Source organism: Hyaloscypha bicolor, assembly GCF_002865645.1.
Source record: "Hyaloscypha bicolor E unplaced genomic scaffold K444scaffold_58, whole genome shotgun sequence".
NCBI lineage: Eukaryota > Fungi > Ascomycota > Leotiomycetes > Helotiales > Hyaloscyphaceae > Hyaloscypha > Hyaloscypha bicolor.
Window position 1 is genome coordinate 117,214 of NW_020194560.1, and position 231,893 is coordinate 349,106.

General features: G+C 37.1%; 60 protein-coding genes across 60 annotated transcripts; 32 read left to right on the forward strand and 28 right to left on the reverse strand.

The window, feature by feature from the left end:
* Window positions 1-715: 715 nt before the first annotated feature.
* K444DRAFT_560592 (uncharacterized protein) lies at window positions 716-1,923 on the forward strand. The gene has a single exon (XM_024876905.1). The coding sequence runs from the start codon at window positions 893-895 to the stop codon at window positions 1,874-1,876; it is 984 nt and encodes a 327-aa protein (XP_024737507.1). The 5' UTR covers window positions 716-892; the 3' UTR covers window positions 1,877-1,923.
* Window positions 1,924-2,704: 781 nt separating this feature from the next.
* K444DRAFT_720894 (uncharacterized protein) lies at window positions 2,705-4,002 on the reverse strand (the record flags this gene model as incomplete). The annotated part of the gene is made up of 5 exons (XM_024888497.1): window positions 2,705-3,097; window positions 3,166-3,522; window positions 3,573-3,645; window positions 3,683-3,906; window positions 3,960-4,002. 5 exons carry the CDS (start codon window positions 4,000-4,002, stop codon window positions 2,769-2,771), a joined length of 1,026 nt encoding a protein of 341 aa, XP_024737508.1. The 3' UTR covers window positions 2,705-2,768.
* Window positions 4,003-45,839: 41,837 nt separating this feature from the next.
* K444DRAFT_663015 (uncharacterized protein) lies at window positions 45,840-46,904 on the forward strand (the record flags this gene model as incomplete). Its single annotated transcript, XM_024886770.1, has 1 exon — window positions 45,840-46,904. The coding sequence occupies one exon, from the start codon at window positions 45,840-45,842 to the stop codon at window positions 46,902-46,904; it is 1,065 nt and encodes a 354-aa protein (XP_024737509.1).
* A 2,333-nt stretch (window positions 46,905-49,237) lies between these two features.
* Window positions 49,238-50,370, reverse strand: K444DRAFT_588627 (Clavaminate synthase-like protein; the record flags this gene model as incomplete). Its single annotated transcript, XM_024878066.1, has 3 exons — window positions 49,238-49,925; window positions 49,991-50,057; window positions 50,117-50,370. 3 exons carry the CDS (start codon window positions 50,368-50,370, stop codon window positions 49,239-49,241), a joined length of 1,008 nt encoding a protein of 335 aa, XP_024737510.1.
* Window positions 50,371-53,671: 3,301 nt separating this feature from the next.
* On the forward strand, window positions 53,672-54,884 carry K444DRAFT_629108 (argininosuccinate synthetase; the record flags this gene model as incomplete). Its single annotated transcript, XM_024883006.1, has 2 exons — window positions 53,672-53,674; window positions 53,721-54,884. The coding sequence occupies 2 exons, from the start codon at window positions 53,672-53,674 to the stop codon at window positions 54,882-54,884; spliced, it is 1,167 nt and encodes a 388-aa protein (XP_024737511.1).
* Window positions 54,885-55,308: 424 nt separating this feature from the next.
* K444DRAFT_612355 (S-adenosyl-L-methionine-dependent methyltransferase) lies at window positions 55,309-57,093 on the reverse strand. Its single transcript, XM_024880115.1, has 10 exons — window positions 56,898-57,093; window positions 56,793-56,830; window positions 56,659-56,741; window positions 56,591-56,613; window positions 56,510-56,528; window positions 56,371-56,463; window positions 56,290-56,316; window positions 56,179-56,239; window positions 55,573-56,124; window positions 55,309-55,520 (listed from the first exon to the last, which is right to left on the reverse strand). The coding sequence occupies exons 1-10, from the start codon at window positions 57,030-57,032 to the stop codon at window positions 55,481-55,483; spliced, it is 1,071 nt and encodes a 356-aa protein (XP_024737512.1). The 5' UTR covers window positions 57,033-57,093; the 3' UTR covers window positions 55,309-55,480.
* A 2,157-nt stretch (window positions 57,094-59,250) lies between these two features.
* On the forward strand, window positions 59,251-60,605 carry K444DRAFT_629110 (uncharacterized protein; the record flags this gene model as incomplete). The annotated part of the gene is made up of 4 exons (XM_024883007.1): window positions 59,251-59,387; window positions 59,441-60,174; window positions 60,243-60,466; window positions 60,522-60,605. The coding sequence occupies 4 exons, from the start codon at window positions 59,251-59,253 to the stop codon at window positions 60,603-60,605; spliced, it is 1,179 nt and encodes a 392-aa protein (XP_024737513.1).
* Window positions 60,606-63,651: 3,046 nt separating this feature from the next.
* K444DRAFT_386668 (uncharacterized protein) lies at window positions 63,652-64,906 on the forward strand. The gene is made up of 2 exons (XM_024872396.1): window positions 63,652-64,030; window positions 64,081-64,906. Exons 1-2 carry the CDS (start codon window positions 63,940-63,942, stop codon window positions 64,695-64,697), a joined length of 708 nt encoding a protein of 235 aa, XP_024737514.1. The 5' UTR covers window positions 63,652-63,939; the 3' UTR covers window positions 64,698-64,906.
* A 744-nt stretch (window positions 64,907-65,650) lies between these two features.
* Window positions 65,651-66,376, forward strand: K444DRAFT_612359 (uncharacterized protein). Its single transcript, XM_024880116.1, has 2 exons — window positions 65,651-65,944; window positions 65,997-66,376. Exons 1-2 carry the CDS (start codon window positions 65,821-65,823, stop codon window positions 66,332-66,334), a joined length of 462 nt encoding a protein of 153 aa, XP_024737515.1. The 5' UTR covers window positions 65,651-65,820; the 3' UTR covers window positions 66,335-66,376.
* Window positions 66,377-66,875: 499 nt separating this feature from the next.
* Window positions 66,876-67,313, forward strand: K444DRAFT_629112 (uncharacterized protein; the record flags this gene model as incomplete). The annotated part of the gene is made up of 1 exon (XM_024883008.1): window positions 66,876-67,313. One exon carries the CDS (start codon window positions 66,876-66,878, stop codon window positions 67,311-67,313), a length of 438 nt encoding a protein of 145 aa, XP_024737516.1.
* A 1,770-nt stretch (window positions 67,314-69,083) lies between these two features.
* Window positions 69,084-69,468, forward strand: K444DRAFT_629113 (uncharacterized protein; the record flags this gene model as incomplete). The annotated part of the gene is made up of 2 exons (XM_024883009.1): window positions 69,084-69,090; window positions 69,152-69,468. 2 exons carry the CDS (start codon window positions 69,084-69,086, stop codon window positions 69,466-69,468), a joined length of 324 nt encoding a protein of 107 aa, XP_024737517.1.
* Window positions 69,469-72,484: 3,016 nt separating this feature from the next.
* On the forward strand, window positions 72,485-73,340 carry K444DRAFT_629114 (uncharacterized protein; the record flags this gene model as incomplete). Its single annotated transcript, XM_024883010.1, has 2 exons — window positions 72,485-72,752; window positions 72,814-73,340. 2 exons carry the CDS (start codon window positions 72,485-72,487, stop codon window positions 73,338-73,340), a joined length of 795 nt encoding a protein of 264 aa, XP_024737518.1.
* Window positions 73,341-76,570: 3,230 nt separating this feature from the next.
* K444DRAFT_629115 (uncharacterized protein) lies at window positions 76,571-77,247 on the forward strand (the record flags this gene model as incomplete). Its single annotated transcript, XM_024883011.1, has 2 exons — window positions 76,571-76,583; window positions 76,637-77,247. The coding sequence occupies 2 exons, from the start codon at window positions 76,571-76,573 to the stop codon at window positions 77,245-77,247; spliced, it is 624 nt and encodes a 207-aa protein (XP_024737519.1).
* Window positions 77,248-78,127: 880 nt separating this feature from the next.
* Window positions 78,128-79,147, forward strand: K444DRAFT_629116 (uncharacterized protein; the record flags this gene model as incomplete). The annotated part of the gene is made up of 1 exon (XM_024883012.1): window positions 78,128-79,147. One exon carries the CDS (start codon window positions 78,128-78,130, stop codon window positions 79,145-79,147), a length of 1,020 nt encoding a protein of 339 aa, XP_024737520.1.
* A 1,421-nt stretch (window positions 79,148-80,568) lies between these two features.
* K444DRAFT_720913 (uncharacterized protein) lies at window positions 80,569-81,539 on the forward strand. Its single transcript, XM_024888498.1, has 4 exons — window positions 80,569-80,629; window positions 80,711-80,945; window positions 80,967-81,182; window positions 81,336-81,539. The coding sequence occupies exon 3, from the start codon at window positions 80,979-80,981 to the stop codon at window positions 81,126-81,128; it is 150 nt and encodes a 49-aa protein (XP_024737521.1). The 5' UTR covers window positions 80,569-80,629; window positions 80,711-80,945; window positions 80,967-80,978; the 3' UTR covers window positions 81,129-81,182; window positions 81,336-81,539.
* A 4,653-nt stretch (window positions 81,540-86,192) lies between these two features.
* On the forward strand, window positions 86,193-86,862 carry K444DRAFT_612360 (uncharacterized protein). Its single transcript, XM_024880117.1, has 2 exons — window positions 86,193-86,599; window positions 86,672-86,862. The coding sequence occupies exons 1-2, from the start codon at window positions 86,561-86,563 to the stop codon at window positions 86,819-86,821; spliced, it is 189 nt and encodes a 62-aa protein (XP_024737522.1). The 5' UTR covers window positions 86,193-86,560; the 3' UTR covers window positions 86,822-86,862.
* A 2,740-nt stretch (window positions 86,863-89,602) lies between these two features.
* K444DRAFT_386726 (uncharacterized protein) lies at window positions 89,603-90,560 on the forward strand. Its single transcript, XM_024872397.1, has 3 exons — window positions 89,603-89,719; window positions 89,768-90,058; window positions 90,128-90,560. Exons 2-3 carry the CDS (start codon window positions 89,827-89,829, stop codon window positions 90,439-90,441), a joined length of 546 nt encoding a protein of 181 aa, XP_024737523.1. The 5' UTR covers window positions 89,603-89,719; window positions 89,768-89,826; the 3' UTR covers window positions 90,442-90,560.
* Window positions 90,561-92,868: 2,308 nt separating this feature from the next.
* On the forward strand, window positions 92,869-93,698 carry K444DRAFT_629118 (uncharacterized protein; the record flags this gene model as incomplete). Its single annotated transcript, XM_024883013.1, has 3 exons — window positions 92,869-92,996; window positions 93,213-93,273; window positions 93,333-93,698. The coding sequence occupies 3 exons, from the start codon at window positions 92,869-92,871 to the stop codon at window positions 93,696-93,698; spliced, it is 555 nt and encodes a 184-aa protein (XP_024737524.1).
* Window positions 93,699-95,492: 1,794 nt separating this feature from the next.
* On the forward strand, window positions 95,493-96,733 carry K444DRAFT_720917 (uncharacterized protein; the record flags this gene model as incomplete). The annotated part of the gene is made up of 2 exons (XM_024888499.1): window positions 95,493-95,553; window positions 96,311-96,733. 2 exons carry the CDS (start codon window positions 95,493-95,495, stop codon window positions 96,703-96,705), a joined length of 456 nt encoding a protein of 151 aa, XP_024737525.1. The 3' UTR covers window positions 96,706-96,733.
* A 367-nt stretch (window positions 96,734-97,100) lies between these two features.
* K444DRAFT_386749 (uncharacterized protein) lies at window positions 97,101-97,940 on the forward strand. The gene is made up of 2 exons (XM_024872398.1): window positions 97,101-97,282; window positions 97,355-97,940. Exons 1-2 carry the CDS (start codon window positions 97,171-97,173, stop codon window positions 97,729-97,731), a joined length of 489 nt encoding a protein of 162 aa, XP_024737526.1. The 5' UTR covers window positions 97,101-97,170; the 3' UTR covers window positions 97,732-97,940.
* A 215-nt stretch (window positions 97,941-98,155) lies between these two features.
* Window positions 98,156-99,408, reverse strand: K444DRAFT_482309 (uncharacterized protein; the record flags this gene model as incomplete). Its single annotated transcript, XM_024873020.1, has 2 exons — window positions 98,156-98,621; window positions 98,678-99,408. Coding segments are annotated over 2 exons (1,197 nt in total), but the record flags the coding sequence as incomplete, so codon positions are not given.
* A 1,446-nt stretch (window positions 99,409-100,854) lies between these two features.
* K444DRAFT_720919 (uncharacterized protein) lies at window positions 100,855-101,280 on the forward strand (the record flags this gene model as incomplete). The annotated part of the gene is made up of 1 exon (XM_024888500.1): window positions 100,855-101,280. One exon carries the CDS (start codon window positions 100,855-100,857, stop codon window positions 101,278-101,280), a length of 426 nt encoding a protein of 141 aa, XP_024737528.1.
* An 878-nt stretch (window positions 101,281-102,158) lies between these two features.
* Window positions 102,159-103,895, forward strand: K444DRAFT_663022 (uncharacterized protein). Its single transcript, XM_024886771.1, has 4 exons — window positions 102,159-102,429; window positions 102,489-102,794; window positions 102,832-103,413; window positions 103,463-103,895. Exons 1-4 carry the CDS (start codon window positions 102,262-102,264, stop codon window positions 103,604-103,606), a joined length of 1,200 nt encoding a protein of 399 aa, XP_024737529.1. The 5' UTR covers window positions 102,159-102,261; the 3' UTR covers window positions 103,607-103,895.
* Window positions 103,896-105,974: 2,079 nt separating this feature from the next.
* K444DRAFT_612363 (HET-domain-containing protein) lies at window positions 105,975-108,441 on the forward strand. The gene is made up of 2 exons (XM_024880118.1): window positions 105,975-106,965; window positions 107,073-108,441. Exons 1-2 carry the CDS (start codon window positions 106,050-106,052, stop codon window positions 108,275-108,277), a joined length of 2,121 nt encoding a protein of 706 aa, XP_024737530.1. The 5' UTR covers window positions 105,975-106,049; the 3' UTR covers window positions 108,278-108,441.
* A 2,910-nt stretch (window positions 108,442-111,351) lies between these two features.
* K444DRAFT_386813 (uncharacterized protein) lies at window positions 111,352-112,016 on the forward strand. The gene has a single exon (XM_024872400.1). It carries the CDS (start codon window positions 111,524-111,526, stop codon window positions 111,884-111,886), a length of 363 nt encoding a protein of 120 aa, XP_024737531.1. The 5' UTR covers window positions 111,352-111,523; the 3' UTR covers window positions 111,887-112,016.
* Window positions 111,985-113,097, forward strand: K444DRAFT_527914 (RTA1-domain-containing protein; the record flags this gene model as incomplete). The annotated part of the gene is made up of 1 exon (XM_024874666.1): window positions 111,985-113,097. One exon carries the CDS (start codon window positions 111,985-111,987, stop codon window positions 113,095-113,097), a length of 1,113 nt encoding a protein of 370 aa, XP_024737532.1.
* Window positions 113,085-113,815, reverse strand: K444DRAFT_386823 (uncharacterized protein). The gene has a single exon (XM_024872401.1). The coding sequence runs from the start codon at window positions 113,697-113,699 to the stop codon at window positions 113,331-113,333; it is 369 nt and encodes a 122-aa protein (XP_024737533.1). The 5' UTR covers window positions 113,700-113,815; the 3' UTR covers window positions 113,085-113,330.
* K444DRAFT_386810 (COG4-domain-containing protein) lies at window positions 113,816-116,428 on the reverse strand. Its single transcript, XM_024872399.1, has 2 exons — window positions 115,186-116,428; window positions 113,816-115,134 (listed from the first exon to the last, which is right to left on the reverse strand). The coding sequence occupies exons 1-2, from the start codon at window positions 116,392-116,394 to the stop codon at window positions 113,932-113,934; spliced, it is 2,412 nt and encodes an 803-aa protein (XP_024737534.1). The 5' UTR covers window positions 116,395-116,428; the 3' UTR covers window positions 113,816-113,931.
* Window positions 116,429-116,796: 368 nt separating this feature from the next.
* K444DRAFT_612368 (uncharacterized protein) lies at window positions 116,797-119,461 on the reverse strand. Its single transcript, XM_024880119.1, has 2 exons — window positions 118,799-119,461; window positions 116,797-118,749 (listed from the first exon to the last, which is right to left on the reverse strand). The coding sequence occupies exons 1-2, from the start codon at window positions 119,060-119,062 to the stop codon at window positions 117,115-117,117; spliced, it is 1,899 nt and encodes a 632-aa protein (XP_024737535.1). The 5' UTR covers window positions 119,063-119,461; the 3' UTR covers window positions 116,797-117,114.
* A 40-nt stretch (window positions 119,462-119,501) lies between these two features.
* On the forward strand, window positions 119,502-123,522 carry K444DRAFT_588652 (calcium-transporting ATPase type 2C member 1). Its single transcript, XM_024878067.1, has 4 exons — window positions 119,502-120,133; window positions 120,181-121,384; window positions 121,431-122,768; window positions 122,820-123,522. Exons 1-4 carry the CDS (start codon window positions 119,954-119,956, stop codon window positions 123,359-123,361), a joined length of 3,264 nt encoding a protein of 1,087 aa, XP_024737536.1. The 5' UTR covers window positions 119,502-119,953; the 3' UTR covers window positions 123,362-123,522.
* Window positions 123,523-123,591: 69 nt separating this feature from the next.
* K444DRAFT_588656 (sterol desaturase) lies at window positions 123,592-124,643 on the reverse strand (the record flags this gene model as incomplete). Its single annotated transcript, XM_024878068.1, has 1 exon — window positions 123,592-124,643. The coding sequence occupies one exon, from the start codon at window positions 124,641-124,643 to the stop codon at window positions 123,888-123,890; it is 756 nt and encodes a 251-aa protein (XP_024737537.1). The 3' UTR covers window positions 123,592-123,887.
* A 417-nt stretch (window positions 124,644-125,060) lies between these two features.
* On the reverse strand, window positions 125,061-125,771 carry K444DRAFT_528083 (uncharacterized protein; the record flags this gene model as incomplete). Its single annotated transcript, XM_024874685.1, has 1 exon — window positions 125,061-125,771. A coding segment is annotated over one exon (711 nt), but the record flags the coding sequence as incomplete, so codon positions are not given.
* Window positions 125,772-127,473: 1,702 nt separating this feature from the next.
* Window positions 127,474-130,881, reverse strand: K444DRAFT_560628 (MCM-domain-containing protein). Its single transcript, XM_024876906.1, has 4 exons — window positions 130,480-130,881; window positions 129,550-130,431; window positions 128,236-129,503; window positions 127,474-128,188 (listed from the first exon to the last, which is right to left on the reverse strand). Exons 1-4 carry the CDS (start codon window positions 130,808-130,810, stop codon window positions 127,604-127,606), a joined length of 3,066 nt encoding a protein of 1,021 aa, XP_024737539.1. The 5' UTR covers window positions 130,811-130,881; the 3' UTR covers window positions 127,474-127,603.
* A 444-nt stretch (window positions 130,882-131,325) lies between these two features.
* On the reverse strand, window positions 131,326-132,885 carry K444DRAFT_612371 (uncharacterized protein). Its single transcript, XM_024880120.1, has one exon. The coding sequence runs from the start codon at window positions 132,708-132,710 to the stop codon at window positions 131,388-131,390; it is 1,323 nt and encodes a 440-aa protein (XP_024737540.1). The 5' UTR covers window positions 132,711-132,885; the 3' UTR covers window positions 131,326-131,387.
* Window positions 132,886-133,226: 341 nt separating this feature from the next.
* Window positions 133,227-134,389, reverse strand: K444DRAFT_663031 (uncharacterized protein). The gene has a single exon (XM_024886772.1). The coding sequence runs from the start codon at window positions 134,105-134,107 to the stop codon at window positions 133,364-133,366; it is 744 nt and encodes a 247-aa protein (XP_024737541.1). The 5' UTR covers window positions 134,108-134,389; the 3' UTR covers window positions 133,227-133,363.
* A 1,478-nt stretch (window positions 134,390-135,867) lies between these two features.
* Window positions 135,868-138,059, reverse strand: K444DRAFT_528036 (uncharacterized protein; the record flags this gene model as incomplete). Its single annotated transcript, XM_024874680.1, has 7 exons — window positions 135,868-136,167; window positions 136,224-136,298; window positions 136,371-136,724; window positions 136,776-137,279; window positions 137,346-137,478; window positions 137,532-137,575; window positions 137,640-138,059. 7 exons carry the CDS (start codon window positions 138,057-138,059, stop codon window positions 135,868-135,870), a joined length of 1,830 nt encoding a protein of 609 aa, XP_024737542.1.
* Window positions 138,060-138,285: 226 nt separating this feature from the next.
* On the reverse strand, window positions 138,286-139,225 carry K444DRAFT_386944 (uncharacterized protein). Its single transcript, XM_024872402.1, has 3 exons — window positions 138,904-139,225; window positions 138,800-138,841; window positions 138,286-138,721 (listed from the first exon to the last, which is right to left on the reverse strand). The coding sequence occupies exons 1-3, from the start codon at window positions 139,080-139,082 to the stop codon at window positions 138,460-138,462; spliced, it is 483 nt and encodes a 160-aa protein (XP_024737543.1). The 5' UTR covers window positions 139,083-139,225; the 3' UTR covers window positions 138,286-138,459.
* Window positions 139,226-145,445: 6,220 nt separating this feature from the next.
* K444DRAFT_720954 (Di-copper centre-containing protein) lies at window positions 145,446-146,692 on the reverse strand. Its single transcript, XM_024888501.1, has 4 exons — window positions 146,528-146,692; window positions 146,360-146,484; window positions 145,929-146,311; window positions 145,446-145,859 (listed from the first exon to the last, which is right to left on the reverse strand). The coding sequence occupies exons 1-4, from the start codon at window positions 146,684-146,686 to the stop codon at window positions 145,738-145,740; spliced, it is 789 nt and encodes a 262-aa protein (XP_024737544.1). The 5' UTR covers window positions 146,687-146,692; the 3' UTR covers window positions 145,446-145,737.
* Window positions 146,693-149,156: 2,464 nt separating this feature from the next.
* Window positions 149,157-150,445, forward strand: K444DRAFT_387024 (uncharacterized protein). Its single transcript, XM_024872403.1, has one exon. The coding sequence runs from the start codon at window positions 149,597-149,599 to the stop codon at window positions 150,353-150,355; it is 759 nt and encodes a 252-aa protein (XP_024737545.1). The 5' UTR covers window positions 149,157-149,596; the 3' UTR covers window positions 150,356-150,445.
* A 587-nt stretch (window positions 150,446-151,032) lies between these two features.
* On the forward strand, window positions 151,033-152,991 carry K444DRAFT_612375 (uncharacterized protein). Its single transcript, XM_024880121.1, has 4 exons — window positions 151,033-151,577; window positions 151,646-151,975; window positions 152,028-152,126; window positions 152,177-152,991. Exons 1-4 carry the CDS (start codon window positions 151,269-151,271, stop codon window positions 152,825-152,827), a joined length of 1,389 nt encoding a protein of 462 aa, XP_024737546.1. The 5' UTR covers window positions 151,033-151,268; the 3' UTR covers window positions 152,828-152,991.
* Window positions 152,992-153,120: 129 nt separating this feature from the next.
* Window positions 153,121-153,878, forward strand: K444DRAFT_642898 (coatomer subunit zeta; the record flags this gene model as incomplete). The annotated part of the gene is made up of 3 exons (XM_024884789.1): window positions 153,121-153,241; window positions 153,323-153,560; window positions 153,635-153,878. The coding sequence occupies 3 exons, from the start codon at window positions 153,121-153,123 to the stop codon at window positions 153,876-153,878; spliced, it is 603 nt and encodes a 200-aa protein (XP_024737547.1).
* A 248-nt stretch (window positions 153,879-154,126) lies between these two features.
* K444DRAFT_642899 (translation factor) lies at window positions 154,127-155,647 on the reverse strand (the record flags this gene model as incomplete). The annotated part of the gene is made up of 2 exons (XM_024884790.1): window positions 154,127-154,328; window positions 154,503-155,647. The coding sequence occupies 2 exons, from the start codon at window positions 155,645-155,647 to the stop codon at window positions 154,127-154,129; spliced, it is 1,347 nt and encodes a 448-aa protein (XP_024737548.1).
* Window positions 155,648-157,235: 1,588 nt separating this feature from the next.
* On the reverse strand, window positions 157,236-157,898 carry K444DRAFT_514084 (ankyrin repeat protein; the record flags this gene model as incomplete). The annotated part of the gene is made up of 2 exons (XM_024873532.1): window positions 157,236-157,342; window positions 157,676-157,898. Coding segments are annotated over 2 exons (330 nt in total), but the record flags the coding sequence as incomplete, so codon positions are not given.
* An 885-nt stretch (window positions 157,899-158,783) lies between these two features.
* K444DRAFT_528111 (uncharacterized protein) lies at window positions 158,784-159,830 on the reverse strand (the record flags this gene model as incomplete). The annotated part of the gene is made up of 1 exon (XM_024874690.1): window positions 158,784-159,830. A coding segment is annotated over one exon (1,047 nt), but the record flags the coding sequence as incomplete, so codon positions are not given.
* Window positions 159,831-159,999: 169 nt separating this feature from the next.
* Window positions 160,000-161,109, reverse strand: K444DRAFT_642900 (FabD/lysophospholipase-like protein; the record flags this gene model as incomplete). Its single annotated transcript, XM_024884791.1, has 2 exons — window positions 160,000-160,606; window positions 160,676-161,109. The coding sequence occupies 2 exons, from the start codon at window positions 161,107-161,109 to the stop codon at window positions 160,000-160,002; spliced, it is 1,041 nt and encodes a 346-aa protein (XP_024737551.1).
* Window positions 161,110-163,068: 1,959 nt separating this feature from the next.
* K444DRAFT_642901 (glycoside hydrolase family 27 protein) lies at window positions 163,069-164,478 on the reverse strand (the record flags this gene model as incomplete). Its single annotated transcript, XM_024884792.1, has 4 exons — window positions 163,069-163,591; window positions 163,643-164,183; window positions 164,229-164,361; window positions 164,407-164,478. 4 exons carry the CDS (start codon window positions 164,476-164,478, stop codon window positions 163,069-163,071), a joined length of 1,269 nt encoding a protein of 422 aa, XP_024737552.1.
* A 971-nt stretch (window positions 164,479-165,449) lies between these two features.
* On the reverse strand, window positions 165,450-166,097 carry K444DRAFT_663038 (uncharacterized protein; the record flags this gene model as incomplete). The annotated part of the gene is made up of 1 exon (XM_024886773.1): window positions 165,450-166,097. One exon carries the CDS (start codon window positions 166,095-166,097, stop codon window positions 165,450-165,452), a length of 648 nt encoding a protein of 215 aa, XP_024737553.1.
* A 952-nt stretch (window positions 166,098-167,049) lies between these two features.
* On the reverse strand, window positions 167,050-168,205 carry K444DRAFT_652539 (zinc-binding oxidoreductase CipB; the record flags this gene model as incomplete). Its single annotated transcript, XM_024885803.1, has 3 exons — window positions 167,050-167,415; window positions 167,475-167,959; window positions 168,130-168,205. The coding sequence occupies 3 exons, from the start codon at window positions 168,203-168,205 to the stop codon at window positions 167,050-167,052; spliced, it is 927 nt and encodes a 308-aa protein (XP_024737554.1).
* Window positions 168,206-168,698: 493 nt separating this feature from the next.
* K444DRAFT_527844 (uncharacterized protein) lies at window positions 168,699-170,921 on the reverse strand (the record flags this gene model as incomplete). The annotated part of the gene is made up of 5 exons (XM_024874663.1): window positions 168,699-169,238; window positions 169,293-169,547; window positions 169,611-169,677; window positions 169,728-170,753; window positions 170,812-170,921. The coding sequence occupies 5 exons, from the start codon at window positions 170,919-170,921 to the stop codon at window positions 168,699-168,701; spliced, it is 1,998 nt and encodes a 665-aa protein (XP_024737555.1).
* A 664-nt stretch (window positions 170,922-171,585) lies between these two features.
* On the reverse strand, window positions 171,586-173,190 carry K444DRAFT_642903 (MFS general substrate transporter; the record flags this gene model as incomplete). Its single annotated transcript, XM_024884793.1, has 5 exons — window positions 171,586-172,523; window positions 172,573-172,737; window positions 172,790-172,838; window positions 172,889-173,031; window positions 173,079-173,190. 5 exons carry the CDS (start codon window positions 173,188-173,190, stop codon window positions 171,586-171,588), a joined length of 1,407 nt encoding a protein of 468 aa, XP_024737556.1.
* Window positions 173,191-173,980: 790 nt separating this feature from the next.
* Window positions 173,981-176,252, forward strand: K444DRAFT_588683 (uncharacterized protein; the record flags this gene model as incomplete). Its single annotated transcript, XM_024878069.1, has 3 exons — window positions 173,981-174,124; window positions 174,300-174,984; window positions 175,103-176,252. 3 exons carry the CDS (start codon window positions 173,981-173,983, stop codon window positions 176,146-176,148), a joined length of 1,875 nt encoding a protein of 624 aa, XP_024737557.1. The 3' UTR covers window positions 176,149-176,252.
* Window positions 176,253-176,431: 179 nt separating this feature from the next.
* Window positions 176,432-178,558, reverse strand: K444DRAFT_612382 (uncharacterized protein). Its single transcript, XM_024880122.1, has 7 exons — window positions 177,937-178,558; window positions 177,843-177,879; window positions 177,704-177,771; window positions 177,560-177,650; window positions 177,359-177,450; window positions 177,041-177,312; window positions 176,432-176,970 (listed from the first exon to the last, which is right to left on the reverse strand). Exons 1-7 carry the CDS (start codon window positions 178,126-178,128, stop codon window positions 176,562-176,564), a joined length of 1,161 nt encoding a protein of 386 aa, XP_024737558.1. The 5' UTR covers window positions 178,129-178,558; the 3' UTR covers window positions 176,432-176,561.
* A 624-nt stretch (window positions 178,559-179,182) lies between these two features.
* On the forward strand, window positions 179,183-180,954 carry K444DRAFT_588687 (Di-copper centre-containing protein). Its single transcript, XM_024878070.1, has 7 exons — window positions 179,183-179,583; window positions 179,639-179,798; window positions 179,847-179,932; window positions 179,987-179,994; window positions 180,048-180,122; window positions 180,174-180,251; window positions 180,297-180,954. The coding sequence occupies exons 1-7, from the start codon at window positions 179,483-179,485 to the stop codon at window positions 180,845-180,847; spliced, it is 1,059 nt and encodes a 352-aa protein (XP_024737559.1). The 5' UTR covers window positions 179,183-179,482; the 3' UTR covers window positions 180,848-180,954.
* A 54-nt stretch (window positions 180,955-181,008) lies between these two features.
* On the reverse strand, window positions 181,009-182,686 carry K444DRAFT_663045 (uncharacterized protein; the record flags this gene model as incomplete). Its single annotated transcript, XM_024886774.1, has 1 exon — window positions 181,009-182,686. One exon carries the CDS (start codon window positions 182,684-182,686, stop codon window positions 181,247-181,249), a length of 1,440 nt encoding a protein of 479 aa, XP_024737560.1. The 3' UTR covers window positions 181,009-181,246.
* Window positions 182,687-183,965: 1,279 nt separating this feature from the next.
* On the reverse strand, window positions 183,966-186,294 carry K444DRAFT_720996 (uncharacterized protein; the record flags this gene model as incomplete). The annotated part of the gene is made up of 3 exons (XM_024888502.1): window positions 185,253-186,294; window positions 184,966-185,205; window positions 183,966-184,916 (listed from the first exon to the last, which is right to left on the reverse strand). Exons 1-3 carry the CDS (start codon window positions 185,931-185,933, stop codon window positions 183,966-183,968), a joined length of 1,872 nt encoding a protein of 623 aa, XP_024737561.1. The 5' UTR covers window positions 185,934-186,294.
* A 103-nt stretch (window positions 186,295-186,397) lies between these two features.
* On the forward strand, window positions 186,398-187,771 carry K444DRAFT_629150 (glycoprotease family protein-like protein; the record flags this gene model as incomplete). Its single annotated transcript, XM_024883014.1, has 1 exon — window positions 186,398-187,771. The coding sequence occupies one exon, from the start codon at window positions 186,398-186,400 to the stop codon at window positions 187,769-187,771; it is 1,374 nt and encodes a 457-aa protein (XP_024737562.1).
* A 245-nt stretch (window positions 187,772-188,016) lies between these two features.
* On the forward strand, window positions 188,017-189,153 carry K444DRAFT_387227 (uncharacterized protein). The gene is made up of 2 exons (XM_024872404.1): window positions 188,017-188,464; window positions 188,522-189,153. The coding sequence occupies exons 1-2, from the start codon at window positions 188,262-188,264 to the stop codon at window positions 189,066-189,068; spliced, it is 750 nt and encodes a 249-aa protein (XP_024737563.1). The 5' UTR covers window positions 188,017-188,261; the 3' UTR covers window positions 189,069-189,153.
* An 842-nt stretch (window positions 189,154-189,995) lies between these two features.
* K444DRAFT_612387 (uncharacterized protein) lies at window positions 189,996-190,422 on the forward strand. Its single transcript, XM_024880123.1, has 2 exons — window positions 189,996-190,268; window positions 190,320-190,422. Exons 1-2 carry the CDS (start codon window positions 190,127-190,129, stop codon window positions 190,412-190,414), a joined length of 237 nt encoding a protein of 78 aa, XP_024737564.1. The 5' UTR covers window positions 189,996-190,126; the 3' UTR covers window positions 190,415-190,422.
* A 164-nt stretch (window positions 190,423-190,586) lies between these two features.
* Window positions 190,587-191,855, forward strand: K444DRAFT_721002 (uncharacterized protein). Its single transcript, XM_024888503.1, is given in 2 exon segments — window positions 190,587-190,829; window positions 190,848-191,855. The coding sequence occupies 1 exon segment, from the start codon at window positions 190,999-191,001 to the stop codon at window positions 191,710-191,712; it is 714 nt and encodes a 237-aa protein (XP_024737565.1). The 5' UTR covers window positions 190,587-190,829; window positions 190,848-190,998; the 3' UTR covers window positions 191,713-191,855.
* Window positions 191,856-204,651: 12,796 nt separating this feature from the next.
* On the reverse strand, window positions 204,652-204,828 carry K444DRAFT_493810 (uncharacterized protein; the record flags this gene model as incomplete). Its single annotated transcript, XM_024873251.1, has 1 exon — window positions 204,652-204,828. A coding segment is annotated over one exon (177 nt), but the record flags the coding sequence as incomplete, so codon positions are not given.
* Window positions 204,829-231,893: the final 27,065 nt, after the last annotated feature.

Below are 231,893 nucleotides of genomic sequence, written 5' to 3' on the forward strand. Positions count from 1 at the left end.
CGTTTTACTTTTTCCCAAAAAATTTGACAATATGATTTGCTGATCAAGTTCGCTTAAAAGCACACGGTCCAACGCGGGCGAGCGCTCAGGTTACACAGGCCACACACTCTCCCCCCCGTAAATTAAATGTAACAGTGGGCCCAGATTGGATACTGTGGCTGCCGTTCAGCAAACAGTGCTAGTTACTTCCAAGCCTTTGCCATGGGATCAACAAGCCTTAGCAAGGTAAATAAAGCCACCGTCTTCTCGAAGGACCTCGCGATCGACAGTGCTAGGCGGCTGATCAGGGTTTCAACCGTTCAGAGCACTGATATCAGGGATTGGCCCTACTGTTACATTTATTTAGGGGGGGAAAGAGTACCCGCAGCCAACCTGACGTCAAAAAGGGTGCAGTTCAGACAGCCTTCGAACTTGAAAATAAATATTTGCAAACTTGTACTACCGCGTAGTCTTTGCTACACCACCGCCACCCGTTTGACACCAGTTGTTGACACTTATTCAGACGGGTCCTCGCCGTTTTCGTCTTTCATTCATTATGGCGATGATCTGCCTTCATAAAGTGCGCCCTAGCGTGTACATCAAATTCGCATGCATCCCCCTCCTTCTGTTGCTCTGGATAGCGCGCGTCCAGTGGGGCAACCCGTCCAACCCTCTAGCTATCCACCTTCACAGCCCTCCGACCGAGGTCTCCGGCAATAATAACAATCCGCCGGCTGACGTCTTCGACAATCCCCCCCTTGACTCCGAAGCTGTCAGGTCTTTGTGTACAAAGACAGAATGGAATCCACATCTTGTCTTCACCTGCGCCAATAACGGCGGTGGCATAGGCAACGTGCGGAACTCGATTTTAATATGTGTCAGACATAGCATTGCAGCGGGTGCCGGTCTCGTGATGCCTCAGCTTCTCCTCCGCAAACCCGATGATATAACGGACATTTGGACCAAAGACCGAATTCCCTTTTCCTATATGTTTGACGAGCAACATTTTGTGGATTCTTTGAGGATCTCGTGTCCAGGATTGATATTATATCGTTCTGAAGACGAGATAGGAAAGTTAGCAAACGCGACTAGGCATAACCTGCATGTCGAAGACATCGCATCGAAACCGTTTTTCTTCGCAAGAGCCATGTTGGTTGACAGGCCCGAACTATGGCCGCAAGACTTCTCCAACTGGCTTCAAAAAGAGAAACTCACCTCCACCGCCGAGAAACCGCTCATTGTCGATCTCGTCCGCTCTTATCTCAGCTACCCCGCCTATTCTGACGGCAAAGAGTTTGCGGAGTCCTTCGGGGGCATCCTCAAATTTCGTTCCGACGTCCGCATTCTAGCCACGAAAGTGCTCGTCTCACTCTTGAAAACCTCTGGCACCCCACTGAATATCTCGGCCCGTTTCCAAGAGAATGCTTTCCTCGGTGCCCATCTCCGAACGGAAGCCGATGCCAAGAAATCTTGGGGAAACAGTTACGGCACACAGTTAGATTCTTATGTCAAACAAGCCCTTTCAACCGGCCTTTCACTTATTTACCTCACTTCTGGGGACGTATCCGAAGCCACGAAATTTACCAATGATGTGCAGCCCCACAATCTTAAAGTTGTGACCAAACACGACTTCTTAAGCGGGGGGGATAGAGAGGAATTGCTGGCTTTAACCTGGGATCAGCAGGCATTGGTGGATTACCTCGTGTTGTTGCAATCGTCGAGCTTTGCTGGCTCAGGCACTTCGAGTTTTAGTTGGAACATTGGCCTGTGGAGACATATCTTTGCACGGCAGAGGGAACATTTGAACGGGCCACAGCCATTGAGTGATGAATTGAGTCAAGTTTATGGACTGTATCCAAGACAGTATCCCCAATATGATACTGGTATATGGCCTTAAAGGTTGTTAACAATGGATCGCGGGCTCAATGCTTTGAACGTAGCCGGGTAGTTTTTATTTGTCTCTGTTAGAATGTCAATTTGAGGGTCGGGCAACAAGGCATATAATTGATGCAATTGATGATTATTTTACAAGAGCTCAAAAATCAGAGTTTTGTCTCTAGCGCCGTCCGTCTGCAACCAGCCATTTCCACAGTCTCTATTATGAGTGTGTCAGCCGGACAATAAGAGCATCACAACGTTAGTAAAGAGGACTTCTTTTACGAGAGGGCCTGGAGGCTGGAGGGTCACCCCGGGGCAGCTCTGGTCTTGCTTGGCGTCAACGGTCTCGCAACTAGCCGTTTCTTAGCCCTCCCCAGGCTAATTAGAATTTTGATAGATTCTTGTTGAGGTAAAGTATAGTCTTCCGGTAAGCCGTCGTTTGATTGCCCCGACACTCAAAGTTAGAACTGAAGCCGGGTTGTAAAATCAGATGGGAACCAACTTGCCTCGGGTAAGGCCCGGTCTTAGGCCTTTCCTCAAAATTACTAACAATCCCTACCACGAGTTTGATATATGGGCAATAAATAAGATTCTGATCATCCTGGCATGCGCTTAACGTTTAGTAAGAAGGTCTTGGGCCATGGGTGGGGGCTATAGTCACGTGAGTAAATCAGGGGGAGGAAACTTGGAGTTTGTGATTCATAGTCAGCATGGCGAGATAGAAAGAATTCGGTTAAAGGTACGTTTGAAGTTGCACAACAGCATTGCATATACTATTTGCTCTCGCTTACTCCTTTCTGGGAAGATTTTCTGATCCCTTGTATTTTGCAATTAACTCCATCTCTTCTACTTCGTTTCCGGGCTATCATGAACTCCTAATTCCAAGTAATTTTAACATACTGGAAGAGATGTCAGCAGCCAGTAGAAATCCTTAAGGATGAATTCATACTCTTCAGTCCCAAGTCATCTCCAAAGAAATTCTTCATCACTTCAGCCCCGGATTGTGTCCCTTCGCTCGGACTATAAAGAATAGCCTTCTTCCCAACCACCAACGAAATCATAGGTGGAACCTCAGGAAACTCCATAAACCCCGGCGTGTGGCCAAACTGCGATTCGAGCATCTGTTGGTGGATGTTGAAGGCGGCGTTGTGACCCATTGCCATTGCCGCACCACAGCGCTTAATCCCTGACCAGGCCACGATATCCCCAGCGGCGAAATGGTGCTTGGGATTAGCGACGTCTCCAATAAAATTAAGTCCATGGAGTGTTAGAGAATGTTTCAAGCAGGGGAAGGTGGATTTGGCTTACCTCGAATCAATCTTGGAAGTCCTTCATTATTGAGCGCGGCGACTCGCAGGTAATCTGCCCTTGGAATGCTCTTTGAAATGGCCCATATTACATGGCTAGCCATCGACTGAATACCATCTGACAAGGTAACCTTGTATACAGAGCTGCCTTCAGCGTATTTAACGGCAGTTACGTCCGTGACTCGATTGTTGCGTGTGACTTCCACGCCGGCTTCTTCCAACAGCGAAAGCGTCTGGTCCTTGAAGTCATCTGGCAGTGGCTCAGATGAGAGGAGTTTATCTCTTGACTGAATGAGTTTTAATGTTTTGGTTGGGTGGATCCCTTTCAATTCAGATGCCATTTCGATACCAACAGTACCTAGGTAGAAAATGTTAGCAACTGGAACCACTTGCAGAAACCGTACATACCACCTCCGATCACAACAATAGCTTCAGTTGATCTTCGAATTGATTCGATCTGTTCTCCTGCCTCCGAAAGATACTTTTGCTCCGTAAGAGACGCAGAATAACAGGGAAACACGTCTCAATCCTGAGCTTACTATTAGGTAGTCATAACTCCCTTCAATGTCGCCGCTGACGCTTCTAATCGTAGCCACTTTGCTATAGCAGTCTACATTCGAGACCGTTCCCTGAACGTATTTCTGATTCGGGAACTGCAGTGCTGGGATGCAGTCGAATTTCATCCAAGCCTTCTTGGAATATGGTTCCGACGCAAGTGCGAGTGGTGATCCGATCAAGTGGTCTGGGGAATGCTGAAGTCAGTTGAGTACCTCAGATGGATATGGGTTGGCTCACAGAATCCATCCCTCTTGTCAAAAAGCTTGATCTCAACAGACATCCTCGACTTTATTTACGCCTGCCTCGGGAACAGATCATGTGGATGTATTACCAAGACAAAGATCAAGGGGAGTCACCGCAGCTCCAAGACCAGCATAGGACCCACCAATCACAAGTACCTTCGTGGGACGCGAGCCCCCCCATTCACCACCGTCATCTTGAAAAGAAAATCGGATGCGTTGGAGAAATATCTACGAGAATTGAAACGAACAGAAGATCCCAACAGCTTGTGAGAGTGTGCGGAAAGCTTCCGACGGGGAAAGGAAAGTTCAACATTGCTTGCTAAGCTGGGGCTCAAGGGAGTTTTATTTTCCTCCTCAGGAACAGGCATCGAGAACTCTCGGCTTCACTTGTTTCCGGGGTTCAAAGATGGCACGACTGCGGATTCAATCTAGGGATGGTCATTATGCCGACTTCACAGGACCTTTCCAGGCTGCATCCCAACGAAAACCTTGCCAAGTACAATAGCTTCTTCATAACTAGCCATCGCGCTAATTCTGGGAGTTCTAAGCCTTATTTAGGGCAAGTATACTTTTCCTCTTTTTATATTAAAGCTATATTTATATACATTGCCTTAATATATATTACTTGCTATTTATATTATATTTATATAAATTACTTATATAAGTATTACTATTATATATATTATTTATAAAGGCACGGAATTTATAAAAGACACTATATTTATATATATTAGTTATAAAAATATTATATTTCTAAAAGGTATTATATTTATTATAAATATTAAGTTTAAAACTTAAAAATATAGTTAAATTATTTTTATTTTAAATATTTAATATTAAAAAATAAAAGAGAATTTTAAAGAAATATCGGAATTAAATAATTACAAAATATATATAAGCTTATATATTACTTAAATAAAGTTATAATATATAATTTTAACTTTTTTTTTTTTTTCAATTTTAGCTTTATATATTTTAGCTTAATTTAATTTAATATTAGTAATATTAATATTTAAATAATTCTCGAATCTTAAATACTTTTTATTATTAATAAAACTAATTTAAAAGCTTATATATTAAAAGGAAAAGTTTATTACATTTATAATAAAAGTATTCTTTATAATCTAGACTTTTTTAAATCTTATTATTAGAACTTTTATTTAAAAAAAATATTTTTAGTATTTTTAAATTTATTAAAATTTAAATAAAAGTAATATCTTTTAAATATAAGGCCTAAATATAAAAAAAAAAATTATTATATTAATAATTAATTAATTAATTAATTTTGAAATTTTAAAGTATATGATTCTTTATTTATAATAAATTAATAATAGAGTTTTTTATAAAATAAAAGTTTATTAATTTTATAAAAGATTAATTATTTAAAATTTAAGAAAGTATTAATATTATTATTAAGCTTATTTTAACTTTTATTAATATTATAATACAATTTTTAAAAGTTTATTTATTTATTTTATATAATTTCGGAAAAGTATTATTTTTATATATATAATAAATTAAAACTTAATTTATATATTTAATTAAAAACCTTTATTATATAATATATTTCTTATAATTAATAAAGCAATTATATATTATTTAAAATACTCGAATATATTAAAAAATATTATATTATCTTTCTTTTTCTTCTTTTTTATATAAAGGCTTAGCTTATAATATTAGAATTTTCTTTTTCTTACTTTTATTAATTAAATATTATATATTTATAAAAATAAAAATAAAAAATACTTGAATTTATATATAAAAAATAAAGTAAAAAAAAAGTAAATCTTATTCGAATTTATTTATATAGCTAATATTTTAATAAAAATTTAAAATATATAAGAACTAATAATAATAAGTACTTAAAATTATATATAAAAGCTAAAGTATTAATATAACTAGTATAATTAATTAATATTAGAAATTATTTAAGGTTTTTTAAGCTTAATTTAAATAAAAAACTTAAAAATAAAAAACTTAAAAATAAAAATAACTTAGTTTTATATTTCTGTAATAGGTATATATAATAATATATAGATAAGTATTAGATATTATAGATCTAGTTTCGTATTTTAGATAAAGCTTATAATCGGAATTATATGAATTATATAGAATTATATTTCCTAATTAAGTAAAGGGCTTTATATACTTGGCTAAATACTAGGGAATATATAGAGAGACGCTTCTAGCTTTAAAAAGGGGCATTAATTAGTTATACTTATAAGTATTACTCTATAGCTTACTTATCTTAACTACTTATATATTATCCTGCTATTATATATCTTATATTCTAATTAAATCCAATCTTCGAGAAGCAGTTTATTATAAAGTAATTAAGCTATTTAATAGACAAAATTATTAATAGCTAAAGTATTAACTAGAAGAAGCGCCTCTACTATTACTAGAGTAATCTAGCCGGATATTTAGGGAAGTACCTAATTAGGTACTCTTTATATTACCTAATTAGGAAAAGGAAATAGAACTCAGACGCCCCTAGAACTAGCTAGTAAAATAATAATAATAGAGAAATTAGTAATGGCTTGCTATTATATTATTAAATTAGAAATAGAAATATAATAAAGAGAGGATTTAAAGAAGCTAAAAGCTCAGATCTATTATCTTAAAAATATTCGAATACCCGATATAGAGCCCGTTATACTTCTAGCAGTATCCTTAGTTTAGAGAGCTCTAAAAACCCGAGAACTACTAATTTATAAAAAGAAAAGTATTAAAGAAACCCAGGACTTTTTTTATTAAGTAAAGCTAAAGTAATATAAAAACGGCAGAATTACCTAGGCTATAAATATAATAAAGGTTATATATTATACTTTCTATTTTAAGAATATAGCTAGAAATATCTGAGAATATAGGAAGTAATTAGTAATTATTAATATTATGAATTAGGAGATCTTTATTAAATTTATAAAAAATTCTATTTTGGATTTAGAGAATTATAATAATAATATCTTTACTAAGTTTAAGAATACTAAATAGTAGCTAGACTAGAATATTTAAAGCTTTATATCTTACTTAAATAGCTTATTAGATAACTTAGGATATACGGGTTTATTATAAGAGCAGAATAACTTATTTAGTAGCTTAAGACAGGAGATTCGGGATAAGATTAATTATTAAGGAAATACTTTATAAGAAAAAAAAAAGCTTATTTTTATAGCTATAAGAATTAAGAATTATTTGAACTTATTTACTTAATAGAAATATAATAATAAGCTAACGGGATAATAAAAGAAAGGAAATAGAAGAAAAGTAAAAGAAAATAATAAAAAGAAACGAAAAAAAAAATTTCTATTATAAAATTTATAAAATCAGAATAATAAAGATATAGTAATAGAATCTAATATAGTACTTATATTAGAATCTATAAAACCGAATATAATTTGCTTTATTTATTAAAAGAAAAATTATTATATTATTACCTGTCTAAATTAGAGAAAATTAATTTATTATAATTATAATAAATCTGGTTATAAAATATATAAGTATCTAGAACTAAAGAAACCGGGAAATAGATATATTCTATAATAGTTATATTTATTTATACTATAAAAAATAAAGTTCCTAAAATGAGAATAATAATTAAAGTTATTATTAAAATAAGAAAAAGTAAATATAGGATTAGAATATTAGTTAATTCGAATATAGAAGCTAATTATATAAAGAGGAAGCTAGCTTTAGATATAAATATTCTATTAATATTAAGAGTAATTTCTTTAACTTTACCAGAAAAAAAAAGAATCTATTTATATAAAAATTATATTCTTGGAATTATTATTAAAAATATATTAGAGAACTAAAAAAAAGCTAATATATATTTTATATTATATAATTTTAATCTGAATTATATTAATATAATATTTGGATTTCTATAGCTTTATTAAATTAATTTTCTAATTTCTTTTTAGGAAAGTAATATAGAAATACTAGATTTAATTATAGAAAATTAAAGTTCTAAATATTAGAAAGTTTACTAAAATAATAAAATATAAGGCATATATTTTCTATTAATTACTTATTCTATAATAAATAGCTAAAAAATTATTATTATTATTATAAATAAAATAGCTATATTTTTTTAAGAAATATTGGAATCTTTTTCAAGTATTTTCTATAGAAGCTATAGATATATTACCTAATTATTATATAATAAAGTATTATATAGATCTGAAACCAGGATTCTAACTATTATATAGTTCTATATATACTTTATTAGAAAAAGAGCTTAAAGTTTTTTTAGAAATATTTTAATACTAGCTTAAAAAAGAAATAGATTTATTATTTTACTATAGCAGAACCTCGCTATAGTAATCCTCGCTATAGTAATATCCTTAGTAATACGATACGGCCGTAGGGTCCTGCACTTTTTTAGCCTTAGGCTTATAATATCCTTGGTATTACGATTATCATAAGGTTTTTCGGTCCCAATCCTTAATTTTTGGTAGTATATCGTTCTACTTTAGCCTGAAAATGGATTAATTTATTGATACTCCAGGGCCCTCCGGTATCTCTCAGGCTCGATCTTACCGAATTACAGTCCCTTAATCTTACCTCTGGTTCTCTAGCCCCTAAACAGCCCAAAAAAAGACAAAGAGGCATAACAGAAGCTAATCGCCGAGTGCTATAGAGGCACAAGCAATCCCATCCTAAAACTATATATACTGATCTTATTAAGTGGTTCCAGGACAAGTTCTACTATAAAATCAACCAATCCACTATTTCCTTTAGCCTCAGTACTCAATTCGATTACCTTAATACCAATATACGAAAAGATATAAGCCTTACGGGTCGACGTTCGAGCCAATCTGATTGGCCTGATCTTGAATTAATATTTTTTTAAATAGCAGCAGAAGATATAGTAGTAAAAAGCAATAATTACAGGCAATATTCTCAAGCAAAAGGCATACAAAATCTGGTACCTTCTTCCCTAATACTGCAAGTAACCAGAGCCTAAATAGTCTAATAGATAGTTAACTAACTTCAAGAATTACTTTCATATCAAGGAATATATTTACTATAGTAAAGGCAGTACGGCAGATATCGAAAGCCCTGAAAATATTAAGCAAATACAGGAAAATCGAGACTGGCAGCCATATACTTTCCTGAGAACCTCTTAAATATAGATAAGACTAGTTTATACTGGAAAATGTTACCAAATTATACACTGGCAACTGAGGCTAGTAATAGGGGCAAAAGGAGTAAAGAGCGAATTACTCTTACTCTTACGGTTAATACTACAGGTACTAATAAGTAGGAGCCTTGGTTAATTAGAAAGAGTAAGAACCCTCAATATTTTAAGCATATTAATTATCGACTTTTGGATATATAATACCGGTATAATAATTCCAAGTAGATAACTAGTATTATCTATATAGAATACCTCTATTAGCTTAATTGCAAGTATTCTACTCAAGGCCGGTATATCCTTCTCTTTATAAATAACTTCTCAGGATATAAATATAGCATTAATCTTATTAGTAGAAAACGAGCTCTCTCTTATATACGAGTAGAATGGCTACCTCCCAATATAATATCGCATTAGTAACCGGCAGATCAGGGCATTATTAATACCTTTAAGCTTTATTATTGCAAGTAATAGATTAGCTATATAATCAAGCAATTTAAGGCAAATAAGGACCCTAATAAAACAGTTACTCTGCTCTATACAATTAACTAGATAGTATATACTTGGAATAACCACGTCAAAGCTTCTATAATTACTAATTACTAGTACAAATCAAGTCTTATTACAAAACCTCTTCTTGGTAGAGATCTCAATACCTATAGTAAACTAGACAAGGAATAGGCTGCTTAATAAGCAAAAGACAAGGAAACTATTAAAGCCCTTTAATTAGCCATTCAGAGTACTACCCAATTTAATAATCCTCTTCCCATTAGCTAATTTATTATACTAATTAACGAGGCAATCATAGAAGAAGAAAATATAATACTAGAGGTAATTATAAATCGCTATACTCGGAGAGGTTCAGGGAATACTTAGTCTGATATAGAGGAGGAGGAGCAAAAGGAAGAGATTAGGAAAGTGAAGCTAGCTAAAGTAATAGCTATACTTGATTTAGTAAATCTTTATAAGAAGTAATAGGAGGATAGACAAAGTAAGGTTATATATAAGCTTAATGCTTTAAAAGCTACGTTTATCTAAAGAAATATAGGAAAAGCAAAGCAGGCTTATTTAGAGCTTTCAGGAGGTACTTTACAAGTAGTAAGGTATTAGGATTGAGAGGTTCTTTATATATCTTTAGTTCTTCCTTATTTTTTATATATATACGTAATCCTTAATTTAATAATACCTCGGTATATCGTTAGAAAAAGGCACTAAAATTAATATTATTATATCGAGGTTCTGCTATAGCCTATCTAGTATTTTAATTATATTTATTCTAAAAAAAGAAGGCGGCCTATATTTATATATTAATTACTAGAGTCTAAATAAAATTATTATTAAGAACCAAATATTATTACTACTTATTAATAAGATAATAAATAGGCTTTATAAAGCCAAGATATATATAAAACTAGATTTAAAGAATATTTATTATTAGTTATAAATCCGGGAAAGTAATAAATAAAAAATAACATTTCAAATATATTATATTTTTTAGACTCTCTAATATTCCGGTAATATTTCAGGTATATATTAATTATATACTAGTAAGCCTTATAAATATTATTTATATAGTCTATTTAGATAATATTTTAATTTATTTCGAGAATCCAGAATAGTATATAATAATAGTTTAATATATATTCAAATAGTTATAATAATACTAGTTCTTTATAAACTTAGTAAAATACGAGTTTAATATAGAAAGAATAAAGTTCCTAGGATTTATAATTAGCCTAGATAATATAGAAATAGAAGCTAGCCGGGTTATAGCTATTAGGAAATAGCTAATTCCGAAAAATAATATTCGAGAAGTTTAAGTATTCCTGAATTTTACTAACTTTTACTAGAGATTTATTTATAAATACTTTAGAATAATAAAAGAATTAACTAATTTATTAAAAACTAATAGAAAACTACTATACTAGTTTAGCTAAATAGATAAAATAAATAAGGCTTTTAGGAAACTATAAATTATATTTATAATAATACTAATTCTTTATTATTTTAATCTAGCCTTAAAGATTTATATAGAAATAAATATTTTAGAATTCGTAATTATAAATATAATTTCCTAGCTCTTTAATAAAAGGGCAGAAGCTAGGTAATACCCTATTACTTTTTATTTAAAGAAAATAACTATAATTAAAAGCAGATATAAAATATATAATTCTAAACTTTTAGCTATTATTCTAATATTCCGTATTTAATAATATTATCTAGTATATATTCGGTATATTATTATTATTAAAACAGATTATAATAACTTGAAATACTTTATAATTAAAAGAAAACTAAATAGTTAATAAATAAAATAGGCAGAAAAGCTAGCTGCTTTTAACTTTATTTTAAAATACTAGTTAGAATATAATAATTTTATTAATAAACTATTAAAGAAACCAGACTTTATAATAAATATAAATAAAAACGCTTTATTATCTATATTTTATAATAAGCTATAGAATATAAAATAGAGAGTTCTATAAGTAATAATAATAGAATACTATACTATTTCTATAATACTATAATATAAGGCCCAAGAAAAAAAAAATCTTTAAATAATAAGATATTAAGGAATTCCAAAAAAGAAATCTATTTTAGTAATAAAATAATACTAGAAATATTATTACTTGAGCCTATTATTAGTATAGCTAGTTATAAATAGTATATATTATAAATTCTAGTTATATAAGTAGCTAGATCTAAAATAATATATAAGAAAAACAAAGAAATATTACTTAAACTATTATTATAATACTAAAGGCTTAATCTATTAATATAATATTAGTAATATAAATAGTTCTTAAAAGAAATCTTTATTAAAGCTTTTAAAATTTAGGAACTTAATATATCTGAATTATTAAAATATTAGAGTACTATTTATATATTAAATAAGCTAGTTCTTAAAGAAGAATTATTATAAACTAATTATAATAATTCTATAAATAGATATTTTAGTACTAGTAAAATACTAGAGATTTTCTAGAGAAAGTACTTCTAATAAAATATAAAAAAAGATATAAAAAACTATATTAGAACTTATTTTATATATTAATAAACTAAAATAAAGAAATATTATTATATAATATACTTAGTTTATTTCCTATTTTTTTAAGCTATAATAAGAAATTATTATAAACTTTATTATAAGATTACCTTCTTTTAGATTTTATAATAAAATATATGAAAATAATATAATATATTTTAATTATTAAGGAAATCTCGGCTCTTGAACTAGTAAAGCTATTTATATACTATATTATTAAAAACTTTAATATATTTATAAATATAACCTTTAATAAAGAATTTGTTTTCATAAATAAGTTCTAGTTAAGTCTATACTTTTATTTAAAGATTTAATAATAGTTAAGTATAATATTTTATTTATAAACTAATAAATAAATAAAGAATCTAAACTAAACTCTAGAATAATACTTGAAGTATTATACTAGCTATTAATAGAATAACTAGATAATAAAGCTTACTTTTATAGAATTCATATATAATAACTTTATATATTTAATAATAGAAATATTTCTATTTTATATATTATATGAATTCTATTCTAATATTAAATTATATATTAAAAATAATATTTCAGAAAAAGAAATACTAGTAATATAAAAAAGAGTATAAAGAATTCAAATAAAACAGGAAGTACTAAAGAAATAATAATAAGAAGTAGTAAATATATAGAAAAAGTACTATAATAAAAAATATATTAATACAAAGTTTAAAATATATAATAAAGTTATATTTTATATAAAGAATATTTAATAGCTATAACCTAGTATAAAGCTAATAAACAGATATTTCAGTTTCTTTAAAGTTCTAGAAATTATAAAAATATATAAATAAATATACTATTTAAAATTATTATTATTATATTAGATTTATAATATTTTCTATATTTTTCTTTTAGAACTATAATACCCGCAAGCTAGTACTATAATAGAACTAGAACCGGTCGAAATTAAGAATAAAAAGAAATTCGAGATAAAATCTATTATAGTCTAAAAGAAAGGCAAGAAAAAAAGAAAGTATCTCATTTATTAAAAGAGCTATTTACTAGTAAATAATATATAAGAACTATTAAATAATCTAGAAAATATAGTTCAAGAATTATAAGAATACTTAAAAAAGAGCTATATTATAATATTATTAGCTAAATAAAGATATAAAAAATTAATACTTTTATTAGAAAACTATTAAAAAATAATATAAAAATTATTAAAAACTTTAAAAACTCTAATTTCTATATTCTATAAATACCCTATTCTTATAACTATTCTCTATTATTCTTATTCTTATTAGAATTCTCTCGAGAAATAAATAGTAAATTAGCCTAGAAAGCTATTAGCTATTAGTAAGAAATAAGAAGAAAATAAGCTTATTTAATATTAAAAGATATTAATTATACTTTTAAAAATACTTTATACTTATACTAAGCTAGTAAGAATTATTTAATCTATTTTTTAGATTATTAGAAAAATTTATTAGCTTTAAATAATAGCTTTAATATAAGAAATATATAAACTTTAGTATAAAAAAAAAGTAATAATAGCCTTTTTCTTTTTAGATAAAGATTAGATAAAACGCTTATATATATCTATAGCTTAGAGAAGGCAATTTAATTATACTATATATATTTAAGAAATCTTAAATAGTATTAAAATAGGAAAAAAAAATTATAATTTATAGAATTATATTTCTTATTCTTAAAGTAATAGTAATTATATATCGAGTAATTATTACTTTTAATATAAGTAAAATTAAGAAACTTAGTAATATTCTTAGAATATTAAAAATAGTAAAGGCAAATTAAAGCTATAAAAGTATTAGCTAAATAATTAGTAATAGGCTAATAAGTACTAAAAGAAAAGTTTATTTTAATAAATAAAGAAATAAAAAAGAAAATTAGAAAAAAGCTTAAAGAAAGCTTAAAAAAGTTTAAAAAAGGCTTAAAGAAGGCTTAGAAAAGAAAGGCAAAAGATAAGAAAAAGCTAGATATAGTATTATAATTAAAGAGAAAGAAAATTAGTTAGTAGAAAAAGAAAGGCCTTTTTATATTACTTTTTTTTCTAAATAATAATTACAAATTCAGAACTGATTCTATATTAGAAATATCTAGAAATTTCTAAAAAAGAAATTTATAAATAAACTAGAAGATTAGATTAACTTTTTTAAGCTTTTAAGCTTATAAAGTAATAATTTATTTATAGATAGAGACTAAATTAGGATTTATAAACTAATTAGAAAATCTAATAAGCTTTATATCTAATAATATATATTATATTTATATTATATTTATAAGAGAAAATTACTAGAAGTAATTTATAAATTAACTAGATAAAATTAGTAAACTATATTCTTAATTCTATTATCTAATATAATAATAGAATAATTATAAGAAGTCTTTAGGGAAAGCTAGTAGCCAGAAAGGTTTTAGGGAAATATTTATAAAGCTATTTATAGTTTTCTCAGGCTTTTTAGAAATAAGAATCTAGAAAAGAAATTAATATAATAAGTATTATAATATAGCAGGCTATATTCTTTAAAAATTATATTATTTTAGTAATTTTAAGGTTTTAGTTATATAATAAAGGCCGTAGTTTTTTATATATAATTTATAGAAATTATATAAAAAGGCTAGTTTTTTTATAGTTCTAGAGAATAATTCCTTTTTAATATTTAATTAATTAAGCTTTTATATATTATATACTATTTATATTTTATTATTTATAGTTTTAATTTTATTATTTTATTATTAAGTTATGTTTTATATTCTAGTATATTTTATATAAGTTTTTATCTTATTATAGTTTTTCTTTTATATATTTTAGTAAGTAATATAAGGAAAATTAAAACTTTATAATTAAGATAATACTCTTGTAAAGTTCTAAGGAATTTTTATAAAACAGATTATTAGCTTAGTAAATTTAAGGAAAAAAGGGCTATTATAATATCTTAAGCCTAAGGCTAAAATATTAAAAATATATAAGTATTAATTTTAATATCTTAAATTAATTTCTAATATATCTAGTAATTTGAATATAAGTTAGCTATAAGATATAATTACTAGTATAATATATAAAAGTAATAGAAATAGAAACTAATTATAAAAAAATAAAAAATAGAGGAAATAGAATAAGAAATATTATACTAAAATAATATAAGTTAGATTTTAGTTAGAAATAAACTTTAGTATTTAGAAATAAAGTTATATTATTAATTTATATATTATTTTTAATTATAATAAAAAAGCTTACTTTTAAGTTCGAGAAAAATACCCAAAAAGAAAATACTTTTAATTTTAAGTAAATTAGTAAATAGGAACCGGAAATAAAAATTAAAAAGAAATTAGAAATAAGAAATTATATAGATAATTTAGAAAAGCTTCTAGAAAAGCTTCTAGAAAAATAAAAAGATATTAAATAAAAATAAAAAAGAGAATTCAGAAAAATTAGAGAAATTAGTAAAATTATATTTATTATTTTTATTATTACTTTTAATAATATTATTAGATATATCTAATTTAGTAAAAATAAGAATAAATATTATAAATATTAAGCTAATAAAATAGAAAAGAAAATATAAGTAATAGAAATAAAACTAGAAAAGCTATTATTTTATTATTATTAATATTAAAATTCGAATCTAAATTATATTTATTATTATTAACTAGTTTCTTCTAAATTCCGATTCTTAAACTAAAAGATATATTTAAATAAGAAGTTAGTTCTTTAGAAACCTTATTAATAAAAGTCTCAAATATAAAAACTTTATAATTAATTATAAAAGAAATTATTAAGATTAATATAGCTAAAAATAAATATATACTAATACCGGATTTAAATTTATTACTTATAAGAATTCCTAAAATATTATAATTTTAGAGAAATAATATTTCTATATTCTCGAAATAATATATAAATATATATAAGAACTATTATATTCCTAATAATACTAAAAGAAAGAGAATTATTTATTATATTTCTCTTATTTATAAGAATTAAATTAAGATTATACCGGAATATTATATTAATAACTCAGGAAATTATTAGAAAACTAAGATTTTTAAGGCTTTATTAAAAGAATTCCGAAAATATAACTAAGAAATACTTAAAATTAGTTATAACTTTTTTAATTAAATTATTATATAAGCCTAAAATAGAAGAATTTCTTCTAAGTCTTATATTAATATATTTAATAAAGTATTAAAGAAATTATTAAAAAGAAAAGAAATAAATGAAATTACTTAGTACTAAGAATTTATAAGAGAATTATTTATTCTAATAAAAGATTATATTCTTAAGAATACAAATTTCGAGCTTATAGATATTTCTATTTATAAATATAGTAAAATATATAATAAAAAAAATTCTATTAATATAAAAAAAAGAAATACTATTTTAATATTATTAATAATTCAGATATATTTAGACTTAGATAAGAATACTTAGATATAGTAGTTTATAATATAATTCCTAAACAGAAAATAATTACTTTTTATTAGTCTTTTCTATTATATTTCCTAAAGCTATTATAAGTATAAATAAAAAAAGAAGCTAATCTATAACTAATTATACGAAATCTATTAAAAGTAGTAAATTTAAGAGAAATAATATTGTCGGTTTACTAGTAACGCATGGCACCGTCACGTATTCGTGGAATGCTATTTGCGTACGGTTAGTGAAGTTGTTATTTAGAAGTAGGGATCGCAGTATCGTGGTGTTAATATGCGATCCCTAAATCTGCTAAGCCTAAAGGGGTCTAGTCTACTGGTCGAGTCACTAATGGAACGCGAGGTCACATGACTATGTCCCGTATCCCATGTCCCGTGACTACGCACGTGACTCCCAAAGGAACAGCTGTACCAACAAATATTGATTAGCTAATAAAAAGTTTAGAAAAACTATTTATTACTATTATAATTTAAAAGAACTTATAAAAATAACTTAATATAGCTACTATTATAATTTAGGAAAATATTCGTGGCCTATTTATATAATTTAGTTAATTATAATAAAGATAATAGTATTAATAGCCTAGTAAATATAATTTGGGTTTTTGGGGAAAATATATAGAAAGTTATAGTAAAAGTTATAGAAAATACTATAATAGCTATAATAATTAAATAGAAATAAATAAAGAATCTAGATAACTATATTTTAGAAAAAGCTAGTCTGAAATATAATTAGAGAATATTATTTAAATTAATATAGCTTATAATATAAATCCAGAACCGAGTAAATAAATTTACTATAAATACTATAATAAGAATAAGAATAATAATATTAATTTAAAATATATTTATATTTTTTAGTTCTATTACTTATTAATAAAAAAGCTTATAAATTATAAATATATTTACTAATTTAATAAAAGATAATATAAAGAATTATTTAAGCCTAGATAAGAAAGTATTTACTTTTTCCTTATTAATAAATACTAGTAATTTAACTAAGTTATTTCCTAAGTTTAAAAAAGAAAATTTAATTATAATTTAAAAGTATAACTTAAGAATATTTAGAAAATAATAAGAAATATCTAGTTTACTAGATAAGAAAGAAATAAAGGAACTAGCTAACTGGAATTTATATATAAAAGTAAATAAATTATATCTAGAGAATTTAAATAGCTATTTCATTTTAGAGGAAATTATATTAGAATTACTAATATTTCAGGTTCTGGAATTAATAAATAGTATTTCTATTAATATTATAACGGGTTTCTTATTAAAAAGATAAAAAAAAAAGATAAAAATAGCTAAAAAGGTTTTCCGAAAACAAGCTAGAATAAAAAAAAAGCTATTTTATATAAGAGGCTAGAAGAATACTATTCTAAGAAATAATAAATAAGAAAATAGCCTAGCTAAAAATATAAATATTAATACTTCCGGAAATAAATAAAACAAATTAGAAATCTAATATACTTTTAATTATAATAAATATAGAGTTCCTAAAGTTAATACTATTCTAATAAGACTAGTAAAAAAAAGTAATTATTTTATTTCTAAAAACTTAGAAAGAAATAAGAATATTTATTAATATTTTAAAAATATTAGATTTAATTATTATATTTTAGAACTAATAAATTAAGAATAATACTTCTTATTTTATTATTTTATAAATAGGAAATACTATTATATTAAGTATAATTAGATATATTAGAAGATTTATAAAACTAGTAGCTATAGCTTATATAATAAATAAAATATTTAAGAAATTAGAAATATTAGCTTAGATATCTAATACTAATAGAATTATTTAATTTAAAAATAATAATATTAATATTTAGATATTATTAGCTTATAAATATATTATATAATCTTTATATTTCTAATTTATATTTTAAGAATTTTAAGGAAATATTAAATATAAAGAAATAATTAATACTAGAACTAAAATTAATATTTTCTCTAAAAAGATCTTTAGAAATATTAATAAAATAATATATAATGTTATAGGTTATTAAATATTTATTATTACTAGAGCTAAATTTGAATTTATAGAAATAATAAAACTTAAAGCTAAGGTTATAAATAGAATAAAATATAAAGATATATTTTTCCTAATTAAAAAAGCTTTAAAAATCCTATTTAATTAATTATTCTTAGTAAAAATAAAAATAAAAATTATATATAGAAATAATAGTTTATAAAATAAAAGATTTACTAACTTTAAAAATAACTAAAATATCTATATTATTATAATTATTTTATTTTTAAAAAATATTAGAAAATAAAAAAAAGTAATAATTTAAAAATATTAAGCTTTTAAAGTTAAGAAATTAAATAATATGAAATAGGAAACTAAAAAGAAAAAAGAAAAATAGAGTCTAGTATTATAATTAGTAATAATATTAGAAGAAATAGAAAAATATCGGGATTTCTTATTAATTCTTTTATTTTAAATTTAGAAATTTAGGAAATTAATAATATTTTTAGGGAAACTAAAATAGAAAAGGCTCTAATTAAAATATTATTAAAAGTAGTTCCGGATTTAATAGAAAAGAAAATAAAAAAAATATTAAATAAAGATATTTCTAAAGCTATAAAATCTGGAACCTAAAACTAGAAAGAATTCTGAAATATATAAGAGTTTATAAAAAGTATTTTAGAATACTAGATAAAAAGACACTTTTTATATTTAAATAAGAAAAAGCTAAATAAGAAAGTTATAAATTTCGGAAATTAGATAAAAATAATACTAGAGAAAATAGTTATAGCTTTTAAAGAAAAAGATAATAACTATAGCCTATTTCTAGTTATAGAAATATATAAAATAAAGAATAAAAAGATTTAATTAGTAAATACTAATAATAGAACTAGAGAAAGTTCTAGTAAATATCTAAACTAGTTTAAGAGATCTAAAACTAGGAAATACTTATAAAAATATATTAGGAAATATAAAAATTACCTTTTATTAAAAATATTAGCTATTTTAAAAGATTTATAACTTATTTTGGAATATTTTAAATAATTAGATATTAGAAACTAACTTCAAAAAAAGAAACTAGTTATATTTCGAAAATTAATAATTAATTAAAAAGATATAATTATATTTAATTAGAAAGAAATAAGAAAAGTTTATAAGAATATTAATTTATTTATTCTAATTAAGATTATTAAATATAAAGCCTAATAAAAGAAGAATTTCTTATATTTTAAAGCTCTAATACTAATAATAATAAAAATACTATTAAAATACTTAGATTATAAAGTTCTTAAGAAATATAATAGATTTTACCGGAATTTATAATTCTTGGTTATAAAAAAGATTATTAGAATTTATAAATTAATTAATACTATTATAAAAATAAATTTAGTAATTCTATAAGATATTAATTTATTTCTATTTATTAATGAGATTTTAAAGAAGTTTATTAGTTATATTTATATCTTTCAAATTAATTTCTTTTCCGAATATAATTAACTTATACTAAATACTTATAATAGAGATTTAACTATATTTATAATACCTCTAGAACTACTATAAATAACTATATTATTTTAGGAAGCTACTAATTCTATTATATAGTTTATATGAATTATTATAACTATTTTAGAGAATTTATTTCCTAAAATTACTATATTATTTATTAATAATATTAAAATAAAGAAACCTTATATAAACTATAAAGAATAATTTATTTTATCTAGTATTTAGTATTTTATATTCGAATTTCTTTAAAACCTAAATATAACCTTAAATAGAATTAAATAAGTTAGAGCTAGTATTAGAGAAAAATTATAGTTCTATTATAATAATACAATTATTATTAGCTTTATTTATAAAATACTTGGAAAAAGCCTTTTAAACTCAGGAATTATTAAGATCTTAAAATAGAAATATTATAATAGTATAACTAAAGACAAGGCATTTATTAGAATTATTATTTATTATTATATTTAATTAAAGGCTTTATAATTATTACTAAATCTATTTATTATTTAATAAGGAAAAATATAAGCTATATAAATTCTTTAAGAAAAGTTTACTATTATTCTAATACTCTATAAGTTATATTATAATTTATTAAAAAGTTAGAGAATAATTATATTAGTAATAAATACTAGCCTAAATAAATAAAACGGAACTTTTAGTTAATATAATAATAAAGGAAAAAAGAGAGTTATATAATATAAGTCTAGAATCTGAAATAATACTAAATAAAAATATAATATTATTAAAAGAAAATATTAAGGGCTAATAAAGTATTTATAAAAAATATAATTCTAGCTATATAAAGTTTATTTTATTCTTAAACTAGATATTAATATACTTTTTATATAGCTAAATAAAGCAGCTATAGATTTTCTTAAAACTCTAGTTATTTACTAGCTAGTATAAATTTAACTATTTAACTTTAAAATTAAGTATATTAAAGAAATCAAGTATATTACTATTAATAGATTATTAAAACACTTATAATAAAAGGTAATACTAAAAATAATAGAGATATTAATAAATAATTAGTAATAGAGCTTAATACTATTAGAATAATACTTATTAAATAGAAAGTTTAATTAAAGGAAATAGTTCCGATTTAGTTATATAATATTATTTTAAGGAATTAAACTCTCAAGACTTTTATTAAATAATTAGATAATAGTATTTAGTTACTAGAGATTAATAATTAAAGCCTTATTATATCTAGAAGTAAATTAATAATATTAAAAAATAATAAACTATAATACTAGCTCTTATACTTTATTTAATAATCTAATTATTTTATTAGACTTCTTAGATAATAGCTATTTTAAATAATACTAGAATATTATATAATATTTTATAATACTTTTTAGACTAAAAGAAATATCTAGAATCAAGTTTTAAAAGTTAAATAAAGAAGCTTTAAATTATAATATAAGAAATTAATTATTATAAAGAATTATATTTAAAATATATTTATCTTGGCTTATTATTAATAATTAAGAATAAAAGGAAATTATTATTAAAAAGCTATATAATAAAATTAGATATATTAGGAAAAAAAATACTTTTTATCTAATAACTAGTTATTATTATTAGAAAGATTACTATAATTATATATAAAAGTATATTAGTATTTATAAAGTTTATTAATATAAAAATAAAAGAAAATAAGAAAAGGCTTTATATCTAATAAAAGCTATATGTCTTTTCTATTATATTAGAATTAATATAATTAAATTACTAGATTATAAGAGATATAATTTATTAGTTACTACTAGAAATAATTTCTTAGAATAAATTAAAGCTGGATCTTTAAAGAACCTAATTAGTAAAAAAATCGCTAAGTTTATTTAGAAAGAAATTATTTATAGATATGGTTTATTTAGATAGCTTAAGGTAAATAGCAGATCGGAATTTAAAGAAATAGTAATTTAGGAACTTAATAAGCTAGGAATTAATAGAATTATTATTTTAGTCTATAATTTCAAGAAAAATAGTATAATTAAAAAAGAATATTAACTAATTATTTAAGTATTTATTATATTTATAATAAGTAAAAAGAAGCTCTAAATAGATTTACTATTATATATTTTATTTACTAACTAAATTACTATATATAAACTAACTAGATTTATTTTCTTTTATATAATTTATAATAGAAAAGCTATATTATTTAGAAAAATATACTTTCTAATCTAGAGAATATTTAAATAAAATAAAGTTTATAATAGAGAAATACTTCTAAAAATATATATAAAATAAATATATATAAAATAAATATATATAAAATAAATATATATAAAATAAATATAAATAAGAAATAAAAATATTAAAGAAGCTAGAATAAAGAAAAATAGAAAATACTAAAAAAAAAGAAGTAATTTAATATTATTTACTAGATTTATTTAAAGTCTATTTTCGAAAAAAAATCTAGTTCTTATATATAATATTAAATTAATAAATTAAAATAAGTCGAGAAATATAAAGCTATTATATTACTAGTTTAGCCTATATAAAATAAGATATATAAATTAACTAAAAAAAATACTATATATTAGAAAAGCTTAATAATATTATATTCTAAAAAATATATATTAGAAATTAATTTAAATAGTTTATTAAAAGAAATAGATTCTAGTATTTCCCTAAAAATAAAATTAATAATAAATATATATTTATAAATAAATATTTTAAAATAAATATAAAGTTAGAAAAAGAAATAGTAATAAAGTACTATAAGTAAAATAGTATTTAGGAAATCGAGAAAGTTACTAGTATTATTATATATATTCTAAAATTATTAGAATTAGAAAAAGTAAAATATATTTCCTTTACAAAGAACTAGAAAAAAGTATCTAATAATAGAAGCTTTTTTTAATCTAGAATAAAGCTTATTACCTTTAATTATTTATATCCTTTTTATCTTTTTTATCTAATTATTATTTATAGCCTTTAGAAAATATTATTATTAGATTATTATTCTAGAAATTAGATAAGCTTTATTATTACTTATTTCTTACTATTATCTAATTATTATTATTATTATATATTTTACTAGATAGTATTCTTAATATAAAATTCTATTATTAGATTTTAGGAATTAAATATAAAGTATTTTTTTTTAATATAAAAATAAATAAAAAATTAAAAGATTATTTTATAAACTCTTAATTCCGAATTATAGTATTTTCTAGAAAGTTTTTATAGTATAAATCATTATTATATATAGAAAAGAAAGAAAAAAATACCAAATTAGAAGCCTTTTAAAAGCTTTATTTGCCTTTTTAACTAGCTATTCTCGCGGCTTATATTAGTCTAAAGCTTAACTATAATACTTTTAAATCTTAACTTTAACTTAAATTACTATTATAAGTTTATTTATAATATTTAAATAAACTTTCTAATAAAAAGTTATATATAAATAAAATAGCCGAACTAGAAGCCTTATAAAAGAAAAGAGGAACCTTATTAAATCTAATAATTATTTCTAAAAGTATTTAATAATATATAATTCTAGGAATTTCTTAGATATTAAATAAACTAGATCTATTTATTTAAAGCCTATCTTATATTAGGAAACCTATTTCCTTTTTTATATAATTATAACTATATTTAAAACTAATATTAAGGCTTAGTTAATATATTATATATTTCTATTTCTAAATAAAGGAAACTTCTCTTATATAAAAACTATTTCCTAATTACGAAATTATTTCTTTATTAGAAACTAATTATTTCTTTAAAAAGCTAGTATAATTCCTTAATTCTTATTATTAATCTATTTTTTGCTATTAAATATTATCTAAATAATTAAGAAAATGTCTTTAATTTATATTTTTAATACTAATTTAGAATACTTAAATTTTCTATATTCTATATTAACTTTAATATTAATTATTTCAAACTTAATAATAGTATTATGAATCTTATTTATACTATTTTATAGTTCTTTTTTCTATAATCTCCGAATTCTTTAATATTACTTTAAAGTTTTAATTAATTAAATATCTTTTATTATTTAAAATTAACTTTAATAAATATTAAATAATTATAATTAGCTTTTAAAAGAAATATAAATTAGTTTTAGAAAAAGTAATATCTTATTTTAAATTATTTCTTAATTCTATTATTTTAATTTCTTTTCTATTAATACTTATTTTATATTTTTCTAATATCTTTAATATATTTATATATTTTATCTTTTATATATTTCCTATATTATTTCTTTTCTTTTATATTATTCTTTAAATTAATAAGAAATTAAGATATATTTATATTATAAAAAAAAATTTCTTTCTATATTCTAATACTTTAAATACTATTATTATATTTATATTTCTATTATATTATTTTCTTATTTCTCTATTATTACTATTTAGTTTAACTTATTTTAATTATTTCTCAGATTATATTTTTATAATAAAAGCTTAATTTTATATTTTATTTTCTATAATTATTCTTAATTTATAACTATATTACCTTAAATATATTTAATTATTATATTTATATTTCCTATTATATATACTATTATTTTAGCTTTATTTTTTTAATAAAAAAAAGAAAACTCGAATATATATAATACTTTTATAATATTTAAGTTTATTCTAATTTACTTTTTATTTTAGAAAGTATTTAAAAAAAAATCTTATAATCTCGAGAACTTTTAATACTATAACTTATAACTATTATACTAATAATATTTATATAATTTTTTTAAGAATAATAAAATAGCTAAAAAAATAGATTTCTTAAGCTAGTAAAATATAATAGCTAGTTTTTATAAGCTATAGTATTATTAAAAGCTTATAAATTAATAGTATTGAGATTTAGAATATTAAGGGAACTTAAATAATTATAAAAGACTTATTAATACTAGAAAAGATAGCTATAATTACCGAATTTAATATAAATATTCTAGGTAAACTAAATAATATATATAATAAGTTCTTAAAATAGAAAACTTTTATTAGAAATAGAATTAGACTAGAATTAATTAAGAAGAAGCTAAAGAACTACTAAGCTAATAATAGAGAATTCGAGAATATTATTAAAAGTATTATTAAAGGCAAATAAGAGAAGCTTAATAAGATTAAGACTATAGTAAATAGTCTAGAAACTAAGAATTAGAATAGAATTATATTATATAGTAAAGCCTTTAGCTAATATATTAATAATATTTATAAGAAGTTATATTTTCTTTTTAAGATAAAAGCTTTAGTATATAAAGCTATTTAGTTAATTAATAAAGCTATTTTAAAATATATTAAAAATAAGAAATATTAAAATATTAGTATATTTATTGAATTAGATATTACTAAGGTACTTAAATATACTAAAGCTATTTTAGAACCTAGAGAATTAGTTTTTAGGCTATTATTAACTAATAATCTCAAAGCTAAATAATATATTTTTAAAGCTTCCGGAATTCTAATTAAGGGAATTTATAGTAATAAGCCTTTTCCTGCTTTCTGAAATAAGTCTAAAAAATAAGCTTCTATTATAATTTTGGCTTTAATTTAATTAGATCTAACTAATAAGAATAGAGCTAATTTAATATAGCCTAGTAATAATTCTACTAGTAAAACTAGTAGAACTAGTATAACTAGCTAAAAAAAATCTAGTAAAAAAAAAAAGTAAGCTAAGCCTAAAACTTCTAATAAATAGTAAAAATCCGAGTACTAGTCTAAATATAAGACTAATAAAATAAAGGAAAATAAAGAAAAAGCAAGTAAAAAGAAATTTCCTATTCTAAAAAGAAAGATATTATTTAGAAAAACTCCTATAATTATATCTAGAACTAAAAAATAAAAAACTAAAAATATTAAATCCAGAGAAATTAAAAAAAAAAATATACTTATAAGATACTAGCTAAATAGAAGTTAATATTTATTTAGTAAAATAAGTATATTTTTTTAAAAAAAATATATAATAGTATTTTGAAATCTATTTATAAATAAAAATATTATAGAATTATTAATAGATTTCTTAAAGCTTTCTATAAAATATATATTTAGTAGCTTACTAATATTCTTTCTATTAATATAAAAGATATTTATATTTCCGAGAATACTCTAAAGCTAATTACTAAGATTTATAAAGTTACTAAAAGCAAGAAATATATTTCTATTATTTAAGTAAATAAGGAAATATAGGATTTCTTTTTAGAAAACTAGGAAATTAAGAAATATAAATACAAGTATTATATTTCTAATTAATTTTACCTAAATCTATAGCTTTAATTTAATATTATAGTTTTTATTCCTGAATCTAGTATTACTAATCTAGATATAAATAATTATATTTATAAAAAAGATTACTTAAAATAAATAAAGAAACTTAATATTTAAAAGCTCTTAATATAGGAAATAGAAATACTATAATTTTACTTTCGAAAAAATAATATAATAAAGTATAAAAATCTAAATAATAGCTATTTTATTTTAGCCTCTTAATTTGTAATAATAGATTTATTAATATAGCTCGGATTTCACGAGATATTAAATAAGTATTTTATTTATCTAATTATTTATTCTTAGCTAGCCAAATATTAATTATAATTAGTATAAAAGTAATACTAAAAATCTAGCTATTACTAAAGCTTTAAGTAATAAATTCTATTTTAGTAAAAAGTATTAAAATATTAGTTATATTTTTCTTATAAACTATAAAAAGACTATTACTTTTAGTAAGAAGTTCTTTAAGAATATTAATTATTTCTTTATTTTTAATAATTTTAAGCCGGAAATAATAAAGAAAATTAGCAAGTATTTACTAAAAGTAATAGAAGAAGAAACTTCGAATATAGTCTATTTAACTAGATAAATAAATGCTTTTAGTTAAGTAATTTATAAGTCTAAAATTATAAATAAGTAATAATTCTCGAATAATATAAAAACTAAAAAATAGCTTAATAATAATTTATTATTTAATAGGCCTTTTACTATAATTCTAATAAGTCTAATTACTATTAAGAATAAAATATACGAAAATAAAGTCTTTTATAAAATTATTAAAGCCTTTTATCTAGAGCTTTTTCCTTTTATTAAAAATTAATTTAAGAATACTATAAATAATACGAAATTTAAAAAATCTATCTATTTAGAATATACTAGTACGATTTATAATATAATTCACTATAATAAGCCTTTTTAATATCTAGTAATAAAGACAGAAATTAAGTAATAATTAAAAGTAAATACTAATTAATATAGAAAGCTATATTAGATTTAATATAAGAATATAGTTAAGCGGGTTTGAATTACTTTTAAATAAGTTCGGGAATATAAAATAAGACTATTTAAAAGTAATAGATCTTATTTTAAATATATTAAAAAGAAATTAGATTAGCTAATAAAAAAGAATTCTAATTATTTTATTATTTTGAATTCTAAATAGGATTTTTTTATTAGTTTTAGTAGTTAAAGAATAAATATAAATAAATAGGGAATTAGATATAATATAGCGGGCTATATTCTCTAAAAATTATATTATTTTAGTAGTTTTAAGATTTTAATTATATAATAAAAGCTATAGCTTTTTATATATAACTTATAGGAATTATATAAAAAAGCTAGTTTTTCTATAATTCTAGAAAATAATCTCTTTTTAATATTTAATTAATTAAGCTTTTATATATTATATACTATTTATATTTTATTATTTTACTATTAAATTACGTTTTATATTCTAGTATACTTTATATAAGTTTTTGTCTTATTATAGTTTCTCTCTTATAATATTCAGATATCTAGATATCTAGAGATATTAAAAGTACTAAAAAAGATATTAAGGATATTAAAATAAATATTTTATTCTTAAATATTTCATTTATAACAAGAAATTTAAAAAGTGAAATATTATAATTCCGGGAGAATCTAAAGCTTAAAAAACTTAATTTAATAATAAAATCGAAGTAGTAATTAAAGAACTTTAAGGGTATATATAAGGTATATATTTCGGGAAAAGGGTTCTATAAATACAAGTATTATATAAATAGAAAAGATAGTTTCTAAGAAAGTAATCTTAGGACTAAAAGAAGTTAGTTTTAAAAAATAATAAAAGTTTAAATAGATAAATAAATAGTTAAATAGCTAACTATTTATTAATTAGTAAAAGCTAGTATTTTTTCCTTAGGCTACTAAATACTTTTCCGGAATTAATAGTAGTTCTTTTCTTTAACTAGAAATAAATTACTTGTTTTAGACTACTAAATACTTTTCTAACTAGCTAAATCTTTCTCTAATCTATAAGTACTAACTAATTAGTATTAGTTTACTAGTAATATATAATACTATTATATAGATATAAAATACTAGTTATATTAAATTAGTAAAATTATTATTATTTAGAAATAAGAAATATAATATTATAATATTAATATATAATCTCTAAATCTACTAAATCTAATAAGATCTAATCTACTTATTAAATTACTTATATAACGCGAGGTTATATAACTATTACTTATATCTCATTTCCTTTAGTTATTTCTAGATTATATAACTATATTATATAACTATTAATAACTATAGCTATACTAATAATTTTATATTTTATTTATATTTAATTTATTTCTTTATATCTAATTATATTATATTTGTATTAATTAGATATTTTAAAGTATTTAATAGCTTTAATTTTATTATAAAATTAATAGAATTCGATTTTCTTTTAATTTATTTAATTTCTATAATCTTTTATTATTTATATATTATATTAATTATTAGATATTTCTCTTAAATAGGTTTTAATTTAATAAGGTATTTATATAATAATTTCAAATCCGTATAAATAATTAGTAATAGTTCTATTTCTATTATTTTATTAATTATAGATTTAATTAAAGCACTTATATTAAAGCTATAATCTATAATATAAAATTTCGAAACTAGAATACTTCTAATAATTCTTTTATATTTAGTAAAAAAACTAGTAAATAATATTAGTATATCTAGTTCTATTTACTAGAACTAAAATATATCTAATTTAGGAAAAAAGATTTCTATTATTTATAAATAAAACATTTATAAAAATAATTAAATATAAGAATTCCTTTATTAGCTTTATAAATCTCAGTTCTCTAGTAATATTTTTAATTTACTAATAAATATATTTATTAAATATCTTTATATTAGTTTCTAATAATTTAATAATTTAAATAGTAATTAATAGGTTATATATAAAGCTTCTAGTTAATAGACTAATATAATATATATTTCTTTAGTATATTAGATAATATATTAATTTTTAATAAAAAGATTTTAATAAATAATATTTCTATTACTTATAATAATAATTTTTTTATAGAAATAATTTAAAGGTTTTTATACTAGTATTTCTATATAAGAATAATTTTAGTAATATTTATATAAATAATACTTTTATTAAACTTGAGATTATAATTAAAAGTAAGGCATTTGTATTTTTTAGCTAAAAATTCAATTTTTTAAAGCTTTAATTACTTTATTTTTATAAAATTATTAGTTTTAATAAATAAAGTATTATTAATTTAAAAACTAATAATTTCAAAGAATTATTTATTATAGAAAAGGCAAGAATTATAAGTTTATTAATATAATAAGAATAATAAGTTTTAAACTAGTAATTTATAGTTTCTAATATATTATATAATAGTTTTATAACTTTTAAAATAGAATTATTTTTTAAATTTAATTCTTTAATAAGTTTATAAAATAAATTAATATTAAAATTATAATTAAATAAAATTATTAATTAGATATAAGCTTACGAGATATTATATAAATATAATTCTATAATATTTATTATTATAATAATAATACTAAAAATAATTCTTTAGCTAATATATTAAATAATAAATAATTATATTAATACTATATATTTCTTACTATTAGTATAGCTATTCCTTTGGGAGTCACGTGTATAGTCACGGGACACGAGATACGGGATATAGGTAATAGGATATAGGATATGGGATATAGTTATATAACCTTGTATCCTATTAGTAACTCGACTAGTAGACTAGACCCCTTTAGGCTTAGCAGATTTAGGGATCGTATATTAATACCATAATACTATAATCCTTACTTCTAAATAATAATAACTTTACTAACCATATACAAATAGCATTCTATGACTTATATAACGGTATTATATATTACTAGTAAACCAATACTAATTAGTTTATATATACAGATCAGAGAAGATTTTAGATTAGTCCTGAAAGTATTTAGTAGCTTAAGATAAATCTAGTCTATTCTATATTAAAGGAGGGAACTACTTATTAACTTTATAAAAGTATTCGGTAGCCTATAGAGAAGATATCTAGCTCTTACTAATTAATAAGTAGTCAGCCATTTAACTATCCATCTATTTAACTTCTACTATCTTTTAAAACCAACTTCTTTTAGCCCCAAGACTACCTTCTTGGAAACCATCTTTTCTACTTATATAATACCTGTATCTATAGGACCCTTTCTCCGGAATATATGCCCTATATATGCCCTTAAAGCTATTTAACTACTACTTCGATTTTACTATTAAATTAAGTCCTTTAAGCTTTAGACCCTTCCGGAATTATAATATTTCACTTTCTAAATTTCTTATTATAGACAAAATATTTAAGGGCAAAATATTTACTTTAATACCTATAATATTCCTAGATATCTGGGATATCTGGTATCTAAACCAGGTATCTGGATATCTTTATTACCGAACTCTTTCTATAAACCTATTACAAACTACCTTACCTTTAAACCCCTCCTACTACGAACTATATATATATACTAGAGAGAACCTAAACTCGGTTTAGTATAGATACTAATAAGGAAAAGGAACTAATTAAGAAATAGAAGAATAGTATTAATCCGGTAACTATAATAAAGGCTGAACTTCAGGAATATATAACTACTAAAATATATTAGTATACCTTATATAGGAAAAGTAATAATAACCTATAGGATCTATTCTAGGATAACTTTAAAAACTTTAATACTATAGTATATAGTCTAATTAACCGTATACTTATATAAAATCTTTAAGCCTAACTTTGGTATAATAGTATCTATATTAAATAGAACTACAGAAACCTTACTATTATATAATCCTTTATTAACCTTACCTAAAAAGAGATAAAAAATATATAAAACAAAGCTAATATTATTAATAATAATCTAATTAGAACAGATCTTCTTCAGGAATCTATTATATCGGTTTATCTTACTCTAGATAGAACTAGATATAAGGAAATCAGATAATCTCAATCGAGAAATCAAGCTATCTATTTATCTCCTCTAAATCAAGGCTATCTACTACTTCTATCTTTACTACTATTAGTATTACTACCGAACCCGAACTACTATTAATTAATATCTACTATTTCTACTGGGAAGCTTATTAGGGAAATAGTAAAAATATATTCTAAAATATAGAAGTATAACGGAACTAATAGTAGTTTCAATTATAAACTTACTATCTTCCTTAATATCTACTAATATATAGAGCTCCCAGAAAAGGTACTAGTAAGAGCTTTTCCTACTATATTAAAGGGACTTATATAAGACTACTTCTATAATAACTAGCTCTCGAGCCATATATATAAAGAGGCCTATACGAATATCCATAGCTTTTTTAAAAGCCCCGGTTTCTATTATCGAAATTTAGATAAATAGAATACTATTACCTTGGTAACTATAATAGTAAAGGACCCTAAAAAGATAACATTTGAACTTATCTAAATACTAATTAATAATCTATATAAATTATAGTATGGCCTTACTCCTGCCTTATAAAGTACCGAATTCCTATATAATAAGATTATTATCTTCTATTAAGGCTTACCGGTATATTAATATATAGTCTCGGACTCTTCTAATAATCTTGGCTAGCTTATTAATAAGCTCCAATTATCCATTACTACCTATAAGAAGAAGTAATAAATTACTACTAAAACCTATTTTACTAATTAATAATACTATTCTCAAAACCCTCCAAACTACTATCTATCCGGAAATTATTAATATGGACCTAGCTGTAATTTCGGAACCTATAATAACTACTCCAAGCCCTGTAATTATAATAAGTATACTCTAAAGTTGTATTTTATATATAAGAGACCCGAATACCGCTTATAGAAGTATATATTAGAGGAATAAGAGGCCGAGAAAGCTTAATTCAAAAATAGAAATGTTTACTAATTTAGATCCCGAAATACCTATAACTTTAATAAATGCTTTAGTAGTACTTATATATAATATATTACCGAATTCGAAAGAAAAAAGGATAACAAAAGTAGTAAGGACGAACTAATAGGTAATACTTTTAAAGCCTTACTAGCAGAAACGGATAAAGGAAAGAAATATTACTCTAATTCCTATTTCACTTCTATTAAGAGCTTCCTAGCCGCTCCTATAGCCCCCGCTCCTGCTATTCCTATAACTAATACCCTTATAGATAACCTTACTTCCCTTTCTCTTATATACTAGATAATAGGCAAAAACCATATCTTAAAGCCTATTAAATAGATAAAAGATATCCAGATATTTACGGTTAATAGTATATTAAGATATAATACTTACTGCTTTTATAAAGTTATAATTAATACCGGAGCCTTTAGATTCTCAACTACTAGTTCTAACTAATTCCAAGCTTTATAGCAGACTAATAATAGTATTAAACTTAACGAAACTACCAAAGGTTAAGTTAATATCTAGTTTAATATTAGATCTATATCTTTTATTAGATCTATAATAGTAAGAATACTAATTAGGCAAGTATAATTCCATATTATACCTATAAAAACTCTATTTCTACTTAGCTTGGCTAATATAAATAAGCTAGGAGTTTATTTTAATAATCTTACTAATTATCTCATTACTTCTAATAAATGCTTCGTATCTATAGTATAATGTTTTAGATACTCTTTCCTGCTTTAAAATACTATTCTATAAAGCTTTATTTCCGAATTCTTTACTTATAATCCCTGCTTTCTTATAGAGGTCAAATTATAATATCTATACCGCCGTTTTAGTTATCTATCTATTAGTAAGCTTTGAAATATACTAGAACAAGCAGGCTATAATATTAATATAAAAGCCCTTGAATATCTTATAAAATACTATAAATAATACTAGAAATTCGGATAATTACCGGAATGATTTAAGTTTAATCTGAGAGATAATATTAGCTTTAACTACTCTATTATTATTAATATTTTCTATATTTCCGGTAAGCCTATACTCTATATTATTAATAAAGATACTAGATATTAAGCTGGCTAATAGCTTCAAAATATTAGTATATTATATACTTGGAATACCCTAAAGTAGTATTAGATTAATATCTATTTAGGCCCTCCCGATTAGATTATAGTAGATACCAGAAAGTAGTTTACTAGTAAGAAGTTTACTCAGCTTATAAATACTATAGGAACCAAGATTAAAATTGTCTCTATAAAAGCTTATAATTCCGTCGGAATTATAGAATACTACTATGGCCCGATTTAATATACTTACCTTATTATTACGGCCGAAATTAATAGAATTAATAAAGATACCGTACTCCAAATAGCTTTTAAGGCTATTAATAATTCCACTGGACCTAATAGTATTATCCCAACCCTTTTAGTTTATAGTACTTTACCCCGAATAACTAAATATAATACCCTATTACTAACTATATTATAGTAATTAGTAGTATTTAAAAAGGCAATAATAGAAATTCAGAAGCTTTGAGCTAAATACCAGATTACAAATACCCTAAATACCCGAAATAGTCCCAGTACTACTAATATCTATAAACTTCCCTTGAATTCGGATATTCTTATATAATATAAAGGGAATACTAGTTAACCTAGTAATTAGGATAGGCTATATAAGCTAGTAGCCATTAACGGGAAGAACTATATACTAGCTCTACTATATAGTAATACTACCTTTTACTCAACCTCTATAAAGCCCTTTTATATAGGAAATATTAAGGTTATTACTAATGGCCCCAAACCTGAACCTGTTCCCGAACTCTATAGTAAGGCCAAAGGTAATATAGGTATAATTTCTCTTACTATTCCTGCTATTCTACTAAAGTATAGTAGAGGATACCCTTATAAGAACCCGGATATTACAGTATTCCTATAAGACAATAACCTATATAAGGACTCCCGTTATATTAAAGTTACTAGCCTTCTAGAAAAAAGTATATTTGAGGTTATTCCCAGATCTCAGGTACTAAAGGAAATATATATCTTTAACTTCCGGTTTATTAATAAGATCAAGAATAAGGGTATAGAGAGAGAGTTTAAGAAGTCGAGACTAGTTATCCAGGCTTATAATAATAGTAAAAAATATATAATATTAATATAATTACCTACTATTTAATATATTAGCCAGAGAATTATCCTTAGTATTACTACTATAATAACAGATACTATAGAGCTATATTTACGTAATATCTCGCAAGCTTATATCCAATTAATAACCTTACTTAACTGTAATTTTTATATTAACTTACCTTATAAGCTTACTAGAGAGCTAAATCTAAATAATAATTCGGTTCTAAAAATTATAAAACCACTATATAGTATACCAGAAGCTGGGAACTACTAGTTTAAGACTTACTATTCCTACTATATTAATAAGCTTTCTATAGAATAGTTAACTTATAACTCTTGCCTCCTCTATAATAAGTAACCCTTCGGAATTATTAGCCTTTAAACTAATAATACCCTATTTATTAGAAATAACGATTTTGTAAAGATAGAGTAACTAAAGCTTTAAGAAGCTAAGTTCTTAGCCAAGGAGCATAAATGCCTTACTATTAACTACAATTTCAAGTTTAATAGAGGTATTATCTATATAGATATTACTAGAATTACCCTTATATAGGAATACTAGTATAAAAACCTCCGAACCATTTCTACGAAAAACATTACTACTATAAGTAGTAGGAGTACTATTCGTTAAGATCTCTCTAATAAGGACTAATATATTACCTAATATACTAGAGGAGTATATATTATATTAGTCTATTAACCAGAAGCTTCATATAACCTATTAATTGCCGCTTAAGCTATTAAACTCTCGGAAACTAATATAAAGGCACTTAATAAGCATATTTAATAGCAAATTGAGAATACCGCTAGAGGACTAAGATTTATAAAGCTAGTAAAGGAGTCCTTATATTTAATTATTTTTACAGATACTTTATTTATAAATAATAGAGATCTCTTTTCCTAAATCGGATATATTATAGTTCTAGTAGACGGAACTAGATATACTAATATTATTTACTGGTTTTCTATTAAATACAAGAGAGTTACTAGAAGTATTCTAGCTTCGGAACTCTATAGTATGGCTTATGGCTTTAATATAAATACTTTAGTCAAATCTATAATTAATAGAATACTAGAAATAGAACTACTACTAGTAGTCTATACGGATTCGAAGTCGTTATATAAATGCCTTATTAAATTGGAAACCACTCGAGAAAAGCGTCTAATAATTAATATAATATACCTCTACTAGGTATATAAATAACAAGAAATTACAGAAGTCAAATAGATTAAGGGAAAATCGAATCCTGCCAATTCCATAATGAAATCGAAGCTAACGAATGCCCTCAAGTATCTAATTAATACGAATATCATATAATTAGATATAGAGAAATGGATTAAATATAAATAGGACGGGAAATAGATATATGGAATAGAAGAATATTATAGGAGGGGAAGTTATATATAAAAGGCTATGGCCTTTGGTATATAACCAAAACCTCGAAAGCAATATAGATATATAAAATATTTGGGAAATCTGGCACTAGGCCGGATTAGGGAATTTATATATAATCGGAGAGAGATACTATTTTTTGCGTTTTTAGAGAGTTTCTAGTATTAGTATAGCTATTCCTTTGGGAGTTATGTATATAGTTATAGGATACGGGATACGGGATATAGGCAATGAAATATGGGATACGGGATATAGTTATATAACCTTATATCCCATTAGTAACTCGACTAGTAAACTAGACCCCTTTAGGCTTAGCAGATTTAGGGATCATATATTAATACTACGATACTATAATCCTTACTTCTAAATAATAATAACTTTACTAACTATATATAAATAGCATTCCACGACTTATATAATAGTACTATATATTACTAGTAAACCGATACTTACTATTATTATAAGCTTAAATAACTAGTTTCGACTTTTTAAGCTTTCTCTTTATATTCTTATTTTTAATCTTATTAATAAACCGGAAATTAATTTTTTTTTTAATATTTAAGATCTAAAAATATTCTTAAATATTCTTTTCTTTAAAAGACTAATAACTTTAATATAATAGAAATTCTTATATAAATTATTATTTTATAGAAATACTATAATATTCGGGTTTTTATAAGAATATCCTCTATTATACTATAGTAAAATAGCAGAAATAATAAGAGAAATTATATTTATATTACTTTTAGTATTATTATAAAATTTGGAATTATATTTAAATTTAAATATACTAATCTTAATATTTCTTATAAAAAAGAGTTTTATAGAAATTAAATAAAAGATAATATTACTATATAATAAAGCTAATATATAGTTCTTTTTATTAATAATTACTAGCTTATATAATTTATTTTAATTATTAAATTAACTAGTATTTCCTTTATATTATATAAAAATATTCGAATTTAGAAAAATTTTATAAATATTAATAATACTAGAATTATTTCAAGTATTTAAAGTATTTATTATTTAATATTTAGTTTAAAGCTTTTAAATTTCTACTATTACCTTTTTAAATATAGCTAATTACTATAATATAATTAATAATAAAATATTATATTTAATTATTTAAAATAAAGTATTATAAATTAAAAGAATTAAAATAATATTATTAAATTCTATAAAGTTATTAATAGCCTTAAAAGCTATTTAAAATATAATATTCTTATTAATTCTATTAATTTCGGCTATAATAATAAAATAAATATATTAAATCAGGTTATAATAATATTTTATAATTCTAATAAAATTATAAGCTTCTATTAAAATAATTTTAATTTTAGTTCCTATAATATTTATAAACTAAGTAAACTTTTTACTAATAAATTATTTTCTAGTATTTATTATAATTTAATTAAAAGAGCCTAAATAAGTATTAATCTAATATTATTTTAGAGTATTTCAAATATATAATATATTAATATTTTAAAGCTATTAGCCGGCTTAATATTAAATACCTTTATTAATAATATAAAATATAAGCTTATTAGAAATATAGAAAATATTAATAATAATAAAGTAATTAAAGCTAATATTATTTCTTAAATTAAATTTGAATTATTTTAATAATTATTCGAATTTCTAGTATTATTTATAATATTTTATAAAGTATTTAAAGGCTTTTATATTAATATTATAGCCTGTTTATTCTAGTATATTTCGGAGTTTACTAATAGATAAATAATTAAAATAGTAATATAAATATTATAATTCGATTTTTATAAAAAAGTAAAAATTATAAATAAAGAATTCGAAAATAAAGCTTTATAATATAATATTTCAAAATAAGAAAAAATATCTAAAATATTATATTATAAATATATAATATCTAATAAAAATAATAAAATAATTAGTAAAATTATTAAAATAGACCTCTAGTTTATTTATATTAACTAAGCTAAATAAAAATAAAGTTTTTATAAATATAATATAGAATTATATTTATTTAATTAATATTTTTATTATTATAAATTTAATAAAAACTATAAATTTAATAAAAACTATAAATTTAATAAAAACTATAAATTTAATAAAAACTATAAATTTAATAAAAACTATAAATTTAATAAAAACTATATATTTAATATTAAACTAGATATTAATTTAATTTTTAGTAGTTTTATTAAGTTTAATATTATTATTAATTATAATTTTATAAAAGTAATAAGTATTATATTTTAATATATTATTAATTATAAATATCTAAATATTTTCTATTTATTTAATAGATTTTAAAATATAATTTTTATTTATTATCTAATATATAAGAAAAAAAGAAATAAGATTATTTATAAGAATATTAGTTATAAAAATAATAAAAGTAAAAGTAATAAAAGTAGCTAAAAAGCTTTTAACTAAAATAAAATAGAAATTTAAATAATATTTCTTTTCTTTATTTATTTTTACTAGTAAAGCTTTAAAAGTATTATTTTCTAGTTTATTTTTATTATTTTTATTATTTTTATTATTTTTATTATTTTTATTATTTTTATTATTTTTATTATTTTTATTATTTTTATTATTTTTATTATTTTTATTATTTTTATTATTTTTATTATTTTTATTATTTTCTTCTTTTTAATTTTAGTAATATACTATATATAAATATTATTAAAGCATTTATTAAAGTTATAGAAGTTTCGGAATCTAAATTAGTAAATATTTCTATTTTTGAATTAAGCTTTTTTAATCTTTTATTTCCTTAATATATACTTTTAAAAGCAGTATTTGAGTTTTTTATATATAAAATATAATTTCGAAATATAATTATTATAGGTTCCGAAATTATAATTAAATTCGTATTAATAATTTGAATAATAGTTTAAAGAATTTTAAGAATAATATTATTAATTTATTATTTCTTTTTATAAATAGTAATAAATAATTAGAGCTTATTAATAAATTAGCCGAGTTTATTAAAAGAATCTAAAACTATATATTAATATATTAATAAGCTTTAATAAATAATAATTATTTTATTTTATAAAATAAGAATAAAGCTATATTATAATTAATATAAGTTATTAATTAGTATTTAAATAAGCTTAAATATTGTTTTTTTTAGGGTATTTAACTATTATAATTACTAAGATAATAGTATTTTATTTATTTAAATTTCGATATTAGAAACCGGGGCCTTTAAAAAAGCTATAAATATTTATATAAGCATTTTTATATATATATTAAAAGAGCTAGTTATTATAAAAATAGTCTTAAGCTAGTTTCTTTAGTATAATAAGAAAAGCTTATATTAGTAAATATTAAGGAAAATAATAAGTTTATAATTAAAATTACTATTAGATCTATTATAGTTTTATTTTTTAATATAGATCTTAGTAATTTCTCTAATAAGTCTTATAATTAAAAGTAATTAGAAAGTATTCGAATATAGTTATAATAATAGTAGTAAGGCTAGTAGAAGTATACTATTTATTTCTAGAGCTTTTATACTAATATATAAATCTAATAAAGATATAGGATATAGTAATAGAGAAAGTAATAGAGAAAGTAATAATAATATAAAAATATTAAAAATAATAGGTTCTAGGCATTTATTCTTTATAAGAATAATAAAGCCTAATAGAATTAGTTTCTTTATAAGATTTAGTCTAGCCTCTAATATATTCTTATTTAATTATATATATTATATATCTTCCTTAATAATAATAAGTAAAGTATTTATAATAGTATTAATATTACTATTTTATTATATAAATATATTACTATACTAAAAAATCTTATATAGATATTATATCTTTAGAAGTTTAAGCTTATTAAAGTTCTTTTAATAAATAAAGTTCTTAAAATTATATCTAAATAGTTTCTAGAGATTATTATTAATTATCTTATAAAAAATATATTAAAATAGTTTAATATCTAAAAACTCAGTTATCTCATTTATTCTAGTAATATTTAGATTAATTTCATATCTTTATTTTTTTACTAATTTCTTAAAATTATTATTATTTATAAAATAACCGGATTAAATAGATTTAATAAAAGAATTCGAAATAACTTAATAATTCTAAAGCTTAAAAGCCTCAAAAATTTAAAAGAAAATAGTTTTTAAAAAGGTTTTATAGAAGTTAAATAGAAATAAAATAGGATAATTAAATAGCTAACCGTTTTAGTATTTAGTAAAATTAAGTACTTTTTCTAGAAATATATCTAAATTATAAATAATAGAACTAATAAATATTCTCTTTTTTAATATAGTATAATTAGACTTTAGTAAAATCAAATATTTTTCTTGCCTATATAACCAAATTATAAATAATAGGATTAATAATTATTTCCTCTTTAATTTAAATAATAGCTTTACTTCTAAATAATTAAATTTTAGGTAAGCTTAGCTTAATTCTTCCTAATTTATAAATACTAACTAATTAGTATTAGTTTATTAGAAATATATAATTTAGTAAAGTTATTATTATTTAGAAATAAGAATTATAGTATTATAGTATTAATATATAATCTCTAAATCTATTAAGCCTAATAGGAACTAGCTACTAGTCGAGTTATTTATATAATATAAGATTATATAATTATTACTTATTATTTATATCTTATTATATCTAGTTATCTTTATATTATATAACCATATTATATAACTATTAATAATTATAGCTATACTAATAATAGAATTATACTTATCTAATTAATATATTTATTATTATAAATTTAATAAAAAATATAAATCTAATACTAAACTAGATATTAACTTAATTTTTAGTAATTTTATTAAGTTTAATACTATTATTAGTCTATTATAAAGCTTGAAATTAGTTAGAATTAGTAATTAAATATCTAAAGACTCTAATATTAATTATAATTTTATAAAAATAATAAATATTATATTTTAATATATTATTAATTATAAAAGCCTATACATTTTCTATTAAAGATTTAATAGGCTTTAAAATATAGTTTTTGCCTATTATTTAATATATAAGGAAAAAGAAAATAAGGTTATTTATAAGAATATTAGCTATAATTATTAATAAAATAAAAATAATAAAAATAGTAAAAATAAATAAAAAGCTCTTAATTAAAATAAAATAGAAATCTAAATAATATTTTTCTTCTTTATTTATTTCTATTAATAAAGCCTTAAAAATATTATTTACTAATTTATTTTTATTATTTTTATTATTCTTTTTACTTTTAGCTTTAGTAATATATTATATACAAGTATTATTAAAGTATTTATTAAAATTATAAGTATTTCGGAATCTGAATTAATAAATATTTCTATTTTTAAATTAAACCTTTTTAGTTTTTTATTTCTTTAATATATATTTCTATAAATAATATTTAGGTTTCTTATATATAAAATACGATTTTAAAATATAATTATTATAATTATAAGACTTGAAATAGTTATTATAGATTCCGAAATTATAACTGGATTTATATTAATAATTTCTAGAAAAATAATAGCTTAAAGAGTTTTAAGAATAATATTATTAATTAGTAAAGAAAATTTCGGAATTAATTTATTATTTGCTTTTATATATAGTAATAAATAACTAGAGCTTATTAATAAGCTAGCTAAGATTTATAAAAGAGTCTGAAATTATATATTTATATATTTAAAAACCTTAATAAAAAATAATAATCTTATTATAAAAAAATTAGATATTTTATAAATTAGATATAAGACTATATTATAATTAATATAGTTTATTAATTAATAATTAAATTATTTGAATATTATCTTTTCCGGGAATTTAGCTATTATAAAAGCTAATATAATAATATTATATTTATTTAAATTTCGATATTTAAATCTAGGGCTTTTAAAAAAGCTATAAATATTAATATAAGTTTCTTTATATATATATTAAAAGAACTAGTTATTATAAAAATAGTTTTAAGCTAATTTCTTTAATATAATAAAAAAAGCTTATATTAGTATCTTTTATAAAAACTTTATATATTAGTTAATATTAAGAAAAATAATAAATTTATAATTAAAATTATTATTAAAATTATTATACTTTTATTCTTTAATATAAATCTTAATAATTTCTTTAATAAGTCTTATAATTAAAATTAAAAAAAATAATTAAAGGCATTTAGATATAGTTATAATAGTAATAATAGGGCTAATAAAAGTATATTATTTATTTCTAAAACTTCTATACTAGTATATAAATCTAATAGAAATACAAAATATAATAGTAAAAAAAAAAATAGAAATAGTAATAGTAATATAAAAATATTAAAAATAAAAGGTTCTAGATACTTGTTTTTTATAAGAATAATAAAGTCTAATAAATTTAGTTTCTTTTAAAAATCTGATTTATCTAGATATATTATATATTTTTCTTAATAATAGAAAATAAAATAGTTATAATAATAAAAATATTAGTATTCAATTATATATATATATTACTATATTAAAGAATCTTATATAAATATAATATTTCCGGAAATTCAAGCTTATTAATATTTCTTTAATAAATAAAATCCTTAAAATTATATCTAAATAGTTTCTAAAGATTATTATTAACTATTTTATAAAAAATATATTAAAATAGCTTAATATTTAAGAATTCAGAAATTTTTTATATTTTAGTAATATCTAGATTAATTTCATATTTCTATTTTATTATTATTTCCTTAAAATTATTATTTCTTATAAATATAAAATAATTGAATTAAATAAATCTAATAAAAGAATTATTTATTATAGTATATTCCGCTATTATATATTTTATAGGCTTATATATAGTTCGAGATATAGTAATTTATAAAAAGAATAGATTTATAAAAAGAAGAATAGTTTATAAATATTATATCTGAAATAAAAAAAAAATTTATAATAAGAAATTTAGAAAATGAAATATAAGAAATAAAATATTGAGATTTCGGGAGAACTTAATAGTTCTAAAGCTTAAGAGCTTCAGATATTTAGGTAGTTATAAAAAGAGTAATTTTTCGTAAAAAAAATAATTTTATAGGATAGTTAAATAATTAAATAACTAATTATTTAATAGTTAGTAAAAAACAATATCTTTTTTTTCTTATAAAATCAAATTATAAATAAAGGTAACTATTATTACTTTTCTTTAATATAGCTTAATTAGGCCTTAATAAAATTAAATATCTTTTCTTTTTTATAGAACCGAATTATAAGTAAAAGTAATTAATAGTTATTTCCTTTTTAATATAAAATAATAGCTTTGCTTTTAAAAAACCGAATCTTAAGTAAGTATAATTTAATTCTTTTTACTATCTAATTTATATATATAAACTAATTAGTATTAATTTATTAGAAATATATAGTACTATTATATAATTATAAAATACTATTTATATAAGTTAGTAAAGTAATTAATATTTAGAAATAAGAATTATAGATTATAATATTAATATATAATTTCTAAATCTACTAACCCTAATAGAAACTAGCTACTAGTCGAATTATTTATAAAATATAAGGTTATATAACTATATTCTATATCTTATATTTTATTACTTATATTCCGTTTCCCGAGTCTTATAACTATATATATAACTTCCGAAAAAATAGCTATACTAATATTTTCCTTTAAAAACTAATAATTAAATTATTATTAATTACTTTTTTTAATATATTAAAGAAAATAATATAAAAAATCCTATACTTTATTTCAAATTTAATAATTATATCTTTTAAAATTCTTTATTATATTTAATAATTAAACTTAATATTATAATAAAGAAGTTTTTTATTTTAATTAAAAAAAAGCAAATTAATTTATATTAAATTAAAATTTTAATAACTTGAAATCTTAATTTTTTTAAATAATTAAAAATAATGTAATTAAAAATATAAGTTCTATAAATTAAATATAATTCTTTAAATCTTGAAAAAAGATATAAATAAAGAGTTATTAAAGTTTTAATATTAAAATATAAGAATTATTTATTATAATTCTTTTATAAATATTATATTTATAAATTTTTATTCTTTTATAATAAGTAATTATAAGATAGCGAATAAATGAATGAATTAAATACTAGTTTATAATATTATTTTTTAGAGAGCAAAAAACGCCTTCACGGGCCATCTCGCCTTCTCCGAGTAAAGGAGCCCTTCCCTTGAGTCGCGACGTCAAGTCCGACTATTACTCGGGCGCGAAATTTGTCAGCAGCTCCACACATCATCAAAACATTCCTATGGATTGGCTAGACGGGACAAAACAGAATTAGTGCATACTCTCCTCCCTCACTTTGACCCACTGTTACATTTAATTAGGGGGGGGGTTCTACCAGTAGTACTAATGAATTATGCACTAACCTCAAAACTTACTAGCTCAAATTGTGAAATAAACAACTTCCGGGCCAAAATATTAATTAACGAAGTTGGACGCCTTACTGATTAGCCTAAAGATCAGATAAGAGGCTATGCAACGAGTCCTGGGTCTATTGTAAAGTTACTCTCATACCGGTACATCTTCTGGTATTGGGCAGCAATTGCCATATAGTCGGTCCGATCTAAAAGTAACAAAATGGTCGCTCTCTTATGCCTATAATAACTTTTTAACTATAACCCTAATTCTTATTACTAAGTTATATAATTATAGAAACGAACCAGGCGAATAATACTTATTAATTAGATTTTTAATAGAATTCGCGTATAATTAGTAATTGAGTTATAAAGTATATAAATATTTTTTATTTTTATTTTTATTTTTATTTTTAATTATATAAAACGCGAAGATATTTTATAAAAATCACGTATATTTAAGTAAATAATAATTAAACTTAGACTTATAATCTTTTATAAGCTTAATATATATAATAAGAGCTTAAATCTTAAGAATTATTACTAAAAAATATAAAAAGCTTATTATTTTATATAAGATATAAAATATAATTTTTTACTTATATAAAACGCAATTTCTTTTATATAAGCTTATATAAAAATTATTACGTGCTTTATAACTCTTATAATATTAAATATATTAAAAATATATAATTTAAAGAATTAATTATTATAAAATATATAATAATTCTAATTAAGAAAATTTAATTTAATTAATATTTTAGTAAATTAATATTTTATTTTATAACTTTTAAGCTTTCAATATATAAAAGATTATATATAATTAAATTAATAACCTTTATATATTATTATTATATTATAAGCTTTATATTATAAGCTTTATATTTATAATTTTCTAGTATTCTATATATTATTAAAGCTTTTATTTAAAAAAAGCTCTTTAAATCTTATAAAAGAAATAAAAATTAGTTTTATATTAAATTTAATATTATAACTTTATATTTTATTTATTTAATTTATTACTTTATTATTTATTTAATTTATTACTTTATTATTTATTTATTTAATTTATTACTTTATTATTTATTAATAAATATATTATAATATTAAACTAGTATATTTAAAGAATTATTATAGTAATTAATTATTTTTTATTATTATATAAAAGTTATATAAATAAATAAAAATTTCTTTTTTTTTCTAAATAATATATAAAGAAAATAAAGGCTAATTAATATTTTAAAAAGAAAAATTAAAAGTAAAATAATATATTATATAATTATATTATATAATTAAAATAGCTAAAACTCTTATTATAATAAGCTAAAATATACTTTAATTTTGCTTTATAATACTTGTGCCATCTTTATAGTCACGTGAAACACCACGTGACCCATTAATTAATTATATTTAATTAAATCAAGTAAATAAATAATTATAATCTAATTAATAGGGTTTTGGCTTAATTTATTTTGATTACTGGCTGATAATTATAACTAATTAAATTATTTGACATACTGGATCGGACCGACTATAGCTTCCGCTACTTTAAGGGCCTTCGTCGCCTGTACATATCCCATGCCTGATGCACCAGAAATATCCAACTCGAGAGAGGCTTTTCTGGACCTTGAATCCCTCACTTCAACCCATAACTACTTAAATTCGCAGTATCATTTGAACAAAGTTTCCATCGTCTCTCATTCACCCACGACCTAGCCTCCTACTCGTCTTATCCCTCTCGCCATAAATATTGCTCATTATGTCAATCTGGTTTCAAAACAAGCGTACCTCGATACTATTCCTCACACCTGATGTTGATCCAACGGTGGCACAAGAGTGCTCTTTTTCGGCCCAGGCTACGACGTTACCCTTCCCTCCCCTTCAAAACAAGATCATCGCAGAGTACTTGCACCAACAGGGCGCAGATGTCCAGTTTCTCCCGTGGAAGTGTTTCAAAGCAAATGTACCCACAAAAATCCTGTGTTCATTTGACTACATTCTATTCCTCTGCTGCGACAAATACGAGGTTCATGTCGACGATTTCTACGCTTTTCTACGCGATGTTCTCGTTCCACTTCACCGAAACAGTGGAGACATCCATATTATAAATAATCCTGAGGTTGTACTCTGGAATATGGACAAGCGGTATCTGAAAGATCTGGAGAATGCCGGTTTTCCAGTACTTCGGACTACCTTCCTTGCACATAGCTCTATCACAGTTCCGCTACTATCAGCAGCTATTCGCTCATTCGCTGGTGCGAAAAATTTGCCGGTTATTCTCAAGCCTTCGATTTCTGCTTCTGGTACCAATGTCTACCTCGTCAAAGATCCAGGGCAGGTGACAACAGAAGACATTTCGTATATGGAATCTATCGGCTCTCGTCTATCCAACAGGTGTTCACTCATGATTCAAGACTTCGAACCCAGTATCTGTACGACAGGAGAATACAGTCTCGTGTTCATTGGTGGAATTTTTTCCCATGCAACCTTGAAAACTCCAGTCGCGAATGGAAGGGAGTACCGCGTTAATGTCATGTATCATGGTCGACTCGAGGATGTGAGCGGCAGCCAAGTGCCAGATCTCGCAGTCAGTTTAGGCTATGAGATATGGGCTTGGCTGTGTGAAAAATTTGGGAGTAGGGCGATCAGATATATGCGATTGGACGGGATGGTGCAAAAAACGGGCAAATTCATCATTGGAGAAATAGAACTCATCGAGCCGGACATTTGGCTTCATAGGCAGGTTGGGGGAACGGTTTTAGAAGAAAGTGTCCAACGCCTGTTTCAGCGAGACAGCAAGAACGGCGCCAAGCTCTTCGAATGAGTACGTTAAGATTTGCCTCGGTCTCGGAGACGAGGCCGACTAAAAATATCAAAAGCCATAGTCCCAGCGCAGCCAGTTCAAACGGCGTTGTTTATGTCTACGTCGCATAGGCCCTAAATAATCTGTATTTTATATCTGTTCACATGGCTTGGAACCTTCTAGCTATTCAACTTCGTTGTTTTGACAATTGCGTGCGCACTACCGTCGAATACTGCATCTCTGGTTGCATTCTGATTCCTACCTCTTAGCTAAGGGCCCGTTTCGTAAACTTCAAACACCAGCGTTTGTCAGTAATCAAACACTAGCTTTTGGTTATTACAAAAATAAGTATTTCGCATTTTTTTGTATGCTAGCAACCAAATACTAGCATTTGATTACAAATCGCAGTTTTTTCAGAATTACTTATAGTAGGTGGTTCTGAAAATGCTAGCTTTTAAATACTAGCCTTTTACCCTTTCTAATTACCTTTATAGCACTTCTTAAGATATAATATTTTAATTATTATATAAATATTGCGCTTCTCGTATAATTTCGATTATAAATTTTTTCTTAATAAGAAAGCTATAATAAGGTTCGTATGAAACGGGCCCTTATATGAGCATGCTCTTTAACGAGCCTGGGGACATGAATTTGTAAATTACAGGGCACTTTTCAGGCATTGCGAATTAAAAGGCGATTAATTAAATTCAAATTTATTAAAAAACCACAAAATATAATAATATAAAAGGTAAGCAGAACGATAATTAAGAAGCTATAGTTTATTCTCTTAATATAATTAGAAGAGTACTAGCATTTTTTAAAAAGCTGAAGTTTTCCTTTAGTGAAAGTTAGTCGCTAAAATGCCCTATAATTTACAGACTCATATTTATAGGTTCGTAATTAAGAGTACAGAAACGCAGCCGAGGGATTGGCCTATGTTTTCTGGGCTAGCGTGCCTTCAAGTAAAAGTATTAAGTAAAAGTAAAGCCTATATAATATATTATGTATTACTTTTATTTTCTTTATATAATATTACATATAATAAAAGATCCTTTATTAATAATAAAAACACTTCTTAATAATACTAGAATAAGCTTTAATATATTTAATAAGTTTAATTTTTTAATAAGAAATATAAGCCTAGTATACTATATCTCTAGTAATATAAAACTTATATTATTAAAAGTATAATATACTAGTATTATAGCTATTATTAAAGAACTAGCTTTATTTTTATTAATAAAATTATTAATAATTATTAGTAATAAATAATTAGAGTTTATATTAAATAATATTAAATTTTTGATACTATAATAGGGATATAAAATAAGTAGTAATATATAGAGAAGAATGGGTTTTTATAGCATGGAATTATAGTATATAGGAACTGGAATTAGAGAGTAAAGATTAGTTGATTTCTAAAACAGAGAAGGAAAAAGGAGTAATATATATATAAAACCAAATATATAAATATCCGGAGGTTATATAACCGTATCTAGTAATTAATAGAAATAAAATTCCTACTATAATACTTATTAATATATAGCTCTTTTTAGTTTTATATTAATAAAAGCCTAGTTTAAAAAATTATAAATAAGTTATATTATAAGTAATTTGCCTTTTTATTATTATTATTATTATTATTATTATTAATAATCTTTAAATTATATTAGCTTTATATTTATTAGCTAGTAAATAAATTAAATAAAGTTAAAACTCTAGTAATTAAATTAAAATTAATTAGGTAAAATAATATTATATATAATTATAATAATAATATAAGTATTATAATAATAATATAAGTATTATAATAATAATATAAAGTTTATTCTAGCCTTATTATAATAACTTTAATAACTAATATTTTGCCTTTATTTATTTTTATAAATAAGTATTATAATAAGGGTTTTAGTTACTTTAGTTATATAATATAATTATATATTATTTAAAGCAAATAATTCGTATATATATTACCTTATTTTTCTTTTCTCTTTTTAAAATATTAATTAATCTTTACTTTTTTTATATTTTATATATATTATTTAAAGAAAAAAAAGAAAACTTATTATTTATATTACTTTTATATTACTTTTATTTAATAAAGAGAAATAATTAAAATGTAATTAAATATTTTATTTATTTAAATTAGCTACGAATTATATAGGATTTATTTATATTAATAAAAGACTATAAACTAATATTATTAGTAATACTCTTACTCTTACCCAAATTACTAATTATAAAAGAGAATATAAAGTGAGTAAAGGTTTATTTTCTAACTACGAGAAGTGAGGGCTCAAATAGTGTAGTACGGCCTGAATAACTAGGCATTCATTCGTAACGTCCCTTATTAACTTATCCGGAAGCTATTCCTTCCCTCACCACCATCCTATCATTCTTCTCCATCATGGCTGTCAAAATCTGCCCCTTCGCATCCAAGGTAGTCGGACTCTTGAATACATCATACTTAAAATCATGCCACTCCTTGGCCGTCCACGTCTTGCCCGTCGAGTCATTGAAGCTCACATCATCATTCGTGCGGATTAAATACACAATACTATAACGATCCTCGTCTTGCCTCTCCTTGAGCGGAATGACGCGATGCACAATGCTCGCCAGCTCTCCCCCAGACTTGAAGCGTAAAAAGTCGCCGACGTTGACGATGGCGTGGCCGGGCCGAGGTTCGAGGAACTCCCAGCGGTTGGTATCCGGAGAGAGGAATTGGAGACCCCATTGTTCGGCGAGCACCAAGGTGAGGGTACTGATATCGGTGTGTTTGAGGTGGCCTACGTTGGTGGGCGCGGTGGAATCATTGTGCTTTGGGTAGTGTAGGAGGACGAGCGTCGAGAGAGAGGGCCCCGGGTCCGCATGGTCGGCCTCGAAGCGCGAGGAGCCGGTGAGGCCTAACTGCGTTGAGAGGCGCTCGAGGATCATGATGGTGATTGCGTGGGCGTGCTTGATGTAGGAGAAGAAGTAGTCTGCTTCAGAGCAGACCGCGGTGGTGAGGTCAGCTGAGCCCTTTAGAAATTCTCGGCGAGAAAACTAAGAGGGGGGGATTAGTTGGTTTCGAGAATAGGCTGAAGAGATTGTAGAAGAGTATACCATACCTTGAGAGTTTCGTAGCCGTCTTTTGTTTCTGGCTTGGGGCCGGGTTCGGTGCCCACGGGTATGTAGCTGGAAAGGTCAGTAACTGATAACAAAGACCTAGCTGTGATTTGTGAAAAGGAACTCACCCATAATTGTGACTCCCCCGAGCGTCCTGCATCTTAACTTCAAGCGGCTGTTCGAAGTAATCCTTCATCCTCGCTAGCATGCCTTCCCACAATTTGCATAGCTCTGGATCGCTAGTCAAATCGAGATAGAAGAACCCCTGGGTTCGACAAGCGCTGAGTAATTTCTTGCTCTCCGTGTCATTTTCAGCTCGAAGGAGGTCGAGGTGAATTGTCGGCAAAGATGTTGAAACGATATTAGGCTCACTAATAACCATTGGTAGAGATCTGGGGTTGTAATAATGCTTGGTGGGAGTGTGTATGTGGTTATAGAGATTTGGTTTGAAATGTCACTTCGAAGCCAAAAAAAAGTTGCAACTTTAGAGCATCTTATATATCTGGAGAGTTGTCACTTTCGTAACAAGTAAAGTCGGTCCGATCCAAAAGCGATAAAATGAAAAACGGTCTACCAAAATACTAAATGATATAAATCGTATTAATCGGAAATATCGTATATCGTCTAGCAATTAATTCCGTGTTCTCCCGATTTCAATACCTTTAGTATTGCGGGAGTTACAAAGCACGTGATCGCGCTTATATGCGCTCGCATAGAAAATCTCGCGTTTTTATACGTAAAAAACCAGGAGCCGCATTAGCAGGTGCACTCGCAAGTATTACGTGTATAAGGCCGGAAGTTAAAGTATACCAGGGGGCGCATTAGCAAGTGCAAATGCAAATAGTAAAAGCCAGATTTTCTCTCTTTAAGAGAGTATATTGCAATCTTGGGGGGGTCCCGCCCCCCCCCCCCCCTCCCGGATATAAAAGCGCGCAAGAGAGCACCTTTTTTTAATACTCTTAGAGGGAAGATAATAGCCTTTAATCTTAGGGGGAAATCCCTAACCCCCACCGCCCCACCCCTTCACCCCCCTCTCCTAAGATGAGAAGAGAGTATAATAAGATAGGGAAGCCATTTAATCTTGGGGAGAGATTGGCCAACCCCCCCCCCCCCTTAAGCCTCCGGCAAGCAGTCAAATATTTCTCCGGGTCATATAATAGTAACATTTATTGTCACGTGAATATTTTTCCATACCAGCCCACTGCACATAACTTTAACAAGTCAAAATCTTACTTTTAATAAAAAGAAAATCTTTTATAAGAGCTTTCCCTTAAATAAAGCATTTTTATATAGTTATATAACTTATTTTATAAGTGCTATATAACTAAAACATATAAATTTCTTAAAACTTCTCTAGCTTTTTAAGCGTTTTTTATATTTTATAAATTATATAATAAGCGAATTACTTATTATATATAATTAAAACCCAGTTTTTTAAAAGTTTAAATCGGGCTTTAAATTATGCCTTATATAATATATAAAGTTATATATAATTAAAATTATAAACCTTTTATATTTTATACTTTCTTTAATAATAAGTCTTAAAATATAAGTTCTTATTATATATATTAAGTTTATAAAAGATTAAAAGGCCTTATAAAGCTTTATAAAACTAAGTTTAATAAATTATTTACTAAATATATATAACTTTCTTGAAATATTCTTGCTTTTTATATAATTCAAATTTAAAAAAGCAAAAAACATTTATATAATTTTAAACTTAAGTACTAATTAATTCCAAGCTATATTATAAATTTAATTAATAAGTTCTATTTACTTAATTCTTTTATATAATTGCATTATTTAATATTAATAAATTATTATTATTATTATTAAAAAGTTATTATAAGTATAAAAGAATAATTATTTTATTATATTTGAATCGAATTAATTATAGTAGCAAGTATTAGTACAGGTATTACTACTTATAAATATTATAAGTACTAATTAAACTTATATTACTTATATATATTTGAATTATTATTAAAGTTTACTTCTTATTATATTCTCTGAATTTATTATGCAATTGCCTCACACTAGCAAGGGGTCCCTTATATACACAATTATTAGTTTCTTCTTATTTGTTCCTAAACAAGTTTCTCTTATTATATAAGCTCTTTATGCCTCGTGCTTACTAAAAGTACAAAAGGGGGTTATAAGAAATCACTGCCACCCCCCTTATTAGGCGGTGAACTTTTTGGCCAATCAGGCATTGAACTTTTACAGGTTTGCCTCATAAATTCCCTTGTCTAGCAATGGCAGAACCAAGGGGGTGGCGGTGATTTATTACAACCCCCTTCCGTACATGTAATAGTAAAAAGCTCGGTTGCAAGGAGCTCGGTTGCAAGAAGCTCGGTTGCAAGAAGCTCGGTTGCAAGAAGCTCGGTTGCAAGAAGCTCGGTTGTAAGAAGCTCGTATTATAAGAAGCTTAGTTGTAATTAAGCTTCTTGCAATTGAGCTTCTTATAGCTATTACAATATGGTTTTTCTAAAAGATAAGAGAATAAGTATTTAATTCTAATTTATAATATATTTATATTATTAAGAAAAATAATTTATAAAGAAATTATATAAAATTAAAATATAATAAAGTTTTAAAGAAAAGAAATTAAAATTAAGTAAAATAATGAAATAAAAGCTATATTTTTTATAATCTTTTAAAGTTACTAGAAATATATTATTTATTATAGCTTAAGCAAGATATAGCTTACTAAATTATAATATATAAGTGCTTTAAATATTTTATAACTTACTGCTATTATTATTATAAGCTATATATTTAAATAATATTACTTAATTTTTAAAGGCTCTTTTCTTAATATATAATAATTCGATTAAATTAAATATAATTTTTTTAATTAAATATAATTAATTTAATTAAATATAATTAATTTAAATTTAGTATAATTAGAGTAAATTAATTATAATTAAATTAGATTAAAGATAATTAATTTAAATTAAGAATAATTAAAGTAAATTAAATTAAAGATAATTAATTTAAATATAATTAAATTAAGAGTAATTAACTTAAGAATAATTAAATTAAGATTACTTTAGTATAAATCTAAGCTTTAATTAGGTATATAAATTATGCAATTCATAATAAAGAAGTTAATAGCTAATAATTATATAAAAGCTTATAGTGCCCTATTATATTCTTCTTGCTCTCTCGCTCGGCTCATAAATAGCAGAATAGTGGCATAGCAAAACAGTTAAATAGCGGAATAGTGAAATAGCGAGACATAAGGTAAAGAGAGTCTTTTATAGGAGCGCTTTGATAGTCGGACTTCACGTCGAAAGTAAGGGGCCTTTCCCTTGAGTCGGGAAAGTGAGTTCCGCAACTTTATATAAGATTTCACACTAATTTCTTTTCGCAAGGAATACCAAAACTTGCTTTTCCCGGATCGCCTCGCTTTCCCAAACTAAAGGGAAAGGCGCCTTTAGTTTCGACATGAAGTCCGACTATTAGAGCGTTCCCCACCTTTTAGAAAGTAGTACTGCCAGATCATGAGGAGCTGAGTCATATAGTTGGTATATAAAATGCTTCACACAAGACTGTGACACCTTCCTCCAAATGATTAGCCATCGTGATAGTGATTACTGCTTGGAAAACTCAATTTCAATCGCAACCCGTTCAAGAAAGTTTTACTTTTCACGGCCTGTTTCTTAAAACAACATAACACGATGGTACGTACACTATTCCACCTTCAAGTCATTATGTTAATCAGCGTAGCGTGTTGAAAGCTTTGAGCATATTGCCAAGCTCGGCAAGAGAGCCGTTGTCACCATGTTTAGCGGCGGCCTGGACAGCACGTATTTGCTCTTCAGACTTCAGCGGCTCGGCTTTACAAACATCAACGCTGTCGCGGTGGATCTTGGGGCGCCCGTAGACGTGGAGGCGCTTACAAAACAAGCCGCCCATTTCGGTGCCAGCTTCAAATGTCTCGACGGTCGCGAGCTGTTTGCCAAAGAAGGTGTCATGCCAGCCATTCGCGCTCACGCAAAGTATATGGGGGTGTACCCAATCAGCAGTTCACTCACCCGGCCAGTTATCGCTCGCCTGACCACGGACTACGCCAAGGACCTGAACGCGGGTTTGCTGCTCCATACCGCAAACCTGTCGCAGAACAGCCTGCCCCGGCTCAACAATAGCATTGGGCGCTGCGGCTTCCGCGGAGAATTCGGGAGCCCATATGTCCATTCAGTCGTCTCGCGAGAGAAGAAAGCTGAAGAACTGGCGGCAGTCGGACTGACCAACATGTCGGACCGCGAGCTGAGCGGCGATGAAAACCTGTGGTGCCGGGAGTTCGAGGGCGGTCCATTGAATGATCCGGAAGCTTTCACCATCCCGGAAGATGCCTATGAATGGACGCGACGGTGCGATAATGAGGCAACCAAGAAGCTCACACTCGGCTTTGAGAATGGCAGCCTCGTCTCTGTCGACGGGAACAAACTCCCCCTCATCGAAGCCATCGCGCTGCTGAACACTGAGGTGGGAAAATTTGGCCACGGCCGATTTGTGGGGCTCGAGCCTCTTACCACCGATCACAAGGTTTTAGAGGTCCGCGAAGCTCCGGCCGCTGCCATCATCATGGATGCGCTTCGCCATCTCGAAATAGCTACGCTGGATACCAACACGCTAGAATTGAAGCAGCAACTGGAACAGAAATGGGCCCGGGAAGCGATATCCGGCCACTGGGGAAGCATATGCCATACCGTGTGTGACGCTGCTATCGCTTCCGCCTCGAATGGCGTGGGTGGAAGCGTAACCTATGATATCGATCACAGGCGTTACCTGCCCTGCTCTATTGTGGCACACAATCCTCGCTATGTTAGGAATCGAGACGATTGGGAACGAGAACAGTCACAGCTACTCTTCGGCAGGCGCTGCCTCTAGCTTTACACTTCACTTGACCAGAGAACTGTTATTCCGGAGGGACACCAAAACTCCGGTTCTTTGTTTACATGCAAATAAACCATTTAGAACTCTATTAAATCGTTAATTACATTATAATCGCAATGCCAAACGATATTGTATTTGATTCCACTAATAAAGGAACCCTTTAGCCTAATAAGAATTTATTAAATAAGTAAAGAAATACCTTTAAGCCTATATAATTGCCCGAAATTAGCTAAGAAATTATAGTACTATGAAATATTTCTTCCGACAATCTAATCTCTTTATTTATTATATATTATATGCCCGAAATTATTAATTTAATAATTAAGAAAACAAATGCATATAAGAATTAATAACCTTTATACAATAAAGCCAAATAAGAAGTTAATTATAATTAATTAATAAAAGAGAGAAGGAACGCGACTAAGTATTATGAGTAAATAGCGTTTTAGCAGAGTAGTAATAGTAACTAAGTGTATTAGAAAGAAGGGAGGTAAAGGTTCGGCTGAGATTACCGAGAGAACCGGATACTACTCTGTACTTAAAGGATAGCACTTCCGCAAGGTAGCCCAATAAAATATAAATTCGAAGCTTCATGCTTGACCAACGGGCTTCCTTCCGTAGACCACTAGCCTGCGTGCGGCTGGTTAAACTCAATTGCATCCTGTAAGGCGGAATCACTTACACAGGAGCATAACAATGCGTCTTCGTATTCTTCACATCATCTCTCACAGCCGGCAAGTAAGCCTTCACCTGCTCAGGAGTCCAGCCCATGGCACCCAGAACCTTGAGGCTCAAGCCCTCAAGCCCATTCAAAAGGTCCGTCTGCGCATACACACTCATTTCCTTATAAAATTTCCCTTTTGCCCACGCATTTAACGGGAAGTAATACTTCTTCTCCACAACGTCTTGGAATCCAAGCTCCTCAAACCATCTTTTGTAATGAGGCACGTTGTTCCATGGCCTCCCTAATTGTATTGCCCCTTCGTTGATGGTTTGCATCCATTTATATAATGCGGATTCTGTGGGCGGGTCACCCATGTATTGGAACGGCCACACCATGTCTTGCATCTCAAAGTAGCCTCCTGGAGTCAACGAGTTGTAAGCTTTTTGAAATACCGATTTGGGATCTTTGAAACAGGATAGAAGAGCCCGGCCGTGGATATAGTCAAACTGCTCGTTAAAGATCCAGTCATCTTCTGCGTCGTCGATCTCGAACCGACAGTTGGGAGGAACGCTTTAAGATGGTCAGAAGCTAAATTTGGGTAGTCTCAAGGCCAAAATGGCTTACTGGAGTGGTTGGATGGCACTGAGATCGGTGCCTAGAACTTGAGCTGATGGATATTGCTCCGCTAGGTTCAGGTGTCAGAGACTTATTCCTGGACGAAATTCCATTCCTTACCGAAATCAATTGCCCAGTTTCCTGTACCTGAATTCGAGGTCAGATTAGATACGTGAAATATAGGTGCTGCTGTTTCCAAACCTGTTGCGATATCAAGTACGTTCTGTGGTTTTGGTCCGATGGGTGATAGATGGAGCCTCCCGAGAGCAAAATTGAACAAGGCATGTTGTATGTCTGTTATGCGTTAAAATAAGCACTTAATTGGAAGAGCGAATCTCACCAAGCCTTTCTTGTTCTTGCTATAATTGATGAAAGATGTTAGACGGCCACTGAGGATATCGCACGGGACAGGGTGACACACCTCGTCATTCGGCAATACGTACTCTGAGAAATCAGCAGGAAGTCATGAAGTCGATTAAGAGAACTCACTACCCTGTCGAAACCGGTGGTAGGTTCTCCCATTCTCTTCAACGTGCTCGTAAATGCTTGATCGCAGTGAGGTTGTCGATGTTCTGTTGAAGTCTTAGTCATGATATGTCGTGCGACGTTACAGTGGCACAGACACGGTACTCATTCCATCAATAGCAGAACCCGTGTCGCTCTATATAACACTCATAAGTAAATAAAACACCCAAAGCTTGTTGATAGTTCCTTGCAGTAGTGCATACATGATTATCTTGGTCATCCACCGTAGGAATTGATGGAGCGGTACCGCTTTCCCACCGGGAGAGGGGTAGCCCAGGCTGCCCCTTTGCCTCAGGGGCAGAATTAGCAGGTGTCTGGTAGCTATTAGATTCCGCCATTTCAGCAGTATCCAGGTTATTCATGAAACTATCGAGATTGAGGCAGGGAGGGTGAAAGCGCAAATGGGAAAGGGTTTTGAGAGTGACTGGGAAAACTTAGTCTGGAAGAGCGGTCGGCCCCGCGCTGGCGCCCTTGGCGGGAAAGCTGGGCCGTGTCCCCTAATGCAGTTGCAACCACTTTCGGCTGCACTCCGCGTAAAACCCAACCCCAAATCAAGAGGATACTGAGGACTAGGAATAGTCTGTGCAGCTTCTGAGAAGGCCTGCTAACCGATCAAATGGCATGCCACGTGATTGATTTGAGAAACGTGGAGTATATCTCTTCACTGGACGTGTACGGAGGTTCCAGTATAAAGTAAAGAGAATAGGGCACAGAGCCTGTAGCTATCCTATAAGACCCTGTCGCTCTACATTCAGTCAACGAGCCCTAGCCCGTCCGGCTCTCTTTCGCCACGTCGCTTATCGGAACTGCAACGCTTTAAAAAGTCCAAACAAGAAATTTAGCTGATTTGGGTATGAATCAGATAAACAGAACTAGAAGGAATTAAATACGTATATTTACTAGTATTAGGGTGTAGCTTATAATAGTCGGACTTCACGTCACGCTAAAGGGGCCCTTCCCTTTAGTCGGGGAAAGCGAGTTGGCCCGCGAAAGCGAGATGGCCTGTTTCGGCCTTTTTTGCCTTCTAAAAAACAATATTAGAAACTAGCTATAGAAAATCTAATTAATACATTTTATTTGCGATCTCATAGTTACCTATCGCATACTTAAGGGCTAAAGTTTTAAGTAAAAGAATAAAAATTTATAATTAAGCAAAAGTTATAGATCTGATACTCGCGAAACGGTCGCAAATAAATAATTCTTACGATTTTTGTATTTCTCGTAGTTTTATTATTAAAACCTTAATAACTATCTACCCATATATTTTTTTAAGATTTAGAGAATCGTATCTAGTTTATAAGGCTTATATTTTAAATTCTACTACTTAGAATTATTTAAAAAGGTCAATATTTCAAGTTATTAAGGATTTTATTTGGCGCGGGCCATCTCGCTTTCGCGGGCCAACTCGCTTTCCCCGACTAAAGGGAAGGGCCCCTTTAGCGTGACGTGAAGTCCGACTATTAATGGAAAGGTCAAAGTTTTGAAGTTTTGTGGCTGCGATAAGCGACGTGGGGGTGAGAGCTAGATGGGATAACGAGCCCTGCGGAAATCCCGGCTATATTCGGGCGCTGTAGTTGCCCTGCTAGGTAGGTGGCTTACGCCTAAAGTGAAGCGGTCCCAGTAATTGTTCTTTTACAGGCCTCTATAGGCTTGAAAGCCTATATTATTCGTACTTTATGCCGGAATCTCCGTACTCATTAAGCAAATTGTAAAGGAGTAAAATCATGGTACACGTAGCTCGACCTCCGATGCAGTTTCTATGTTTTGATTAAAAATCGTGTTTTGAAGGTGTTTCGTCTACAGTTGTGCTCACGCCAGGAAAAGAGGGCCGGCCGCTACTCATATCCGCATGTCAGAATAGAACCAGCGAAACAACAAGCCGAATATGATTGTAAATCTTACTAGGAGTTTTTATTCACGGTGCTAGTTAAAGCATACCACCAACGTCCAACTCCCTGCTCCCTCAAACGAGACTCCCAATACACCTTGGGATACCAACATAGTATCTAGACCCCACATCCCCACTACGGGCCATGGAAACACAATGCTCTATAACCCTACGACTTTTTCAGATAACGAAGGCTTCAAATATTTCCCCCCCAAAGACGGAGATGGATTTCAGTAACGTCAAGGTAAGGCCATCACATGATAATCATGTGATTGGATACCAGTTGACTTTAAAGTAGGTAAAAGAACCCTTCCTTTCTAAAAGACTTAGTTAAATGTGTGTCAGCCTAGGCTTCTCATTACTGGCTTCACTAAATATACCAAGCATCTCCAGGTCCAAGATCTTGCACTTATCTACCCTAATTCGGTAGTTCGTCTTGCTCGCTAAGAATCAAGATCCTGGTGAGATTAATAAGCAGCGAGCAGCATCCGATCACTATACATTCATGTCCTCCTTCTTTCTATGAAAAATTTCCTCGGGTTCTCCAACCTGGATCTCAAATTCGAGATATTGTAAAGTCAAATTTAGTAACTCGGGGTCGGCATTTCTGAGCCAGCAGCCAGACGTTCTCCAGAAGCTGTCACCTCCAAATGCTCCTAGCTGGAACAATGGAATCAACTTACAACCCTCCCCTCTCTTTAACAATCATAGGTACAATTTTCATCGGTCTTGCGACTCTTGTGGCGGCATGGATTACGTTCGATATCATTGTTCGGCGGGGTTGGGAGACGATGATGGCTATCATGTGAGCTTCCCACTCCCATTCTCTCGTCACTCTGCTAATACATCTTTATGAAGGATTCCGGTGTATATCTTGAATGCACTGTATCTGGCTCCTATTACTCTTTGGACGTACTTGAAATACGGACGACCCGAGAAGATGGGTGGGAAAATGAAAGGGATGGATGTGGGGAGTGAGAAAAAGACTGAAGCTTCTGAAGCCCCGCCTGATAATCATGATATGAAGGGGCATAAGCATATGCAGATGATGAAAACGGAAGAACCAAGCCACGGTATGAGCGGCCATGACCATATGGGGATGAAACTTGATGGCGAACACCACGATATGAGCAGTGAGGCCGATATGTCTGACCGGGGCCATCATCACGGAATGATGGACAATCACGAAACGAATCAAGAAGGCGGATTCCAAGTGGATCACTCGCAGCATATAGGTCACAACATGGCTGGAATGCGCCACATGAATCTTGCTATGGAGGGATACGACATGTCAGCAGGAACCCCAGCAAACACACGTATTGAACAGCCTCCAAACACGCCAGCAAAGCAGCACGACATGTCCCACATGGGCCACATGGACCATGAAGCAATGGATCACAGCGGCATGCACCACGGAGCAATGCACAACATGCACATGCCTTCCCCGGACCAGCCCATGTTCCCTACAGTAACCATAGCAGTCTGCCACTGCGGCGCGGGCTGCCTCCTAGGAGACATCGTTGGAGAATGGCTTGTTTTCGGGACGAACGCTACACTTGGTGGGAAATCCATTGGGCCTGAGTTTCTCATCGGTATAATCTCTCTTCTCCTCTCATCAAAACTTCATCTATCCTCCAAAACGCTAATACTACATGAATAGACTACGCATTCGCCCTCCTCTTCGGCATCGTCTTCCAATACTTCTCCATCGCGCCCATGTCCGGCGGCTACGGGCCCAAAACGCTCTGGCGCGCCGCGAAAGCGGATTTCCTGTCACTCACCTTCTTTGAAATTGGGCTGTTTGGGTGGATGGCTATTTTTCAGTTTGGGATTTTTGGGCAGAGGCTGGGGATGGATAATGTGGTTTATTGGTGGATGATGCAGGTGAGTTTGTGTTATATGAGAGGACAGAGGGACGTGGCTAATAGGGTGCGGACAGGTGGGCATGTTCTTTGGGCATTGGACGGCTTTTCCGATCAATTGGTGGTTGATTACGAGTAATGTTAAGGAGAGGGTGGTTTGATGGTGAGATAATAGGGGTGAGCATTGTGGAGATGTAACGTTGTGCATGGAAATCGAGATTATCACAGAGGTACGAAGTCTCACGCAGCTAAGGGATCACATTCGGGATACACGAATGTTGAATTCTCAATCCGATCCCTAATCCATAACGACTGGTAATCTATAGCGACAGGGCATGCGCTGGCAAACCGCTCAAGGCCCAGCCGTAGCACTTCAGCTCAGCCAACAAAATTAACTGCCTCTCCTGGGTATCCTCAACAAGCTTGTCCTCATACGTCCTTCTCTTTATGTCCAAATCCGAACTCCAGATACCATTCCTTTGCCAGAGATCTTCGCCTAAGCAGCTACTACTTGGTACGATTGCGAGCCTGTCACAATATGGCAGCCGCCGAGAGGGGGAGATTGAGCAATTTGAATAGCGGAACCGGTGCAGCCGGCCGCCGAATATACAATAGCTGAATTGAGAATTGAAGGGTCAGCAGTGCATCAATGAAGATAATTTCAAAATGAGGGGTCATTACCGGTAAAGCCAGGGGCAAGGAACGCTTGGTTGACGCCATTGAATGCGAAGGTGTAGCAGGTGGAATCTGTTGGTTGCAGGACTTGAGAGTTGGTAGCGCAGTCGCTGAAGAATATGTCGACTGCTTCAGGGGTACCAACAACTTGGGGAGAGGGGGCAGCGGCGACTTGGCTGGTGGCAAGAGTTAGGACGGCAGAAACGAGAAGGGCGATAGAGATCATTTTGGTGATTGGCAGAAAGTGAGCCTTTTGGAGATTGGACTTTTGTGGGGTGACTTGCTTTTGTCTTGGTTGAAGGGTGTACTTAAGGATTCCGAGAGGACCTTTATATATGAGTTCAAGAACCATGGTGGGGAGTCGAAACCATTTTCCATGGATTTCAGCTCGTTTATCCAACACAAGAAATTGAAACAAAAGCCAACGATTCTTTGATCCCCGTAACTACCACAACAATGATAAGTGTTAACGAACTCTGGTATCTGCTCTTTGGTCGACAAATGATATACAGAGGCACGGAACTAGGATAGATGGGGCACTGCCCCGCCTTGGCTTTCTGGATGCCAACTACTTCCCCCATTGGGGAAGAGTTTGTACATCCTGGCACTTGACACTATATCATTCTGGGCTATGCCAGTACATTTACAGTGAGCGAAACATGGAAACTGGCATGTAGCGACTAACATAAGTTGTTTATCTCGTTCATCGCAAGATCCGAATGGAGAACCAACGAAATGAGTCAACCGAGAAAAGTTTCCATAATTGGATGACAGCAAGTTTGAGAAATGGCCAAATGGCCAAATTCCCGTGGAACCTTTCAAATCGAATGGAGACAGCGAAAATTTGTAATGTTGCGGACAAGTACATTTGGGGGCAGGGGTGACAATAGAGCGCATTTCCATGTCCCCAAACCACTATTAATGTGCTCGTGTGTCTAGATTTCTCCAAAACATTCATACCAAATAAATTCAAACTTCTCCTTTGTATGAATTAGCCCGATGTTACAGTCCAAAGTGCCCGAGTCTCATTCGTCGATTGAAGAACCAAACGAAGTCCGGCGAAGTTCTTCTAAACCTCAAAAAGGGGGAGGAGGAAAACGTAGCAACATGAAAAAAACGGATGACGCTAAGGCTAGACGGATCCCGCATTCTCCCACCCACAACGTTGCCCATGGGGAAGCTAACTTTGCCTCTTAGTGATGAAAATTCGAACGGTGTGGGTAAGTCTTTTGCATTCGACAAACCACCCGTTGCCAGGTACTAGCTTTTAGGGTAGCCCCAGAGAAAACAAAACCTCCGACTGGGCCAAAATACGTACGCGGAACCTACGGAAGTGACTCGCATACTCTCCGCAGGGCCGATGACATGGCTTACACGAGATGCAGAAGGCGTGGAGCCTCTAGAAGCCTTCCAACACCCGTATGTTTCGGATAAATAAGGTCGATGAGAATACCAGGCGTGACAGTGTTCCTATTTGTCAACTATGACGGAAAATTCCTGCAACATTGAAAATCGGACCGAGCCAGTCGAAAAAATTACAGAGGGTTTCCGTGGTCGGATTTCCTCCCTTCAAACGGCGAGGCAATTAGTATGCTGGACTTGGCCCGGTCTGTCCTCTTATTCATCTAATGGCGAGAGATGAGCGGCACAATTCTGACAAAGATCCGTCCGCCGAGGACGCCGTGCGACGGGAGGAAGCACTGGAGCACTTCCGCAGTGACCCGCAGCCCGTGCCGGCATACTCCGATCGAAATTGAATAGACGGGGTATTTTGGCAGTCGTAAACCATATTTTGATGAAAGAGAAGGTTGATAGTTTGCAGCCTTACCTGTCGGCAATCCCTCGCTTTGCTGGGGCCGACTTGCACTAGCGAGTCGGACCTAGCAACTCTGACATACCAGCAAATCAGACATTATTGTATCAAAAACCACTAAAAGAGCTATTATAATAAAATTAAATCGTAATTATAGCTCTTAATTAAGCCATGAGAATACATTAATCCATTTTATTATATTATGCGTAGTTTTATAATAGAAAAAAGGTAAGCAAAAGTCGCAATATTAGGCATGCAAAGAGCAATTTTAGTTTAAAATTACTCGCCATTATAGCGAACTTATACAAAATCAATATACAACATAATACGACGCTTCCAAATTAAAAAATAATAACGCATACTTTGATAATAGAGTTAGGTCTTTTAATATATTGAACTAAATGCTTGATTATATTGTTTTTCGGAAAGCTCAAGCTCCCTTAAAACTCTGGAAATTACGTCTCCACTTAAAAGTGGGGGGTACAGCCCCTAATTTTCGACATAATACATAAATTTTCTATAAAAAGTCGGAGATGCGGTTGTGTATTTCATTAATAAAACAGGCTTAAAGACCTGTGTCGGAGGTGGTGGCACCAGTGCACTGCGTTCGATGTCCCGAACCTGCAGAAATGCCAGCAAGCAAGGCTCTCGCCTAAACATGCGCTAAAATGTGCGAATGACTCAGCCACGTGATAGGCATCAGTCATTGGACTTGTCTCTATCTCCATCTTCGACTTCACAATCTAGATAACGCCGAACACTTACCACCACCCCCCAATGACCTCTCGTGAAGAAAAACTTGGCTCTGATATCTTGCGAGTTCCTTCATTGAGGGTAACAATAGTGTGTTGGCTCAAAACGCTCCCTTCGGTTTCTCCCGGACTAGGCGGGCCGACCTTCTGAATCAGGTTGCCTGTGCCACCCCAACCCCCTTCTCCTTGGAAGGTCAGATCGCAAACCAATCTCCCAACCCCAGCAAGTCGGCGAAAAGGCATGGGTTGTTGGCTATGGCATCTAGCCCATGGGTCAGAATCAGAGACGCTGGCCGCGACGAGCTGGATACAATGCAAACATTCCTCGACAATATCAGCCTCAATTGTGAGTCTTCGTCCATGAATACTCAGACTATGCTGACCTATCGAATACAGGCGATGATGTGCAGCGTCAGGATCATGGGACATCTGATCCTCTGATCCTCCCTCCAACCCCCGTAACCTCGTACACCCACCCGTACACTAATGTGATCGTCAACCAATTTGTGGTCGAACCCCAACAAGAGCTGTCTTTTACGTCATCTAAAGCGGTGGTCTGGGTTACTCCCGACCCCGAGGAACCTGTTTCTGGTGGAACACAGCTCCTGGATCTTCCCATCGATATTCTTGAACTGCTTTGCCGACGCTATCTAGACATCTGCTCGAACACTTGTCTAGGCTTGACTTGCAAAGCCTTCTTCAACATTACCGAACATTTGTACCCCTTTCAAGTCAGTTTGTACACCAGAACCTTACCAACTCGGAGATGTCTTGGGCATCTGTTGACGCAATGGATGGCACCGAAGTATAGTTTTGACCATTCTTGGGGGAGATTCAAGTTGAAGCGGCACTACATCAAAGATGAGGCTGAAATTGAGAGGAGGTGGAAGGAGAAAGAATCTTGGCCTAGGATCCGTCTGACGATGGATGGTATGGGAGCCGTTGTTGCATACAGGGCGAAGCGCAAAGGATTTGAAGAAATGGAACACCGGCTGCCTTATGCCAACAGGTGATACCAAATGGCAGCCCAAAAGGCCTTGGCGTCACCTCTTGCTTCAAGTTTGTACTAATATGTCTGACGCACGCTTTCTTGGGATGTAATGCTCTGTCTACTCCCAAATTCTTGTCCAAGTGAATGAGTAATTTCTCGGCATCTTGTGGTTAGGTTGGTTATATGAACGTCTCTCCAGTTCAACTCGCCATCTCAGCTCCTTAACATTAACATGCCTGGGTCTTACCTGTCGTCACTTCTCCCGTCGGCATCGAGCCGACTACCCTCACCCGACCCCCCTCCAATATTTCGAGGAGAAGGATTTCGAACTGGAACATGAGAGGCAGCTGTTTCAGCCATTGGCGAAGTGGATGCCCCCCCAGATATGATGAGATGCATTTCATCAGGAGGAAGGAAATAGATGGAAGATACCGGAAAGCATGTGTCTCCTTGACGAAGGCGTGGGAGGAGAACAAGGAGGCGAGAAAGAAGAGATCAAAGTTGGGCTTCTGGTATTAATGCTAATTGTACTCTACTTGCATTTCTGGGCATGGAATGGTTGGGGGACTAGAATGAGGGCCTTGGATCTCGGGTACGCCATCGAGTTTCCTGCCTTTTTGGGAATATTTTTGGGAGTTGACAGGGGATTTGGATGGGAAGTTGCCTCATTGAGCTTTAGTTGAGCATTCTCTACCGCACGAATCAAATCCTACTGCTTCTCGACTTCGCCCTTTGCATTTATCTCCAGTTTCTTCAAAGTATGGGCTGCAATGTGCAGAAAGGGTTAGTACTTTTCACAGATGGAGGCTGTCAATGTTCAAAACAGTTTTTTGGAACAATCAAAAACTTCAGGGCAGCAGAATTCTAGCTGACCTGCCACAGATCGTACAACAAGAAGTAGGAATATTTTTGGGTTTTGAGAACATGGTCTTTGACTTTGAAGTTCCAGGCCACCTTTGGACAGTCATGCAATCAGTCAACTTGGATGTCCACAGCCTGTTGGAACATTCCCAAAAGCGTATAACTCAATGTCGAGCCGGCAGCGTCAACACCCTGCACATCAAGTGAATTCGAAGCCATGACTTACCATATAATTAGTTCAAGCAAGACAAGTTTCACAATCAAGCACAACCCCAGCTCTCGAAATGGATAGTAACAACTGCACCAGTCAACCCAATGTCCCAGAGAAGTCCGGAAGATCACAAATCCCGAAAGGACAATGCCCTACAGCAAGAACAAAGAACCCAGCAACTCAGTCAGACAACAAAAGTTCGTTTTTCCTGTCACTTTTAAAACGTTCCCTACTAACACTCTCCTCCAGCGCCTCCAACCCTCGAAACCCTCCCCTACGACCTTCACCACACTCTCCTCCTCTACCTCGACCCCGCCAGCTCCGCCTCTCTCGCAGTCGCCTGCCCTGTCATCTATCCGCTGCATTGGAAGCGTCACGGGAGTGTACCGCTTAGGATGTTAGCTGATAGTAATCGAGTTGGTGCATTGAAAGGAGCCAAACCGTTTTTGCATGAGATGTTGAGAAGTTGGATGGGGAAGGACGGGGTGGGGTTGAGGTACAGTGGGTATAATGAGTTGTTTGTTACAATGGAGCGGTGGTTGGAGTTGGAGGAGGCGAGGTGGAGTGATGGGTGGGAGAGCTCTTGACTGGGTTTATACGGAGGGGGATGGGAGAATGGAAGAAGGGGGTGGGGATTGCTCTGAGAGGGCTGGGATAATTAGACTAGGAATGCTCTTTGAATGGGAAACTGTTGTTCAGCAAGGTTCTGAACATTGACTTTTTGCTTGCTAGTGTTCTAATTCCTGATTGTTCTTATCGGATGTGGAACAATTATGTCCCGGCCCTGTTGATTTCGTCAAGTTGAGGAGGTATCGACACCCTTTTCTCTTTCACACAAACAAGCATTACCTCACACCATGGCTGAACAAGCAGAGAGCGTTGTACCCAATGCAGAAAGTATATTTGACGATACGAGATATCTTATTTCATTCCTCCGAGGCACTTTGTACTAATGACTTCCATTTCAGAACAGATGTCCACATCACCGCTCACCTTCACTACTCTCCCACCGGAGCTACACCTCGAACTTTTTAAGCGCCTCGACGTCTGCACCTCCACCTGTCTGGTCTCACATGCAGGGGGCTATGGGCAATTCTCTGCCAGAAAGGAATAGTGAAATTATATACAATGATAGAGGACCCATACTTTCCTACTGCTCGATGGCGCTGGCACATTCCAAAGGCCTACATGGTTAAAGATCTCAATGGGAAGGAACATAAAGTAGGAGAGCTTCTTAAGCAATGGACGGGCCCGGACTACTGGCTGCCGCTCCTCGGATACAAATCCATGCCTACTTGGCAATACCTTCGTCAACTTCAGAGTCAAAGGGATAGAGCGGCCAATGAGCAGCGGAAGAATGAGAATAGGGTGAGGATTCAGGAAGAGGTGAGGCAGAGGAAGGCAAAGAAGGCAACGGAGTGGAGACAGCGCGGACTTCTTATGCAGCAGGGAAGAAGTAAGGGGGCTGCACGGGTTGAGGTTCACCGCCCTTTCTTCTCTGCACGAGGGAGCAATGCTGTAGATCGAGGAGCAGAAACCGAGATATCGTTCCGTGGAATTGAATGACAACGATAGAGAGAAATCCCACATGCATGAATTGGAAGTGAAAGCACCGGGTTATTTGAAATATGCTCTCAAGTCCAATACTTAGCACCTGTCATCAAAACCACAATTGACTGCTTGCCACAATCACTTCACCATAACACTACAAACGAATCCTTCTCAAGATGACTGGAAGGTATGAAACAGCAGTGGTTGAAGCAGACAATCGTATCTCCGCTGGTAAGAGACCCGCCTGTCGCTCATTATAAGCCTCGAGTTGCCTTATCACACTGTGCAAGAGCAAGCAACCCCGTTCATAACCATCTCTCCCGAGCTCCACCTTCAACTCTTCAAGCAATTGGATCTTTGCACCCCCGTTTGCCTCGGAACCACCTGCAAGAAGACGTATGAGATCCACTATGAGATGCACGGCAAAGTCAAAGCTCTACAGCCTTCTGGTTGGCAGATATCCCTTCTACCACACTGTTGATGGGAATAGCAAGAAGCACGAGCTATGGACGTTAATTAAGGATTAGATTGGTTGGGGAGGGTGGTTTTCCTGGACCAGAGGAAAGTATCTGCCGAGCAGATTCAAGTGGAGTTCTTGAATCCATGTGCGAAGAAGGCGGCACGAAAACGCAAGCTGGGGAATGGAGTGGTTCTGGGGTAGAAACTTCGAAGCCGAAGCCGCGCAGAATCCTACATGTACAGAAATGATGGGTGAAATCAGCTTTCGGGGTGTTTGGTTAGGGAGAAGACCTCCTGGTGAGGTTGAATTCATAGACTTGGCCCTGGTGTGGCTTTTGTTTCTGTATAACGAGCGAACCATGCCCTAAATTTTCCTAGCAATGGCTTTCGAGATCAAATCAACTGCTCGGCTTTTACTATGGAAACTCCTTGCTTTTGCGAGCTTTACACAAGTCCCGCTTCTCCTTTCCCACACCAAATATTCCAGTACACTCTGATCACCACCGTAACAACACGGGTGTCGCAAGATAACTTCCACCCGGAGAGCAGTCAATCCTCGGAGAACTTGAAAGGTGAGCTTCCTCGATCAACCTCAGAAGTTTTAAAGCTCCCCTACTAATTGAAATTGCGTATAGATAATTCTGCTCCCGCAAAGCCAAGGTTGCAAACCATCCCCACCGAACTTGCCTACAAAGTCTTCTCTGGCCTGGATTGCTGTACTTTAGCCTCGCTCGGTGTTCCCTGTAAGCGCTTTTATGCTATTCATAAAGAGCTACACCGCAAAGTGTGGCTAGGTTCGGAGCGGTAGGGGAAGATGGCAAGGGATATTGGTTGGTTGAAATGCTGAGGAAAGAATGGCACCGGTCCACGTCTGGGATTATGTCACTTGTGGGTATCGGAGAAGAGAGACTCTGGGGAGATTTCGAGGCAAACCTGGATTGGGAAGGAAGAGATAGAAGTAGTGTTGAGGTTGGAATCTGGCAACTTGATGGATTGGAGCTCTTGAGATTCATAGCTTCGGTTCAAGGGAGCTAGCTGGCCTGTCACGCTGCAGATAGCTTCGTAAGCAGCAGTTGGGTGCTTCTTTTATGAAATACAAGATGAACCAACAATCTTCTTGTGAGACAATGAACTGAACCTCTCGTGAATTGACGTGAAGATTTCTGCGAGCCGAAGCCGGAGTGACCCTCTGAGGTCGGATCTCTCGCTGCTTTTCCAGTACGCTAAGCTTTCCAAAGAAAAACCATCACATAAAACAACTTGACTGCAAGCTGCCTGCCTCCTTCCATAACCAGTCTCTTGCAACTGCAGGGAGAGCTCTTAACCATGTCAGGTAAAGCTCCTCATTTCTCATAATTGACACCTCGTTATCCCAAGGCTGACGAGACGTCCAGACTCCAACCCAAAACCAGCACTGGCAAGCATCCCACCCGAGCTCCAAAACAAGATCTTCTCCTACCTGGACCCGGTCACCTCAACTTGCCTCGGCCTCACATCCAAGAAGTTTTATGCAATTCACAAATCGCTCCATGGTGTCAACGCTACTTTGTTGTTCACCCCAACCGACTTCTTTGGCGTTGGAACTCGGGTGAAGCGGTTCAGCTTGATTGAACTTCTGAAGGACTGGATCAAGGACAAGATTACCCCGAGAAACTCGGTCGCAGCATCAAGGCTGCAAAGCATTGGGAGATGGTGGACCAAAAGGAGTTGAAGCTCTGGGCAAAGAATTTCAAGGACTATACTAGGCAAGCTTTGTGCAACCGTTTCTTTCCAGAAACTGGAGATGAAATTCTCGAAGAAGCGAAGAGGATGGTCTTGGAGTGCTCTGTGGAGGAACTGGACACTTTCATTAAGTAGGAGCGAGCATGGTGCATGGTGCATAGCGTGAAAGATAGAAGCAGCAGCCATGAGAGAACTCGAGAAGATTGTCACTGTGACAGAGTCTCATGCAATAACACAACTTCAGACACTCTCGTCTAAAAATCCAAAGCTCCTTATTCGTACTACCTACAAAGAGGAGAGTACTGTATCTTTTCTCTCATTTACCGCTTTCCTAAATGTGCAGCCGTATTAGTCTACCCAGGTAAATTTCTCAACATCAGAGCCAATCAAGAAACCCTTCCTTGCAGCACATTGTCAAATTTTTAACTCGACGAGGCTAACCACCCTCCCACCACCCCCTCCCCCCCGACGTTAGCTCCCGTTCAATCTCGAGTAGCCCTAGTGGTGAAGCAGCAGCCGGAGTTGTTTCTTCGAGTAAGTTCCATGCTCCCACGCCACGCACCCATGAAGCTAACAATCTCGCAGTTCATCAGTCTTCACCATCCGCTAAGCCAACACCGGATACCATCCCTCCCAAACTCCATTTTAAGCTTTTCTCAACTTTCGAGGAACGTACTTCCAGTTTGCGTGGGCCTCACAGCAAAAAGTCGTACACCTCATAAATTCAAACACCGAAAACCCATTCTGCTCGAGTCGACACGACTTACGAGTCACGGAGGACTGGTCAGCTGTGAGAAAGAAGTCTGCCTATTTCGATTACAGGAAGGGTGGCTGGGAGAGAAGCTGATTTCGGGGAAGCTGCGATGCTACGGACGGGTGTTGTTGGAACAATAGATACGTTCCTGACGGTTTGGACAAGGAAGGGGAACGGTGGCGGATATTTGCGAAATGGGGATTTTGATATAGGTGTGGAATTGGGGAGCGGTTTGATGGTATGCTTGGGAATTGGTACCTGGAGGCTGGGTGATGTTGGTTCCTGGGCGGGAAACTTGGGGGAAAACCCAAGAGCGGCTGCAGTAAATACGGGCCATTGTTGGGGTTATAACTGCCAAGGAGATGGTTGTAGCCTGTGTCAATTGCACCGGGTAAGCAAATAATTTTAAGCAAAGATATCTCACTGACATAAATGGCACTCTTTCTATGATAAAGAGCAGCACTGAACTTTCAATTAATAATGTCAGGCTGGATCATTTATAATACTTTCCTTGCGAGTGTTCCCATGAGTTATGGCACTTCAAAGTATCCCTTCTCTTCCCTAGATTCTGAAACGTGCAGTACCTCCTTTCAAACCTAATAAATGTTCCATTTTAACCCGGGGCATTAAGGATTCAATACCAGCTTCTCGCCCCTTATAAAAGGCTGGACAAGGTCGCTAAATTTAGAGGGGCGCTAGTCAAAAATCAACAACAGATCGGACTCCTCTTCCAAGACTCCAGTTCTTTGTCATACTCTAGCCACCAATAAATGGTAAGCTCTAAGCACATTCAGTACTTTTGAAGACTGACGAGAGACTGCACAGGGCTCCCTAGTTCAAGAATTACGGACATCTATCAAAGCAGTGGACCAGCGAGATCAACACGGCCAAGATGGCAGCAAGTGAGATTCTTGAAACATCCTCCTTCAATCAAGATTAGGTCTCTAACTTTATTCTAGAAGCAACTACCCAACGTCGTACCAAGCCAACACTTCAGTCCCTTCCAGCAGAACTGCAGCTGAAGATTTTCTCCAACCTCGACCAGTGCTCCTCAGCAGGTCTCGGCCTGACCTGCAAGAAATTCTGGTCTATCCATTGCCACACACACCCAATTACCTCTCTCATCTGCTACACCACCGTGCCAGATAGGAGAAAGCTTGGAGGAAAGAAGGCCATCTGTTTGGTACATTTATTGGAGGAATGGTTCAGATTCAGGGGGCTGTTGGGGCCGTGGCTTTGGGAGATACACTTTACAGCGCTTCGGATCGAGAGTGCCTTGGAGGAAGTGACTGCTCGTGGACAACCTCAAGTCTAGTAAGCTCAATAGCCAATGCTCCTCTTGTGTCTGAACAATGAAAACCCCACAAAAGCATTGATTTACAAGATCTGATATGATGAAGTTCTGGAGTGACCCAATGTCCAATATATAACGTGAATAATGAATGGAATCCAATGGCAATTGTTCCGTACTAATTTTTGTTATTCTAAGTTTCACTGGAGCATACTGCAAAGAGTTTTAATACAATGAGATCCAAAGATAATCTGATATCCTTTACAGGGAACAAATAATAGTGGAGAACTAATTACCATTGCCCCAGCAAGACTTAAACAATTGAGACTCTGTAATAGGGGGCTGCTTTAGCTATGTAGGTCTTATTCTGTTTCTATCTTACATGTATGCCTCTTGCAGCCACTTCCAGCCCCACGTCAGCCTTGACATAAAAAAGAGTACTCTTTTTAACGTCTCAAGTGAACTCAGCCTCTTCAAATTTTCCTCGACATATTGCCTCAATTAATAATACATTCAAAGTCATTTCCTTTTTACGGTTTCAACATTCCAGTATATTTAAATCCTTTCCTGGGATAAAATGTCTATCTAGGCTTGGGACATTGAAAATAAATGGGATTTTTCTCTTCCATACCCTATTCTGCATCAAACAGTAGCAATTCTTATCGCTTTTCCTTGTACCCTCTTGTGTATTGCTAAATAAGGAATTACCTCTCCTCTGCCCCCTACCATTCTCTCGCTAGAAGCACCAAAATTGCAGTTATGCAAAAGCTTTGTCTTCTCACAATAATGGTGAAGTGAACGAACATTGCCCTCCTAGATTCACTTGTGCGATGCCGCTAGCAAGTTCGAAAGTCACAGCCCTCCTTTGCCGACTTCGACATCTCCTGGTGCCGATCTCCCTCAACCTCGACACCCCGCGACCGTGATCAAGAGTACGTTACAACAACGCACTCAATCACAATGTCAGACGCTGGAGCGACTGAGCTCTATCGCCAAGCCCATGCAGAACTCGGCAGAGAACTTGCTGTGCTCTCAGCCATCTTTGCCGACGATGAGGAAGGAGCCTATACGGGAGAACGCCAGCCGTCTACAAGTACCCGCAAGTTTCCATCTTCCTTCACCACCCCAAGTGTTTCGCACCAAACTGGCTCCCGCATAGCTGGTATTGAGAACCACGAAGAGCAAGCCGAGTTGAATAATGAGGAGGATGTTGCTGCAGGCTCGTTGTGTAAGCTTCCATCTTCCTAAACCCTTGAAAGTGAGCCATAGCAAGCTAATCCTCACATTAGCCATCTTCCGACCAAAAAGTTGGCTAAAGCGGTTGCTACGCGCCAGTGGTAGGAAATCGCTGCAAGAGGTTGCAACTCAGACAATTATTACACCGCCTCGCATCAGTGCTCTCCAGGCATTGCCGGCTGAATTGCACCTGAAAATATTCAGCAGACTTGATGAGTGCGCATCCGCATGTCTCGGACTCACTTGTCACCGATTCTATCGGATTCACCACTGCACTTTCCCTCGAACAAGCATCATGACCCGTGGAACAATCACACACATCCAAGACCTCGGCATAATCGGAAAGCTTGAGGTTCATAGATACGTCTATCTCGTTCAGCTGTTGGTGGAGTGGCTTGGAGGAAAGAAGAATCTGACATGGGCCCAGAAGAGAGCTTTGCTGTATGCTAAGGATTTCCAGAGGAAGGATAACAAGAGACAGGAGAAGCTCGAGGACAATGCTATCAACGAAGTGCTTCGTGCTGATCCTATTCTCGATGATATGGTGTGGGAAGAGAGATTGGGAAGAGTCATGATTTGAGAAGCTCTCCTGGGCTGTGGTCGAGTGATGGGTTCTAGACTCTTGTTATTACGTCGCTGCATGGCAGTATCGGCGGGTCATGGAATAAAGAGAAAACTGTACTTTAGAACGCAATCAATGCACACTCTGAACGATCTGAAATCTCTCGAACATTGTGTTGTAGAAATTGCAGACTATAGTTGTACATTTGAAAGAGAAAGCCTTGAATGTTCTATCCCTTGCTTGAACAACAAAGGGACTGGAATTTATTGTATGCCATGGTGTGATGGGACATTGAAAACCGAGCAAGGTGCACTATTCTACTTTTGCTTGCGCACTGGGGATACATTGAGGAACCTCAGTTGTGAAAAGTACCACGGTCTGGTGAATTATTGGAAAAGAAGCTAGCTGGGTTGTCTTCATCATCACTTGAACAATGAGCGAATTGAGGTATAGAAATGTCTACAATCTGGTAGGAAATTCAGAAGAGAGCAAGGTCTACTGTTCTTTTCCTGATTAAACACTGAGCAAACTGAAAGACAGAAAGAACTTTGATCTCATGGAGGATTTGAAAAAGAACAAGATGCTTGAGAAATCAGTAATCTGGCTTCGGATCTCCCACCAAACTCTGGCCTAATGACAACAGTTTCATATACAGAAACCTCAGAAGTTTCCTTGAAGCTTTGAAAGGTGTCTACAACCACAGATAATACCCTGGAACGTCCACCGCCCACATGAGCACATCACATTATACGCTTTAGCCTCACTGGGAAACTCCCGCCAGAAGGAAAAGGTGCATCAGTTGCATTTGAACGTAGCCAGTCCCAGCTGAGCAGCTAGTCTCTTTTGTTTGCCCCAAGATTCTATCGATCCACGCACCCAGCAAGAGGGGAGAGAAAGGAGAGAGGGGGATGGTCCAAACTCATACATTATAGCATGGCGCCTGGGTTTCTTCGGTTTACCAGTCTCTCGTGATGAACAAGGAAGCAACTCAGCACAAAGACCTCAGATAGATAGATATTAAAACTGATGAGAAGCATGGCAAGCGCTCGTGTAGAATACGCTTTTTCCACTGATTAGTTGTCTATGGTGTCAATTTTATTAAACGTTCGATTTGCATATCTCCCATGACTTTAGCCTTCCATTTCAGAGAAATATTTCCAAAACTTAGTGAATAGAAATATTTTTCACGAGAGCGTTTCTAAATTCCTTCATCTTGGCTCATTCAAAGAAGCGAACAGCAGAGTACATGTATATATATCAACTTCAGCCCTACGTCTCTGCAGAAGTCAGCAATCGATCAATCCGTCAATTTGGCTACCAAGATTTCTAACGAGGAGAGCCAAGTGCTGTAAAACTTCCAATATCCGAGTGATCAACATGAAGACGACAAACAGGTTGCAACGGCAACTTCACCGAGTCTGTGTTGGTTTCCATACAGCCTCTTACTCTCCTTTTTTCTTGAACCTGGCTAACTTTTGGTCTTAATATAATCTCCCAAGATGAAGCCGAAGCCGAAGCATTAGGCAAGCCAATCCTGCCCTGCCCCCAAAAGTCCACCCGATAATCTTCTCCCTACCTCGATAACTACACCTGAACCACCCCCGACCCCATGTGCGAAAGTTTTTACATCCTGCACACCTCTCAACATGCGAAGAACTCTCTCTGCGCCAATGTCCTGGTCTCGACGGCAACCCCACCCCGCTGACTCCTTCGTGAACCTCTATCTCTGCCAGCTCCCAGAGGACTGGTTCGACAGCACTTGCAAGGAGCGATGTACGCGATGACGATATGGAACTTGCTCTGGACTTGGAGATTGCGGAGCGGGGTGTGGCTGATCCGAACCTTGGGGCGATGGTAAAGGCAAGGGTTAGAGGCATGGCAGATCTCGCGTGGTTGAGCGGATGCGCAAGAGACCGATCTTGCCTGCTCTTCTTGGGGACGGGGGCTATTGGATTGAGTGAGGCTAAGATAATGCCGAGCGATGAGTGGGGGGTCTCCGCAGCATGAAAAGGATCGTAAGGAATGGCACTTAGGGGGAGCCCGTGGAAGCTTTCTGGCTCGAGTCGTAGATACTGTGATGATGCAGTAATGAGAGACCTGACCCAGCCGATGAGGACAAAGCACGAAGGATCCGACCGACGCTGTCTATTCTAGCAAATCTATCCCCACCAATCCTGTAGCTCTCCAGCCCTCGATCAAGAAAGGCTGTAGTTTTGCGGCACTCCTGAACTGCTGAGGAGAGCATGGCAACGCTCATTGCTAAGCGATCTAAAGTAAACAAATTTGAGCAGCCATTTCGAGACAGCTTCCTACAACATGAACACCACATCCACCTGCGAGAACCTTCCAAGTAATCAACACAAGATGAATAACACAGGTATATACCATACTCTTGCCGTCTCTGTCGACGATCGGTTAGGCTGACCCAGTATAGCTCTGCAAACCCAACCCACTGCTGCTCTCGTATCCCTGCCACCCGAGCTACATTTAAAGATCTTTGACAACACCGACAGCTGTACTTCAACTTTACTTGGCTTGACGTGCAAAAGTTTCTAAGCAAACCACCGAAAACGCTACTCCAAATTTTCCCTTATAGCCATGACCGTCCTTCCCGATGGCTTAGGAAACAGCTTTTTGTTTCGGCTGCTGAAGGAATGGCTTGGAGGCTGCTTGGCGGAGAGAGAGTACGCAAAATGGATACAAGAGTCTGGCTATGGGAGCAGTTTTGCCTTGGAACGAGGTTTGCGCAATTTGGAGGAAGATGAAGAAGCATTAATGTGTTGTTTCCTCATTAAGGACTCTTCCCCCCATTTTGGCTGCCAAGAATCTAAGTCGCCAAGAGGGGCATGAAAGTACAACCCGGGAGACTACTGGTTATTGAATGCGTCTGAGGCAACACGGAAGCGTGAGATATCAGAAATTCGTCATACTGGGCAATGAGACGACTCAAGCAATAGTTCTTCTCCATCAAAAGCGGCTTTGGCTTGATACCTTGCCGCTTTATCGGATTATACCTTGGGCTCTAGCTTCTCAAATTAGCTGATACATAAATTGACTCAAATTACCTTAGCTAGACGAAAAATCCTTCGGGAGACGGGAGATATGTATCGCCTGATCTTTCACCTTGATCGTTTGTTTAAATATCGCGTCGCGAGCTTCCTATCGACCTTCCTTCAACCTCCTTCCCTTGCAGCCTTGCAACCCAGAAACCTAGCAACGTCAAGTACATTAGCCCTCAGTTGCTCAACATGGCTAAATTGGGTATTTGTTAACATCCACATCCTTGATCAGATCACCAAATTGACCCTCTATAGGTGCTTCGCTTCTGAAGAAGTTGAAGGCGTTGAAGACACACATGAAGTCCAAGAAGGCCTCTCCAACTCAAGCATCGCCCGCAACCCCCTTCGCTCAAGCTTTGAACCAAGCCGTGGCAGGAACTCAAGCTACGACAACTCTCTCTACCGCTGGACAAAGTCTCTCCCCCGTTCTACCAACTCTCCCTACCGTAGTACCGACTCTCTCCTTTGTTGTGCCATTCATCGTACCGGCTCTCAGAACTATTCCGCCGGAGTTGCACTTGATGATCTTCGACGAATGCGATGATTGCACAGCAGTCTGCTTGAGCTTGACATCCGGTTACTTCCATGCCACTCAGCGCCGTCGTCAACGTCTTCAGGGTCGTCATAAACTCACCATTGATTCCTTGATGCTTCAAACCACTCTCAACATGGCCGCTCCTGTCTACCTGTTTGAGCTCATCGAAGACTTCATGACTCACAGTGCTTCTGAGGACACTCAATCGCACTACCACTGGCTTGCCCGCGTGTCCCATGCTGTTGTTGAAAACCCTCAATGGGCTGAGCAACGACAGCGTGCCCTGCGCCGCCGCGCAATCCGACTCAGTCGATTTGGCTCCCTCTCCTGAAAGATAACGTGTTTACTGGACTTCATACTTCATCGGTGGGTGTTCCTTACTTTACTGTAGTAGTCTCATCTACATTGCTAACTCCTCTTGAGATGCTCTTCGTCCAATCCTCTCCTGTGCTTCTCGACACTCAACCTAATGATGGGATGAACCGCATTGAAGGAATTGAATCCGGTACTCTGCGATCTTTGCAATGATTGATGCGTGTTTCCATCTTGCGGAGCCGTTTATGTTGTGGAAGGCTGGTGCGCTTCTTTTTCTTATGTATCAGCACGAAGGAAGGACGAAAGGATTTCAGTAGACAGATCGAGATACGAGTCTTCGCGTCAATAGAAACACCTTACACAATGCAAGATCTTGAGCCTTTGTGACCTCATTAAGCACTTTGATGCTCAGCTATTGTCAAAGCTATGTCTATGTATCTTCAGATTAAACCCGAGCCGCAAATCAAAGCTGAGCTGCAAACACGACAAGGTCAAGATAAGCTGAAGTTGATAGGTTGCGACGAGGGGTAGCTTAAGGTCGAGATGAGAGGTAGTCCAAGGCTTCAGGAACCGCGGATCGCTTTGTCACACAACACCACTGGCCTACTGTCTTTCAAACGGCTGCGATCAGTCAAACATCAGACTCTGTCACCTCGTTCTTCTCGGAATGGAAATAGTGGTGGACGGTGAGAATCGTGCAAAGTGTTGTTCCTTTGTCCCCTTCCCCCTCCCCCTTTTTTTTCGCTTCGAAGTAAACACCGGATTAACATTGGCGCGACGCACAGGCGAAGGAGAAACGTCATTCCGCGGACTGAGAACAACCATCGCTGCTTTAGAAATGGGGCACAACTATCGCTGCTTCATGGAAACGCCGGCGCCGGCGCGGATGAGCTAAGATGGAAGATCCGTACATGGAGCACCCTCATCTTGTTCTCCATCGCGTAAGCTACGAGTTGGGCAACGTCTGTCACACAGGCGCTGACAGCAGTACAATGTCCATCATGGGAGGAAATCGCGCAGAAAGAGAGAAGAAGAAACGGGAAAGACAAGGACAACACCATGGCACCAGAGCCTGGGTATCCTCTGGTTGTGTTTCTTTGTCTCATCCTGTCTTTCAGCAAGCTAACTTCTTCACAGAGCAAGAGATTCTCATCTCGCCCACTTACAGACCGATGATACTGTCCTTCGAATCTCCACCTGGCGAAATTGCGCTTGAACTCTTCAAGGCTCATAACACACCGTGTCCTTCTCTCAGCACACAGCCTCCTTCTCCTTTCCGATCTATCGCTCTGCTCGATGCTGCACCAAACGAAATCGCCCTCGAGATCTTCAAGTACCTCGACCCGTGTACTTCGACTTGCCTCGGCCTCACCTGCAAAAAGTTCTACGCAATTCATACCGAGATTCATGGGAAGGCTTCGATGTTCTACAGGGTTCAGCTAGACGGGGACAAATACTTGTATCTGTTCGAGTTGCTGCATGGTTGGATGAATACTGGCAAGCCCTGTTACGATATATGCATGCCGATATGGAACAAGAAAATCGAAAAGGGTCTGAGAGGAAACACGGTTCTGGCACATCAGTGCACTGAGGCGTACAAGAAGATTCTACACTTCAAGGGCTGTTGGTTTTGCAAGATGGTGGCGCACGGTACTCGTATCTGTGCAGGGAAACCTTCACCTACTATTGGGCTCTATGCATACGACAGGCTTGTTTGTGTCTATCCGGGCAAGCTTTGCTATACTCCGGACAAGGAACATCACAGATATGAGTTTGCAGATGTTGAGGCTCAACTTGCGAGGAGGGGATTCAGCCATGTACCAGACATCCACGTCAGCTTTTTCGATGCCTGGTTCGGGTTGTTCATATCTTGCTTTACACTCTGGATCATCAGCCTGCACTTTTCTGGTTACTGAAGGGGTCGATCGGGAGGTGAATGGGAAATTGTAGGGTAGATGGATGGCAAGAATAATATGGCAAAAGAGCCTCAATTCAATTATTCTGAATGCGGTATACGTTTAGAGTGGAAATTGCCACCAATGAAACCAAACACCTTCACCTGGTTCAAATAGGGGGGGGGGCGGGCACGTGACACTCGTTTTACAACATTTCCGAATTTTAATCGTCGTTCAATTCCAGCAAGGAGAAACTGTACCACAGTATTTATTGCTTACGCTGGTGACATTTGAAACGCTTTGTTCGATTATTTCATGCTTGGTGAGGCCTCGGAGAATGTTGCTGCTTATTAGTCAGCAAGTCAACCGATACCAACAGGAACAGCAGCCTGAACTACATCTCGGCTTTCTCCCATCTTCATCAAACATCATTTCCCATCACCACCCCCTAACCCTGAATATGTACTGAGGCCCACAGCTAGCTAGCGGACAAATCCGAGAAGCGAAAAGTGATTTTCTGATTTTCTGATTTTCGCACTGGCGCCCCGCACACCCCCTCCTCCCCAAGGCAGAATTCCTAATTAGGGGTATAGCACCCACACGTGACTTTCGGCTTGGATAACGCAATAATAGTAAGGCTGCTTGCTTGTCTAATTAACGAAGTGAGAGCCCATACTACCGCGTGAAATCGTGCCAAAATTGGGCCGGGTAGTATAATATAAAATTGAGTATTTATTGCAAATTACTGTGGTCAGGTGACCACAGGCTATAAGCCCTTCTAGGATAACGCTATTAACAGGGTCTAATGACTTCCTTAACGTTCCCGAGGTTAGAAATGAGAAAATTAAACTATTAAAATAACTGAGAAGCCGGCTGATTACTTTTTTTTGGTAATTAATTGACAAAATCACGTGGGGGTAACGTTGCTCGAGTTTTTTAGCGCTCACGTCGCTAGAAAGTACGTCGTAATAGTGAAGCGTGCCCTGAACTTAACCCCTATTAAAATAACTTGGTGGATTTTATTAAAATAATGCCATGACTTTTAATAAATCTATTGCCATATTGCGAAGCTATTACTAAATAGGCTCGTATGAATATTAATTAAGAAGAAATTGCGAATAGATTAAAAGATTTATATGGAATCTTAGTTAATCCGCGTATAGTCCGACGGCGACTGCAAGAATGGAATATCTAAACACGTACTCAAATAGTAGATATGCCTTTCCTTTGCGCGCAGATTATAATCCTGTATTATCTGGGAGATATAGATGAGGAAATACTTGAGGATCTTGAGGATTACGGTTATATAGCTTTAATTACTAGAGTCGTCCGTATATGCAAGAAGCTTGGTCTTATTCGCCGCATAACTATAATGGACAGGCAAGCGGCGGACGAGTAACTATTTGTAATACTGTAGAGTAAGCTGAATAATGGGCGGGTTACAGGTTATGGACGGCGGTATTTGCACGCGTACTTCCGTTAATAAGGTTTACTAGTAACCCGGTTAGTCTTTCTATACTTTACTATTTCGCCCTAGCTTGGAAGGTTAGGGCCTTGTTTACTAACGTATTTTATTATTTATAGGGAGAGCTTATATGCGATATTACGACTCCTGGATCCCGAGGTAATTATACTATAAATGTGACGGATATAGTCCAAGAAGGGAGAATATATTATGCCTGGGCCAAACTAGATTTGGTTAATTAATAGATATAATAAGCTATTACTATTTGGGATCGAGATATATGCTTGTATTAATGCTTATTCACGTAATATTATCTGGGTATATATCGGAATCTCTAATCGGATTACCTATTTGGTTATATAGTAGTATCTTTAGATTTATGCTCAAATGGGCTATTGCCCTTACTTCTTTAGGGCTAATCGAGGCTCTAAACTTCCCCTTATTACCGAAGCATACTTCGTATTCTCGCGGATAGCCGATCCGTTAGTTATGCGCGTGGAGAACTACTTTATTTCTGGGAAAAGCACCGAGAATTAGCGGGTTAAATCCTGGTGGCAGGAGCTTTAGAAGAGCTAGCTATACCGGTGGCGCGTGAGTAATTCCGTTTCCCTATATCTGCCTCTCGTTCTTTCTATTATTAGGAGGGAGTATCGGGTACTAATAATTATACTGCTTTTTATTAAGGCTATTAGGTCTAGTATTATGGCGCCGGATTATATAACTAATTCTGATTAGTATATATAGAACTACTTTTAGGAACTGGCCTATACCGGGAGTTATAATTACTAATATTTATGGGACCGGATTACTCTGCTAGCACTTTATATATGGCGGATCCAAAACGAGGTATATAGGTTTGCGGACTTGTGGAATATCCACAGGATTAGAAAAGACAGATCTAGGCCTAATATAGTAGCCGGCAAGCCATTTAGACTATATACGAGGCCCCTAGGCGGGGCATAGCACTGGGGTTGCCCTATAGATATGGAGCTTTGTAATGTAATCCTTAATAATTACTTAGTTTGGGGTAAGTAATATGACCTCGCATAGCTCTATACGGACAGTTTACTCACATGCTAATATAGATATTAACGAGTTTTTGCCGAGAGAAACGCTAGAGTAATATTATTAGAAGCTTATGTCTTATGGTATAAATATGGCTGATATTCGTATGGGAGATACTAATAAAAACGGCGACCGACTATATGTTTAAGCTTACTACTAGCTCCGATATATAGTCCGGGCATATATAGCCTCAGGGTAGCTACTAATATTGGGAGAGTCCGAGAAGCCGACTAGTGGATATAATACCGCTATTACGCGGAATGGGATCCTCAAGTAAGTTATCCTAATAAATATAGAATATGTGAATAATATATAGGCCGGAAGGATACCCGTATAGTTCCTAATAGTCCAGGACTTTACCCAGAAATGGCCCTTTATTAGTAATACTCCTAATAATATGGGGTAGTTAAACGAGCCGGTTACGGAGTAACTAGGTATATTAAGATAGGTGTTATTTATTATTAAATATATTATTTTCGAAACCCCTTTCTTACTTTTGAGAGTAGTACTAATAGAATTATTAAGTTTATTTATTATATGAATATTCTATATCCTTAAATTCTTATCTCTCAAAATAGTACTACTATTTCTTAAAACCTGCCCTAATACTGCACGCCCCGCGGCCGAATACTAGCATGGTAATATCTAATATTGCGAGTTCTATTAATCTACTAATAATGAATATAATATAGAGGCCGCCGCTTTACTTGCCTAGAGTAGTAATACCAGTGGACTTGAACCTTATGGCTCTGGAATTCCGTCCGTATCTGCCTCCCTCTTTATATCTGGGATACTTTAGATCCCTAGCTTTTCTTAGTATCCTTATCTCATATCTTTTTTTCTAGGAATATCTACTATACTTGTTTCTCTAGTTACTATTACTATATAGCCGCCAGGTACTAGTTCTGCTCTACCCCAGGCTCCTCCTGCTCTAATGGCCCCATAACTACTCCCTTCCGTATTCCCTTTTACTACGAGCCATGTTACTTGACCTAACCACTCTTCTAGTAGTACTTATGCTACTATATAAGCTTAATGGGCTGTAAATGCGAGAGTTACTCAGGCCACTGCCCAGGCCATAGCTCCTTATGCCGGTAATAGGCTACCTGGAGCCCTTTAAGGTCTCATGAATTAAAATGTGGCCGGATCTAGTCTTATGGAATTACAGACCGTGGTTTTATAGCTAGTTCTCCGCAAGTGGGCATTTAATAATATAAAGAATTAGAGAGCTAAGTAAAGAATTATCTAACTTTCTAAAGAAGTCGGTAGTAAGTTTTCTCCTATTTCTTTTACTAGATTCTCTATATAAATTCTAATAGATATTTTTTAATAGGTGGCTTTTGATTTGAAATAAATAATCGAGTCTTTTCTATTCTTTCCGATATAGTTTCTTAGTAGCTACTTTCTTACTTCTCTCTCCGTATTAGCGGACCTACCCGCTATTATTAATTTATTAATAATACGAATGAACTAGTGTTCTGTACTAGTCCTAATAGTAAAAGAGCCCAGGAACTTATGATCTTGCCAGGTTCTATTTAAACTATCTTTGACCTTTCCTGCTATGGTATATATCTGGGCCCTAAGGGCGTCTGGATAATTTTCCTTGTTTTGTATTAGGATAAGACTTTATATGAAGATATTTGTCTTGAAATTACTCGTAAAGAGCTAGAAAATGCTTAGAAAGAGACTTTATATAAAGATCTCTGTCTTAAAGTTACTCGTAAAGAGCTAGAAAATACTCAGAAGATATAGTAACTTGAGGAGATTAAATAATAGACTAAGGAGGCCCAGAGAGCCCAGGAAAGCATTACCCGCTAGCATAGGCGTGAGACTTTGAGAGTAAGGAGGGATCTAATAAACTAGTGAGTAAATAAAGGCGTATATATAATTCTTTCCTTTAATTCTGGCTCTTACTCTTTATTTCTTCTATAGACCCTTTTTTGTTTTTAGGTTTAATTAACTTATACGTGCCAGGATTCTTCTCTACTTACTAATCTCTGGGAGCCGTAAGATAATACGGAAAGTATTACTAAAAGTGCTACCGAAGCTAATCCTAATAGTAATAATAATAATAATAGTAGTGGGCTATTAGATCCTCCTTTAATTTTACTATCCTCTTCTCTAGTAGAGGGGACTATGGTTAATCTCATGGACCGTATAAGTATTACTCCGTAGTAACGGGCATGTTAGAGGTATGAATATGCTATCCCTCTTCCTTATTAGATATAGAGAATTAACGGGCATAATGTCTTTAGCTTTGCGGGTAAAACCCAAGGCACCCGGGCTATTGCTAGTACTTTGCCTATTACCCCGGACAGAAGTCTAATTATTATTATTAAATTTCCCAGGCTAATTAATCTTATTTCTCCTAAGCGAACCTATTATATAAGGTCTAATAAATTACGCATGAATATCCGCTGAGGTTAAGGTAGTTAAGAAAAAATAGGCCTGATATCTAATATGCTTTTTCCTATATCTTGTAATTAGCTTAGTACTATTTTGGGTCTTATTTCCTTGCGGATATATATATACTTGGAATTTATGATTAATGCTTTAAAGTAATATTCTTTAATTAGTTCTCATGTAATTTAAAAGTCAGGCTACTAAATTTAATACTTTTATAATACTCAAATTCACTCAAGTTTATAAAGTCTTGTGATTATTAGGGCCTTTATAATTCTTTGCCTTTTGAGTTTAATGCCCAAATAGTATTATATACTCTGCCTTTAGTATAGAGGAGGCTCCTAAAAGTCTAGGGTTATAAAGGGATTTTTATATTAAGGATATATTATATTATAATAATGAAATTACAGGTATTTATATATGGATATATAATGTATTAGACTAGCTATACTAAAAACCATACTATATTTATATATAAAGTTACTAATTGCTTTATATTAATGCCGGACCCGCGTGGTCACGTGACTTCATATAATTGGCTAGCCATAGAAAAGCCCCAAAGCCCGAAACTCACGAAGAGTCTCAAGGGCTTTGGGGCTTCCGGACTATTACTGGCACCCGGTACTCTTTGGGAAAAGAGTATAATATATTCTATAATAGGTAACCTGTTATGGACTACTTAATCTTTAAGTTAAGCGGGAAATCTGAGGGCCGGGCTCGTAATTTAAGTCTTATTAAGGTTATTAAAGTCTTTGCTAGCTAGTGCTATAGATTTAATAAAAATATTGCGGGAATCCCATAGGTTCTATCCTAATTTATCCAGAAAGCGCATGTAGTATATCTCCTTATTTATTCCGATATTTGCATATGATTCCTGAGAGCCGAACTATTACCTAAGGGGGAAGTGAGAAGGCTAGACTAATATCTTTGAAAACCAAGGCCTTAATAAGTCTGTCTAGAAAAGCTTGCTAATTCTTCTAAAGATAACCCAAGAAAAGTTTGAGTTTATTATATGTTATGACTCGTATAACCAGGGATAGGGACTACTCTAATAGGCCAGAAAGAGTTTCTTATATGGCTTACTCGTATAACCAGGGACAGGGACTTGAGTTCGTTATATGAAATTACTTATATGCAGAGACTCCTGCCATAAACTCCTTATTTGGATTAATTAGTTAAACCTATTTTTGATACTGAGTCTTTATTAAGGTAACTTCCCGCTCCTAGAGGCTTTAGATAGAGTAGCTAATAAGTTTCTTAGCTATTGGCCAAGACTTATTAGCTAGAAAATCTATAAGTAGTAGACAAGATTATAAAGCAGAATTCCCCTAACTATAATACCAAGACGTTTTACTATAGCGCAAAGCAATTAGATATGGAAGCCCCGTTAAATATAATATGTCTCGAACTATAAGTTTGCGAGATAGGTATAGGGAGTCTTAGTACTTAACTAGTATTATAGTCTAGCCCAAAGGCGCCTGCTATCCTTTGTACCTAATTTAATAGGAATAAGGAGTGCCCATACTTTAACTCGAGGGATAATTAGGACTTTTATATGGACTTAGGGCAGCGGTTTGCTCTATAGAGAGAGAATGGACCAGAAATACTCACGCTATATTAATCTTTGGGAGGGGTCGCGGTAAATACCATAACTCCTGGAATACTTTCGAGAAAGCTCCCCCGAACCAAAGTAGGCTGGTTTATGATCCCAAAAGATCTATAGGAGTCTTATATGCCCGAGAGTGCGAGCGCTCAAGGTAAATACTATTTGAGTCCTAACCCATAATAAAAGGAAAATAAAGCACGCAAAATAAAATATGCAAAGCAAAAGTAAAATAAAATACCCGGATATTTAATAAATAGAAAGCCTAATTATGGGCTATAAGAACTAGTGCTAACTAGGTACACACACGGTAATGTTGAAAGAGAGGTAAGGCGAGGGAAACTAAAAAGTAAGTTAGTATATATTTCATAAAAGTGAACGGGGAAATGTCTAAATAGCCCGAAGGCGAGGAGTATATATTAAAGGAGTCGAGATTAGAGGGAGAAGGGCTATTTCCTATAAGAATAAGTTAGTATATATTCCAAGATAAAGAATAGGGGTACTTAGTAGCGGCCCGAAGGCTTTTGTGAGTGTTAAAGGAGGGGAGAAGGTATTAAAGTTCGGAGGGATCTAAATAGGAGTTAGCCTCTTTTTTGGAAGTTCGAGAAAGGGTACTTCTAAAGGGCCCGAAGGCATAAGAGGTATCGGAAAAGGGGAGAAGGAGATATTAGAGAAGGGAAGGAGGGATCTAAAATTTAGCTTTCTAAGGAGCAAGTGGGTTAAAGACTTATGGTATGGGAGTTCTGGATAAAAGTGACCCGGAAGTAGTAGTTAGGTACTAGCTTTTGGTGTTATTAGTAGAAGTATTAAAGGAGGAGGGGTTTAGAGGAGGGATTTGGAGGGGTTTAGAGGAGGAGAGGAAGGTTATAAGGCAGTTAGATGCTAGCTCTTGGTATTAATGGAAGAAGTATTAAAGGAGGAGGGGTTCGGAAAAGGAGTGAGGAAGAGGGGTGAGGAGGAGGAGTGAGAAGGGGTGAGGAGGAGGAGAGGAAGGTTATAAGGTAGTTAGATACTAGCTCTTGGTATTAATAGAGGTATTAATAAAGGTATTAATAAAGGTATTAATAGAGAAGGTATTAGTGGAGGGCAGAAGCTCTTGGTATTAATAGCGAAGTCGAAAAAATATGGAAGAAGGATAGAGGTTTTAGAGCGAAGATAGAATAAAGTCATAGTTTTATAGAAAATAAAGTTACTAGTGCGGGGTAATTATATTATTATGTAATTTCATATTTACTTTTGCTATTTATTAAGGATATATACTTCTTAGGAGAAAGTATTACTTAGAATTCTTAAGCCTCTCTAATTTAATAACCACATATTCGAAAAATAAGAAATAAATATAATTATATATACTAGAATAAGGGGATTCTTCTTATCCAAAAATTATAATTATAGTATTACTAAATATAGAGATATAGAAGTTTATATAATAAGCTATATATAGAGATTTGAGGAGATTTAAATTACCTCGAATTATTTATAATTAGCGAAGTAAATTAGCTAACTATGCGGGTCGAGTATAGTTTAATTATTATTAGCATGCCTTAGCTTTTGCGAGTTAGTAAGAGAAAGAATATTTATATCTTTATCTTTATAACTATAATACCTAAAATTATAATTTTTTTAATATTTAAATATACTTAACCTAGGGCTATTAAGTACTAATATTTCCATTTTCAGGCGTTATTTATTATAAATTTATTCGGATTTAAATAATTATATTAAATATATATCTTTATGCCCTAAAGGTGAATAATAAAGACATAGCCACGCTAGCTTTAACCTTAGCCTTAACCTTAACCTTAACCTCCTTCCGAAAATAACTTCGATTCCGATATATAATACTATTATTAAAGCTTTCTTTTATTAAAGACATATTAAATATGGCTTTAGGTAGTGGCTCTGGCAAAGGCAAAAGCGGTAGAAAAGGCAATAAAGCTGCGAATAAGCGGAAAGATAATATTTATAATATGCCCTCTAATAATCCAGACTTAGTCCATAATATTCTCTCCCATTAATATGTTTAACTAATAAATCCCTCTGCTTCTTGACCTCCTCCTCATATACGACCTTCTCCTCCTCCTCCGCAATAATACTTTGATCTCCTTATACTACCCGATAATGCTACTGAAGTAGTAAAGCGAATTAATAATAAGGCTAAAGTTAGAGAGATAGAGCTATGCCAGGGCAGGGAGCTAAAGGGATTAGAGAAAGGCAAGGCAAATCTGGAGGCAAGCTTGGCATATACTCGCGGAACCGAATCCTCTTAAGCTTGTGCTACTTGTAGTAATAAGAAGAGACCGAGGGGCCCTTTTAAATGCTGCGTAGTTATGGAAGGCGAATTCAATAGCGCTTGTATAAATTGCAGATATAATGACAACGGTAAAGTCTGTACTTTCCATTGACTTAATACTAATCCTACCAAGTCTGGAAAGCCTCGCTCCGCATCTGCAAAACCCTTTATACTAAAGCCTCGACCGCCTACAAGATATAGAAAGCGAGCACAAAGACAGATACAAGGTCAGAAGGCAATGGGGAAGGAGGTTATAGCAGAGGAGGGTGAGGATACTGGAGGAGAAGGGGACGAAGGAGATATAGATAATTCGAGTAATATAGGCAGTACGGAGGATACAGAGAGTGAGGGAGATGGAGATGTGCCTCGTAATCCATGGGATTTGCCTTACGGACCACGCAAGCTAAGGGGGGGTTAGGAGTAGTCGAGAATAAGGCGTGTATGCTGTACTTTTTTTTTTTTAGTGAGGTGTGGGGGGGGCGGGGGGGGGGGCGCGAAAATCAGAAAATCAGAAAATCAGAAAATCACTTTTCGCTTCTCGGATTTGTCCGCTAGCCCGCTAATGGCCTCAGTAGTATGGACTCAAACCCCATCTATCCATCTATCAGCTTCCGCCTCAACCCATTTTCGACCTTAAGCTCAGCCAAACCAAACACAAACACAAACACCAAGAAAGCCTGGCTGTCAGATGGTGCGATACCTCATTCAGCTTCCCATCCCGAATAGCTCCCAAGGCTTCAACTCGCTCACATGATTCAATAGAACCGAGAAAGGTCCCACTCAGATTGCTGACCCTCCCACCTGAGTTGCGCTTCCAGATCTTCTCCTTCCTTGACACCACAGCCTCGGTCTGCCTTGGCGTCACGTGTCAGTATTTCTACAAGCTCCTTCGACGTCTCCATGGCAAGGTTTATCTTAACTTCTTCGATACACCGGAGCTTCCGTCTCTGCTAAAGGAGTGGATGGGATCGGAATATGCATTCTATCGCAAAAACTTCCGTTTCGTGCACCAGAGTAAGGTTAAGACAATGAGGAGCGAAGAGAGGGAGTATTGGGAGGGATATTTTGAGCGGATGAAGATCTTACCAATATCGAGGAGAATGGAATTGGTAGAGAGGTTGATGGATGTTTGGGAGAAGGGGTTTGGCGTTAATGCTTGAGGTGGTGTCTGTAATCAGTGGTCGGTTGGATATCGTGGGCCTCAGACAAGGAGGAAAGGGGGAGATTAAAATTTTGTGGGAAAGAGAAGTTCAAAGTACCAGTTAATGTGGTACAATTCAAACACCTTCAATGTGAGTAATCTTGTATGCCGTACGCTGATCCCGATCCAAGGAGGAACGAGACAGCGCAGAACAAGCCCGCTGAGCCGCACCTTCAAGTCAAAATCTCCCGTGCAGGACATGCGACTTGAAAATTCACCTCCAGAACTCTTGCAACATTCCTGCTTCATCTGACCTCTGGCCTCAAACATTCTTTCGTGTCGCGTCGCCGGGTGTCAGGCTACGAGCTTCACCATCGATCTACCCATCCTCCCTCAACCTTGCTTGCAATCAAGTCGCTGAATATCGTTTGCATACAATTATCTCCTTGGATTGGACGCATAGTACTTGGCTTAGAGGAGATCATGCGCCATAGCGGAGCATCAACAGCCAGGGCCTCGTAGATCCGGCCGTCTTCACGAATATCATATCACATCGCATCAAGCCCATCTTCCCCCGACGAGCGGCAGCTCTTCAGCAATACCATCTATCAGTGGAGTCCCTCGTAAGCGCCCCCCTTCCACGTCTACCTAGTACAATCTAACGGCTTCAGAACCAACGACCTCCCAAGCTTTTATCTCCTCTCATATAATCACGAACCGACAGTTCCCCATGCCGCGCATCACGAGCATGCCCGATGAAATCCTCCTCAATATTTCCCAGTCTCTTCACTCAACCGCTCCCGTCTGCTTGTCTGTGACTTGCAGCAAGATGCAGGCCTTCTTCCACCAACCAGCAGCCTCCATGCCCAGCCTTACGACCACAGTCGATTGTCCCGCCACCCTCGAGAACCATGAAAAGTTCCTTTGGGAGCTACTCGAAACATACTTGGGCCCAAGAAGTTGTATGTTTGATGCTCCAATGTCTCCGGTTCTTCTGGGTCATTCTCGAGCCATTGCTGATTTTAGCCCAGGGGGTGGACATTACGGCGTCGACAAATTCGTGAATAAAGGACTGTACCAGGAAGTTCGGGATGAATACTGGCGATTGCGCCCGCAGCGTCCGTACAATGTGGAGGACCCCAGTCCGTGGGTTAAGGAAGGTCATGATGTTGCTGATGCCAGGGGTCAGGTGAAGGCGCTGGAGGAGATGTCTCCCTCTGAAATAATGGGTCCTTTGTTGCATCTGATACAGCCATTCTGGACCACGAGAATGCACTTGGCTCCGACGGCACAATGGATGCTCCTTCGCGGCGGGGACCCCCACGATCTGGTTGCAATTGTCTAATTCTCCGTCCCGATGTCGAGCGTTCCCACCCCATGCTCCCAGGTTGCGATATTATCGCTGTGGTAGGATCATAGGCTTTGGCTATAGAAATGTTGAAGTCAAATAGCGTTCGATTTTCTCTCACAGCTATCGGATGGAGGATCGATGGGTTGCTGCACGGGTGTTGGGTAACACTGGGAGGCATTCACATGCGTTGATTATCGGAAACACAGCGTTGAGGGCCGATTTTCATTCCCTTTCAATGTGGTTCCCTCGCGTCTTCGTTTTCTTGTTGCCGTCGAGATAGTTCTTGATCGTACAAGCGTCCGAGTCTCCTTTGTGACGCCTCGGAAGCGTCCCGCTTAGCCCATAAATTTCCTAAACACTTCGTATAAAATCGAGGAAAGTCACCATTTCCCTGCAAAGTTACACTCTCACTACAGCTGCAAAGACTATTGCCTACAGAGTTAATAGCACCACGCAAACCATGGCAGAAAAATCCAGCATCTCCGTTTCTGCAAAATCTCCAATAAGAAGTGCAATTCTTCTCGCTCTTCCACCGGAACTCCACGTCCACATCTTCAAGCACCTCAATATCGTGAGAGCTACCTGCCTCGGCCTCACTTCCAAACATCTGTACGGCAGCTTCAAAGATGCCTATGGACACATGATCCCGATCCGCTCTCCGAGCAAATTGAAGTCAGGGATGAGGTAACGACCATATATTTTTGGCTCTCAGATCTCCTGGAAACTTGGATGCAGCCCTACATTTTTGGGTGGCAGGTTGATGTTTATACATTCGTTAGTTGGGAGAGATTCTGCGAGTTGGAGGCCGAGATGGAGAGAAGGAGAGATTATTCAGTTGATCTCTGAGTTGCGCGTTGAGGAAGTAGTGGAGGTGGGTGACTAACTGAGCGCTGGCTGTTTCTGAGATCTGGAATTGGGAGAGTCGAGACACTCGTGGTGGCCGATGGTCTCGAGAACTAGAATTTTCAAGTGCCTTCCAACACACTTCGTCAGCCTTTAACTACGACTCGATCTCGAAAGCATGGCTTCAGGAAACGGCCCATCCAGCCCAGAAAACGCAGCAGTACTCTCAACAAGATTATCACTCAAGAGTGAGTCTTTTCCATCGCTTGCCAGGCTGCGTCCCTATCACTGGCTTTCGTTCCAGCTTCTGCCATCCTCAAACCGTCCCTAGTGAGCTTGCAACCCCAAATCCACCTCGAGATCTTGAATCACCTCAACTCTGTATCTGCAGCATGCTCGGTAAGCTCTTACCAGGAAGCAATTCTACACCATTATCGAATCTGTCTACCCTAAACTACTACTTCCGACTCCACTTAACACCAATACGCCAAGACTGTACAACCTTCCGCCCACGCGCTTGCTGCCAACTTTAATGCAGCCTCTGGTCTATACTCCTTCGTTGGCTGCAAGTTTATCACAAGAGAGAGTAACGATGAGCTGTGGGAGGAGTCCGGAAAAGACAGCAGAACGCCGTGTCCTAGAATGGCTTGAACATTAGCATGGCAGGGATAGTACCCGCGTACCCTATCATCGAGCACCTAACTTATCGATTGAGGTCTCGATGAGACACTCTATGAGTTGCCACAGGACATAATGTGAGCTTTGGGAAGTGCATAGCAGCATCACTCAATTTGCGGCTGAGCAGCTATATCGCACATGAGACTTGAAGCAACAGTGGAACGGCAGCTGAAATGACTTTCTTCGTTCCAAATTTAACACTAGTTTCAATGCTCACTTACCCATCTTTATTCTTTATTTCAACTTTAAATCATTCCTCGAATATACTGGGATGTTCCTTTCAAGGATTCATGTCTCAACCTGGTTTTCCCAGAACCCACAGGCTTCTCAATGCGTTTCTTGTATTAAACCTCGACTGCGTCTCTTTAAGTAGGATTCTCTTCTAAGCATTCCCAACCTCACCATCCCCACCCACAACTTCTGTCTCAAGCCAGAATTGTGATCCCAAAGAGCAACCAAATAGTCCAGACGGCATTTCGATGATTCCGAGAACAAAACCCGCCACTCCGCCCCCTTTCCAATGCTAATCTGTTCAAAATCTCGCATCCCAAAAGCCTCCATCCTCACCCTCTCAATAGAGATCCAAATCCAAATCCTCCGGCCCTGAAGCCCACCAATATGCACTTCTACGCCATGTCCAAAGACCTACATAAAGACAAATTTCCTAACAGACTCTGAGAGCATCCCCCCCCAACCCCCCCCCCCCCAATTCCATTCCCTCAATCTTACGAAACCCTGTACCAGCCCCTTGGTTAATGAACGTACCAAGTTCGAAGGCTTCTATGCTGGGGATTGAGTCTAGGCGCCTCTGGACTTGTGACGAGGCAGAGATATAATGAGCTCGCTAGAGGAGAAATATCACAGGGGCAGACGTGAATGCAAGAGGGACAGCGTTTAGGGATGGAAGAAGATGAGTTTAGGTGTTGGAGCGGAGGTCGTATTGAGGAGCAAGCTAAGAGACCGGTTGCGTGGATGAACTATGAATTGATGCAGCATTTGTTGAGATACTGGAGAAACGAAGAAAATATGTGTGTTATGGGAGAGCAAATGCAGCCTTCAAATATGCAGAGGTGAATTGACATACAGTGCCCAAAACGTGACCGTTTTCATTCGATAGCCCCTGACCCTTGCCTACTTTCAACCTTTCAACGCCGAGTTTTCGTAACCCGTCAGCGTCCAACAACAACAAAAAGATGGCAGACAATCAACCTTGGGTTGCTGAGCAAGGCAAACTTGATTCTCAGGCTGTTCATGAGCATTCTGCTCGCACCAGCAATGACGTTGGCCAGGCTACATCCGCTGTTGGTGAGATCACCTTTCTTTCACTTCTAACGCCTTCTCCTGATATAATCTCAGCGTAACAGGTCACTTCCTCCTCAATTACCACACTCAACCAGCCTCTAACTCTCACCAATCTTCCTGCCGACATCCACTTTGCGATTTTCAAGAACCTCCACATCGTCCATGCAACCTGCCTAGGTCTTACGAACACGACCTTCTATGCAGTCCTCAAAGCTATCTACCCGGGCAAGATCTCGATTGATCCGTACGCTTACAAGTACAGCTGGGCGAAAGTAGGCCTGCTAGGAAACTTGATCTCGCAGTGGATGCGTCCGCGGATGCTTTGGGACGGCTTCGTTTTTGTGACGCCCGAGCGGTACAAGGAATTGGAAGACCGAGACTATGATCTCAGTTTGCAAGCACAGTTTGAGGAAATGTGCAAATGGTAGTCTTAGATTGTAGAAGATGTAGAGCGGCAGAGTTCAGACTGAGCTCGTGGATTGAAAGAACGATAGGATTCATAACGCCACTTTTTGAGAGCTGATCAGGAAGCAATGCAGGGAGCTGTGAGGAACCTTGGGAAAGTAAGATTACAATAACTTCCTAAATGCACAAGCAGTTCAAGTACACGATTTCCTGCTAGTTTGCTGTTTGTTTGTGATTATGAAAGCAGAAGCAAGAGAGTTCCTTCTATATGAAGATATAGTTGAAGTTTGATCTTATAATCATTTAGCACATGGCTGCCAAGAACCCTATCCCGGGATGCGAACTCTGGCTTATGAGAATAGATAAACAAATTCAGTCCCCTCCTTCATACGAAGCAGACAGGCTGCAAATCTTCTTTCTTTGCTTATATGCCTCAATGATATTAGGGAAAGATGTGTCTTCAACTTAACCTGGAATCAAATACCGCATTCTAGGATATTCTTCATCTTGACTTGAAGTCAATCTTCTAATAAATTTAATTGCATTTATTACAAGTATTGCAAAATTTGTGTGGCTCGACTTGCGCCCGGATTCGTGATATAAATGCTTACCTGGGGCTCACAACCCGAAATCCATCTCTTCAAAACATCAGCAAGCGACAACACTTCCACTGAACGACGCAGGCATCCCTGCCCTCCCCAACATCGTTTGATTGAGAGCCGTCAAAGCGAAACGAAACCTTCTAACAACCATCAACTCCAACTACCCAGAAAGATGCGGCCATCACTAAGTTATTCTTTCTTTTCTTTTCTTTTCTTTTCTTTTCTTTCCTTCCCTTCCAGCAGGCATAGAAGCAAGAAGCCGACCGATTCGACTGCCGCTGCAGAGCAAGTTGATAGCGTCGAAACCCAAGGTTGCTTTCTCTCAGAGCGAGTGTTTCTACCAGACCCCACGAAATTTCATAGCAGATGCTCCTTCCAAAATGGTATTGGTCATTGTCAAATTAGAGTCATTCAATGTCACCAAAACAGAATGTTCGTTTTTCTTTTCTACTTCCCCACTTTCCAGTACACGCTTACGAGAATACTAGATACCTCACACACGAGTACTTCAACTTCCTTCCTCAAGAACCTCCCCCCCGAACTCCACCCCCATGTTTTCAAGTTTTGCGACAATCCTGGAGCAGCTTGTTTGGGCTCAACATGCAAGAAGCTATATACAGCCTAACAATTTCCAAGATCTCGCCTCCCGCCTGTGCCTTTATACGCCTGGGCCCGGGTTGATGGCTACGAATTCAAGGGCAAGAAGATCATCAGTTTAGGTAACCTGTTGTGCGCTTGGGCTCGCAAAGATGATGAACTATTCTATTGGCATGGTAAGAATAGATGGGTCACTATATCTTGGTGGGAAGAGTTTGAGAGGACTAATTGTGAGAGGCTGAGGGCTAGGCAAAGAGAAATCGTTGGACATGGAAAGGGATATCATGGATGTGAATTACAGTAGGTAAATCAGTAGAAAAGATTAGTTATGGCCTTTTGAACACTTTCACTGCAAATTAAGTGCCCCTTTCTTTCCCTCCCGCTTTGCCAGATGCTTGCAAGTGTTTCTTGAGTTGAAAGGAGGGAGCTAAGCGTCGGTGAATAAAATGACACAATCCCCGTTCAGCTTCCAACCTCTTTCGCCTTTCTCCTCGCACAGTTTTCAACTCTACCTGACACCACGTATTATGCTTCAACAAGCACAACTTCTTTGAAAAGCAGTACCCTTACAAAAGAGCTTTAAAGCAAGAAAATCAGCAGTCCCAGCCCTTCGTCAATATGTCAGCTGCAAAATACTTCCCTGTTGAGCAGCAGGACACTACAGGAGGCATGGTTCAAGGTAAGCTTACTCTACCGTTCACTTTTCCTTTATCCTAATAGCTTTCCCTTCTACTGCTTGCTCTATCCCCTTATTTTTTTTATCTATTTGGGATCCCAGGAATCGTTGATTAACGCCGCAACGTCACCGCTTCAACTCACTTCCTAGTGACATCACTTGGGTTTTCCTCCCTTTTTTCTACTATTTCAACCGTTCGGGTTCACTTTTGATAACAAGAAGCTATTATTCTCCATTTCCGGGGTTCTGTCGCTGCTCTAGTTTAGCTGGTTTTACTTTGTACACTCCCTATTTCGCTCTAATACTTTGGAGCAAAGAAGTACAATAACAGATAACTTTCTTTAGTCTGAAATTTGCCCCTTTCGCTCTGCTAGATGGGAGTGAAGCATAGAACAACATAATAACTTCCTTTGGTTTGATTCTTGCCCCTTTCACATCTATAGTTGGGAGCGAAGGAACACAACATCACGATAATTTCCTTTGGTCTAAGCTTTGCCGCTTTTGCTTTAACACTTTGAAGCAAAGCTGGCTCGGTCTTTACAACTTGAGATGGCACTTAATTGCCAACTTTTCATTTTCTGAAGACCACTTCTCGTTGTTTAAGGACAAAGCCAGAAAGATGGGAGTGAAGCCAGACCAACAATACAGTTACTTTTCCGGCTCCAATAGTTGGGAGCGAAGCTACACAACAGACACTATAAGTTTCTTCGCTCTAATCTCTCAAAGCTTCCTATTTAGACAGAAACTAACAAATTGGCAGAAAACCTACCAAATACCACTTGCAAGTCTTTATCCTCCCTCCCTCCGGAGCTGAAGATGAAGATCTTCAAAGAAGCCGACTTCGTCTCGCGGGTTTGTCTCGCTCTCACCGCCAAAACCTTCTACGCCACCTACGAGAAGACCTTTGGAAGTATGCCGGAGCAACCTGTTGCTTTGCGCGAAAGAGTCGAATGGTGGGAGGACGGAACAAAGTACAGGACATGTTTGGGTGTCCTGCTGTGCAGCTGGGCTTCTACAGAGAGAGAGTTGTGGTACTGGTGGTACGGAGATAGGTGGATGACCGCGGCAAAGTGGATAGAAGTTGTCAATTTGTGCAAGATAACAAGACTCTACCCTTGGGCTGTTTACAGGACATTGGAAGGCATGAAGGGATAGAACAGACACGGGGCGAGCTTGTCATCTGCATGAGAGACTACCACTTAAGGGAAGTCTGAGGGAAACATTCCACTGGATTTGGGCCATTGAGATCATTGGAGGAAGTTCAACAAGGAACCGCCAGTGGCTGGGCCATACCTGGGTGGTTTGTTTCAGACTTTAGATAGAGAGGGAGTTGCAACTTGCTTGGGAATTTATGCATTGATGGGGAAACTGAGCTTTGGGAAACATTTCGCTTGTATTCATGGTCCCAAAAGAAGAGCTCCTATGACATGAGAAAGTGAATGCCCGTGGCGTGATTTATCTACAGCCGATGACTCATTGAAGCAGTATTTTCGCCCACTACAAGCTGCACCAGAGGCATAAAACAATCGCTTCCAGCAATCAAAGAAAACTTTTCATCAGCAAACTGACAGCTGCCGTGCTCCCTTTTGCACGGCCGTCTAACTAATTGCGACCGTCAATATGACCGAGAACCATCCGACCCTTTTGGCCGCAATGGAGGGACAAGCACCTGGCTCGCAAGACACCTTAGTCACTTCCTCCTCGGAGCAAAGTGAGAAAGCTCTTGAGTGCGGTACGCCATCCCTTGCCTCAATTCAGGCACTAACCTTAAACCATGACGAGTGCGAAGCTGACAACAGCCCAGCTGATCCTACACTTACCACCATCCCTCCCGAGCTCCACGTTCACCTTTTCAAGTTTCTCGATCCCATTACCGCCACTTGCCTTGCTCTTACTTGCAAGAAGATCTATCAAGTCTATCAAGCAGTTGATCTTTCGGATGGTATCAAGCCAGTCCCCTTGCACAAGATGCTCTCCGAAACGTACCATTCCAAGCGACCCGGCGACTCCACAGTCATTCGATTGGGCGACTTGTTATGCGTTTGGGCTGGGAAAGGCAGAGCCTTGGTTTATTGGCCCAATGGCAGAAAGTGGGTTTTGGCGGAAAAGGGTCAAGAATTGAAGGAACAGGGACAATTCTATATCCCAGTACGCGTTATTGCATGTTGCGGTCCTTGGTGAGGGAACCTGGCGGAATGACGCGCTAAGTCACATTGGTCGTTATGGGCTTGGTACACACTCAGCGCTTTTAAGGACTGCTTAAGGAACGTAGGAGCATAGCACTCTCGAGTTGGTGGCGCACAATGCTCTTTATGCATTTGGAAGCAAAATACGTAGTCTTTCCTGGGTAGGGGAAATAACAAACGATCTTCTTCACAACCATGCAAGTAATGTATAGATTTCCTATTGAGAATTTCAAATGTTTTCCAAGGTCTTGTTTTCTAAAATTATGTACCAGCTCAGCCCGTGAATAGCCCGAGTAAGCAACCAAGAACCATCAACCAATATTGACCGAAGCATCCACCTTAACCTCCTCTCCGAAATTCTTTCCCACGTCTGTTGGAGACGCCCGTTCTATATCAAGCGAAGCATCGTTTTGTTCCCCCATCTTCCAAGATTCGAACGTTGACAACCAGGGGAGCAAAGCAACTAGATATCTGTGGTGCCAAGGTCCAAGAAAAGTTGGCAAACTCTCCTCCTCCAATGCGAATATGGGCACATCACGGGGTTGTCTCGAAGGAGACAGGATCTTGAGAAAGGCGAGGCCGAGTCCATACCCGTTCCGCAGCGACGGCTTTGTCATTGTTTCGTGGCGCGCAAAGCGCTCATTGTTATTCTTCGAAGCTTCCTTGACGCGATCTCTTCCCTCGGCGTATATCAACCACAATACTCTGATAAAGCTGAGTCCGCCGATGAGTAGAGGCAGTAATTGGGATGGAAACCGAATCCCACCATCCTGTGCGATCGTGCGTCGCATGTGGTTTTTGTTGAGAGTCATCTCGACCATGAGGAGGCAGAAGAGGATCCAGAAGAGGTTGAATATGCGGAAAATTTTAAACAGCAATTTTAGTCTGCCAACATGCATTAGTTCGAGCCCGTCGTGGATATAGAAGAAAATATCACGAACTCCGAGGCGCTGAACCCAGTTTCAAAGACCAGCTTTTCTCTCAGTCCGGTCCGGAATACCTTGGCAATGACGGCGAAGATTGCCGCGACGAGCATAGTGCAGTAATATATTGAGCAACACATTGTGATGACAATGTAAAACTTGTCGATACCACCACGGACCAGTAGGTATGCGAAGAACCAAGTGAAAATCTTTTGACATTCTGGATTGTCAGAAGTAATCAGTCCATCCCTCACACCTTCCCACCAAAACCACGTTCCATAAATACTGATAGCGGCAGTCAACAAAAGCCTGCAATGCGTACCCCATCCTCCAAACCGCTTGATAGCAGCGGGACCCTCCTTCTCGTAATACGAAGTCCTGTAGCCCCAGATGCTGAAACTACTAAATAAGAATCCCGAGCTTAGCTGCATGATAATAAGGGCATCGATCTGCTGGATCTGCCTAAGATGCGTGCCATTGAAGAGACTTGCGATGAGAGCTAGGAGGAATATGGAGTTTGTGTCCAGAGAGCCTGCGATCTCCGATGGCAGTAACAGGTTGGCAAAGTAAGAACTAAGCCAGGAGAAGTAAACACCCAGTCTAACTCCGAAGCCGTAGTAATCATTGCTGAAGTCGGTGGTGCAGTCCAGAGGGCCTGGGTCGGCTGAGGTGACATTGCGCTGCAATATCCTAAATGCAGTCGAAGTTGAAGAGGCTTCAACAGAGACGAAGCTGGAGGCGAGAAGGAGGTAACAAAAGACGTTCATATGTCGACAGAGTCCCATCTTTGAGGCAGCAATGAAAAGAGTTTATGCAAGCAGTACAGTTTCAAGTTTGCAGGCCAGATGCAGATTGAGGCGCTCAGCGGGCCTTAATATATGGACCCTTCAGCCATGTCAATAAACTTCTGTGGCACAGAAATGTGGGGAAGGCGACTCACATATAGCTGAGAGGACATGGAAAGGCTGTTCGACATGTTTTTCGCCGTTTTTCGACGCCCATTACTGCTCGACCGCGTTCGTTCAGCCTGCAGATCAACGCCAGGTGTAGACCACCAGGACAGGAAAATGACAACCCCAAGAATTTCCAACAAATCGCGAGGCTCGTTGACTCGGCTGCCACTTTTCGCCAGCAAGATGTGCATGGGGGGTCGAGGTTCATTGGCAGAGGTTCCAGCACACCCCTGGAGTGGAAGTTTACCTGCAGCGACCCCTGTTTTCAGCTCGGCCTCAAAGACCGGGCTGCATGTTCGAGAGCGCAGCAGCCTGGCTAGCTTCCGGCCTGAATTTCTCCAAAACACATACGAAGGCGACGGGCGTTGAAAATCGTCCATCTACAGAGTGCGCGCGAGAACACCAGAACCGCCTTGTGCGGAAAGTCGCACCAATGCCTAATATAAAACCCAAAACTTTCTATAAGAGTTTTATATAATAGAAAAATAGCACGTTAATCTTTTCCAAGCATTTTATAACAATTAAATTTGGGGAGAAATTGCGAGACATTTTTAACCGCACCGCCCCTGAACTTCCAAAATCCTCGCTTAGCGAGTTCAACGATTTTAATGCCGGCCGCCTTCGTAGTCTCTCCGAAGAGCGATTCATACGACCAAGTTCGAACTTCGTCTCTTGAGTCTTAACGTGTATTGCCGACGGAGTGGAGGTCACAGGCTCATCAAAGGGTATTCCAATATCCGAACTACCGCAACTCTGTTCCCTGTCATATGCATGGGGAACCAAACCACCAATTTCTTCGCTCATTTGTGACTTTGCACGTCTGGCAGTTACAGTGCACCTGCTTTCAGAAATCCAGCGAGTGGGCCGCTGCGACCCAACACCATGGATCTGGATCGATGCTATCTGCATCAATCAGATGAATGATGAGGAGATAGCCGGTCAGGTCCGTTTATGGCTAAGATATACTCCCTTGCAATATATGTAATAGTATGGCTTGGTGAGGCTACGAAAGAAATGAGCATGGGTACCTCCCTCAAGCAGCTCTGAAAGTTCTATTTCGGCCGACTCGTCATCAACAACCTGACTCAGTTTGGTCGACAGGTAGCTAAATCATTGAGTCGGGCGAGAAAAACCATCCTTCTCAATAGGCTCCATCCCGTCTAGAGCGCCAACGACACAGTAAGATTTCTCGATGAATGAGAGTAAAAGGAAGAGAAGTTCCCAAGGACGCTCATCAGACAAATGGTTGAACTCACATTCCAACATGGCCTGAGGTATGCCGGAAGCATCAAGCTGTGGGGTAGTAGCCGGGCGAACCAGTCCCGGATCAAAGACTTCGGTCTCCGATTTTCGGTAAGAATGTATCGGAAGAGGAAGAAGAAGAAGAAGAGGAGGAAGAAGAAGAAGAAGAAGAAGAAGAAGAAGAAGAAGAAGAAGAAGAAGAAGAAGAAGAAGAAGAAGAAGAAGAAGAAGAAGAAGAAGAAGAAGAAGAAGAAGAAGAAGAAGAAGAAGAAGAAGAAGAAGAAGAAGAAGAAGAAGAAGAAGAAGAAGAAGAAGAAGAAGAATAGCAAAGGGACACCTTTCTGCGATCTGACTTGCTCGGCCAGCCGTGCAGTCAGGACCGATTTACCAGCTCCTAGAACCCCTTTAATCCAAAGGCATCCATGATCGGGCGAAATATGCCACTGCTTAAAGTTTCCGGTATCTCAATTCAGAATCCCGTCTGCGAAACTTGCGACAATAGGTGGCGGCGAAACTTGCTGGACTCTACCATGTAGTCGGTTGGCTGAAGCCATTTTTGAACCTTTCCCACAGCTGCTGACCCAGGCTGGCTTCCTGGCTATTCATGATGTCGAAGTCTTCCGACTGGGAGTTTGCTGAAGATATGTTGGCGATATGGACGACCCGGTTCTTGTCTCACGGTCACGCAGGCCGAAGTGAAGGCCGGAGCGGCTGAGAATAGTACAGTCTCGCCGGAGGTGTTCTCTGTGGCATGAAACTTGAAGATGATCAAACCCTGATATGTCGCAACTGGGGCGATGAAGGAGATCTAGAATCATGATACAGTAAGATAGATGAGCAGGCAGCAGGAAGGATTGGAATTGGCCTAGCTGCTTGGTGCGGCCTTCCCAGTTAGCCAGGCAGTAATCTTCCCTCAACTGAAAACAAGAACATTGTTATCGCTAGAAGGCACTATCGGAGCCCTTACTAAATAAAATAGAAATGTTTTGCTTTGCTGAAATGCGCGTACCTGATCGTGTTTTACTCGTTGTTGGCAGATTTAGTGGAATCTCAGGGGCACCCCGAGTTAACCGAGTAAGCAAAGCACGTGACTCTATCCCAGATTACCCCTTCCATTATTACACAAGTGCCCTTCCTTGCTAGTAAGAAATATACTCCATGATAATACCATTGAATATGCATCTTTACGAATGAAGATATGGGTAAATGACAAGAAAGTCTGAGACGCACGTGAAGAAGAAGACGCGTCTCGATAACGCGTGTGGAAAATCAATAAATGACGTCGGTAAACAACAGTTGCATCACTCCATCTCCTCTCTTAGTTATATCAACCACCGTTCCTCCTTCTTTCTTATGAACTTCCATCACCATTTTTGGGCTTAATTTGCTATCAGCATAAAATCCAAAATGCCCCCAAAACGCAAAGCAATGGCCGAGACGAGCGCCAACCAGCCAGTCTCAACGACAAGCCGCAATGCAAAAGCCACGAAGACTTCCTCGAAGTCCATTGCTCCGACGAGCAAAGGATCTGCCAAGTCCAAACCGGAGACATTCAAGTACTCCAATGCCGATACCGTGAGCATTGTCCCTGCTTTCTGACTCTATTGAGGACGAGCTAATGGATCGGCCGGCAGCTTTCGCAGAAGCCCAAATACGTCAACCTTGAATGGCCGAACTTCGCGGACTTCATCAAGGACAAGAATCAAGATATGCCAAAGAAAGGCGAGCTCGTGGACAATTGGTGCGACAGAGTCTCTGATCTGGGGGTTCCTGTCTCGGAGGAGGGAGCCGACCTGCTTCAGAAGTTGGATAACGAAGTGGAGAAGAGGAATCAGGATCGATTGGACATGCATATATATAATGATTGGAATGGAGGGGGGATGTCTGAGTGCTTCGAAAACTACGTATGTCGCACTCTGCCGGTGTGCTCACGGTTAAAGGTATGTGTGGGAGATAGGCTGACGTGCTGTCGAACAGTTGAAAGACTTCAACAGGGACATCTTTAAAAAGACCGTCAGCCCCTTCAAGAAATGGGCCTACGTCGAAGGCATTGCATGTTTCTTCAAGGGCGCGGATAATCTGTTCTACTGGTTGAGTGCGTCTCTTACTGCCACGGAAAGTGACCTAGCTGATATGATGGCAGACAACGAAGACGGCGACAGCGTGAAGGACATCGCTGCAATGCTCGGCCTCATGGTCCTCACCGCTTACTCCGCCCTCTCCGAACATTCGCTCCTCAAACCAGATTCCGAAGTCAAGAACATTGGTATCATGAGTCTCATGATGTTGGAATTCGCCAAGGATGACGGTCAGGATTTGGACATCGGTTGGGGCTGCGAGATAGTCAGAATGTGCGATGAGGCTGGGATTGACTTGGACAAGGAGGTCCGGAAGCAGGTTGCCTTCTCGAAAAAGGATTTGAAGGGGATGAGAGCTGCGTATAAGGAAAAGAAGGACGGGTACAAGGCCGCTGCTGGGACCAAAAGCTGGAAACCAGAGCATGATGTTGGAGGAAAATGGGATGAAAAACAGTGGTATCGTTGGGATTGGAAGCTTGAGGTAAGTTTTCTGCCTATCGCTGTCCGGAACAAGCTGATGATCTGTATAGTATAAAAAGTTCCAGAAGAACCATAAAGGAGGAAGTCATTATGATTTGACCAAGTGGAGCAAGAAAGACCGGGAGGAGTATACTCTCGGGAGCAAAGCATTTGGCAGGAGGATTGGAATGGAGACAGATTCCGAATCTGACTGAATCTGAATCTGATTCCGAGCCCGAGTAGTTCAGTCGAGGCGATGGTGGGAGTTCATTCGTGTAAGATTATGTTAGCTTTTCCATATGTAGGATTAATTGAGTCGAGTGTATGTTCCATACTTTCAGCTCTCTTGGGGAAAATTGTGTTCCTGTGATTCAGTACGAGTACAATTCTCGAAGTACTAGTTATGCAGCCCTGGACACCACTGGAAACTTGAGTCTAGGCGGTTCCAAAAGCTTATCAGGTAGAAGCAAATGCTCCAAGTGCCTCTGTATTCATACGTCATCGCACCTAGAAATCCAACCAACTTCCAGCTCATTGTCATGCTTCAAAGGTTTGAACAGAAATGCAAGATCAGCCTCAAACCTAAGATGAAGGATCAATATGCAGCGAGAGCCTTTCATCCGCCGCAAGCTTCTTTCCTTTCTTCGCTATTCTTAAACTAGAGAGTGCACTTGAACTGGGAGCTTTAAAGCTTATCTCTACCGATACTGGAAGCTTCCTTCACGTATACCGTAGTTTACTTATAGTCCAGGGTTACTCAGTCACGTGCGTTATGTAAGTAGGTAAGAATATACTATTAAGTAATATATTATAGTTAGTCATAAAGAGCTATATTTATCCATAAAGCCATATCTATGTGCGGGGCTATATCCATGTGCGGAGGCCTGCGACGATTCAGCACTTCCTCGCAGTGCAGGCTGGAAACCAAGGGCTTTCATGCTCTTGGGCTAAGACTGAATCACAATGACTGTTTGAGTCTGGAACCGGCGATTTACCGTACGAAGAGGTTCTCCTCTATTGACTAATGACCTTTCGATCCTACCACCGTGTCCTCTCGCACGCTACGAGCCCTCCGAATATATATACACAGAGATAGAGGGAACTGGAGAGGCGTTTGGCGGAGCCGCAGGGAGGATAATTCCGCGCCCGAGGACACTTCGTAGTTATAAGGAGGGGAAGGAGGGCGAGGGGGGGAGGGGGCTGGGGTTGGGAGAAGAGGTCAATATTGCGCCTTCGTACGCGCCCGCTGCCGTGGAAAACGAGCCTCTTGCTCTATAGCAGGAGTTGTCAAGGAGGCCTTTAACTCGCATTGGGTCACCTGGATTCGTGCTCTAAAGGGCCTGGGGATACGCTCTACGGATAGGCACATAACAGGGGCGTTATACCAACTCTCCGGGAAGGTTAGCTCTCATAAGGCCTTACGGCTATACGTTATTATAGCATGAACTGCTTTCTGAGGTTTATAAGGGCACGGAAACACCGCGGAATAAGGGACCCGGGGCTGTCAGGAGAAGGGAGGTCTTTTTCCCCTTGTGGTTTTGGCACCTCCTCTTGGCAGGACTTTATTTTAAACCCTTAGCTTAGCACGTCCCAATACCCTTCGGGAGGTCGCGGCCAACCATAGCCCCTGGACGTAAATAAATATCATCATCATCATCATCATCACCATCCATGTGCTGAGCTGCATTCGCGTGCACAGTCAGGTATGGGAGTCGCGCGCCGACCTGCTTGTGCACGTGGATATTAAGAAGTGAGGATATACTTCTTAAGCGGGTCGTGGGGCACCACAGGCATGTGGGATTAGTCAGCTTACCCCCTTACAGACCCGGTTCCTTACGTACCGTCCCCGCCTCGTGAGGGCACCTCCATGGCTAACGAGCCTACGGACAAAAGTCCGTGTTTTTAGCGATATTTTCAGGCATCGGAAAACCAAAGTCGCCCACTTCACTTCACATTTTCTCATCAACCATAGATTGAGATCTTATATAACATAAGCGCGTATAATATAAGAAGCTAGATTGAGTTTTAAAAGCCTTTAAATCCAATCCTGAATATAAATTTGCAGCGTCCAAAATAGCTATGGGGGCTGGTTTCTAAGCGAAATACCCTAAAAATACAGACTTATGTCGTTTGGCTCGTAAGGAACTGCGTAAGGAACCGCACCAAAATTCTGCCCCAATTATTAGGGCCCCGAAGCCTGCCCCAATTATTGGAGCGTTAAAGCCTGCTCCGATTATTAGAGCTTTATATTTAGTTTTAATTCTTAATATTCTTAAAAATATAATTTCAATTATTAAAGCTTTATATTTAGCTTTAATTATTAGAAATAATAAAACCCAAATTTTTATTTTATTAAATAAAAGTATTTGTTTATTTATATAATTATTATTATAACTAATTTAAAAGACTTTGAATTCAGAATAGCAAATCTTTGTTTTCTAAGCCGAGCTTTTACTAGAACAAACATGTTATGTATTTTCTAAGATACTCAAGTAAAAGAAGTGACCGATCCGGTTAGCGTGACCTGGGGAGCTGAATATTAGCTGCAGCAAAGCTTTTCTCAACCTCCACCGTTGTCAACAGCGTCTCTGTCGGAAGATCCACGCCTCGACAAGCTATTTCCTCTCCCATCGCATTGCGCAGTTTCATTTGTGTGGGATGGCTCTGTGCTATGAACCCCTTGATGAAAGCAAAGATGAGATCAGGCTCCTGACACTCTTACCGAAGTCACAGCATACCTTTTTCGAAGCCGTTCATTGTCGACTCGAGACAAGATCTCTGACTTCATTCAGCTCACGATACGAACTTTTTACCTCTTCTCCGGTTTTCTCGAGTTCAAATAAACACAAGTCTATACTTAACTGGATTCAATCACGTCCTCAATCAGAGAGAGCACTCCAGAACTTGTCTCCTACAACAATCCGTGAACCTCCAGAGGAATATCAACGTTTTATCTGGGGCGACTATGCCGCTCTTTCGTACGTATGGGGTGGCGAGAAATACAAAAGGAAGATCATCGTCAACGGCCACGAAATGAAAGTTACCCGCAACCTCGAGGCTGCATTGCGCACATTCCGCGACGAAGCGGAATTCCATTCAAACTTTGGGTTGTGGGTCGATGCTATTTGCATCAATCAAAAAGATTTGAAAGAGCGTGGTCGACAGGTTAGGAAGATGAGAGATATCTATGGGAAGGCCTGGACCGTTCTTGCTTGGCTCGGTGAAGAAGGCGACCAGAGTGACAAAGCTATGCAACTTGTTCGGAAACTTTCCCGGTTCCAGGACATCCAGGCACGCGATGTTGATCTGGTTCATGAACTAACCGAACAACCTGAATATCTAGGCGATGGCTGTTGGTACGCATTAAAGCAGCTTATGAAGCGACCTTACTGGTCTCGCCTTTGGATCATTCAAGAGATTGTGATGGGAGCATCGGCCATGATTATACGTTGCGGAACTTCATCGATTGACTGGAGCTCTTTCTGTTCGGGAATTGAAATCCTACAAGAGGAACTGTGGCTCGTGAAGGATGAACTTCTTCGTGAAGACGTTGCAAGAAATGGCGGGGCATGGCGTGGGTGCTGAAGGAGAAACCTTCTCCTATTTCCCAAGTTCTCCAGATAATCCCCAGTTTTCTTGGAAATTGTGTAATGGGCAACTGCTGACTTGGGCGTTATCCAGGAAATGCTGCCTGGTCGACCGTGAGCCTGCACCTTGTGTACCGCGATCTTTCGGTTCTCAGCCAAAGGGAAGAGACCGCTGCAGCAAACTTACCGTTCTGGAAACTCATTGATATTGCAAACTCTGCCGATTGTCAAGATCCTAGGGACAAGGTGTATGGACTAATTGGCTTGATGGGCGAGAATGTGGCGAAGCAAATAGTGCCAAATTATACAATCGCTCCACACGAGGTATACGCCGAAGTGTCAAAAGCTTTCATCCAAGGCCACCACTCTTTGGATCCTATCCGAGAAGGTAATCCTTGGGGTCCGACGAAAACACCCACATGGGTTGCTGATTGGCTGTGGGATGGCGGCAGACTCTCTCTGGCAAGAATTGAGAATCCACTCTGGGGCCCTGCATGGCTCTCTGGCAAGTCTATTCCAGGTTCTTCAGTGTATAAACAATACAAAGCAAGTGCAGAGAGCCCATGCGAAATCTCTTTCATGGACCCTGGTTTGCTGACTTGCACTGGATTCGTCATCGACACCATCTCCGGACTTTCCGCTCGAGGGCGCGGATATTTCGCTTGGTCTGCAAATTCTCTCATTCAGGCAGAACGATGGAAGAGTGTCTACGGTAATGCTGCCGAGACTTCGAAGGCTCTATATCGAACTCTCATTGCGGATCGAGTTGGGGGAGGACAGAAAGCCAGCGACCGCCATGCTGTCATCCTCAACCTCCCAGCCAGCTTCGAAGCGGCAGAGCCGCAATTCAAGAAACGGTGCTGGACATGGTTAGCATCCCAAGAAGGCTACTACTTCAGATGGGAAAAATGGCGAAAGGCAAACAGGAACTTCCAACTTGGGGATTTGCGACTAAATGACTTCTTTGACAGTATGATTCCCGAGGAGGCTTCGGAGCAGGATTTCACTGAAGTTTACTCTTGCTTTGATCGGACGTGCCAAAAAAGAAGATTCATGCTCACAAAAAATGGATATATGGGCTGGGTACCGGATAACGTCCATGGATCCGGCCATGATCAAACCTTGACAGGGGATTTGATCGCCATTTTGTTTGGGTGCAGCACACCCATTGTGATTCGGCCCTATGGAGAGCATTTTCAAGTTATAGGGGAGGCTTATGTTCAAGGTGTCATGGACGGAGAAGCCATGGATTTTCTGAAGAACGGGAAGGCGGAGAGGCGAAGCTTCACTTTTTGCTAAGTTTTGTATTCGGAAGATCCGCAAATAGCTTCGGCAATATGGCACCTCATCGGAGGTTTCTCCTTATATTTCTTCTAGAATATTTTTAGCCTCTGTTGCGACTCATGTTAAGTCCAGATTATCAGGCCGTTAACTTTCTAGCAGGATGCTAACGTAAGACTACTCCATCAACTATCTGTAGTCTTTTCTTGCTACATGTGAGCTACCAGTGCTAAATTGTCAGCGCCAATTCAAATTGGGCACTTGATACTGATCTCTCTGTGTTCAGCAGTTCATCATTTACATCTGATTTAATTCGGTGCCCAATGCACTTTTGGGGACACCCTGTTCGGCAAATATCACCAGGGGGTTTCTTTAGACAACATACGTCAGTGTCGGAAGAAAACTTGAAGGTAGCCTAATCACAAAGTGGTTGTTCCAACTTGGTACTCTAAGGTAAGTGTACAATATCACATATATACATTTAGAGAGGTAGTACTTGCAAAGTACCAAAGCCAAGCTTGGATTAGGACATTGAAGAAAAGTGTTGATTTTTCTGTCCCCTGCGAGCAAGACACTGATTTATTGACGCCTCGCTTAATTTCGGGTAAAAAGGGGGCGGCAACTCAAACAAACAGCAGTGTGACGAGACAACTGCACTCTGGGACAAAACCCCCTCCTCTCCGTTCTTATAATAGGTATTATGCAAAGCCTTACATGTAGCAATCCAAGTTCGTTGTTTCGCGCCATTTGAGAGGGCTTAAATCCTTTCATTAGCTTTTTACCTCGTTGCACGTCCATCCTAGCTTGCTGAATTTGGACTCATGTCCTGCTAAAAGAGCTGTTCCTGGTACCTTAAGTTGATATGGCGTGGGGCGGCTGCGTTCAACGATATGAATAAAGATTACGCTGGAAAGATCGAGATAACTGCCAGAGAAGAAGCCAGTTGTGACGGGCACATGTGACGGAGCATGGGCGGACGTCAGGTGTTATGGATTTGGTTTCCTATTTTGGGTAATGCTTACGCCGGATCGTACGGAATGCACTGGATTGTATTTTCTGATTAGGTAAAGAGCTTGCGTACTCTCAGCTAAGCGCTAGGGAATATATAGGGAGACACACGTAGCTCTGGAAGGGGCATCGATTAGTCTCTCATTAAAATCACTTCTTGGGAACAGTTACACTTGCAAGCGTCACTCTGCAGTTTACCTACCTTTACTACTTGTGCATCACCCTGCTATTACGTGCCCTCGCACCAGTGGTCATTACTGCGCATTTGCAGTTGGTCCTTTTTTTCGAACTTCTAAAACTACGGGCAAAATAATTCAATATCATATATTATTAACATATATTCTAGTAGACACACAAACTAATAAGTGAGATTTATCTGTACTTGTATTGACCTTGAGAGCACTTTGCCCATCCTCCACTTCATACAAAGCTTGCAAACCTTCTGCGCTGGTTGTTCAACTGCCGAGCTCGTCGTATCAATCTCAAGATACCCCACCTTCCGTGTTAAAGCGTTTACCACTGATGAGAGTCGTACCTTGTCGAATGCAGTTGATTTTCTGTTGGGAAGGAGGGCCCGGGCGGTTTATACAAAATGAAGACGTATTTCACTATTTTGCGCGATCGAATTATGAGTCCAACATTTTCGTGGTTATCCCTTCGTCCGGTGAGAGATTGCCACACCAGCGGCCGCCCATGAATATCCCTAATTCGGCCAGAACATAATCCGAATTAGGGATATCCATGGGCGGCCGCTGGTGTGGCAATCTCTCACCGGACGAAGGGATAAGTCTACTTCACAATCCCGAGGTTCGTTCCGAAAAGGACAACTACGTGACCTGGACTAGAATACCACTTAGAAGCACACTCGGTCCCATCTGAAGACGAAAAGCGATGTCGAAACACGTTATTTAAGTGGAGGCTTTTCCAACACTCATAAAGGTCTTCGGTGGACTGGTGATTAAGCGGTGGTGATATGGAATAACTGCCTATCATTTTGTCCGAACACGGATACTCTTCGAGTTTCCCATTTTGAAGCTTTTACTCGTATATCACCTGCAATATTCATCCTAGTTTGTGCCGTCTATCCTCGTTCTATTGCCTTCTCCCTCCGAAGCCGCAACTTTTTATCATATTCCCGGATCTCTTCATCCAGTGTGGTGACTGCCTCGTTATAAGACTGAACTCCATTCATCAACAACGCATTCCTATGATCAGCGATCTGGAAATTCTCCTCAAACGCAGTCTTAATAAATTTCTCTTGGGGCCGCAGCTTCTGATCAAAGCCTTCAGACAATATCGTGACTGAAGTGTTGATCCAATCCGGCCACGCTCTAGGTCAACTTACTCGCGTATTCATGCAGTTTCTTCGCATGCGGAGCTTACCAGGCTGTTGGGTACCCGTCGGCAATTCCTCGCTTTGCTGGGGCCGACTTGCAGGTGCGGAAATGCCTGCGAAGTATTGGTCTGCTCATTACGGGGAAAATAAAAGCTAGTATCGTCCAAAAGAAAGCTAAAATAAACTGATCTGCAGCAAGGGTGCTGGAAGGTTGGGGTAACACGGGTAAGACTAAATTCGCAAGGTTCTTCAAGACCACGTGAAGCAGGTGTCTCCTGCCTCCCCCTTTCTAGGAGCTAAGCGAGTCCCCTAATGGAAGGGTCTGAGACTCCACATCGAGTTCCTATCAAGAGTTGTGACGACGATGTTGCTAGCATTGTCACTATGAGCAAAAATAAGAACTACAAGGCAGCTTTTGTATCCATGAATGAATAGGGGTCAAGTCACCAGCAGTGAGCAGTGACACAGTGCGATTACCCCTAGATAAACTAACATCCCAATTTCGTCTTGCCCGGACCCATCTTTCACAACTTCTTGACAAGTTCATCCGGCTCAACTAGCTCCCCTATTTCCACGAACTCTGCACTGGCCCCCATAGTGTCTCGATACGAATTGCTTGAACTCACAGCCTCCTTGTTAGTACGGGATGATAGATGTGGCTCCCTTGTCTGCATATTTCACGGAACCACTCCATCGAGGTTCTTTCCATTGCGTATTTACACTTATGCAGCCCCGGAAGTCTCAGAAGTGAGAAATGTTAATACAGCTGCGGTTTGGGTACTACGTGTCTAGGCTAGGCAGCAGTTGAGTTGACTGATTCAGAAATTGAGGTCCAAATCCGAAACGCAAGGAGGATTCGTTGGAAATTACAGCACGTCATACACAGCCGAGAATGGTCGTATCGGCGCCAGTAGGATTGCATGGCGTTCAATTCTTCCGTGCTGACAACAAAACTGCGAGGGTGCCTCATGTGCGGCGTGTGCGCCTCAATTGCGCCGCATTCTCCTCGTACCCGATGTGAGTGCGTGGAGTCGGAGTATCGCAACTTCCGCTTGCGATTTCACCGACGTCTACGTAACGCTTACCGAAAAAGATGTCAACAAAACTCCGACATTCATATGTGCCAAGGTCGCACAGGCCGTACAGTCTCATTTCTTTTATTTGATTGGTGCGGTCGCACCCTCGTATTGCTGGGCCTTTCCGTCGCTCCTTACGGTAAGCATTGCTCTCATGGAACTACATTAACTGTGCTGTTCGCACTTTTCAAAGGTCGTCGCAACTGAACGCAACCCCGTCGCTTTCATCTCGATATCCATATTCCCATTTTCAAAGACGCGCCGTTTGTTTCCAGCAAGGGTCAGTATCTGCGACAGTTCTCAAAATGTCGGGCGATGTCAGCACAAACTATACCGAGAACGCCAATGGGACATTCAACCTCTTCGTCAAGGGGAGAGAGACTCTGTTCATCCCTACCAATGGTCTGACCGGCTACAACCGGTTCAACAATACTGCCTATGGAAACCTCACTCTATTAGCGGATCAAACGTTGTGCAACCTCTCAACATGCGATCTTACACTCGCTACCTTTGACTACCGAGCCAGTCTGCCAGGAAACTCACTCTACGCCGCGATCTTTGGAATCTACCTCATCATGAACCTCTACCTTGGTGTGCGGCACAAGACATGGGGATACATGATAGCAATGGTCGTTGGTCTCGTTGGCGAACTCATCGGGTACGTCGGGCGGATCCTGCTCTGGCAAAACCCCTTCGACCCCACCGGCAACGATTTCCTCATCTACATCGTGTGCCTCACCATCTCGCCCGCTCTCATCTCAGCAGCCATCTACCTCTGCCTCGCACGAATCGTCGTCGTGTTCGGCGAAGACATCTCGCGTTTCCGTCCACGAACATATACCCTCATCTTCTGCAGCTGCGACCTCTTCTCTCTCGTCCTTCAAGCTCTAGGAGGCGGCATGACCTCCAGCGCAAAAACATACTCCGCCCAGCAAACCGGAATCAACATCATGTTAGCAGGTCTCTCTGCCCAAGTCATTTCGCTCTTCATCTTCTCGGTCATGGCTCTCGAATACGCATTCCGTCTCTACCGCAACCCAATGTCATGGGACACACGACACGCCGTTCTCTATCAGAGCAAGCTCTTCCGCGCCTTCCTCTGGGGCCTTGCTCTCGCAACTCTCACCATCTTCACACGTTCCATCTTTCGTGTGGCTGAACTGTCGGGTGGCTTCCATGGCTCACTGGCGAATAATGAGGTTTCGTTTATGATCTTGGAAGGGGCGATGGTCACGATTGCTTGCTCGTGCCTCACTCTTTTGCACCCTGGTATCTCGTTCCAAGGACGTTGGCAAGCTGCTGATTTCAAGTTTCGGGTGGCAAAGGCGGCTCGGGATCTTGAGAAGACGACTCCTGCGGATTCAGACGAGAGTCAAGAGCCTGCTGTTTTCCACGAGTCTAATACCGTTAGGAAGTAAGAGGGAATGTTGTGTGTCTTATGAGTGAAGAACTGGAATGGCACAATCTGAACTGAGTAGATTGGGATATGTTTGGATATCGTTTCCTTGCGTCAACTTGCAGAGCGAACACGATGCGTTGGCCTACTTTAGAGCCTAATGTTTTTTTTTGTTGAAAGTTTTAGAACTGTCGAGATACTTCCCTGAGAGAGTAAATCGAATTTCAAATGAGTTTTGTATAGGAAACCGCATGTTCAGGCAAAGGGTAGTAAACCCAGGAAGTCAATAGATGATTTGTGATGCCATTTGGTCCAGAAATAGGTGGAGAAGGAACAGTCGAGAAGAGAGGCGGTTCCTTGCTGTAAGGCACTGAGGCTCCTAATGTTAGTTTTGAAATATTTACAGGGATAGTCTCTATCGTTGTTCTCAAAGACCTGGGACAATGGTCTCGTAAGATTTCGAGTACATAATCTGCGGCCGCCAGTGGTGTGAATACTTGAAAGTGCGGGGCCAAATGGTACATCCAAAAATAGACTCGCTGAACAAAAAGCGACGAAAAGAAACAATTCGACGGTGGAGGATATGGGGGAGGAATTCTTCAAATGCAGAGGATGTTTCGCCATTCTACATTTGAGGACTTAGACAATGAGAACGACTCATCTTGGCACTTCCCACACCGGCCACTTGAATGGTGTCTATTTTGAATGTCCGACATATCTTCGGTATCCCTTCGTCTGGTAAGACATGTCTAGCGCCAGGCAGGTACGTACCGCTTAGCTGTGATGCCTGACGCTGGACATGTCTCACCGGACGAAGGGATAATCTCTACAGCCATCATGCCAGATATCCTTCCTTTTAGCCCCTGACCAATGCTCTCGCCCTCCTTCTCTCATCTTCACTCAGGACCCACGCCATCTCCTCGTCTCCTTCTTGCTCCTCCTCGATAAGCGCATCCCATTCCTCATCTTCCATGTTTACGAGCATGCATATCTGAGCAACTCTTGCAAACGCATCTCTAACGGCATATCTTCCTCCTCGAGCAACAACCCCAATGATGCCGCTGAAGTCTCGCTCCATTCTCTGCGCACCGAGGGCATTCATCTTCCCAGAGAAAAGCCAGACTCTCTTCTCAAGCATTTTCGCAAGATGGTCTGCAGTGCGATCTAATAATCCCGTGAAGCATTTCGGTGTCATAAGACGCTGAATGGGCTTCATCAATGCTTCCCAGCTGTGCTCGAACCTCCTAGCAACAAGATCGTTAAGCGTTTCTGGATCATCATCTGTCTCGTTTTCGCGGGCGATGTCAGCGAGGTCTTCTTCGGTGAGTGTGTAGTCAAGATCACGGAATGTTTCTGAAAGCACGGGCCGGAGCCGTAGCTTGACAACTTCTTTGAACATGGCGTTTAGACCTTCTGCAATCAGTTCCAGACTCTTGTGCGAAAAGGTTACGTTCAACGTTTCGAGGGCGTGAGCCACGAAAGTGGCGTCATGATCGAAGGGGAACATTTCATGGAGAGGATTCGGTGCCTTTGAACCGTGTGCTGGCTCGGTTGGCGTGAGGCGGGATGAGACAATGCGAGCTATGTAGTCGTTCGCGACGTCGAGCGAGTTTATGAGAATGATGAATGATATTATTTTGTCTTCTGGTGGAAACCCACCCTGAATAGCTGGTTTCGGATAGCATTCGTCTCGCATTTTCCGTTGAATCATGCCTACAAAATCGGATCCAAGGACGCGGCCAATGGTAGGTATTGCATGAGCAACAACCTCCCGTTGCGAAGTAGAGAGAGAACGTTGAAGAACGGTGTTCACGATGTACATAACGTCGTCGACAGCGGAGACGATGTAAGGAGGATTGCCTTCAAGGGGTCTCGACGGATTCAGAGATAGGCCACTAGGAGCTTCATCCAGTTGGAATGCTTTCTCTACGGATCTTCGGAAGAAGAAAGTAGTCATGACATTGAACGGTGTTGTTAGTCGCCCTGAGATTTTTCGACTGAGAGCTGACTTGACAAGTAAATCTGGCATCTCTAGAGGCTCCTCAGGCTTTTCGGCATCCTGGGAGAGCTTAGAAATGGCCTGTAACAAAACGGCTTGTGGCGGACTCACTCTGCACTTTCCACCCAGAAATCGAGAGTACAGTGCCCAGCGCCCCAGCATGACAGCCGTCTCGCTCAGAAGCCCATCGATTTCCTTCATATCAACTCCCTCGTCCTCGCTGACTCTTCCATTCGTGCCACCGCCAACTGCCGGCGAGCTTGTCCGTGAGATGCCCAAGTTCCTCTGTGGCGCCATGAAGCTCTGAACCAAAAACGAGAACGGGTAGCTTTTGACATCCGTCAACCTCCTGTCCACACTTCGTTCGTCACCCCACATGTCGAGTATTATTCCGCCCTGGACGTCTGCCTCCACCTGTAGTCTCTCAATGACCTTCACCATCTTGCCTTGTCCGTAGTGTCTCTCCACTAGTCCGCCATGCCCCTCAACGATCTGCGCAATATGTTCGAATAATCTCGTCAGGGCGTTCGCATAGAAGAACCCGTCTTTCCCTGCACTTCCCTTCGTGCCCTCCCTTAAGCTCCCTCTAGCACGAGCCGCAACCCCCTGACAGACATATCGCCCATACACCTCCAGGCCAGTCTCCTCCCTCCCAATAAGTGGGAACAATTTGAAGAACCTGGTGACCTTGCTTCCGTCGCCCTCTTCTGCAGCTTTCTCGAACTCGCGCAGAAACAGCACGCATAGGGATTCCTTCGCATTCTCGATTGTGACTCCCGGCGCATCTGGGACTTCGACACTGGGCACTATTCGGGCTGCGAATTGACCTTCGATAACGTGCTTCGGAATCTTGTTCGCCCTTGCAATGTACCCAGCAGCTGCCTCCCAGTCCTGCGGAGCCCCCATTGACCCCACAACTCCTTGTACGCATGCCTTCAGCTCGGCGACCTGCTCCACAACCCCTAGTGTTTTCTCGACCCTCTTCTTCTCCAGATCCAGCTCCTTTACCTTGCTGGACAGATGTGAAGCCGTCCCGGCCGCTGAGTCGAGCATTCCATTGCTGATGTCCCTCGTATGCACGACTTGGGTCCCGAGATGTGCCCGCAGAAGGTCCAATCTACCAAGTTCTCTGGACAATTCAGCTTGTGAAGAGATAAAAGCCTGGAGGCGACTCGTAATGGAGGCATCTCGGGTATGCAATGCGGCGAGCGATGCTCTGATGGCATTCAACGAGGACGACTGGGACATCGACGGAACGAGAGCAGGGGGCTCCTCCACGGTTGAACTGCCATTTCCATTATTCAGCCCGGTGGGAGACATTGAAGAGGGTTCGGCATTGGTGCTGTGGTTGTCGATGTTCCTTAGGGAAAGAGGAACGAACAATGTGGCATTATTTTGGGCGGTGGGGCTAAGCGAAGCTTCAAAATCCTTTTCCAACCCTCCTCCAACATTCCACGAGCCTCTGAAAATCAACATGGATATCAATGGACCTGATCTTTCCAAACATTCTCCAAGATGTATGCGATATTGTTCCAAGTGGATCTGGGACTTTCTGGGGCAAAATTCCCCGCCAGGCTCGTGTCTTTCACGAGACACAAACACCAATCACGTCGATGATCAACCGTCCTTTGGTCACGATGGCAAGTTTGCTAGATAGTGAGGATGAGGAAAGTTGGCACTGGCCTCGAGGTCAAATATCGAAAGCTTGCACGAGCTGGGAAAACACAGGTCAGGTAGAACGTAGCATTTACGGGCTTATCAGGGTTTGCATTGCTTCCTCAGCTATCTCACTATTCTCCCATCTCCCTTAGGAACGCAATGCTCAACTAGAAGAAGGATATCGTAAACGCCTCAATGATCCATGCCGCAGTCCAATCAAATATCCACCAAAAGAAGAAAGCCGTCAGCCAGCGTCTGCTCCTCAACGCCATCACGCCATCTCTCGCCGTTTTCCATATCCCAACAGGCATTGATTAATGTAAATCCAGACTATACTTGTACAAGAATTCTATCCAAGGCAAGCCAAAGAAGCAAAGTGAATTATGCAGCTACAGCAACGGCAGTCGATGCCTCGAGACCGTTGCTAGGACCAGCTTCCTCTTCTGCGATCTCACCACCAGCTTCCCGCTCGGCCCAGTCACCCCACAGGCCTCTCTTGCCACGGACACGGATGGGACCACCAAGTAAGGCCTCTTGTTGTTCGACTTTGACAGCGTCTTTTGTTGCGAGGACGAGAACTTCGAAGAACATCTTTGTTGCGTCGGCGCGGCTGGTTGTGGCTTCGGGGAGGAGGTCTTGGAAGAGAACGCTGGCTTTCTTGCGCTTGTCGGGGCTGCTTGCTGCTTCGGCGCCGAAACGGTCACGGAGGAGGTGGACTGCGTGCTTGGTGCCGAGGGAGACAGGGCCGCTGTCGGCAGGGTGTACGAGAGGTGCGGTGGTTTCGTCGAAGTTGGGGCCGGGGGATGGTGCATCGTCGTCCATGTTCATCATGAATTCACCATCACCAGCCATCTCGATGATTGTTCCGTCCGGGCCAATGGTGTTGCTTGGGTTGTCCAAACCAGCACCGCTAAGTTCTGCACCAAGATCTTCTTCCTCGCCGAGATCAAGGCGTGGGGATTTTGAAGGACCTTGCTCATCACCACTATCCATATCTGCAATACCACTATCGCGCTTTCGCTTGAGCTCACCAGTCTTTCGGACGGCGTCTAATGAGAGCATTCCTCGGAGTTCTGGTGCCCATCCCATACTTCGGCCTTCACCCATTATATTCGAGACAAATCCGCCATTCCTTTGCATTTCGATAAGAGCTAAGAGTTCAGGGTCTCGGGGAAGGAAGGATTGAGGTCGGAGAATCTTATCATGGCTCTCTTGCTGCTCCTTGATTTGTGCGTTGGAAAGGGTGGTAACGGAATCTGGCTGAAGAAGTCTCAGACGTCGAGCTCGCTGTGCGGGGTTGCGGAAAACAGATTGCTCGGTCTCGTCCTCTGGTTCATACAAGGCGGAGTTGAGGTTACGTTGGTGTTCGGCCTCAACTTCTGCAGCAAGGTTCTCATCGATATCGGACAGGGGTGACTCGGAAATTCTGCCGGGGCGGATAATAGGAGCTGGTGGAAGTGCAGTAACATCGTCTCCGAAGTTGAACATGTCAATATCTCCATCATCGTCTCCCATCCGAATGTTATCATCTCCTTCAAAGCCAAGGTTGAGGGAAGTGTCTCGTTCTCCGTGGTCGACGTTATCCTTCGCTGGTACTTGAACATCCAATTCGCTGAACACATCCTCCTCAACAGCACGGGCAGTCGGCGCGTCTCGGCCAACTTCGAGGCTGCGATCAGCCTTTGGGTTGAAGTCATCGAGATCAAGTCCAAAGTCAAGTCCCAAGTCCAGGTCATCCATCGGCTCAAGGGCGAGGTCATCGTTTTGGTTTTCGATACTGTTTTGTAGAAATTGGCTTCCATTGAAATCCTCCTGCAAGTTGATATCACGACTGCCGGCTCGGTGCTTGCGTAGGTGTGAGTCGTCATCCATTTGCGATAAAAGGAACGACGCGTCGGGCATAGGGGGCATCTCGAGGTTATCGCCTTCAGTGAGCACGTCGGGGAGCATGAGAGCATCGCGAGATGGCATATGGAGGCCAGCTGGAATATCGTTGTTGCCGGAGAGTCGGAATGCCTGCAGAGATATTAAATAATGCAAGAGAACTGATTATAGAACGGCGTACCATCTTAATCTTCATAAGCGCCTCATTGCAGTCATCCAGTAAATAACGCGCTTTTCGACTATAGATTCGGGCTACACCAAGCAAGAGCTGGCCGCTCAGTCGAAGAGCCATAGGTGCCTGATTTGGTGCAACAATGGCCTCGACGCTGTCCTTGACGCTGGCTTGTAGAATGTGGTTCTTCGACAGCTTCCGCTCCAAGTTGGCCGAGAGCCATACTCGCGCCAGCGGGCCCGTCTTCGACAGGAGAGTTTCTGAGTAGAACATGATGATGAGGGTATCTCAGGAGCAATAGCAAAGGTGTTGCGCCAAGCGGCGACGTACTCGGTTGGTGACGAGCAAGTGTTGATGATGGTGTAATGCAAACGCGCATGCGATGTGTTGTTGATATGGGAGGGCGCGTCGAAAATCGAAGCCGGGCGCGGAACTTGGAGTCGCGTCGTCGTTGTTCGAGGTTCACTAGAACAATGTGGTCGCGAATGTTCCAAGACTGTAGGGACAATGAAAGCGAAGGGTGAATGAGGGTTGTGGGTGGTAGTGGGACGAATCTTGGTGGTGGGGAGGAGATTCTGTGTTGATTTGGGATGGCTGGGCTTTGGGCTAGCCGAATCTGGATTAGTGCACAAACACGTGACTCTTCAATCGTCCAGCAATGGATGACCTCGAGCAAACGGGCCAGTGGAGCCAGGTAGATGGTGATATGCATGCATACCCGCCGTTTCGAATAAAGTTATAAATAAGTCTACTTGAACATTTTCTTGGATTTCAACCCATAGTCAAGAATGTTCCAAAATCCCCAGAACTTCGAAATCTTAACCCCCGCAAAAGGCCAGACCACTCTCAGGGACATCCTGCACCAGCAGGGGTGACGAACGCCTTCGCCGCAGACCCAGTGCTGAAACCCACTGCTGTGGATGAAGTCGCGGACACGTAAGGCTAATTGGGGTCCAGCTTATTTGACGACGACTGCAAAGGATTTCGCCTTCGTTCTACGTTGCATTGTACAAAGGAATCGCATACAATCAAAGACTTCCAGACGACCATTGTCCCACTCCGACTCTGTACATTGAACATTCACCTCCACTTCATGCCTCAGCGGTAGGCCCAGCTCAACGACAGCATATCTGCTGCTCGTTATACATACCAGAGAGACGCTCGATGGCTTGGCCACGCCTCTCACGGTCTGCCAGTCCAGGGCCGGGACAGACCTTACTACCGTTGGCAAATCTGCCAACCATCAATGCCGCCAATTCAGAACCACCCTCGCGGCCTCGATCTAGGAACAGGTCTAGCTCCCGCAGCAGACAACATTCGCGGTCATCTTCGTCCGTCGCAAAGGTACGTCTCTTGCGCATTGTACCAGATCAGAGCTGACATCCAGGCAGTCAATAGCAGACGAGTTCTCAAACCTCACTCCAACCGAAACCGCTGAGCGACTTCAAACCTCGCTGAGCACCGGCCTCTCACCCGCCGAAGCCCTCTCTCGATTACACGACCAAGGCCCCAATGAACTTCCCCACGAAGAGCCCGAACCATTATGGCTACGATTCTTAAAACAGTTTAAAGAGCCCCTCATCGTCCTTCTGCTATGTTCCGCAGGCGCATCGGTATTGGTTGGGAATAAAGATGATGCGATCAGCATTGCGGTAGCGGTTACAATCGTCGTTTCGGTAGGATTTATACAGGAATACAGGTCAGAAAAATCTATAGAGGCCCTGAGCCACTTGGTTCCAAACCATGCACATCTCATTCGAGGGGAGGTGTCGAGGACATCCAGCCAACGAACACCAACATGGCCACCAACCACCGGAGTTCCCCAAGAGAGTGAAGCATTAATGGATTCGTCATCTTCGGATGACTCTGAAGCAAAGGTCGAGGCGATATCGAGTAAGGTTATGGCAGCACAATTGGTTCCGGGGGATTTGGTCATATTTACGACCGGAGATCGAATACCTGCAGATATTCGGGTTACAAAAGCCTCCGATTTAACGATCGATGAATCCAATTTGACGGGAGAAAACGAGCCTGTGAGGATCACAGCAGAAGCAAAAGGCAGAAACACAAATGCATATTTGCAGAGAGGCGCATCGAGTTTAGAGCCGCCTGGGTCACCTGTGTACGCATCGGCAGGCAGTGGTACTGTTGGAGCGGACACACAATTAAACAGCACGACAAATATCGCATTCATGGGTACCCTGGTTAGGTCTGGGCATGGGCAAGGAATTGTGTATGCCACTGGAGGGAACACTCATTTTGGCACCATTGCGGCCAGTGTCACAGAGACGGAAAGTCCAAGAACTCCTCTCCAACTTTCGATGGACTCTCTTGGATCACAACTAAGCCAGGCTTCATTTGCGATTATTGGAGTGATATCCTTGGTTGGATGGTTTCAAGGAAAGGGTCTTTTGGAGATCTTTACCATTTCGATATCTTTGGCCGTTGCAGCTATTCCGGAAGGTCTTCCTATTATTGTGACGGTCACCCTGGCATTGGGTGTGCATAGAATGGCTCGCCACAATGCCATTGTGCGAAAAATGCCAAGTGTGGAGACTTTAGGATCTGTCAATGTGGTATGTAGTGATAAAACAGGTATGTTAGCTTTCATCTGGTCGGTAGCACATCTGACAATCAGCAGGAACACTTACAATGAACCACATGTCTACAACCAAAATGTGGTACTTTGAAGCTGAAGCGCCTATCCACGTGGATACAATTGATGAGGCAACAGAAGGAAAACCTAATCCCGTGACGTTACGGATTCTCCGCATTGGCAATGTCGCGAACAATGGACGCCTCACCCGCAATCAAGCCCAGCCACAGTCAGCGTCATCCGTGGCTATTTTGTCATCGACCCAGGGACGCTCTGGAACATTCAGAAGTAGATGGGTTGGACAACCCACAGACGTGGCTATGCTTGACCTGCTTGACAGGTTTAAGGAACATGATGTTCGAGATGGCTTCGGTCATCGCTTGGGAGAAACCCCCTTTAGCTCAGAGAGAAAATGGATGGGTGTCACTGTTGGCGATACAAATCCCGATGGGATCTCTAGCTCAAAGGAAGTAGCATACATCAAAGGAGCTGTGGATCGCGTATTACAAAGGTGCGATACTTATCTAACGAAAGATGGGCGAGAGGTTGTTCTGGATACTGCTCGAAGACAAGAGGCTTTGGATGCAGCCGAAAAATTAGCTGAGGAAGGTCTCCGAGTTCTTGGTTTCGCCAGTGGTCCTGTCCCAAAACACTCTAAGTCAATAACGCAAAGTCGAAGTTCAACACCAGTGACGAAAACGGCGGAGCCATTGATTTCACACAACGAAGATGTTTATAAAGGTCTCACGTTCGCTGGACTTGTGGGAATGAGCGACCCGCCAAGAAAAGGGGTTCAGAAATCCATCCGACGATTAATGCGAGGAGGCGTCAAGATCATTATGATCACCGGTGATGCTGAAACCACGGCATTGGCTATCGGAAAGAAGCTTGGAATGGCCATCGCGACTCCTCGAGAACACACAGCAAGTTCAGTGGCCGTAAAGCCAGTCCTACGAGGTGATGAGATCGATGTAATGTCTGATGAAGAGCTCGAAGCAGCAATTGCCAACACATCAATCTTCGCCAGGACAAGCCCAGACCACAAGATGAGAATCATTCGAGCCTTACAAGCCCGAGGTGATATCGTTGCCATGACTGGAGATGGTGTGAACGATGCACCCGCGCTGAAGAAAGCAGACATTGGCATTTCAATGGGTCTCCAAGGAACCGACGTCGCCAAAGAAGCTGCAGACATGATTCTGACGGATGACGATTTCTCCACGATTCTCCACGCCATCGAAGAAGGCAAAGGCATCTTCAACAACATCCAAAACTTCCTTACTTTCCAACTGAGCACCAGCGCCGCTGCACTCAGCTTGGTTTTCTTCTGCACGTGTCTAGGGTTCAAGAACCCTTTGAACGCGATGCAGATCTTGTGGATCAGTGAGCATTTCCCCTCCCCCCCCCTTCCATCGCCTTTCTAATGGAAAACAGACATCATAATGGACGGCCCTCCTGCCCAATCCCTCGGCGTCGAACCCGTCGACCCAGACGTCATGACGCGCCCCCCACGAAAACGCAACGCCCCCGTCCTAACCTGGCCCCTCATCACCCGCGTGCTCACCTCAGCATCCATAATCATGCTCGGTACGATGGCCGTGTACACGCACGAAATGCTCACCGACGGCGAAATCACAAAACGAGACACAACCATGACCTTCACCTGCTTCGTGCTCTTCGACATGTTCAACGCCCTCAATTGCCGCTCGGAATCAAAGTCCGTGTTACGGGGAGAGGTGGGGCTGTTCAGTAACACGCTGTTTAATTGGGCGGTCAGTTTAAGTTTGGCCGGCCAAGTCATGGTTATTTATTTCCCATGGCTGCAGGATGTGTTTCAGACTGAGGCGTTGGGGATTTGGGATCTTTTGGGACTGGTGGTGTTGACTAGTTCTGTGTTCTGGGTGGATGAGGGAAGGAAGTGGTGGAAGTCCAAGGGCAGGAGGAGGTTGGGGAGTGGGTATAGCCAGGTTGTTTAGTTGGGTGGGTGCGGATGACTGGGTGACGGAGATGTGCATTTTCGGCGTAAGGACAGAGGAAATAAGTGTTGATAAACAGAAAATAAAAGATACGGTTAGGTGGAGGCATTGTATACATAGTTTGAATTAAGCGCGCATAGATTCCCAGCCCCGCCTTTACCACCATTGCCTTCTCAATCTCCGAAAGTTCGCTGGTTCGTTGATTTATCTCTTTCCATCTTTTCCAAGTTCTTGTTATGTTATTTATTGCGTTATATAAGGTCTTGATATCTGGACTGTTTTATCTATCAATCCGGCTCTCTTCATGCTTCCCAGACAACTCCTTCCTCGTCATCCCCAATCTTCTCTCGATGTCCATAATTGCCTAGTCCATTCCTCTCGCATCTCCTCTCTCTCCCAGCCACGGTTTGAACGTCCCGTCCCTCCTCTCCCGTAGTGCCAAGTAAGTACCCTCAATCTTTGCAGCGTACTCATATGACGTAAGCCCTTAGGGGATCCATCTAAAAGAGAGGGGAGGGGCATTCCTTCAATCAGCAGCAATTTTCTTCCCCAATTTCTCTGTTCCATGCACCCAATCCAAAAACCCCAAGCTCCCAAAGTTAACCAGAAACTTCTCATGGTGCAAGTCATGCTTCTTCGCCGATCCGGCTAGAAAATCATACCCGCTATGCACAGTCGTCGTTTCCAACAGTTCAAAGGCCAGGAACGCCCAGTTGGTGAGGATGTGGCTTCTCAGGATTTGCGGGGGCAGGGCGATGGGGATGACGTTGGCAAACAAGTGGTCGATTGGGTGTGCGTATTGGGCTGCTAGAGCGACGGGTGCTGTGAAGCGGTGATGCTGTTTGTGGATCCGGGCGTACAGAGGACGTGTGTGTAGGAGACGGTGGGTGTAGTAGAAGAGGACTTCGCGTATGAGAAGACTGAGGAGGATGTCACGGACGAACGAGGGTAATGAGGGTAGTGTGGCGTCAACACGGAGGGAACTTTGGCTATTTAGAGTGGTGCTGAGGTAGAGTAAAAGGAGATGCAGGAGTATTGACATGAGTTGGTTCCGGAGTACGATGAGGGCGCAATGTCGAATTTCAGCAGTTGTGGGCTGTTTGGGGGTAGGTTGGATCTTGTGTCTTTGGGAGAATGAGGGGGCAATGTAGTCGAGTGTGAGGTATACTGTAGCAGGAAGCCAGAAGAAGCATATTTGGATGAGGAGAGTACCGACGAATTCGAGGACTGAGGCGGAATAGTGCACAATTAGGTATTGCCAGATATTGGACAGAGTAGCCATGATGAATGAGGTCAAAACGAATTGAACTCGAGAAGGCCCGAAAATAGGAACCATCTTCAAGTATTTGTCACAGCAGTCATGTGTCTTGCACTCGTTGCCGAGGTTGCTCCTGAGGAATGAGGGGCTATGTAGCACGGCACGAAGCGACACGGGTCCTTAAAGCAAGCCGTCGAACAAACATGATTAACATCCAAAACCATCACGAATATAGACAGAAGAATTTCTATCACTCGAGGAGAGGGCAGGTAGTCATGGACATGCAATTGTTTTTCAAGGGTTCGTACCATGAGCGGAAGCCCAATCGCACCCCCTTTTGAGGCTTTTCGCCTCCATACCCCTCTTTAAGCGACTTTTACCAGGCCAGAATAGGTCCCGAGATATTAAACCCTATTTGATCTTCTCCAATTATCAACAAAGTTAATTCACGACATCCTCGTAGACATGTAGGGCCACTCCATCTCTCCACACTCCACACATGGGCAAGCAAAGGTTCTCCTCCTTTGCCAAAAACTCCCTGACATCACCCTTAATAGGCACCAAATCAGCGTTTCTTCCCACTTCAATTCTACCCTTATCATCGAAGCCAAAGCGATCCGCAATTAATGAAGTAGCGCCTATCAACACATCAATGACAATCCCAGCCTTGTGAATCATAGCAAGAATCTCCATATACACACCCAACCCAAACTGTGAGCCTCTAACCTGTCCAGAGGAATCAGATCCCACCATCATTGAAATCCCCGCTGTACACATATCCCTCGCAGACCGACACGCATTCCCGACTCTACTCTCATCGTTCCCTAGGCCCAACGGCTGTCTGGGGGTCGAATCAAACAACATTCTCTTTGCCAGGAGATCGTTGTGGAACTTGACTTGCATCTCATCACCCTCTCGTGTTTGAGATGCGCACACCGTGAGCGTGGGTCCGTGGGACGCATTATTTCGTTTAGCAGGCACGATGTGTTGATCTGAAGCCGGTTTGTAGATGAAGGAATGAGTGGGGCCGTCGAGCTCACAAGAAAGCAGATCAACTGCGCCTTGGAAACTGACGGCGTGTCGGACGGCAGGAAGGCCTTGCACATGTGTTGCTTTTACCACGGCTTTCTGGAGATCCAGAGGGGGGGAAGGAGCTTGCCAGTGATGGAATCCCTGAGCTCGTGCATGAGCTCTATGTGTGATGTCTAAGACACCACAACGAAGGCTTTTATGTTAACCCATATTGCAGCTTGAGGGGGTCGTCCTATCGGCCTTCTTCTTGAACCAAGATCCGTTTGTGGAAAACCACGGGCCAAACGGAGTTTCATTGGACTCTAGTGCTCAATTTTCTGGCCAGTCAAAGTTCACCATAGTGAAGATAGTGAAGAGTAGGGTGTTGAAGCGGGGCTCGCGCATCGGGATGGTTCAAAAGCCGAGAGTGCAGATTCCTATACTAGTCGGTGCGTTAGTGATTACATCCCGGCATCAGAGGAGAATTCCAGACAACGAATTAAATACTTGGTAGCTGTTGCAACGAAAAGCACATGAAATACTAGGATAGACAAATGCTGTGAGGGAGCAGTCGAGGGAACCGGTGGTTCGTCTTTTGATTTGGCAGACCAGGATATCACCTGTGAAGCCCCTCTGCTAGAGATGTTGGTACTGTACTTCGCAGATATGCAGAGATGCCACGTGACTTTCCAGATTTCGAAACGGAGCTACGTCTTGGAATTAAAATCTATGATAACGGGATTTACTGGAAATCACCTAGTTATATCTCAAACAGGGTTTTACGGATAGAATTGCAAATGCATGTGTTGACTCCATTCAAACATGCTAACCTTCAAAGTGAATAACGTAAGAAGCAAACACCAAAGTAAGTATTTGATATTCTTAATGGTGCTTATCATTGCAAGGACATGTATAAACTTTTAAGTCTGGAAGGTCTAATCGCACTTCTCTGAAAAGTTCACGATGCCCCTTTTTAGCCGAAATTAAGCGAATCTGGATTGGCAGAAATGTCGCAGTGGAAGAACTCATTCTTGACTTGTCTAATAATGAAAGGGACAGAGAGTTACGGAAAGGTTCAAACTGATTCCAGAAATAATGCTTGATGGGGTATACGATCCCCACTTCCCCGAGTATTTTTCCTTCTGCAATCGTCAAACGCAATGCAGTTCCTGTCGTGCAACAAGGCAGACGCCAAGTGTTCTGAAACAATTCAAACAACTCCGAGAGAGACTCTATCCGTTTTGAGCACGACTCGAACTACTACGAGAGCGGCGATCAAGGTGTTGAAATTGCAGGATACGACATTATCTTCCAAATCAACGATGCTACCTTCCTGGTGGCCAACGATTACGACGACGCAAACTCCTACGGAGGATCAGTCACTTTCAAATCTTTCTCTCAAAACTAGAGCTTATCTTCTACTGCTGCGAAGACCCCGGCGCCAACTTTCTGGGCTTACCTCGTGTACGGTGATCTGAAGGCTACCTATGGTGAATCTTAAGAGACAATTCTGTTTTCACTCTCGGCGGCCAACATTTCTAATAGAGTCTGGCATTGCGAGTATCTTCTAAGACAACACGGGCCATGTTTTGAGAGAAGTTGTCGCGAGTTCCCAGCATTCTCTCCCATGTCTATTTACTTTTCATCATTTCCGCCATAGCCTGCTTAACTAAAAACGCTAACTCCTCAGATCCAGATCGAAGTATCCGCCAGCGGCATAATGTTCACCGGATTTCGAGTTCCGGAGAGCGAACCCGGCCATGTACTTCGCGAAATGCAAGAAGCTCGATATCAAGTCAGTGCAGAAACAAGCATTCGCATTTAGAACAGTCGAAAGTTAGAGAATTGATGTGCATTGCTTCATAACCATTGCTACTAATCTATCATTACTCATTCCCGTCCCCATTGCACCAGAAAACTATATACTAACGCCAGCCAAGGAAATGTTATCCCAATCCAGCGTCGAACATTCTCTAAGCAACACCAGTAACCCGTCTAATAGCTCTCCTCGCACCCTCACCAACAACCATAATGGCTCCCTCTTGCTCGAGAATACGCACTACTTCCGCGAACTCGTTGCCCTCAACTGGCATACTACTCTGCTCACCCAATTTCTTCACGACCTCGCTGTATCTAGCAGCTTGGCCCTGTCTCGTCATCTCATCAAGCAATGCCAACACCGCGTTCTTCAGGTCCTGCTTTCGTCTTCGCTCACTAGCGCTCGTACCCTCAGTGAGCAGACTCATATCAATGAGACCGGTTCGGGAGTCCGTGGCTGCTTGCTTGAGAGCAGACTTAATGAGTCTGACAGCTTCCTGGACATCGTCCCTGGTCACAATCTCAGAAAGGCGCATTTTGGCGTGAGCCTCAGCGAGACGGATCATGGATTCCAGTTGACGGGTTGTTGCCGTGATTCGGCGTTCAGCAGCGCGGATATCTTCACCCAGCTTGCGCATTTCGACATAGGAGCTGACAAGTTCTTGAGATGCTTCGGGGCTGATGCGTGGTTGACATTTGGTGCGAGCATAGGAGATATAGGAAGTCAAGAACTCAATTGGCTGGTGATTGTTAGTTATGGCTTTGAATTGCGGGGGAAACGTCTTACCAAGATTTCCTGTCCGCCGGCAGCGCTTTGAGGCTTATCGTCCAGGTACATGCTCAACAAATGGCGTGCCAATCGTCGATCATTGGTCTCATCAACACGGTCCAAGATCAGGTAGACCAAATCGAAACGAGAGAGCAAGGTAGGCGGGAGGTCGATGTTTTGAGGGACAGGAAGATTGGGATTGTACTTGCTGCCAATTGGATTGGCGGATGCAAGAATACTGGTGCGAGCATTCAAAGTTGTGATGATGCCAGCCTTAGCGATAGAGACAGTTTGCTGTTCCATGACTTCGTGCAAGACAGATCTAGTGGCATCTGACATCTTGTCGAACTCATCAATGCAGCAGACACCTCCATCTGAGAGAACAAGTGCACCAGACTCGAGGACCAATTGGCGAGTCTCGGGATCTCTGGTGACGTACGCAGTCAACCCGACAGCTGAAGAACCCTTTCCGCTTGTATATACACCACGAGGCGCAATTTTGTGGACGTATTGTAGAATTTGCGACTTCGATGTGGACGGATCACCGCAAAGCAAGATGTTGATATCTCCTCTATACTTCGGGCTGCCTCCTTTCTCGAAGGACTTGTTTGTTCCACCAAACAATTGAAGAAGAATGCCTTTCTTGACATCGTCCATTTCGAAGATGCTGGGGGCAAGTGATCGAGAAAGAAGATCATAAATGTCTGGTCTTGCAGCTGTGGCCTTGATTTTCTCCTCCTCCTCCTCAGAGATCTTTCGAGTCTCTTCAATGTTGCCAGCAAGTTGATCAGACAAGTCTTCCTCAATGGTTGAGACATCGATTCCCATGCGTTTCTTGTCGACCTTCTGAATATGCAGAACATCAATGTAGGTCTTGAAGATGCTCTTTTGAGTGCGTTGTCGTGGGTTGACTCGAACGCCGGCAGCCTTGAAGATACCAGTAATCTCAACACGATCACCGGCTTTGCACAAGTCTACGAGTTCATCATATGCGCACATTGAAACCGAGTGCGGGGTTTGACCAGCCGGGACTGAGTCTGGTGTTTCTTGCAGCTTGATGACTTGCTTGTCCATGAAGCCAGACCGGTTGTGCACGATTTGCATGGAATTGGGAGAATCACAGATGGGCCGAGGACATTTGGTAGGCTCCGAGATCCTGCCACGATCAAGGTCGACCTTGACTGTATGGTTGCAGACCTGGCATTTAAAGAATGCATCTTTCATATCGGGGATGATGGGTGTGGTTCGGATAACAAGTCCTTTGATTGCAACAATCCTGTCGACGTCTACATTGAATCAGTATGGCTCGTGCATCCAGGGACGGGAACCTACCAGAAGGATTGAGATCTCGCATGTTTACGGTAGAATCCAGGCCAAAGGGTCGAACTCGGTAAGATCTCTTTTGAACTTCTTGGCACCAATCGATCTCGTTCGGATCCAGCGGCTCTGCTCGGGGAGTTGCTTCTGGCTCATCGCGGTCAGAGCTGGGAACTGGAGGCTCGGAGCTCATGACTCGGTTGCGTTGTGAAGACTGGCCCACAGAGCTTTGGGATTGTCTCTGCTTCGCCATTTCTGCTTCTGCAATCTCGTACATAACGTCTTTGATACTCTGATCCATGAGAGTGACGATGTCTTGGGGATAGTCTTGTGCCTGTTGCCAGAGTTTCTTGGTAGGAGGGTATGCTTTCATGTTGCGGAAATCCAAATTAAGACTGGTGACACCTAGAGTCAACATGTTTTGCATGGTTTGAGCATACTCTTTGGTGGTGGAATCTTCTTCGGCATCGGTCTCCTCCTCAGACATGCCATCAGCCCACATGCGGTATTTCTTGGTATAATTGCGCAAAAAGTCCTTGAAAGTGGCAAGCGTATCGTTGATGGAGACATTGGTGCCCCAAATACAAAGTGTAGAGCTTCCTCCCATCGCCTGTGCGTCGGATGTGGTCGGATCAAGGTTGGAGAAGGTAGGAGCCTCTGAAGCAACCTCGCGAACAACTCGGCCATTCTCATCCATGAAAATGCGGCGTCGAGAGTGAGGTGTGTTGATACCGTCCGAATTGATATCACCTCGTCTTGAGATATTGAGCGATGAGCCTGGGCCGGCGGCGGAGCGCGAGGAGCGGACGAAGAGGCCACTGCTGTCGCTGTGAAGATTGTTGGTCTGTTGGCGAGGTGCAGGGCTTGAGCTCGACGCATATCGGATGGGAGACGATTCTGATGGCAGTCAGCATCCATATCTGAGGAGATCTCATGTGTACACACCACCGATGAGGCCACTCGCGCTAGCTCTTGGAGTGCGGTCACCATCCCCTGTTGTCTGGGTATTGGTCATCTGTCGAAGAGGGGAGGAGACATCTCGCTCGCGGTTTGCTCGTGCAATATCAGCTGGAGATGAGCGATAGTTCATCGGCGAGGAAGATGGAACACCGCGTCGGGGAGTCTTGCCTCCTGCAGAGGATGATGCTTCATTCTGGAGTTGAGCGGCTGCGGGATCAGGGGGGCTTGAAGGAAGGGCAGAAGAGTTCCTCTGCGATGTACGCTTTGGAGTCCCAGATTGGGAGCTGCGCTGGCGACGGTGTGATGGGGACGACATTGCGTTTAATTGTTCTTGAAAGGTTGAGAACAATGTCGATTGATGTCCTTGAAGGAGGTGGGACGTTCAAGTGGGAGGAGATTTTGGTTTTGCGTCGCGTGTCGCGTCGAAAGCGCGTAGAGTGTCTGCATTAGCGTCGACTAGCGCGTTTTTCTCAGGAAAGGGGCTGCGAACAACCAATCGCTCCACAATGTCCAAGAATACCTTGAACAGATGTCCCCAAGTGAAGGACCGAGGCAGTCATGAGTTCGCATGTTCACATATCAATGCTTATACTTCTAAATGTTCACAATGTTCTTGAACAACTGGGAGACCTACGAGGTAAATTTTCCTTCGCTCGCCGGCTCTGCCCAAAGGTGGTCTCCTGCCGCGATGTTCCATGATTTTTGGTACAGCTTTATATATTCTGAGCTGCTCATTCGCTTCAGTTCAGTTCAGACTTAAATAGCATATCCTTGGTCCAAGGAACGGCACAATGCCATGTCACAAGAAGCCGATCACGTGATCAAAATCTCATAAGGTCCTTACCAATTGCCTCTTGTCAAATTCCTACCAAACTCCGGCTTGCAGTGTTCCATCAAGACCACATACATTCGCTCGACTCGATATAACTACTCCGCACACCATACAGCGTACTAAGCCCATCACTCCAAACATCACTCTCTAAGACCCCCTTCCCCTTGTCACCCCCCTCATGCCTCGTCATCACCACCTGCCACGAAAAGCTCGAATGCCCGACACCAGCGAAATCTTGCGCCTTCAACAGCACCAAATAATCCACCAAAGCCCTCTGATCCCACCTTAATCTCTCCAACGCATCCATATCCTTGTCCTTCAGCAAGTCCTCCTTATGCGTAATAGCCATCTTGGAAGCCGTAGCTTGGAGTCCGAATTTGTGGATTTCAGGGAGGTTGCCGGAAGCGACGTATATCAGTGGGATTTTGGCGGAAATTGCTTGCTCGATATAAGCTGCCGTTTGGCTGGGGAAGTGGGCGTATGCTACGCCTGAGTTGTGGCGCTCCTCGAGGAAGGGATTGTCGGTTTGCAGATGGGCGCCCATAAATGAAGGCTTCATGATTGGCTCCGAGACGTTCAACGGTATATCGTACCATTCTGATAACTTATTAAGCGTTGTAGTTGCCAGGCGTCGAACATCTGGTCGGAATTTGAGGATATTGCCAAAGGTGTGCGCGAATTTGTGGCCATCTGAATGTGCCGGATAATGCAGAAACGACTGCTCGAGATCAATAATAATCGGCTCTTTCTCCGGATACGAAGGCATATATTCCTCGATCCAGGCCTCCAATTTAATTGGCCACTCCTCTGGATGCTCCAGCCCGCTTGTGGGAATATTGGTAAACAAGTGCTCGGGCAGAAGACCTCGCCGGCGCGAACTGTCTGTCTGTTCCATATGTCTGATGAGCAACAAATCCGGACAAGACACCCTCAATGAGTCTGTAAAATGGTTCACATCAAACATATACTCCATCCCATTTCTCCCCGGCCCATGCCTCTTCTCCGCATGTCCATGATCATGCCCCAGATCGTCCTCATCCCTCAATGCAATATTTGGCAGCACCAAAGCACCTCCCGCACCAATTGCATACCTCACACAATTCAAGATCGAATTCCGAACATGGCCGATACCGCCGTGGTTATTGTCACACGTGAACACCAGGCTTTGGTTCCATTTCGTAGACGAGCAGACCGCTCGCATTTCCTCGGAATCCACGGGAGGAAAGTCGAAGGCGTCAATGGAGGGGCTAATGAGGCCGGCCTTGGAATTGGACGGACCGTACCAGATTCTCCGCGCGGGGATGCTTTCCCTGTCAAAGGCTAGCCAGAGCCAGATGGATGCAAGAACTCCTCCTACGACGACTGCATATCGACGAGAGACCATTTTGATCGGGAAAGAGAATCAATCGTCCGGTGCGATGATTTTGGGACGGAAGATGGATCCATCTTAGGATTTAATTTCGAGCAGTGGGCCATGGTGGCAAGCTGGCATGGGCTTGGCCGTGCGTGAGGTGATACATGCTGAGGATGTTCTGAGATGTTTGATGTTTGAGGTTGGCCCTAGTCGGTGATCTGTGGGGTGCAGAAGCGAGGCGGGGTGGGGATATCAGGAAGGATAATTACATGAGAACTCACCCCTTTTTCACAATCCAAAATGTCGGGAGATTTTAAAGAAATGTTCATATTTTTAGTTTACTTTCGGTGTCGCCTCCTAGGAGATTCTTATCGTGTTGGCTCCCTCGAGCCTTAGAAAAGCAACGATCGATGAAACGGTCGAGGTGTAACCGAGTCTCGCTTGAGGTGAAACAAACTTCTCGGACGTCGACGCCGAATCAAATGCAATAATCACATAAATTCAACACAGACCTGACGGTGTTATCCAAATTCAAGTATTGACTTGCTGCTCTACGGTAACATGCGCTGTCTTCCAAAAGAAAACTCTCTCGCCTCCTTCGCGTATTCTTCTCTCCGACTCATGGGATTGGGTGAAAGAAGTTTCGCGTTCCCTTCTTCTGCGCCTCGCTCACTCCTCACTCCTCACTCAAACCAGACCTCCTCACTCACAGCTACTTTTTTACTCACACCTGCCTCCATAACCACAGCCGCCTTTTCACTTAGACCTTCCTCTTCGCTCACAGCTGTCTCCTCACTCAAAGATGCCTCCTCACTCACAGCTGTCTCGGTCAAAGTCGCCGCCTCACTCAAGGAGGGAGTGACTGCCATATCCTTCCCCCTCCTCTTCGACACAACCTCCGTCCAATTGTTCCCATCAACCTCCACCCTCCCAACAACGCCATCCATACCCACCTCCCCGATCTCCTCTCCCTTCTCAGTCTGTCTCCATCCCGCCTGCGTCTTACTTGTTGGCAATCCTTTCGTAAACTTCTCCTTACCCTTCTGCCTATTACTCTCCTTCCTGGCATTATGGGCGATTGACATCTCCATCTGCGATCTCATTGCCAGCTGAACCGCCATCTCGAGGCTCATCCCCTGCTCCTCCTCGGCCGCCTTCTTCACCTCCAACACCACTTCTGCCTTTGCCTTTTCCGCAATTTTCTTAGAGTGTCGCCTTCCCCTATGCGCCTTCCTCTTCTTCTTAGGCTTTGAGTTCACGATGGGTTGTGCTTTCACTGACTTCTTCTTGAAGAGGATAGCTCTGATTGCAGGGCTCACGATGAGAGGTGAGGCGAGGACGAGTGTCGCTGCGAGCGAGCCGTAGGTGGTGGATGTGGTCGAGATTATGCCTGGGACACCCGCGGCGGTGGAATTAAGATTTGTCATTGTGGCAACAATGGATGAGTCGATGAGGTTTGGTTGTTTTGATGATGATAATAGACCATGGTCGATGGGCAAATTGGCGATAGACGAGGACGACGAAGTTGAATTGTTCGAAGGGGGTAGTGTTTGTGCTGGTGAATTATTCGATGAATCTTTAGGTGAAGAAATCTAAGTTGTGGCTTCACTTGCGAAATCTAAAAATTTAGAAGCAGTGAATTTTATTTTAGACTGATTCAGTCAGGATAGGGGCTTGGACCGTCGGTACCAACAAACAGGTACTCTGGGTCTTGACTAGGGCGGTTCCAGTGTGTCAAAGAACTCCTAATACTACCATACTACTCGTGAATATTCATGAGTAGCGTGAGTAGAATATGAGTAGACTAGAGTATATACTCATGAGTAGTCATAAGCAGCCGTCACGTGACTAGAACGATTATGGTTCGCTTAATAACTATCAAATAATAAAGGCACCTATTAAGCAGCCCTAGTAAAGTAAACTGGGGCTTGTGTAAGACTAGCTAAATCCTAATTTTGTATAATAGTAAACTAGTTGTCCTCCTCGGAACCTTGATTTTTGCCAGACCTTTGGCTCGCATGGCGACGCTACCGCCTGAAGGGGCGAGGTAGTGCTGGAGCGAGAGCGGGCGGGGCTTTACCTAATAAGGCCAGCATATCACGTGGATCATCACGTGCATACTACTCATACTAATCACAAATATTTGTGATTAGCTTGATGAGAATACGAGTAGAGTATGAGTAGCGCTCTAATTAGTTGAGTAGAGTATGAGTATGTCCCACTACTCTACTCTGCTCTACTCTACTCTACACTCATTTGACACATTGTTTGTATCCATCCATCCGAGGTAAGTAATGCTAAGTAGTGACAGGTGGGAAATGTTCAAATATGATGCCTTTGACAGACTTCAGCCAAAGTCGGTTCCCCAAGTCGGCTCCCACCAATCAAATTGGGCAGCGCAACACTCAGGTCCAGGAGCCGTTGCGCATTCTTCCTTCACAATAAGAGCTACGACAGTAATGGCGAGCGAGAACTCTGGAGGCAATCCTGCCCCGACGCAAGTTCCGAGAGGAAAACAAGGCCACCTGCGTGCTCTATTTTCGCTGCCCTGGCCATCCAAACCTTTGCTCTCATTTTAAAAGCGTAAGCACAAGCGGGTGTTGTGAGTGGGTGTTGCGCTGCCTGATTTTGTTAGTGCAAGTCGACTTGGTTAAAGTCCTTTGACACACCTCTTCTGGGGCGGCTGAGACTTTGACGGTTGGTTGACTTCATGATTTATCCCGACCCCTTAGACGCTCTATTCTTGTGATTTCCTTGCCCACCCTATTCTAGAACCAGATGATCTCAGTAATGCAGAATGTGGTTGAGAAGCCCCGAATAGTGGCTGCCAACTGAGAACTTTGCAGAAAAGCCTTAATTACCAGGTAATGCAATCTCTAACCTTCCTCTGTCCAAAGAAGCTGAACACAACCACAAGTTGGAACAAAACGCCACAAAAACGATCAGCCGCGTATGATATCAGGTATGAGCTTGCCCGCATCAATCTCAGCCGTGATTTTCTCGTGCGTCTCTTTCGAGTTCTGGAGAAAACGGCCCACAGTCATGCCGATGCACGTCAACAAAGGCGCCATTTCCGGCTTGAATTTCTCCGGCGGATAAGCAAGCTAGTCATTCACCTTCAACATCATAATCTGTTTTGACTTTCATGTAACTTAATTTAACCCGTATCCCTTGTACCTGATATTGCTCACATCCCTAGGCTTTCTTCATCGCCCGATGCTCTGGAGCGAAAAATATTCAATATAGACTGTCGGTATTCCCTTTCTAAGCCAGAAGGCTCTTCTTCTTCTAGGTGCTGTCTTGTCTTCCTCCAAACCGCAAACTCGTTTTGCCACGAAGGCCACTTCTTCATAAGCCAATAAATGACACACATTGCGACAAGAAGAATAAAAATAGTGATGAGAAACCAAAACGGGGTGAGACCAAACGGTATGACTGACGGTTGCATAGAAAATATCGATGCGGTTAACGTGATTGGATATAACACCTTAGATCAGCGAATTAGCAAAGTCATCGCATTTGACCATATTCATCGAGATATACCCAAATTAGAAATGTCGAGGTAAATGAGGCATGCTTGTTTGCATCGCGGCCTTCCAAGGAAAGGCGTAGTGTAAGCTAAAAACCATATAGTCAGCGAGATATCTTCCTTGTCGAAGCTGCGGCTGGCTTAAGGAAGCTTCCACTCACTGTTTCAAAGTCTCTGCTTAGGTCGTCTCTCAATAACTCAAGTTTCTGGAGAAGATTTTGCAGGTTTCCAAAGGTCTTCTTTATCGCACGAAGCGACCTGCCAGCGGCGCAGTTGTCTTGGGACTCAGGAGATTTGCTGGGAAAAGGATGCTGCAAGTCAGAGAAGTAGTCGATATCTCCCCCATCCGGCGAAGCAAATGCGTTCCATTGGTTGAGGGTCCCCGAAAGCACGTTAATGAACGTGCCGAGCTGTTGCATCCTCTCTAGAGTCCAATTGAAAGAGCGTTTTATTTCTTCCGACGGTTCGCTCGAGTTTTGAGATGCACTGCAGTACGTGAATGTATGCGATTGTTTCTGTGGTGGCGTCAGTCTTGAAATGAGAGATACTGATGGCAGGACTTATACATATGCAATTATATCGCACTCCATTTTATGAATCAGCTCTTGCCACTCTTGACCGACTTCTTTGATATTTACCTCCAAAGCTTTCGTAAAGTATTGTCGGGGTCTCCAAATTGGCTTACTTACATGGAGACCTGTTGCAATAGGATCTTCGTCAAATCCGTCCACCTTCTGATCCACTACGGCTTCCCCGTCTTCGCCATCCCCATCATGAAGCTCTCCGTCATCGTAGAGGTCCCCGGACTCATGTGCATTATCTAGAAAAGCGCAAGCAGTCCACTGCCATTCGCCGTGGCCGTACACAACACATGACACTTGAGTCTCGTGGATTCGGTACACATCCTGGCCTCCTGCCGCTGAACTCTCTCCGTCTGTAAGCGAGACATCCGTCCATTTCCGCATACTATGTATGGAGCGTTTTTTGTGAGAGTCCTCTGGGCGAGGAGATTTCCTTAGAGCAAAGAAGGGCAGATGGAATTCCATCTGAAATTTAGACATTCCATCCGACTAAGCCGTATAGTAAGTACCAGGATAGACAATAGATCCTAGAAAGCGAAGGAAGATATCACTTACAGAAATATGGACCATTATTGAAGGCTTAAAGCCAACGTGCTTGCACATCGCATCGCGAAGGACCGGGACATGATGAAATGGGGCGGTAGCAGCTAAAGCACATATGAAGTCGGGAGTCAAGTCAACGACGCACCTTCACGACAGTTAGGGATCTGCAGACATAAAGATGTACCTCAAGCAACTCACACAAGACGCCGCTCCGCATCTGGCTCTTGCCCAAGGCTGTACCTCTGGAATAGAACAATGTCAGCAAATGGACCAATCAAGGGAAGGCTGCGTTCTGGCAAGCCATACAGGTTGACCCAAGTATCTTAAACCCTCAGCCGCGGTCATCCAACCATTGGAAAGCCTCGGAGTTCCGCAGCCAGATAGAATGTTGTTCTTCCGATCATCGATCCATAAAGCTCTCCTTGTCCCAGCATCTCCAACGCCAGCTTCAATATCCTTGAGGCTGGTGTTCCCGCAGTACCTCTTGACCCCATCAGCCTCACTCGGAAAACCTAGATCTGTGGACTCTTGCAAAAAGTTAGTTAGCCTATCTTGAAAGCCACTGATCTGATTTCTTGCTTCAACAGCTGGCACGTCATCTTTCCCCGTCAGAGAATGGTGGGCGAAGAACGAACGGGGCCACGCGTTTGTGAGCCAGGGGATGGAGTCGCGTTTTCGTCGGAAAGTCCGCGCCTTCCGCTCTCTCTTTAGCCTATAGCTCAACATTGATAGCCGACGACGCCACTTATCTGGGGAGGTAGAGTGGGGACAAATTCTAGCCGGGGTCGGTCATTTGTGGCTGGACGTCAAAGCATCTATTGAGGAAGTTAGCGAACCATGTTGACTGTTGAGAACGACTCGTGTAACCTTATATCTGTATGGGCTGGTTAGCGAAAATTGACTACAGAGAGTCGATATCCGGAGAAAAACCCGCGAGTCATCATCAAAGCCGGAAACCAGGCAAGTACTCCAGTTGTACGTTTTGGTACCAAGATCTGATTGTCGCCAACCCAATATCGAGCTGGCAAGAGGCAAGAAAAACGTTTGATTTTTAAGTGGAGGTAGATGTACTCAAGGCAAACTGAGAGCAAAACAGGTGGCGAGATGTAAGTCATTAAATTGACCTTCAACCTTCGTCTCTCGAAGGCAAACAGGAAGGCAACGAGCTATAATCCACCTCTTTCACCGCCTTCACAAGAATAGACCATTCGAGGACCGTTGAGGAGGTCATTCGCACTGTAGTGTTGTCTCCGCATGGCTTACGGCTCGGGAGGTCCAGTGCCTTACTGCACCCTGACCTTTTCGGTGCGACAGTACGGGCATCTTTGGGCTCCGCAGTCAGGACAATGCTCGACCATGATCCCAATCTTAGCCTTGTCACATGCGCACTGTTTTGGGCCGAAATGTTAGGCACTGATTCATCAATTTGGGCATTGAGACCCGATCATTACGATTTGGCCACTCACGCAATGCCAAACATAAACATAACGCTTCCCCCTCTGTGGCGGCTACACATGGGTTAGAAATGCGGAATATAGGGATTTTGGATAAGGCATTCAAGAAGGCTTACCCGGAGAGAAGAAATTGGTTCGATGGTAGATGCTGTTGCAGCCTCATTTTCGACGTTGGGTACAGATGCATTGATACCTTCAACACCATCTTTGGGCGAGAATGAGGCTGTCGATGACAGTTCGCAATCAAGCCCGAAGCGAGCCGCGAAGCAAGCAGGGCATCTTGGATTATCCCCATAATTGATCCCAGACATGAGGAGCAGGGTTGACGTGAAATTAGGCTCACTCGGGCTCTCCTGGCTAGGAAAAAAAGAATCGACGTAATAGATCCGATTGGCTAAGTCAACTTCGCCACTCTCTCCTGTCTTCCGAACAATCAATCATTCGGGGCATCCGCGACTTATAATCACCCCCACATATCAGATACACCGTTCGGGGCCAAAAATCAGTTGAAATTTGGGCTATTGACCGCCCTCGCATGACCTGGGTATCAAATAAGGCTAACCTTTTCTTCGGGGAATACGGATGCTACTCATGGAAGGCTTGTACTTCTCACTAAGCTGGCAGGAGTCCCCTGTTTACCAACGCAGGTTTGTGGAGCAGGAGGTCTGGGTGTTACATCCAGTGCGCACTCTCAACAGCAGCAAACCGTTGAAAAAAATAGGCAAAGCCCACTCAAACGCTGTGCCCCCACACATGTCCTATCGCGTCTTGCCCAGCCCACCGGAAAATAAAAGTGGCGTCAGGCGATTACGGTAACTTCAACGTTCCTGTCGCGCAAGAAAAGAAAGAAAAGAAAAGCAATCTTAAGCTTACCTATTTCACACGGTAAAGTTGTTTACAGAGGCACAGAAGGACTTGACTTGATCAGGTATTGAATCCCTCGTTTGGCTTGTTTTGTTTACTCGCTTTGGCAAAGCGACATTGGAGAATGTACGTGCGCAAGAAACCCTTGCTAGTGCTACTGGACTCTCCCCCCACTACTGCAAAACTGTGTGGGTCCCCGCAAAACCAGCCTGGCACGGTCCAGTTGCCATACCAAAAAACCCCTGCACTTTGACCCACTGTTACATTTAACCAGGGGGGAGAGCATCTTTATGTGGTGTAACTCCGTTGGAGGTACTTATCGTTTGCTAGTCCGTGCCACAAATTTAGCGAGAACATTAATTTTGGGGGTTGGCTATGGGCCCGTCGCTTTCACAAACCACCAGTGGTGACTAGTGGAAAGTACGAAGTGTTCAAAAGATGGGGGAGTCATGCCGCGATGCTGAGCAAGATGCCAGCCGCAGCAGCAGCCAGCTTCTCAACAAAAATAAGAACGCCAATGAAGGCGGAAAGGACTGAATCGTGTCTTTGGCAGGTGCCGCGGCCCTTTGCGGATGCAGGCACGTACAGGCATTTGTCTCGAGGGCTAATGCCATTGGCCGGTGGTTTTGGAGCGGTGTGGTACTGTACCCTGCTGACAGCTGCGTTTAAGACCTCAAATGTGGGCCCAGTACGGAAGGCCGTAAGGATCAATCGTCCAAGCGAACTTTTCCACTTACGACTTATGACTTCACCCCACCAAAAATCGTTTACATACCACACCCCCTCTCCCTATACCTCTACTATTATTACTTAAAATACTACTCTCTCTTTAATTCTTATTTATATATATAGGAGAGAGGGGTAGGGGGTAAGGGGTAGGTAGGTGTCACGATAAGGTGATATTGCAGTGGTGGTAAAGAGCTTGAATTGAGCTGAAGGCTGTGTGCCGGGCTAAAAGCACTAGCTACACGCTAAGTCACGTGCAGTGGCACCACGTGACTGGTGCCACGTAACAGTAGGGGGTGGGGAGGGGGTGAGGTAAGGAGGGCGAGCTAGCAAGTGAAAAGTGAAAAGTGAGAAGTGAGAAGTAAGCTTTGAGGCACGTGACTCGCGAGGAAAAGGAAGCCCTATAAATAGGCTACTTGTATACGAGTATGTGTGACGTACTTCGTACCCGGGGAAACAGATATAAAGTCTCCACTTCCAAGCCAAACTGATTCAGGTAATACTTCTTCGAAACTGAAAGAATGATTGGTCAATTATCCCTGTTAGCGCAGAACCTGCTGGAACCAAATTAACCTCTGTTTCCCCGAGTACCATAGTATGGAGGTACAGCCCATAATGATAGTAATAGCGCTAGCAGGGTCCGAACTTTTCAACCTGGTATCACAACAATAACATATCGTAAATTTTTTTTTAAAAAAAAGTAGCACTACTATACGGTACTGTGATGGATATTTACAGTGTTTAAATAAACTTTTTATGTTTTGTGTAGCAAAAGTTATCGAGTATTGAAATCACGAGTTTTCTATTAACCCCTGCTAGCGCTATTACTATTATTATGGGCTGTACCTCCGTAAATTTTTAGTAGGGTCCCCTTGCCTTGCCCCTCCCCCCCCCCCCTCTGCCCCTATACTTATAGAGAGAGAGAGAAGAATTCAAGAGAGTAAATATTTTAAGTAGTAATAGAGGCACAGGCAGAGGGGGGCATAGTATGTGGGCGTGGTGTGTGGGCATTGCGATTTTTGGTGGGATGAGCACGGACGTGCCAAGTCATACGCAGGTACAGGCTTAGCAGGCCCTAATATTTGTCACACCGCCTTGGATTCTGCCGAGCAAAATTCGGATAGCGTATGCTACGGGGCACTTCAGCGCACCCCCCCTGCGAAGGCGGTATAACAAACATTAGGGCCTGCACCTGCGTAAGTCATAAGTCGTATGTGAAAAAGTTCGCTTGGACAATTGATCCTTACGGCTTTCCGTACCCCAGCCCTCCCTCCTCTGGACATGCTTCCCATGTCGGGAAGGTAAGCAGGGGCTGGCGGTGAACAATAAGATGTGGCTGGAAGAAGACATCCCGTCTCACTCCAGCATCCATGCCCTGTCCCGCATGAAATTGACATCACATGACCCGATTCTCTGCCCTGATCCCTGACCGATCCCTGATCGACATACCTGGGCGGTGAGCATTCAAAACACATCCGCGCTTTCTCTAGTCAGAATCAAAAAGTGTACTCCGTATCCGAATCTACGACTATACCGCTTTTTTGGAACATTGTTGGGTTATGTTATTCCCAATCTTCTTCGCCCTGCTGCCACTATCCCTGTCTTTGCGCCAAGTCAAGACTCAAGACGTTGAAATGCTATATATTTTGTTTTAAATATGATCAGGAGGGCAATTTGGGGGCTATCGCAATTGAGCGTACGATTGACATAATTACAAGATCTTAAACCCAAAGGTTTGGCCTACACTACTGCGCCTAACGGCAACCATTTCTGAGATATTGTCCCATAGTATTGTTTCCTTTTAGAAAGAAATACCGTCGAATCTTGTTGTAATTCTAGTGACTGTGATTGTGACGGCTGCCGTCCCATGGTTCCTACAGGTTGTTTTTAGCTAAGGTTACAGGCTAAGCTTCAGGCACTCGGCGTTTCAGTGGTTTTGGCCTTACTTACTTATCCACCACCACACCTCACTCTCTCCTTCTCTCCTTAGCTTTAGATTTTATAAGACAGGAAAAGAGATCTTTGTACCTATGTTCCATTGCTCCGCTCCGCCGTTACAGTGATCTCTAGCAAACGAAGGTCAGGTTTTGTATAGTAGAAATTAAGTCCAGACGATTAATAAAGGAATGATTTATGTTGAAAGCCAGCCACACCTTCTACTGAACTAGTTCTTCCTCTATGAAATATTCGAGCACTAAAGCATTTACTAGATGCCTGCCAGCGCTCCCCAGCTTTATAACTGTCTATATTCGTTGGCTTTATAGGCTATATAAGACATAACACTCATGCTTCGACTCCTTCCTCCTTTCTCTATATTCTTTTAAAAAGATAGAGAATTATAACTATTAGTAGTTAATATCTAGGTATTAAATACAATAAAAACTCGATATAACAATATTAATTTTAGTGCCTTTTTCTAATAATATACTAAAGTATTATTAAATTAAGAATCACGTGCACATATAATAAATAAGAAAGAACTAAAGATATATAAAGAACCTTTTAATTCTAATACCTTACTACTTATAAAGTATTTCCTAAAAGCTTTAAATAAGCCTGCTTTGCTTTTCTCACTTTCCTTTAGATAAACATAGCTTTTAAAGCATTAAGCTTATATATAATCTCACTTTATTTATTCTCTTATTACTTCTTATAAAGATTTACTAAATCAAGTATAGCTATTACTTTAGCTAGCTTTACTTTCCTAATCTCTTTCTCCTGCTCCTCCCGCTCTATATTAGACTAAGTATTCTCTGAATTTCCCTGAGTATAGTAATTTATAACTATCTTTAATATTATACTTTCTTTTTTTATAATTGCCTCGTTAATTAGTATAATAAATTAGCTAATAGAAAGAGAATTATTGAATTAGGTAGTGCTTTAATGATTTCCTTATCTTTTGCTTATTAAATAGCTTATTTCTTATCTAGTTTACTATAGGTATCAAGATCTCTATTAAGAAGAGGCTTTATAATAAGACTTGATTTATACTAGTAATTAGTAATTATAAAAGCTTTAATATAATTACTCTAAGTATATATTACCTAGTTAATTGTCACGATAAGGTAATGTTGTAGTGGTGATAAGGAGCTTGAATTGAGCTAAAAGCTGTGTGCTGGGCCAAAAGCACTAGCTACACGCTAAGTCACGTAACATTAATTATATAGAGAAGAATAACTATTTTATTAGAATTCTTATTTGCCTCAAATTACTTAATTATATAGTTAATCTATTACTTGTAATAATAAAGCTTAAAGGTATTAATAATGCCTTAATTTACCGATTACTAATATAATATTATATTAGAAGATAGCTATTTCACTCGTATATAAAAGAGAGCTTATTTTTTACTAACGAGATTAATACTATATTTATATTCTAAGAAGTTATTTATAACGAGAAGAATATACCAGCCTTAAATAAAATACTTGTAATTAAGCTAATAGAGGTATTTTATATAAATAGTATTAATTATTTACTTGAAATTATTATATTAGTATTATATACCTAAAAGTTAATAATTAATATATTTAAAGTATTAAGGGTTCTTCTTCTTTTTAATTAATTAAGGCTCCTATTTATTAATACCTATAATATTAATTATAAGAGTAAGAGTAATTCACTCTTTATTCTTTTTGCCCTTATTACTAGCCTTAATTACTAGTATATGATTTAGTAATATTTTCTAGTATAAACTAGTTTTATCTATATTTAAGATATTCTTAGGAGGATATATGGCTATTAGGTCTCGATTCTCTTGTATTTACTTGATATTTTCAGGGCTTTTAATATCTGCTATACTGCCTTTACTATAATAAATATATTCCTTAATATAGAAGTAATTCTTGAAGTTAATTATTTATTTATTAGATTATTTAGGCTCTAGTTACTTATAATATTAAGAGAGAAGATACTAGATTTCGTATGCCTTTTACTTGAGAGTATTACCTGTAATTATTACTTTTTGCTATTATATCTTCTATTATTATTTAAAGAATACCGATTTAAGATTAGGCTAATTAGATTAGCTCGAATATTAACTTATAAGACTTATATCTTTTCGTATATTAGTATTAAGGTAATTGAATTAAGTACTAAGACTAAAAGAAATAGTAAATTGGTTAATTTTGTAATAGAACTTGTTCTGAAATTACTTAATAAGATTAGTATATATAGCTTTAGAATGGGATTACTTATGCCTTTATAGTACTCGGTAATTAGCTTTTATTATACCTCTTTGTCTTTTTTTAGGCTATTTAGAATTAAGGGGCTATAATTTAATAAGATTAATAGCTTGAGAGATACTAGAGAGCCCTGAAGTATTAATAAATTAATTCATTTTTAGGCTAAAGTAGAACGATATACTATTAAAAATTAAGGGTTAGAACCGAAAAACCTTATAATAATAAGACCAAGGATATTATAAGCCTAAGGCTAAAAAAGTACGAGATCTTAGGCCGTATTATATTACTAAGGATATTATTATATCGGGGATTACTATAGCGAGGTTCTGCTATATTCCTTTTAACTAAATTAGCTAAACTATTTAGTAGTTAAAATTGGGCGGAAAGTTAGTAATTAAAGGTTTAGAGTAATACTATAATAATAAAGAACCTTTAAAAAGCACAGGTACTTTATTATTCGACTTATTAAAAAACAAGGGTTAGTAAGTAATGTGGTACTAGATATAAGGCTTTAGTAAAATCCCACTAGTATTTCTCTTTTCTAAAGTTAAAGACAAGTATAGAAACTAAATAAACTCTTATGGAACTAGTTTTCGGAATTTGTTAATAAATGAGATATATTTATAGCTAGATTATAAAGATTATCTTGCTTCTTTAATATATTTGTAAAGTTCATAAACTATGAGAGGAGTCGGTGCCTGCTTAATATTAAGATATCTAGCGCCTTTACTGCTTGAAAACTACCTTCCATATTTCCTATTAAAGGGAAAAGCACGTGGAGACATAACATAAACAATAAATCGAACAAGTATAACCATGACTCAAAGAGGCATCGTGAGAGTGAAGTGTGTATTGAGTTGCTAAGGTTGTCCTTCGTTAGAAGAAAGAAGACTAAATACAAAAGGGAGTAGGGAGCTAGGATATCACGAGTGAACACGTGAGTAGCCGAAAGTCAGCTCGATCCCCACCACACTATTCTAAACTTCAATATTCCAGTCCTTCAACTTTCATTACAACCGAAAATATTCCCCCCTGAATCTCGTTCCTCTCGCAACCGCGATCGTGGATTTAGATATACTCATAACATAATGTGGCGCTTCGTGTATACATCACATCTCGAATTGGTGTCGGGAGAGCCAAGGGTAGAGTAATTTAGCTGGTAGTCCAAGGTGACATTCACAAACGGTTCCCAGACGTCGTGTACCCAGAGATATCCCTGACGCGAGCTTCCAGGCCAATGTTTTGCCAAAATGCCCAGACACGATCAAGGTTTGCGTGGTGGAGATAGGAGAGCGGATCTATGTTGGAGTTACTGCCTCGTCATATACGTATGCATATGTTTCAGTAAGAAGTGTATCTAGATATACCCCCGGGACTTGAGAAGACGTTACCCATCTCTCCGCTTATCATTCCATGTCCAGAGCCATGAATTTTGTTTGGTGGAGGTCTGAAAACGCCCCCAGCCTCCTGGCGGAACGCCTCAAAGTTGGACTGCTTGGTAGTGTTCGCAACCTGCGTCACTTTTCCCCAGCGGGCAGAGTTGTTGTTGAAGTTTCGCCTAATACAATGGTTGGTAACGGAACTTCCAGGTCCGACAGAGAGGTTGTAACTGATAAAGGGTCCGTCCTGGATGCATCCGCCGCCAGAGTTGGTCGGCGTTGAGTTGCCGAAGAAGCCTGTCCAGTTGAAGATACATGCTCCATTCCCACCAAACCCGTACACAGAATCAAAAATTGGGGACTCGGCGAAGCTGTCATTCATCAGAGCTTTGCTTATTTCCGGAGGGTGAGGTACTCACGATGCTCCATTATCTATGTCTAAGGACCAGTTCCAATACGGCTGCGCACTACTGTAGCCGCAATTTTCCGGCAATGTCTTCTCGTAGAAATGAAGGAATCCTCGGTAAAAGTACAGAAATTGGTCCTAGCAGAATAATGATGATGCTGTAGACTAGTATATATGGGACAAAATAACCTATAACCCAATGAATACGATATGAGAGAGCAACATGCAAAGCCTGAAAATCATCAGAGCGAGATTTAATGCCATTGAACGGTGTAATGGAAGGGAGTTCCATCATACATAACACAGCATCTAAGTATTCTAGTTGTAGCAGCGAGCTCATGCATCTCCTACATTCATATATGAGCGAACAGATTGGGCGGGATGGGGTCTTTTGAAGTACCATTCTCGTTGCTGAAAAAGTGATTCACAAGTGTCTGATAGTATAGATTCCGCGAGATCATTTGAGCGTACAGGGTTTCCGAGGTTGGTTGCAATACTGAAACCGATGGCGCTGGCAAGTTGGACTAAAATCTGATGAGCGAGCTGCATCTTTGACTTTGTAAGCCGTGTATATTATGCATGCAAGAGGTCAAATTTTCAGTCCCATGCCGGAATAACTCCAATCGTTTATATTTTACTAAATCCTGGCCCAGAACCCCGCTGGGGTTACGTCTGCGCACTGCATCCGACTAGGATATCCCTGCAATTAACGAAAAATCAGCGGAGTTCACTCGATGAGGACTAGTTAAGGCGGGCCCCGGCCCGGCCCGCTGCGGCTACCAGTACAGTACCCGTACTGTACTGGTACTGTACTTACCTGCTCCGAAGTCAAACGATTTACCTTGTACTCCCCCGCCCCCTGAATAAATGTTAGCCTGCGGGTTCAAAAGATTTTCTTCGGTTTGTTTTCGAGAAGATTCCAGCTTTCTGATTAGCTGGAACACACCCTTGTTTGCCACCCTCACGCTCGCAAATATTTAGGGGAGGGGATAGCAATACAACGCCCTTAAATCCGCAACCCTTATACGCACTCAATTTGTGGCCCACAACCGGGCTGTGTGGCCCCGGCTCCAGCTGGCTTGCATCAGGTGTCTGTGTGAGCGGTTGGTGGTTGGCAATGTGGAGACGTGAGATATTTGACTTCCTAAACGAGACTAGCTCACCCAACCACCCCTTTTAGCCTCCAGAAACCTCCTTCGTAGATTCTAGCTACACACACACTCAATGATACGATAATTCCTGTTCTAAACCTTCTTCTTGTCGGCCGCTAAACCTCAACCTAATAATAGGTGCAACATAGCCACCCTGCTAACTGCAGTCAGCCTCCCAATTTTGCAGAGGGACGGGAGAATTGCACGACGTTTTTTCTCTCTCATTTAAAAGCGAGGCGCTAATTCGGAAGAATTTAGGTCCGTTAGGCTACAGCCCACCAAGCCCAGCTGTTAAAGACGTTTCAATGAGAGTCTAGTCGAGAATTTTACATTGTCCCTCAGAGACACTTCTCGGAAGTATATCCTGGACGCGCCCTACTGATCGCGTACTCGGAGGAGCTTGGTCGGTAGCGTGGCGTTTTCAAGTGACACAGAAAATCTAGGCGGTGGAATTGCTCAATCAGCCGACAAGGCTCTAACCCGATCAGGTATTTACATGCAATTTTAGCTCCTTCGTCAAATTTCCACTCATCATGGCTGCCACTTTTCCTTTATCTGGTCTTCGACTCACTTCAGTCTCTTTGACAACTTTATTAGGATTCATATTCTAAGTCTCAAATGCTCTGCGATACTTGTCTGGCCATATTCGCTGTACCTCGAAAGCTCAGTTACGGGCCTAGGTTCAAAGTGGCTCGTTGCGCCTGAACCGAGAGGGGATGACTGGTCTGATACTTCAAAATATATGAGTGACGTGGACAAAGCCCCCATGCCCGATCTTACTCACCTACTCGGAACGGAAGCAGAAAAGCTTTTCACCAAAACAGCAGTCTTCTGGATGATCATCGACTTTTACTGCCCAGGGCCTCCCATCATCATACCACTCGATATAGTGAGAGGTCAGTACGAACTCGTGTTCTTGTATCCCTCTATGCGTTAACACTCGGTGGCAGATGGTCTCGAAGATTTGGCCGAGGTCAATCTACACCAGCAAGCTTTTACAGGTTCAACAGAAAACCTCCAACTTGCATGCGCTTGGCTAAAAAATTGCTTTGAAAATCATGAGCAATGCAGTCCCAATTCTGACGACGAAAGTTGGTTACCCACCCGCTTGCTTTATGTGGGCATTGTTTATACTCAATCTCTGAGCAATAACGTCCCATATGCTGCACTCAGCCACCGCTGGGGAACAAACAAAGATTTTGTCCTCACTTCGGCCTAACTGCGAAGTTACGAAATCGAAATTCGTATATCTAACGTTTCCGCAACACTACAGGATGTGTTCAATGCTACACGAAACATTGGGCTTCAGTATCTCTGGGTAGATTGTCATTGCATTATACAAGATGACTAGGATGATCGGCTGCGAGAGTCGGCTACGATGTCAAAAGTCTATGGACTGTCTACTTGCACGATCGCGGCGACCCTTGGTGGAAATGGTGACGATGGCTGCTTCGCCCTTCGAAATCAATTCAGAGCCCGGCCTTGCAAGGTTCCGAACCCGTTCGACAAGGATTCCGGACTAGCATTCTATACACGCTCGCAGTATCTTGGTGAAATTTACAAGCGGGAGGTCAAGGAATCTCCTTGGTGCAGTCGCGGATGAGTCTTTCAGGAACGCACTCTGTCCCCACGCTTGTTGATATTTGGAAAGACGCAGATGTTGTGGCTTGTCGGAAACTTCGAGCAGCGGAGACTTGGCCGTGTGGAGCAAAGAGTGAAGATTACATTGACCGTTTTGAGTCTTTCGAAGTCGACAAATATCGGCTTCAAACTCTTTTAGACCGAGATCGAATCATTTCACCCTGGGACACGACTTGGTATACTTTTGTTCAGTATTATACCAAGTCGCATTTGACAAAGATGTCAGATAGATTGATTGCTTTGCAAGGGCTGGCTTCGCAAATTGCTTCTGTGACAGATGATACTGCGCCGGTCTATGGATTGGCCAAACCTTGCCTCTGTCACTGCTGTGAAGCTCGTCATCTCCAAAAACCCAAAGCCCAAAGGAGTACAGGGCGCCGACATGGCCTTGGGCTTCAATAGATGTGCCAATAAAATTCAAACACATCAACCGTCAGCTGCGAACCACCACCGTGATCATGATCGATCTCCAGGGAACTGAGGATCTACCATACCATCAAAGACATATTTCCGGGGCTCTACTGGCAAATCTGACGCTTTCAGGAAGGTTGACGCCGGTGAGGCTGGTATCTATGAGCAGAATGTGTCCGTTAAGACTGCTAAGGGCAACCTCAACGGTCCACTCGAAAAATTCATCCACTGCCCTGTTGAGGTATAACTTTATACGGGGGTTTATGCGGTGGTGTGATGTCATTTTCCTGCTGGCCTGGGAAAATTTCAGGCCCGGCGCCGCTGTTTCGTTTGGAACCAAGGTGGCCTGTGTGTTCGGTGGGCACTTACTCGTCACCATCCTACTCCTGGCCAAAGCCCCTCTCAGCATGCTCCTGGCTGCATTCATTCTCGGGATTGCCGCGGTTACTTTGTTATTTCTGATAGTCCCGAGAAGGCGCTGCCCAAATCCTCACGGTCCAATCGAGAACCGGTTTCCGAGGGCATTTACTTCCCCTGTCGATTCTCCTTCTGGACCGGCTGCTCCTCCCCCGGTGGGTCCTCTCTATGCAGATTGCACAGGCGATACTCCATTACGCTTTTGCGACCTTGACGCATTCTTTTTACCAATCCTGAAGAGGAAAAGAGGCGGGTATGAAGGCCTGATATTGAAACCGGCTGTGATGGCAGACAGATATTATGAGCGGGTCGAAACCTTTACCCAACCCAATCCCCCGGTGATGAAGATGTTGGAGTCTGCTCCTCAAGTGTCGTTTATCTTGACTTAAAATTGATGCGTAAATCTCAGCGCATGATCTTGATTAGCAATCGAGATCTGCAGAATATTCTTTGTTACAAAATTTCTACCTTTCTAGTTCTCCAAATCAAAGGCTGTTGTGAGTGACTAGTAGAAATGAACTTGTTCTCCTGCGCTTCTTCTCGGATCTGAGAGTTTGCAGGTCACACTGCAAGCGGATTACCTCTCAGCGAGTAGAGAGATGAGAAGCTTTATAAAGAGGACTACAGGAATCTTAGGACATTTCACCTCTCATTTCGTTAACTGGATTGCCTCGTTTCTCTCTCTTCATTCTAGAAACATAAACCTTCAACTTCCTTATAGTCTCCACGATTGCTTATACCTTGAAATCTAAGCTACGGTTGCTTTTAATAAAATAATGCAAGACATTTACAGGCCCTTCTCACTCGTTGAAGCTTGCGCCTTTCAAATCCGGTGTGATTTCGTAATAAATATCTCTATAAGACTGGCATATGGTGTATGTGAACGGTGTATGGTGGTGGCAGGACGGGCCCTTAGATAGATCACCGCGATCGCCAACATGCAGCCACTGAACTCGCCCCTGAGCGAGGACCCTGTAACAATCTGCTGAAGCGAGCCACTCAAGAAGCCTCCCGAGGTAAGCCACAAGCTGTATTTCAACCTCGCCCAACAAACGCACCGCTCAATCTCTGTTTTGACTTGAAAGCGAGTTCTTCGTTGCACGAAATTCTGGCGCCTTTCTCACCCAAGCGTGTCTAGATCTTTGCTCGACGGTCTCGCGAATAGGTCCCTAGGGCGACACGCCGTCAAGCCAAACCCTAGGCCGAACATCTTCCAGCTCGGAGATACCCCTCAATCAGCAGACATAACGCTTTGCGTCCTGCCTCTACGCCTGCTTTAAGTACTCTAGCATATTTTTCAAGATGGGTTATACCGAAAACTGCTGCCAGCTTTGCGCCGTCTCCATCAACGTCGCTCGAATGCGTACCAAGAACGAACCCCCATCAGAAGGCTGGGGTTATTCTGGCGGAGCATATTATTCTGGAGATTCGGAACTGTCTCAATGCACTGTGTTCCCAGAGCAGAGTGGTTGCGAACATGTGAAGGACGGAGACGAGCTGTGGAGTCCCTGGGAGCATTTCCCCGGACGGCACTGTACTTTTACCGGAGGGTATAACGGATGGAAGATTGGGGCCGACGAGATGAAGGTAAGTGTTATGGGCTTCTCGAATGTATGATTCCGGAATGCTCAATTGTCCGGGACTCGTTGTGATGGCTCAAGCATTGCTGAATCGTGCAGGGAATGAACCTCCCCAGGTATATCGTTAGAAAGCCGCCAAATGCAAAACCTGAAAAGGACGACGAAGACTATGAGAGGGTCAGCGACTTCTTCGTCTCATCGCAGACAACAAATCCGCCGGATGATTTTGAGCCCGGAGAATTGGCTTACGTCCGGTACGGAGTCCATACTTTTGAACCGGTGAATTATGAAAGAACTGCAGGGGTCGTTTTCCAGGGAGGCGAATGGTGGGGCATCCCAGCCCATGACGCGTGCTGGAAAATCTTTGAGCGTATTTCGAAAATGAGAACAGGTGAGGTGGACCTTGAAGGCTTCGTGGCATTGTGGGCTGTGAGTAGTTAGGCTGTTCTTTGAGAGATAAGTCGCTGATGTTTCATGACAGAGAGAAGCTTGCGGTGAATGTGGATTTCAGAACTTGAAACAAGAACAAGTTATCTGGAAGTGTCGGCAGCAATGGTGGGCCCACGAGCCAGGCACCGAGGTAATTTGTCTCGTATTCAGAAGTCTTGAGTGAGGCTGAACAGTGTCTAGTATCTTGCAGCGAATCCTCATGATATTCCTGGATTAATTCTCGCATTGCAACAAATACCACATGATCAACACCTTCCCGAATGCGTCTTTCCACTCTGGGCCATCGACGAACGACTCCCTTCGGCCGATACTTTCTCTGTGCTTCCAACAGAGCTGAAGGATATGGTTCTCTCACATCTCTCCTCCAAAGATATCGGTAATCTCAGATTAGCATCTCGGACTTTCCGACAATTGCCAAACCGTCTCTTCTTCCGCTTGGTTCAGGATGAACTGCCATGGTTCTGGGAGATAGACGAGCTGAGAGCTGCGTGTGCTGAGTATTGTGAACGGCTGTACAACATGCAGAACCCGCTGCTAAGCCAACTTCTTAGTGTTCACGCCGTGAGGGAGAGAAAGCTCCTGGAGAGAGATATGAATTGGCTCGAGGTATACAAGAAACTTTGTTTGTTGAAGAAAGCGATGCTGGGGGTGAGAAATAGAGCGAGGATTTGGACCGTTGTGGAGGAAGTAGTTGCGAGAATTGCTCGCCTGAGAGAGAAAGGATGGTCTCAGGTCGAGCCTACGAACGAAGAGCGAGAGAGCGGTCTCGTGAACAATGGGCCTTATTGTCCACGATGCAACCCTGAACAGATTGAAGGGAGGAGGTCATGATGCCGGAAATGATCCCGTGGAAGTGACTAGGCGCTTCTTTGACAAAAGAGAGGGGAACAGGCCAAGGAAAATAAAATAATACTCGAAAAAGCATTCAAGGTACAAAAGTTGCCTATCTTAGTATATATACGGGTTTGTCTCAAAAGACGAAGTGTCGGTGGTGATGGGAAGAAGGGACTTCAAGCCTGGATTCTGAGGCCGCCATGGCGACTGACCAGATTCGACAAATTGATAGCTCTCCATCCCACGAAACCTCCACATCTCCCTCAGAACCCCTCGCAAACTCCACAACCATGGCGCCCTCAATGTCCCTCCTCTCCGTGAACGCGATCCTAATCCTCAACTCGGACGACGGATCCCGCGTCTTCGCAAAATACTACAGCACACCGCACCACGCGACGAACACACAATCAAGTATGCCCCTCCTTTCCTCACCGTCCCTTCCCCTCTCTCCCCTCACAACCCCTTGTATCCTTTACTAACAATCACCCCCAGACGCACCGACAGCACAAACCCCCTACCCAGACGTAAAATCCCAAAAAGCCTTCGAAAAAGGGCTCGTCGAGAAGACTGCCAAGCAAACCGCCGACATCATCCTCTACGACAACAGGATCGTGCTGTACAAGAGCGAGAGCGATGTCATGATGTACGTCGTCGGCGGCGTGGACGAGAATGAGATTATGCTGTACAATGTCATTTTGGCATTAAGAGACTCATTGCATTTGCTATTCAAGTACGCTCCCATCACCTCTAGGTGTGCCCACACCTCCTTGCTCCAAAATCAGTGCTGACCAAATGGTGGAATAGGCAGTCAGTCGATAAACGAACGATTATCGAGAACTATGATTTGGTCTCTCTGGCGATTGACGAGATTGTCGATGATGGGATAATTCTCGAGACGGACCCGACGATCATCGTGCAGAGGGTTAGCAAGGCGCCGACGCAGGATGTGACGCAGTTGAAGGGCATTGATTTGAGTGAGCAGGGCATGAACAACCTGGCGCAGTTCGGGAAGGCGAAGTTGGGGGATTGGTTGAGGCAGGGATTGTGATGGGTCTGAATTCGGGGAGAAGAATGGAAGGCTAGGAATTACAATGGGAATATGGGAGGATTATGTTGTGGGTGTAAATGGAGAGGTGTGCTGCACTGAGAGCGAAGGGCATCCCGTATCAAAAGGTTCGGAGTAGACTTGGAGTTTAGGGCACAGCATTTCCAGGCGTGGAAAGCAGATCTGAATTTATTTGATTCAAAAGCAGATGCAAGACTCTCTATTTCTAAGACGTGGCGGTTTCTACTCTATCACTGCTCAATGACGGTAGCTGCTTTGCGGAGTCTGTTCATGACTGCAGCAGCAATGTCCGCCTTATCTTCTATGCCTTCCACATAAATGATATCCACGCCCCGCTGATCCAATTCCCTGAGGGCAGAGAAGAGGCTATGTGCGATATCCGTGGTCTTAGAGCCCAGGGAGATCTCGATGAGGTCTGCGATATGCTCATCGCTATATTCTGGCTCGTAGTCGATGTCGGCGCCTTCGTTCTGATGTGGAGGCCTGTGTGGATGTGCTGTATTCTCGGGTTTTGCCATCGGCGCGTCTTTCCACCAGTTGCTCGATCCCTGAGTGGCCTCGGGGAGTGCTCTTCCTTTCCAGAGTTCCCCTCCTCGCATGGCAAACGAGTTGGACGTCTCCAACTCCTCCCGGCGCCCAACATGCAGGCAGCCATCGTTGCCATTTCGACTCCACTTCGCAAGATGGAATCCTGCAAAAGGAAGCCAATGTTTCGTGGTCACGATCCCAACGTTGATTGGCCACTCGGAATTCTCGAGTCCAAGATAGGATATCTTTTCCTCCTTAGCTTTAACCAGTTTCCAAGCCTCGAGCGGGATGCCCCATTTCATTCCTCGTCCAGCCTGGGTATCTCGTTGAGAAGCAGCTTCGAAGAGGACAACCTTGGCTTTGGGACTATAGTGCTTGTATTTCATCCCAGGAGCTCTTGGTGTGTTTAATCCCAATTCGCTGTGGTCCTTATAGCCCTTCACAACACCAGACCAGCCCTCACATTCTCGGATACGATTGATACTGACACCACCCGGCCGAAGTACAACAGGTGGGTCACACAACCCGTCTACCACAGTGCTCTCAACCCCAACTTGACAAGCTCCACCATCCAGTATAATCTCAATCTTGCCTTCCAAATCATGCTTGACGTGTTCGGCTGTGGTGGGGGACGGCTTCGTGGAGGCATTTGCAGAGGGAGCAGCGAGTGGAACCCCAGCAAGGCGTATGAGTGATAGCGCCAGAGGAGAGTCTGTCATACGAGCACCGAAGGTGGGGAGTCCAGCAGTGACCTCTGGTGCCAACTTGCTTGGTTGTGGATTTGGGAGCAGAATCGTTAGCGGCCCAGGCCAGAATTCCTTGATCAATGGCGTGTAAATGGCGGGTATCGGATCCGTAGACTCAACATTGCCGTTTACCTGCCCAGAGGGCTTCACCAAACTCCGGAGCATAGTGAGGTCGCAGACGTGAATGATGAGTGGATTGTCTGAGGGTCGACCCTTTGCCTTGTAGATCCCCTTCACAGCATCACTCCTTGTAGCATCTGCACCCAAGCCGTACACCGTTTCTGTAGGAAACCCAACTGGTATGTTGCTCTTTCGAAGATGTAGAGCAGCTTCTCGAAGGGGTTCGAGGCTAGATTGATCTCCAGGGAGCTCCCAAGTTTCCAATGTCTGTCGGTCTTTGAAATTTCCCAGGTCGTTGGTATTAACGGGAAGGATGCGAGTCCTCAGGAGATTGCCGTTGGTCTGACTCAACGCCATCTTGAAGAATTTCTGCAGTTGTCCTGCCAGATGTCCTGCTACCCTTTGACGGGATTGATCAGCCAGTTCGAAGAAAAGCAACCCTCTATCGCGGTATCCTGCGACTTCTGCGTTTGAATGAACCGAGAAATGGTGTTTGGAACGCCTTTGACATTCTTATGCTTTCAAGATGAGAGTGTGGTTCCTTATTGCAACATTGATGGTGGTTGGTGGCCGATAGATAGTGGTTTTGTGTCCCTGAGATCTTTGTGATGCTGCGAGGTTGTGATGACTCAAGGGGGTACGAGTAAAGAAAGAAAGAAAAATTGACAGGGCTACGAATTTAGCGCGAGGCTGGCACTCGCTTAGCTTCCAACCTCCACTGAACTTCATCTCTTCTTCGTCATCCTTGAAGTGCTAACAAAACCCCCTTTGAAAGTTGTACAATTCGAATCATTCCATTCCAGATGAAGCCCCTCGATTTTGTGTTCATTGGATGCTATAACCTAGATACTCGCTCAGTGAAGGCGCCATTTTGGGGACAAGTGTGGTTTAGAACCCCTCACCTGCAGATAGACAAGGTGCCGTCTTCCGCCTCGATAGAGGATGAGTGCGAGTGCTTCCCTAAGTCTTTCATGTTCAATTAATTTCCTCTCTGTTGTTTGAAGGCCAACAAAGGAGCTAAACTACTCTCAAATCATTTGAAGAGCTGTGGTGTCAGTCGGCAGAAATTTAGTGGCAATCAACTGCTGTACCATCTGCAGGGAGTTAGGGGGTGGTGACTTGTTGTTTGCGTTCTGCTGGTACGATGCAGTCTGCATCAAGCAGAGAGACAAAATCGGGAAGTCTGTCTTATTCTTACAGCCTCAAATCAGTAAGCAGTCGATATTTTACACTCTTCCAGCGGGAGTCTGTGACCGCTGACACTACGGGTGAGCCCGAAATTACAGCACAGTCTCCTCAGATTGCCGCATATTTGGTGCAATTGATCTGGCACGCGATGACACACTCTTCAATGCAATCTGGCTGTCATTACTCAAATCCCACCTCACGGGAGGTTTTCCGACTTCACGTCGGCCACCAACACATCTTTCGGCTACAGAAGTAAGTTTTCTTAGAATATGCAAGTTCAGGCGTCTGTTCGAAGTTTTGATAAGTGATCTTGACATGGATAAAAAATATTGGTTATTTTCATTCGTTCTCGTGGTCCTCTTAATGGGCTCTCGCGCAAGTCCCTTTGCATCTTCAAATCCCACTCCTTTTCTCCATTCCTGTTTGTTCCTATATACTAGAGTACATTTCTCACCTACTATAACCTTAAGAGTCATGGTTCTGAATTGTAGAATAATCGCTGCTCCTCTAGCCAATCGTGGGTTTTTAGGGCGGCCCCACGATCGCCAATTTCATCCGCTGCTGTCATAACTGAAGTGCCCCAATCAAAATTAACATATTCTGTGTAGTCCTGATCAAAAGACGCAAGGGCATGGTCTTCCGGTAAATTCCCTTCATCATCTTCTATCTCAAGCAACGATCTATTGGTCTCCGCTAGAAAGCGCACTACCTCAAATCGACCTTCTTCCAGACGGGTTGGGAGTTCATAAAAGCCAGCAGCAGCTAGGTGCAGGGCTGTCCGGCCATGTCTGTCTTGAGCTGATATATCTGAGCCAAGTTCCAGCAGCAATTTGACCATTTCGACGTCTCCGACCTCAGCAGCAACTAACAACGGAGTCTTCCCTTCAGTATCCGAGGTCGAAAGGGACATCCCCCTCAAAAGGAGCTTGTAGACAAGATCGTACTGCTGTGAAGAAGCAGCCATGTGGATCTCCGATGTTTCCTTCTCAGTGGGGAGCGGGGGCTCATGGATATCATAAGCACCAGTTTCGAGAAGTATTTCAACGACACCATGTAGGTTACACATGATAGCACACACTAGTGGTGTTAGAGACTCTGTGTTCCTGTCTCTGCCCACCGCTCCTCGATCTAATAAGTATCCACAGATTATCTCTCTGTTTTTCTCGGAGATAATGGGGTACTGGATTTTGCCGTAACCCGCCGCATAGTGTAACGGAGAAGCTCTTTTGTTGTCTTTGATTTCTGCATCTGATCCATTATCTAATAATAACTCTGTCATCTCAAAGTTCTCCGTGACAACTGCCCAATGCAAGGGCGTGAAACCAACGGCATCTTGTAGCTTGACATCGGATTTCGCTGCAAGCAATAATGTCGCCACGTTGAGGTCGCCATTCTGCGAGGCATAATGCAGAGGTGTCTTTCCGTAATGTCGCTCTCTCGTGGGAATGAGATTGCGAAATGGTGGTTGCTGATCGAGGTTCTCAAAGCGAAAGTTAGGTGTTGCATAAACATCTGCGCCATTTTTGAGTAAAAAGTCTACAATAGGGGTGCATCCAGACTCAGTTGCCTCCAGAAGAGCTTCAGACAGTAAGAGTTTGACCGATATCTTCTCTACGCTGGTGGGATGTAAGTGTGTTCGAGTGTAATATTCGACAAAGGGTAGGCAGCCGCTTCTAGAGGCAATGATGAACATGTGCTCGGGAGTTTGGATCGTGTGAGACCTCCTGCTCATAGCTCGACATATCGACCATTTTGACTGGTCCTCTTTCATCGCTTTGATGCTTTCGTGGGTGTTTCGAATGCGCCGATCAGATGCGACGAAGAAGAATTCCGGTGGCCAAGGCCAGCGCCAGCTCTTGTTTTCAGAAAAGCGTAGTAACTCGGCACATTGGACGGAATGTTGCGACCAGAAATCGCAGGCGTAGTGGCAAAGTGCATTCGCTTGGGGTTTGCGAATCTTGGTTTCATTCTTTAACTCGCTGTGAATGCCTTCCTTAATTTGAACACTGAACAATATCTTGCCATTGAACGAAACCCCAATAGGAAAGCATTCAAGCTTGACGTCTCTCATATCGTCTAGCTGAAGATTCCGAATGAGGGTCGTGAATACTTGGAGATGACTTCGACTGGGGTTAACGTTTATGCAGTCCATCAGGATTGAGTGGCAGAGATGAACGGTTTGGTCTCCTTTGATGGTTTCCTCATATCGTAGAAAGGACGAGCAATGTCCTAAGTAAACATCTATCTCTCTCAGACTTTCTTCGTCAGGCAAGCTGGTCGCCTTTGGGTGTCTGAATAACCAGTGCGCTGTGGCAAGTTCCATGACTGTCAGTGGGCGGAATGCTGTGCTGACAAGCATTAAGATGTGCTCTACATCTGTGCGAAACTCTATATTAATATTCGCAAGCAGTTTGGCGTAGAGCTGGGCCATGCCCGAGGGTAGTTGAGCCACTAGCTTTTCGGCTTTCCAAGGTGGCTTTTTCTTCATTTCTTGCGTGGCAAGCGACACCCAAAGGAACGTACTTTCGCAGCGCGAACTAAGTGCCTTTTCAATTCTTGCGACTCGAGCTTCGCTAAATCCAAGATTCACTAGATCCGCAACTTGCTTCTTAATGTAGAGTTGCACATCGTGGCCTGAAGTAGCCTTATTCAGCTCAAGCTGCAAGACAAAGGGCGTAAATTTCTGCTCTGTGTTTCCAGGCAGAGGCCTCGACGTTACGAGTAATTTGAGCTTTCGTCTAGAGTTTTCATTGCGGTGATGCGAGGCGTGCAACAGTTGATGAAGGAGATCCAGGAAAAGATCGCGGGAGCTTTTTTCACATTCATCGAGCCCGTCAAGGACGCAATAGAATGTATCATGCGAATCGTCATTAATCATAGCGGAGAAGATACGCCAGAGTGTTGTAAAGCTCTCGTCCGAGAAAGGCGGGAGGTCTGAGGATTTCCGCATCAAATAGTCGTCCATAATATGCACGAATAGTTGAGGTTGTTTTCGAAGAAGCTGGTAAATGAGGGTCCGGAGCATCGCAGCGGCTGTGTTTTGACGTGTTCTGATATCCCAGAAGAAATATCCAACCGTTGTCTTTTCCTTTTCCTCAGACATATGTTCCAATTCCTTGGTCATGAACAAGGCGAGCATAGTTTTACCTTGACCAGGCGTCCCAGAAATCCAAAGCAAAGAGGAAGATGGGACTAGCCACTTTATATACGAAACGTGACTCAGAAGCCATGTGCATGTTGACTCGACTCTCGTTTCTTTGTGATGTGCGAGCATCATCCGATAGTCGCCAGGGTTGACTGTGCAGAGAGAATTGAGGCAGTTCAGTTCCTCGCTGGAATATGAGGGCCGCATGGCTAGATTTTGGGTTTAAGTCAGTAATTTTTCTGAGATGGGTCATTATCCCGGGGCAATACACCGCAAGAAATAAGACTTGTGAGCTTCCCGGGGCAAAATCAATGGTTCTACCATAACAAACAACTGAGAAATACCCCAACAAAGTAATTTGGTGGTGAGGTGCCATTTAATCCATATTCTCTTTTCCCAATAACGATTCCAAGAACACGATTATCTTCTGGATACACCGGTCACATTTTCGCCGAGTTTCTGCGAGGGTCATGTAAGATGCGGTCGCGGCCTCAACATCTCCTGTTGCATCCCACTCTTCAAGTCCGATATCTGCAAGCTTCTGATGTACTGTGAAGCGGAAGTACAGGTCAGACCTTGCCATTGATTCGTGAGAATCTTCAAATGCGTTCGCAGCATCGTCTGACGCCGTCACTATCTCTCGAAGTGCTTTGATAATGGAAATGATGTTGCCCTCAAACTTGGGACCTGGAGCGCTTCCAGTACCAATACTGATAACCAAAGCATCATTTATTCTGTTAGGCCATATTATGCTTGCTTCGAAATGGACCATGCTTATTGGATTGTTGCTTTTGATGCCTCCGTCAATGTACTTAACTTTCTTTGAACCAATTTCGATTGGGTCGAAGAATGTTGTCGCAGCGGACGTAGCTCGGCAAGCCTCCCATATTTTGCAGACTGGATATTGTGCATCGTAAATTTTTGTTTCGTAAGACCGCAGAGCATGAGCCTTGGAATCGCTGGCTTGAACTGTGCAAACGAAACTAGATATCTTAAGGTTAGCTAGGCCGCTACGAAGGCAAATACCTCGCAGGTGATGCGTATATACGTACACTTTACAAGCAGGATCATCGTCCTTGAGGGTGGCGTCTTCCGGTAGATGACCCCCTTTAGTGATGATCTCCTTGATGGCTGCTTCTAGCTCTTCTCCACTAAACTTTTCTCCAGCATCCCAAAAGTTCTTTATTCGATGTGGAATATCCACAGGATTATATTTCCGTTGAAATATACGTTTGCCTAAATCTAGATAGGCCTCTTCACACTGATCCAGAGTCATCCGTAATCGGCCAATCATTACAGCAATTAGGCCCCCGGTGCTTGTCCCGCCAATCATGTCGAAAACCTCCCACGGTTGAAGTTTATCTCCCACTTGGCGATCTGCATTGATGCCTTTCATGATGTGCTTTAGAATTGAGATCGAAGACAGGCCTCGAATGCCGCCTCCGTCAAGAGACAGCAGGTGAAGCCGGCGTTGTGATGTCGCCATTGTCGATTGTTCAATTTCTTCCTGGAAAGTGAGCTTCTTGTGGGGAAGATGGGGATTCTATCAGATGCCCACTTCTGAAGGTCTCGTTATTTGACGACCCTTTAGTACTGTGGCCTTCGACGTTGCGTGGAAGTAGCATATTCAGGTGGTTTTTGATAGAATCGAGGCTTTGGCCGTGAGTCGGCTTTTGCAGATTTCGCCTCGGTGAGGCTGACGCGAAACCCACCCAGGACTCTCAGGATCATGAGATTCTTTGTCGTTGATCAGCAAAATCTACAAGCAAACACCAGATCCCCTAGATCATTTATCAGTGTCAAGGTGTCTATTAAGCTTGCGCGAAACTTACACTGGAAGAGAGCAATGTCCTCTGTCAACCATGTTGCTCACCCGCCTTCTTTTAGTCCTTGAACGAAAATATCCGCTCTCACGTGGTTCTTTTGGGAACGTGGCTTGTTGTTCTGGAGGCGCATCGCAGTCATGTAACACACCTTACGAACAAGACACTGCCAACAATTCGACTCTCCCCGATTCCTCGATTATCACATTCCTCTTGGACTCCTTGCAAAACTGTTGATAGCCTTGGTTTGCGCTAAGGTGACTGTTCTATCCGCATCTACTCGTTGGAACTGAGTGTACGCTGGTACACTGTAGTTTATATACTGGAGTATATAGAGTGCTTACCCCGCGTGAGCTGAGAAATCAAGTCGTCAACCTCCAAAAATAGTTCAACACTATTGTCGAGAACTATGGAAGACACGCTGTTTTTCAGGTTGTTCTCGACCCAATGATCAATAGCAAACGATGCGGCTATGAGATCAAGCTTGATCACCCGGGGTCTATTTGATAAGGAACAATCAAATGCGAACTTAGAATCTGATGGCGACAGTTACTAAAGCAATGCTAGTCGCACTCTAAATCAGCACGCACTTTTCGAGAAGAATCAAAATTATGTCAGCTAACAAGAGCTGTCTTTTCACCCTTACTCGCTCTCCTTTGCTACTATATTTTCTGGTGGGGGCAGACCAGTAGAGCTCTAAATTAGCAACGAAATAATTCTCGTTGCTGGAGTTCCAGCTCCCTAGTACTTCGTCTGCAATTGCAACTAAATGGCAATTTCAATATTGTGAGCGCCACACATTGTGTCAAATAATTTAATTAGTTATAATTATCGGCTGGTAATTAAATTCAATTAGTTAAGAAATTAATAATCAAATCATAGTAAAGTACCTAATTAACTAGTCACGTGAGCTTATAAAAGAAGCAAAGAGTTAAGAAGCTATATAAGACTTAAAATAAAGCTCAAATAAGATATTATATAACTTTAACTTAAAGAATATAAGAAGAAGAAATAATTACGTGAGTTAGAAAAAGACGAGAAAAAGAAAAGTTGTAAAGAAAGAATAAAAATTAATAAAAGGGCTTTTAAATATCTTTTTAAATAAAAGAAATACTTTTCTTTTATATATACCTCTTATAAAATATATATTTAAATTAAGGTAATTAGCTTTTAGTTTTAAAAACCCAATTAAATTATATTTAGTTACCTTAATTATTTTTGATATGCTCGTAATATATGAGCTCGAATATAGCGAATACTTTAAAACAAATCAGCTAAACAATATCGTAATATTTAAATACTTTGCAAGTACTATAAGTCAAGATAATCTGCGAAGGTGAGAAGAAAGGCATGAAAAATTTGATCTTGTCATTATAATTTTACCTCAGTGAAGAGTCGGCTCTTTCATGGAAATCCTAGTGTGTCCCTTGATGGAAATCAATCCCAGGTAAATCCTTGATCAACTAGCCTATTCACCAATGACCCGGTCCCCTGAACGAAATGTGTGATTTATGAATAGACTAACCAGTTCATAGAAGTCGACTATACACTAGTTGCCCGGAACACATTTCATGCGCTTGGCATACTCAAATCCCAACCCATTTCTCTATCTCTCTCATTCCTTATCCAGGCGTACATTTTTCTCCTATTAGATAACCGACGGTGTCATGACTCTGTACCACAGTCTTGATCCCCCCTTTTCTACACCCAAGACTCTTCCCTGTCCAGATATCCGTGGTCATAAACGCATCCGAGTCAGTGTCCAAATGCGGAATTTCACCCCACAAGATCTCTCTTGTAGCAGACGTGTCCAAGCCATTTAATGCTAATGTTAGGATTCCTCTCGTTGATTTTCCACTCCAATATTCTGCCGGGTGCGTAGCATTGAAAGTCCAATTAGGGTTCGTCCCCCATTTGTATGGTATTGCAGGAGCGCCATGGACTTGATCCTGACTGAACGACAACAAGTACTTGTTCTTTAAGATGTTGACATGAGTATCAGGCAAAGATTCCAGGGTTGTGCCAATGATCAGAGGGCTTTTCATCGCAGCCCAAAATGCAAAATGTGATCTGGTTTCTGCTAAAGTCAGATTTCCATTTCCGACCTCAAGCATGTCGGCGTCATTATGGCCCCAAAAGTTAACACTATTGAGGAGGAATGAATTCTCGTTCAGGATCTCAGCAACACGCGCCCACTACGGGTTAATACCACCAGAGATCCGCCAGGAACTACCGGTTGCATTTCCCCATTGCTGTACGTTTGCTTGGCCCCATTCGCACAAACTGTACAGTATCGTTCGATTCTGTGCTAGCAATGCGTCGCGCATAATGTTATATCGATGTGAGGTATTGCTCGACGCCCAGTCATACCCAATGGGAGCATCGCTGGCAGATACACCGCATGGTCCGTTCACATACGGTCCATACTTCTGCCATTGATCAGGGACGCAAGCCGTATATGTGTCGATCCAACCATCAGGAACGTAGCAGTTGTCATACTTGAAATAGTCGATTCCCCAGGCCGCAAAGGCTGCGGCATCAAGCTGTTCATGACCAATCTGCGCTGGGTACCCTCCACATGTTTGTGTGCCAGCGCTACCGTAAATGCCGACCTTTAGGCCAAGAGCGTGGATTCGATCGGCGACGCCTTTAATCCCCGATGGAAATTTTGCTGGATCAGGGATGATTTGACCGGTGGAATTATCGCGACCAGTTTTGGCGGCCCAACAATCATCAACTGCAAAGTTATCAGTGGGAAACGTAATAGAATTTGATAGCTTACTATTCACGTATTCATATCCAACGTCTTTGAAACCGAGGGCGATCATTTGATTAGCAGCGGCTATGACTTTTGTCTCATTGATATTGCATCCAAAGGCGTTCCATGAGTTCCAGCCCAAGGCGTGAAGTTTTCCCTGTATGAATCAGCACGATTTCATCTATTCATAAGAGACACTTACAACCCCATCCTCCAGTACTAAAGCTGCGACAGCCCGTACTAAAAGGGCAGCAAGAGAAATAGAAGTGTACATGTCCGTCTGTAGGTCGAAGAAAAGTCTCAGACTGGCTGTTCCTGGAGTATACCAGTGCGTCTACTGGCGCTTCACCATTCTATATATCTTAAACCCTTCAAGCTTTATCTTCGCATCTCGAATCAAGCACGGATAAGTAGCCCGTGGATATTCGCCTTAGAGGAATTTTTCTCCCAAAATCAGTTGGTGGAGTGCTTGACGTCCACTTCCCCGCATTCCCGAAGTCCACCAAGTCTTAGCATTCATGAAGCCAACTTAGAATTTCGTATCATTGAGGGATGTCCGTTTCTATGCAACCAAATGATTCGTTCCTTTTGTAGAAGCTGCGCCACTCCGTCCAATTAACCTACATTTCTCGGACCATTTGCACGAATATTCATAGGTTATTTCTTCAGCGCTGCCACCGGACAATCTCACTGGAGCAGATTTTCCGTCATTAAGAAAGCACTTCGTCGGAAGTACAAGCCCTTGGGAGCCTTTCCCGCTTCGTCTCGTAGGACGATCCTCCGCGAATTAGCAAGCCTTCCCCAGCACTAAAGAATCGTATAGGGCCTGAGGTGTGAAGCTGAGCGCCGAGGTATTCTCAAATCTTTGTACTTCAAAACCTCCGTATAGCAGGATGGTAATTTGCGGCCGGGATGACGGTCCGGCCTCATGCAATGTGGATACTTTAAACTGGATGAACTGAGATATTACGATCGCTTAAAGTTTCTTCGGCATTGAAAAGCAAGATTATTTGCGAAGTGGAGCAGTAGGTCGCAAAGGTGATGAGATGATCGAATAAAAATCCAGTTTCAGTACAAGACCATGTATGGTGAAAGAACGTTACAATGCCATTGGAACTCCAAACTTCACGCGCGTGCTCTTTCACCTCAGGTACCTGCATTTCGTCCATCTTCAACCCAACAGCTGTCCTCAAACGAGCGTTCCTCAAACACCGTGAAACGTCAACAATGTGTTGCCCCTGTGGGCTACATCTTGCTTCCCGTCACAGTAGCCAGTGTGCTCGACCTCCCATCCTTCCCTCTCCCGCTTCCATATTGACTAGGGCTGATGTTAGATGGGCGACCAGCACCAGCGGATTTATACCATGTTGAGAACCGAACTTCAACGTATTCGATCTCCTCTGAATGATTCTCAATGACATAAAGAAAGACATCCTTTCTGCCTGGGCTAATTGTCATTGTCTCTGCGGCGTTGGTGCCAGATATGGTCTTGGTATGGTGCTGCTTGGTATGTGTAGATGAACTGCAGGGGCTCGCAACTGGTGGCGAGTTGCTTGAAGATGTTGTGTAGACTCCATTTCCATTCCCAGAGCCAGAAAGGGTCCTAGTAACAATCGACACATCTCCAGCGGCGTCTATTGTGGTAGGAAACTCGATCTCGGTAATGGTAGCGCCGGCTATGCCGGTGGTGACAACGGTGACGGTTCGAGTGATACTAGTCAATCCAGAGCTCGTGGTATTTAGCCAAGTGCCTTTGCTGCTTGGAAGGCCTTGAATAGTGTAAGATGGCCGGGCGGAGACTCTATCTCGTGCAAGTTTTATTGCTTGGTGTGGTTTTGCAAGCACATGGCTCGCGCAGATGAGGGAGAAAAAAAGAATGATGTTCCGTAACATCTCGAAAAATAAGATTCAGGTTGACCTTAAAACAAAGGACCTGGAGAGAGAAAGGATCCCGGTAGCGATAAAGGTCAGAGATGTAGGAAAGTGATGGGTTTGAGAGATAATTTGTTTGGAAATATTACCCAAGTGACGGGGACGGAGCGTTTCCTTTATAAAATTTTCTCCCACAAAAATAAATACCACAACATATTCCCATGCCTCGGAGCATTACGAACACTCAAGACGCGTACACCGGAGGTCAGTTTTTGGGCTAAAGTTCAGGCAGTGCCTCCAATAACTGAAGCTCGTCTTACGACTTCGACGGCGTCTTCTGCAGGTCACAACAAATCCGTCTCTCTGAAACACCGAAGTCCTCTATTAACAGAAATACACCAACATTACCAATAATACCTCAAGGCAGTATGGAGAATATATAGAACCAACGACCGGAATTACAGGCCCCCGGGCCGCTGTTGGGGGTCTTCAGGGGTCAATGTTGTCGTCGGTTCAGGGGAGATGTGGCGCAGTTCCCTGGCCATGCAGGTAGCCGTCAGATCCTTCGATTCCTTTGATCCCGCATGGCGCCATCCATCCAACAAGATGAAAATATCTAACAGGTTTAGATTAGTTATTAAAAGCAATTTGCGTTAACTTCATGATTTCACGAAAAAGAGTGCTTGCTTCAAGGCAGAAAATTTGCAGAAATGCAAGCAGGGTAAAATTCTAAGCCACAATATTTTTGACCCTCAACACTACAAATATTGAGACACTTTTTTGGTGCTTTGTGCTAAAAATTCTTACGTTATCCAAAATAAATATGGAAATAATTGAATATATTTAGCTCACATTGACACTCAATGCGTCGCTATTTCGGATTTTTGAAGTGTTTGCTATGATCTGGCCAATTAAGACTTGTCAGAATATCACGTGGGACCACCTACCACTTTGCTTGCTGAAACACAGCCTCTTATGCAGTGTCTAGGCCCTTACCAACAACGAGTGGCTCCAGAGCTGGCACAAAAGTTCTCGCCTTCAACACCGTCGGCAGGAAGTCCTTACACATAGTCTTCCCAACCTCGTTGCCCTTGATCGATGTCCTGAAAATATGCTTGATACCCAGACCTTCGGGCGGAGTAGGAAATCTTGACCTAGTGGTCGTCACAAATTTGTCGCTGGTCGATTTGTGCACCACATCAGTACAGACTGCAGTGGCTGCACCTCCAATGCAGTCGAAGACTCCAGCAATCGTCTTCCCCTTGAAAGCAGCCACAAGATCGTCGCAGACAGTTGGGCTATGGTAATCAAAGACTTGACTAGCTTCAAGCACCTTCATCTACTCGAAATCCTTCGGCGAAGCGGTTGTAACGACCCCATACCCAACCGCAATTGAACCGCATTACCCCAGACACTGTCCGCACCACCCCAAACCAATAGCTTCTTCCCCGGATCCTTTCGCTTCAGCTCGGTCAGCATCTGCAAGTTCAAAAACTCGCCCTGAAATAGTTCGCTCGCAGCAGTTGAGTAGCCCAATGGGATAACAGCAGCCTTCTCGAATGTCATATCATCCGGAAGTTCAGATGCCATGTTCGTCTGCACCACCGTGTAGGATTGGAAGCCCATGTGCTGGTTCTGCTTGGTGGCCATTCCCACCCCATGCCCTATAACGCGATTACCAATCTTGAAGCGTGTGACATTGTGTCCTATGGCTGCGACAATGCCCGTGACGTCTTGCCTGAAGATTGTGGGGCAGTTGAGAGGGAACCAGCCACGGGTTTGGATTGTGCCATCGACGAGGTTGATCGCTAGGGTGTGGTTCTCTGTAAAGATTTCATTTCTTCGAGTCCATGTCGGGGCGGAATTGACTTTGAGGGGGTCAGCTTTCAGGGAGGTAATTCAAGCTGCAGGGTTAGATGCTATCTTGATGGTCTTGATGCTCGAGCTGTGCTTTCCGCGAGCGCTTCGATAGACTGCAAAGGAGAAGATGAGCTATAAATTCAAACGTAAACTCTCCAGGTAGCTGGAAGTTGTCAAGAATACATATGTCTACCAGCCCTCGCCTTCTCCTTCTCCAGCAGATTTTCCGAGCTCGTAAGGACCAAACTCCGTTCCGGAGAGAAAGCCATCATTCAGCGCTCAACGTTAACAATTTGAAGCAATATGAGGAGCTCAGGAAAATGTACTTGCAAGTTCTTCCTTCAATCAACGGACAACTCAAAAGTCCGTGACTGAGAATAATAGGAGACCGCGCAACGCCAACCGAAAATGGGAAGATGCATGAGTCGCGACTGGGTGCGAGGATGGGTCTCAACGTCAACGACACCGCTCTTGGGTCTTCTTTGCGTTAAAATTTGGAGATTAAAGTTCTGATAGTCGCGAATCCGATTGAAGAGAAACACATCCTGGAACTCCTGTCAAACTCAGAGCAACAATTATCAGACTTCCTCCGGCTAGCGTTAAGCGCTTCACCTCCCACTTCAAGATCCTCAGGAGCGTCTGCTTCAAGGGGTAGAATCAACAATCGCATCATCTTTCGTCTTGTAGGTAGCGGCTTTGACAAGTCTCGAGCACTATTCGGGCGAGAATGCTAGTTTAGTCATAAACAGATCCAACATTGTCTCAAGTTAGACCTTCTGTAAACCATGACAACAGTTCCTCATAGGTCGCGGCTTGCTCTTCTTGAGTTTCTTGACCTTCGGTGTTGTTCGTGATATAGCCAACAGAGCCGGCGTGAACCTCTCCCTGCATGCCATTGCGGCTTTTTTGACTCTGCGATTTGAGCCGTGTAACAACATCACCGAATTCCATCACAATCCGCGCACAATCTGCAGCGGATTCGTTCCTCTGATCCCCAGCCTTCTGCAGATAGCCCACCAGAATATTGATGCTATCAGTATGCTCCGCCGCATCATTCAGCAGAGAAGCGAGTTCTAATACAATGGCAGCGTTGAAAGGGAAGTGGTAGTCGAAGAGAACGGCGGTATGATTCGTGAGAAGGAGTCGTTGTACCAGTCCTGTAATTTCATGAGCAGCAGCAGCACAGGTTTCGACGTGGGAGGCGTTCCAGGTCTGGCGGTGCTGGTACGTCGGAAGGTATTTTGCTGCGACTGATTGCTTGGCTGCTTGAAAGAGGGAGGGCCGGGTACAAAGGATTATGAGCTGAATTTTGAGTTAGTTGAGAGAAACTGGAAAACGTGAAAAAAAAAAACTTACCTGATTATATATCATGTGAAGAACGAGGCTTGCTCTCTCGCCGGCTTCAATTTCTCCTTGTACTTGCAGTGATGAAGGCAGGTCAGCTTTCCATAAGGAGAGCTTTTGGAGGGCTGTATCTGCTCGAGTGAGAGTCTGGGGATAGTTGAGGCCAGTGCTGGCTATTCCATAGACACTGTTGACTATTTCGTCCATTATAAGTGCCAGTTGAGCATGCGCACGAAGCCCCGTGGCCAATGGGAGGTCGATATCGACCTATAGTTCTCAATCTCAATACCAACTCTGGCGGGTTGGTTAAACGGCACATACCATGTGGACCGGCATATCTACAGTAATTGCCTCTCGAGGCAGCGTGGTCGGTCTCCCCATAAGGCAGCTTAACCACCTTATTACACTTTGTCAGCGCTTATTCCACAGGCGGAGAAGAAATCTTACCGATCCAGAATAAAGGTATTCCAAAATTCCCTCTTCGTTTGCTCCTCCGACCGTCCAGCTTTGTGGAGCCCATGTATGACAGAAATCCGCACAGCAAGTCCAATATAAGTGAAGGCTGCGTCTCTACGATACAATCCAAGTAGATACTGACCCATGAGGCATAACCCACGCATATAAGATAGACTCGTGTCTTCCATCGGATTAATGAGAAAGAACTTCGCACGAGCAAAGAATGTTTCGCCAGGATGTGTTTCCCACGGTAAGCCAAGAGATGGGTCGTATTGGCACGCAAGTGCCATGATAGCATTCAAATTACACAGCGTATCCATGCCTTCTCCCATTTCTGTAATACGAGCTGCTTGCCGTCGCGCCTTCTCTTGAAGCTGTTCCAGATTGCCCCAGTAGTAGATTCCTCCGCATTGAGACAAGCCGCTCCCGTCTCCCGCATAAAATCGAAAAATCGAAACAAGCTTAGATATTTCCTCCGGTTCTGGGAGAAAGAAAGGGTCAATATTTGGAAGCATCAATGGCCTAGAGTCATGGGTGTGATATCGGCCGAGAAGTGATGTGAAAATTTCGTCTTGTAGAGGCAAAGACCAGCCATCCCTTCTCTCGAGCAGCGGAAACACAGTCCCAACAAATTCTCGGAGACGATCGATGAACGCCGCACCTGACGACTCGCCAAGATATCTGGATTGGCCTTCGGCATCCCTCAAGATTCTTCCATCGCCAGCCTCTCCTTGCTCATCGGGAGGAGGACTGCCATTTGAGTGTGCTGGCTCTGTTGTCTGAGCTGACTTGGACCATTTTGCTACCAGCACTTCACGATTGCTTTCTGAAGGAACAGCGTCTGTGAGACAGCGTTCCAAGAGCATGCATCGCGCTTGAAGTTCTTCGTATGTTTCTTTCGGTACAAGGACCCTCTCCTTGGGAGGAGGATACTTGCAAACTCGCGAGCTGGATATGCATCGTGAGCAAGGCTCTTCTCCAGAGCACTTGACTCTCCTGATATTGCAGGCATTGCACCTGTTCAAAGTTAGTGAAGAGTTTCAACTGCGGGTCCCTTAGAAAGGGCTTGATTTACGCTTGGGTGGCTCTCTTGCGTTCCCCTGTTGGAACCTTTCGGCGGCGTGGATTCGGAGGTAACCGAACTCCCTCGGTCTCAGGTGCACTGTTTTGGCTCCTGATTGACATAGTGCGCCCAGTAGGGTCTTGGTACAGAATTTGGGGAATTTCCACAAGTGAAATGTACTTTAATGATGCGAATAAATGGCGATCAGTGGAAGTGGGGTGAGCGATGCGGGGTAACGAGCCTACCCGAGAAAGTCTGTTTTTAGGGCAATTCGCTAATAACTATCCACCCACGGGAATTTTGACAGTTTTACCTTATATCGCAATTATTTAGAATAGGGTCTTTAAACTCGATTTGGTTCCTTTTATCTTATGTGCTCGAGTTAAAAGGCGGTATACTTTTTAGTTATTATATGAATAGAAGGCAAAGTCATTGACTTCGGTTTCGAGAGGACCGGGAATATCGCTAAAAATACAAGACTTTCTCGGGTAGGCTCGTAATCTGATTGGGTGTCCGCTTGCGGGAGTCCCCCCAACACTTGACAATATCACCCCTTCCACCATATCAATTCCCCTCTGCTGAAATGAAAAAAGAGATTCAGAAGTATTTATTTGAGATAACCTATGTCTTCTACCCTATCGATTAAGATCTAGATCAAGTCCATTGAAGTGTTCTTAGATAATTAAGCGAACATGCCACTCTCACCAAGATGTGATTTCCGCTTTGTTGTAACTACGTTCATTGAACTATGTTCATCAAGAACAATGTTCAAATCCTAGATGGCATTTACAAGCCGTACACGAATGTCAATTTCCGATCTCCAAACCTCTTCTCGCTCAATCTCTCCTCCTCAATCTCTGCTTCAGACCACCCTTCAGTTCGTCTTGCTCTCCACTTGTTGACTGCCAACAATGTGTATCGATACGCGAGATATCCAAGGAATGCAGTCGCAACAAATCCCAGTGTGGCGTAGAAAGGTATCAAATAGCGAGGAGCGTATTTTGCTTGGAATAGCTCGGATCCAATGATACCAGCCAAGTTCCCAAAGCCGTTCACGCCGAGTACAAGTGATCGTTTGCCTGGCTCGGGAGTATTTCCACTGAGCCAAGCTGCAGTGAGGGGCGCAGACACGTAGCTTCCAAATGTGAGAATGCAAAGGCCGGCGTAACGACTCTTTTGATGGCTGACGGTGACGGTAATAATCAGACCCACCAAGCAGACCAGCAAGCCCCCAAGGATATGAAAGCCTCGCTCACGTCGGTGATCTGAATGCAGAGCGAAGATGTACAATCCGACAGCACCGCAGACATAAGGCGGAACGGACATTAGGTTTGCCGTGATTGATTTGTAACCAAGACCTTTCACCACCAGCGGCAAGAACACCGAAAATGCTTGTCCTGGGATACTGGCGCATATGTTGAAGAAGAGAATATACCACAGCTTCCAGTCCTTAGCTGTTTCGACAATATCACGTTTCGAGAGGCGTTCAGTCGGCCTCTCAAGGCCATCCTTGCCGTATTGGTGCTGTACATAACGCGCGCCGTCGATTTGTATCCGGTTTGTGCTGAATAGTCTCTGCTCAGGGGTAAGAAACCACGCGGAACCGGGGCCCATCGGCAACCAAAACCAAGAAATAATCGCAAAGAAGCAGGTGAGTGCTCCCTCGATGATGAACAGATACTGCCAATTGTGTAAAGCACCGTCAAGTTGAAATACTCCATAAGCTGGTTGATGTTAGGTCATCTACTTGCGAAGTTCTATTTTCGCACGTACCAATAGCGCCCGAGAAGGCTCCAGCAATTGCATATTGCCCATAGAAAAGAGCTATCCGGACAGCAAGATCAAAACGAGTGTAAAATGTGGAGAGATAAAACACTGCAGTCGGGTAGAAACCAGCTTCGAAAAGGCCAATTAAAAGTCGAACGGCAATGAGTTGAGCTGTGCAGCATAAGTACATGCGGAAGCCATGTTAGAGAATTTGATAACTTACCACGCCCATGAATGAAAGCATGACAGATGGTGAGAACACCCCAACCGAACTGGAGAAGGTTTTAGTATAAATGCACCGATGGCAAGATGTCCTTCATACCATGATGACTGGAATCCAATTTTTGGCACCGATTCGGCGGCCAACGGCTGAGGATATAGGCTGGAAGATAACAAATGTGATAAAGAATAGTGACACGGAGAGATTGAGATCGCTGGATTGAGCTCCGATATCATTGGTGAAGCCTGAAGTGATGTTAATATAATTCCGATTACCCGAGGGGAATTCAAACCTTGCGTTTGAGCATTTCCGACATTCCCTCTGTCCAAACCGTTGAAAAGGTACAACAGGGACATGAATGGCAGAAGGAATATGTCGAATTTTACGTTCAGTGCGCTGCTCATTGCCTTTTCTTCCACAGTAACTGGGAAGTAGCCTGCTGGAACCTCCGCATTGTTGGTTGGATCGGTTGTTGGGAGAAGGTCTGCTGGTTTCTCGAGTTGATCTGAATGAAGAACATCGCTCTTGTGAGCTTCTGTGTGCTTGAATGGAGTCATCTTTGGAGAAACGATAGACGTGTAACGTATGATGAGAAAGGTCAAGCAATGAGGTGATTCAATTTGGGCTGGTGTCCTCAGTATTTATAGACTTTCCAGGCACAGAGCTGATGAGTTCTCCACATGCTATTTCCCCGCAACAATTCCTGGTCCTTGGAGTTGGAAGCGGACCCCAGCTGAGAGGTACGATGGGTACTGTACCCGATTACCGTTTCTTTCCGGTTGGTCAGTCGGCGATTGTTTTCCTCCGTTGTGATAGGCATTCTGTCCAACAGTGAAAAAACTGTCATGAAATCAAGAATCGATTGGCGTGGCGAACGGTTTTTGCCCGGGTGCTGTACCCGAACCCCACTACCCCACCTTACCCCTGACCTCGGGTACAGTACCCTTCCGCCACCACCTTTAACACTTTCTACACCTGTCATGAAGGCGTTCCGATGAGAACGCCACAGCATATTAGTCGCTTCCTTCATCAGTCAATTTTTTTCTTGACAGTTAGAATCTTCTGTTATCTCCTTTTTGGTTCGAAACATACTGAATTAATTCAACTCCCCAGAAAACAACTTGGTCTCTCTAGCAAATCTTGCAATTGTCACGTTCAAAATATCCTAGGTCAAGTTCTTTTCAAGACGAAATAATGGGCAGCATTGAAACAATCACATCAAGTGCTCTTTCACTATCAAGTCAGCAGAGTTTTGACCCACCCAACAAATCCGGTCATCTGAAGACCCTCGATATTGGCCTCGATGGCAACACAACCTCGACCAACCCCTTTGGTGATGTAATTGAACCTCTTCCTGGGATACAACTCTTAAAACGATAGCATGCTTACAACATATTAGATCCTCCAACTGAGTTGTTTTCATCCTCTTCATGGCATCGTCGTGGTCTGTCCCTTCCGACAATTTGACGGCGATCGCTTCTACGATTCCGGGTACGTTCGAGAATACCGGAAGAAATTGCTGGACTATGTTCACTCTGGAAAACGCGGGTTCGGCCTTCATCTCACGGGCACAATTTCTAACCTCAAGTCTGAAACCGTGGCAAACAATATCACCGCCACGTATTCAATAGGCCGAGTTCAGGTGACAACGACTGTCTCTGTTGGTAAAGACCAAAGAGTTGTTCAATATATAATACTGAAATCAACTTCAACACAGAAAGAACAAGTTGATTATACCCTTGCTTTGAATATCAGCGTCAATCGAGCCTCGTATGGTCAACTCACTGAGGGTGGACCAATCCCGATTCCGCCGCCGAGTAACGAGTTCCAACTCGCCGATGGAAGCCAAGCTTGGGCAGTCGTCAACCAAAACCTGGATGCCATGATACAAGGAGATCTCTACTGTGATGATTTGCGAGTCTGTCTGGAGCCTATGAAGAGAAATAACACTGCTCTCGAGCAACCTGTTAGTATGGCGTTCCACGAGACACTCAAAATCAACCCAGGCCAGACACGGACTTTGACCTCAACGTATCTGCTTCAACCAAGATGTGACTTTGCAAAGATTCCCTCGCCTCGGAAAAACCCTGGACCAAACCGAGAGGAAGGATGGAAAATCAAAAATGAGAATATGAGATTGATTATCAAAGGCAACCTGTCGTATATTCTCGGAAACTGTACAATTCCGGTGAGCAGCAGTGCTACCTGCTTGATCACGGACCATGTTGCACTACCTTTGGGTTGGAATCGAGACAACTAGTAAGTCAGATCTCCGATCCGGATGATATCATCGGTAACACGGCTTCAGCTGGCAAGTTCGATATCTCCTTGACGTCTACCAACATATAAATCGACTGCTAGACGCCTCGACTGCTCAAGAGTATCTCTTAAAAATTAGGACCGTTGTCTGCGGGCACCTGAACTGGGTGTTCCGTGTAGCCCAACGTCCGTACGGGTATTGGCACAGATCATATCTCGCTACAGGCGTGCCCAAGGACCGGTCCATCTTTCAACTGGATCAACAGTGTTATCCTATTCTCGAACTGTGCGACTTCCTGCATCATTTTCCTTCTGAAGTGGATTTGGTAAAATCAATCTTGACTGAGGAGACTATTCCATCTATCCTCTCTATCCTCGAGTCGCACCGAGACCCGTCTACTGGTCTTTACTCGACTGAAGAAACGCCTGGCGATGATGCGGTTGAGCATCCATTTCACTTTTCCAGCCATATCCTACTCTGGCACACCTTCTCACGCCTTGCCGAAACCCTGCCAAAACTCAAATTTGTTTCTAGTACCCTCAACCCAGAATGCTTGAAACAGAAAGCGGAACAGCTTCGAACATCAACACTTCGGCACTTCGTCGCTTGTAATCCAGCAACTGGCACAACCATGTTCGCCTATCTGACTGACGGAGCGGGAGTTCACACCTTCTACCACGATGCCAATGACCTCCCTACGCTCTTCATCCCCACCTGGAGGTTTGTGGATCCATCATCTCCTGAGCACGTGCTCTGGACAAGAACCATGGAATTCGGCCTCTCGCCATCGAACACAGATGGATTCTTCCCACAGGGTCCGTATGGAGGACTCGGAAGCGTGCACACTCGCGGTCCATGGCCACTTGGTTTTGCCCAGGAATTCATATTTGCGAGTCTCTTAGGGGATAGGGCGGCGATAGAGGATGCTTGGAGACGGATCCAGGGCAGTATGTTCATGGATGGGCTCTTCAGTGAAGCTGTCAATGCGGAGACCGGGGAATGTACCAGTAAGGCGTGGTTTAGCTGGCCTGGATGTGTCATTAGCAGTGCTTTAATAAAGTTTGAGATCCTTGGAGAGAAGGCATGGGACCACCAAGAATGATTGGTTCGGTACAACAAGATGGGCGGGGTTGGTTGTACCGCATTACATATGCATGAATGACAGCAGGTAGATCGATCATGTTCAATAAATATTGTATATTGCCGGAACTTTGCCAGGCGTTTATTAGGATCTTAAGACCGGGATCTGGGATAAAAGGGGGAAGCTCTCGTGACCTCAAATCCACGTGGCTTCTTCACCAATGTCACCAAAGCCTGCAAAGTGCCGCTTTCCACAATTTTGCGATCTACGGTCTCCGCTCCTACCGCTCCTGCGCTATATATCTTCGAGTTTCATGTTTATTTTGATTTAGAACAATGGTTTGCTAATTTGCTTCTAGGTATGTCACATTTTCCCGCGGCATGAAAAAAAAACGCGCGTTCGTGCATCTTGCATGGACCCTGTTATCGTTGAAATCATACATCGGCCCAGCTTTCCAGCCTTGACCCTTTCTCCCCCCCGGGAACCCTTTCCTCAACCTTGACCTCCAAGTCGGTTTGCTTGCGGATTTGACCTAGCTCAACATTGTAGTCGGATGCAATAATCGCCTTCTGACTATCTGCGTCTGTGTCTGTGCCTGCTCTATCCACGCCATTTCCGCTGCGCAGGTATCCATGTGTAGATCGTTGAACTGCTTTGTTCGAGGTAGTAACGCCATTGGTGTTCTTCGCTGGCGTGGCGCCGTAGCTGAGTAGCTTACTGCGAAGGCCGAGCTTGTAGGAGATCGTGCGAAGGATGGGCTGCATTGCAGGAAAGCAACCAACCCAGAGGCCGACATGACCTTCTAAGTCGGTCCACACACCGATGGTGGCCATCTTATAGGTTCTGTTGACTCTTGGTTAGTTCACCATAGACACATGTTTCGTGTGGAACGGGGCAGGGAGGCTAGACGTACGGATCGATGGCAAAGACTAGTGTCTTGATATACCACAAACGTACTATTCCAGTAATGATCACAAATACGCCGACGCTGAAGATCAGAATAACTTGGATCGCTTTCTTTGTGAACATCATATTCTTCCAGATCATCCAGATTGGGAGAACCATCAGTACCACATCCATGATTATGCCAATGACGGCGTGCGATACCATCATGTTATCGTTGGCTTTAGCGGAGACACAATTGAGGCCCTCTGTTTCGAAAGGTGGCTTCCATAGATCTTTGATCTGACTGATCTTAGCATGGCAAAGGGAAACGAAGGGGAAGACGAACAGGTCGACATTCGCACAGTTTGTACCAAAACGCGAAGTTTGTTTGGATGATAATGATGGCGGCGGTGGCGTAAACAAGGTAAAGGTAAAGCTCTAGAGGTGCATTAGCAGTCTGGAAGTCTGAGAGATGATATGACGAAGATCGCATTGTTTCACGCGGCGTGAAATATCGATCTCTGCCTTTCTGTACTCAATAACTTACTCTCTTTGCCTAGACGAGGGAGGAATGCCACAACCGCCAACCGCATCAACCCAACGGCCCAAAAATATATGAGATTTTGCGTAACCAACAGCTGCAGTCATCCGTGTCAGCAAAGCTAAAGCATCAATGAACACTGGCACGCGCCTCGAAGAATTTGATTACTGCGGGCATTGGAATAAGTTCCAAATGAGCTCCGCTACCGTTCTTCACCTCTACATTCCAGATCAGACTTTGCTAATTCTCGGGTAGATTATCAGACGTGGACGCGCAGTAGAAGACTTACCGGCGATATCTAGAGCAGATTGCGAACAGATGACGGCCTACGTGTGATCAGTCACTTCACATCACAGGCGTTGATATAAATGGAAAGATCCTACCCAAGCTACGGCCGCGAAAATATCATCCAGCCCAGGGTTCTTAGTCATGACCAATCTCACATACAATCGGGTCCAGAGGATAACGGTCGAGATGGCTATCAAAGACGCATTCAAGTCTCTGAGGAGATTGCCTTTGTAGTCGGCAGTTTGCCAGAACTGCGTTCCCTCCGGGTAGGTACTTGTTGTCGCCATGGCAAGATTCAAGAGCCAACAGCTAAAGATAGTGAGGCAGCGTCAGCTACAGTACTGACCTCTTGCCGTGTCCCAGTGGCCTGATCGGTTCCAGCGCTCTGGGGCACATGGCTTCCTTAAGAGTTGGGACGAGGTTCCCCAGAGTCGCTGCACCCTGCTCCCGCCCATCGTACCGCTCGAGTCATGCCTCGAGGAGGCGTTTCGCCCCTATTGGGAAAATTTGCATGCTGCTACTCCGTCCCCTCCTTTCGACCCATGCCTGCCATGCATTTTTAGGTTCTGCAAAAGTTCTCGCTTCGTGCCGAGAGAGCTAGTCTCCGAAGACTGCGAGGCTGGGCGGAGATTCTGTTCATGCAGGTTTGATTAATCGGTGGCGGTCAATAATCACTAGAATGAGAAGCCTCAAAAATCATGATATCGTCATAGTCTCAGCTGGTGGTGGTAGAATAATATCCGCTCTCTATGTTGCTTTATGTTGAATGTTGTGAACTTGTGTCGGCAAACTCGGAAGTGGCGCGAAGATACCCCGCTCACGGCTCGCGTGGGTTGAATACAGCAGCCCCTGAACTAACAACGTTGCCTCCGCAGGACCTGGGTTTGCATCGGCTAATAATCGTGCAGCCATGCTTGCACCAATCTGACCCCTGGTAAGTATATTCGTATGGATCCGCGATACGCTCGAAATTCAGCCATACCGGTTGCTTTTTTCCCGCACCAAAAAATCTAGAATTTTGAGAACCTTACAACGCAACATTGGATCCTAGAAAAAAGTTTAGATAGAGGTACGCCTGACAATTACACAGTTTTTGGCTTTTTATGATTTTTCAGTTGTTTGGAAATTGTGGAAGTTATTATTCGTACGTAAATTACCAAACCCCGCAGGGACATAGGATAGGGGCTTTGGTGCACGTCCTGATGCGTGATAATACCCACCAATCGGGCAATACCCTTTTGAAAAACATCAACCTGCTAAACAAGCGCGAGACGGTACGGGGCATACATCCGCTCGTCTATTTCTCTGATAAAGGGTCTAATGGAAGAGCCACGTCTTCGGCACGAATTTCCACATATGCGCGCGAGTCGGAAAACAGCAAACGCGCTGGTACCAAGTAGTGAGGCCCATTGAAGATGTCAATATTGCCAAATACGAATAGGTCCACTTCCCGCATGGGTTTTATATGAAGAGTGCAGCTGCACTCTCATCCGTCCTCGTGGCAACCACCCCGATACGAACAGCTCCACTTCCCGCATGGTTTTTATATGAAGAGCGCAGCTGCACTTTCATCCGTCCTCGTGGCAGCCACCCGGATAAGTACTCTACAGGGCAGCGTCCACTCGCGTCAGTTTCGACATCATGCATCTTCCTTCCATCATCTCAGCGGCACTTTTGGTGCTCGCACAGGGTGTTGCTGCTGCCCCATCTGCACGGTCCTCGACTCTCGTGCGCAAAGAATGGTAAGTGATTTATTTCTCCCGCCTTCACTTGGTATACATGGCTCATAGTTCCCAGGAGAACCCTCTCGAAGTACCAGCAATTGGCTTACATCAAGGCGTTCAAGTGTCTTCAAAGCAAGCCAGCAAGAACCCAGTCACTCTACCCCGGTGCCTTTACGCGGTACGATGACTATGTTGCATTGCATATTGCCATGACCACGCAGGTTCACTTCGTGGTACGTATTCTCTATTCCTCGCTCTGACAGTTTCTAAGTTTCGGTTAGGGACAATTTCTACCTTGGCACCGACAGCTCCTCTCCATCTTCGAGGATGATCTGAGGGACACTTGCAGCTACAATGGTGCTCTGCCGTAAGTCCACTCCCACCTTAAAACAATATTAAGGGAGAAACTAATTGTGTGTAGGTACTGGGGTATGACCAAGCATTATTCCATAGTCAAGTTGGCATTACTGACTGCTTCATAGACTGGTCAAAGGATGTTACAACCTCAACATCCTTTAGCGACTCGCCAATTTTCGATCCTGTCTATGGTTTTGGAGGTGCGTCTTCTCCTCTTGGTGATTGTTAAAGTTAGCGGCTAATTTCTCTAGGCAACGGAGAATACCTCGTAGACATAAGCAACCTACCAATCACAAGTGCTTTGGAAATTCCGGGCAGAACTGGCGGTGGTAAGGTTCCCTCAACTTCTGTCATATAAATTTAACATTCCGAAGGCTGTATTACCACTGGACCTTGGGCTGGCATCAATATTACCCTGGGCCCCGACTACAGCTTTGCGAACAACCCCCGCTGTCTCCGCCGCGACTTCACTCCTGCATTTGCCCAGGGCGCACTTAACTCCAGCGTCATCGCCTTCACCGAGGCGGCACCGACCTTCTTCCAACTCGACCGACGCATGCAGAATCTAGAGCTTGACCTTGCCGGTGTCCTCACCCACGGCGGGGGTCACTTCGGTGTTGGTGGTATGGTCGGAGAGATGTCGGACATGTACTCGTCCCCGGGAGACCCTCTCTTCTGGCTTCACCACGCCATGCTGGACAACATCTGGGACCAGTGGCAACGTGCCAACTGGGCAACTCGCAAATCCGAAGTCGGCGGACCAGATACTATGTGGGCTTATCCGTACAACTACTTCGGCGATGTCCCGTACAAGAACATCACCACCGCCTTTGTCTTGGCCTATGGGCAACTCAGCCCCAATGTGACCATTAAGCAGATCATGGACACTACCGCCGGTCCTATCAGCAGCTATACTTACGCTTAAAGGGGAGTTTGGTGAATTAGATTAGACAGGGTGTGGATAGACAGACACATACACTCAAGCCCACCAGGCCTAATGTTAATGATAAATCATCCAGCAGTGGAAATAGCATGGAATTAACTCTCATGTTTTCTATCATAACGTGAATGACTGAAGGAATACATCGCCAATCCCGAACGTGAAGCTCCAAGCAGCTAGCTACATATCGATCCATGGAGCAGGAAATATCAAGGGTTCTCTTCCGACACGCAATCCCACAGTTGATAGAACCCAAATTGACGAAAAGCCTGCTAACATCCACTTGAGTCATACAAATAAGCCAGTTGGAGCAGGGCTATGCCGAGTAGACCGATCACATGAAGTTTTGACATCCTCAAAAAATATCGCACACCAACACTCCCGTCACGTTCCAACTGGGTATGACACAATGTCCGACAACTTCATTGTCAGTCGAGAAACATATCCTGTTTGCTGAGGTTTACGGTCTTCTCCTGCTGGCCGTTTGGATTTATACCTCATTGGGATCTTGGCTTCATTGTCGGAGAGCTCAGCTTTAGTGTCTTTGATTTCGGGGACTGTGATACTGGTGGTGAGGCTGTCGTTGAGGTTCGCCGCCGTGGAGACAGCAGCGCCGGAGTTGTTTGAGTCAGATTTGCTCGAGACGGAGTTACTTGGCTCGGAGTCCCCATCATAAGCCAAGTCTGCTTCACGAAGCTGTTCCCATTGCCGAGAGCTTGATTCCTCCACCTCCTTCTGCTCTTCAATCTTCTTCTCCTTTCGACGAGCGCTCTTCAGCTCTTTGATCTTCTCTTGGAGGTTTCCGACGGTGACGGTCTGCATGTGAAGGGTTTTCTGCCTCATATAAATACCATATCCAGCTTCACCATCCAGGACCCATTCGTCCCTGAGTTTCAGGTACTCCTCAGCGGGTGAGAGGCGGCGATCTTTGCCCACTTTCGGGCCTTGATTGGTAGATTTTTGGTCCTCGTTGACGGTGTTGTTGAGCTGAGTCTGCTCGGAAAGTTGTCGTTGGAGGCTCTCATTGTCTCGTTGCAGTCTCTCGTTCTCACGAGCTTTCCCGTTGAGTTCATTCTGTTGTGTAGCAACCATTTGCTGAAGTCCCTCGATCTCGTAATCTTGTTCGTTAAGTCCATTTTCTTGAGTAGAAACTAATTGTTGGAGTCTCTCGTTCTCGTAACCTATTTCGTTGAGCTGATCTTGTTGACCAGTAAATTGTTGAAGAAGCCACTCGATGTAACGAGTACGGCCGCGCCTCGCTCCTTCGAAGCAGGCCGCTCGAACTTCCAGCTGTCCCACGGCTTCTTCTCGGTACAACCCGTGCAAGTCGCGGTATGCTGTCTGGTTCTGTTGTTCCTGTTTAAGCTCAGCGTCGCGAGCTTGGTTTTCAATCTTTTCGAGGCGGCGTGCCCAGTTGGTGTGGTGGTGCCGAGGTTTCGGCTGTTGAGTATGGATGGCTTCTTGGAGGCGGCGGTGCGCTATTTGGGCAGCGGTAGCGTTGATCTTTATGACGCTTTCGGGTTGTGACTGTTGACGAGCGTGCTCCTTTTGGAGATTGTCATACATTTCGTTAAGCGGAATTTCATCCATAATGACTTGGGGAAGGGGATGTTTAACATTGATATCTTTCTCTTCTTGCAGGCGACGTCGATTGATCTCTCGTTCTTCCAACGAGCGGCGGTATGCCAAGTAAGAGGGATTAAAGCTGGTGAAGCCAATAAAGCCCGAAGGTGGTAGGGGCTGTCGAAGGGTAATAATAGCTTCATCCTGGAAGCGGCGATGCGCCATTTGGCGAGCGGTGGAGTAAATCTGAAGTGTATTCATATTGATTGATGACTTAGATTAGGATTTCTTGTTGTTGACAATGAAGAAATCCTCGCTAAGTCTGTTGTGGAGGTCGTGAATTAATATCGCGTAATGTCTTGATTGTAGGTTGTTAGTGGAGAGGGAAATGTTTCAGATCAGAATCTTTGAGAGGATATATCCTCGGATGACAGTTCGGATTCAAACTATGGTTCAGGTCGCGGTATCTGCAATTGGAATCTGGTCTGCTTAGCCCATCCCAGGACCTTCTAGCTCAGAGGAAGAATAGCTAGCTGAGATACTAGCTAGTTGATTTTGAAAGAGTTGTGTTCCTTGGGGCAGGCATGATTCCGTTCCCGCAAAATCGTGGTATCGTAAATGTACTGTCCCATGTTCCCGTGTTAGCTAGAGTTAGCGCGCCAGAATCTCTCGAACAATGAAGCCAGTCTCGCTCGATGCAAGAGTCATCCAGACACCCCAAAAATCCTCAAAATGATCTGTAACATACCTTCAGATTCTTGAAACCTTTTCCAGGTTTTTAGTGATATTGCATAGATCCTAGTCATGGCATCTAGAAGTGTTGTTGCAACGCTTTGGATTAAAGGGGGAGGGCTCGCTAAAGGACGGCCCGAGACGCGAACGAAAGCCGCTCCTCTTCATCCATGGATTGAGCCTCTTCTGGTGCTTTCGATTCTAGCTCGTATCCCAACGAAATGTAAGGAGACGGGCCTGATGACCACAGACTAGTTTTCCCAGTCTCAGAAGCAAGGTGGGGTACACCGGCAAAATGTTCGTGCTCGAAGGTCGAAAAAGTCTAATAAGGCTCCACGAATTCATATCGGCAGAAAAGCAAACCAGGACCCTAAATGATGGGGTTGTCCCGCCATTCTTGCTGTGGGGGCGCCGCCTTGGGTTGGAGCGCGGGGGATGTCGGCGGTTGAATTGATGTCAGAAGGCCAACACATTTTTTATGTTTTGAGGACCGAGAACAAAATTGTGGGCAGTAATTGAGCATTCATTCATTATATTTCGTGGGGCTGATGTGCAAGGGGCGTCAGGGATGTGGTTCTTTGCAGCCATTCCCGGATGGCGTTGACAAGGTACTTCGCCGAATCCGATGGCTTGCATGAGTGGCGAGAGGTGCCGCCTTTTTGTGTAACATTCTCGACGACATCCCTCTCCAAAAAGCAGTTGTTTTCGGTTGCTTGAAGTGAGTAAGTGCCAATTTATTAAGCAGAAACTATCTTCTTCTTTCTTGGTCGCTGCTGCAAATGCTGCCACCTCAACGCACTAAACCCAATCACAGCATTAACGCTTTATCCCTCTCCCTCATATTCTCCAATAACAGGATATCTCCCTCTGCCCCTATTCCATCCATTCTTAGAGCTGTATCCTCAGCTCTGAACCTCAATTCCAGTTTATCCATCCCAGTTGTGACTTTCGCCAAGGGACTAAGAATCGAACTGCGAGTCTGACGCTTCGACATCTCGACAAGAGCAGAGAATGGCTTGTCGAAGGATCGGCGAGGGAGAAGGTGGCGGATTGAGGGAACGAAGCGGATGCCGTACGTGGAGATTATGAAGCGGCCGGGGGTGTGCAGGTAGGTGCAGCCGAAACTTAGAATATCTCTATTCTCTTGAAGAGTACTCTGCGCGCTGTGAAAAGATTCGTCGGTATCGCTGTCGTATTCTTGGGCCGGGGAATCCTGCCCGGTGATGTCGTCCCTGTCATGAGCGATGATGACTTCCTTGGCATGTGCAGCACATTCCTGAAGATATTGAAAACACCATTCTGCATGTGTGGGGACATCCCACAACGCCCATTTCCAGATTGAGACGAGGAGACGGTACTTTGGATAGACGGAGCTGATCGGCCAGCAGAAGAAGAAATTGAGTCCAACGGTGAACCAGAATACCTTCATCGCGAATCTTGAGTCTGTGAAAGCGGTGATGAGGAACAAGGCCCCGAAGAGACAGAGAGATGCGATGGTTGCTGGCGGAGAGCGGAAGTGGTAGAAGTTGTAGGCCGCTTCGAGGAGATTGGCGAGGTCTGCAATTTGGACTTGAATAAAAGGTCCCAATTCGTCCATCAATGGTCCCAGCCACTCGTCAGACCCATGTTTGTCCATCAGCTCACCAATTTTCAAGGCTGTTGCGCCTCGGTCAATACTTCGTTCAATTCCTTCCCGAAGTTCTTTAAGAGACGTTGGATAGTAATAGTTCATGGCTACTGAGTAGAAAACGTAGCCCCACTTAGTCCGTTAGCTTCTGATATTTGTTCTAGAGAGATGAAGCACTTACGAAAAATGTCACGATGTGTGATACATACCAAAGAAAGAAATATAACGCCATCCATTTTCCAGTCCTGATAGGATCTTGCCATCTGTATATACTACGAACATCCGAAAGAAAAGTTTGTAATGGCGCGCTGACCATGATAAATCTCTCAATATGTCTGCGAAGGGTATCTATGTCGAAAGGAAGTTGGTCAAAATCGTCTATATATTGCGCCGTGAAATTGTGGGAACCGTTTAACAGTTTCTGTTTGACATCAGTAAATTGGACCTGTCTTGAAGCTGTGGACTTACATATGCAAACCATTTTCCCCAATTGAACTCCGTAAATCCAAAATCATCCTGTTGCTCGAAGAAGCTGTCCTCCGGAAACAATGGTGGTGGTACAGCATCAACGACTCGTACTCTTTGAACATGCCTGGCTGTCATCCATGCAACTCTCGTGCTCAGCCGTGCTCTCTCCGGCTCTGCGATATGCTCCTCGCAATGATCAATATCCCTATCCCTCTGCGTGGCTTCCTCCGAATCCCCTGTTCCATCTCTCGAGACTTCTGCTCTCTCCAAATCATCGTGCGCCTCCAAGAAGTCGAGATCAGCCTTCCAGGAAAGGTAGGGTCGACTCTTGGCCAATGTATGCGCAGTCTTTTTCGTTGCCCGTGATTTGATTGCTGCCTTTGGATTGATAATTGCCTCGACTGTGCCCTGTACCGCAGATATTGCCTTTGCGGAGAGACCTGCTTGCCCTATTCGCTGTCTGTTGAGGAACTTGGTGGGGTCGAAGGCGGGGCTGTTGTTCAATTCCTCTACTTCGGCTTCGTAAGGGGACGTTTCGGTATCGTCTTTGGAGGAGTCGAGATGTAGGACTCTTTTCGTCTTGTCTTCTGCCTTCTCCTTGATCTCCAATAGCTTCCCGAGCTTGGAGTTGGCTTCGCCATTGGGAGTCGGGCTTGCGGTGTTGGCAGAGTCATGGCGCATCGTTTTCGCTGAACGCTCCGCTGCTCGCAGTCCCTGGTGAAGGAGAGATCAAGAATACCTTTCGATGCAATGCTTCGGACTCATGTATGCGATAGCAGCTCAACTCGTCTCGGGCTTCCAACGGCAGCTCCGAAGGTTATCCCCGGAACTCGCCATCCTACGTGGGCGGCGGGAACACATCATAGGTTGCCAATGGCCTTCCCGAAGCTGCACTCAATGTCGATTCGAAGCCAAGAGACCAGCTGTAGCTAATTGCTAGCTCATTGCGTGTCGGATGTCACCAAGAAGGTCCAGACGTGAAGTGGGAAGGCGGGACGTTGGGAGGTGCTGAGTTGTGGAGACGGGTGGCGAAGGTGTGGCCGAACCTTGAGTCGATCCCAAATCCATTTTTCCCACGCAAACCTTCTTCCAACATCCATTGCTCCCCAAGCTTCAATGCACCAACACCGACACCAGCGAGCTTGATGAGGCCGTTATGTCTTCTCATCAGGCGTTCCAATCCTTCAATTCTGCGTCATGTTCAACGCCGGCAGCTGCTGACGCTCGCGATCGAGACCTCCTGCGATGACACGAGCGTCGCTGTGCTTGAGAAGCACGAGAATAACTCCGCGACTCTGCACTTCCACTCGAAGATCACATCTGATAATCGAATATATGGAGGAGTACATCCCATAGCATCCCATGAGTCACACCAGAAGACCCTCGCGATCCTCGTCGGTCAAGCGCTGCGCAGCTTGCCGAATGAAAAGAAAGCATCTGCACCTGTCACAAGTGTTCTGTTTCTCAATGGGAGGGATGGCATGGAAACCCGAAAGAAGCCGGACTTCGTTACGGTCACTCGAGGCCCGGGTATGCGGTCGAGCTTGAATACGGGGTTGGATACTGCGAAGGGACTGGCGGTTGCATGGCAGATCCCATTATTAGGGGTCAACCACATGCAAGCCCATGCTCTGACGCCGCGCCTCGTCTCTGCTCTCGATGCTGCAATATCTAGAAGTTTTGATACGGCTGGGAACGATCCAGCTTTCCCTTTTCTCACATTGCTGGTTTCTGGCGGACATACAATGCTTGTCCATTCACGGTCTCTGTGCGACCACGAAATCTTAGCAGACACAACGGACATGGCAGTTGGTGATATGATAGATAAGACTGCACGAGAAGTTCTACCACGGACATATCTTGAGTCTGCATCTGATGTCATGTATGGGAAATTGCTGGAATCATTCGCGTTTCCAAAGGAGAAACCACTTCACGAGTATGTCCCACCATCATCCTTCACAAGACAACGAGTCTGCCGGCTGCTAGACTACGAGTGGACAATAAACCCTCCATACTGCGCACCTGGACCAGAAGGGTCGATCAAGTATGCCGATGCATTTACATTCTCTGGAATTGGCAGCTCGGTGAAGAGCATTATGAGTCGACTCCCAGAAATGGACGACACAGGACGCCGCGAACTTGCACGGGAAACAATGGCTTTAGCATTCGAGCACTTGGCTTCCCGTGTACTTTTCGCTCTCCAACGGCCTGACATTCAAAGCATCCAGACACTGGTTGTATCCGGTGGTGTAGCAAGTAATCAGTTTCTGAAAACGATTCTGAGGGAGAACTTGAATGCCAAGGGCTGCAGGGAAATGCAATTGGTCTTCCCTCCACCAAAGTTCTGCACGGATAACGCAGCCATGATTGCTTGGACCGGGATTGAGATGTACGAGGCACGGTGGCGGACATCCTTTGACGCGATAGCTATCAAGAAATGGTCAATTGATCCCAAGGCTGCGGATGGCGGTATCTTGGGCGTTGATGGCTGGGATTCGGCGGCTGTTGAGAATAAGTAATAATGATACCACTCAAGCGCATTATTGGCCGGATTTCGAAATCTGCGGGCATGTGAAACCGCCTATGCTCAGCACTAGCAATGATCTGACCCTGTACGAGAATACAACTTTACTATTCAGGTAACCTTGTAGCTGATACTCAGCTTACTTACAACATGACATAATACGTAATTTCCTTTTGCTCATCGCGGGGCGGAGGAAACTGCGTGTTTCCATGTACTCTTATGTTCACACGTTACTCCTTCATCCTCTTGATGTTTTGTTTTGACTTACAACTCCCTGAATTTGTTATTCAACTGGCCATCTTGCAATCATACTTTTCACTTTCTATACCGCCAATCACAGCCTCAGACAATCAAAAGCATTTTCAATCACCTTTTCCGCCAACAGTGGCTCCTAACTCATCTCTCCCTTGGTTCATATCTTCCCCAAACCTCCATCAATTCCTCAATCAGTCACTACTTGTAACCTCAGATCTCCCCCGACACAAATGTCTTCATCTACCACTGCCAACTCCGAAATCTCTCCCTTTCTCATCCTCCTTCCTCGGGAAACCCGTCTACAAATATACTCAGAGCTTCTCAGCTTCCATACCATCCCCCTCTACTTGGCCAACACCAGCGGCTCCCTCGCCATCCCCCGCGACCTTCTCGACCTGAACCTCCTCTCTCTACCTCTAACATGCCATCAAATGTACATCCCCTCCTCCCGAAACTACCATATGCTTTTAGCCAGCTCACATGTTCACAGCTACAATGAAACTATCAAAATCTTATACTCCACCAACACCTACACCCTCAAGACCCCCACCGCCCTCCACTTATTCTCTCGTCTCTCCCAGCCAGCTTTCCTCCTTCGCAACTTGACCTTCACATTACCGCTCCCTCACCTCCTATACTTCTGCGACCTCCCTCACGCTCTTGCCGCTTCTGCCACAGATGATTCAAAAGAGCCTTTGAAACGCCAGGACATCGCATGGATTGAAAACTGGGAGATTTTGAATGGTATGAAGGGATTGAAGAAGTTGAGAGTGGAGCTCGATGTCCCAGTGTTCTGGAGACATAGCTGGAGGGCAAGAGAAGGTGAGATGTTAGCCTGGCTGAAAAAGTCGGGCTTAGCTGTTCAAGATTTCACACTTGCCGTGCTTTGGGATGAGCCGAAAGGGGAAGAGGGAGGGAGGGAGAGGTTTGGTGAGGGGAAGAGGTGGAAAGTGGAGAGAATAGAGAGGAAGGGCGAAGAAGGCAATATTTGGGAGAGGGACTGGGGGCACCTTGTTGATTTGGGGATGAGTGGGTGATTTTTATCCCGAAGATGAGGAGAGGAGCTGATGCGGGCCAGGATCAGCAAATGTGGGGTCGTGGGATGGGTGTGAATATTTTCTTTGAGGGTGTAAGACGAGACCTGACCAACTTTGTTTCATGTCACTGTTCTGACCATCTGAGACGATTTTTATCCCAGTGCCTGGGATGTTTAGGATGAGGCTGATTCCCCTCGTGTTCTTTCCTATATCAGTTAAGACGCCCCATTTTGCTATGTATGGTTTACACCTCAAGCCAGCCGCTCATATCACGAATGGAAGGTCCGCAGTCACGAGAACCCGAACACAAACTCACGGAATACGACCCTCGGAGGCCCTGACAAGCCCGCGAAGCGTAGTAAATTAACCTTGGCGGCTGCAATCCTTACTGATGGCGAGTGGCTTCGAAGCGACCGAGTCACACGCATGCACACATGGTCGAAGCCCAGCCTCATTTTCATCCTTGGTCGATGGTAGGGCAACCACAAGCACTTGCGACCTCCTGGTGGACTCTCTCTATCGCTCTTCCAATCTCATCACTTCGGGCTATCGTCCCTCGCCTCCACTTTCATAGATCCCGTCAGTGCTCTTGGATTTTGCCGCAGGCGTTGTCCAGCTCATAGACTTCGGCACGCGCCTGTTGTCTGATAAAACAGCGAAAATCTATAGATTTGGAACGAGCCCTGGATACGTGGATCTAGAACTTGTTGCGGCAGCCTTGAGCAAGGTCACCGCAGCGCTTGATGTTGATGTCCACAAGGCCTCTATTGGTGGGAAGGAGCTTTCGGCAAACGAAAACGACGTCCAGCAACTTCGCCATGAATGCCTCAACATAGCACAGCGATTTTCCGGTTCTCTTAGTTCTCTAAGTCGGCTCCTTTTTTGCGCAGATGGGTATGGTTAGTTCGTGAGTGATTTCTGATCTGTTTTGATGGATCGGGGAGAAGGAGAGGTGGAGATGGGAACGGAACTGAGACTGATTCCAATAGGAGAGTGAGGGATCAGGAAGCTAAGTCGAGGAATAGGGAGGAGAGAGAGGGCCAAAGGCAGCCTCCTGCATGGCAGTAGCCGGAATAAGAAGTGGGAAAAGCTTTCGCCAGGCCCTTCAAACTCTCTGGACCGAGGATGACATTGAATCACTGCGCAAGCGATTAGATGGATATCGACAACATCTAATTGTCAACATATTAGTCCTTTTAAGTTGGTATATTGTTTTTGGCGTCGCGTACACTGTTTCTAATCAATTACTAGAATCCAAGATGACGCAGCCACGAGCCAACAAGCCCAAATTGTGGAGAAACTTGACAGAATCGATCGCACAATCGATCGCAGTATTCGCGTGTTAGGCTCAGACTTCCTTCAAGGAATAGAAGAAAGTTTTCGATGGGAAGCAGATATATCGAAAGCTATAAGTGACGATTCATCGTATCGGCATTAAAGGAGAGCCGTGATGCATGACGCTCAGTGTCCATGGCCATCGAAGATTCTAACCGACTCCGCTTCGTGTCCTTAAAATTCCTTCAAAACATTTGGTTTCCTGAAATTGAAGTCAGACGGGAAGGAATTGCGAATACCTACACAAAAACTTTGGAATGCATATACCGAGATCCAGTTCCTGCAAGCAACCCGTGGGCAAATTTTGCCGAGTGGCTGGAAGGCCGTTCCGAATCCAGTCTGTACTGGATCACTGGCAATTTGGCAAAGCTGGAACGGGCAAATCTACTCTAATGAAGTTCCTGTACAATAACCCTTTCACTGAGTGTTCACTTCAAAGATGAGAACCATACCACCTCCCTATTGTTGCTTCAGCGTTCTTCTTTTGGAACTCTAGTTCTGAGATACAAATGTCGCGAATAGGCCTTTTACGCACTCTTCTTTACGAAGCTCTCAGTAAACGTCAAGACCTCATTCATATCGTGGCCCCAAAGAGATGGGATGCATGCCGCCTGTTTGGAAACGATCCATATCCATGGTCACAGACCTCCTGTTAGAGGCTTTGGCGACCCCTGTACGGGAAGGCGGCAAGACTGCACAGCTCTGCTTTTTCATTGATGGACTCGATGAATTTGAGGGAAGCTTCGAAGACTGCCAAAATCTGATCGACTCGTTAATGCCCGACAGTGAAAATTTGTATTTCCAGTCGCCCTTGGCCTATCTTCCAGGATTCATTCGAGAAAAAAACCCCCCCAGCCTGCTTCTGCAATGCTTTACCTATGCCGATATGTACCTCTATGTCAAGACCAAACTGGAGCAGAATGTTGGTTTCGCTGAACTTTCTCACAGAGACTTGACATTCTGCTCAGACTTAGTGGGTGGCATTGTACAAAAGTCTGCTGGTATGTGGCTGTGGGTATACTTTGTCATGAGATCATTACTTGAGGCCTTTACATATGGTGTCAGGACATCACATCTCCGCGAGATTTTGGATAGTCTTCCAGCAGAGCTTGCAGATCTCTTCCAGAAGATGTTGTCCAGACTAAAACCTAAGTATCTGGAACAGGTATCGCAGATATTTCAGATATTCCGTGTCGCGCCTGCTCCACCCTCTCTCCACCTATTATCAATTGTGGATGAGGAAGATGATCCAAATATCGCCTTACAGCTCGAGTGCAAACCTCTGGATCCCCTAGAAGAGCAGACTTGACTAGGGTCAATAGACTGTCCCTAAACAAACTCCAAAGGGCTGCTGGAAATTAAGGACAGAGGCATACACCCCAACGACACGTTAGATTTACTCGATTTCAGCCTCCAAAATCCGCCACCACCAACAACTGTGGCTGATCTCCGCGATCCTAAGGTCATGTATTTGCACCGCACGGGAAAGAACTACTTTCAGAAAGACCAAGTCTGGAAAGATCTGGTCTCCCTGACCATGCCCCCTTTCAACGCACACGCTTCTCTAAGCCGAGGCTACCTTATGAGCCTCCAAACAACGGATGAGGACAAGTTGGGAATTCGCTTGCAGAAGCACCGGACAAATAATTCAAACCTCCTCACCAAGAATATCGAGAGTTATCTCCCAAATGTCAGTCGAGGAGAGTTTTGGGGCCTTGTCGTTTCTTGCCTGGGCTCTGCCGTGCGCGCCGAAGGTGCCGGCGCCCCGCCCGATGAAATGATTTCCTTGTTAGAGGAGTTTGGACCGAACAGGAGCCGGGCTTGTAGCAAGATCGGTTCGCCAGAAGACTATCAGTATGATGAAAATACAGCACGACAGCTATTGCACTCCGAAAGCACTGTTCCGGATTGGACAATGATGTAGCCCGGGCACAATTTGAAAAACTCATTCCTGCGCTTGGCCGTCGAATTTGGACTGCTGCACTATTTTGAAGCCCAGCTGGAGCGAGGTGTTCCCGTAGAGACGGGTACAGGCTCCTTTAAGGACGCTACTGCATCTATTATTTTTTCCCCGCAAAATCAAAATTACCATATTTTAAAAATATGAGATTATTAATAATCTAAGTAATTCCTATAGTAGAATATAATTAAAATACTTGTTCGGCCGGGCTCACCTGGTTCTCGCTTAGCACGCTTACCAGGTAAGGGAGGGCAATACGTAAAAACTAGTAATACGCAAATTTTTCGCTATATATATAGAACTATAGAGTTTTAGCCTACCACAACTCCTATTTTCCCCATAAATCGTAATTAGTAGCCTTTATTATCCAATTAATTATATCCCAGTAATTAGCTTTAAACCTTTATATTATTTTTTTATACTTATATCTCTAAGAATTATTTAGCCTAATATGCCTTATATTAATTACCCGAGCTTTATTCTTATTATTTGCCTTAATATTCTTTCTTTCTTACTTTATAGTAATCCTCCCATATTTCTAAGTAATCTCACTAGTTTCTTCTTTTTTATAAGGCCTAGATCTAATATCTTTTATTTAGTAAAAGTATTAAATAAAATTAATTTCTTTAATATTGCCTTTATTTTCTCTTATATATATAAAATTAAAGAAATAATAAGTATACTATTTCTTAATTATATTATATAATTTTTAATATAATTAATATCTTATTTTTATATATATCTTATTAATAATATAGGCCAATTTGCCTAGTTTTTATAAGTAGAAATACGAGATAATAAAATAATAAAATCAGGACAAAAAGAAAGTAAAATTAATAAAAAATATTATAGAAAAGGAATTAAAGTTTATAAATATTTTAAAAGTTTTTTATATTTCTTTATTTTTTATAGAACTTTAAATAAATTAAGAGATATTAATCTGGTTTTCTTAAAAAAAGAAATTATAATATATTAGTTCTTAAATTTTTTATTTTGAAATCTCTAGAAAATTATAAAGAAATTTATCTTATTAAACTTTTTTATATTATTAAAAATCTCTTAATATAGCTTCTTTTAAAACTAGTATTTTAAAGATTAAAAAATAATAATATTAAATAATTAAAAAAAATGAATTATATATATAAATAATTTATAAAATCAAATATAATTCTTTTAATAAAGATATGAAAATTTATTAAATAAATAAAAATTATATTTATTAAAAAATCAAGATTTTATAAGTATTTATTTATAAAGAAAACTAATATTTAATAAAGTATTTAAAATATTATAAATTTAGGTAATTATTAGTAATATAGCTATAGTTATTAATAGTTATTATATAAAAGTAACTAGAAGTAATAAGATATAAATAATAGGTAATAATTATATAATCTTATATTATATAAGTAATTCAACTAGTAACTAGTATAAGAGAGAAATTATAATAAGATAAAAACCTATATAAAGTATACCAGAGTATAAAACGTGACTTAATAATAAAATAATAAGATTAAAAGCATAAATAGTAAAGTATAAATAGTATATAGTATATAAAAGCTTAATTAATTAAATATTAAGGAGGAATTATTCTCTAGAACTATAAAAAAACTAGCTTTCTTATATAATTCCTATAAGTTATATATAAAAGGCTATAGCCTTTACTATATAACTAAAACTACTAAAACCGCCAAAATAATATAATATTTTTGGAGAATATAGCTTGCTATACTATACTAGTCTCTATTAGGCTTAGTAGATTTAGGGATTATATATTAATACTATAATACTATAATTCTTACTTTTATATAATAATAACTTTACTAATTTAATATACTAATATTTTATATATATTATATAATAGTATTATATATTACTAGTAAACTAATACTAATTAGTTAGTATTTATAAATTAGAGAAAACCCTAGCTAATTAAAAAAGTATTTAATATCCTAAAACAAATAGTTTATTTCTAGTTAAAAAAGAAATTTATTATTAATTTCAGAAAAGTATTTAATAACCTAAAAAGAAAATACTAGCTTTTATTAATTAATAAATAATTCGCTATTTAACTATTTATTTATGTATTTAACCTTTATTATTCTTTAAAATTAACTTCTTTTAGTTCCAAGATTACTTTTTTAAAAACTATCTTTTTTATTTATATAATACCCGAATTTATAGAATTCTTTTTTTAGAATATATATACTTATATATCCTTAAAGCTCTTTAATTATAATTTCGATTTTGCTATTAAGTTAAGCTCCTCGAGCTTTTGATTCTTCCGAAATTATAATATTTTACTTCTTAAATTTCTTATTATAAATAAAATATTTATTTTAATATTCTATTCTTAATATTCTTATTATTAAACTCTTTTTATAAATCTATTATAAACTATCTTATTTTTAAATACTTCTTGCTATAAATCATATATATATATTAAAAAAAGACTAAACTTGGCTTAATATAAAAAAAATAAAAAAAAGAAGCTAATTAAAAAATAGGAAAATAGAATTAATATTATTAATATTATAAAAATAAATCTTCGGGAATATCTAAAAACTAAGCTATATTAATATATTTTATATAGAACTTTTAATAAGAACTTATAGGATCTATTTAAGAATAACTTTAAGGATTTTAATAATATAACTTTTAGTTAATATAATTATATTAAACTATAAGTCTTTTAAAAACACTTTTAATATAATAATATTTATATTAAATAAAACTATATATATCTTATTATAATATAATTCCTATTTAATATTATTTAAAAAGAAATAATATATATTTAATATAAAGCTAATATTATTATTAGTTTACTAGTAATATATAATACTATTATATAGGCGTGAAAATACTAGTTATATTAGTTACTAAAGTTATTATTATTTAGAAGTAAGAATTATAGTATTATAATATTTATTATAATAAAATATTATTATTATATTATAATAATAATATATAAATAAATAAGAGAAAAGAGAGATATAATACGAGTAGCTAAAGCTTAAATATAGGAATGTAGTCACGTGAGCCTATACGTAACTACTAGTACATAGTTACTATATAATAATATTAATATATAATTCCTAAATCTGCTAAGCCTAAAGAGGTCTAGTTTACTAGTTAAGTTACTAATAGAATACGAGGTTATATAATTATATCCCGTATCTTATATCCTATTACCTATATTTTATTACCTATATTTTATATCTCGTATTCCGTAATTATATATATAACTTCTAAAAGAATAATTATACTAATACTAGAAATTCTTTAAAAACGCAAAAAATAGTATTTCTTTCTAATTATATATAAATTCCCTAATCTGGCCTAGTACTAGATTTCCTAAATACTTTATATATTTATATTATTTCTAAGGTTTTAGTTATATACTAAAGGCTATAGCCTTTTATATATAACTTTCCCTCTTATAATATTCTCTAATCTCATATATCTATTTTCTATTCTATTTATACTCGACCTATTTCTCTATATCTAATTATATAATATTCGTATTAATTAGATACTTAAGGGTATTTATTAGCTTTAATTTCGTTATGAAATTAGCAGAATTTAATTCTTTCTTAATTTATTTAACTTCCGTAATCTCTCGTTATTTATATATCTAGTAAAGGCATATTATATTAATTATTAAATACTTTATTAAGTAATTCCTAATTTAATAAGATATTTATATAATAACTTCGAATTTATATAGATTACTAGTAATAGTTCTATTTCTAGTACTTTATTAATTATATATTTAACTAAAATACTTATATTAAAACTATAAGCTATATTATAGAGTTCTAAAGTTAGAATACTTCTAGTAACTTTCTTATATTTAGTAAAAAACTAGTAAATAATATTAGTATATCTAGTTCTATTTACTAGAACTAGAATATATCTAATTTAGGAAAAGAGATCTCTATTATTTATAAATAAAGTATTTATAAAAATAATTAAATATAAAAACTTCTTTATTAGCTTTATAAATCTTAGTTCTCTAGTAATATTCTTAATTTGCTATTAAATATATTTATTAAATACCTTTATATTAGTTTCCGAAAGTTTAATAGCCTAAACTATAATTAATAAATTATATAAAGCTTCTAGTTAATAGACTAATATAATATATACTTTTCTAGTATATTAGGTAATATATTAGTCTTTAATAAAGAGATCTTAATAAATAGTATCTTTATTACTTATAATAGTAGTATTTTTTATAGAAATAGTTTAAAGGTTTTTATATTAGTATTCTTATATAAGAGTAATTCTAGTAATATTTATATAGATAATACTTTTATTAAACTTGAGATTATAATTAATAGTAAGATATTTATATTTCTTAGCTAAGAACTTAGTTTCTTAGAGCTTTAGTTACTTTATTTTTATAAAATTATTATTTCTAATAAATAGGGTATTATTAGTTTAAAGGCTAATAATTCTAAAAAATTACTTATTATAGAAAAGGCAAGAATTATAAGTTAACTATTTTATAAAAAGCTTATTAATATAATAGAAATAGTAAGTTTTAAACTAGTAGTTCCTAGCTTCCGGTATATTATATAGTAGTTTTATAATTTTTAGAACCGAATTATTATTTAGATTTAGCTCTCTAGTAAACTCGCAAAGTGAATTAATATAAAAATTATAATTAAATAAAGTTATTAATTAAATATAAGCTTGCGAGATATTATATAAATATAGCTTTATAGTATCTATTATTATAATAGTAATACTAAGGATAATTCTCTGGCTAATATATTAAATAGTAAGTAATTATATTAATATTATATATTTCTTATTATTATTATAAGCCTAGATAACTAGTCTCGATTTCTTAAACTTTCTTTTTATATTCTTATTCTTAATCTTATTAATAAACCAGAAGTTAAAGATATATACTTCCTTTAGTACCTGAGATCTAAAAGTAATCTTAAATATATTCTTTTCTAGAAAGCTAATAACTTTAACTTAATAGAAGTCCTTATATAAGTTATTATCTTATAAGAATATTATAATATCCGAGTTCTTATAAGGGTATCTTTTATTATACTTTAGTAAAATAGCAGGAATAGTAAGAGAAATTATACTTGTATTACCTTTAGCCTTATTATAAAATTCGGGAACAGGTTTAGGTTTAGAGCTATTAGTAATAACCTTAATATCTCTTATATAAAAGGGCTTTATAAAGATTAAGTAAAAGGTAATATTATTATATAATAGAGCTAGTATATAGTTCTCTCTATTAATAGCTACTAGCTTATATAGCTTATTCTAACTACTAGATTAATTAGTATTTCTTTTATATTATATAAGAACATTCGAATTTAAGAAAAGTTTATAAATATTAGTAATACTAGAACTATTTCAGGTATTTAGGGCATTTGTAATCTAGTATCTAGCTTAAAGTTTCTGAATTTCTATTATTACTTTTTTAAGTATTACTAATTATTATAGTATAGTTAGTAATAAAGTATTATAAACCAAGAGAATTAGAATAATACTATTAGGTCTAGTAGAATTATTAATAGCCTTAAAAACTATTTAAAGTATAGTATTCTTATTAATTCTAATAATTTCGGCTATAATAATAAGATAAGTATATTAAATTAGGCTATAATAGTATTCTATAATTCTAATAGAATTATAAGCTTCTATAAAAATAATTTTAACCTTAGTTCTTATAGTATTTATAAACTAAATAAACTTCTTACTAATAAACTACTTTCTAATATTTACTATAATTTAATTAAGAGAGCCTAAATAGGTATTAATCTAATATTATTTTAGGATATCTCAAGTATATAATATACTAATATTTTAAAGCTATTAGCCGGCTTAATATTAAGTACCTTTATTAATAATATAAAATATAGGCTTACCGGAAATATAGAAAATATTAATAATAATAAAGTAATTAAAGCTAATATTATTTCTTAAGTTAAACTTAAATTATTCTAGTAATTATTTGAATTTCTGGTATTACTCGCAGTATTTTATAAGATATTCAAGGGCTTCTATATTAATATTATAGCTTGCTTATTCTAGTATATTTTAAAGTTTACTAATAAATAAATAACTAAAATAGTAATATAAATATTATAATTTAATTTTTATAAGAAAGCAGGAATTATAAGTAAAAGATTCGGAAATAAAGCTTTATAAAATAGTATTTTAAAACAAAAAAAAGTATTTAAAATATTATATTATAAGTATAAAGTATCTAGTAAAAGTAATAAAATAATTAGTAAGATTATTAAAATAGACTTCTAACTTATTTATATTAGCTAAGCTAAATAGAAATAAAGTTTTTATAGATATAATATAGAATTATACTTACTTAATTAGTATTCTTACTATTATAGATCTAATAGAAAATATAGATCTAATACTAAACTAGATATTAATTTAATTTTTAGTAATTTTATTAAGTTTAATACTATTATTAGTCTATTATAAAGCTTGAAATTAGTTAGAACTAATAATTAAGAATCTAGAGGCTCTAGTATTAATTATAATTTTATAAAAGTAATAAGTATTATATCTTAATATATTATTAATTATAAATATCTGGGTATTTTCTATTTATTTAATAGACTCTAGAATATGGTTTTTATCTATTATCTAATATATAAGAGAAAGAGAAATAAGATTATTTATAAGGGGATTAATTATAGAAATAGTAGGAATAAGGGCTATAGAAGTATCTAGGAAGCTCTTAATAGAAATAAAATAAGAATTAAAATAATATTTCTTTCTTTTATTTATTTCTATTAATAAGGCTTTAAAAATATTACTTACTAGTTTATTCTTATTACTTTTACTATTCTTTTTTCTTTTAAATTTAGTAATATACTATATATAAGTATTACTAAAGCATTTATTAAAGTTATAAGTATTTCGGAATCTAAATTAGTAAATATTTCTATTCTTAAATCAAGCTTTCTTAGTCTCTTATTTTTCTAGTATATACTTCTATAAATAATATTCGAATCTCTTATATATAAAACACAACTTCGGAATATAATTATTATAATTATAGGGCTTAGAATAATTATTACAGGTTCCAAAGTTATAGCTAGATCCGTATTAATAATTTCCGGACAGGTAATAGTTTAGAGGGTTTTAGGAATAATATTATTAATTAGTAAAATAGGTTTTAGTAGTAATTTATTACTTTTTTTTATAAGTAATAATAAATAATTAGAGCTTATTAATAAGCTAGCCGAAATTATTAGGAGAATCTAAAACTATATATTAGTATACTAGTAAGCCTTAATAAGAAATAATAATCTTATTATATAGAAATTTAGTATTTTATAAGGCAAGAATAAGGCTATATTATAATTTATATAGGTTATTAATTAGTATTTAGACAAGCTCAAATATTGTCTTTTTAGAATTCTTTATTATTATAATTACTAAGGTAATAGTATTTTATTTATCTAAATTTCAATAATAGAAACCGGGGCTTTTAAAGAAACTATAAATATTTATATAGACCTTTTTATATATATGGCTCGAGAGCTAGTTATTATAAAAGTAGTCTTATACTAGTTCTTTTAATATAATAGGAAAGGCTCTTACTAGTATCTTTTCTAGAAACTTTATATATTAATAAATATTAAAGAAAATAATAAGTTTATAATTAAAACTACTATTAATTCTATTATATTTCTATATTTTAGAATATATCTTTATTATTTCCCTAATAAGCTTCCTAGTAAAAATAGTAAATACTAATTAATAGTAGTTTGGGTTTAGTAATAATACTAGTAATAATAAAGATAGAAATAGTAAATAGCCTTAATTTAGGGAAAGTAAATAAATAGCTTAATTTCTTAACTAAGATTATCTAGTTCTCTTATATCTAGTTCTATCTAGAATAAGATAAACTAATATAATAGGTCTCTAAAAAAGATCTATTCTAATTAGACTATTATTAATAATATTAGCTTTATTTTATATATTCTTTATTTCCTTTCGGGTAAGATTAATAAAGAATTATATAATAATAAGATTTCTATAGTTTTATTTAATATAAATACTATTATAATAAGTTAGGCTCAAAGATTTTATATAAATATATAATTAATTAGACTATATACTATAGTATTAAAGTTTTTAAAGTTATTCTAAAATAGATCCTATAAATTATTATTACTTTTATTATATAAGATATACTAATATATCTTAATAGTTATATATTTCTAAAGTTTAGCCTTTATTATAGTTACTAGATTAATACTATTCTCTTATTTCTTAATTAGCTTCTTTCCCTTATTAGTATTTATACTAAATCGAGTTCAGGTTTTCTCTAGTATATATATATATAATTTATAGCAGGAGGGATTTAAAGGTAAGGTAGTTTATAATAGGTTTATAGAAAAAGTTTAGTAATAAAGATATCTAGATATCTGGTTTAGGTATTAGATATCTAATTTAGATACCTAATTAAAATACTAGATACCTGATTTAGATACCTAGTTAAGATATTAGATATCTGGTTATTAAGATATTAGATACTATAGTATAATAGGCTATATTCGTTAAAAATTATATTATTTTAGTGGTTTTAAGGTTTAGGTTATATAGTAAAGGCCATAGCCTTTTATATATAACTTGCGGAAATTATATAAGAAAGCTAGTTTTTCTATAGAATTAGAGAATAATTCTTTATAAGTATTTAATTAATTAAGCTTTTATATATTATATACTATTTATATTTTATTATTTATTATTTTATTATTAAGTTACGTTTTATACTCTAGTATACTTTATATAAGTTTTTGTCTTATTATAGTTTTCCTCTTATATATTTTATAATAAGTAATATAGGAAGAATAGAAACTTTATAATTAAGGTAATACTTTTATAAAGTTCTAAGAAGTATTTATAAGGCAGATTATTAGCTTAGTAAATTAGAGAAGAAAAGAGCTATTATAATACCTTAAGCCTAAGGCTAAAATATTAAGAATATATAAGTATTAATCTTAGTATCTTATATTAATTTCCGATATATCTAGTAATTTAGATATAGATTAGCCGCAAGATATAATTACTAGTATAATATATAGAAATAATAGAAATAGAAGCTAATTATAAAAGGAAAAAAAGTAAAGGAAATAAAATAAGAAAAATTATACTAAGATAATATAAGTTAGATCTTAGTTAGAAATAGATATTAGTATTCGGAAATAAAGTTATATTATTAATTTATATATTATTTTTAGTTATAGTAAAGACTAAAATAAAGATAATATTAGTTTTAATAAAAAAGCTTATTTTTAAGTTCGGAAAAGATACCTAAAAGAGGAAATACTCTTAATTTTAAATAGAATAGTAAATAGGAATTAGAAATAAGAATTAAAAAGAAATCGGAAATAAAAAATTATATAAATAAATTAGAGAAGCTTTTAGAGAAAGAAATAGATATTAAGTAAAGAAATAAAAAAGAATTTAGAAAAGTCAGAGAAATTAGTAAAATTATATTTATTATTTTTATTATTATCTTTAATAGTATTAATAGATATATCTAATTTAATAAAATAAAAGAAAAATATTATAGGTATTAAGCTAAAGAAATAGAAAAGAAAATATAAATAATAGAAATAAAACTAGAAAAGCTATTACTTTATTATTACTAATACTAAAACTCGAATCTTAATTATATTTATTATTATTAACTAGTTTTTCCCTAATTCCGGTTTCTAAATTAAAAAATATACTTAAATAAGAAGTTAGTTTTTTAGAAACCTTATTAGTAGAAGTCTCAGGTATAGAAACTTTATAATTAATTATAAAAGAAATTATTAAGATTAATATAGCCGAGAATAAATATATACTAGTACCGGGTTTAAATCTACTATTTATAGGAGCTTCTAGAATACTATAGTTTTAGGGAAATAATATCTTTATATTCTTAAAATAATATATAAATATATATAAGAATTATTATATTTCCGATAATATTAAGAGAAAAAGAATTATCTATTATATTTCTTTTATTTATAAGAATTAGATTAAGGCTATACTAGAGTACTATACTAATAACCTAGGAAATTATTAGGAAACCAAGTTTTTTAAGGCTTTACTAAAGAAATTCTGAGAATATAACTAGGAAATACTCAAAATTAGTTATAACTTTCTTAATTAGATTATTATATAAGCCCAGAATAAAGGAATTTCTTCTAAGTCTTATATTAATATATTTAATAAAGTATTAAAAGAATTATTAAAGAGAAAAGAAATAAATAAAATTACTTAGTATCGAGAATTTATAAAGAAATTATTTATTCTAGTAAGAGATTATATTCTTAAGAATATAAACTTTAAACCTATAAATATTTCTACTTATAAATATAGTAAGATATATAAGAAGATAGTAATATCTTATTAGTATAAAGAAAAGAAATACTATTTTAATATTACTAATAACTCAGATATATCTAGATTTAGATAAGAATATTTAGATATAGTAATTTATAATATGGTTTCTAAGCCAGAAAATAATTATTCTTTACTAGTTTCTCCTATATACTTCCTAAAGCTACTATAAATATAGGTAAGAAGAGAATCTAGCCTATAGCTAATTATATAAAACTTACTAAAAGTAGTAAACCTAAAAAAGATAATATTAACTAACTAGTAAGAAATCTAGAAAAACTATCTATTATTACTATAACTTAAAAGAATCTATAGAGATAACTTAATATAGCCGCTATTATAATTCGGGAAAATATTTATAATTTACTTATATAACCTAATTAATTATAGCTAGTATAATAGTATTAATAGCCTAGTAAGTATAATTCGGGGTTTTAGGAAAAATATACTAGAAGTTATAATAGAGGTTATAGGAAATACTATAATAGCTATAGTAATTAAGCTAGAATAAATAAAAAGTCTAGATAATTATATTTTAGAAGAAATTAATCTTAAATATAATTAGAAAATATTATTTAAGTTAATATAGCCTATAATATAAACCTAGAACTAAAAGAATAAATTTACTATAAGTATTATAGTAAAAATAAGAATAATAATATTAATTCAAAATATATTTATATTTCTTAATTCTATTACTTACTAATAAAAGAGTTTATAAATTATAGATATATTTACTAATTTAATAGAAAATAGTATAAAGGGCTATTTAAGCCTAAATAAGAAAGTATTTCCTTTTTTCTTATTAGTAAGTATTAGTAGTTTAACTAAATTATTTCCTAAATCCGAAAAAAAGAATTTAATTATAATTTAAATACTCGATCTAAAAATATCTAGAGATTAATAATAAATATCTAATTTACTAAATAAGAAAGGAAAAAAGGAAATAGCTAACCGGGATTTATATATAGAAGCAAGTAAGTTATATCTAGAAAATCTAAATAGCTACTTTGCCTTAAAGGAAATTATATTAGAATTATTAATACTTTAGGTTCTAGAATTAATAAATAGTACTAAGATTTAGTTATAAATAGTATTTCTATTAATACTATAACGGGTTTCTTATTAAAGAGAAAGAGAAAAGAAGTAGAAATAGCTAAAAAGGTTTTCCGAAAATAAGCTAAAATAAAAGAAAAGCTATCTTATATAAGAGGCCAGAAAAATACTATTTTAAGAAATAATAAATAAGGGAATAGCCTAGCTAAGAATATGAATATTAATACTTTTAAAAAGAAATAGGACAAATTAGGAACCTAGTATACTTTTAATTATAATAAGTATAAGATTCCTAAAATTAATAATATTCTAATAAGGCTATTAAAGAAAATAATTATTTTATTCCCAAAGATTTAGAAAGAAACAAGAATACTTATTAATATCTTAAAGATACTAGATCTAGCTACTATACTTTAGAACTAATAAATTAGGGATAATATTTCCTATTTTATTATCTTTAGTATAAGCAAAAAATACTTAAGCTACTCAAGCTACTCAAGAGTAGTCTTGAGTAGAGTAGAGTAGAGTAGAGTTTGAGTAGCATAATATGGTACTTGAGTAGAGTAGAGTAGAGTACTACTCAAGAGTAACTCAAGAGTAGTCACGTGCAAGTCACGTGAATATAGAAAATCAATATTCATTTAATTATTAATAAATAAATAAGGTACCCATTAAGCAGCACTATATAATTTAAGCTTGAGCTTATATAAGGCTACTTAAATACTACTTTTCTTCTATAAAAAACAGATTTTCCTCCTCGGAATCTTTCTTTTCCTTCTTTTTTTCTTCTCTTTTTACTTCTTCTAATTCGTCTTTAAATAACCCCCAGCTTTTTAAGCAAGATATTATCTCAAAAGTACTTTTATTAAGTCTATTACGTAATTTAGACATAATAAGAGCACCTTGAGAAAAGAATCTCTTACTAGTAACTGAGGAAGCGGGGATTCCTAGATATTTCCTAGCTATTAAAGCTAAAACAGGAAATCTAGCAGTATTAGACTTCTAATAATCTAAGGGCTTAGTCTATATATATATTAGTACTAATTTATAAAAAAATATTAAGAGAATATTAGATAATTATTATAATAAAATTTAAGTAAAATTTACTTACTTTCCTATCTTCTCTCTTTTTTTCTAAATAAGTTACTAATTCGTCTTCTATATTAGAAGACTTATTAGTAATATATATATTATCTTTATCTTTATCTTTGTCGGAATCGGCCATATTAATATCCGAGGAATTGGATCTAGCTTGAGATAAATTATAATCGTATTTATATCTAAATAAAATTAGTTATTAATTAATTTATTAAAAAGTAATTAAAGAAATTACTTATATATTATAATTAGTCTTTAATTTATTATATATATCCGAAGACATACCGCTAAATAAGCTAATACTAGTTAATCCTTCTTATTTAATTCGAGGATCAAGAATAAGGGCTAAATATAAAGCTTTACTTTTATTATCTAAAACGCCTGTTTTAGGATAATATTTTCGAAGCTTAGCTATTCCCTTATTAATTACATCTATAAATGCTTTATCTTATTAAATATTAGTATAATATTAATAATAATATAAGAAGAGTTTAAGAAAAGACTTACTTTAAATTCCTTTTTGAAATTTTCTAGTTTATTATATATTTTATATACTTCAGGTATAATATAATATATAGTAGAGTAATTTTCGGCTTATAACTTGGTAATAGCTTTAATAAATATTAAAACTATATTTAAAATATTATTTAAATAAGTAATTTTAATATTAGTCAAAACTAGACTTTTATTTTTAAAAGCCTTTAAATTAGAGCTATTAATAACTACTTTAATAGCTTTATATATATATAAAAAGTTCTTTAATATATAATAAATTAAAGACTATTATGTTTTTTAATCTATAAATAATTAGTATTAATTAATAATTAAATAATTAATTATTTACTAAGTTAAGGAAATCGAGTATTTTCTATATTAAAAGCTTTAATTTGAGCTTCTAATAGCCGTCGGTTTTCTTAGTTATATTTAAGACCTATAATAGTTTTTCTAACCTTTTTCTAAATTAATAAATCTAAAATTTATTAATAAACCTCTTATAAATTATATAGGAAACTTAATTATTACTTATTCTCCTTCTTCTTCTTCTCTATCTTTAAGTTCTTTTATTTCTTGCTCGTATAAATCTATAAAATAAGAAGTATTATAATTATTCTTAATAAGAGCTTTTAAAATATATTAAACTACTAGATTTAATATATAAGCTATATAAGGGATATCTCCTTGAAATTTAATACCTTTCTTATTATAATACTTTATAAAAGCCTTTAATAAGGTATTATTTAAACTAGTATTATCTCAAGTAATACTAAATAATATATATTAGTAATTATTTAATAATTATTTTAAATTACTTACCTAATAATATTATATTTAATATTATATTATTTTAAAGCTTCTAATAAACCAGAAAGTATATAAATACTAGAGTAAATATTACTTAAATCTTTTATAGCTAATAAATAAGATTTTAATTTAAAATCCTTATTTATAAAGTATCTAATAATATATTAGTATAAATTTTATTTAATAATTATAAGAATATATAAACTTATATAGTAATTCCAAGAAATGCCTTTTGATTTATACTTGTCTAAGTATCTAAAGTAATAGAAAAGGTTCCTTGAGAATTAATATTCTTTTATAATTCTTCTTTAATATTTAAACTCTTTTCTATATAGCTTAAATTAAGCTCGTCCTTAAGTGTTTTTATATATAAAGGCGGTATTTGACTATAAAATATTAGCTTATATAATAATAATAATAATAATAATATAAGTACTTACAATTTAAATATTTTAAAAGTACTTTAAAGCTCGGAGTAATAACTGCTCGAAAAGAGATATTATTACTAATAATAAAGCTTAATAATAATCTCTTAAAGTAATTAATAGTAAAGCTATCTTCTCTTTGGCCTAATTATTTATTAAAAAGACTATTTATAATTAGTTGAGAGATTTGAGAAAAAGAAGCTTTGCTTTTATCTAATAAATAATTAGTAAATAATTCTTTAAATAATATTAATTAACTTACTATTATTTCTATTATTAGAAAGAGTATTAAAATTAATAAATTTATGTGAGTTCCGAAAGTAAGCTAAATAATTACTTATTTAACCGTATATTTATTAATTTAGCCACGTTTTTCTAAAAAGTTAATTAATATTAAAACCATTAAAATTAAGATTATTAACTTACGAATAACCTTATACTAAGCACCTAATAGTACACGTACGAGCGTCTTCCGGCTTCTCTTGAATTAGATTTAAAGTCTTTTTTAAATATCCTTTTTTAAAGAGAAAAGATTCTTTATTAAGGGATTTTAATATAAAATCAGGGTGATTTTGGCCTATATTAAGCTTAATCGAGAATTATTAAGACATTTTCGAGTATATAAAGTATATATAAAGTATTATTATAAGAGTAATAGTTAAAGATATATAAGTAATTATAAAAATAAAAGAAATGAGAACTCAAGGAAAATAACTTGTTCTTATAGAAAATTCTAATATTCTAAAGGCTTCTTAATTATTCTTCTAATTAGAAAGAATTACTATATTTCGGAGGTTCTAGTTCTTTAATTTCTAATATATAGCTCTTATATTAGTAATATAATATAATATATAAGCTATAGTGGTTCTGGAGATATTATAAAGGTTCTACCTCGCTTACCAAGCCTCGCCACTACTTGATTGGGCAGTGCAGTGGCGCTAGGCTCGGGCCACCCGGAGCCTTACCCAATTAGGTTAGCATGTCACGTGTAACGTCACGTGTAGCATCACGTGCACACTACTTAACTACTCAAGAATATTCTAGAGTAGTTGAGTAGAGTAGTTGAGTAGAGTAGTTGAGTAGAGTAGTTGAGTAGAGTAGTTGAGTAGAGTATGAGTAGTGAGAAAAAAACTTGAGTAGAGTATGAGTAGAGCCCACTATTCTACTCTACTCTACTTATTTCTCACACTAATTATCTTATAAATAAGAAATACTATTATATTAAATATAATTAGATATATTAGAAACTCTGCGGAACTAGTAGCTATAACTTATATAATAGATAGAATATTTAAGGAATTAGAAATACTAGTTTAGATACTTAATACTAATAGAATTATTTAATTTAAAGATAATAGTATTAATATTCGGATATTACTAGCTTATAAATATATCATGTAATTTCTATATCTCTAATTCGTATTTTAAGGACCTTAAAGAAATATTAAATATAAAGAAATAATTAATACTAGAGCTAAAGTTAATATTTTTCCCGAAAAGATTTCTAGAAGTATTAGTAAAGTAATATATAATACTATAGATTATTAAATATTTATTATTACTAGGGCAGAATTTGGATTTATAGAAATAGTAAAGCTTAGAGCTAAGGTTATAGATAAAGTAAGATATAAAGATATATTTTTCTTAGTTAAAAAAGCTCTAAAGATCCTGCTTAGTTAATTATTCTTAGTAAAAATAAAAATAAAAATTATATATAAAAGTAATAGTTTATAAAATAAAAAGTTTACTAATTCTAAAAATAGCTAAAATACTTATATTATTATAATTATTCTATTTTTAAAAAATACTAGGAAATAGAAAAAAGTAATAGTTTAAGAATACTAAGCTTCTAGAATTAAGGAATTAAGTAATATGAAATAGGAAACTAAAAATAAAGAGAAAAAATAAAGCCTAATATTATAACTAATAGTAATATTAGGGAAAATAGGAAAATACCGGGATTTCTTATAAATTCTTTTATTTTGGGTTTAGGAGTTTAGAAAATTAATAATATTTTTAGAGAAACTAAAATAAAAAAGGCTCTAATTAGAGTATTATTAAGAGTAGTTCTGGATTTAATAGAAAAAGAAGTAAAAAGGATATTAAATAAAGATATTTCTAAAAAAGAAATAAAGTAGTATCTTCTAATAATAAAGAAATATATTCCCGAAGCTAAGAAATATAGAACCTAAAACTAGAAAGAATTCTGGAATATATAAAAGCTTAAGGAAAATATATTAAAATACTAGATAAAAAGATACTTTTTATATCTAACTAGGAAAGAACTAAGTAAAAAGGTTATAAATTCCGGAGGTTAGATAAAAAGAGTACTAGAGAAAATAGCTATAGTTCTTAAAAAAAAGATAATAATTATAGTCTATTTCTAGTTATAGAAATATATAAAATAAAGAATAAGAAAGTTTAACTAGTAAATACTAATAATAGAACTAGAGAAGGCCCTAGTAGATATCCGGACTAGTTTAAGAGATCTAAAGTTAGAGAATATTTATAGAAATATACTAGGAAATATAAGAATTATCTTTTACTAAGAATATTAGCTATTTTAAGAGGTTTATAACTTATTCCGGAATGCCTTAAATAATTAGATATTAGTAACTAGCTCTAGGAAAAGAAACTAGCTATATTTCAAGAATTAATAATTAATTAAAAAAGTATAATTATATTTAATTAGAAAGAAATAAGAAAAATTTATAAGAATATTAGCTTATCTATTCTAATTAAGACTATTAAGTATAAAGCCTAGTAAGAAAAGAATTTCCTATATTTTAAAGCTCTAGTATTAGTAATAGTAAAAATATTATTAGAATACCTAGATTATAGAATTCTTGAGAAATATAATAAATCTTATCGAAATCCATAGTTCTTAGTTATAAAGAAAGTTACTAGGACTTATAGATTAATTAATACTACTATAAAAATAAATTTAGTAACCCTATAAAATACTAACCTATTTCCGTTTACTAATAAGATCTCGGAGGAATTTACTAGATATACTTATATCTCTCTAATTAATTTCTTTTCTAAATATAATTAACTTATACTAGATACTTATAGTAAAGATTTAACTATATTTATAATATTTCTAGAGCTATTAAGAATAACTATATTATCTCAGGGAGCTACTAATTCTATTATATAGTTTATATAAGTTATTATAACTATTCTAGAGAATTTATTTCCTAAAATTACTATATTATTTATTAATAATATTAAAGTTAAGAGATCTTATATAGACTATAATAAGTAGCTTATTTTATCTAATATTTGGCGTTTCGTATTTAAATACTTTTAAAACCTGAATATAATCCTAAATAAAGTTAAATAAGCCAGAGCTAGTATTAGAGAAAAATTATAGTTCTATTATAATAATATAATTATTATTAGCTTTATTTATAGAGTACTTAGAAGAAGTCTTTTAAGCTTAGGAATTACTAAGATCTTAAGATAGGAATATTATAATAGTATAACTAAAGATAAGGCATTTATTAGAATTATTATTTATTACTATATTTGAATTAAAGGCTTTATAATTATTACTAAACCTATTTACTACTTAATAAGGAAAGATATAACATGAAACTAGGATAATAAATAAAAGCAAGCTATATGAATTCTTTAAGAAAAGCTTATTATTACTCTAATACTCTATAAGTTATACCATAATTTATTAGAAGGTTGGGGAATAATTATATTAGTAGTAAATACTAGCCTAAATAAATAGGGCAGAACTCTTAGTTAATATAATAATAAAAGAAAAAAGAAAGTTATATAATATAAGTCTAGAATCTAAAATAATACTAAATAAAGATATAATATTATTAAGAGAAAATACTAAGGGCTAGTAAAGTATTTATAGAAAATATAATTCTGGCTATATAAAGTTTATTTTATTTTTAAACTAGATACTAATATACTTGTTATATAGCTAAGTAAAGCGGCTATAAATCTTCCTAAAGCTCTAGTTACTTACTAGCTAGTATGAATTTAACTATTTAATTTTAAAGTTAAGTATATTACTACTAATGAATTATTAAGATACTTATAATAAGAAAGTAATACTAAAGATAATAAGGATATTAATAAATAGTTAGTAATAGAACTTAATATTATTAGAATAGTACTTATTAGACAAAAAGTTTAGTTAAAGAAAGCAATTCCGGTTTAGTTATATAATATTATTTTAAGGAATCCGATTCCTAAGCTCTTTATTAGATATTTGAATAATAGTATCTAGTTACTAGAGATTAATAATTAAAGCCTTATTATATCTAGAAGCAAATTAGTAATATTAAAAAATAATAAAATCCGGAAATTATATAATAAAGGCTATAGCCTTTTATATATAACTCTAGTAAAGTAGTAAATAATAATACTAACTCTTATATTTTACTTAATAACCTAACTATTTTACTAGATTTCTTAAATAATAATTATTCCGAATAATACTAGAATATTATATAATATCTTATAATACTCTTTAGACTAGAAGAAATATCTAGAGCCAAGTTTCGAAAGTTAAGTAAAGAAGCTTTAAATTATAATATAAGAGATTAATTACTATAAAGAGTTATATCTAAAATATACTTATTTCGACTTATTATTAATAATTAAGAATAAAGAGAGATTATTATTAAAGAGTTATATAATAAGATTAGATATACCGGGAAAAAAGCACTTTTTATTTAGTAACTAGTTACTATTACTAGGAAAATTACTATAATTATATATAAAAGTATATTAATACTTATAAAGTCTATTAGTATAAGAGTAAAAGAAAATAAGAAGAAGCTCTATATCTAATAAAAGCTATATTTCTTTTCTATTACCTTAGAATTAATATAATTAAACTACTAGACTATAAAAGATATAACTTATTAGTTATTACTAGAGATAACTTCTTAGGATAAATTAAAGCTAGACTTTTAAAGAACCTAACTAGTAAGAAAATTACTAAGTTTATTTAGGAAGAAATTATTTATAAGTATAGTTTATTTAGATAGCTTAAGATAAATAGCAGATCGGAATTTAAAGAAGTAGTAATTTAGGAACTTAATAAGCTAGGAATTAATAGAATTATTATTTTGGCTTATAATTCTAAAGAAAATAATATAATTAAAAGAAAGTATTAACTAATTATTTAAGTACTTATTATACTTATAATAAGTAAAAAGAAGCCTTAAATAGATTTATTACTATATAATCTATTTACTAATTAAGTTACTATATATAGACTAACTGGATTTATTTTCTTTTATATAATTTATAATAAAAAAGCTATATTATTTATAGAAATATACTTTCTAACCTAGAGAATACTTAGATAAAATAAAGTCTATAATAAAGAAATACTTCTAGAAATATATATAAAGCAAATATAGATAAGAAATAAAGATATTAAAGAAGCCAGAATAAAGAAAAATAAAAAATATTAAGAGAAAAAGAAGTAATTTAATACTATTTACTAGATTTATTTAAAACCTATTTCCAAAAAGAATTTAGTTCTTACATATAATATTAAATTAATAAATTAAGACAAATTAAGGAATATAAAGCTACTATATTACTAGCTTGGCCCGTATAGAGTAAGGCATATAGATTAACTAAAAGAATACTATATATTAGAAAAGCTTAATAGTATTATATTTCAAAAAATATATACCGGGAATTAATTTAAGTAGTTTATTAAAAGAAATGAATTCTAGTACTTTCTTAAAAACAAAGTTAATAATAAGTATATACTTATAAATAAATATTTTAAAATAGATATAGAACTAGAAAAGAAAATAATTATAGAATATTATAAGTAAAATAGTACTTAGGAAATCGAGAAAGCTACTAGTATTATTATATATATTCTAGAGTTACTAGAATTAGAAAGAATAAAGTATGTCTTTTTTATAGAAGACTAGGAAAAAGCATCTAATAATAAGTGCTTTTCTTAATCTAGAATAAAGCTTATTATCTTTAATTTCTTATATATCTTTTAAATTTTTCTTTCTAATTATTATTTATAATCTTTAGAGAATATTATTATTAGATTATTATTCTAGAAATTAAATAAGCTTTACTATTACTTATTTCTTATTATTATCTAATTATTACTACTAGATAGTATTCTTAATATATAAAACTTTATTACTAGATCTTGGGAATTAAATATAAAGTATTTCTTTTAGTATAGAAATAAATAGGGAATCGAGAAATTACCTTACGAATTCTTAATTCCGAACTATAGTAATAAATAGTAATTATATTTAGAAATAAGAAAAGAAGAAAAGAAAAAAGAAAGCCTTTTATATATGTTTTACTAAACTAGAAACCTTTTAGAAGCTTTACTTGCCTTTTTAACTAGCTATTTTTATGGCTTATACTAGTCTAAAGCTTAATTATAATATCTATAGGTCTCGACTTTAACTTAAACTACTATTATAAGTTTCCTTATAATATTTAAATAAACTTCCTAATTAGGAGTTATATATAAATAAAATAGCCGAACTAGAAGTCTTATAAGAGAAAAGGAAAACCTTATTAAACCTAATAATTATTTCTAAAGATATTTAATAATATATAATTCTGGAAATTTATTAGATATTAAATAAATTAGATTTACTTATTTAAAGCTTATTTTATATTAGAAAAACTACTTTCTTTTTAATATAACTATAGCTATTTTTAAAACTTATATTAAGGCTTAGTATAAGGCATGTAATAGCAGGGTAATATATAAGTAGTTAAGGTAAGTAAGCTGCGGAGTAACGCTTGCAAGTATAACTAATTCCAAGAATTAATTCTAATAAGAGACTAATTAATGCCCCTTCCAAAGCTAGGAGCGTCTCCCTATATATTCCCTAGTATTTAGCCAGGCATGCGAAGCCCTTTACTTAATTAGGAAATCCCATGCAATCTATATAATTCCGATTATAAGCTATACCCAAAATAGGAAACTAGATCCATAATATCTAATACCTGTCTATACGCCATTACGTATGCCTATTATATTAACTCCTCCTCTGGGCCCTTATTCCCAAGAGGCCTGGGAAAACTGCAAATAGCTTTATAAATATCTCCCTAAAACTTTCCTAGCTACTAGCTTTCCCCAAAGACTCTCTATAATTATCCCATTATTACGCCAGGTAATGGAGTTAAGGATATAGTTTACTAACCCTTCCTAGCTAGTTCGCAAATCGCCTCTAGTAATTCTCCCTTATAAAGGTAGTATAAATATAGTATATACTATCGGATATAAAGCTTATCCGATCTCCTAATTAGTTCGTAAATCCTAACTTAGCCTTTATTTATAAATAAATTATTACTCTATAGGCCCAAGAGCTTGGAAAAGTTAATCCAATCTTCTAGTTCGTTTATAAATCCCTTCTTTAGAATTTTCTGGGTATTCCTGGTATAGAGCCGGTTCCGAATTTGTAATTACTATTCGGGGAAAGGATATTATAAAAAGGCCTCTCTTTTCCTACTAACTAACCTTCCTTTTCCTTAATTATAATACCGTACCTAGCTTCTTCTCGTCCCTTATCTTCTTTCTTTAAGCCTTCTTTAAGCTTCTTTAAACTCCTTTAAGCCTTATTTAAGCTTTATTTAAGTCCCCTTCTAATTCCCTCTTCTATTTCTTTATTTATTAAGATAAATACTTCTCTTAGTACTTATTAGCCTATTACTACCCGTTTGGCTAATACTCCTATATCCTTAATTCGCCCTTACTATTTTTAATATTCCAAGAATATTACTAAGTTTCCTGACCTTACTTATATTAAGAGTAATAATTACTTGGTATATAATTACTACTGCTCTAAAAACAAGAAATATAATTCTATAAGTTATAAATTCCTTTTTTTATTTCTTATTCTAATACTATTTAAGATTCCTTAAGTATATATAGTATAGTTAAACCGCCTTCTTTAAGCCATTAATATATATAAGTATCTTTCCTATTCTTTATCTAAAAGGAAAAAGGCTATTACTATTCTTCTTCTATACTAAACTATATATACTTCTCGTATTAAAGCTATTATTCGAGGCTAACGGATTCCCCTAATAATCCAAGAAATAGGTTAAGTAATTCTTACTAGCTTAGTATAAGTATAAAGTACTCTTAATAATATAATTAATATTCTTTAGTATTAAGTAAGCTTACTTCTTCCTTATTTCTTACTAATAGCTAATAGCTTTATAGGCTAATTTATTACCTATTTCTCGAGAGAATCCTAATAAGGATAATAATAAGAATAGTAGAAAGTAGTTATAAGAATAGGATATTTATAGGATATAGAAATTAGAGTTTTTAATAATTTTTATATGGTTTTTCTAAGAATAAATATATGGTTTTTTAATAGTTTCCTAATAAAAGCATTTATCTTTTATACCTCTATTTAGCTAATAGTATTATAATATTACTTTTTTCTAAGTATTCTTATAATTCTTGAGTTATATTCTCTAGATTACTTAGTAGTTCCCATATATTATTTGCCGGTAAGTAGCTCTTCTAATAAACGAGATATTTCCTTCCTTTTCTGCCCTTCCTATAGGCTATAATAGATTCTACCTCAAATTCCTCTTTACTCTCGATCTCGACTGGCTCTGGTTTTACTATAGTACTAGCTTGCGGGTACTATAATTCTAAGAAAGAAATATAGAAAATATTATAAATCTAATATAATAGTAGTAATTCCAAGTAGTATATTTATCTATATATTCCTATAACTTCTAGAACTTTAAAGAAGCCGAGATATCTATCTGCTAGCTTTATACTAGGTTATAGCTATTAAATATTCTTTATATAAAGTATAACTTTATTATATATCTTAAACTTCTTATTAATATATTTCTTATTATAGTACTTTTTCTATATATCTACTACTTCTTGCTATTATTTCTCTAGTACCTCCTATTTTACTTAAATTCTTTATACTCTTTCCTATATTACTAGCGCCCCTCCTTCTAGAATATTATCCTTAATATATAGTTTAATACTAGGATAGAATCCGTATAAGATATAGAATAGAGATATTCCTATTATTAAATATATAGAGTTATTATATATAAATTCTATAAGAGCAAGCTTTATTACCTAGTTATTCTACTAGTAGCTAGTATAGTACCTTAAGTATTATTCTAAAGTTTAGTTTAGATTCTCCATTTATCTATTAGTTTACGAGTGAAATACTATACTCAGCTATTATTAAATCTTTAAGTAGAAGTATAGACTTAACTAGAACTTGCTTATAAAGACAGATCCTCTATTAGAGATTATACCTATAGATATACCGAAGTCTTTAATAATATAATATACAAATAGCTCTACTAGCTCAGGAGCCGAGACCTTCTTAGTAATCGGAATATATTATACCATTTTCGTATACCTATTAATAATAATAAGTATAGAATTATATATTTTGCTATAAAACCTAGAAGGGGGCAGCCCCGTAATAAAGTCTATAGTAATTTCTTACTATGGCTTAGAAAGGAGGGAAAACGAACTAAATATACTATATAGTAGATATCTCTTTACCTTAGTCTATTAATATATAGAATAAGTTCTAATATAGTCTTTTATATCCTTTTTTATATTTTACTAGAAGTATTTTCTCTAGAGAATCTCTAGTATCTTACTAGTACTAAAATGCCTACCTATAGGATTATTATAGTTAGCTTATAATAATTCTTCTTTAAGAGCCGGCTTATTTAGTATATAGATAGTGCCCCGATATCTTAATAACTCAGATATATTAAGTTCTTAAGTCTTAATAGCTCTAGTAAAGGTCCCCTTTAAGAACTATTTATACTACTAGTATTATACTAATAGATTGAGCCTTTAGTACTATAATAGTAGTTTAAGTAATATCTCTCTGCTTTCCTTGTATATTATTTCGGATCTAGCTGCCTATATAGCTAGAATTCGTAGTATATACTATTTATAACTAGCTATACTAGTAATAGGCTCAAGTAGTAGTATTTCCGGTACTATTCTATTACTAAAATAGACTTCCTCTTTGGAATTCCTTAGTATTTCGCTAATTGAGGAGTACCTATCTCCTCTCTCCTGGGCCTTATATTACAGTATTATAGGAATAGTATAATATCCTATTACTGCTACCTATAGGGTTCTCTATTCTATATTCTATAGCTTATTATAAAGTATAAGTAGTAAAGTATCTTTATTTATATCTGCTATAAAGTCTGGCCTCCTTAATAATCTATTAGCAGAATTATTATATTCCGGCTAATATTCTAAGACAAAGTCAAAGGTAGCTAGCTTCTCTGCCTATCTTATCTATTAACTATTTAGTTTTCTCTTAGTTATAAAGTATTTCAAGTTATTATAATCTGTCTTAATAATAATAGTATACCGGATATATACTAGGTAATACTACTAAGTATAGAATACCAGAATAATAGCTAAGAGTTTAGAGTTATATATCTTATACCTGCTCTTAATTATAATTATTTTTTTTAAATAGAAAGTAATAGGGTATTACCTGGCTTCTGTTTTCTTACTAAAGAACTAGGAAATTATACCTATAACTGCGAATCCTAAAGTATCCGTTTCTATACGAATCTTTAAGGCTAGGTCAAAATAATAAAGGATTAGTACTATTATAAATATAATTTATAGCTCCCTAAAAGCCTTATTTGCCTTATCTGTCTAGCTAAACTAATATAGTAGTTTTCCGCCAGTTTTTAGTAAATTAGTTAATCCTTTTATTACTCTGGAATATTTATAGATAAACCTCTAGTAAAAGTTAGTAAAACCCAGGAATATTTAGACTTCTCGGATATTATTTTTTGGGGCTAGCTATTTCCTAATAGCTATAATCCGGCTAGCCTCTATTTCTATACTATCTAGGCTAATTACAAATCCTAGGAACTCTACTTTTTCTATATTAAACTCGTATTTTACTAAGTTTATAAAAAGCTAGTATTACTATAATTGCTTGAGTATATATTAGACCGCCATTATATGCTATTCTGGGTTCTCTAAATAAATTAAAATATTATCTAGATAGACTATATAAATAATATCTATGAGGCCTACTAGTATATAGTTAATATATGCCTGGAATATTACTAGAGTATTAGATAGTCTAAAGGATATAATATAATACTTAAAATATTTATAGTATATTCGGAATACTATCTTCTATTTATTACTCTCTCGTATTTATAACTAATAGTAAGTATTCTTTAAGTCTAGCTTTATATATACCTTTGCTTTATAAAGCCTATCTATTATCTTATTAATAAGTAATAATAGTATTTGGTTCTTAATAGTAATCCTGTTTAGACCCCGGTAATTAATATATAGATATAGGCCGCTTTCTTTCTTTAGAATAAATATAATTAGGGTACTAGCTAGGCTAGTAAAATAACGGATCTACTTCTTTTCTAAGCTAGTATTAAGATATTCCCGAAGAACTTTAAGCTCTCTCTCTAATAAAATATATATAGAACTATATAGTAATTAGGATCCTGGTTCCAGATCTATATAATATTCTATTATATAGTAATCGGGTAATATACCTATAGCCTCTATAGAAAATACTCGGAGAAAGTTCTAATACTTTCTGGGAAGTATAGCTATCCTATTTATAGTAATAGTAATAATTCTTTAGCTATCCGTTATAGGATAAGCGGTTAATAGAAAAACATATACCTTATACTTTACTGCTTTAGTAAATTTCCTAATATTTAGAACTTTAATCTTCTATAATTAAATCTAGTATCTTTATATTATCTTCCTAAAGAAAATCAGGGAATTAATCTAGTAAAGCTATAGGAATCCAAGTATTATATTAATATAGTTTAGATTAAAATTATATAATATAAAATATATATTAGCCTCTCTTTAGTTCTCTAGTATATTTTCGGTAGTAACCCTAAGAATATAATCTTTATATAAATAAATCCTTCTTTTCTCTAGTAAGAATAAGAGAGTTACTCTTAATATTAACGGAATACTTATATCTAAAGCTAATCTTCTCTTTATATAATTAGCTTCTATACCCGAGTTAACTAATATTCTAACCCTTTGCCTACCTTTTCTTATCTTAATAGTAACCTTAATTACTATTCTTGTTTCAGGGGCCTTGCCTTCTATAATATAAACGAGTATAATTACTATAAGATATACCCGTTTCCCGGCTTCTTTAGTTCTGGGTACTTATATATCTTATAGCCAGATTTATTATAGTTATAGTAAGTCGGTTTTCCCTGATTTAGGCAAATAATAGTATAGTAATTCTCTTTCTAGTAAGTAAAGCAAGTTATATCCGGTCTTATAGATCCCGATACAGGTACTATATTAGATCCCGTTACTATACTTTCGCTACTCCGGTTATATAAACCTTATAATAGGAATATACTTCTTTTCTATTTCCTTTTATTATTTCCTTTCTCTTTTCTCTAATTTTCTTTCTTTTATTAATCCGTTAGCTTATTATTACGTTCTTATTAAGCAGACTAGTTCAAGTTATTCTCGATTCTTATAGCTATAGAAATAAGCTTCTCCCTTTCTTATAAAGTATTTCCTTAGTAATTAATCTCGTTCCGAATCTCCTGCCTTAAGCTACTAAATAAGTTATTCCGCTTTTATAGTAAACCCGTATATCCCAAGTTATCTAATAGGCTATCTAAGTAAGATATAAAGCTTTAGATACTCTAACCTGGCTACTATTTTATATTCTTAAACTTAGTAAGGGTATTATTACTATAGTTTTCCGGATCTAAGATAAAATTCTTTATAAACTTAATAAAGGTCTCCTAATCCGTAGTATTAATACCTACCGATTACTCCCTATATTTCCAGATATCCCTGGCTATATTCTTAAAGCAGGAAGCATAATACGTAATCTTTATTATATCTATAGCCCAGATAATCCTACTATTTTTATACTATTTTAGCTCTGCCTAATAAAAGAAGTCCTGGGCTTCCTTAATACTCTTTCTCTTATAGGTTAGTAATTCTCGGGTTTTTGGAGCCCTATAAACCAAATATATTGCCGGTAGTATAATAGGTTCTATAATAAATATCTAAATATTCTTAAGATAGCAAATCTGAGCTTCTAAATCCTCTAGATCCTTCCTCTATTATATCTCTGCTTCTAACTTAGTAATATGATAACGAGCCGCCGCCAGCTTCTCCGTTATTATTATCCTGCTAGCTAGTTCTGGGAATATCTAAGTTCTACTTCCTTCTCCTAATTAGGCGGTAGCTAGAGTGGCTGACTAGGCGCTTCCCTAGGTATCCGACTGGGTTACTCTAGTAATAGTAGAGGCGCTTCTTCTAGTTAATACTCTAGCCATTAGTAGTTTTGTCTATTAATGGCTTGACTATCTCGTAATAAACTGCTCCCCGAAGGTTAGATTAATTAGAATATAAGATATATAATAGTAGGGTAATATATAAGTAGTCAAGGTAAGTAAGCTATAGAGTAATACTTGTAAGTATAACTAATTCCAAGAATTAATTCTAATAAGAGACTAATTAATGCCCCTTCCAAAGCTAGGAGTATCTCCCTATATATTCCCTAGTACTTAGCCAGGTATATAAAGCCCTTTACTTAATTAGGAAATCCTATATAATCTATATAATTCCAATTACAAGCTATACCCAAAATAGGAAACTAGATCTATAATATCTAATACCTGTCCATACGCTATTACGTATATCTATTATACTTAGTTAGTATATTATATATTCTTACTTCTATATAAAAAGAATTTCTTTTATATAGAACCCTTTCTCTAATTAAGATATTATTTTATTACTAGAAACTAATTACTTTTTTAAAAAGCTAGTATAATTTACTAATTCTTATTATTAATTTATTTCTTACTATTAAATATTATTTAAATAATTCCTATATTCTTAATACTAATTTGAAATACCTAATCTTTTTATATTCTATATTAATTTTAATATTAACTATTTCAAACTCAATAATAGTACTATAAACTTTATTTATATTATCTTATAGTTCTTCTTTTTATATATTCTAATATTTTTAGTATTATTTTTATAAATATAGATATTACTTTAAAATTCTAACTAACTAAATAGTTTTATACTATATAAAGTTGACTTTAATAAATACTAAATAAATATAATTAGCTTTTGGAAAAGATATGAATTAGTTTTAAAAGAAGTAATATTTTATTCTAAGTTATTTCTTAATTCTATTATTCTAACTTCTTTTCTATTAATATTTACTTTATATTTTCCTAATATTTTTAATATATTTATATATCTTATTTTTTATATATATCTTATATTATTTCCTTTCTTTTATATTATTTTTTAAGTTAATAGAGATATCTCTAAATAAATAGGGAATTAGAATATATCTATATTATGAAATTTTTATTATTTTCTTTTATATTCTAATACTTTAGATATTATTATTATATTTATATTTCTATTATATTATTTTCTTATTTCCCTATTATTATTATTTAGTTTAATTTACCTTAATTATTTCCTTAATTATATTTTCTTAGATATATATATTTGTATTCTTTTCTATAATAAAAGCTTAATTTTATATTTTACTTTCTATAATTATTTCTAATTTATAATTATATTATCTTAAATATACTTAATTATTATATTTACTTTCCCTATTATATATATTATTATTTTAGCTTTATTTTCTTATTAAGAAGAAAGAAAAACTCAAATATATATAATATTTTTATATAATTCAAGTTTATTCTAATTTATTCTTTATTTTAGAATATATTTAAAAGAAATTCTTATAATTTCGAGAACCTTTAATTTTATAACTTATAACTATTATACTAATAATACTTTTATAATTTATTAAAAATAATAAAATAGCCAAAGAATAGATTTCTTAAGTTAGTAAAGTATAGTAGCTAGTTCTTATAAGCCATAATATTATTAAAAGCCTATAGATTAATAGTATTAAAGTTTAGAGTATTAAAGAAGCTTAAGTAGTTATAAAAGGCTTATTAATACTAGAAAAAATAGCTATAATTACCGAATTTAATATAAATATCCTAAATAAGCTAAGTAATATATATAATAAGCTTTTAAAGTAAAAAACCTTTATTAGAAATAGAATTAGACTAGGATTAACTAAGGAGAAGCTAAAGAACTACTAAGCTAATAATAGGGAATTCGAGAATATTATTAAAGGCATTTCTAAAAGTAAATAAAAGAAGCTTAATAAGATTAAAACTATAGTAAATAGTTTTAATATTAAGAGTTAGAAGAGAATTATATTATATAGTAAAGCTTTTAGCTAATATATTAATAATATCTATAATAATCTTAGTAAAAATATTTATAAGAAGTTATACTTTTCTTTAAAATAAAAGCTTTAGTATATAAAGCTATTTAGTTAATTAATAAAGCTATTTTAAAGTATATTAAAAACAAGAAATATTAAAATACTAGTATATTTATTAAATTAAATATTACTAAGGTACTTAAATATTGCAGTAAATGCGGGTATAAGTAGTATATATTTAATAAAGGGAGGAAAGGAGGTATGGTACGGGTGGCCAGAGCTTAAATACAGTGAATGTGGTCACGTGGGCCTGCACGTGACTGGAGCACAGTTGCCATGCAATATTAAATATACTGAAGCTATTTCGAAATATAGAGAATTAGAGTTTAAGCTACTATTAGCTAATAATCTTAAGGCTAGATAATATATCTTTAATACTTTCGAAATTCTAATTAAGGAAGTTTATAATAATAAGTCTTTTCTTGTTTTTTAAGATAAGCTTAAAAAATAGGCCCTTATTATAATTTCAGCTTTAATTTAATTAAATCTAGCTAAAAAAAAATAAAACTAATTTAATAAAGCCTAGTAAGAAAACTACTAATAAAGCTAGCGGAACTAGTATAATTAGATAAGAAAAACCTAATAAGAATAAAAAGTAAGCTAAGCCTAAGACTTCTAATAAATAGTAAAGATCTAAGTACTAAATTAAGTATAAGATTAATAAAATAAAGGAAAATAAAAAGAAATTCTTTATTCTAAAAAAAAAGATATTATTAAAAAAGACTCCTATAATTATATCCAGAACTAAAAAATAAAAGACTAAGAATATTAAGTCCGGAGAATTTAATAAAGGCATTTAGTATACCTATAAGATACTAGCTAAATAGAAATTAATACTTGCTTAGTAAAATAAATATACTTTTAAGGAAATATATAGTAGTATTTTAGGACTTATTTATAAGCAAGAATACTATAGAATTAATAATAGATTTCTTAAAGCTTTTTATATAATATATACTTAGTAATTTACTAATACTTTTTCTATTAATATATAAGAGATTAAAAATATTCTAAAGCTAGTTACTAAGATCTATAAAATTACTAAAAGCAAGAAGCATATTTCTATTACTTGAGTTAATAAGAAAATACGAGATTTCTTTTTTAAGAATTTGGAAATTAAGAAATATAAATATAAGTACTATATTTCTAATTAATTCCGCCCAAATTTATAACTCTAATTTAATAATATAATTCCTATTTCTAAGTCTAGTATTACTAATCTAGATACTAATAGCCATATTTATAAGAAGAATTACCTAAAATAAATTAAGAAGCTTAGTATTCGAGAACTCTTAATAAAAGAAATAGAAATACTATAGTTCTATTTCCGAAAAAATAATATATTAATATATAAAGATCTTAATAATAGCTACTTTACTTTAGCCTCTTAACTTTTAATAATAGATCTATTAATATTAGTATAGCTATTCCTTTAAAAGCCACGTGTATAATTACGGGATACGGGATACGAGATATAGGCAATGGGATATAAGTAATAGGATATAAGATACGAGATATAATTATATAATCTCGTATCTCATTAGTAACTCGACTAGTAAACTAGACTCTTTTAGGCTTAGTAGATTTAGGGATTACATATTAATACTATAATACTATAATCCCTACTTCTAAATAATAACTTTACTAACCTTATATGAATAGCACTTCTATGCCTATATAATAGTACTATATATTACTAGTAAACTAATACTAATTAGTTTATATTTAGATTAGAATAAAATCTATTTATATATATAAATTAGAAAGAATTAAGTTATACTTACCTAAGATTTAGTTACTTAGGGGCAAAGCTATTATTCTAATTAAAGAGGAAATAACTATTAATTCTATTACTTATAATTCGGTTATATAGGCAGGAAAAATACTTAATCTTACTAAAGTCTAATTATACTATATTAAAGAAGGAAATATCTATTAGTCCTATTACCTATAATTCGGTTATATAGGCAGGAAAGATACTTGATCTTGCTAAGTACTAAAATAGTTAGTTATTTAACTATCCTATTCTATTCCTATTTAACTCCTATAAAATCCTCTCAAAAATTACCTTCTTTTAAATCCCTAGGGCTTTTAAGCTTCAGAATTATTAAGTCCTCCCGAAATCTCGATATTTCATTCCTTAAATTTCACTTCCTAAATTTCTTATTATAAACGAAATTTTTACCTTAAATATAATATCTTCTATAAATTACCTATTTTATAAACTACTCTTCTCTTTATAAATCTACTTTTCTTATAAACTACTATACCTCGAACTAGATATAAGCCTATAAAATATATAATAGTAGAATATATTATAGTAAATAATTCCTTTATTAGATCTATCTAATCCGATTACTTTATAAATAATAATAATTTCAAGGAATTAGTAAAAAAATAAAGATATAAGATTAACCTAAATTTTACTAATATAAATGAGATAACTAAGTTCTTAGATACTAAGCTATTTTAATATATTCTCTATAAAATAGTTAATAATAACCTTTGGGAGCTATTTAGGTATAATTTTAAGGACTTTACTTATTAAGGGAACTTTAATAAATTCGAACTTCGGGAAATACTATATCTATATAAGATCTTTTAGTATAGTAATATATTTATATAATAGAATAATAATATTAATACTATTACAAATACTTTATATATTATTATAAAAAAAAATATATATAATTAAATAAGGATATATTAATAGCCAGACCAGACCTTATTAAGGAACTAATTCTATTAGGCTTTATTACTTTTATAAAAAACAAGTACCTAGAATTAATTATCTTTAATATTCCTATACTATTACTTTCTCTATTACTATATCCTATATCTTTACTAGATTTATATACTAGTACGAAAGCTCTAGAAGCAAATAGTATATTCTTACTAGTCTTACTATTACTACTATAACTATATCTAAATAACTCTCAATTTCCTTTAATTATAAGACTTATTAGGGAAGTTGCCAAGATTTATACTAAAAAGTAAAAATATAATAAATCTAATAGTAATTTTAACTATAAACTTACTATTTTCCTTAATATTTACTAATATATAAAGCTTTTATAAAAGATACTAATACGAGCTTTTCCTACTATACTAAAGAAACTAGCTTAAGACTACTTCTATAGTAACTAGCTCTTTTAATATATATATAAAAAGGCTTATACTAATATCTATAGTTTCTTTAAAGGCCCTAAATTCAAATATCGAAATTTAGATAAGTAAAACACTACTATATTAGCTTCTATAATAACTAAATTTCCGGAAAAGATAATATTTAAAACTATTTAATTACTAATTAATAAACTATATTAACTATAATATAGTCTTATACCTAACTTGCAAAATACTAAATTCCTTTATAATAAAATTATTACCTCTTACTAAGGCTCCCGGGCATATAAATACGTAATCTCAGATCCTCTTATAAATCTTAGCTAGCTTATTAATAAGCTCTAGTTATCTATTACTATATATAAGAGTAAATAATAAGCTAATCCCGAAATCTTCTTTACTAATTAATAATATTACTCTCAAAACCCTCTAAGCTATTATTTCTTCGGAAATTATTAATACGGACCTAGCTATAACTTCGGAACTTAAAACAACTACTTTAAATCCCGTAATTATAATAATTATACCCTAAAGTTATATTTTATATATAAGAAACCCGAATACTACTTATAGAAGCATATACCAGAAAAATAAGAGGCTAAGAAGACTTAATTTAGGAATAGAAATATTTATTAATTCAGATCCCGGAATACTCGTAACTTTAATAAATACTTTAGTAGTATTTATATATAGTATATTACTAAAGCTAAAGGCAAAAAGGATAATAAAAATAGTAAAAACAAACTAGTAAATAATGCTTTTAAGGCTTTATTAGCAGAAATAAATAAAGAAAAGAAATATTACCCAGATTTCTATTTTACTTTAGTTAAGAACTTTTTAGCTATTCTTACTACTCTTGCTTTACTAATAACTATAACTAATACTCTTATAAATAACCTTATTTCTCTTTTCCTTATATATTAGATAATAAGCGAAAATTATGCCTTAGAGCTTATTAAACCCTTAATAAAAGATACTCAGACTTTTATAATTAATAGTATATTAAGATATAATACTTACTACTTTTATGGAGTTATAATTAATACCGGAGCCTCTAGATACTTAATTACTAGTTCTAACTAATTCCAAGCTCTCTAGTAAACTAATAATAGTATTAAACTTAATAAAACTACTAAAGATCAAGTTAATATCTAGTTTAGTATTAGATCTATATCTTCTATTAGATCTATAATAGTAAGTATACTAATTAGGCAAGTATAATTTCATATTATACTTTTAAAAACTCTATTTTTGCTTAGCTTAGCTAATATAGATAAGCTAGGGATCTATTTTAATAATTTTACTAATTATCTTATTATTTTTACTAGAAAATACATACTTATAATATAATATTTCAGATACTCTTTCCTACTTTAAAATACTATATTATAAGGCTTTATTTCCGAATTCTTTACTTATAATTCTTACTTTCTTATAAAAGTCAAATTATAATATCTATACTATTATTTTAGTTATCTATCTATTAGTAAGCTCCGAAACGTACTAGAACGAGCAGGCTATAATATTAATATAGAAGCCCTTAAGTACCTTACGAAATACTATAAGTAATACCAGAAATATAGCTAATTACTTAAATAATTCAAGTTTAATTTAAGAAATAATATTAGCTTTAATTACTCTATTATTATTAATATTTTTTATATTTCCGGTAAGCCTATACTTTATATTATTAATAAAGGCACTTAATATTAAGCTAGCTAATAGCTCTAGAATATTAGTATAATATATACCTGAGGTATACTCAAGTAATACTAGATTAATAACTATTTAGGCCCTCCTAATTAGATTATAGCAGATGCCAGAAAGTAGTTTACTAGTAAGAAGTTTACTTAGCTTATAAATACTATAGGAACTAAGGTCAAGATTATTCCTATAAAAGCTTATAACTTTATTGGAATTATAGAATATTACTATAGCCTAATCTAATATGCCTATCTTATTATTATAGCCAAAGTTAATAGAATTAATAAGGATACTATTCTTTAAATAGCTTTTAAGGCTATTAATAACTTCGCAAGACCTAATAGTATTATCCTAACCCTTTTGGTTTATAATACTTTATCTCAAATAACCAAATATAATACCTTATTACTTACTATATTATAGTAATTAGTAATACTCAAGAAAGCAATAATAGAAATTCAGAAGCTTTGAGCTAGATATTAAATTACGAATACTTTAAATACCCGAAATAGTTCTAGTACTACTAATATTTACGAACTACTCCTAAATTCGAATGTTTTTATTTAGTATAAAGGAAATACTAGTTAATCTAGTAATTAGAATAGATTATATAAGCTAGTAGCTATTAATAGAGAGAACTATATACTAGCTTTATTATATAGTAATACTACCTTCCGTTTAACCTCTATAAAGCCCTTTTATATAGGAAATATTAAGGTTATTACTAATAGCCCCAAACCTAAACCTGTTTCCGAATCTAATAGTAAGGCCAAAGATAATACAAGTATAATTCCTCCTACTATTCCTGCTATTCTACTAAAGTATAACAGAAAACATTCTTGTAAGACCCCGGATATTATAGTATTTCTATAAAATAATGAATTATATAAGAATTCCCGTTAAGTTAAAATTACTAACCTTCTAGAAAAAAGCATATTTAAGATTATTCCCAGATTTCAGGTACTAAAGAAAATATATATTTTTAACTCCCGGTTTATTAATAAGATCAAGAATAAGGATATAAAGAAAGAGCTTAAGAAATCGAGACTAGTTATTTAAGCCTATAATAATAGTAAGAAATATATAATATTAATATAATTACCTACTATTTAATATATTAGCTAGAGAATTATTCTTAGTATTACTACTATAATAATAAATACTACAGAATTATATTTGCGTAATATTTTATAAGCTTATATCTAATTAATAACCTTACTTAATTATAATTTCTATATTAATTTACCCTATAAGCTTACTAGAGAGCTAAATCTAAAAAACAATTCTGTTCTAAAGGTTATAAAACTACTATATAATATACTAGAAGCTAGAAATTACTAGTTTAAGACTTACTATTCCTACTATATTAATAAGCTTTCTATAAAATAGTTAACTTATAACTCTTGCCTCTTCTATAATAAGTAATCCTTCGGAATTGTCGGCCTTTAAACTAATAATACCTTATTTATTAGAACTAACGATTTTGCGAAAGTAAAGTAACTAAAGCTTTATAAGGCTAAGTTCTTGGCTAAGAAGTATAAATGCCTTACTATTAACTATAATCTCAAGTTTAATAAAGGTATTATTCATGCGAATATTACTAGAATTACTCTTATATAAGAATACTAGTATAAAAACCTCCGAACTATTTCTATAAAAAATACTACTATTATAAGTAATAAGGGCACTATTTATTAAGATCTTTCTATTAAGGACTAATATATTACCTAATACGCTAGAGAAGCATATATTATATTAGTCTATTAACCAGAAGCTTTATATAACCTATTAATTACTACTTAAGCTATTAAATCCTCGGAAACTAATATAAAAACACTTAATAAGTGTGTTTAATAGCAAATTAAGAATACTGCCAAAGGACTGAGATTCGTGAAACTAGTAAAGGAATTCTTATATTTAATTATTTTTACAAATGCTTTATTTATAAATAATAGAAATCTCTTCTTCTAAATCGGATATATTCTAGTTCTAGTAAACGGAACTAGACATACTAATATTATTTACTAGTTCTCTATTAAATATAAGAGAGTTACTAGAAGTATTCTAGCTTTAGAACTCTATAGTATAGCTTACGGCTTTAATATAGGCACTTTAGTTAAATCTATAATTAATAGAGTATTAGAAATAGAACTACTACTAGTAGTCTATATAAATTCGAAGTTATTATATAAATACCTTATTAAATTAGGAACTACTCGAGAAAAGCATCTAATAATTAATATAATATACTTCCGCCAGGTATATAAATAATAAGAGATTATAGAAGTCAAATAGATTAAGGGGAAATTAAATCCTGCTAATTTCATAATGAAATCGAAGCTAATAAATGCCCTCAAGTACCTAATTAATACAAATACTATATAATTAGATATAGAGGAATAGGTCGAGCGTAAATAGGGCGGGAAATAGATATATGAGATAGGAGAATATTATAGGAAGTAAAGTCATATATAAAAGGCTGCGGCCTTTAGTATATAACTAAAACCTTAGAAGCAATATAAATATATAGAGCGTTTGGGAAATCTAATACTAGGCCGGATTAGGGAATTTGCATATAATTAGAAGGAAATACTATTTTTCGTATTTTTAGAGAGTTTCTAGTATTAGTATAGCTATTTCTTTAGGAGTCACGTGCGTAGTTACGGGATACGGGATACGGGATATAGGTAATGAGATATGGGTAATAGGATATGGGATACGGGACATAGTTATGTGACCTCGCGTCCTATTAGTAACTCGACTAGTAGACTAGATTCTTTTAGGCTTAGCAGATTTAGGAATCACATATTAATACTATAATACTATAATTCTTACTTTTAAATAATAACTTTACTAATCTTATATAAATAGTACTTTTATACTTATATAATAGTACTATATATTCCTAGTAAACTAATAATTAATATAGCTCGGATTTTACGAGATATTAAATAAATATCCTATTTACCTAATTACTTATTCTTAGCTAGCTAAATACTTTATTCCTAGAAATATTAATTATAATTAGTATAAAGATAATACTAAAGATCTGGCTATTACTAAAGCTTTAAGTAACGAATTCTACCTTAGTAAAAAGTATTAGAATATTAGCTATATTTTTCTTATAATTATAAGAAGACTATTACCTTTAGTAAGAAATTCTTTAAAAACATTAATTACTTCTTTATTTCTAATAAATTTGAGCCAGAAGTAGCTAAGAAATTAAGCGAGTATTTATTAAAGATAATAGAAAAAAAGACTTCGAATATAGTCTATTTAACTAGATAAATAAATGCCTTTAGCTAGGTAATCTATAAGTCTGAAATTATAGGAAAGTATTAATTCTCGAATAATATATAAGTTAAAGAATAGCTTAATAATAATTTATTACTTAATAGGCCTTTTATTATAGTTCTAATAAGTCTAGTTATTATTAAGAATAAAATATATAAAAATAGAGTTTCCTATAAAATTATTAAAGCCCCTTAGCTAGAGCTTTTCTCTTTTATTAAAGATTAATTTAAGAATATTATAAATAATACGAAATTCAAAGAAGCTATTTATTTAGAGTATATTAGTATAATTTATAATATAATTTATTATAATAAGCTTCCTTAATATCCTATTATAAAGGCGGAAATTAAGTAATAATTAAAGGCAAATACTAATTAATATAGAGAACTATATTAAATTTAATATAAGAATATAGCTAAGCGAGTTTGGATTACCTTTAAGCAAGTTTGGAAGTATAAAATAAGACTATTTAAGAGTAATAAGTCTTATTTTAGGTATATAGGAAAGAAATTAGATTAATTAATAAAAAAGAATCCTGAATATTTTATTATTTCGGACTCTAAGTAGGATTTTTCTATTATTTTTAGTACTTAGGAAATAAGTATAAATAAATAAGGGGTCGGATATAGTATAACAGGCTATATTTATTAAAAATTATATTATTTTAATGGTTTTAAGGTTTAGATTATATAATAAAGGCCATGGCTTTTTATATATAACTTACAGAAATTATATAAGAAAGCTAGTTTTTCTATAAACTTAGAGAATAATTCTTTATAAGTATTTAATTAATTTAGCTTTTATATATTATATACTATTTATACTTTATTATTTATACTTTTAATTTATTATTTTACTATTAAGTTACGTTTTATATTCTAGTATACTTTATATAAGTTTTTGTTTTATTATAGTTTCTCTCCTATAATACCTGATTTAGATACTAGATACCTGGTTTAGATATTAGATATTCTAGATATCTAGAGATATTAAGAATATTAAAGTAAATATTTTACTCTTAAATATTTCGTCTATAATAAGCTTTCTAATAATAATAGTATAATTTCAGGAAGGATCTAAAGCTTAAAGAACTCTAATTTAATAGTAAAATCGAATAGTAATTAAAGAGCTTTAAGAATATATATAAGATATATATTTCGGAAAAAGATTCTATAAATACAGGTATTATATAAATAGAAAAGATAATTTCCAAGAAAGTAGTCTTAGGGCTAAAAGAAGTTAGTTTTAAAGAATAATAGAAATTAAATAAATAATTAATTAAATAGCTAAACGATTTAGTTAATTAGTAAAAGCTAGGTATCTTTTTTATAAGCATTAAATACTTTTATAAAGTTAATAAGTAATTCTCTTCTTTAATATAAAATAAACTAGATTATTTTAGCTAGCTAAATACTTTTAGAACTAATCTAAAATCTTCTCTAAATTATATATATACACTAATTAGTATTATTTACTAGTAATATAGAGTATTATTATAATAAATAAAATACTAGTTATATTCAGTTATGTAAGTATTATTATATATTAAAATATAAAATTATGCAGTATTAATGTGTAAATTATAGTCTCATAATTACTAAATCTGTAAGCTATAAAGAATCAAGTTCTCATATCCACTAGCTATATTTAGAAACGAGTATCATACATTATACGTCCCGTATCTTGAGTATCCTTATTACTTTATATCTCATTACTTATATTATATCGTGACCGCGAACTTATATTAGATAGTAACTCCTAAAGAAATAGCTAT

Bases quoted from the DNA above. Each gene is read 5' to 3' on its own strand.
- K444DRAFT_612387 (XM_024880123.1), top strand. From the start codon at position 190,127: ATGGCAGTAGCCGGAATAAGAAGTGGGAAAAGCTTTCGCCAGGCCCTT. The intron at 190,269-190,319 runs GTTGGTATATTG...ATCAATTACTAG, and splicing joins CAACATATTAGTCCTTTTAA to AATCCAAGATGACGCAGCCA.
- K444DRAFT_663031 (XM_024886772.1), bottom strand. From the start codon at position 134,107: ATGACAAATCTTAATTCCACCGCCGCGGGTGTCCCAGGCATAATCTCG.
- K444DRAFT_387227 (XM_024872404.1), top strand. From the start codon at position 188,262: ATGTCTTCATCTACCACTGCCAACTCCGAAATCTCTCCCTTTCTCATC. The intron at 188,465-188,521 runs GTACATCCCCTC...ACATGTTCACAG, and splicing joins CCTCTAACATGCCATCAAAT to CTACAATGAAACTATCAAAA.
- K444DRAFT_386749 (XM_024872398.1), top strand. From the start codon at position 97,171: ATGACCGAGAACCATCCGACCCTTTTGGCCGCAATGGAGGGACAAGCA. The intron at 97,283-97,354 runs GTACGCCATCCC...ACAACAGCCCAG, and splicing joins TGAGAAAGCTCTTGAGTGCG to CTGATCCTACACTTACCACC.
- K444DRAFT_612359 (XM_024880116.1), top strand. From the start codon at position 65,821: ATGGATAGTAACAACTGCACCAGTCAACCCAATGTCCCAGAGAAGTCC. The intron at 65,945-65,996 runs GTTCGTTTTTCC...ACTCTCCTCCAG, and splicing joins AACTCAGTCAGACAACAAAA to CGCCTCCAACCCTCGAAACC.
- K444DRAFT_612363 (XM_024880118.1), top strand. From the start codon at position 106,050: ATGGCTCTGTGCTATGAACCCCTTGATGAAAGCAAAGATGAGATCAGG. The intron at 106,966-107,072 runs GTGGGTGCTGAA...GGCGTTATCCAG, and splicing joins AAGAAATGGCGGGGCATGGC to GAAATGCTGCCTGGTCGACC.
- K444DRAFT_721002 (XM_024888503.1), top strand. From the start codon at position 190,999: ATGGGATGCATGCCGCCTGTTTGGAAACGATCCATATCCATGGTCACA.
- K444DRAFT_663022 (XM_024886771.1), top strand. From the start codon at position 102,262: ATGCCCCCAAAACGCAAAGCAATGGCCGAGACGAGCGCCAACCAGCCA. The intron at 102,430-102,488 runs GTGAGCATTGTC...ATCGGCCGGCAG, and splicing joins AGTACTCCAATGCCGATACC to CTTTCGCAGAAGCCCAAATA. The intron at 103,414-103,462 runs GTAAGTTTTCTG...TGATCTGTATAG, and splicing joins GTTGGGATTGGAAGCTTGAG to TATAAAAAGTTCCAGAAGAA.
- K444DRAFT_386823 (XM_024872401.1), bottom strand. From the start codon at position 113,699: ATGGCGAAACATCCTCTGCATTTGAAGAATTCCTCCCCCATATCCTCC.
- K444DRAFT_612382 (XM_024880122.1), bottom strand. From the start codon at position 178,128: ATGGCGACAACAAGTACCTACCCGGAGGGAACGCAGTTCTGGCAAACT. The intron at 177,651-177,703 runs GCGCGTGCCAGT...GGATGACTGCAG, and splicing joins CAGTAATCAAATTCTTCGAG to CTGTTGGTTACGCAAAATCT. The intron at 177,313-177,358 runs GTTCGTCTTCCC...AAGATCAGTCAG, and splicing joins AACTGTGCGAATGTCGACCT to ATCAAAGATCTATGGAAGCC.
- K444DRAFT_612368 (XM_024880119.1), bottom strand. From the start codon at position 119,062: ATGTTCTACTCAGAAACTCTCCTGTCGAAGACGGGCCCGCTGGCGCGA. The intron at 118,750-118,798 runs GTACGCCGTTCT...ATATCTCTGCAG, and splicing joins CGCTTATGAAGATTAAGATG to GCATTCCGACTCTCCGGCAA.
- K444DRAFT_386668 (XM_024872396.1), top strand. From the start codon at position 63,940: ATGGCATCTAGCCCATGGGTCAGAATCAGAGACGCTGGCCGCGACGAG. The intron at 64,031-64,080 runs GTGAGTCTTCGT...TATCGAATACAG, and splicing joins CGACAATATCAGCCTCAATT to GCGATGATGTGCAGCGTCAG.
- K444DRAFT_386810 (XM_024872399.1), bottom strand. From the start codon at position 116,394: ATGTCTCCCACCGGGCTGAATAATGGAAATGGCAGTTCAACCGTGGAG. The intron at 115,135-115,185 runs GTGAGTCCGCCA...AAGCTCTCCCAG, and splicing joins TTCTGGGTGGAAAGTGCAGA to GATGCCGAAAAGCCTGAGGA.
- K444DRAFT_386944 (XM_024872402.1), bottom strand. From the start codon at position 139,082: ATGGGGATAATCCAAGATGCCCTGCTTGCTTCGCGGCTCGCTTCGGGC. The intron at 138,842-138,903 runs GTAAGCCTTCTT...ACCCATGTGTAG, and splicing joins AACCAATTTCTTCTCTCCGG to CCGCCACAGAGGGGGAAGCG. The intron at 138,722-138,799 runs GTGAGTGGCCAA...GGCCCAAAACAG, and splicing joins ATGTTTATGTTTGGCATTGC to TGCGCATGTGACAAGGCTAA.
- K444DRAFT_560628 (XM_024876906.1), bottom strand. From the start codon at position 130,810: ATGTCGTCCCCATCACACCGTCGCCAGCGCAGCTCCCAATCTGGGACT. The intron at 130,432-130,479 runs GTGTGTACACAT...GACTGCCATCAG, and splicing joins CGCGAGTGGCCTCATCGGTG to AATCGTCTCCCATCCGATAT. The intron at 128,189-128,235 runs GTAAGACGTTTC...AACAATCACCAG, and splicing joins CCGGCGGACAGGAAATCTTG to CCAATTGAGTTCTTGACTTC.
- K444DRAFT_386813 (XM_024872400.1), top strand. From the start codon at position 111,524: ATGGCGTTCAATTCTTCCGTGCTGACAACAAAACTGCGAGGGTGCCTC.
- K444DRAFT_720913 (XM_024888498.1), top strand. From the start codon at position 80,979: ATGGGCTATTGCCCTTACTTCTTTAGGGCTAATCGAGGCTCTAAACTT.
- K444DRAFT_720954 (XM_024888501.1), bottom strand. From the start codon at position 146,686: ATGAGCTCGCTGCTACAACTAGAATACTTAGATGCTGTGTTATGTATG. The intron at 146,485-146,527 runs GTCCCATATATA...TTATTCTGCTAG, and splicing joins ATTGGGTTATAGGTTATTTT to GACCAATTTCTGTACTTTTA. The intron at 146,312-146,359 runs GTGAGTACCTCA...GATGAATGACAG, and splicing joins GACATAGATAATGGAGCATC to CTTCGCCGAGTCCCCAATTT.
- K444DRAFT_560592 (XM_024876905.1), top strand. From the start codon at position 893: ATGCCTCAGCTTCTCCTCCGCAAACCCGATGATATAACGGACATTTGG.
- K444DRAFT_612355 (XM_024880115.1), bottom strand. From the start codon at position 57,032: ATGGCGGAATCTAATAGCTACCAGACACCTGCTAATTCTGCCCCTGAG. The intron at 56,831-56,897 runs GTATGCACTACT...AGTGTTATATAG, and splicing joins TGGATGACCAAGATAATCAT to AGCGACACGGGTTCTGCTAT. The intron at 56,240-56,289 runs GTAAGGAATGGA...ACCTGAACCTAG, and splicing joins AAACTGGGCAATTGATTTCG to CGGAGCAATATCCATCAGCT.
- K444DRAFT_386726 (XM_024872397.1), top strand. From the start codon at position 89,827: ATGCCGCGCATCACGAGCATGCCCGATGAAATCCTCCTCAATATTTCC. The intron at 90,059-90,127 runs GTATGTTTGATG...ATTTTAGCCCAG, and splicing joins ATACTTGGGCCCAAGAAGTT to GGGGTGGACATTACGGCGTC.
- K444DRAFT_612371 (XM_024880120.1), bottom strand. From the start codon at position 132,710: ATGGTCTCTCGTCGATATGCAGTCGTCGTAGGAGGAGTTCTTGCATCC.
- K444DRAFT_588652 (XM_024878067.1), top strand. From the start codon at position 119,954: ATGGCTTGGCCACGCCTCTCACGGTCTGCCAGTCCAGGGCCGGGACAG. The intron at 120,134-120,180 runs GTACGTCTCTTG...ACATCCAGGCAG, and splicing joins CATCTTCGTCCGTCGCAAAG to TCAATAGCAGACGAGTTCTC. The intron at 121,385-121,430 runs GTATGTTAGCTT...GACAATCAGCAG, and splicing joins GGTATGTAGTGATAAAACAG to GAACACTTACAATGAACCAC.
- K444DRAFT_387024 (XM_024872403.1), top strand. From the start codon at position 149,597: ATGATCGATCTCCAGGGAACTGAGGATCTACCATACCATCAAAGACAT.
- K444DRAFT_612360 (XM_024880117.1), top strand. From the start codon at position 86,561: ATGGAAGAAGTATTAAAGGAGGAGGGGTTCGGAAAAGGA. The intron at 86,600-86,671 runs GTGAGGAAGAGG...TAAGGTAGTTAG, and splicing joins AGGAGGGGTTCGGAAAAGGA to ATACTAGCTCTTGGTATTAA.
- K444DRAFT_612375 (XM_024880121.1), top strand. From the start codon at position 151,269: ATGGGTTATACCGAAAACTGCTGCCAGCTTTGCGCCGTCTCCATCAAC. The intron at 151,578-151,645 runs GTATGATTCCGG...TGAATCGTGCAG, and splicing joins GTGTTATGGGCTTCTCGAAT to GGAATGAACCTCCCCAGGTA. The intron at 152,127-152,176 runs GTAATTTGTCTC...AACAGTGTCTAG, and splicing joins CCCACGAGCCAGGCACCGAG to TATCTTGCAGCGAATCCTCA.
- K444DRAFT_588687 (XM_024878070.1), top strand. From the start codon at position 179,483: ATGCATCTTCCTTCCATCATCTCAGCGGCACTTTTGGTGCTCGCACAG. The intron at 180,123-180,173 runs GTGCGTCTTCTC...TAATTTCTCTAG, and splicing joins TCCTGTCTATGGTTTTGGAG to GCAACGGAGAATACCTCGTA. The intron at 180,252-180,296 runs GTAAGGTTCCCT...AACATTCCGAAG, and splicing joins TCCGGGCAGAACTGGCGGTG to GCTGTATTACCACTGGACCT.